Below are 271755 nucleotides of genomic sequence, written 5' to 3'. Positions count from 1 at the left end.
CCCCACCTGCGGCTGCCGCGCTGCGGGCGCCCGAGGGCGGCGGCGGGGCCCGCGGGCGGCGGCGGCACGGGCGGCGGCGCGGGCGGCTGCACCATATTGGGGGCCGCGGGCCGGGCCGGGCCGGGCGGCGGCGGCAGCAGCAATGCGGCGGGTCGGGCGGCGGCGGCGGCGGCGGCGGCGGCGGCGGCGTTGGTGGCGTGCGCTCTGGGCCCGGCTCGCGCGCTCGGGCCGGCGCGGCGCGCGCCCGCACCCCGCGCCCCGCCCGCGCGCGCCCCCGCACCCCGCCGCCCGCGCGCCCCCGCCCGGCCGCCCGGACCCCCGCCCCCAGCGCGCCCGCGGCCTGGAGAGGGGAGCTGGCCCGCCTGGCTGAGGGCGCGTGGCGCGGGCGGGGACTCGGGGCGCCCCACCCGCCCGGCGTCACCTCTTGCTCCGATCGGCCTGGAAATAGGGGTCCAGCCGCGGCGCCCCAGACGCCCCCCCTCCCCCCGTCTTTCCCGGGACTTGGGTTTAAAAGGACAGGAACTGCGTAACGGGAAGGCGCCCAGCACCCAGGGCGCTCTCTGCCCCCTCCCGGGAGCCTCGAGGTGAAGCCGGGGCCGTAGGCCTTGGGCAGGCCAGGGGCGCCCCGCGCGTTTCGGCTAGCCCACCGCGCGCCTCGCCCCTCGCGCCCGACTCCTGTCTGGGACGCCTGGCCCTGACTTCACTGGAGAGGCTCTCTGCGGACCACAGGTGGTTTTCTCTATGACAAATGATCCTTCCTTTTTCCTTACAGGCGATTTGGGTCCACATGTGGGGGAAAGGGGATGCTCGCCTTAGAAAGAAAACTGGTATTTGGCCATTGGCCCCTCCCCATAAATTAAGAGAAAGTCCAGCTACGCACAAACCTTGAAGTAAAGACACCCAAATTCCGTTCCTCCCCTGCGCCCCGGCCAACAGGTAGCCCCCCTCCATCCCGTGAGCCGTTGCGCTTTGGGGGAACAAAGTGGAATCGCCTCTCAGGCGTAATTAGGTCTCTCTCCACACACACTCCCACCCCCCACCCCCCACCCCCAAAAGATGGTGTCTGATTCCTGGATCCGGGTATCCTGGGACCAATTTGAAGTGCATTTCCTGGACCATAAATCCGCAGGCGGGAGCCCGAGTTCCCAGCTCTCCGGAACGTGTTGGGCAAATGGCAGCAGCCAAGTGCTGCGCGGCGAGATTGCACAGGGTCGCGGCTGGTTGCAGTGGGGGATGGGGGTTGGGGGTTACTCAGAGGAGCAGACCTTGCCGCCGAGGTTTAGGCAGGCCAGGAGAGCTGCACTTCCGGGGGCAGCGTGGGGGGACGGGGTTACACCTCCAGCCAGCAGTGTTCCCACCTTTGGCTCTCAAGAGAAAACCAGCCCCTCCTCCTCCTAGAATTCAAGTCCAGTTTATTTTCTCCCCGGGATAACCAAAGCCCCCTCTCTGAAGGGCCATCGGCCTGCAAGGCTGTACCCTCTTCACCACCCCTCATCAGAGAGACAATTAGGGAGTTTTCAGTTTTGTTCTGTGACTTGGAGTTACTGGGATTCCGTGCACCTTCTAGGTGGCGCCTCCCTGTGCCCTCTGGGAGGTTTTCCTACATACCTAGGGGTGGAGTTCTTGGGCCTAGCCTGTCTTAGACTTAATGGAAGTAGCCCAACGGCCCTCCAGAACACCCGGAGCAAGTGCCCTGGGTTTCTGGTTCTCTGCTTCCTGGCTGAAACTCAGTATTATCAGGCTTAGGTCTGCTTTTATTGTATTTTGTCTCTCTAAAGTCAAGTCACTCAGTCGTGTCCGACTCTTTGCGACCCCATGGACTGTAGCCTACAACGCTCCTCTGTCCATGGGATTTTCAAGGCAAGAGTACTGGAGTGGGTTGCCATTTGTCTCTCTAAATGGATATGAAATAGCATCTCAGGGCTGTTCCGTGTAAATGAAAGATTAAATGTTGTGAAGGGCTACAGACTTTCCTCACAATTCAGATTGAAATCCTGCCTCCACCAACTGGCAGCTGTGTGGCTCTGGGCAGTCCCTTAAAGTCTCTGAGCTCATTTTTCTCATCTGTAAAATGGGCACAATAACAGTTTCCATCAGAGCACTGTGAGAATTTATCTGAACTGAGTGCCCAGTGCCTCATAGGTGCTCAAGATATGGGACGTGATGTTATTAGAAGGCCAATCCCCAGCGAAGGTCATGGCTTTCTACAAGGGACACCCAGCCTTCAGGCTGCTCCCCTTAACACAGCTGACATAAAATTGCCATTTCTCTTGGACACTCTGCACTTTCTTTCTTCCATTTTATTTCCAAGCTGTCTTTTGCTGATTCAGCGGCCCTTCCTCACACAAGCAGTGGATTGCAACTGAGATCTCATTGGGAAATGGTGATTGGTTCCAAATAATTACTGGCCAGCACCTTCTACCTCTAGCTAATGCATACCCTTCCCCCAGGCAATTCCAGCACACACCCCCAGGACCCCTCCCTCCCCTCCAGGTTTGGTCAGATCAGCTCCAGCGGTTTCAGACTCTTTCCTGAAATGCAGATATTAGAGGGATTCATTTTGTGCAATTTGGAAATCATTCTCCCATAAAGTAGGGCTGACAGTATTGATTTCATTTTGGAGGAAACTCTCTAAGTTTATAAACGTAGTACCACCCAGCAATTTCAAAACACAGACCAGGGAGAAAAAACAAAAAGCCAGACCCCCATGTGGAATTTCACGACTCTGTGCACCAGGCTCTAGGGTGAACAGCTCATGGTAGTGACCTCAGGGAACTCCTCAGGTGACCTGGGCTTACCCACTCAGCTTCCCCAAAGGCCAGCTTGGAGGGGACTTCTCTGGTGATCCAGTGGCTAGGACTCCATACTCCCAATGCAGGGGGCCTGGGCTCCATCCCTGGTCAGAGAACTAGATCCCACATGCTGCAGCTAAAGATCTCCCATACTGCAACTAAGACCCAACACAGCCAAATAAATACTAAATTAAAAAAACAAAAACAAAAAAAAACACCAGCTTGGAGCTCTCTCTGTGAAGTGCCTGGCCAAAGGAAAAATAATGACTGAGCAGGATTCCAGCCAAAGCTGTCCAGTTTTCCAGCCTCCAGGACTGAGAGCCCCCATTTCCCTGCCCACTCCCTCTTCCTATGACCAAGAAGTTTTCTGATTTTGGCTTCAGAAAGGCTTCTTGGTTTCCCTATCTAAAGAATGGCCCCATTTCACCTCCACAGAAGCCTGTGTGTTTCCTTCAGGGAACTGAGCTTCAGTCTACAGTTTACGGTTCGTCTTCATGAATCACTGCTGATGGTGACTGCAGCCACGAAATTAAGATGTTTGCTCCTTGTAAGAAAAGCTATGACCAATCTAGACAGCATATTAAAAAGCAGAGACATCAGTTTGCCAACAAAGGTCTGTGTAGTCAAAGCTATGGTTTTTCCAGTAGTCATGTATGGATGCAACAGTGGGACCATAAAGAAGGCTGAGCACCAAAGAATTGATGTTTTCAAACTATGGTGCTGGAGAAGACTCTTGAGAGTCCCTTGACAGCAAGGAGATCAAACCAGTCAATCCTGGAGGAAATCAACCCTGAATATTCATTGGAAGGACTGATGCTGAAGCTGAAACTCCAATACATTGGATACCTAATGTGAAGAATCGACTCATTGGAAAAGATCCTGATGCTGGGAAAGATTGAAGGCAGGAGGAGAAGTGGGTGACAAAGGATGAACTGGTTGGATGGCATCATCTACTCAATGGACATCAGTCTGAGCAAACTCTGGGAGATAGTGAAGGACAGGGAAGACTAGTGTGCTGCAGTCCATGGGGTCGCAAAGTGTCGGACATGACTGGGTAACTGAACAGAAACTTCATGAATGTGCCCGTGTTTACCCGACACTGTGAGATGCCTGCATCAGGAGCCCCCTTCATTCCTGCTCTCTTAGAACATAATGCTGATACTTCTCCTGCTGGGAGGTGGACTGGCTGGTGAGTGTAGCAGAGGGGGCGCAATGTGATTTTGAAGGTTACAGTGTAAATGCAGCTTCTGCTTCATGCTCTTGAGATCCTGGAGAGCTTGGACCCCACTCACCATGATGTTAGGAAGCCCAAGCAGCACTGGGAGAGAAACAGAGCCTCCAGCCGTCAGCGCAGCTGGACTCCTGGCCCACAGTCAGTCCCAGGTGACAGCTCTGTAAGCATACCATTTTGAAAGTAGGTCTGCCAGCTCCTGACTAGGCGCTGCAGCAAATACCATGTGGATCAAAGACCCCACCCACAGGGCTTTCTTCACCATGCCTTGTTATAATTCCACATAATAATATTTTATCATATCTACATGATGATCTATATTTCCTTTATCTGACATGGATAAAGAATACGGTGTATATATGTATACATCCAATGAAATATTCAGATCAGATCAGATCAGTCGCTCAGTCGTGTCTGACTCTTTGCGACCCCATGAACTGCAGCATGCCAGGCCTCCCTGTCCATCACCAACTCCCGGAGTTCACCCAGACCCATGTCCATCGAATCAGTGATGCCATCCAGCCATCTCATCCTCTGTCGTCCCCTTCTCCTCCTGCCCCCAATCCCTCCCAGCATCACAGTCTTTTCCAATGAGTCAACTCTTCGCATGAGGTGGCCAAAGTACTGGAGTTTCAGCCTCAGCATCACTCCTTCCAAAGAAATCCCAGGGCTGATCTCCTTCAGAATGGACTTGTTGGATCTCCTTGCAGTCCAAGGGACTCTCAAGAGTCTTCTCCAACACTACAGTTCAAAAGCATCAATTCTTCGGTGCTCAGCCTTCTTCACAGTCCAATTCTCACATCCACACATGACCACAGGAAAAACCATAGCCTTGACTAGACGAACCTTTGTTGGCAAAGTAATGTCTCTGCTTTTGAATATGCTATCTAGGTTGGTCATAACTTTCCTTCCAAGGAGTAAGCGTCCTTTAATTTCATGGCTGCAGTCACCATCTGCAGTGATTTTGGAGCCCAGAAAAATAAAGTCTGACACTGTTTCCACTGTTTCCCCATCTATTTGCCACGAAATGGTGGGACCGGATGCCATGATCTTCGTTTTCTGAATGTTGAGCTTAAAGCCAACTTTTTCACTCTCCACTTTCACTTTCATCAAGAGGCTTTTGAGTTCCTCTTCACTTTCTGCCATAAGGGTGGTGTCATCTGCATATCTGAGGTTATTGATATTTCTCCCGGCAATCTTGATTCCAGCTTGTGTTTCTTCCAGTCCTGCGTTTCTCATGAGGTACTCTGCATATAAGTTAAATAAACAGGGTGACAATATACAGCCTTGACGAACTCCTTTTCCTATTTGGAACCAGTCTGTTGTTCCATGTCCAGTTCTAACTGTTGCTTCCTGGCCTGCATACAAATTTCTCAAGAGGCAGATCAGGTGGTCTGGTATTCCCATCTCTTTAAGAATTTTCCACAGTTTATTGTGATCCACACAGTCAAAGGCTTTGGCATAGTCAATAAAGCAGAAATAGATGTTTTTCTGGAACTCTCTTGCTGTTTCCATGATCCAGTGGATGTTGGCAATTTGATTTCTGGTTCCTCTGCCTTTTCTAAAACCAGCTTGAACATCAGGAAGTTCACGGTTCACATATTGCTGAAGCCTGGCTTGGAGAATTTTGAGCATTACTTTACTAGTGTGTGAGATGAGTGCAATTGTGCGGTCGTTTGAGCATTCTTTGGCATTGCCTTAGCCATAAAAATGAATGAGATAATGCCGTTTGTAGCAACCATGGATGGACCTAGAGATTTTCATTCTTCTTTTTTTCTTTGAGGTATAACTGACATACATCATACTAGTCTCAGGTGTACAACGTAATGATTTGATATTTGTATATATTGCAAAATGGCCACCACAATAAGTCTAATTAAAATTAACATCCATCACCACACAGAGTTATAGATTATTTTGTGTGTGTGTGATGACAACATTTAAGGTTTACACTCTTAGCAGCTTTCAAATATGCAGTCAGTGTTGTTAACTAGAGGCCAGGTGATGGCACCCCACTCCAGTACTCTTGCCTAGAAAATCCATGGACGGAGGAGCCTGGTGGGCTGCAGTCCATGGGGTCGCTAAGAGTCAGATACGACTGAGCAACTTCACTTTCACTTTTCACTTTAATGCATTGGAGAAGGAAATGGCAACCCACTCCAGTGTTCTTGCCTGGAGAATCCCAGGGATGGGGAAGCCTGGTGGGCTGCCGTCTATGGGGTCACACAGAGTTGGACATGACTGAAGAGACAGCAGCAGCAGCATGCTGTGCATGACATCCCCTGGCTTACTTGTTTTATACATGGAAGTCTGTACCTTTTGACCTGCTTCACCCATTCTGCCCACCCACCTCCCCTGCAACCTTCAATCCAATCTGTTCCCTGTATCGGTGAGCTTCTTTCCCCCTTTTTAAAAAAAGATTCCACACATAGTTGCAATGAAATATTTGTCTTTCTCTGCCTGACTTAATTCACTTAGCATAATGCCCTCAAGTTCTATCCATGTTGCTGCAAATGGCAAGATTTCACTCATTTTTATAGCTGAATAATATTTCATCATATCTATATCTACCTATCTCACGTGGTTAAAGAACATGTGAGATATATATGTGTATATATATATATATATACACACACACACATGTAATGAAATATTACTCAGCCATAAAAAATGAGGTATTGCCATTTGCAGCAACATGGATTGACTTAGAAATTATCATACTGAGTGAAGTAAGTCATACAGAGAAACACAAATATCATATGATATCACTTATATGTGGAATCTTTTATAAAAAGATACAAATGAACTTATTTACAATACAGAACTAGACCCACAGACATATAAAACAAACTTATGGTTACCAAAGGGGAAAGGGTAGGGAGGAATAAATTAGGAGGGTGGGATTCATTTATACACATGACTATATGTAAAATAGATAACCAACAAGGACCTACTGTATAGCACAGGGCACTATACTCAATATTTTATAGTAGCCTAAAAGAGAAAATAATCTGAAAATAATATATATATATATTATATATATACTTTTTCAGATTATTTGTATAATATATATACACACATACATATAATACAAATAATACATATATTCTATATATATAATATAACATATATACACATCATCATATCATCACATCATATATATATGTATATGTGTGTTATACATATAACTGAATCACCATTCTCACATTTGAAACTCATACAGCATTGTAAGTCAATAGTTCAATAAAATAAACTAGGATATGTGTCCTGTCAATGGGACAGATAATTTGAAATTGAGAATAAAAGAGCTTTGAAAAACGGCAGGCGTCATTTTACTTCCTTATTTACAAAGATCTAATGGCAACCCACTCCAGTGTTCTTGCCTGGAGAATCCCAGGGATGGGGAGCCTGGTGGGCTTCCGTCTATGGGGTCGCACAGAGTCGGACACGACTGAAGTGACTTAGCAGCAGCAGCAGAACTATCTATGACCCCAGGGAGCATTGTCACTGGGTCATTTCCATTTCTAGATAAAGACAATTATGAAGAAGAGAGAGGTGGAAGAATAAAGAAGGAAGAGAAGGATAAGGAAGAAGTGATTTGGATGGATTAATGAGAAGGAAAAAGAGGCTGTGGTGATGATGGTGATGATGATGCTGATGACAGTGGTGGTGATGGTGGTAATGGTGATGGTGGTGATAGTGATGATTGTGGCAATGGAGATGGTGGTGATGGTGATGATTGTGGTAATGGTGATGGTGGTGATGATGGTGATGCTGAAGGTAGTACTGATAATGATGGTAGTGATGATGATGGTTATGGTGGTGATATGGATGATGGTGGTGATGGTGATGATTATGGTGATGATACTGGTAATGGTGATGGCGGTAATGGTGGTGATGGTGATGATGGTGATGGTGATGATTGTGGTAATGGTGATGATGGTGGTGATGGTGATGATGGTGCTGATGGTGGTGATTATGGTGACGCTGAAGGTAGTGCTGATAATGATGGTAGTGATGATGATGGTTATGGTGGTGATACTGATGATGGTGCTGATGGTGGTGATTATGGTGATCAGGATTAATTACTACATTCATGTGTCTGGCTCTGTGTCAAGCACTTGACATTTGCTATCACATTTAATCCTATGACAACTTTATGAGGCTGGTATTATTATTATCCCCATTTTACACATGAGGAAACCTGAGACTTGGACAGGTCAAATCAGTTGCCCAAGATGGAAATGAACCCAATCAGTTCAGTTCAGTTCAGTCGCTCAGTCGTGTCCAACTCTTTGTGACCCCATGAATTGCAGCAGGCCAGGCCTCCCTGTGCATCACCAACTCCCAGAGTTCACCCAGACTCACATCCATCGAGTCAGTGATGCCATCCAGCCATCTCATCCTCTGTCGTCCCCTTCTCCTCCTGCCCTCAATCCCTCCCAGCATCACAGTCTTTTCCAATGAGTCAACTCTTCGCATGAGGTGGCCAAAGTACTGGAGTTTCAGCTTTAGCATCATTCCTTCCAAAGAAATCCCAGGGCTGATCTCCTTCAGAATGGACTGGTTAGATCTCCTTGCAGTCCAAGGGACTCTCAAGAGTCTTCTCCAACACCACAGTTCAAAAGCACCAATTCTTCAGTGCTCAGCCTTCTTCACAGTCCAACTCTCACATCCACACATGACCACAGGAAAAACCATAGCCTTGACTAGATGGACCTTTGTTGGCAAAGTAATGTCTCTGCTTTTGAATATGCTATCTAGGTTGGTCATAACTTTCCTTCCAAGGAGTAAGCGTCTTTTAATTTCATGGCTGCAGTCACCATCTGCAGTGATTTTGGAGCCCAGAAAAATAAAGTCTGACACTGTTTCCACTGTTTCCCCATCTATTTGCCATGAAGTGATGGGACCAGATGCCATGATCTTCGTTTTCTGAATGTTGAGCTTAAAGCCAACTTTTTCACTCTCCACTTTCACTTTCATCAAGAGGCTTTTGAGTTCCTCTTCACTTTCTGCCATAAGGGTGGTGTCATCTGCATATCTGAGGTTATTGATATTTCTCCCGGCAATCTTGATTCCAGCTTGTGTTTCTTCCAGTCCAGCGTTTCTCATGATGTACTCTGCATACAAGTTAAATAAGCAGGGTGACAATTTACAGCCTTGACGTACTCCTTTTCCTATTTGGAACCAGTCTGTTGTTCCATGTCCAGTTCTAACTGTTGCTTCCTGACCTGCATACAAATTTCTCAAGAGGCAGATCAGGTGGTCTGGTATTCCCATCTCTTTAAGAATTTTCCACAGTTTATTGTGATCCACATAGTCAATAAAGCAGAAATAGATGTTTTTCTGGAACTCTTTTGCTTTTTCCATGATCCAGTGGATGTTGGCAATTTGATCTCTGGTTCCTCTGCCTTTTCTAAATCCAGCTTGAACATCTGGAAGTTCACGGTTCACGTATTGCTGAAGCCTGGCTTGAGAATCTTGAGCATTACTTTACTAGCTTGTGAGATGAGTGCAATTGTGCGGTAATTTGAGCATTCTTTGGCATTGCCTTTCTTTGGGATTGGAATGAAAACTGACCTTTTCCAGTCCTGTGGCCACTGCTGAGTTTTCCAAATTTGCTGGCATATTGAGTGCAGCACTTTCACAGCATCATCTTTCAGGATTTGGAATAGCTCAACTGGAATTCTATCACCTCCACTAGCTTTGTTCGTAGTGATGCTTTCTAAGGCCCACTGGACTTCACATTCCAGGATGTCTGGCTCTAGGTCAGTGATCACACCATCGTGATTATCTGGGTCGTGAAGATCTTTTTTTGTACAGTTCTTCTGTGTATTCTCGCCATCTTTTCTTAATATCTTCTGCTTCTGTTAGGTCCATACCATTTCTGTCCTTTATCGAGCCCATCTTTGCATGAAATGTTCCCTTGGTATCTCTAATTTTCTTGAAGAGATCTCTAGTCTTTCCCATTCTGTTGTTTTCCTCTATTTCTTTGCATTGATCACTGAAGAAGGCTTTCTTATCTCTTCTTCCTATTCTTTGGAACTCTGCATTCAGATGCTTATATCTTCCCTTTGCTCCTCTGCTTTTCACTTCTCTTCTTTTCACAGCTATTTGTAAGGCCTCCCCAGACAGCCATTTTGCTTTTTTGCATTTCTTTTCCACGGGGATGGTCTTGATCCCTGTCTCCTGTACAATGTCATGAACCTCATTCCATAGTTCATCAGGCACTCTACCTATCAGATCTAGGCCCTTAAATCTATTTCTCACTTCCCACTGTATAATCATAAGGGATTTGATTTAGGTCATACCTGAATGGTCTAGTGGTTTTCCCTACTTTCTTCAAGTTAGGTCTGAATTTGGCAATAAGGAGTTCATGGTCTGAGCCACAGTAAGCTCCTGGTCTTGTTTTTGCTGATTGTATAGAGCTTCTCCATCTTTGGCTGCAAAGAATATAATCAATCTGATTTTGGTGTTGACCATCTGGTGATGTCCATGTATAGAGTCTTCTCTTGTGTTGTTGGAAGAGGGTGTTTGTTATGATCAGTGCATTTTCTTGGCAAAACTCTATTAGTCTTTGCCCTGCTTCATTCTGTATTCCAAGGCCAAATTTGCCTGTTACTCTAGGTGTTTCTTGACTTCCTACTTTTGCATTCCAGTCCCCTATAATGAAAAGGACATCTTTTTTGGGTGTTAGTTCTAAAACGTCTTGTAGGTCTTTACAGAACCGTTCAACTTCAGCTTCTTCAGCGTTACTGGTTGGGGCATAGACTTGGGTTACTGTGATATTGAATGGTTTGCCTTGGAAACGAACAGAGATCATTCTGTCCTTTTTGAGATTGCATCCAAGTACTGCATTTCAGACTCTTTTGTTGACCATGATGGCTACTCCATTTCTTCTGAGGGATTCCTGCCCGCAGTAGTAGATATAATGGTCATCTGAGTTAAATTCACCCATTCCAGTCCATTTTAGTTTGCTGATTCCTAGAATGTCGACATTCACTCTTGCCATCTCTTGTTTGACCACTTCCAATTTGCCTTGATTCATGGACCTGACATTCCAGGTTCCTATGCAATATTGCTCTTTATAGCATCAGACCTTGCTTCTATCACCATCAGCAAACAGTAAAAAGCAGGCTTGCAACTACCACACTTTTCTGTCTTGAGTGTGTAAATATCCCCTCACTGGGAAAGTTGTCGTCTATGGTCAAGCTACATGTTTGTACATTTTAATGAATGGTTATATAGCATTGTCCACGAACAACCACCCAGGCAAGGAATTGAACATTATCAGCATCTCAAACCCCCTAGTGTGTTCCCCTTAATCATAACTTCTCTCCCAAACAGAACCATTAATCCGAGTTTCTCATTATCTTTTTTTCTTTATAGTTTTACCACCTGTGTATGTGTATTCCTAAGTCCTGTAGTTGAGTTTAGTTTTGGAACTTTATGTGACCAAACTTATAATACATGCACTCTCTTTTACCCAACATAGCTCTATGGCTCATTCATTTGCTTAACAGTATAATATCCCACTGTATAAATACATCAGATGTTACTCGCTCCATTCTACCATAACTAGCCATTCGGGTCAGTTGTTTCCAGTTTGGGGCTATTAACACAGCTACTTTTGCTTTCTAGTTTATGCGTTCTGTAACGTGTGCACACACTTCTGTACCGGGAACACTTCCTCATTCACAAGACTCACCATCAGCCTCCCTCCCCAGGAACCAGGCTCGGCAGGTGCATCTCCTCTGAGTTTTGTTGACACCTGTGCTCATCTGGTTGTAGCACATGTCGCTCTGCCCTGTAGTTATTTGTAAAGTCATATGTCTTAATTCATGGTCTCATCCACTTACAGGCAGGCGAACACTGCAAGGTGGGACCCCATCTGATTCCTCTCCTCCCCTCTCTGTGCCTGGCATGGTGTCTGGCACACACCAGGAGTGTGATCGTTGCAGTCGAGTCAATGATGAATGAACAAGCCGATGAATGAATGGACAGTGGGTGTTCCCTAAACATTTGCTAAACCAGAGCTTGTCACGTAAGTGAACGCTGGAGCCCGGAGGTGCTGTCAGCTGGGGCTGCTTTCGATCCGTGTTTGACCTTGTCTGACACTCTGATGTCACAGTGGTGGCAGTGGGGACACAGACTATGTATGGGCAGAGGAGTGGGAGGATTATGGAGGCTTCTCGCACACTCCCTGCTCAGCAGGCAGGGTGTCGGGGTGGGGGGCAGAAAGGCGTCCAGGAAAACGCTTCCCCACCCCCGTCCAGATCGCTTGTCTCTGTTCCCGCCTCCTTCTCTGCCTCCCAGGGCTAATAAGGGTGATTAGACCTCATTAGACTGAGGCAGCTAGTGGTTTCCTCCTGCCATTCCCTTATCTACTCTGTATCCGATTCGTCCATCCCTGTGATGATTAGCGAGATGGCAGCGGGGTTGGGGGTGTGTGTGTGTGTGCTGCAGGGTTGGCCTGAAGAGGCTTGCAAATCTGCTGGTTCATCAAAGGGGAGGATGAAAGTCCTGGAGTCTGGGCGAGGGCCATGGGCAGGGGCTGAGCTGCCGTAGGTGGTGGGTTTACCAGGATCAAAGACAGTGTAGAAGGGCTCAGAAGCTGGGGAGGTGAAGTCGCGGTCGTGGATGGGAGCCTCAAGCAGTGTGGACCAGGTATGCGGGCCAGGCCAGGTGAGTTCACACCTGTCCTGTCAGGAAGTGTCTCATCAGAGCCCACTGGAGGTGGGATCACACCCAGCCTCCCTAACCCGGTTTACAAGGCCTCCCTGACCGGTGCCTGCCTCTCCGTCCGCCTCCTCCCCTCCCAGCCCCTATGTCCCCTTGGCCTGGGCTGCTGGCTCTGCCCTCATCTGTTCTGCTCCCCCTCCTGCCGCATCCTGTCAGGTCTCTGCTCTGTAACTCCTTCTCCCAGGAAGTCTGCCTGGCCCCCCGACCACCTCCAAGGCCAGGGTGGGTGGCCCCGCCTGTGCTGCCACAGACCCTGGGGCTTCTGTGCACCCGCAGCGTGTGGTCCAGACTTGCTTCTCCCCAGGGTTCTCTGCCAGGTGGCTGTTGGCAGGGACCGGGGCTTGCTGGGCTGACATTCTATCCTGACTCAGTGTTGGTCCAGAGCAGTGCTCAACGAGTCCCTCAGGGGATGATGGCATGAAGATGGTGGGCCAGTGTTTGCCCAGGACCATAGAGTAACTCAGAGGTACCGTGGTCTGAGGACCGCCTCCTCCCCTCTTCCAGTCCTCCCCTACCCCCACCTTGCTTTCCCATGGATGTAGCCTCCCCCAACCCCTCTGTGCCAGTTGGAGCCGGCAGTGCACGCAGGGCTGCTCAGAATCCAGTACTCTGCTCACACAAACGCACTCAAGAGTCTTCCCAAGTCTTAGCCCACGTGCTGGGCCCCTTCACCCAAGGGCTGAGGACCTGATTTAGTCCCCCAAATCAGGTGGTACCTGAAGGCCGGTGTTGTCTGAACTTACTGACTTACTCAAGTACAGAAGCGAACGAACCCCTTTTTGCACACAGCTCTCTCAGCTGGGTTCTCCGGGTTTTGCAAAAGGGTGTTTTTAAAACATCTTTATTGAGGGACTTTCCTGGAGGTCCAGTGGTTAAGAATCCACCTTTCCATGCATGTGGAAAGGTGATGTGGTGATGTGGGGATGTGGGTCCAATTCCTGTTCAGAGAACTAAGACCCCACGTCTTGTTAGTGTCCAACTAAGCCTGGACACGGCAAGTACTGGGCTCCCACCACACAGCTAGAGAGAAACCTGCACACCGCAACAAAGATCTCTGGTGCTGTAGATAAGACCTGACACAGCCAAAAATAGGTTAAAAGAAAAAGACTACATAGTACATAATTCATATAAGATATGAAGTCCTCAGAAAAGGCAGATTCATTGAGACAAAACTGAAGAGTGGTTATCTAGGGCCAGGAAGGTTGGTGAGAAGGGGAAAGTGACTGCTGACAGGTACAGGAGCTCATTCTGATGCAATGAGAAGGTTCTAAAGTTGATTGTGGCGATGACTCTGTGAATATACTAAAAAAAGAAATTAATAAAAAATTTTCAAAAACTTTATTGAGATATAATTCACATACCATATAATACATACACTTAAAGTGTAGAATTCAGGGTTCTTAGTATAAAGTTGTCAACCAGCATTACAATGTAATCTTGCCTTTTCATCACTCCCAAAGAAGCGCGGTACATGTTAGCAGTCACTCCTTACCGTCCCCTCCCCCAACCCCCAGCAAGCTCTAATCTGCTTTCTGTCTGCATGGATTTGCCTGTTCTGGACGCCCCATATAGAAGGACTCATACAATGCAGGCTCTTTGTGACTGGCTCCTTTCACTGGGCATAATGTCCTGAAGGTTCATTCATGTTTTAGCATCAGTACCTCGGGCCTGTTTGTGGCTGAGTAACATTCCGTCATGGGGATGGACCGCATTTGGCTCACCCATTCATCAGCTGATGGACATTTGGGTTGCTTCTATTTTTGCCCGCTGTGAACAATGCTGCCATGAGCATTTGTTTCCAAACGTTTGTGTGCATGTATGTTTTCAATTCTCTTGGGTATAAACCTAGCAGAGGAATTGCTGGGTCACGTGGTGACTCTCTTTCACCTTTGGAGGAGCTGCCAGACCGTTTTCCAGCCCAGCTGCACTGTTTTCCTTGTGACTTGTGATGCTGAGAATCTTTCCATGTGCTTACTGGCCGTTTGTATGTCTTCTTGGGAGAACTGTGTATTCAAGTCCTTTGCCCTTTTCTAAATCTGTACTTTTCTTATTAAGCTGTAGGAGTGCTTTGCACATTTTGGATACAAATCCTTTAACAGATAAACTGTTTGCAAATATTTCCTTCCATTCTCTAGGTTGTCTTTTTACTTTCTTCATGGTTTTATCATTTGCAGCATGAAGGCTTTTAATTTTGATGAAGCCCTTTGTATCTGCTTTTTCTTTTATCCCTCCTGCTTTTGGTGTCATTCCTGAAGGATCTTCACTAACACACCCAACTTCTTTGAGACAACTGGCCACTCCTCTTCCATCTGACCCGGCTTGTATCCTCAGAGTGCAGTAGTCTTGCCTCCCAGAGAGCCTCATGCTCTGGGGATGTAGGGGTAGTTGAACCAGTGATGAGTCATCAGCACCCCCAACAATGTGTTCTTGTGGAAAGCATCTCAGGTACCTGAACAGACGGGTTCTGAGACACACACATTCCCATTCCCACTGTAACCACAGCTGATAAGACACTGGAGGGCTTCCTAGAGGAAGGGTCAGTGAGACATGAAGTGGCAATCACAGAGCGTGAGCACCAGTCAAGCTCGGACTTTTGGGGGCCTACACCCTGGAGTGTGCTTTAATCTGGTGTTTCCAGCCCACTGAAGCCTCCCTGAACCCCGACTAGTCAGAGAACATGCCAGGCCTTGAGCTCACAGGAGCTGGTCTGTGATCTGCTCGGCCAAGTGAATTGCTGACCAGACAGGCTTCTTTCCCAGCCCCTTCTCCCAATCTCTCCTGCCTCCCAAACACAGGCTCTTTACCTCAAACCCTCAACAGCTCACTTAACATTCATTCAAGAACCCCTATGCCAGGGCTGGGGGTATGGCAGAGGACAAGTGTGGTCTTTGCCCTGGTGGCAGAAAGCCGTCTGCGGAAGCCCAGTGCGCTCTGCTCACAGCCGGCAGCCACAGTTACTGGTGACGTGGAGACCAGACTCGGCTGGTACAGAGCTGTCAGTGGAGGGATCCCCACCCGATGAAGAACGAGCCTGGGGCAGACTTGGGGGAATGCATCTTCAGTCCTAAGCCTGAGGCTTGCTCCTCTGTGGCCTTGGGCCACACTCTCAGGGCCTCAGAGTCATCACCTGTCATGTGGGAAGAAGAATCAACGCCGCCTTCCTGCGGAGAGTAGGTGACGTGTGACTGTCACTGTTGACCCAGCTGCAGGCAGTGACAATCCCTTCATTTAATGAAGAGCTGGCCTCAGTGTTACCCACTGAATCCATCCCTCCCTGTGGGAGGCACCCCCAGGAAAAGAGGCAGAAGCTCAGGAGTGGGGAGGGCCTGAGCCTGCTGGCTCACGGGTCTCTTGCTCCCTGGAGAGCTGGGGATAGAGAGATCAGGGTTCTTGTAACTTCTCACCGGTCCACCCCCCACAGTGGGGCCACGGCTTTGGGAAAAGGAAAGACAGCTCCCCATCATGACAAGAGTTGGGGGCTCCCTGAAATATAGCTTTCTTCTTTGTGGGCAGGTTTTTAAAATGTATTTGGTTCATCTTATAACCATCAGATTTACTGTACACACTTTGGAAAATACAGGAATGCACACACAAAAGGTGAAAGTCATCATCGCCCCCAAGTCCAGCAGTTACACAGTCAACAATTGATTTCTTTATTCCCAGGCTTTTTCTTCTGGGTGCAGTTAACACAGATAGATTTTACAAAAGTAGGAAGACGCTTTTTGTACTTCCTTTTTTTTCCATTTAGCACATGTTCTGCACATTTTCTCATTTCATTAAATTGTCTTCTACGGCCCAGGTTGCTAGTGTCTGTCCAGAGCCATCAATAATAGCGAATGTTAGATTTGAATGTAGTTTCCATCCCTTTAGAGCTTTATAATGTTTGCATTGTGCTCGTATGTTCTCCGTGCTCTCCATATGTTAATTCATTTAACCCTCACAACAACTGCATGCTCTCAGTGGACTATTATGACTCCTTTTACAGAGAAGGAAGCTGAAGAACAGAGAGGTGAAGCCACTTGTCCAAAATTACACAGTTCCTAAGGGGCAGGGCCAGAGAAGGCAATGGCTCCCCACTCCAGTACTCTTGCTTGGAAAATCCCATGGAGGGAGGAGCCTGTTAGGCGGCAATCCATGGTGTCGCTAGGAGTCAGACATGACTGAGCGACTTCACTTTCACTTTTCACTTTCATGCGTTGGAGAAGGAAATGGCAACCCACTCCAGTGTTCTTGCCTTGAGAATCCCAGGGACGGGGGAGCCTGGTGGGCTGCTGTCTATGGGGTCGCACAGAGTCGGACACAACTGAAGTGACTTAGCATAGCAAGGGGCAGGGCCAGGATTCGAACCTGGGCAGTCTGGCTCCAGGGTCCACGCTGACTCTGAAGTGCCCTGGTTATGAGCAGAAATGGGACAGGGAGGGCACTTAGGGTACAGGGTGGGGTAAAGGGGCAGACTCCCCCTTCTCTGGGGCTTTGGAAGACACATGGAGTGGTATCTCTGGGTCCAGCTTGTGACTGACGCTGGGCTATCTGTGCCTCTGATGGCCGGGAAGCCATTGTGCTCGTCTTGTGGACTTGTGCACCTGCCAGCCCCTTTGAGAACCTGGGAACCCATTTACAGTGACGCCTTGGAGCTGCAGCCATAGGGGCTGGGGGTCCTCTTCTGCCCCTAATCCCCAGTCCCTTGGTCTCAAGCACCAGGTTCTAGGATGTGGGTTGCCTCAAGCTACCCGATGCGATGCCAGCCTGAGTCACCACAGACACGTGCTTTCCCGGCCAATGGCAGCCATGGCAGGAAGAGCAGGCTCACAGGCCTCAGCTGGGAGAACCAGAGTCCCCCACACCCCCGGGAAGCCACGGCAGCCCCTGGGGTTCCGGGGCGTCTTACAGGGGCAGGAGGAAACTGTGGACCTCAGCCCAGTTTCTAGGGGTGCTATTCAAGTGCACAGGCGGGCCTATCAGGGACTGGTATCCACGCCCCCAAACCAGAGGCAGGGTGCCTGGTTGTAAAGACAGACCACGTCCCCCTGCGCCCACGCCCAGTGCGAGGTGCCCCCATTCTGCCCACTTCTTGTAAACAGCACCACCATGGCCATGCTCACCCAAGAGGCAGGGGACTGCTGGTGGGCAGCCCGAGCTCAACTCCTCACCCTACTGTGCCCTGGCAGGCGGCCTGGGGGTCCTTAACTTTTGTGAGCCTCAGTCCCCTCTTGGCCAGCCAGCCCCATCCCAGGGTTACGCCCAAGGACATGAAATGAATGAGGTGTCCATCGTGTCTGGAGTAAGCACTGCATTACTAGGTCAGACTTTTCCCTGTGTGGATCTCTGATTGCTTCCTTGGGATAAATTCCAAAATGCAGACTGGCCACATCAAAGGGCACACACATTCTGCAAACCAGCTGCTGCTGGATGGTCCTCCCTGCTACAGTTCAGCCTCTCATCACAGAGCCTCCTGGCTCTAGTTCTGGGTTGGCAGGACTGGACAGGCCCTGAGACTCTGCATTTCTAAAGTGGGCAGTGCTGACACCCAGGTCCAGGACCACCCCCCAATGGCAGGGGTCATCAGGTGCACACAGGTTCTCCGCCAGCCCTCCTTGTAGGAAGCCGGGTTCTTGGCGGGGCAGGGTGGACCACAGCCCCAGGCAGTGTCAGTGGCAGGGCTAGAAGGCCGTCCTGGCGTGCTGCCTGCATCTCAGCGTGGAGCCTGGATCTCTGCCGTTAGCCGCCAGTCCAGCGGAACTGTTTATGCGGCCAGTTCCAGAAAATGCATTTTATCCAGAGAGGCCAAGAGAGACCAGCTCTCTGCACCGAGGCCAGGTGACTGGGGTCCAGCCCTGCACCACCCAGAGGCCTTTCCAGCAGCCTCTGGCCTGTGGCTTCAGTTCCTGCGGCGGCGCTGCAAGCAGGCCCAGAGCAGACGGTGGGCCGAGGGAGACCCCGTCTGGACGGGAGCGTCCGTGCAGCCGCCTCGCCTCGCTTTCTCCCCGCCCGTCAGATGCAGTGTGCACGCTGGGCTTCCACTCCAGCCCAAGGGGCTACAGAGCCTGGGCATTTCTTGAAATCAGGGATCAGACAAACAACCAGCTCCACTCTGGGTAAAAGGAGGGGGGAAGGCACAAAATATATAGGGTGTTTTTGTTTCCTGTGCAAACCACATGAAGTTGCTGAATTGGGGCCTTTTTTGCCCTCCAAAAGGGCAACTTCATTTGGTTCAGTGCTAAGATCGTGGCAAACCTCCGAGGCTGCTTTATAATCGGCCTGTTCTCAGGATGCACCGTCACTCTTCACACACATTGCCACCAACACTGACCATATTTCAGGGAATCAGACGTCAAGGGTGCTCCGAGCCCCTCTGTCCCCTGACAGCTGAGCTCACTTTCAGTCCCCTGGGGGGCGTTAGAGGGCCCGGGCCCCCCATCTTCCCTTTCCAGCATTTTAGGGTCATTTCCTGGAGGAAGTTCCTGTGAGCACTGTTGGCCAACGAGGCAGACAGAGCCCCCAGAGGCCATTGTCCATCTCGCGCCAGAGGGAGCTGCCCTTCTCTTGTCTCCCACCGAGACTCCAAGGGTCATCCCAGGGAAGAGCCGTGAGGTGGGAGGGGAGACGGAATCCAGACAGAGGGAGACCTCTGTCTGATTCCCGGAGACAAGATGCCCATGTGTGATGGACTAGGGACTCGCCTGGCCCAGCCTTCCTGAGTCAGGAGGTAAGAGCTCCCAGGTATCAGAGTGCTGCGGCTGGGTGGGAGGGACCGGGTGGACCACCCCCTCCACCGCCAAGCGGGGGGTCTCAGGTAGGGAGAGATGAGCAGCCCATGCACCCATGATGAGGCTCACTGTGGGGAGCAGGGCGGCCAGCCATGTGGGTCCGAAATGGCAGGGAAGGGAGACTGGCCTGGGTCTTGCTGTCATTGGGGGTGAGGTGTCTGCTCTCAGAACGGAGCTGCCAGCAGCCACGAAGGAGGGAGCACCCACTTCCTATCAGCCTGCCCGGACGTGGGGCGTTGGTGCGGAGGCTTCATAGCTGCCAGCAGTCCAACATCCAAGTCGGAGTCAGACTCTGCTATGCGCCGACACGCCTGCCTCCCGTATCGCGACTCAGTGACACAAGTGACCCAATCCAGGCCCAGGGAGGGAGATGACCCTAGGAGTCTCCAGCACCTTAGTGTCTGGGGCAGGGGGTGCATTCAACCCACCTCTCCCCACAGCATCCTCACAGCAGCTCCGCTGTCAAAACACACTCAAGACTTTACATTGTGCCTGGTTCAGCCTGTACCAGACACCCATGTTCCACCACCCAGACTGAACAAATGTTCATCTTTTCCGTATTTGCTCTGCAGTGTTTTTTAAGGAGATCAGCTTAGAGTGGAAGCTCCGCCCCGTCCTTCCCCTCTCACCTGGCTCAGCGGCCACTTCTTGCCAAGTTACTGTGTACCCCTCCCACTATATGCCATCGTCACGTGTGTCCCACGAAATGTCCGTAAAGATGGTCATACCATTCAAATCCTTTAGCAGTTCTTTTTCCCTCCACCTGATGTAACATTTTAGGTTCATCTCTATTGATTCAAGCAGCTGTCATTCATTTTAAAGGTGAGGATAGAGGTTGGCTTCTCCAGTGGTTCGGTGGTAAAAATCCACCAGCAATGCAGGAGACTCGGGTTCAATCCCTGGGTTGGGAAGATCCCCTGGAGTAGGAAATGGCAACCCACTCCAATATTCTTGCCTGGAGAATCCCATGGTCAGAGGAGCCTGGTGGGCTACAGTCCATGGGGTCATAATGAGTAGGACACAACTGAGCAACTAACACACACAGAGGTTATTCCACTGTGAAACTGAGCCCCAGCCGAGTTAACCATCCCACATCCTGCTAAGATCAGGGATGGTTCCTGGGTTTTGCTTTTAGTCTTTTTTTTTTTTTTTTGACAAAGAAGATAGGATGTTCAGCGGGTAAGCAGTAGAGGCAGGAGACAGGTCATCCTCTGCTTTCCCAGCAGAGCATCACCGCAGTCTTGGACCCCTGTTTAAGCCACACACCCCAGCAGGGCAAGGCCATCTGTTGTGGTGGCTTTAAGGTATGTGCACAGGGGCCTTCCCCAGTGGTCCTGTGGCTAAGACTCCATGCTCCCAATGCAGGGAGCCCGGGTTCCATCCCTGGTCAGGAAACTAGATCCCACAAGCTGCAACTAAGAATTTGCACACTGCAACTAAGACCTGATGCAGCCAAATAAATTAATTAAAAAAATAAAAGTATGCCCACAAATTCCTGGACTCTCCACCCCTCAAGAGGGAAGCTTTATTCTCCTGCCCTGAGTGTGGGCTGTACTCACCCACTTGCTCACCCCTGACAAATAGAACAGGCAGGTGTGGTGTGGCATCATCGCTAAGTTACAAGAGGACTGGGGCTTATGTCTTTGTCTGTCTGTCTTTCTCTCCCTGTCTCTGATCACCCACTCTGTGGGAAGCCAGCTGCCCTCCCCAGAGATGTGATGAGGAACTGAGGCCTTCCGAGAACAGCCAGTGAGGCCCTGCGGGCTGCTGGTAACCACAGAGTTACCTTGAAAGTGGATCCTTGATGCCCTGTGTGACACCTTGACTGCAGCTGCTCAGGCACTTCCTGGACTCCTGCCCCACGGAAACATGGGCTAACTAATGCACACGTGCTATTTAAGCCCCTGATTTCGGGGGGGGGGGTATTTGTTATGCAGCAGCAGATAACTGACACATCCATTCTGCATCACTCAGAGGCCAGGAGGCTGGCAGACTTGGGAGTCTGGCTGGCTTGACCACCCATAGTCTCGAAGCATCTCCTCCTCACAGCATCCTAGCCTCAGAGTGAGTGTGCTGGCCCAGGAGCCACCAGCATGGACCTGTCACAGCACCTGCGGCTGACCATGATGGCAAATGCCTCCTCTTCCCTTTCTCCTCTGACTCCATCATCCTTTGCCAGTTCCCTCACAGCCCCGACTGGCTGCATCTCCAGGGACTGAAATACTACAAAATAAACTCAGACCTAGCCCCCAGCTACAGAAAACTAGCCCCCCATTATGCTTTTTTCCTGGGCTTCCCTGGTGGCTCAGATGGTAAAGAATCTGCCTGCAATGCAGGAGACCCCAATTTGATCCCTGGGTCAGGAAGATCCCCTGGAGTAGGGAATGGCTATCCACTCCAGTTCTTTCCTGGTAAATCTCATGGACAGAGGAACCTGGTGGGCTACAGTCCACGGCATCGCAAAGAATTGAACATGACTGAGAGACTTACACACACACACACACACACACACACGCTTTCTTCCTGAGGGTAAATTTCTGATACAGCGTCCAACAACTTTTGCCACAGACAGTGTTCTGGAAATTTTAATTAGGTTGGTTCAAATGTAATTGTGGTTTCAGATTGTGAATTTTAAATCATTAAAACTAGGCTCAAACACACCTTTATTAATCAAAATAGGAACTATTACAATCAACATATTTTTTCTAACGGAATATGTTTGTTTATTCCTGTGGTGTAGAAATCCATGCTTCAGGATTTGACAAACCCTTGTAAAGAATTTTCTGCCTCCTTCTGGTTATGGAAGTGTTTTCCCTGCAAAAAGTTGTCGAGATGATTGAAGAAGTGGTAGTCGTTTGGTGAGAGGTTAGGTGAATATGGCGGATGAGGCAAAACTTCATAGCCCAATTCCTTCAACTTCTGAAACACTGGTTGTACGATATGCATTTGGGCGTTGTCGTGGAGAATAACTGGGCCCTTTCTGTTGACCAGTGCTGGCTGCAGGCCGTGCAGTTTTCAGTGCGTCTCATCGATTTGCTGAGCATACTTCTCAGCTGTAATGGTTTCACTAGGAGTCAGAAAGCTGTAGTGGATCAGATGGACAGCAGATCACCAAACAGTGACCATGACCTTTTTTTTTTTGGTGCAAGTTTGGCTTTGGGAAGTTCTTTGGAGCTTCTTCTCGGTCCAACCACTGAGTTGGTCATCACTGGTTGTCATATGCCGCTGCTGCTAAGTCGATTCAGTTGTCTGACTCTTTGCGACCCTATAGACCATGGCCCACCAGACTCTTCACTCCATGGGATTTCCCAGGCAAGAGAAATTTCCCACTTCCCAGGCAAGTGGGAAATTTGCCTGGGAGTGGATTGCCATGTCCTGGAGTGGGTTGCTATGTCCTCCTCCAGGGGATCTTCCCAACCCAGGGATCGAACCTGCATCTCTTATGTCTCCTGCATTGGCAGCCAGGTTGCCACCTGGGAAGCCTGGGTTGTGTTATAAAATCCACTTTTTGTTGCTGGTCACAATCTGATCGAGAAGTGGCTCACTGTTGCATAGAATAAGAGAAGATGATTTTTCAAAACAATGATTTTTTTTTTTTTTGCAGTCAGTTCATGCTGCTGCTGCTGCTAAGTCACATCAGTTGTGTCTGACTCTGTGCGACCCCATAGACGGCAGCCCACCAGGCTCCTCCATCTCTGGGATTCTCCAGGCAAGAATACTGGAGTGGATTGCCATTGCCTTCTCTAATGCATGAAAATGAAAAGTGAAAGTGAAGTCACTCAGTCATGTCTGACTCTTAGCAACCCCATGGACTGTAGCCCACCAGGCTTCTCCATCCATGGGATTCTTCAGGCAAGAGTACTGGAGTGGGTTGCCATTGCCTTCTCCTAGTCAGTTCATGAGGCACCCACTTATAGAGCTTTATCATCTTTCCATTTTGCTTCAAATGCCAAACAACTGTAGAATGGTCAATATTGAATTCTTTGGCAACTTCTCATGTAGTTTTGAGAGGATCAGCTTCGATGATGGCTTTCAATTGGTGTCACCTCCTGATCACTATACTTCTCATCTTCAAGGCTCTCATCTCCTTTGCAAAACCTGAACCACCACTGAACTGCAGGCTCTCGTTTCCCTTGCAAAACCTGAACTGCACTGTATGTTCATTAGCAGTTCCTTGGCCAAATGCATTATTGATGTTTCAAGTTGTCCCCACTGCTTTACAACTCATTTTTAAAAATTAATTTATTTTAATTGAAGGCTAATTACTTTACAATATTGTGGTGGTTTTTGCCATACATTGACATGAATCAGCCTTGGGTATACATGTGTCCCCCCGTCCTGAACCCCCCTCCCACCTCCCTCCCCATCCCATCCCTCTGGGTTGTCCCAGTGCACCGGCTTTGAGTGCCCTGCTTCATCCATCAAATTTGGACTATTCGTCTATTTCACATATGGTAATATACATGTTTCAATGCTATTCTCTCAAATCATCCCACCCTCACCTTCTCTCACAGAGTCCAAAGGTCTGTTCTTTATATCTGTGTCTCTTTTGCTGTCTTGCATATGGGGTCATTGTTACCATGTTTCTAAATTCCATATATATGCATTAATATACTGTATTGGTGTTTTTCTTTCTGACTTACTGCACTTTGTATAATAAGCTCCAGTTTCATCCACCTCATTAGAACTGACTCAAATGCATTCTTTTTTGTAGCTGAGTAATATTCCATTGTGTATATGAAACTTTCTTATCCATTTGTCTGCTGATGGACATCTAGGTTGCTTCCATGTCCTGGCTATTGTAAACAGTGCTGCAATGAACACTGGGGTACATGCGTCTCTTTCAATTCTGATTTCCTTGGTGTGTATGCCCAGCAGTGGGATTGCTGGGTCGTATGGCAGTTCTATTTCCAGTTCTTTAAGGACTCTCCACACTGTTCTCCATAGTGGCTGTATTAGTTTGCATTCCCATCAACAGTGTAAGAGGGTTCTCTTTTCTCCACACCCTCTCCAGCATTTATTGTTTGTAGACTTTTTGATGGCAGCCATTCTGACTGGTTTGAGATGGTACCTCATTGTGGTTTTGATTTGCATTTCTCTGATAATGAGTGATGTTGAGCATCTTTTCATGTGTTTGTTAGCCATCTGTATGTCTTCCTTGGAGAAATATTTGTTTAGTTCTTTGGCCCATTTTTTTATTGGGTCATTTATTGTTCTGGTATTGAGCTATAGGAGCTGCTTGTATATTTTGGAGATTAATTCTTTGTCAGTTGTTTCATTTGCTATTATTTTCTCCCATTCTGAAGGCTGCCTTTTCACCTTGCTTATAGTTTCCTTCATTGTACAAAAGCTTTTAAGTTTAATTAGGTCCCATTTGTTTGTTTTTGCTTTTATTTCCATTACTCTGGGAGGTGTGTCATAGAGGGTTCTGCTGTGATTTATGGAGAAGGAAATGGCAACCCACTCCAGTATTCTTTCCTGGAGAATCCCAGGGATAGGGGAGCCTGGTGGGCTGCCACCTATGGGATCGCACAGAATCAGACATGACTGAAGCGACTTAGCACCAGCAGCTGTGATTTGTGTCAGAGAGTGTTCTGCCTATGTTTTCCCCTAGGATTTTTATAGTTTCTGGTCCTACATTTAGCTCTTTAATCCATTTTTATTTTATGTTTGTGTATGGTGTTAGAAAGTGTTCTAGTTTCATTCTTTTACAGGTGGTTGACCAGTTTTCCCAGCACCACTTTTTAAAGAGATTGTCTTTTCTCTAGTGTATATTTTTCCCCCTTTGTCAAAGATAAGGTGTCCCTAGGTGTGTGGATTTATCTCTGGGCTTTCTATTTTGTTCCGTTGATCTATAGCTCTGTCTTTGTGCCAGTACCATACTGTCTTGATGACTGTAGCTTTGTAGTATAGTCTGAAGTCAGGCAGGTTGATTCCTCCAATTCCATTCTTCTTTCTCAAGATTGCTTTGGCTGTTCAAGGTTTTTTGTGTTTCTATACAAATTGTGAAATTATTTGTTCTAGTTATGTGAAAAATACCATTGGTAGCTTGATAGGGATTGCACTGAATCTATAGATTGCTTTGGGTAATATACTCATTTTTACTATAATGATTCTTCCAATCCCTGAGCAAGGTATATTTCTCCATCTGTTTGTGTCATCTTTGATTTCTTTCATTAGTGTTTTATAGTTTTCTATATATATGTCTTTTGTTTCTTTAGGTAAATTTATTCTTAAGTATTAGATTCCTTTTGTTGCAATGGTGAAAGGGATTGTTTCCTTAATTTTTCCTTCTGTTTTCTCATTGTTAGTATATAGGAATGCAAAGGATTTTTGTGTATTAATTTTATATCCTGCAACTTTACTATAGTCATTGATTATCTCCAGTAATTTTCTGTGTGGTAATTTGAGCATTCTTTGGCATTGCCTTTCTTTGGGGTTGGAATGAAAACTGACCTTTTCCAGTCCTGTGGCCACTGCTGAGTTTTCCAAATTTGCTGGCATATTGAGTGCAGCACTTTCACAGCATCATCTTTCAGGATTTGAAATAGCTCAACTGGAATTCCATCACCTCCACTAGCTTTGTTCGTAGTGATGCTTTCTAAGGCCCCCTTGACTTCACATTCCAGGATGTCTGGCTCTAGGTCAGTGATCACACCATCGTGATTATCTGGGTCACGAAGACCTTTTTTGTACAGTTCTTCTGTGTATTCTTGCCATCTCTTCTTAATATCTTCTGCTTCTGTTAGGTCCATACCATTTCTGTCCTTTATTGAGCCCATCTTTGTATGAAATGTTCCTTTGGTATCTCTGATTTTCTTGAAGAGATTTCTAGTCTTTCCCATTCTGTTGTTTTCCTCTATTTCTTTGCATTGATCACTGAAGAAGGCTTTCTTATCTCTTCTTGCTATTCTTTGGAACTCTGCATTAGGATGTTTATATCCTTCCTTTTCTCCTTTGCTTTTCGCTTCTCTTCTTTTCACAGCTATTTTAAGGCCTCCCCAGACAGCCATTTTGCTTTTTTGCATTTCTTTTCCACAGGGATGGTCTTGATCCCTGTCTCCTGTACAATGTCACGAAGCTCATTCCATAGTTCATCAGGCACTCTACCTATCAGATCTAGGCCCTTAAATCTATTTCTCACTTCCACTGTATAATCATAAGGGATTTGATTTAGGTCATACCTGAATGGTCTAGTGGTTTTCCCTACTTTCTTCAATTTAGGTTTGAATTTGGCAATAAGGAGTTCATGGTCTGAGCCACAGTAAGCTCCTGGTCTTGTTTTTGCTGACTGTATAGAGCTTCTGCATCTTTGGCTGCAAAGAATATAATCAATCTGATTTCGGTGTTAACCATCTGGTGATGTCCATGTATAGAGTCTTGTCTTGTGTTGTAGGAAGAGGGTGTTTGTTATGATCAGTGCATTTTCTTGGCAAAACTCTATTAGTCTTTGCCCTGCTTCATTCTGTATTCCAAGGACAAATTTGCCTGTTATTGCAGGTGTTTCTTGACTTATTACTTTTGCATTCCAGTCCCCTATAATGAAAAGGACATCTTTTTGGGGTGTTCTAAAAGGTCTTGTAGGTCTTCAGAGAACCATTCAACTTCAGCTTCTTTAGCGTTACTGGTTGGGGCATAGACTTGGATTACTGTGATATCTCAATGCTAGTAAAGTAATGCTCAAAATTCTCCAAGCCAGGCTTCAGCAATATGTGAACCGTGAACTTCCTGATGTTCAAGCTGGTTTTAGAAAAGGCAGAGGAACCAGAGATCAAATTGCCAACATCTGCTGGATCATGGAAAAAGCAAGAGAGTTCCATAAAAGCATCTATTTTGCTTTATCGACTATGCCAAAGCCTTTGACTGTGTGGATCACAATAAACTGTGGAAAATTCTGAAAGAGATGGGAATACCAGACCACCTGATCTTCCTCCTGAGAAATTTGTATGCTGGTCAGGAAGCAACAGTTAGAACTGGACATGGAACAACAGACTGGTTCCAAATAGGAAAAGGAGTACGTCAAGGCTGTATATTGTCACCCTGCTTATTTAACTTATATGCAGAGTACATCATGAGAAATGCTGGACTGGAAGAAACACAAGCTGGAATCAAGATTGCAGGGAGAAATATCAATAACCTCAGATATACAGATGACACCACCCTTATGGCAGAAAGTGAAGAGGAACTCAAAAGCCTTTTGATGAAAGTGAAAGTGGAGAGTGAAAAAGTTGGCTTTAAGCTCAACATTCAGAAAATGAAGATCATGGCATCCGGTCCCACCACTTCATGGGAAATAGATGGGGAAACAGTGGAAACAGTATCAGACTATTTTTCTGGGCTCCAAAATCACTGCAGATGGTGACTGCAGCCATGAAATTAAAAGACGCTTACTTCTTGGAAGGAAAGTTATGACCAACCTAGACAGCATATTCAAAAGCAGAGACGTTACTTTGCCAACAAAGGTTCGTCTAGTCAAGGCTATGGTTTTTCCTGTGGTCATGTATGGGTGTGAGAGTTGGACTGTGAAGAAGGCTGAGTGCCGAAGAATTGATGCTTTTGAACTGTGGTGTTGGAGAAGACTCTTGAGAGTCCCTTGGACTGCAAGGAGATCCAACCAGTCCATTCTGAAGGAGATCAGCCCTGGGATTTCTTTGGAAGGAATGATGCTAAAGCTGAAACTCCAGTACTTTGGCCACCTGATGGGACGAGTTGACTCATTGGAAAAGACTGTGATGCTGGGAGGGATTGGGGGCAGGAGGAGAAGGGGACGACAGAGGATGAGATGGCTGGATGGCATCACTGACTCCATGGAAGTGAGTCTCAGTGAACTCTGGGAGTTGGTGATGGACAGGGAGGCCTGGCATGCTGTGATTCATGGGGTCACAAAGAGTCGGACATGACTGAGTGACTGATCTGATCTGATCTGATCTGAGTAATTTTCTGGTGGTGTTTTTAGGGTTTTCTATGTAGAGGATCATGTCATCTGCAAACAGTGAGAGTTTTTCTTCTTCTAATTCAATCTGGATTCCTTTTATTTCTTTTTCTTCTCTGAATGCTGTGTCTAGGACTTCCAAAACCGTGTTGAAAAGTAGTGGTGAGAGTGGGCACCCTTGTCTTGTTCCTGATTTTAGGGAAATGCTTTCAATTTTTGGTTACTGAGGATAATGTTTGCTGTGGGTTTATTATAGATGGCTTTTATGTTGAGGTATATTTCTTCTATGCCTGCTTTCTGGAGAGTTTTTATCATAAATGGGTGTTGAATTTTGTCAAAGACTTTCTCTGCAAATCTATTGAGATAATCATATGGTTTTTATCTTTCAATTTGTTAACATTGTGTATCACATTGATTGATTTGCAAATATTGAAGAATCCTTGCATCCCTGGGATAAAGCCCACTTGGTCATGATATCTTTTTAATTTGTTGCTGGATTCTGTTTGCTAGAATTTTGTTGAGGATTTTTGCATCTATGTTCGTCAGTGATATTGGCCTGTAGTTTTCTTTTTTTGTGTGGTATCTTTGTCTGGTCTTGGTATTAGGGTGATGGTGGCCTCATAGAATGAGTTTGGGAGTTTACCTTCCTCTGAAATTTTCTGAAGGAGTTTGAATAGGATAGGTGTTAGCTCTTCTCTAAATTTTTGGTAGAAGCCATCTGGTCCTGGGTTTTTGTCTGTTGGAAGATTTTTGGTTATAGTTTTGATTTCCATGCTTGTGATGGGTCTGTTAGATTTTCTATTTCTTCCTGGTTCAGTAGTGGAAGGTTATACTTTTCTAAGAATTTGTCCATTTCTTCCAAGTTGTCCATTTTATTGGCATATAGTTGCTGATAGTAGTCTCTTAGGAGTCTTTGTATTTCTGTGTTGTCTGTTGTGATTTCTCCATTTTCATTTCTAATTTTATTGATTTGATTCTTCTCTCTTTTTTTCTTGATGAGTCTGACTAATGGTTTGTCTATTTTACTTATCTTCTCAAAGAACCACCTTTTAGTTTTGCTGATTTTGCTATAGTCTCCTTCGTTTCTTTTTCATTTATTTCTGCTCTGATTTTTATTATTCTTTCCTTCTATTAACTTTGGGGTTCTCCTTTTCTTCTTTTTCTAGTTGCTTCAGATGTAAAGTTAGGTTATTTACTTGATGTTTTTCTTGTTTCTTGAGGTAAGCTTGTATTGCTATGAACCTTCCTCTCAGCACTGCTTTTACTGAATCCCATAGGTTTGGGGTTGTACAACTCATTTTGAACTCAAATAAGAAAATTGCTAACATTTGCTTTTTGTCTAACATAAGTACAAAGTAAACAGTCAGTAATAAGTCATTAGCAAAAATAAAGCAAAAAATGCGTTAAAATGGTGTATAACATAACCACATTTATGGAAGAATATATTCCAATATCAAATGGCAAAATTAAACAATGCAAAACCGCGACTGCTTTTGCACCAACCTAATTAATTTTTTGGCTGTGTTGGGTCTTCATTGCGGCACGTGGGTTTTCTCTAGTTGCAGTGAATGGGGGCTACTCTTGGGTTGCAGTGTGAAGACTTATTGCAGTAGCTTCTCTTATTGCAGAGCATGGGATCTAGGCGTGCAGGCTTCAGTAGTTGTGACTGATGGGCCTAGCATGTGGAATTCCTCAGCATGTGGAATCTTCCCAGACCAGGGACTGAACTCAAGTCCCCTGCATTGACAGGTGGATTCGTAAACTCTAGACCACCTGGGAAGCCTGGTCCTGGGTTTTCAAGCCTCTTCTGCCACTTTTCTTCGCCCCCAGCCTCCCTCTCCTCATCTGTGCAGTGGGTCAAATTGTACCCATCTCCAGGACCACCTCCAGGACATCAGAGAGAATTCAGGCAGATGAAGGAGCTGATGATGATTAGGAAAGAACCTTCAGGGAAGAGGGCTGTGAGGTTAGCATCCGCCTAATTAATACCAGACAGCAGGAGCTGGGCAGCCTGGGTAATGCCCTGGTGATTAGTGATGTTAAGCATCTTTTCATTTACCTGTTTACCATCTGTATGTCTTCTTTGCAAAAATACCCATTCAAATCCTCTATTTTTAAATTGGATTGTTTTGTGATATTGAGCTGCATAAGTTCTTTATACAGTTTGGATATTAAGCCCTTATCAGACATAAAGTGAAAGTGAAAGTCTCTGAGGTGTGTCTGGCTCTTTGCAACCCCATGGACTATACAGTCCACGGAATTTTCCCGGCCAGAATACTGGAGTGGGTAGCCTTTCCCTTCTCCAGGGGATCTTCCCAACCCAGGAATCAAACCAGGGTCTCCTGCATTGCAGGCAGATTCTTTACCAACTGAGCTATCAGGGAAAGCCTATCAGACATATGATTTGCAAATTATCTTCTTCCATTTGGTAGGTTGCCTTTATTCCTTTTTACAGCTGAATAATGCTCTATTTTATGGACTATGTGTATGTACATGTGTTCATACACCTAATAATAGTTATTGAATGCTTATTATGAGTCCATTGCTGTCCTAAGAATTTTACACTTATTACCCTTTCAAACCTCACAACAGCTCTATAAGTAGGTCCTACCATTATCCCCATTTTGATAAGGGGAATGAGGCTGAGAAAGGCAAAGTGATTTTCATAAAGCCACCCAGCTGGCAGATGGTAGGGCCAGGATGCAAAGCCAGACAGCCTGATTCCAGGGGCCATGCTCTGAGCCTCTGAGGCCTGCATTTGAAGATGTGAACAAACCTCTTTTCCCTTCTGAGCCACGCAGTGGAGTGATGCCTCCACCTGCTAACTTTCCTTCTGTTCTGGCTTCTTCACAGGAGAGCAAAAAGTCCCAGAGCATATCCAGTCTGTATGTTCACTTTATAGTCGGGATGAAGACATTGGGAAAGATTGAGGGCAGGAGGAGAAGGGGACGATGGAGGATGAGATGGTTGGATAGCATCACTGACTCAATGGGCGTGGGTTTGGGTGGACTCCAGGAGTTGGTGATGGACAGGGAAGCCTGGTGTGCTTCAGTTCATGGGGTTGCAAAGAGTCGGACACGACTGAATGACTGAACTGAACTGAACTGAAGACGTTCAAGGAGAGAAGTGACTCCTGCAAGCTCACACAGCTGGAAGTGACAGGTGGGTCTGGACCCTGAGGACCCAGAGGGGAGCCGAGACCTCCATGTGCCTCCAAATTGCAGAACCGTCCCCAGCCAGCAGTCTGATGAGCTGTGTCCTTTCTCCGACGGCCACCAGGAGGAGGTGAACCTCTGCCCACAGCAACGCTGGCTGTGTCCCCTCCCCCAGGCACCTCCCGCAGGCACATTCATTCTTCCGAGGGTGGTTTCCTTTTTCACTACTGCTTTAGTGGGAAAGAAAAAGGCTAGAGACCAAAAACCTGGGAGCAGTGCTCCTGGCGAGCAGAGGCATTCGCTGTCTCCCCCCTGACTTCTGGCCTCCTCAGCCACCGCTCCTGGCAGGCGGGTCATGGGACTGGAGGCAGACGTTGCCTGCGGAGACAGCTGCCCGTGCCCCCGCCCCGCCACCCCCCACCCAACTTGGCCGACAGACAGGCTGGCCTTGGCCAGAAATTATATGTTTTGAAGCTGTTTCTGAAGCAGAAGCCCCAAGACTGTGCCGTCTTTGTGGTCAGTGTTTGAATTCTTCTTGCAATTCCTTGAATTCTCCCAGCTTTTCTTTTTACCCTTTGATTTTTTAAAAGTATGTCTCATTATGGAATATATATTTGCTGTAGAAAAATGAGAAAATATAAATAAGCATAAGGGTTTTAAAACATCCCAACTCTACTACACAGAGAGGAAATGAAACCACCTGATCTGGCATAAGGATAACCCTCACAAGCAAGAAACCAGGCCCTCTAAGGTGCCCTGACTCACCTGCGAGTGAGAAGCCAGGAGGGCGGCCAGCCTGGAGGAGGTGCAGGCCTGGGAGGGAGGCTGGGCGTCTGCTGCTCAGAGCACACGGTGTTCGAACGGAAGAAAAGGCACCAAGTGTGCATGTGGGACCCATGCATGTTCCACGTGCAATCTCAAAATCACCATCACTAAAGACCTGCCCTTTCTATTCCCAAAGTCACCACTATTATTTTGTAATTAATGTATTTGGCTGCAATGGGGCTTAGTTGTAGTACAGGGAATCTCAGTTGCTCCATGGCATGTGGGATCCTTAGTTCCCCGACCAGGGATCATGTCCTACGAAGTGGATTCTTAACCACTGGGTCACCAAGGAAGTCCTGGGGTCACCACTAGTAACATTTTCAGGGCATTTCCTAGCAGACATCTTCCTGTGCATACATGCAGATTTTTTCATAGACTTGCTAAATCTATGTTAATTTTCTTGCTGCTAAGTTGCTGCTAAGTCACTTCAGTTGTGTCCGACTCTGTGCAACTCCATAGATGGCAGCCCACCAGGCTCCCCCATCCCTGGGATTCTCCAGGCAAGAACACTGGAGTGGGTTGCCATTTCCTTCTCCAATGCATGAAAGTGAAAAGGGAAAGTGAAGTCGCTCAGTCGTGTCCAACCCTCAGCGACCCCATGGACTGCAGCCTTCCAGGATCCTCCATCCATGGGATTTTCCAGGCAAGAGTACTGGAGTGGGGTGCCATTGCCTTCTCCGAATTTTCTTGCTAAATCTATGTTAATTTTTGTGTCCTTGTTTATTGCTGCCCTTCAGTCCCACTATAAGGACCCATGTCATCTGAGGTCAGTTCAGAGCAAGGAGGCCTGGGTGTACTGGTTACTATTAATGACTAAGAGCACAGAAGGGCAGAAGGCAGAGGCCATGGGGAGGACTCTCATGGGTCTTGTGGGTCAGGTAGGAAAACACCAGCGAATGAGCTCTCGGAGCTCCAATTGTCTGCATCTTGAACTGAGCAATAACTGCGGCGCTAAGAAGGCAGGGCTTGCTCCTGGCCCATTGTGCCCCCGACTCTGGGTCTCACCTGACAAATGACCTGGACCCAGGCCTCCCAGGCTGTCCATGACCCAGCCTCATCCGCCATTCTCATGCACGGACTGCTCTGCCTGCCGCCACTGCTGCTGGTCTTCAGTTGTCCTATCCCCAGGGTTGAAGGGGCTGCTCACTAAGTGGCTGGTTGAACCCTGAGTCTGCAATGCAGCTCATCACTCCAGGATCAAAGGACCTCGTCCAGGCCCTCAGTCTAAATGAGAGGAGGGAGGCCGTGCTGCCTCCATCAGATACTGGGAGCCAGACCCACCCCCTCAGTCTCTGATCCTTGATGGTCTTGGTCACTTGGGCAACTCACTGACCAAGTGAATTGACCAACTCACTGACCAAGAGGCTCGCTGAGCACAGGGGAGACCCCCCTACCTGCCTGTCCGCCCAGACCTCACCCGCCAGGTGTGGGGCAGGAAGCATGATATTCCTGTCAAAGGCTTTGGCTGTGAACTTGCCCCTAGCGAGTCTGGGTTGGTGCTGAGAAGTGAATGGTGTCCAGTGGTCAGAGAAGTGGCTTCAGGGATGAGGTGGGGCCAGATGGGAGTCAAGGCTGTGGGGTCCTTCCTGCTGGTGCTCACCTCGCCCTGAGCTTATAGGGCATGCTCCGCCATGCCCAGAGGAGGGCTGCTGCCTCGGTGACGTGGCCTCTGCAGTGGGTGTGCTCCGTGTGGCCCCCATTTCTGAATAAAGCTTTAATATAATATTTTTCATTGAATGAATAAGCGAATGAATGAATCATTCACTCACACACATTTGTCAACACACAGAGTTAAAAGCTGAGCAAATGAGAGAGAAGAAAAGAGTCTCCTGGTCCAAGCAAACCCCAGGCTGGTCGGAAGGAAGCTCTGGGCCCCCAAGAACTGTCCCTTCTCCTTCCTTACTGCTGGGGGGCTCGAGGGCTCTGCGGATGCTGGGTGGGTGGCTGGGCTCCACGTAATCAGGTACCGCTCGGCTTTGGAATATAAACACATTCCGTGGGCCTCTGGAGAGTACGGCCCTGCTGTGGACTCAAAGGACTGATGTCAAAGGCCACTGTGAGGCCCGTCCTCTTCCCGAGAAAGCTGGGGCTGCCTTGAGCATCACTAGGTCGACCCCAGGCCTGTCGATGGGCAAACTGAGACCAGGATGGGCAGGGACTTGCTGAAGGCCACGCAGCAGTCAGGAGCAGAAGTCAAGACCCCGTTACTCCGCTGGGTGCACTTTGTACCTGACTTCTGGCCTGGTTAGAGCGGGAAGCATAGAGCTCAGATGATGGTGGGGGGCCCAGGAAGCTGCATTCTGGTCTCCTCTCTGGGCACAGGATTGTGCCAATTGACAGCCCCGATGTCTAGTGCTTTGGCACCAAAGCTGTGCTGTGCCTCCTGGTCAGAGCCTGCTTGGACCCTTCCATGTGGAGAGTTTGACCGATGTCCTTTCACAGATTCCTGTTACCAGAGGTGTGAGTGCCGGATGGAGGGCTGAGGCCATGGGCAGCAGAGCCCACTGGTGACTCCGAGCCTGACCCATCTTGAGGCACATGTGGCACTGCATTTGTGGCTCATCATGGCATCACGGACACACCCCAGATACTGGCCCTTCCAGGCTGGCCACGTCAGCACAGAGGCACGTCCATCCCAGGCCAGAAGATGCTGTGTTCGCTGAGGCTGGCCTATGGGGGAGTGTCATGTTTTTTTAGGCACAGAGAGGGCTGCTGATAGGGCTGTAAACAGAAACAGCTCCTGCAGAGAACAGTCTGGTGGTTCCTCACATGGTTAAACACAGAGTTAGCCTGTGTGCGCGTGCTAAGTCACTTCAGTTGTGCCCAACTCTTTGCAACCCTATGGACTACAGCTCTCCAGGCTCCTCTGTCCATGGGATTCTCCAGGCAAAAATACGCAGTGGGTTGCTGTGCCCTCCTCCAGGGGATCTTCCCGACCCAGGGAATGAACCAGCATCTCTTATGTCTCCTGTATTGGCAGGCGGATTTTTTACCATGAGAGCACATGGGAGCCTAGAATTAGCACATGATCCAGGAATTCCACTCTTAGGTTCGTATCCAAGAAAATAAAAACACACGTCCACACAAAAGCTTCTATAAAGACGTTCATAACAGCCAGAGTGGAAACAACCCAAGTGACCATCAGCTGATAAATGAATAAACAGAGTGCAGCATATCCACGTGGTGGAAGATTACTCAGCCACCAACAGGATAACCAATGACACACGGCCCAACATGGATGGACTTTAACAACACGGTGCCACGTGAAAGAAGCGGGTTGTAAAGACCAAATTCTGCATGATTCCCTTTATGTGACATGCCTGAATCCATAAAGACAGAAAGCATGTCAGTGGTTGAATAGGGCTGGTCAGCTGGTGGGGGGGATGCTGGGGGGACACCTAGCAGGTACAGGGGTTTTTTCACACTGACTGTGATGATGGTCCCACAGTTCTGTGAGTGTATGAACCACCACTGAATTATTCCCTTTACAGGGATGATCTGTTTGGTCTGTGAATTCTACCTCAATAAAGCTGTAGAAAAAGCAAATGTTAATGATAGGCAAGGGTGTGGTGTCACTGGAGATTTTGGACACTGCTGGAATCTGCCATTGCAGAACTTTGTAGAATTGGCAATATGTACTCAGATGAACTTGCACACCCAGTGACCTCCTGTCCCACTCCCAGGCCTGGACTCAACAGGAACACCACATCTGTCCACCAGAATATGTCCACAGCAGAATAATGGCAACAGCCCTCACCAGGCTGCCACTCTTGTGTCCATCAATACTAGAATGAATAAATTTGCTGTTGCCATTCAGTTGCTCAGTTGTGTCCGACTCTTTGTGACCCCAGGGACTGCAGCACATCAGGCCTCCCTGTCCATCACCAACTCCCAGAGCTTGCTCAAACTCATGTCCATTGAGTCGATGATGCCATCCAACCATCTCATCCTCTGTCACCCCCTTCTCCTCCTGCCCTCAATCTTTCCCAGCATCAGGGTCTTTTCCAATGAGTTGGCTCTTCGCATCAGGTGGCTAAAGTATTAGAGCTTAAGCATCAGTCCTTCCAATGAATATTCAGGACTGATTTCCTGTAGGATTGACTGGTTGAATCCCCTTGCTGGCCAAGGGACTCTCAAGCATCTTCTCCAACACCACAACTTGAAAGCATCAATTCTTCGGTGTTCACCCATTTTTATGGTCCAACTCCCACATCTGTTCACGACTACTGGAAAAGCCATAGCTTTGACTATATAGACCTTTATTGGCAAAGTGATGTCTCTGCTTTTTAATATGCTGTCTAGGTTTGTCATAGTTTTTCTTCCAAGGAGCAGGTTTCTTTTAATTTTACGGCTGCAGTCACCATTCATGGTGATTTTGGAGCCCAAGAAAATAAAATCTGTCATTGTTTCCATTTTTTTCACCCATCTATTTGCCATGAAGTGGCATGATTGGATGAGCGTGGTCTATTCACACAATGGCACAGAATGAACACTGCTGAGCTAAAACCCTACACACAGTGATGAATTGTGCGCATACAGCAAGGAGGGAAGGCAGCTCCAGCCCTGGAATTTCATGTGATCACATTCAGAAACCAACTTCTGCATCAAAGGTCAATCGATGGCTACTCTCAGAGGACGGACAGAGCCACGGGGACAGGAAAAGGTGCTCCTGGGGCTGCTGACAGTCTATTTCTTGATCTGAGTACATTCACTCTAAATTTAAACAACAGTACACCTAGGATTGGACTTCCTTTATGGCCTGGCTGGTAAAGAATCCACCTACAATGTGGGAGACCTGGGTTCGATCCCTGGGTTGGGAAGATCCCCTGGAAAAGGGAAAGGCTACCCACTCTAGTATTCTGACCTAGAGAATTCCAAGGAATCTATAGTCCATGGGATTGCAAAGAGTCGGACACGACTGAGCAACTTTCACTTTCATACCTAGGATTTACACACTTTTTGCCTCTATGTCATATTTCAATAAAAAATCCACTTAGTCTTAATCAGATTATTTTTCTGATATTGAGTTATATGAGTTCTTTACATCTTCAGGATATTAACCCCATATGAGAAATCATTTGCAAATATCTTCTCCCATTCAGTAGGTGGCCTTTGCGTTTTGTTGATGGTTTCCTTTGCTGTGCAAAAGTTTTTCAGTTTAATGTGATCCTATTTGCTTATTTTTGCTTTTGTTGCCTTTACCTGAGGAAACAGATTAAAAAAAATATTGCTGAGAGTGATGTCAAAGAGCATACTGCTTATGTTTTCTTCCAGAAGTTTTGTGGTTTCAGGTCTTATATTTAAGGTTTTAATCCATTTGAACTGGATAATGTATAAAGATAACATATAAAGTCTAAAATAAAGAACTCATACAAGTCAGTATCAAAGAAACAAGCAATCAAACTAAAAAATGGTCAGAGGATCTGAATAGAAATTTTTCCAGAGAAGATGCTCACAACAGACACAGGAAAATATGGTCAACATCATCAATTACTAGGGAATACAAATCAAAGTCACAATGAGATATCACCTCATATCTGTCAGAATGGCTATTATAAAAAAGACAGCATGTAACAAGCATTGGCAAGGTTGTGGAGAAAGGGAAGCCTTCATACACTGCTGGTGGGAAGGTAAGTTGGTGCAGCCACTACAGAAAATAGTATAGATATTCCTAAAAAACTTAAAAATAGAACTACAATATGTCCAGCAATTCCACTTCTAGGTATTTATCCAAAGAAAATGAAAACACTAACTGCAAAGATATATACAGTCCTATGTTCACAGCAACACTATTCACAACAGCCAAGATATGGAAACAACCCAACTGTCCATCGACAGAGAAATGGATAAAGAAGATGTGGTACAGATATACAGTGGACTATTCAGTTCAGTTCAGTCGCTCAGTTGTGTCCGACTCTTTGGGACCCCATGGACTGCAGCACGCCAGGCCTCCCTGTCCATCATCAACTCCCGGAGTTTGCTCAAACTCATGTCCACTGAGTCAGTGATGCATCCAACCATCTCATCCTCTGTTGCCCCCTTCTCCTCCTTCCCTCAGTCTTTTCCAGCATCAGCATCTTTTCAAATGAGTCAGCTCCTCACATCAGGTGGCCAAAATATTGGAGTTTCAGCTTCAACATAAGTCTTTCCAATGAACACTCAGGACTGATCTCCTTTAGAATGGACTGGTTGGATCTCCTTGCAGTCCAAGGAACTCTCAAGAGCCTTCTCCAACACCACAGTTCAAAAGCATCAATTCTTCGGCACTCAGCTTTCTTTATAGTTCAACTCTCACATCCATACATGACCACTGGAAAAACCATAGAATTGACTAGACGAACCTTTGTTGGCAAACTAATGTCTCTGTTTTTTTATATGCTGTCTAAGTTGGTCATAACTTTCCTACCAAGGAGCAAGCATCTTTTAATTTCATGGCTGCAGTTACCATCTGCAGTGATTTTGGAGCCCAGAAAAATAAAATCAGCCACTGTTTCCACTGTTTCCCATCTATTTGCCATGAAGTGATGGGACCAGATGCCATGATCTTCGTTTTCTGAATGTTGAGCTTAAAGCCAACTTTTTCACTCTCCTCTTTCACTTTCATCAAGAGGCTTTTGAGTTCCTCTTCCCTTTCTGCCTTAAGGGTGGTGTCATATGCATATCTGAGGTTATTGATATTTCTCCCAGCAATCTTGATTCCAGCTTGTGCTTCTTCCAGCCCAGCGTTTCTCATGATGTACTCTGCATAGAAGTTAAATAAGCAGGGTGACAATATACAGCCTTGACGTACTCCTTTTCCTATTTGGAACCAGTCTGTTGTTTCACATCCAGTTTTAACTGTTGCTTCTTGACCTGCATACAGATTTCTCAGGAGGCAGGTCAGGTGGTCTGGTATTCCCATCTCTTTAAGAATTTTCCACAGTTGTGATCCACACAGTCAAAGGCTTTGGCATAGTCAATAAACCAGAAATAGATGTTTTTCTGGAACTCTCTTGCTTTTTCTATGATCCAGCGGATGTTGGCAATTTGATCTCTGGTTCCTCTGCCTTTTCTAAATCCAGCTTGAACATCTGGAAGTTCACAGTTCACGTATTGCTGAAGCCTGGCTTGAGAATCTTGAGCATTACTTTACTAGCTTGTGAGATGTGTGCAATTGTGCGGTAGTTTGAGCATTCTTTGGCATTGCCTTTCTTTGGGATTGGAATGAAAACTGACCTTTTCCAGTCCTGTGGCCACTGCTGAATTTTCCAAATTTGCTGGCATATTGAGTGCAGCACTTTCACAGCATCATCTTTTAGGATTTGAAAGAGCTCAACTGGAATTCCATCACCTCACTAGCTTTGTTCATAGTGAAGATTCCTAAGACCCACTTGACTTCACATTCCAGGATGTCGGGCTCTAGGTCAGTGAGCACACCATTGTGAGATTATCTGGGTCATGAAGATCTTTTTTGTATAGTTCTTCTATGTATTCTTGCCACCTCTTCTTAATATCTTCTGTTTCTGTTGGGTCCATACCATTTCTGTCCTTTATTGAGCCCATCTTTGCATGAAATGTTCCCTTGGTATCTCTAATTTTCTTGAAGAGATTTCTAGTCTTTCCCATTCTATTGTTTTCCTCTATTTCTTTGCACTGATCACTGAAGAAGTCTTTCTTATCTCTCCTTGCTATTCTTCGGAAATCTGCATTCAAATGGGTATATGTTTCCTTTCCTCCTTTGCTTTTCACTTATCTTCTTTTCATAGCCATTTGTAAGGCTTCCTCAGACAGTCATTTTGCTCTTTTGCATTTCTTTTTCTTGGGGATGGTCTTGATCCCTGTCTCCTGTACAGTGTCATGAACCTCATTCCATAGTTCATCAGGCACTCTATCAGATCTAGTCCCTTAAATCTATTTCTCACTTCCACTGTATAATCATAAGGGATTTGATTTAGGTCATACCTGAATGGTCTAGTGGTTTCCCCTACTTTCTTCAATTTAAGTCTGAATTTGGCAATAAGGAGTTCATGATCTGAGCCACAGTCAGCTCCCAGTCTTGTTTTTGCTGACTGTATAGATTTTCTCCATCTTTGGCTGCAAAGAATATAATCAATCTGATTTCGGTGTTGGCCATCTGGTGGTGTCAATGTGTAGAGTCTTGTGTTGTTGGAAGAGGGTGTTTGCTATGACCAGTGCATTCTCTTTGCAAAACTCTATTAGCCTTTGCTTTGTTTCATTCTGTATTCCAGGGCCAAATTTGCCTGTTACTCCAGGTGTTTCTTGACTTCCTACTTTTGCATTTCAGTCCCCTATAATGAAAAGGACATCTTTTTTGAGTGTTAGTTCTAAAAATCTTGTAGGTCTTCATAGAACCATTCAACTTCAGCTTCTTCAGCATTATTGGTTGGGGCATAGACTTGGATTACAGTCAATCTGAATGGTTTGCCTTGGAAATGAACGGAGATCATTCTGTCATTTTTGAGATTGCATCTAAGTACACTGTGCCTGCATTCTAGACTCTTGTTGAGTATGAGGGTTACTCCATTTCTTCTAGGGATTCTTGCCCACAGTAGTAGATATAATGGTCATCTGAGTTAAATTCACCCATTCCAGTCCATTTTAGTTTGCTGATTCTTAAAATGTCGACGTTCACTCTTGCCATCTCCTGTTTGACCACTTCCAATTTGCCTTGATTCATGGACCTAAGATTCCAGGTCCCTATGCAATATTGCTCTTTACAGCATCGGACCTTGCTTCCATCACCAGTCACATCCATAACTGGGTGTTGTTTTTGCTTTGGCTCCTTCTCTTCATTCTTTCTGGAGTTATTTCTCCATGATCTCCAGTAGCGTATTGGGCACCTACCGACCTGGGGGGTTCATCTTTCAGTGTCCTATCTTTTTTCCTTTTCATACTGTTAATCGGAGTGGCAAGCGGTGGCTGTGCAGCACTGGGGTGGCAAGCAGCCAAGAGGAGCTACCCCTCGTCCAAGACAAGGAGCAGCGGCTGCACTTTGCTGGATCAGCTGTGAAGAGATACCCCACGTCCAAGGTAAGAGAAACCCCAGTAAGATGGTAGGCACTGAGAGAGGGCATCAGAGGGCAGACAGACTGAAACCACAATCACAGAAAACGAACTAATTTAATCACATGGACCACAACTTTGTCTAACTTAATGAAACTAAGCCATGCTGTGTAGGGTCACCCAAGATGTACGGGTCATGGTGGAGAGTTCTGACAAAATGTGGTCCACTGGAGAAGGGAATGGCAAACCACTTCAGTATTCTTGCCTTGAGAACCCCATGAACAGTGGAATGTTATGCTAAGTCACTTCAGTCGTGTCCGACTCTGTGTGACCCCATAGACGGCAGCTCACCAGGCTCCCCCATCCCTGGGATTCTCCAGGCAAGAACACTGGAGTGGGTTGCCATTTCCTTCTCCAATGCATGAAAATGAAAAGAGAAAATGAAGTCACTCAGTCGTGTCCGACTCTTAGCAACCCCATGTACGGCAACCCACCAGGCTCCTCCATCCATGGGATTTTCCAGGCAAGAGTACTGGAGTGGTGTGCCATTGCCTTATCCAAGTGGAATGTTACTCAGCTATAAAAAGGAATGGAATCTTGATATTTGCAACAACAGGGATGGGTCTGGAGGGTATCATGCTAAGTAAACCACATCAGAGAGAGGAAGACAAATACTGTATGATTTCACTTATATGTGGAATCCAAATGATAGGCAAATGGACAAACAAAACAAAACAGGAACAGACTCACAGAGACAGAGAATAATCTATTGGTGGCCAGAGGAGAGGGGGTGTGGGAAGAGGTGACAAGGGGGAAGGGGATTAAGAGGTATAAATGTCCAGCTATAAAATAAATAAGTCAAGGGGATATACTATACAGCATAGGGAATACAGCATTGTAAAAGTACTGTAATAACTTTCTGTGGTGACAGATGGTAACTACACTTACTGTTGAGCATTTCATAATGTATGTTATCACTATGCTTTATATCTGAAACTAATGTAATGTTACAAGTCAATTACACTTTAATCTTAAAAGTCTTCTAATAAAAATACGAACCAAGCTTGTGGAGGTGATGGAATTCCAGGTGAGCTCTTTCAAATCCTAAAAGATGATGCTGTGAAAGTGCTGCACTCAATATGCCAGCAAATTTGGGAAACTCAGCAGTGGCCACAGGACTGGAAAAGGTCAGTCTTCATTTCAATCCCAAAGAAAGGCAATGCCAAAGAATGCTCAAACTACCACACAATTAATCTCACACGCTAGCAAAGTAATGCTCAAAATTTTTCAAGCCAGGCTTCAACAGGACATGAACCGTGAACTTCCAGACGTTCAAGCTGAATTTAGAAAAGGCAGAGGAACCAGAGATCAAATTGCCAACATTCACTGGATCATTGAAAAAGCAAGAGAGTTCCAGAAAAACATATACTTCTGGTTTATTGACTATGCCAAAGCCTTTGACTGTGTGGATCACAACAAACTGGAAAATTCTGAAAGAGATAGAAATACCAGACCACCTGACCTGCCTCTTGAGAAATCTGTATGCAGGTCAAGAAGCAACATTTAGAACTGGACATGGAACAGGCTGGTTCCAAGTTGGGAAAGGAGTACATGAAGGTTGTATATTATCACCCTGATTATTTAACTTACATACAGAGTACATCATGCAAAATGCCAGGCTGGATGAAGCACAAGCTGGAATCAAGATTGCCGGGAGAAACATCAATAACCTCAGATATACAGATGACACCACCCTTATGGCAGAAAGTGAAGAACAACTAAAGAGCCTCTTGATGAAAGTGAAAGAGGAGAGTGAAAATCTGGCTTAAAACTCAACATTCAGAAAATGAAGATCATGGCATCCAGTCCCATCACTTCATGGCAAATAGATGGGAAACAGTGGAAATAGTGAGAGACTTTATTTTCTTGGGCTCCAAAATCACTGAAGATGGTGATTGCAGCCATGAAATTAAAAGACGCTTGTGCCTTGGAAGAAAAGGTATGACTAACCTAGATATCATATTAAAAAGCAGAAGAGACATTACTTTGCCAACAAAGGTCCGTCTAGTCAAGGCTATGGTTTTTCCAGTGGCCATGTATGTATGTGAGAGTTGGACTATAAAGAAAGCTGAGCAACGAAGAACTGATGCTTTTGAACTGTGGTGTTGGAGAAGACTCTTGAGAGTCCCTTGGACTGCAAGGAGATCCAACCAGTCCATCCTAAAGGAAATCAGTCCTGAATATTCATTGGAAGGACTGATGCCAAAGCTGAAACTCCAATATTTTGGCCACCTGATGCGAAGAACCAACTCACTGGAAAAGATCCTGATGCTGAGATGATGGACAGAGAAGCCTGTGTGCTGCAGTCCATGGGGTTGCAAAGAGTTGGACATGACTGAGTGACTGAACTGAATGGGATAAAAATACGTTTAAAAAGTTAATGACACAGCTGAATTCTACCAAAAATTTAAAGAGCTAACACCTATCCTGCTCAAACTCTTCCAGAAAATTGCAGAGGAAGGTAAACTTCCAAACTCATTCTATGAAGCCACCATCACCCTATACCAAAACCTGACAAAGATCCCACAAAAAAAGAAAACTATAGGCCAATATCACTGATGAACATAGATGCAAAAATCCTTAACAAAATTCTAGCAATCAGAATCCAACAACACATTAAAAAGATCATACACCATGACCAAGTGGGCTTTATCCCAGGAATGCAAGGATTCTTCAATATCCACAAATCAATCAATGTAATACACCACATTAACAAACTGAAAAATAAAAACCATGTGATTATCTCAATAGATGCAGAGAAAGCCTTTGACAAAATTCAATATCCATTTATGATAAAAACTCTCCAGAAAGCAGGAATAGAAGGAACATACCTCAACATAATAAAAGCTATATATGACAAACCCACAGCAAACATTATCCTCAATGGTGAAAAATTGAAAGCATTTCCTCTAAAGTCAGGAACAAGACAAGGGTGCCCACTTTCACCATTACTATTCAACATAGTTTTGGAAGTTTTGGCCACAGCAATCAGAGCAGAAAAAGAAATAAAAGGAATCCAAATTGGAAAAGAAGAAGTAAAACTCTCACTATTTGCAGATGACATGATCCTCTACATAGAAAACCCTGAAGACTCCACCAGAAAATTACTAGAACTAATCAATGACTATAGTAAAGTTGCAGGATATAAAATCAACACACAGAAATCCCTTGCATTCCTATACACTAATAATGAGAAAACAGAAAGAGAAATTAAGGAAACAATTCCATTCACCATTGCAATGGAAAGAATAAAATACTTAGGAATATATCTACCTAAAGAAACTAAAGACCTATATATAGAAAACTATAAAACACTGGTGAAAGAAATCAAAGAGGACACTAATAGATGGAGAAATATACCATGTTCATGGATTGGAAGAATCAATATAGTGAAAATGAGTATACTACCCAAAGCAATGTATAGATTCAATGCAATCCCTATCAAGCTACTAACAGTATTCTTCACAGAGCTAGAACAAATAATTTAACAATTTGTATGGAAATACAAAAAACCTCGAATAGCCAAAGCGATCTTGAGAAAGAAGAAGGGAACTGGAGGAATCAACCTACCTGACTTCAGGCTCTACTACAAAGCCACAGTTATCAAGATAGTATGGTACTGGCACAAAGACAGAAATATTGATCAATGGAACAAAATAGAAAGCCCAGAGATAAATCCACACACATATGGACACCTTATCTTTGACAAAGGAGGCAAGAATATACAATGGTTTAAAGACAATATCTTTAACAAGTGGTGCTGGGAAATCTGGTCAACCACTTGTAAAAGAATGAAACTAGAACACTTTCTAACACCATACACAAAAATAAACTCAAAATGGATTAAAGATCTAAACGTAAGACCAGAAACTATAAAACTCCTAGAGGAGAACATAGGCAAAACACTCTCTGACATACATCACAGCAGGATCCTCTATGACCCACCTCCCAGAATATTGGAAATAAAAGCAAAAATAAACAAATGGGACCTAATTAACCTTAAAAGCTTCTGCACATCAAAGGAAACTATTAGCAAGGTGAAAAGACAGCCTTCAGAATGGGAGAAAATAATAGCAAATGAAGCAACTGACAAACAACTAATCTCAAAAATATACAAGCAACTTCTACAGCTCAACTCCGGAAAAATAAATGACCCAATCAAAAAATGGGCCAAAGAACTAAATAGACATTTCTCCAAAGAAGACATACAGATGGCTAACAAACATATGAAAAGATGCTCAACATCACTCATTATCAGAGAAATGTAAATCAAAACCACTATGAGGTACCATTTCACACCAGTCAGAATGGCTGCGATCCAAAAGTCTACAAATAATAAATGCAGGAGAGGGTGTGGAGAAAAGGGAACCCTCTTACACTGTTGGTGGGAATGCAAACTAGTACAGCCACTATGGAAAACAGTGTGGAGATTCCTTAAAAAACTGGAAATAGAACTGCCTTATGATCCAGCAATCCCACTGCTGGGCATACACACTGAGGAAACCAGAAGGGAAAGAGACACGTGTACCCCAATGTTCATCGCAGCACTGTTGATAATAGCCAGGACATGGAAGCAACCTAGATGTCCATCAGCAGATGAATGGATAAGAAAGCAGTGGTACATATACACAATGGAGTATTACTCAGCCATTAAAAAGAATACATTTGAATCAGTTCTAATGAGGTGGATGAAACTGGAGCCTATTATACAGAGTGAAGTAAGCCAGAAAGAAAAACACCAATACAGTATACTAATGCATATATATGGAATTTAGAAAGATGGTAACAATAACCCTGTGTACGAGACAGCAAAAGAGACACTGATGTACAGAACAGTCTTATGGACTCTGTGGGAGAGGGAGAGGGTGGGAAGATGTGGGAGAATGGCACTGAAACATGTAAAATATCATGTATGAAATGAGTTGCCAGTCCAGGTTCGATGCACGATACTGGATGCTTGGGGCGAGTGCACTGGGACTACCCAGAGGGATGGTATAGGGAGGGAGGAGGGAGGAGGGTTCAGGATGGGGAACACATGTATACCTGTGGCAGATTCATTTTGATATTTGGCAAAACTAATACAATTATGTAAAGTTTAAAAAAAAAAAAAGTTAATGAAAGGAAACAGCCCAAATGGCCATTAACTCGTGAATGGATAAACACTTCATGTCCCTGCACGTGTGCCAAGTCGCTTCAGTCGTGTCCGACTCTATGCAACCCTATGGACTGTAGCTCACCAGGCTCCTTTGTCCATGGGATTCTCCAGGCAAGGATACGGGATTGGGTTGCGTGCCTTCCTCCAAGGGATCTTCCTGACCCAGGGAATCAAACCCTGTCTCTTACATCTCCTGCATTGGCAGGCAGGTTCTTTAACACTAGCACCACCTGGGAAGCCCCTTCTGTCCTTACAATGGACTATTATTCAGCCACAAAAAGGAATAACTGGCTACAACATGGATGAACCTTGAAAACATGCTTCGCGAAAACAGCCAGACACAGACAGTCACATATCATCTGATCCCTTTGCTATGGACTGTCCAGAGTAGGTAAATCCACAGAGATGGAAAGCAGATTTGCGGTTGCCAAGAGCTGGGAAAGGAGACTTGGGATCTGTTTTGGGGAGGATGAGAATGTTCTTGAATCAGTGCTGAAGGTTGTAACAGTTCTGTTACTGTTTGTTGTTCAGTCGCTAAGTCACGTCGGACCCCTTGCGACCTCCATCAGGCTCCTCTGTCTACGGGATTCTCCAGGGAAGAACACTGGAGTGGGTTATCATTTCCCTCTAAAAGGGATCTTCCTGACCCAGGGATCAAACCCATGTCTCCTGCATCGGCAGGCAGATTCTTTACCACTGAGCCACCTGGGAAGCCCATGACTCTGAGAATGTACTAAATGTTACTGAACTGTACACTTTCAAATAGTTGAGTGGTGAAGTTTATGTTAAAAAGAGTGGAGGTATCAAGTGGCCGATCCAGTATAAAAAGGGCTGAAGTCTCTAGTAAACAGCTCCCTGTACATTACACCTCAGTATGCATTTTCATTTTGAGTACTCATTGTGTGCCAAAATCTGGGGGCAGCCCTCTTCCTACTAGATCTCATTGCCAGTCCAGTCCGATGCATGAGACAGGGCGCTCAGGGCTGGTGCACTGGCATGACCCAGAGGGATGGGATGGGGAGGAAGGTGGGAGGGGGGTTCAGGATGAGGAACACATGTAAACCCATGGCTGATTCATATCAATATATGGCAAAAACCACTACAATATTGTAAAGTAATTAGTCTCCAACTAAAATAAATAAATTTAAAATAAGAAGAAGAAAAAAATCTCATTGCGTTTTCAAAGCCACCTAGGAAGCAGTTACTCTCATCACCCTCAAAATACAGGTGAGAGCCTGGATGTCCCAGGAGGCCAGCTTCCTGTCTGGATGAGGGTGGCAGAATGGGGTTTGAGTGGCTTGGTCCAAGGCCACACTTGTAGGCAGGTAGGTGGCTGCCTCTCCCAGGGTATGGGGGGACCCACTTCCTGTGACCCGGGCAAAGGTGGCCTGAGGTTCCTTGCTCACAGTCTGCCTCATGGGATCAGCAGGGGGATATTTATGGTGAAGAGAGGATGAGTGATGTGTGCCCAGTGGTCCACCACCTCCCCTACCCCAGGGTCCACTCTCTGATCTGGCTGGGACTCAGAGTGGTGGTGGTGTTCAGTCGCTCAGTCATGTCTGACTCTTTTCCATCCCATGGACTACAGCGTACCAGGCCTCTCCGCCTCCACTATCTCCTGGAGTTTGCTCAAATTCATGTCCATTGAGTCAGTGATGCCAGTCAACCATCTCATCCTGTCACCCCCTTCTCCTCCCATCCTCAATCTTTCCCAGCATCAGGGTCTTTTCCAATGAATCAGCTTGTTGCATCAGGTGGCGAAAGTATTGGAGCTTCAGCATCAGTCCTTCCAATGAACACCCAGGTCTGATCGCCTTTAGGATAGACTGGTTGGATCTCCTTGCAGTCCAAGGGACTCTCAAGTGTCTTCTCCAGCACCACAGTTCAAAAGCATCAATTCTTTGGCACTCAGCCTTCATTATGGTCCAACTCTCACATCTGTACATGACTACTGGAAAAACCACAGCTTTGACTATATGGACCTTTGTCGCCAAAGTGCTGTGTCTGTGATACAGCTCCTAAGGCCTCAGGGTGCCCCATCTACTAAAGGGGAGCAGCAAGACCAGGTCTTGGAGTATGCTGTGAGCCTACACCAGAGAAGGCAGGTGCGAGGTTGTCAGGGAACCAGGCTGTGTGCTGGGATGCAGGGTCCTCCCCAACAGTTCTGTGGCTTCGACCAAGCAGGGACTTCACATCTTGTGCTTCCAGTTCCTTGTCAGTGACAAGGCATGGGCTACTGACACCTCGTGGGTGATGATTCTCCCAGTGAGGATTAAGCGTGAATAAAGGGAATGGTGCCCAGCCCATAGCAGGCACTCAACAAGTGGCACTGGGGTGTAACGGCCTTATAATCACCAGGCTGGTGGGCCCCTCTGACCCTCTAACTCATCCTCTGTGGGTAGAAGAGCCCAGGATCTGTGTGTAAAGCATCTCTCCCTCCAGGGGGCAGATGTAGGAACCTGGGCTCATCGCTGAGAGGTGACAAAGGACCCTGGGCCTGCGGACAGGCAGAGCAGGCCCAGACCTCAGCTCCCTGGGCTGGGCAAGCTGGACTGTGGCTAGGCTCTCTGTGCTGTGCTGAGTTGCTCAGTCGTGGCTGGGCTTTTGGCCACCAACAAGAACTGCCTGATAACGAGCTACCTCATTACCTTGCAGACTGTCACTGCCCTCAGCCACCATCTGCCACCTCACCTGTCCCCTGGCACGTCCCCATCCCATGCTGCCTTGAGCCTGCTCCCTGCATCCTGCTCCGGGGGCGGGGTGGGGCAGGGTGGGTATGGGGTGGGGGGGTGGGGGGCAGTGTTCCGTGCCCAGGCTGAGGCTGTGCACATCCTCCAGACGTGCTGGAGTGCTCTGCTCATTTCAGACAAGCAGCAGCAGACCCAAGGACACAACTTAAAAGGCACCTGGCGGTGGGCCAGCCCGGTCCCCAGGCTTCTCTTCCTTTTCCTACCAGAGCTGCAGTTCTGTCCAGGGCATCAAGGTCAGGGCTGAAAACCCCTGTGCTCCCCTGTAGCTGTGGGCCCAGCACCACTGATGGCACCGGGTGTTAGGAAGGGCTTACGGAAAAGCTCAGCTGGCGTCTGCCCTCCTTCCCACCTGGAGGCCAGGATGTTGGCAGTGCAGCCACCATCTTGCAGCCATGAGGACAGGAGCTGGTTTAGGTGGGGTGGGTGGGGGGTGGTGGTCACTATGGCCAGCTTGGGGCTGCTGCCCCAGCCGGCATGCCTGGCTGGATGCCTCTGGGGTCCCAGGAGGAAACACGCTCCTTATTCCACGGCCTGAGTTTGGTTCTGTTCCCTACAGCCACGTGCAGTTCCCAACGGGATCTGGGAGAAAGTAAGAGGGAAGTGAGGGCTCTCCTCCGCTGCATTCCCTGGAGGAAGCAGCCGACAGATTCTTGAGGTCTTTCCGGGAATATGGACGCACATACAAACACTGTGATCATGGGCTGGTTTTTTTTTCACCAAATGGCACCGGGGGTACATTGCTCTGTAGTGTCCACTCTCCAGCAGAGCTGGGTCTCTCCCCAGACGGGGCGTGGCATCGCAGGAGCTGCACAGCCTCCTTCACTGTGTGCGGAGACCCGGGGTCACAGTCCCCCACTGACGGACCCTAGGCCGTTTCCAGTCCTTCCAGCCATATGCTTTGGCAGTGGTCTCTGAGGGTACTGTTTGACTAGATGCTTAAGACTGTGATGGAGACACAGGCAGCCCCATGAAAACCAGGCCGGAGCAGCGAGGTGGCTATTAAGGGGGAGGAATTTATATCTGCCATCTTTAGCCAGTCAACAACCTGGCCCCGCCCCAAGGCTACACCTCAGGCTACATGGCACCGCCCCCAGAAAGTGTGGTCCCACCCCCAGAAAGTGTGGTCCCGCCTCCAGGAGGCCTACTACACCCATAGAAGGCCCAGAATTGAGCACTGAAGAGTTGATGCTTTTGAACTGCGGTGCCGGAGAAGACTCTTGAGAGTCCCTTGGACAACAAGGAGATCCAACCAGTCCATCCTAAAGGAAATCAGTCCTGAATCTTCATTGGAAGGACTGCTGATGTAGCTGAAGCTCCAATATTTTGGCCATCTGATGCGAAGAGCTGACTCATTAGAAAAGACCCTGATGCTGGGAAAGACTGAAGCCAGGAGGAGAAGGGGACGACAGAGGATGAGATGGCTGGATGGCATCACCGACTTGATGGACATGAGTTTGGGTGAACTCCAGGAGTTGGTGATGGACAGGGAGGCCTGGCGTGCTACAGTCCATGGGTCGCAAAGAGTCGGACACGACTGAGTGACTGAACTGAACTGAACTGAACCGAACTGAGAAGGCCTGGGTCCGCCCTCAGGAAGTCTGGTCCCATCCCAGGAGGTCTGGCTCCACCCTCCGGAGGCCAGGCTCTACTCCCGGGAGGCCAGGCTCCGTCCTCAGGAGACCTAGGTCTGCCCTTGGCCTTTCCTTCTTCGTACCTGCGTCCCCAGCTGCCTTCCTCCTATCCAGCCCCTCCTCTGGCCATCAGCACCAGGACCAGCCCTCACCATCTAGTTCCTGGACTGCAGTAACTGCCTCCCGTCCGTCTTGCAGTCCCCTCCTTCCCCCTTTCTCACTCCCAATAGATGTCACTCACCCCAGAGAGTCGGACTCCACTGAGCGACTGAACTGAACTGAACCCCTGCTTAAAACCCTTCAGGGGGCTGCCTCCAGGGCAAGGACCACCCCAGACCAGTATCTCCTGCTTCAAGAGCACCCTGTCAAGCCCTGCCCCGCCTCTGCTCTTGCACAGTCATCTTCATGGAGTATCTTTCCTTCAGTTTCAGGTCGGGTGTCAGCCTCCTGCTCACCCCGTGAGAACTGGGCACTGTCCTTTGCTGTCGCCGCCCCCGCCCGTGCCCCCCACAGCCTTGACCCCAGTTCTAATGGCTGCCCTGCTTCTCCCGGCACCTCTCACTCAATCCTCAGTCCGCCTCAGGAGGTCAGGCTACAGCTGCTCCCGTCTGACACAGGAGCAAGCAGGGCTGTCCGTAGTAGCGTCCCCTTGGCTGGGCTCATGGGTTCGTTGGTTGAAAGAAGGTGCAAAGGAGAGGGGGCCAAGGAGAAATGGAAGAGGTGAGATAACTCCCGGTTTCCATAGCAACGGAAAGGATGCAGGACTAAGAAGGGTGGGGCAGGGAATGTCCTGGGGGCAGGATAAACAGTGGAATTTCAAGACAGAAGGCACCTCCAATGTCCTCTAGTTCAGGAGTTCTTAACTGTGGGCGAGTTCCCCCTGGGAGACATTTGGGGATGGCTTGAGAGTCCCTTGGACTGCAAGGAGATCTAACCAGTCCATTCTGAAGATCAGCCCTGGGATTTCTTTGGAAGGAATGATGCTAAAGCTGAAACTCCAGTACTTTGGCCACCTCATTGGAAGAGTTGACTCATTGGAAAAGACTGTGATGCTGGGAGGGATTGGGGGCAGGAGGAGAAGCGGACAACAGAGGATGAGATGGCTGGATGGCATCACTGACTCGATGGACGTGAGTCTGAGTGAACTCCGAGAGTTGGTGATGGACAGGGAGGCCTGGCGTGCTGCGATTCATGGGGTTGCAAAGAGTCAGACACGACTGAGTGACTGAACTGAACTGAACTGGAGGCATTTTTGGTTGTCAAGTTGGTTGGGTGGGAGGTGCTACTGGCATCTAGTGGACAGAGACCAGGAATGCTGCATAACATCCAGCCGTGCACAGGTGCCTCCCACAGCAGCTGTCCAGCTCAGAACATCACAGTGCCAAGGCTGAGAAACTCTGGTGTAGTTCACTCCCTGCTGTGGGCTTGAATGTTGAATGCTCTCTATATACCTCCACCCCTTCCAGAGCTGTTTCTATCCTTGCTTAACTCCAGTAATGGGGGGCTCACTACCTCTAAGACCAGCTGGTTCAAGATGATGAGTTTTGCTCAGAACCAGAGCTTGCAGGACATCTAGGGGAATAATTTGCACATATGTCTCCACAGCAGAAAAGCATCATTCAACTCACACTGAAGCCTTGGAAAGAATCTGAGCTAGGACACCAGCTCCTGTCTGTCCTCAGATTTTCTGTGGAAGAGGGTCAGCCAGGAGCCAGGGGCCTGGAGGGAATTAAGAGGGCCCTGCTGGTCCTTGGCTTGGGAGGTCTCAGCCTGCGGCTGCAGGGTGACAGTGGGGAGAGGCAACAGAAGGGGGAGGCAGGACTCGGTCATTTGCATATCCAGAAGGAAAATTAAGTTTCACAAACACTAAAGTCTTGTTCATGATATGCATGTTGACATAGTTAGGAAGAAATGTACATACTCTGAAATACAAACTAATAAGATGCATGGATGAGTGGATAGATGGATGGATAGACAGGTGAAGGATGGATGGATGCAGACATGTGCAAATATAGAACATTTCTGTTCAAGAGATTGAGATGCTTGGATGGCATCACCAACTCGATGGACATGAGTCTGAGTGAACTCCAGGAGTTGGTGATGGACAGGGAAGCCTCGCGTGCTGCTGTCCATGGGGTTGCAAAGTCAGACACGACTGAGTGACTGAACTGAACTGAAATGATTCAAGTTCTATGATTAAATCCATGTTATGGATGAGGAAGCCGAGGGTTCAGAAGATTAGAGCAATTGTACAAGGTCACCCAGCTCGTAAATCACTGGGACCAGGACTGAATCCAAGTTAGTCTGACCCAGAGCTGAGCTCTGCCCACCCTGTGGACTCACCCCTTCCTCCAGAGGACAACCACAGCCACCCAGGGTTTCTGCAAGAGAGAGGCCCTGGCAGCACCCTCACCAGGAGGAGGGTCCCAGGAAGTCTGTCTATAGGGATAATGGGGTGGGGGCTGGTTAAAAGCTGGAAGTTTCCCTAAGGCACCCTTGACACTCTCCTGAGAGGGAGCTCCCCAGATGCTGAAATACAGCAGTGGACTAAGGGGCGGTCCCTGCCTCGAAGAACTGGCAGTCTGCTTTCCTCCTCCTCATTGCTGTCATTTTCTGGGCATGCTCTAAAGCATGTTCACAGTCTTTTCTGTGCCGTGGACCCTATTGGCATTCTGGCAAAGGCTTTGGATCTCTTCTCAGAATAATGGTTTAAATGCACAACTAAAATGCATAGGGTTCCCAGCTGGCTCCATGGTAAAAGAATCCACCTGCCAGTGCAGGAGACACAGGAGATGAGAGTTCGATTCCTGGTGCAGGGAAGATCGCCTGGAGTAGGAAATGGCAACCCACTCCAGTATTTTTGCCTGGAAAGTTCCATGGACAGAGGAGCCTGGTGGCCAGGCTACAGTCCATGGGGTCGCAGAGTCGGGCATGACTGAGCACGTGTGCATCCCGCGCTCCCATAAGGAGATAAGCCACATAAATGCAAAAGCATCATTTCAGATTGAGATCCAGTGATGCAGGTTTCTGTATTAGCATGTTAAATATCAAGCTCCAAGAGGCCTGTCCTTCCTGCTGGGAGTGGGCACTCAGGGCACCACTAGTGGCTGTAGGATGGTGCTCGAGCACTGGGGCAGGATTGACCTGGGTTTGAAACCTGCTCCTGATTCACAAGCAGGACCTTGAGTGATGACGTCCCCTGCCCATCCTTGGTTTTCCCATCTGTAAAGTGGGGAGAAGGCTGTAAAGTGGGGAGAAGGCATTGCTCTGAGATGCCTGCCCCGACTCTGGCTAATGTAACCCCACTGCTCTAATCCTACTGAGCCTGGCTTGTTTGCATCAATGAAAGGTTAGTGAAAGCAAGATGTAATTTTTTTTCTCTAAGTTTATTGACCTCTGTAATCCCTCCACGAGCCTGGTGGGAACTGATGGCTACTAGACCTTGGATGCTGGGCTGGCAGGGGCTCTCAACCACCTCATCCTCCCTGAGCCCCAGGAATGGTGAGCATGTCCAGGCTGTCAGAGGGCCATGGCCTTTGATCTCAACCCACCCCCTGGTTGAGGTTTTGCTTTCTGTTCTGCCTAGAAGGGAAACAGGGCCAGCCCTGAGCCTGGGACAGGCCTGGGCAGAACTGGAGCCCACAGTGGACTTCTCTCTGGGAGGCTGGACAGAAGTAAGGGTGTTTCTCTGCCCGCCATCCCCAGGCCCAGCCGGCCAGGAAGGCCACTCCCGGCCAGGCCCCTCGGGTCAGCCATCCCAGCTGTGTTCCTGAAAGTCTTGGCAGGGTGGGAAAGCGCTGGCCGGCCAGGAAGCAGAGACATCACCCAGCTGTGAGTAATCAGCTGGCCGGAAGGTGGGTGTGGGTGGCACAGCCTCAGGCTGTTGGCACAGCTCCGGGGGATGGGAAGGAACTCTTCCCGCTCAGCAGCCCAGCCCTTCCTCCCCGCCCTGGCCTCCCCTTCCTGGACAGAGTGGGGAAGTGAGGACTCTTCACCTAAGGGCAAAGGCACAACAGCGGCGTCCAGCGAGGACCGTCCCCGGGCCAGGGAGGAGGCTGATGGGGAGAAGCCCTCGAAGGAGTTGGCAAGCGTTGCCTTGGGAGTCAGGTTCCAGACCGAGCCTGCTCCTCGGGCGGCCCTAGGCGGAGCCAGTGAGCGAGGAGGAGCGCTGGCCGCAGTTCAGCTGGACTCTGGTCCATATTACAGAACCGTCTAGATCCAACCTGACCCCTCCTCCATCAGGAAGTGGAGTCCAGCTCCCTTCCTCGGTGCTGAGCCTCCCTGCTCGCCTTGAAAAGCTCATTTGGTTAATTTTGGGAGCGTGGATCTTAAAACCTGAGCACTGAGAAGGGGCAGCACAGCACCCCTCAACCCCCTGCTAAGCTGCCCTGCTGGGAGGCCCACGACGTTGCCTTCCCAGGCGGGTAGCTCTGTCTGCCAGGCTGTGGTCACACATGTGGGCAGCCTGCCTCCTCGTCTACTTCACAGCGTGTCCGTAAGCGTCTGTCCACATAATTTCATAATGCTGGTAAGCACCGCTTTTCCTTGCAACATTTACTTATGTATTTATTGCAAAATCATCATCTTTCTGGTTGTAAGAGCAGTATGGACTCATTGCAAAATATTCAGAGACTAGAGAGTGTGATGGAGAGAGAAGACAGAAAGATCACCCTTAACCCCCTGGGTGCTCACTCAGCCAGGATGTGATTTAAAAAAACAACTACAAAAAAGAACTCTAAAGGAGAAATAGCATATGACATCACTTATATGCGGAATCTAAAGAGAATCGATACAAATAAACTTATTTACAAAACAGAAAGAGACTCACAGACTTAGAGAAGGAACTTATGGTTGTGGATGGGGGGAAGGAAGGGGGCAGGGACAGTGAGGGAGTTTGGGATGACAGGTACACACTGCTGTATTCAAAGTGGGTAGCCAGCAAGGCCTTGCTGTATAGCACACGGAACTCTGCTCAAAGCTGGGCAGTCAGGAGGGGAGCGGAGTCTGGGGGAGAATGGGTATGTGCATATATGTGAAGGGCTGAGTCCTGCTGCTGTTCACCTGAGACTACCACAGCGTTGTTAACTGGCTATAGCCCAGTACAAAATGAAAAGTTAAAAGAGGAACTCTACGTACATGTTTACTCATCTGCAAGCTTGCAGACATACCTGCATATGTGCTTGCTGTTTTATATATGAAAGTAGTGAACGGGAAAGGCGCTCAGTCGTGTCCGACTCTTTGCGACCCCACAGACTATACAGTCCATGGAATTCTCCAGGCCAGAATACTGGAGTGGGTAGCCTTCCCCTTCTCCAGAGGATCTTCCCAACCCAGGGATCGAATCCAGGTCTCCTGCATTGCAGGCGGATTCTTTCCTAGCTGATTCTTTCCCGGATTCTTTCCCACAGGGGAAGCCCAAGAATACTGGGGTGGGTAGCCTATCCCTTCTCCCGTAGGTCTTCCTGACCCAGGAATCAAACCGGGGTCTCTTGGCTTGCAGACAAATTCTTTACCAACTGAGCTATCAGGGAAGCCCATTTTATATATACATATACATATATATTCATTACACATGCATATACATATATTATACAATGCCTTTTTTTTTCATTTTGTAGTCTTACACCTCCACTGAGATTAGGACAGCACGGACACTGAAATCCAAGTTCAGCAGATTATTCAACCACATCTCTGCTGGGTGACAGTGGTTTCCACTTTTTCACAATAGCTGTGAAACCCTAGAACACTTTCCAAGTGTGTCCCTGAGATGAATTCCAGGAAGTGAAACTGCTGGATCATAGACCAGCCCCCTTGTAACAGTTCTAACCCTGTCCCCGGGGACCCTATAATGTTCCATCTGGGGAAAGCAGCAGCATTTATTTTGCCAGCTCCTATGATGGACAGGCTCTTCTGTCCATGGGATTCTCCAGGCAAGAATACTGGAGTGGGTTGCCATTCCCTCCTCCAGGGGGCGCCTTCCCAACCTAGGGATGGAACCCGGGTCTCCAACAGAGCAGGCAGATTCTTCACCATCTGAACCACCAGGGAAGCCCACGATGGAGCATGTCAGTCGTTTCCAGTATTTTCTATGGTAAATAACACTGAGAGGGACATCTTCACTCACGAAATGCCTTCTGCACCTGGGATTGAGCTTGCCTGAGGATCTGAATTGGTTACAGAGAAGACTCACAGGGACCTCTGGGCTGCCCACCGTTTCATTTAAATTAGCCACACCCACCAAGTTCCAGTCTGAGTGAGTGACAACTCCAACGAGCATCACGGCTTCATTTCGAGAGGGCTGTGTGTCCATTTGCATCAAGGCAGGCGCACCCAATTAAGAGGTAGCCTGTGGAGGCCCACAGAAATACCTAACCTGAAAATAAAGCCACAAAACGCCAACCCCGACTGTCTCTCATAAGAGGGCTTCAGGTCCTTACTCTTCCTAGAGATGGAAACTAGGGCTTCTGGCTGCAGAGGATTGTCCAGCGGGCTACACGGCACGGGCCAATGCTGCGGAGGGGGACCCTGCCCAGCGGTCTCCCGTTGGCACCTTCACCCTCAGGCCCCCAGGCCCTCTGTGATCCCCTGCCTGCCCTTGCTGCTGTGATCATTGTGAGTGAATTTTCAGATAGGTGCTCTAAGAAGCTTAGTCTCTGAAGCTGGGTTTCCAGCCTGCATTGCCAGGAAATCACACAACCCAACGTGTGCTGTTGTGTCCCACCGGGCTTCAGGAACCCACCGGGTGGACTCAAATCTCTGAAGCCCCCATGTTCCACCAGGAACCTAACCGCCTCTGTTCATGTGCTTTTCCAGCACTCTTCCTTTGTTTCCCCTTAAACACCTGGGTTTTAAAACACACAGGAACTTCATATGAATCTTACATGTGGAAGCGCCTGCCCCTCGCTGCTCTCCTGTGAAGCTCTCTCCATCTGAGCGAGGGCCCAGCCAGAGCCAAATGTTCTGACCCTCCCCCCGACCCACCCCCAGCCTCCCGACTCCGGGGCCAGTCACTTCCCAGTGGAAATCAGGAGTTGGCCGTCCCTTGTCTGTCCACTGGTCCATCGTCTTGAGAAGCACTTGATATTCACAGGAGCTGTGGTGCATTTATTGAGCACCTGCTGCGCGTGTGCTACTGTGTCCAGTTCCATTCTTACAACGGCACGATGAACTGGCTGTAACCTGTTCCTTTCAGCTCACCAGCACCAGCACAATCTCATCTTAGCTCGATGTCATGACGTGCAGAGACCCTGTTCCCAAGTAAGGCCACATCCACAGGTAACAGGGTTGGAACCTGACCACATCTTTGCAGCAGAGGGGACACAACTTCACCCACCGCCTCCTCCAGGAAACCAGGGAGGGCGTGCTGAGGCCTTTGAGGGGCCTTTCATACCCAATTCCTGCCCCTTCACTTGTCAGCTAGAATGGAGTGCCTGTTCTGCAAAACCACAGAGATGGGAGGGGCTGGACCCTTAGAAGTTGTGGGGACCATCGGGAGACATGAATACACACAGCAATAAATGGTGACTCTTGGAGGGGCTTGGGGTCTCACATGGAGACAGGGCTGGGTGTGGGGTCAGGGCCACATCTCAGGGCCAGGCTCCTCCCACCAGCCATATACCAGTCCCCTCTCAGGGACGTGAACTCCAGAAGGCGCCCCCGGCACCGAGCAAGGGCCAGAGACACGTGGCACCCACAGTAATGAGCCCCCTGGTATGGAAGGAAAAGCCCGGGGGCAGGAAAGGCTGCAGAGGTGAAAGGAGAACTCCGGCCTCAGGGCTCCCAGCTGGCTGGAAGAGGGGTGGGCAGAGAGCCCCCATCCTGTGGCACACTTCCTGGTGCTGCCATCTGCTGGATGGTGGGGGTAGTGCACAGGTGGGAACATTCCAGAAGAAGCTCTTGGCTGAGCGTTCCTCAAGCCCCAGTCACTGTCACTGTACTCCTCCCTTGAAGGTGACATCTATGGTGACCAGGGACCTTGCTCCTCATGTGTCACGTGCTCCTGGCCAGGTGACGGGAGGGCAGTACAGGGAGCAGGGACCTTGGTGGTGGCTCAGAAGTTACCTGACTCCTGCTGACGGGGGCTTCCAGGCTGCTTCAACCATAAAGCAATTCCACTGTGAACATCTGTGCATCTCTGTCCATTTGTGAGCAGCTTCACTTGAAAGGGCACTGCAGGGTCTTGGGTGGGCGAGGTCTTGCTCTTGGACGCCATGCGTGGGGACCTTTTCTGCAGCAGAGGACCGGCAGCCTGTGCCCTCGCCCTTGGCATCACCTGGTGTGCTCAGGTTCTTTGAGTTTTGCCAACCCACTGGCAGGAGAGGGCCACACCAGGACAGGTGTGTGTGCCCTACTGCCTGCTAGGGGCCTGCCTTTTACCCAGCAGGCACATCACGCCTCTTCCCCTCGCCTGTTCATTTAGATGTCAGAGTCAGCGATCTCTTCTTCTGTGGTCTGTCCTTTGGTGATTTTGTTAAAGAAATCCTTCCCCACCCCAAAGATAAAGATATGACTTTTTCTGCAAAAATTCTATGCACTTTGCTTTTGGGATCTTGGAACTGTCTGCTGTCAAAAGACAACCCTTTGGGATTTCCCTGGCAGTTCATTGGTTAGTGCGGGGAAACGTGGGTTCAATCCCTGGTCTGGGAACTAAGATCCCACATGCCTCCAGGCAACTAAGCCCATGCGTCACAACTACAGAGTGTGTATGCACTGCAGTGAAAAACCCACGTGAAGCAACAAAGATTCCAACACAACCAAATCAATCAATCAATATTTTAAAAAAGTAAAGACAATCTGTTGTCAAAGAATCATCAGGAAGGTGTCGCCACCTGGTCAGACTGCTGTCCCACCTTCTCACTGCCTCCTCTCTCCGCCCCTGCTCTCCTCACTTCCCTTGTCTGGCCCACTTCCTCCAACGCCAAGTTCTCCTCTGGCCATGGTGCTGAACAATTCCGCTCCCCGCAGGTCCCTGCTGCACCCTGCCCCTGCCCACTATTGGAGAGCCTTGACTAACACATCAGCTCTGATACCTGCTCATTATGTGATCTTGGCCACTTTTCTCAGCCTGCCACACACACCTGCCATGGAATCTGACTCCAATGCCCGGCCACGAATGCCTGCTCCACCCACAGCCTCTGCACCAGAACTCCGCTGCACCCTGTGTGCTCCATCCCTGCCTCAGGAGCTGACCTGTGCTTTCGGCAGAAGGGGACACACTTGGGACTTCCCACACTTGAGCTGCCAGGGGTGTGGGTTTGGTCCCTATTCAGGGAATTGAGATCCCATGAGCCTTGAGGCATGGCCAAAAAAAGAAAAAGGGGACACAGTTGCTCTCCGGCCTCTGGCTGCCCTGGGGTACCCTGGTGCAGTTGGCATGGGGTGCAGAGCGAAGGCTGGGTGTTCATGCTCTGGATCCCTTCTTGCAGGGCTGCCTCGGGCCAGGTGTTCCTTGAAGGTCAAGGCTGTGGGCTCCACACACTTGCCCTTACCTGGTGCCAGCACTGCCATCTTCATGCTCTAGGCCCCCCATCCCCAGTTCCAGCACTGCCCGCCCTCACGCTCCAGGCCCTGCGTGGCAGCAGCTCTGCAGCTCCTCTGCACCATTCAGGGCGCTGTGCCTGCTGCCCTGCCTGCCCACACCTCTGGGGACCACCCAAGTCACCCTGGTGTGAGTGTATCCATGTCTCCTGACAGATGGGCCAACCCCCTCCCTGAGGCCCATCCCTAGAGGCAGGAACCCCAGGAAAAGTCAAGAAGACCCTAGTAGACAATTACAGCAGCAGGTTCCAGTGAGGACTGTGTCTGGGTCGGATCATTGTTCTCCTGGAGATGAGATAAAGATTTACGATGCTGCCCGGTGCCCTGGAGGGCTAACCTTGCCAAAAAGTCAATCCGTCTCCACCTCCTGGCTCTGCCCCAGGTCTGACCACAGCGGTGGGGAGACAGGGAGAGGGCAAGGCCTAGGTGTTCCCAAGCACTTTATCAAGGTCAAGGGACGAAGCTTCCTCCCTTCCCACCCCTCCTTCTGAAAGTTAAATTCCATCGGAGAATGGTGGCAGCTGCCAATAACAGACAGAGGGGGCAGGGAGAGGGGTGGGAGCTTTGAAGTCAGACCGCCTGGCCCAGCGTCCATTCACTGGCTGGGTGTCCAGAGCAGGCCCCTCGGCCTCTCTGAGCCAGGTTCCTGGCCCACAGGCTGAGGACAGAAAGCCCACCCTGTAGAGATGTTGAGAGGAATACAGAGGTGAATGGGAAGCATTCACCTACTGCAAGTTCTGATAACCTACTGCAAGTTCTCAACCAGCACCGTTAGCTCTTGCAGCCACAGAGGCGAGCATTCGGATGATCAACATGAAAGATGGAATTGCTAAACCTGTTCTTTGTAAGAAAAACATGCTTCGATTTTGATGTTGAACGTAATGACCATTGGCCTCTACTGCTTTGCTGCCCAGATGAGGACACTGAGGCCCAGAGAAGGTGCGTGGTTTGCCTGAGGTCACACGGCAGCAGTAGCCCTGGGTCTGGAACCCAGCCTTGCCAAATGTGTGATTACAATCTCGTGCTGTGGCAGACATGTCCTAGGGTGGCCCCCTCCCCTCAAGTGCGGGCAGAACCTGCGACTTGCTTCCAACCAAGAGAGTGTGGGATGTTGCTCCCATGATCATGTTTCTTTACACAAGACTCTGTCTTAGCAGATGCAGTGAGAGAGAAGGAGAGAACCAGGCTGTGAACTGCCATGGGGGCTCGAGGGCAGCCTCCAGGTGACACCTAGAGACAAAACGGGGACCTCGATCCTTCAGCCATGAAGAAATAAATCCTGCAACAACCAGAGTGAGCTTGAAAGCTGAGCCCTCCCAGCCGAGCCTCCAGATGAGTGTGCAGCCCAGATGACATGTTGATTGCAGCCCACAAGACTGGACCCTCAGAAACTGTGAGACACACTGGGGGGCATTTTCAGCTGCTAAGTCTGCAATAATTTATTACGCAGCACAGGAAACTAACACACATGCCATACCTCAGAGTCCTCCCGAACCACGAGAAAACATCCCCTCTCCTTTGTACAGTAGGCACTCCCTTCTGCTCATCCAGGGCTGTACTGAGTGTCTGGGCTCCAGACTGGCCAGGAACAGGCCAGGTACCATGCTCTGCCCATCTTTCATGGAGGGAGACCGCCAGCTTGCAACAGGCACGTGGCTGCCCACAGTGAACATGCACCTCCCAGCAGGCAGAAGCAGCCACGTGCCTGCGTTCTAGCTGGGGACCTGTGAGGAGGTGAGGTGTGCAGCTTCTGAACTGGGTCCCTAAACATTCTCCCTCCCACCCTTCCTGCCCGCTGGAGCACCGCCCTGGGGAGCCAGCCTGGTATGGGCTGTGTGCCTGAGTGACAGCGGGTCCATGGACCACCCTTCTGGAACGGAGAACTCCTACCCCGTCTGCTGGGACACAGCCCTTTCCAGAGACACTCTCAGCTGTCCTGCCTGGAGCCACCCGCTCTGATCCACGTGGGGACACAAAGGACAGCCCTGAAGGGCCAGCCCAGCCTCGGAGCTCACCCGCGGGGTGAGGCCCTGGAGGCTGTGTCACAGGGAAGGTCTCCCGCTGCCAGGCAGCGCCCCCAGGACCGTTCTCCTGCCGGCAGATCTCTATGGGTGGAGCGCCCAGCCTGCACCCGGAGAAAGGCAGGGGATCCCCAGGTGAGAAGGTGCCTGTGCCAAGTCAGCATGACCTTGCTGTGAGACAAAGACACTTCCGGCTCTGCTGTTTTGGTTTTCTTCACTAGAGCACTGAAATTGATCCCTAATTAACATGCCAGGCTGCAAAGACGCAGGGGCAGCCCAAAAGGATTGTGTCCCTACAACCACTGCTGCTACTGCTGCTGCTAAGTTGCTTCAGTCGTGTCCAACTCTGTGTGACCCCATAGACAGCAGCCCACCAGGCTCCCACGTCCCTGGGATTCTCCAGGCAAGAACACTGGAGTGGGTTGCCATTTCCTTCTCCAATGCATGAAAGTGAAAAGTGAAAGTGAAGTCGCTTAGTCGTGTCCGACTCTTAGCGATACCATGGACTGCAGCCCACCAGGCTCCTCCGGGAGCCCCTAAATTCCTCCACCTAGAAGGCCGTGCCTCTTTAAACAGCCCAGATGGGGGCGCCTTTGCACAGACTTCCCAGGATTGGCTCAGGTCCCACGTGCCCCATGGACTTGAAGACTCGCTCCGGAGAAGACAGTGAGAGTCCCTTCCTGCCAACGGCAAGATCCTGGCAGGCTGGGGAACATGGTGTGAAGAGGCGAGCAAGGAAGAGTCAGAAATCCTTATGAGGAACTTCTTACAGGAACACCTCAGGTTCCAGAAAGACGTGGCTCCCACAGGACCACACGGCCTTGCTTGAGCGCCAGCGTCCATCTGCAGCGTGATTTACGGACCACACTGGGCAAGTCTAGATGGGGAGCGGCCGCAAGTGATTACCAGGCTGTTAAGAGGCCTCGGGTAATGCAACCTCTGCCAGGACTTACAGGGATTCTGCTCGTCTCCAAGGCCTTAGCCTTTAGTAGCAAATGTCAGAATCAATCACCATATTATTACCAATGAGCATATTTTACACTGAATCCATAAACAGATCAAGAAGATGAGCTGAGGACCAGAGCAATTTTGGCAGTGAGACCAGTGCACAGTGAGGCCGGGCAGTGCAGCGAGGAGAGCTGCCCTGAGAACCTTCAGTAAGAAGGCAGGGGTGCCCCCCCTGAGGAAGCTGTGCCCCCCTGGCTGGTGTTCCGGCTGGGCACCAGGCCCCCGGGGACACCACGTGCACTCTTGTTCATGGAGGCGCTCCATAAATGGATGAAGACTGGGTTATTGATGGGCCCTGAACCAGGAAGTGCTTTTGCATCTTGCTCCCCAGGGGCTGAGTCTGAGCTACATTCGCATGGTCTCAGCTGTGATGTGGTCAGCACTCCTCCAGGGTCTCGGGAGCCCTTTCCCCACATCTGCGCACTGAAGTTTGAGTGCGTCCACACCTCCGACACCCCCACCGGCGCTGTGTCTGGAGGGCTGCCCATGGCTCCTGCAGGTCACCTGCCCCCAGGAGTGAGATGCCTCAATTTACATCACTCCGGGCAGCCCTTCACCAAAAGGGTAGGTCTGGGTGGGGGGTAAGAAAACCCGTTTTCTGAGTGTCCTGTGTGGCCCCCCCATCCCTCCTGTGTGGCTTCCCTCACTCCCTAATTGTCACCTTGAGACAAAGCTTCACGGTAGGTCCTGCTTCTGGGCAACCTGTCCCAGGAAAGAGCTGGGTAAGCGATGCCTTAGACATCCGCACAAAGGAAACGCCACAGCTGTGGCCGGAAAAAGGAGAAGCAGCTGCTACTTCTCAGGGATGCCTTTAGTTTAGAATCAGCTGTTAAATACACACGCAACTCAGTGTAAGACAGGTAGCCAACAAGGACCCACTTAGACTTTAGTAGCAAATGTCAGAATCAATCGCCACGTTATTATCAATGAACATACAGTCCCCCTATATAGCATAGGGGGACTCTACTCACTATTTCATAATAACCTATAAGGGAAAAGAATCTGAAGAGGAATATATTATACATATATACATATAATACAACATATCACTGTGTTGTGATCTGATCTGAAATCAGCACAGTATCATAAATCAGCTATGTTGTTCAGTCACTCAGTCGTGTCTGACCCTTTGTGACCCCATGGACTACAGCACGCCAGGCTTCTCTGTCCTTCACTATCTTCTGGAGTTTGCTCAAACTCATGTCCATAGACTCGGTGATGCATCCAACCATCTCATCCTCTGTCACTCCCTTCTCCTGCCCTCAATCGTTCCCAGCATCAGGGTCTTTTCCAATGAATCAGCTCTTCGCATCAAGTGGCCAAAGTATTGGAGCTTCAGCTTCAGCATCAGTCTTTCCAATGAATATTTGGGGTTGATTTCCTTTAGGATTGACTGGTTTGATCTCCTTGCTGTCAAGGGACTCTCAAGAGTCTTCTCCAGCACCACAGTTTAAAAGCATCAATTCTTCGGTGCTCAGCCTTCTTTATGGTCCAACTGTCCCATCTGTACTTCAATTTAAAAAAGTGTATGCATTCATGGAAAAAAAGAGAACAGATTGTTAACAGGGGTGTGGTATCCTTGTTTTTCAAAGGGAGAAGGATAAGAACCTGTATTACATGTGCTGTGTTTGCATCTCCATCAAGAAGGAAATACTGATACAAGAAAGCAATGCAAGCAGATACCCAGGGTGCAGGAAACCGCAAGCCCTCTGTATGTTTAGACTGCTGAGTCCTGTGGATTTCCACTCATCCAGAAAATTAAACATGATTCCTGGGCCCCACCCTCCAGGGAGCCTGACGCAGCTGGTCTAGGGTGAGGAGCCATAGTCGTAAGAGGCTCCTGGGCTGACCGCGGCTCTGCCAGGCTTGGGGACATCGTCCTAGGTGATTTCATCAAGAGGTCTGAACAAAACCCAACAGGCAGCTGGCAGTTCCACCCCCAGGTGGTTTTGCTTCCGGGATATGAGCCAGCCCCCATGGGAGGCAAGACTGAAAGCCTCCTTTCATTGCTGGGTGACCCCTGATGGCGCGTGTGAGTGGGGCTCTGGGGTAGACATCACCGCCTTCGTCTTGGCCTCGTCAGGCCCAGTGCTCGCTCCACATCCCGTTGCCACAGCAACAGCAGGCACAATGGATTCTGTGGAGTTCAGGTCTATAAATAATTTCTAGATCAGTCCTTGGGGTGGGAACAGGTGGGCTCTGCAGGGTGATCCTTGGTGGCCAGAGGGACAGGCCACTGTCCACCAGAAGCGCAGCACTTGGGGATGCAAGGTCTGTTTAAAGTCCAACCCTGTCCAGTGGCGAGAGTGGCCTCTCCTGACTCTGCAGCCATTTCTGCTTTGAAAAACACACCTGGGGGTCCATCTCTGGGAATCTGAGATGTGGGTACCTGAGCTGGCTATGTTGTGCTGGGGGTGGGTGGCCAGGTGGGTGGACTGGAGGGGGTTGAAGTCCCTTCTGGTGTCGTGGAGACTGAAGAGGGTGCAGAGGGTTGTTTCAGGGTGACAAGAACCAACTCAATGGACATGAACGTGAGCAAACTCTGGGAGATTGCTGGAGCCTGGAGTGTTGCAGTCCATGAGGTAGCAAAGAGTCGGACATAACTTAGTGACCGAACTACAACAAGGGCGTTCCTACTTCATATCTCCATCTTGCTGGGTGACCTCTGGCAGGACACAAGGACTGTGGTCTGAGGACTGGATCCCAGTCTCTCTGGCCCCCCTGGTGCTGAACAGGCGTGCAAGAAGCCCCTTTCCATGAAGCTGTGTTTACTACACAGGTCTGACATCTCCCAGGAGGGAGGCTGGTACCTACAGCTCGGCACCCACATACTGACAATGAGCAGACAGACCACAAGAAGGGCTGGGTGGTCTGAGCCGACATGCAACGGTCTCCAGGATAAATGAAAAAGAACGAATGAAAAAGAGCAAGATGGATGGTCCTGCTTCTGTGAGAAATGTATGATGTCCTGCAAACATGCACACACACATGGGCACATGTGAACATGGGCTACACACACATATCTATGCCTGAGCACACGGAGGTGGATAGAGATTCTTTCTGAAAATGGACACAGAAGCAGACAACCCTGCTTAGCTCTGTGAAGGTGGGTCTGGTGCCCTGAAGAGCTGGGCTGGAGGAGACTTACTTCCATCATGCACTTCTCTGAGGGGTCTCGTTTCATCACCCGCAGACGTTAATGGAGAAAGAGGAATTGGTCAGGAGGGAGGGAGCTGAGAAGGGAGGTGGGGCCCCCTCTTCTAATCCTGGTGCTGCCAAGGTCAGAGGACGCTGGGGCCGCAGAGGCAAAGGAAACACAAACCGGTTATGGGATGGTTTTCTTCTGACGATGCACCAGTTCCTGGGAAGCCCGACCGTTTGCTTTCCCAACCCAGAGGACAGCTGGGGTCCCGGATTCCCTGAGAAGCAGCCCTCACAGGGCAGTTTCTTTGACCCACAGCCCAGCTGCTGTCCACCTCGCGGACAAGGGCAGAAAGGGAGGGAAAATGCTTGAGAACCAACCGGAGAGCACATTTTTCATATTTCTGAATGAATCCCGATCTCAGGCAACTGGGCCCGCAGACTTGTATCTGCAGATGGTCGCTGTGCTGGCTGTGTGGGAAGGCTGGTGCTGGAGGGGAAGGCCACGAGGTGTTCCCCTTAAACAGAGCGGCGGCTGAGGTGTGACTGAGGGTCTCAAACAAACAAAAAAAAAGTGGCTTTTCATCTCAAGGGAGTAAGACAGGAATTGTGGGGTGGCAAGTGTGGGTATGAGTGTGGTAACTATGACCTTGTGAATACAAGAACTCAATGTCTCAGACACGATGTCAGGCTCAGCAGGTGGGGTGACCTTGACTTGGGAGCCTGTGTTAGGAGGGCTGTAAGCAAGTCCCTATGGTTTTCCCATGGCTGACTAGAGCGGTTTCTCAAATGCCAAGACGACGTTTGGAAAACACAGACACTGGGCACCCCAAGAGACAGAAACGCAAGGGAATCCACTGCAAGTGTGGGGAGAGGCTGTTATCACTTCAACTCCATCTCACCCTTTTTCTCTTTTATATTTGACGGTGTGTGTTAAGTGGCGCAGAACAGTACAGAGGCGGGCTTCGCAAATAACCACAAGAACACAGCGCCCTGTCCTGCCTGTGTGCCACAGCCCTGCCCCAAGCCCTCTATAGCTATTCATTCATTTACTCCCCATGGCTCTTCACGGTACCATCACCTCCGGCTACGGACTGAACTGTATCCCCCTGCCCCGCCACCAAATCCACAAGTTGAAGTCCTGACCCCAAGCAGGGCTACACTTGGAGTAAGGAAGAAACAAAGAGGAAGTCAGGTCCTTAAGGGTGGGCCCTGATCCCACTTGGTTACTGAGACCCCAAACGATTAGTTCTCCTTCCTCCCCTCCACGTGAGGATGTAGCCAGAAAGTGGCCATCTGGAAGCCAGGATGAGGGTCCTCTCCAGACCCCAATCACCAGGACCTCAAAGTGGTACCTCTGGCCTCCAGAGCCATAAGACAATCAGCGTCTGTGGTTTAAACAACCTGTCTGGCTGTGGGTGCGTCCACAGGAAATGACCACCCCCTCGGTGCCGAGAGGAGGTAGAGGTGTGGAGAGTCAGGCGTCTGGACAAGGAAGCACAGACTGGAGGTGGGGCCAGGGCTTGGATCCAGGCAGCTTGGCTGCAGAGCCCAGACTGTTAATTACATATGTTGGATCATGCCTTAAAAAAAAAAAAAAATTGTAATATGTTTGAAAGTGTGGAAACCACCAGATTAGAAATCAGGGTGAGAGTGTGGTAAATGGAACAAGGGCCCCCATCACCTCCATGTCCTAATCCTCGGAAGCTGTGAGTGTTTACCTTACTTGGCAAAAGACACTTTGCAGCTGTGATGAAGGGCAGGATGCTGAGAGGAGGAGATGATCCCGGCGCATCCAGGGGGCCTATGTGCAGTCCCAGTGTCCTTGCAGGAGGGAGGAGGTCACAGAGAAGATGCTGGGCTCCCAGCCTTGAAGATGAAGATGGGGGGGTGGGCAGGCACGAGCCAGGGGACGTGGTGCCTCCAGAGGCTGGAAAAGCCAGAGGGTGGATTCGATTCTAGAGCCTTCAGAAGGAATATGTCGGCCAGTCATCCTAGAGTTCTGACCTCAGATGGTAAATCTGCGTTGTTTCAAGTCATCGAGTTTGCGGTAATTTGTGACAACAGCAGCAGGCAACTACACAGAGGGGAAAAAAACCCTGCAGATGTGAAGGGGTAAATTATCAAAGGAGATGACACGGTTGGGGAGGAAGTGGAAATGATGCTGTGTGGCTGACCTCAGTCCCGAGAGACCCCGCTGTCCCCATGCTCACCCTCTGGATGCCGGGAAGATGCCCAATCTGTCCATGGAGGGTGAGGCCATGCGAAGCAGAGAAGAGCCACGTCAGCTGCACCCGCAGTTGGCACGTAAGAGAAATGGTCTTAGACCACAGAGCCCCCACGAGCCGCCTGACAACTACAGCCATGTGAGCAGTCCCGCATGAGGCCACAGAGGTGCCACCCAGCTGAGGGAGTGTAATTTGTCAACGGCAGTCAGACCCACCCCTTCTGGAGCAGAGGTGGGTTAACCTCACGGGTGTCTTCCACCTGGTCTCCTCTCGTTCCATTCACACCTCCTACCAGTTTCCATAACAGCAGTAGAGTTCAACCTGTTAATCCTCGTGAGAAGCCTCTGAGCTAGTTAATCTTGTCATCCCCATTTTACAGATGAGGAAAAGGGGGCCCCGAGAGATTGACGACCCTGCCGCAAGACCCTCCACAGGACTCCCTGATGGTCCGGTGGCAGTCTCCACGCTCCGAATGCAGGGGCCTGGGTTCGATCCCTGGTCAGGGAACTGGATCCCACATGCCACAACAAAGATAAAAGTTATTGCATGCCACAACTAAGACCCAGTGCAGCCAAATAAAGTAATCTTTTTTTTAAGAAAGGAGCCAACTTAGGGGAAAAAAAAGATCACTCAGTGGGTGAGTGATGGGGAGTGGGATTCAAACCTGGTTTTATCTGACACAAGAGCTACTGTGGCTTTTGCTAGCTTGCTCCACTCACTCATTCATTCAAGATAAATTAACTGAGAGCCTTTCTGTCCAACACTTGGGATGGACAAGTTTGGGAAAATGAACAAAAGAGATATGGACACTTTGTGGATAGCTATTCAAACAAAGAATCACCAAGCCTGGAATTCCCTGGTGGTCCAGTAGATAAGACCCAGCACTTTCACTGCATTGGGTCTGGGGTTCAATCCCTGGTCAGGTAACTAAGATCCCAGAAGCTGCACCAGACAGCCAAAAAAAAAAAAAAAAAAATCAACCATGATGGTTACTGGGCTTTGTGCTTACTTTGTGATGAATTTAGGGGAGGACGTGAAAGTGGTCACTTGCTCCAAGTGTCAGTTAGGGTTGTGAGGGAAAGCTCATTTAGCTAAGGGTCTCCTAAGCTTGGGTTGGGGCAGCGCCCGTGTGGCGGTGCCTGTAGTCAGTGGTGCTGTCCTTGGTGTGTGCCATCCCCCTGCTGTGGGCTTTGGGACTATGGGCAAGGAGGGGCTGGGCTGGCTCAGGGTCACATGCCCATGTGTCCCACCCTCCCCACCAGTCCCTGTGGCTGGAGAGATGGTGTGTCGCTCATGGCCCAGCCAGGTCGTGGGCTCCCATGTGGACACAGGATGGATCTGCTGTTAGACAATGGGGGAGGTCAGAAGAGGAGGCAGGACAGACTGTATTTCCCAAGTGGCTGCAACACCTCCCAGACCACAGGCTCTTCTCATGGTATGATTTTACCCCTCCTCCCCAAAGCAGTGGCGTCTGGGTCTCCTTCCTGGAATGGAGTGGGCTTGTGACCATGGCCAGAGTGATTCCACATGACACCGGATGTTTGGTCCTAAATGGTGATATACCTTCCAATCACTTCTCTTGGGATGCTTCCTCTTGGCAGCCAGCCACCACAGAGGAGTCACATTTAGGTGTCTGAGCCAAGGTTCCACCAGATCTGTGAGTGCAGGACCTTCAGCTGACCTCAGCCCCCGCCACGGAACCACTGTCAGGCTTCGAGCTACCCCAGTTGAGTCCACATGGAGCAGAGGTGACCTGTCCCCCCAAGCCCTCCTCAAACTGCAGCTGTGTCACCATCACGTGGGCTTCCCTGGTGGCTCAGATGGTAAAGAATCCGCCTGCAGTGCAGAGGACCTGGGTTTGATCCTGGGTCGGGAAGACCCCCCAGAGAAGGGAATGGCTACCCACTCCAGTATTCTTGCCTGGAGAATTCTACGGACAGAGAAGCCTGGCAGACTTCAGTCCATGGGGTCAAAAAGAGTCAGACACAACTGAGCAAGTAACACTTTCACTTTCACCATGATACATGATTTTACATGATGCATGATTAATACGTGAGGTTTGGGGTGGTTTGTTAGAAAGTGGCAAATAACTAGAATAAGAGGTAATGAGCATAACAATGAGAATGAGCATTGTTCAATCAGATCCTTTCTTCTGGGTGGGGGGGTGCGGTGGTGAGAGGTGAGAAAGAGTAAGAGACGGACTGAGACAGCAGGAGAGATACAGAGACACCTGACCTGCCGGCACCAGAGCAAGGTCACAGGATGGGAAGGTGTCTGTTTCTTGCCAACATAAGAGAACCTAACCCAACCATCTGGTCACATGCTAGCTGAATCCAAAGAGACCCAGAGAGAGGCCTGCCGGGGTTGATGGAGAATGAGCAACTGATTCACAAGGCGAACTCAGAACAGCTCTCTTCCCACCCTCCCCAGCCTGCTCTCCAACCAGCTGGAACCACAGCGCTGTACCCAGCGCTCAGACCCACCCACATTCCTGAACCAGCACTGACCTTGGGCAGAACCTCTTTTGGGCTCAGCCCTTGCTGTCCAGATAGAACCTGAACCTCTCATCTGGCACGCTCCCGGCTACTCTGTTTGGGCTTTTAGATTTAAATTTTTAATGACTGGATGTCACCTTGCTAAACTCTTCTCATATCTAATGATTCTCCTGTAGACTCTAGTTTTTAACATAGTCATGTCACCCAAGAGGCAATGATGGTTTTGTTCCTCCCTTTCCAACCCTGACAAACAATACTTTCCCTATTTTCCTGTGCTGGTCGCTCCTCCAGTACAATGTCACAGAGAAGCAGAGAGAGAGAGAGAAAGAGTCATCCTTGCCTTGTTTCTGACTGTAAAGGCACTGCTTCGGATGTGTACCTTAAGAATTATATTTACTATAGAATTTTTGGTAGATAGGCTTAAGATATTAAGAAAATCTAACTAGACATGGAACAACTGACTGGTGCAAAATTGGGAAAAGAGTGCATCAAGGCTGTAAACTGTCCCCTTGCTTATTTAACTTGGGGCTTCCCTGTAGGCTCAGATGGTAAAGAATCTGCCTGCAATGCAGGAGACCCAGGTTCAATCCCTGGGTCAGGAAGGTCCCCTGGAGAAGGGAATGTCTATCCACTCCAGTATACTTGCCTGGAGAATTCCACAGACAGAGGAACCTGGTGGCCTACAGGCCATGGGGTTGCAGAGTTGGACATGACTGAGCAACTAACACTTTCACCTTCTTTCCCTTTATTTAACTTATATGCAGAGTATATCATGCAAAATGGCAGGCTAGATGAATCACAAGCTGGAATCAAGATTGCCGAGAGAAATATCAACAACCTCAGATATACAAATGATACCACCCTAGTGGCAGAAAGTGAAGAGGAACTAAAGAACCTCTTGATGAGGGTGAAAGAGGAGAGTGAAAAAGCAGGCTTGAAACTCAACATTCAAAAAAGGAAGATCATGGCATCCGTGCTATCACTTCATGGCAAATAGATGGGGAAAAAGTGGAAGCAGGGACAGATTTTATTTTGGGGGGTCCTATCTACCAAAATCTACCAAAATCACTGTGGTCAGTGACTGTTGCCATGAAATTAAAAGACGCTTTCTCCTTGGAAGAAAAGTTATGACAAATCTAGACAGCATATTAAAAAGCAGAGACATCACTTTGCCAACAAAGGTCTGTGTAGTCAAAGCTATGGTTTTTCCAGTACTCATGTATGGATGCGAGAGTTGGACCATAAAGAAGGCTGAGTGCCAAAGAATTGATGTTTTTGAACTGTGGTGCTGGAGAAGACTCTTGAGAGTCCCTTGACAGCAAGGAGATCAAATCAGTCAACCCTTGAGGAAATCAACCCTGAATATTCATTGGAAGGACTGATGCTGAAGCTGAAACTCCAATACACTGGACACCTAATGTGAAGAATCAACTCATTGGAAAAGATCCTGATGCTGGGAAAGAATGAGTCAAAAGGAGAAAAATGCAGCAGAGGAGGAGATGGTTAGATAGCATCCCTAACTCAATGGACATGAGTTTAAGCAAACTCTGGGAGAGAGTGAAGGACAGGGAAGTCTGGCGTGCTGCAATCCATGGGGTCACCAAGAGTTGGACGAGACTTAGAGACTGAACAATAAGAACAATTTTTTTCTTAATCTTTCAAGACTTTTTTTTTTTAATAAAGAAATGTTGAGTTTTAGCTATTGCTCTTTTTGCATCTGTGTGAATGATCAAGTGGTTTTTCTTCTTTAATCTGTTAATGTAGTGAATGACATTTATAGATTTTTCTAATGTTGTCAATACACCACTTCTGTATTCCTAGCATAAATGAACATTTGTCATGATATGTTATGTAACATATCATGACATACATATAGAAAAGACTGGGCTTGCTGGTATTGTGTGTAAGATTTTCGTGTCTTTTTTATGGGTGATTTTAACCTGTAACTTTCTGTTCTCACACTACTCTTGTCAGGTTTTGGCATCAACGTTACAGTGGCCCTACGGAATGCGTTTGGAAATATTCCTTCTTTGTGTATTCCTTGGAAGACTTTGTGTGAGACCAGAATGACAGACGTTCAATGTTTGGAAGGGCTCGTGAGTAAAACTCATTCGTTGCGTGTGTGTGCTCAGTGGTATCTGACTCTTTGGGACCCCATGGACTGTAGCCCGCCAGGCTCCTCTGTCCATGAGATTTCCCAGGCAAGAATACTGGAGCGGGTTGCCATTTCCTTCTCCAGGGGACCTGCCTGACTCAGGGATCGAATCCTCATCTCCTGCATTGGCAGTCAGATTCTTTACCCCAGAGTCACCTGGGAAGCCCCAGCCTCACTCAGTTTACCTTAAAAATTGAGGGTCACCAAAGATGAGTGGTCCTCAATAGGGGCAGTGCTGCCCCGAGGGCGTGTGAAATTTGTAGGCATTGCATGGCAGAGACTGTCCCCCAAATGAAGAATTCCCCCAACCTCTCCTCTTTGCAATGTCCCACCAGACCTTATGCAAATGATAAGCCCTCTTGTCATTTGCAGGCCTAGAACTAGCTCCGTCTTCTGTTTGTCTGTCCTGTGCAGCACCAGCATGTTGTTGTTTGGTGGCTAAGTCACATCCGACTCTTTGTGAACTGTGTAACATGCTGGGTTTCTCTGCCTATCACTAACTTCCTGAGTTTCCTCAAAACCCATGTCCATTGAGTCAGTGATGCCATCCAACAACCTCATTCTCTGTCAACCCCTTCTCCTCTTGCCCTCAATTTTTCCTACCACCAGGGTCTTTCCCAATGAGTCATGAGGCATCATAGACACTGGACATTCTGGGAAAGAAGCTATCATGTGGTCAAGGGCAGATGGTCACTTCTTCTCTTCAGAGCTTGACTGTGAGTTGCTCACCGTTTTGGAAGATCCCATCACCAGCGGTGATGCCTTCATGGTGTTGAGCCTTCGTGGGATGCACCTGTGTCACCGTGATTCCCCCTTCTGGGCAAGCATGTACCTCTTCACTGTCATCCACCATGCTCAGACCTCAACCTTTACGTTTTGAAATCTACACTGTTTTATATTAAATGACTTTTCCTTCATGTTACAGTTAGGGCATTATGTTATTGTGCTTTTACTTCTCAATTAGTGTGTAGGTAGGCTATTATTTCTATGATTTCATTTCAGATGAAGAAGAGCATTATAGAATATTTACTATATTCTTGTGTGTGTCAATTGCTCCGTCGTGTCCGACTCCTTGGATTGTAGCCCACCAGGCTCCTCTGTTGATGCAATTCTCCAGGCAAAAATACTGCAGTGGGTAGCCATTCCCTTCTTCAGGGGATCTTCCTGACCTAGGGATTGAACCTGGGTCTCCTGCATTGCAGGAAGATTACCCTCTGAGCCACTTTACCAGCTGAGCAACCAGGAAAGCCCTGTTGCATTCTTTAAAAGGTGTTAATTAGGGCTGATATAGGCCTGGGAACCACTGAGCAACATTGTTTCTTCAGATCCCTTCCAGATTTAAAATAATTGATCCTGACCTCAGAAAACTTTTCCCATCGTCCTAACAAAACCCTGTACACGGTGCCTTTTAAACAGTCCCAAAGCATCATGCCCACTGTGGCCCAAGTGCGGACAGAGGGTGATCTCAATGAGCTGGCCCTGTGGACTCTTAAGAGGCTGCCTCCTGACCTAGTAGAAAAACCACCTCCGCTTGTAACACAACACTTGCCTAATTTCCTTTTCACCTCAAAAAAAGAGAGAAAAGCTGATACCCCAAACTAAAAATCTTTCTTATGCCATCTCTTTGTATTTTGACAACTTCAGTGCTTACGTAGAACGTTTTACTGAAGGGAAAAAAATAAATGGAGCTCTGAGGAAGCCTCGGTAACAAATTTTGGTATGCTTCAGTGAGTTCGCGCACGTGACATTCCCTCCTGTTAATTATTCCTCCCGGGCTTATCTTCCCTCATCTCTTCTCTAACTTATTATATTTTAATGGCAGCTAGTGGAACGGCTGGGTGCCTCCTTCCCCATCTGCGTGGAACAGAATGTTCAAGACGTTGAAATCACGGATGCCTCTCGGAACCAGCAGATGTGCCAGGGAGTGAAAGATGGCAGAAAAAAAGAGAAAGCAGAACCGAGCAAAGCCTGGCAGGGAACACACTGCAGTGAGGGACATTCTGCTATGCACAGCGCCCCCTAAATAGTCATATCTCCTCACATCTCAGAACACACCCTTACCTGCAGAGAACAGGACTTTTGCAGGTATATGAACTTTGAACTTCCCTCAAAGTTCAGCTGGTAAAGAATCTGCCTGCAATGTGGGAGACCTGGGTTTGATCCCTGGGTTGGGAAAATCCCCTGAGAAGGGAAAGGCTACCCACTCCAGTATTCTGGCCTGGAGAATTCCATGGACTAAGTCCATGGGGTCACAAGGAGTCGGACAAGACTGAGCAACTTTCACTTTCATGAGGCGGTCACCTAGGACTAGGATGATGAGCCACCAGAAGAGGCAGGAAGGACCCTCCCCTTGAGCCTTTACTGGGAGCCCAGCCCTGCCGGCACCTTGATTTCCGACTTTCGGCTTCCAGAACGGCGAGAGAAAAAATTTCTATTGTCTTAAGCCCTCCAGCCTGCGGTAGTTTGTTACGGCAGCCCCACGGCTTATGGAGGAAAACCGAGAAGCTTAGTGTTAGTGACCAGATGTTCGTGTCCTGCCAGAAGTTCCTATAGTGAAGCTCTACGCATAATGTGATGGTATTAGGAGGTAGAACCTTTGGGAGGCGATTAGAATTAAATGAAACCTAAAGGGTAGAGCCCCCATGAATGGAATTAGGGCCCTTCTAGGGGGCTGATTGCCACGGCTCTGCTCGGTTCTCTGCCATCTGAGGATACAATCAGAAGTCGGCAGTCTGTACCCGCAAGAGGACTGTCACCAGAGTCTGACCTCGCTGCACCCTGATCTCAGATTTCTAGTCTCCAGAGCTGTGAGAAACACATGTCTGCTGTTTATAAGCCCCACCCCCCAGTTTGTGGCATTTCTTTACAGCATCCTGAACTAAGACAGTATGTGAGCTGGCCCCCACCCTTCCACATAACCCCCATCCACTCCATTCTGTTGTCAGTTGCAAAACTTATTTTAAGATGTTTTGATGTGGACCATTTTTAAAGTCTTTATTGAACTTGTTATGATATTGCCTCTGTTTTATGTTCTGTGTTTTGGCCATGAGACATGTAGGATCTTAGCTCCCTGACCAGGGATCAAACCCACACCTCCTGCGTTAGAAAAGGAAATCTTAGCCACTTGGACTGCTAGGGAAGTCCCTGCAAAACTGATTTTAAAATCAGTGCTGTGTCAGATGAAGGAAGGACCTGTCCATTTCCTGCTTTGACAATAGCAGGGTGGTTTATATTTTCTGAGCCCTGGGTATTATTTTAGCTCCAACTGAACAAGCCACTTCCTCTTACCCTCTGAAGATTCTGGCATTTACTGAGCTCTTACTATGATCCTGACACTATTCAGGTGGAAAATATGAGAGTGGTCAATCACTAGGCTTCAGCAATATGTGAACTGTGAACTTCCTGATGTTCAAGCTGGTTTTAGAAAAGGCAGAGGAACCAGAGATCAAATTGCCAATACCCGCTGGATCATAGAAAAAGCAAGAGAGTTCCAGAAAAACATCAATTTCTGCTTTATTGACTATGCCAAAGCCTTTGACTGTGTGAATCACAATAAACTGAAAATTTATGAAAGAGGAAAATTCTGAAAGAGACGGGAATACCAGACCACCTGATCTGCCTCTTGAGAAATTTGTATGCAGGTCAGGAAGCAACAGTTAGAACTGGACATGGAACAACAGACTGGTTCCAAATAGGAAAAGGAGTACGTCAAGGCTGTATATTGTCACCCTGTTTATTTAACTTATATGCAGAGTACATCATGAGAAACGCAGGACTGGAAGAAACAGAAACTGGAATCAAGATTGCCGGGAGAAATATCAATAACCTCAGATATGCAGATGACACCACCCTTATGGCAGAAAGTGAAGAGGAACTCAAAAGCCTCTTGATGAAAGTGAAAGTGGAGAGTGAAAAAGTTGGCTTAAAGCTCAACATTCAGAAAACGAAGATCATGGCATCCAGTCCCACCACTTCATGGGAAATAGATGGGGAAACAGTGGAAACAGTGTCAGACTTTATTTTTCTGGGCTCCAAAATCACTGCAGATGGTGACTGCAGCCATGAAATTAAAAGACGCTTACTCTTTGGAAGGAAAGTTATGACCAACCTAGATAGCATATTCAAAAGCAGAGACATCACTTTGCCAACAAAGGTCCGTCTAGTCAAGGCTATGGTTTTTCCTGTGGTTATGTATGGATGTGAGAGTTGGACTGTGAAGGAGGCTGAGCGCTGAAGAATTGATGCTTTTGAACTGTGGTGTTGGAGAAGACTCTTGAGAGTCCCTTGGACTGCAAGGAGATCCAACCAGTCCATCCTAAAGGAGATCAGCCCTGGGATTTCTTTGGAAGGAATGATGCTAAAGCTGAAACTCCAGGACTTTGGCCGCCTGATGGGACAAGTTGACTCATTGGAAAAGACTGTGATGCTGGGAGGGATTGGGGGCAGGAGGAGAAGGGGACGACAGAGGATGAGATGGCTGGATGGCATCACTGACTCGATGGACGTGAGTCTGAGTGAACTCCGGAAGTTGGTGATGGACAGGGAGGCCTGGCGTGCTGCGATTCATGGGGTCGAAAAGAGTCCGACACGACTGAGTGACTAATCTGATCTGATTTGATATATTCTATTGATGCTGCTGCTGCTGCTAAGTCGCCTCAGTTGTGTTCGACTCTGTGCGACCCCACAGACAGCAGCCCACCAGGCTCCTCCATCCCAGGGATTCTCCAGGCAAGAATACTGGAGTTATTTGTATTAATAAGTAGAATGTGTATATTCTATTTATTCATATACTATTCATATACTGTTCTCAAAAAAATTATATTTTGTTGAGACCATTAGTTGTAAGACACACCATTATGTTGTATATGACTAAGAATGAAAACTGCTGTCAATTAAACATGTCATTACTTGTAAAAACATTCAACATGTGAATCTTAGACTCAATGAAATGTAGCATTACCACTACGTCTATTTTATGGGTAAGAAAACTGACTCACATTAATGGTAGAGCCTACATAAAACTGTCTGGAAGCTTGCTCCAGGGCCTGTGATCTTATTCAGTGTACACACTGCCTCTATCATTAGGGATACTGCTTCTGAGTGTCTCAGGCCAAGACTACTGTTCATTACCCAATACCCAATCTCCTGTTCTTTATTTGGTAATATGACCCTTGAGTTTCAGCGGGCACGTAGTTGCTGGCTAGAAACTACACTTCCCAGCATCCCTTACAACTAGATGTGGTCATGTGACTAAATTCTGGTGAATGGGATATAAGCAAAAGAGAGTGGGTAAGAGTTCTGGGCCAGTCCTTAAAAGGAGGAAAGGGCATCCTTCATTCCCTCTTATCTTGTTGCCCTGGCTGGAATGTAGACATGCTGGCAGGAGCTGGAGCAGCCCTTTTAGATCTGAAGATGGAGGCCACATATTGGGATTGGCAGAACAACATGATCTTATATGTATAAGAGAAGCTAGAATTGCCACATGGGCCTGAATTATTTAATCTTGAGCAATTGTAAGAGAAAGAAAGTCCTATCTTATTTAAACCACTGTTATTTTGGCCTTTATTACAGTAGCCAAGATGCAATCCTAATGAAAACATGCTATTACATGCCAGATACTGCCCCAGGGGCTCGGTCCTTTCCCTCCAAGAGTGCAGGGTCATTAAGTGAGAATGTATATAAAACACCCAATGCAATGCTGAGCACAGAATATTAGTTCCTCACACAGACACGGGTAACTCAGGCATTAGCTGCCTGTGTTATCTTTTTTAAAATAAAACTTAAAAAAATTATTTATTTGGTTGGTTGTGCTGGGTCTTCCCAGGTGGCACTAGTGGTAAAGAACATGCCTGCCAATGCAGGAGACATAAGAAACACCGGTTCGATCCCTGGATCAGGAAGATCCCCTGGAGGAGGGCATGGCAACCCACTCCAGTATTCTTGCTTGGAGAATTCCATGGACAGAGAGGCCTAGAAGGCTACAGTCCATGGAGTTGCAAAGAGCCGGACACGACTGAAGTGACTTAGCACGTACGCACAAGCTGGGTCTTAGTTATTGCAGCACATGGAATCTGTTAGTTGCAGCATCTGGGATCTAGTTCCCTGACCAGGGATCAAACCCGGGCTCCCTGTATTGGGAGCTCAGAGTCTTAGCCACTGGACCACCAGGGAGGTCCCTCTTGCATATCATGACATTCTCCTATTTTCTCTGAATCCTATCCATGCATGGTAGGACAGTGTGAATATTGTTTTTCTGGGTTCCTTTCCCCAGCTCTCCATCATCTATGCCTTAACAAATAAAACACTTTCTTGACTGGTAGAGCAACTCACAAGTAAGTTGTGGACCTTCTTTACATGCGAGAATGGCTCACCCTTTAGCTAATAGCCCCATCCCCCTTCTCCTTGCTGGGGTCCTGTCCAAGCTGACCGTCCCTGTCCCCTTTCTTCACCAGGCCAGGACATGACTCATGCTCCAGCCTAACCAGCCAGAGTTTTCCATCCCTCTGGCCACAATGATTGGTTAAAGATGAGACTCACCCACACTGAATCAATCATCTTTACTAAGAAATGATATGTGGATGTTGAGAGAATGAAGAGCTATCTCCTCAACTACCATTACTCGTTTGCTTGGCTGCACCGGGCATTAACTGTGGCATGGGGGATCTTTGATTTTTGTTGTTGTGGCATGCAGGGTCTAGTTCCCTGACCAGGGATCAAACCCAGGCCTCCTGCGCTGGGAGGGTGGAGTCTTAGCTACTGGACCACCGGGGAAGTCCCCTGTCAACACTACGTTTTAGGAGAGTATGTGGGATGCGACATATGTAGGTGTGGCTAAATTTGAAGTACACAGCCTGACTTAGAAACCTAGAGCTACCATCATCCTCTGTTAAACAGATGAGGTTATCCACGGAGGAAAGCAGAGGAGACACACCACTGAGCCCCTGGATACCGCCGTACCTGAAGCTAAGGACAACTATAGATTCTGTTTTCCATGTAGTGAACCAATAAATATTATTCTTACTTTAGGGATTTGGGTTGCAAATCTGTCATTTGCAGTGAAAAGAGTCCTGAGTAACACACAAGCTCACTAACTTGCTCAGGTAAGCCAAGACTCCAGCAGTTAGTAGCATGAGGCACTGGCTGGTGCTCTGAAATGACAAGTTCTCCTCTGCTCCTGGCTAACCAGAACCCTGAGGCCAGCATCTCCACTATGATCTGTCACTTTTGAAGGCGAGAATTGGCAACAGTCAGTTTTTTTGTGTGTGCGTGGCTTCCTTGTAAGCAGCTGAAAAGTTCCCTTCTGCCACGAGGACAGTGCAGGGCAGCATTTGAGAAGTGCTGCAAAAAATGACCCAGGTCAAGGCGAGAGGTGGGGCCAGGAAGAGCGACCCTGTGGCCTGGAACGTTCCTGCAGGCTGGATGCCCGAGGGAGAAACTGGGCCCTGGAATGAGATAACAGCCATCATCCCAAGCATCTCCTGTGTGCCAAACATCTGTGTCTGCACCCCTCACCCCTCAACTTTACAGCAACCTTGCAAGAGACATCTTATCTCCACGCTACAAAGGAGGAGCTGACATGGAGAGGAGCCCTGCAACTCGCCCGAGGTCCGCACCCGGAAGTTGTGAAGGCTGCTTGGTTTTCCGACTGCAGAGCTTGAATTCTTTTGTGCCGAGCTAGTGGGGTGGAAGGAAAATGGGGTGAGGGAGGGCGTTCCAGGTGAAGTGACAATGCGTGGAAAGTGGGGAGGGACGGGTGAGATGTCTGGTATGGCCAGGGCACGGAGGGTAGGACACGTCATGTGAGTGGATGCCAACAGGGTGGGCTTGCTGGTGGTCAGAGAGGCAAGGCCTGGCGTCCTGCCAAGGCCGTGCTTCTGTGGTCTCTGCAAATTGAGGCCTGACCATTCTGAGCGGGACTTGGGCAGCTGGTTGGTGGCTGTGCACTGGCTCCTGCTCGCCAGCCTCCCCGTCTGGGGCTCGGGGGAGTAGGCAGAATTGAGTCACACCTTGGTCCTGCCTGGGGCGCAGCCCACCGGCCAATCCCGAATGCTCCATGCCTAGGGGTCAAGGGTCAGGAGTTGGGAGGGGAGGCGGCCCTGGAACAAGCACCCCCTTTCCAGGGAGGACGCTGTGGTTTGGGGTTTCTCTGGACACCTGGGCTGGTCCCACTACCCGTGTCAGAGGCCTGAGTTCAGGGCTGGCTGTGCCTCCAATGGGCCACGTGACTGGGCAAGTCCCCTCCCCTCTGACTTTCTGTGGCTCTGAGTGTAAAGTGGAGCAAGCGGATCCCAGCAGCACCCCGCCCTGTGCCCAAGTGGCCTCCCGCGTCCCAGTACTGTGCCTCTCCTCTCTGTCCGGTCATCTGCTGTCTTTCCTTTCTATTCTGTAAACTAGACCCTGTCCTTCCAGCACCCCCCTCCTGCAACCCCTCTGTTGCTTGCCACCCCCCAGCCCTGGCTGAAAGTGACCGGGCTGGGCCTCATACCCTACCCGTGAGCCCACCCCACACAACCACCAACATTCCAAAGCGGACTGGTGCCCCACCTCCAAGAGCCTGCAGTACCAAGTGCTTCTCGTGGTGGCCCAGGGCCCACACAGCCCCCAGAGCTGGCAGCGGGATCTGCGGTGGGGGAGGGCCCCAGGGGGGAAGGGGTGGCCAAGAAGCACCCTTGGAGTCTGAGCGGTGTTTTCCAGAAGTGGGGTGTGGCCGCCTGTGTCAGAGCTGGTGGGAAAGGCAAGGCAGGATGTGATTACTTTCGGCAGTGGGTGTGACAGCTGCCAGCCCCAGCCCATTGTTAGCGAGGGCACGGGCAGCGCCCCCTGCCCACCCCTGCACCCTGTCAGTCCCCTCTCCTCCCGTCGTGTGCACAAGTCAGCAGAGCCAGGCGCTTAAGAATAGCATCCTCCACGAGACACAGGCATGAGACGGAACTCCAGGAAAGGAGACAGCGTCTGTGCTCTCGCCTGGAGCACGAGGCTCCCGTCTGTGCCTGGCACTGGCGGCCGCTCTCCGCGCCTTCTGTTCCACGGGAGGGGAAAGCCCGAGCAGCAAGCTCCTAGCCTGAAGCCGGTGCCTCGACTCACCGGGGCTGGTGTGTGCATGCTGAGTACCACGTGTGCACATCTGGGGCCCCGCTGCACACTGCCCTGAAAAACTGTGCCCCCTTCCTCACCAGCAGGCAGCCCTGGCATGAGGCTGGAGAGAGGGGGGAAGTAGGGGGTCAGCACTGATCTCCCACCCTCCTTTCTTCAATGTCACCACAGGCTGGCTGTGACCTTGACCACTACCCCCACCTCCGTCCCGCTGGGTCAGTGACCCACCAGATTGTACTTCCTGCCATATGCTTTCCTTGGCAGCACTGTTGATTATAGTAAAGAAAGAGAAACACACACACACACACACACACACACAAGGAAGGAGTTGAAATGTCCAAAAGTAGAAGTCAGTTACACTAATTATGGCAAAGGCACCCAAGAATATGACGTGGTTTCTAAGAAGTACTTTTTCGAAAGCTCCATTGTTACCATTCCTTACATGCAACATACCATTTCATAGCCCCCTTTTCAGGGGAGAAAGAGAAAGAAGAAAATAGCTGGCATGTTTCTTTTGACATTGATTCTAAAACACATCTTTATCTCAGCAATATCAAAATGTGGGAAAATATGCAATATGGTAAAAATATAGTGATTTGGAGAAGATGCTCGCCATATATTTTTAAGTTTAAAAAAAGTGGGTTAAAAAAGATCATGCTTGGAATTAAGGAAAGTTAGCATGTATATATGCATGTAGGCTGTACTCATTCAACAGTGAGCAGAATCTCTGAAAAACACACGCATAGGAAATAGACTGGTATGCAGTGAAGCCAGAAAGAGAGAAACGCATAGCGTGTACTAGTGCGTATGTATGGAATCCTGAAAGATGTTACTGTTGAAGCTATGTGCAGGGGAGCAGTGGAGACACAGACATGAGAACAGACTTGTGGACACAGTGCGGGGAGGAGAGGGTGGGACGAATGAGAGAGCAGGAAACACACATACCACCATCCGTAAGACGACAGCCAGTGGGAACTCGCTGTATGACTCAGGGAACCCAAATTGGCACTCTCTGACAACCCAGAGGGGTGGGAAGGGGTGGGAGTTGGAGGCAGGTTCAAGAGGGAGGGGACCTACCTACACCTGTGGCTGATTCATGTTGATGTGTGGTAGAAACCGACACCATATTGTAAAGCAATTATCCTTCAAATAAAAACAATTTTTTAAAAAGAAAACAGACTGGCATGGCAGAAATCAACACAACATTGTAAAACAATTATCCTTCAGTTTAAAAATTTTTGAAAATTAAAAAGAGACTGAAAATCAACTATATCTCAATAAAAATTTTTTAAAAAAGAAGAGAGACTGAACAGCAGCCTAACCACAGGCCAGCAGTGTGTACCTCCAGAGCCTGGGGTCACAAGGGCTTTTGGTTTTCTTCTTCGAAATTTTTGTGTTTTGCCACTTTTCGATTTTATATTCAGACAACTGAAAAAAACACCAGCTACTCCTTGTGACCTCATTTCTATGTGTCCGCACTTACTTACGCTGAACACTTTTTTATTATAATAACCTCATTCGGGTCTCAGAACCACCCATTGTGGTGAGAGTACTTGATATTGCCATTTTGCAGATTAGAGGCTCAGGCAGATTAGGTAATTTTCCCAAGGGCACACAGCTCTTAAGCGGCAGAGCCAGGATTCAAACCCTGGTCAATGTGATTCCAGAACGGAGGCCAATAACCATTATGTGATCGGCTTGAACCTCACCAAGAGCCCTGCTTCTTCACACAAGGTGGCACCTGGGAACAGGAAGGATGCAGAGATGTGGACCACAGAGGGAGTCCCCATATTGCCTGGAAGCTGATCGCTGGAGTTGAGGACCAATCTCTTTGGTCTGAGCCATCAGTGTGCCCTGTGACATGAATTCACCAGGACTTGGCTGACAGCCTCTCTTGGAAGTGTTGTTGGCTGAGGCAGAACAAAGGACATGGATATTCCCACAGTGCCTTGCTGGGATGCTCCGGCAAGCCCCCCTGTCCACTCCTGTGGTTTCTCCTTGTTCTGCTGAAAGGAGCTCTTCAGCTTCCTCCAGAGATAAACATTCCTAACACCACTTTCTCAGCTAGGCGGCCATGGGAGCAGCTGGGAGACCTCCAAGCACGGAGGAGTGTGTGTGTTTTCTGGAACTCTGCTGACAATCTTTTCTCCGGAACTCACTCCAAACAAACAAAAAGGCCACTGAGGAGCCTGGCAGCCGAGAACCCGGGGAGGCCCTGGGGAGCAGAGTGGGGTCAGTAAAGGCTAGTGTTATTGCTACAGGGAATTACCACTCTGCATGTCCATGGCAACAACGCTGGGGGTGGGCGTGGGTGGTGGTGGGGGGCAGGACTGTCCCCTCATCCAGATGAGGAAAGCAGAGACTCAGAGAGGTGATGAGATGATCCCATAGCCAGAACTTAGTCTGAGCTCAGAATATGCTTTCCCAACTCTTGTCAGCCTTCCTTGGGTCTTAGGCTAATCTGGGAATATGGTGAAAGTCATGGACCCTCTGCTTTAATTAAAAAAAAAAAAAAAAGGTATTTACAAGCCAATGTCCTGTATAATTCAGGGGGATCATTCTCCTCAAAAGCCTTCGATCAGAATCCCAACCAACAGTCCACACCAAGCACCCCGCACTCCATCTCCAAGCCAGGCCTGGGGCTCTGGGTGAAGGGAGGAGGGACAGTGGTTTCCACTTCCTGCCCCAGCCCTGAAGGGCGGAAGGATCAGAACCATGTTTCCTCTGTAAAGTCCTGTGTGATTAGGACTGGTACCCCATGTATGGTGCGAGAGCCAGAGCTGTCCCCCTATTTCTGGCTATAAGAGCTCTCCTCTTCCCAACACCCAACCCTCCCTCTGCTGAGAAGTGGGGGCCACCCAGAGGTGGAAGGGCCCCTCTGCCTGGTTCCAACAAATCAGAAAACCAACCAACAGGCAAACACTCTCCGAACACCTTCTCTACACAACAGGTGCTCCCCACCCGTGAAAAAGCAAGCAGACCTTCATCGTCTGCCTGCAGTTGTCGTCCTCACGGAGTTCTCAATTACATAGCACAGGAAACCAAAATGTTTCCTACAGTCACTGCTTTGGGGTTTTGATTTTTTTTTTTTGTTTTGACAGCTAGTAGACGTGAATTTTTTAGTGCAAAAACTTTTCAGCACACTATATATGCATTTAAAAATTTATGAATTAAGCACATGCACTCGTGTTCTCATCTTTTATGCAAAATCACAAGAGCCACATTAACACGGAAAATTTTTTTGGCAGGGGGGCGGTTACGCTGTGAGGCTTGTGAGATTGACCAGGGATGGAACATGGGTGAGCCCTAATCACTGGACTGCCAGGGAATTCCCTTAACATGGAAATTTTAAAGTGCTGAGTAAAAGATGAAACAATGTTTTTTTAACGTCCTGCTATTGTGTCAGCTTCCATCATCACTAATACGACACCTCAAGGCAGAAAGATGCCATTAGGTGAGGATTTTTGCTAACGGGTCCTGGGTTTTTGAATACGTGCTTCCGATACACTTCCTGACTTGGATTCTGGGACTGTCTTTGAGGTCTGACTGGATGACCATCTTTGTTTCCTGTGTGGATGGATCTGATGAAGACTTGGGCAGAAACCGCACAGTTGCCTTTCCTGCTTTCTGCTCTTGTGTTCCAGTTTTGTAGCATTTGCTTCGATCCTCATGTTCTGTACTTTCTAAGGCATGTGTTTAACTTAGTCAGGACTAGATGAGGTGGTATATAGCCCACAAATCCACTTTGCTAAGCCAACACGTCACAGCTCTGTTTTGTAACAGGTTACGAGCTAGCAAACCAGCTGACAACTGGACTTCGTGGGGGAATCTTTGCTCTGCCTGAGGGATGCACATTTGCTCTTTACTACCACAGGTTCCCTCCCTGCCTCTCCGCACTTCCACATCTGTTGAACCAATGCCCTGTATTGAATTCTCCTGCCCAGATAGCTGGTGTGGTCTGTTTTCCTGTCTGGACTCTCGTGGGAGCAGAAGGCCAGTGTCAATCCAGCATTTGTAAATCCAGCTCTCTCTCAGTCATCAGAAATAACCTAGGACCCCTTCCTGGTCCTCAGCAGGTGGTGTCACCCCAGGAGTGTGGTCACTGCCTGGAGCATTAAGCACAGCACACTTCTAATTGCCCACATGGTCCCCTCCACCACAGGCTTGCTGTACACGCACTGTAGCAGGTGAATAAAGACCCCAAAGACACCCACATCCTAATTCCATGAATATTACTGGGCAAAGGGACTTCATCGATGGTATTGAGTTAAAGATCTTGAGGCAAAGACTACCCTGGATTATCTGGGGGCCCAATATCCTCACAGAGTCCTTATAAGAGGGAAGGAAGGAGGCAGAAGGGTCTGAGTCAGAAGAACAGGATGGGAAGATGCAAGCAGAGACTGAAATTTGAAAATGGAGGGGGACCACGAGCCAAGGTATGCAGCGCCTCTAGAAGCTGGAAAAGGCAAGAAACATTCTCCCCTGGAGCCTCCAGAAAGAGCAACGCTGCTGACACTGATTTTTAAACTTGTGAGACTAATTTCAGACTTCTGGTCTCCCAAACTGAGAGATAATAAATACGTATTAAGCTACTGAGCAGCCAGAGGGAGCTAACACACTCACCCAGGAGGAGACATAAATCCAAATGTTTCTTTCCCAGCTCCCTGGACCAAGCAAGGAAGCTCACAAGATTTTGAAGCCGGCCCTCACAGTAAAATTTAAATTCTCCTTTCAGAGCATGCCAAGATGTCAGATGACTACTGAATCAAATTGCTCCATCCAAATCCACCTCGGCCACACTCCATGTGTGGTAAGAAACTGGCCCATAATTTGTAAAAAGTTTCACGTAGGAGCCTTGACTTGGTCCCAATTTTATTGGCCCAGGTCCAATGAGGATAACACTCATGGCCGCTGCTCCGGGGTGCCAGCCGCTCATCAGGTTTCAGCATCCGTGGTCCCTGAGCCACAGAGCAGCCTGGCCAAGGCGGCACACAGATAAGAGAACTGGGAGGCAGAGGGAATAAATGGCATGTCCAAGGCCAAAGTGGGAAAGACAGAAGCCGGGTTTCCAAAGCCCTGGGCTTTCCCAGCTGTCCCCTCTGACGCTGCTAATTGTTCGTGAACCCAGACGACACAAAGAAGGTTTTAGCCTGATCATCTCAGGATAAAGGCAGGGCACACCCTGTTTCCACGCTAGTGTCATGCAGTGCCGTGTGAGTGTCGAATGAGTGACCGGGATGAGGAGGCTGTTGCTGAGACATCCACTTCTCTCTTATCTGTGGCAGTGGAGCAGTGATAGGTGCCACAGCAAGCCTGGGGAAGCTCCAGCCTCATTACAGTCAGCCCCTGGGACCTCCTCTCTCATCAGCTTCCCAGGGATGCTACTGGGCGACCCAGGCAGACCCAACACCTTCCGGTCCTGGTGTGGTGCTAAGAACTAGCTAAGGGGTGGACAAGAAGGAAGAAAGCACTACAGGCTGTGGAGTGCATTTCCCGCAGAAGAGGAGGTAATTAACCTGGCAGACTTGACCCTTGCACAATGTTGTACTGAGCTATGCGGTTATCTGAAGCTAGATTGTATCTGCCCAGCTATAAAATTAATGATTATGGGGCACCTACACTCTCAAAAGCTGCCTCTAATGGAGTACAACGGCCACTGTGATTATGACGGTAAAAGGGCAATATCAGCTCTGTAATAACATAAGCCCTTCCCTCTCCAGCCTTGCCACCTCGTGTAAAGCAGCAGGGTGCTCCAGTAGAGAGAGATTTCGGGTCCGACAGATCTGTGTTAGAAACCTGGCATAAAGCATATCAGATGTGACCTCCTGCAAGTTATATGACCTCTGTGAGCCTCAGTGTCCTCGTTTGCAAACAGAATCCTGATATTACTCTGGCTTCCACACTCTATTCCACAACCATGGGCTTCAGGAGAGGCTGGCTCCAGCCTCAGAAGGTGCATCATTATTGGACAACAATGACTCTATGACTCTAATGATGACTCTATTCTTCTTGTCTGAAGTTAGTTTAAGCATGGGCATGTGCTACAACCTGAACTAAGGGGCTTCGGTCAAAGTTTTTTTGCTTTGTTTTTTCTTTGCCCTTAAAATTGTTATACATAGAAAAATAATCTTCCTTCTTCTTCTGGATGCTAGATGTGATTCCTGGAACAGTTGCAGCCACTTGTGAGCATGAGGAGAGCCAGACTAAGGTCAGGGCTGACATTCTGAGGAGGGCAGAATGTACAGACCGAAGACTGAGTCCTCAACGGTACACTTGAGCCAATATATTCACCAACTCTAAAGCTTTCACACCTCAGGATTTTCTGACAGTGAATTTCTTTTTTTATTTAAGCCCTTTTCAGTTGGATTTTCTGATATACATAGTCAAGAGCATCGTATCTATTGCAGAGTCATGCTGAGGATTAAATATATATGGTGCCCACTATAATGCTTGGAAGCTTGTGTTGCCTTGTGATGTGATAATATAAAAAGCAAGTGTAACACACCTCCACGATTCCAAGGGCTGTCTTCATTCCTGTGTGTACATGATGCTCCCCAGCTAGAAACAGAACCTTCCTGAGAGACAGTGCCTTGGAGTCTGTGCTCTGCTCCAATGTCTGCTTCACAAGGGCTCTGCTGCCAGGGGTAAACAGTGAGAGTTGCCTACTGTATCAGGCCACCATGGCCCCGATGATACTGAGAGAGACGTCATCATAAACAGAAATCAATGCTGATTAAAGGTTACAAATGTTCAGTTACAAGATGAATAAGTTCTGGGGATCTAATGTACAGTGTTCACCACTAGAGTTAATACCATACTCTGCCCCTGAAATTTGCTAAGAGAGTAGATTGTAAGTGTTCTCACCACAGACAAAAAAAGATAACTATAAGACATTGATGAAACAAATTGAAGACAATATAAACAAATGGAAAAATATACAGTACTCATGGATAGGAAGAATTAATACTGTTAAAATGACCATACTCCTCAAAACAATCTACAGATTCAATGCAATCTCTATCAAGTTGAAAAATGGCATTTTTCACAGAACTACAACAAAAAATTCTGAAACTTGTATGTAAACACATAAGACCCCAATAGGCAAAACAATCCTGAGAAAGAAGAACAAAGCTGGAGGTGTCACACTCCCTGACTTTAGACTACACAAAGCTACAGTAACCAAAACAGTATGAAACTGGCACAAAACCAGACAGAGATTAATGGAATAGAGGGCTCAGAAATAAACCCACACACTTATGGTCAATTAATCTATGACAAAGGAGGCAAGAATATACAATGGGGAAAAGACAACCTCTTCAATAAATGGTGTTAGGAAAACTGGATGGTCACAAAATAATCAAACTGGACTATTTTCTCAAACTTCATAAAAAAATAAACAAAATAGATTAAAGACTTCAAAGTAAGACCTGAAACCATTAAACTCCTAGAATAAAATATAGGCAATACACTCCCTGACACAGGTCTTAGCAGTATTTTGGGAGGATCTGTCTCTTTAAGCAAGGGAAAAAATAAACAGATGATACTATATCAAACTAAAAAGCTTTTGTAAAACAAAGGAAACTATCAACCAAATGAAAAGGCAGTCTACTGAGTGGGAGAAGATATTTGCAAATAAGATATCTGATAAGAGGTTAATATCCAAAATATACAAAGCACTCATACAACTCAATATAAAAAAATAATCCAGTTGAAAAATGAGCAGAGGATCTGAACAGACATTTTTCCAGAGAGACATACAGATGGCCAATAGGTACATGAAAAGATGCTCAAGATCATGAGTCATCAGAGAAATGCAAATCTAAACCACAATGAGGTATCACTTCACACCCGTCAGAATGGCAGCATTGAAAAGACAACAACATGTATTGGAAAGGATGTGGAAAAAAGGAACCCTCGCACACTGTTGGTGGGAATGTAAATTGATGCCGCCACTATGAAAACAACACAGAGCTTCCTTTAAAAATGAAAAAAATAGAATTACCATATGATCCAGCAATCCTACTCCTGGGTATTTTTCTGAAGAACACAAAAACACAAATTTGAAAATATACATACACCCTTATGTTCATACAGCCAAGACACTGAAGCAACTGTTCACTGATGGATAAATGGACAGATAAAATGTGATATACATAGTTGAGGACTATTACTCAGCCATAATAAAGAATGAAATCTTGCCACTTGTGACAATACTGATGGACCTGGAGGGCAGTATGCTAAGAGAAATAAGTCAGGCTATCAAAGACAAATATCATGTGATTTCACTTATGTGTAGAATCTAAAAGTAAAACAAATGAACCAGCAGAACAAAACAGAAGCAGACTCACAGATAGTTGCCAGAGGGAATGGGGGTGGCAGAAATGAGTGAAATAGGTGAAAGGGATTGAGGGGAGGGGCAAACTTCCAGTTACAGAATAAATGCATCATGGGGATAAAATGTAGAGCATGGGGAATATAGCCAATAATACTGTAGTAACCATGTATGGTGGCTGATGATAACCAGACTTATCCTGGGGGGCCGTTTTGTTACATAGAAAAGTATCAAATCACCATATTGGGCACCTGGAACCAACATAGTGCTGTAGGTCAATTATACTTCAACTAATAAAAAAGGAAGGTAACCTATGTGAGTTGATGGAAATGTTAATTAGCTTGATTGTGGTAATCAAAATTAAGTGTATAAAATCATCAGGCTGTATACCTTAAATATATTCCATTTTATTTGCCAATTATGCCTCAATAAAGGTAGGGGAAACTGACACACGCTACAACATGGATGAGCCTTGTAAATATCATGCTACATTAAAGCAGTCAGTGGCAAAGGCTGCATTTTGTACAACTGTGTCTCTATGAAACATCCAGAAGAGGCAAATCCATAGAGATGGAAAACAGATCAGTGGTTGCCAGGGCTGAGGCTGTTCTGGATAACTGAGGAGTGACCATAACAGGTACAAGGTTTCTTTCAGGGTGATTAAAACTTCTAAACTTGTAGTGACGGTTGCTGCGTGTTGTACTCTCTTAATTCACTAAAAATATTGAATTGTATCTACTTCCACTTTATTGTGGAGAAGGCAGTGGCACCCCACTCCAGTACTCTTGCCTGGAAAATCCCATGGACGGAGGAGCCTGGTAGGCTGCAGTCCATGGGGTCGCTAGTTGGACACGACTGATCGACTTCACTTTCACTTTTCACTTTCATGCATTGGAGAAGGAAATGGCAACCCACTCCAGTGTTCTTGCCTGGAGAATCCCAGGGACGGGGGAGCCTGGTGGGCTGTCATTTCTGGGGTCGCACAGAGTCAGACATGACTGAAGCGACTTAGCAGCAGCCACTTTATTGACTATGCCAAAGCCTTTGACTGTGTGGATCACAACAAACTATGGAAAATTCTTAAACAGATGGGAATACCAGACCACCTGACCTGCCTCCTGAGAAATCTGTATGCAGGTCAAGCAGCAACAGTTAGAACTGGACATGGAACAAACTGGTTCCAAATCGGGAAAGGAGTATGTCAAGGCTGTATATTATCACCCTACTTATATAACTTACATGCAGAGTACATCATGAGAAATGCTGGACTGGATGAAGTACAAGCTGGAATCAAGATTGCCAGGAAAAATATCAATAACCTCAGATATGTAGATGACACAATACTTACAGCAGAAAGTGAAGAAGAACTAAAGAGCCTCTTGATGAAAGTGAAAGAGGAGAGTGAAAAAGTTGGCTTAAAACTCAACATTCAGAAAACTAAGATCATGGCATCTGGTCCCATCACTTCATAGCAAATAGATGGGGAAACAATGGAAACAGTGACAGACTTTATGTTGGGGGCTTCAAAATCACTGCAGATGGTGACTGCAGCCATGAAATTAAAAGACACTTGCTCCTTGAAAGAAAAGCTATGACCAACCTAGACAGCATATTAAAAAGCAGAGACATTACTTTACCAACAAAGGTCCATCTAGTCAAGCTATGGTTTTTTTCAGTAGTCATGTATGGATGTGAGAACTGGACTATAAAGAAAGCTGAGTGCCAAAGAATTGATGCTTTTGAACTGTGGTGTTGGAGAAGACTCTTGAGAGTCCCTTGGACAGCAAGGAGATCCAACCAGTCCATCCTAAAGGAGATCAGTCCTGAATATTCATTGGAAGGACTGATGCTGAAGCTGAAACTCCAATACTTTGGCCACCTGATGTGAAGAACTGACACATCTGAAAAGACCCTGATGCTGGGAAAGATTGAAGGCAGGAGGAGAAGGGGATGACAGGATGAGATGGTTCGATGGCATCACTGACTCAATGGACATGAGTCTGAGTAAGCTCTGGGAGTTGGTGATGGACAGGGAGGCCTGGCGGGCTGCAGTCCATGGGGTCACAAAGAGTTGGACACGACTGAGTGACTGAACTGAACACTGCTGGCTTCTTCCCTTCCTCCCTTTTTCCTTTGGTGCAGGAGGTGATGTCTGGAGCTGTGGCAGCCATATGGATACCATTAGGAAGGACCAAATCACAAATCACACAAATGCTGTCCCTGACATCAATGAATACCATTGCTGAGGCAGCACCACCAACTACCCATCTCTGGATTTCTTGTCCTATGAAAAAAATAAACCCTAAATGTTCAACATCACCATTCTTTGCAACCAAAGGTATTTCTCATTAAAACCCAGCATCAGTTAGAAGGGTCTAGGAGGCCTACTAAGTGGGCCTTCACATTCAATGAGAAAGTCACAGGCAGCATTTCAATCCAAATTTCATCAATTATTCAGTCAACAAACACGTATTGTCAACAAACACGTATTGATTACCTTACATGTACTAGACACCGCAAGCAAGCAGAGCTGCCCTTGGGAGCTGCTAATTAGCAGGTTACGTGGGTAAATTCATACCTGGTGTCAGAACCACAGATGAATAGTAACTAGCACATATTATTTCAAACTGTTATCACATAGGTAATACAGAGAAATTTGGTCAAATGTAATTGATCAAAAACCTGAAGAGGTTGTAAATGACATCAATTATTTTCTGCACCAGTGATCACTCCCCTACTTGAGTGATGAGTGAGTTGGCTAGGTGATCCCTGGTGGCCCTTAATCTATTTTCCTCATCTACTAGTTAAGAACTTAACCTGCCTGACAGCTAAATGCTCTTCCAGCTCAAGTCTTTCCCATCCTGGGATTGAGGCTATGCTATAAAGAAATAATCAACAATATTTTGGAAAACATTCCACTTTTCAAGCACTTGGGTAGAACCATAATTATACATAACAAATCGTAATTGGTAGACAAATATCCTGCTAATTGGAGAAATTAGCCCAGTACCATGATCTTTACAGAAGAAAAAGATTCTGCTTGGGAGAAGCGTCACAAACACTTATTTGGGGAATTCAGAACAACCATCTCAAAATATTTAGTAAGTGCCTGTAAGGCATCTGTCTAGAGCTGGAAACCCACGGTGGAAGAAAAGTACCAGCCCCAGCCCCTGCTCTCGGGGAACTGGAATTCCATTAAGCCACTGGCACATGTTTTGACAGTATTAACCTCCATCTGGGACATGCCAGCATGGCCTTGCCATAAACTATCCAGGTATGGTTCTGATGGTTCCATCTAGAAGTTCTTGAGGAATACTATCCCTGTAGGAAAGAAAATAAGCCCATCACCAAGAATCACACGTGTGACATATGGACCAGTGGTTACAATGTGAGCCACACGTTCCCTCTTCACAAAACCTTAAGCTGAAGCCAAACACATGTTAACATAGAAGCATATATCCTACATATATATCGTTAAAATGCAGGGCAAAGGCCTCTGCTTGGTGAGGAAATTCTCAAAGCGATTAGGGTCACAGACTGGGTAGGAAGTGGAGTCTGTCCTTCCTGGCTGTCTACGTGGGCAAGTGGCCACCCTGAGCCTCAGTCTCTTCTTCTGTCCAAAGAGGGCTGAGTAAGATGATGATGCAGAGCATCCAGCTTCCAGCAGGTTTCCATAGGTGCTAGCTCCTTGACATCAGGCTCACCGAGCTCCAGTGACCCTCCTTGCCCACAGAGCCATCATTCTGACCCGGGCTTGATTTTCAGCCTTTCTGGAGGGCACAGGGCAGTAGGATTTGGGGTCAGGAAGCACTTTTTCTTGTGTGAGCTCTGTCAGCATCTGTTCTCCTTCCCTGAGGCCTGATCGCCTCCTTACCAGGTGAGGATAATGATCTATTGATTTCAAAGCATGTCATAGGGTTAAATGAGGCATGAAAGTGCTTTGTCCCCTGGCATTTCTGCCCTTCCTGCTCTTGGTGCCAAAACCCCTAGCTCGGTCGGGCTTGGCAGGAGGCACGGGAGCTGCCGGTCTCGAGGCCCTGCTCTGTCACTTGCTGTCTGTCCTCCGGCAAGTGATGTCCTGCGCCGTGCCCCGTGCACTGAGCCAGCTCCCACAGTGCCAACCACCATGATGATGATATAGGGCTGTTTCTGTTCTCTGACATGGGACTGGATCAAGCCAAAGTTAGGGCAGTGAGCTCTGAGGCTCGGGAACCTATGGGGTGTCAACTGCTGGTTCAGAGCCCAGGTGAGATGGGCCAGTGTCCTTGCCCTGATCCCGAGTGCACTGCATTTCCAGTGCTTAGGATTTAGTGGAGCCCTGCGTACATCAGGACCTGGGGATGGAGACACTCCTGGAAATGCTGGCAGCACTATTTCTCCAGCATCTGCTAAGTGCCGGCAGTATCTCATCTGACTCTCCTGCCATCTTTCCAAGTGGGTATCTTTATCTCCATTTCTAGGGGAGTGAGGCCCTGGGAGGAGGCGGAACTGCAAGCTGGAGGTGAGGGAGCCAGGGTTGGAGTCTGCTTGGTCTGACTCATAGAGCACCTGCCTTTAACCTCTCTGGTCACCTGGAGGGAAGACGGGCTTGGAAAGGCTCATGCAGGCAGAGCATGGTACCCAGGAAGGCGGCAGCAGCAGGGAGCAGAAAGCCCAAGGAGGCTGAACAAAGTGGTTTTATTTTTCTCAGGGGACAAGCTGAGTTCAGCTGGGTGATGTCAGGTACAAGGTGCCAAGATGGCATTCCCCAATGGCACAGCCCCCAACGCTGGCCATGTTGTGCTCAAGCAGGCTCGGATGGGGAGAGGAAAGAGGGGCACCTGGCACACTTGTCCTTTGATTTGAGAAGCAGAAGTGTTTTAGAAACTTCTTGGCAGATTTACTTGGGTCTCACTGGCCAGAACAGGACCACAGTGACTCCTGGATGTGAGGGAAGACAGATACATAAAATGTGTTTTCCTGCCTCTGTAGCCCGAGATGATGAGAGAGAACAGGTCGGGGCGGGGGGCTTGTGAGCCCCCCTGAATAGGTATTTCATGTGCAGCACTGCACACTCACCAAGCGGCCGTCCCCACCCGGGTCTTGGAGGCTGGATCCGCGTTCTGGGGCCGCCATAACCAAGGGCTTCAAACAACAGAAATGGCTTCTCTCACAGTATGGGGTACGAGTCTGAAGTCCAGGTGTGGGCATGGCTGTGCTACCTCTTGGAGGCTCTGAGGAGTGTCCCTCCCACCTCTTTCAGAGTCAGGGGCGGGGTGCCCAGGTGTCCTTGGATTGTGGCCACATCACCCCAATCTTGGCCTCCATCTTCAACTGGCCCCTCCCCTTTATGCTTCTCTTTGTATACGGACACAAGTCCTACTGGATTAGGATCCACCCTAACAACCTTGCCTCAACCTGGTTACATCCACAAAGGCCCTGTTTCCAAACAAGGCCAGGCTCCCAGGTGATGGGGGTCAGGACTTCAACACATCTTCTGGGGGCAGAGGGTGGGGTGGGGAGGGCACAATTCAGCCCAGAACAGAGACCCTGTCGGCGGGAGGGGAGGTAGGGGCCACACCGAGGCCATCTTCCTCCAAGATCAGACCCCTGACATCGGCGGTCCTTCTTGTCTGAGCGGGGCCTTTCTCATCCCTCCGCCTGCCTCACACCCCCTGCTCAAGAAGCCCTCTGGCATTTCTCTGACTGCTCTTTCCCCTGCGGGAGGGTGTTCTCTGACACGTGAGTCCAAAACCTGTTTTCAAAGCCCTGACTGCCCTGCTTGGCACTGACCTCTCCTCTTACCCGCACAGGGCACTGAGGCCCAAGGATGCTTGGGGCTTTGGGTGGTCTTCCCGGGCAGAGGCTCAGCTCCTCCCTGTCCTGGGTGCCACTGCTGTGCAGCCAGGGTTGCAGGTCCCCGCTATGGTCTCACTTCCGTGACGGGACGAGGACACCTGTCCTGGGTCACAACACTGAGACCAGGGAGGGGGCAGTGAATAAGCCTTCCGCCTGAGAGTCATCGTCCCAACCGCCAAGGTTTACTGAGCACCTGCTGGATGCCATGTGCCCTGCACCCACCACCTCCACTCTGCGAGGAGGAGGGTATCAAGACGCAGGTACCCAGAGTTACTTATTCTTGTTTTGTTTTTTTCACTTCCAGGGGATGCAGTTTTCTGGGACCTTACCCTAAAGGGGGGAATTGATTATGTGAAGATTCCTTGGTTCTAGGAAGCTATAAAACACCCAGATAGAATGTAATTCGACTCACCTGGTTGCCGGCTCTTCGGTGAACTGGTTGAGCACAGAGCGGCACAGGTCCACTCTCCCTTAGCCTCTGGAGCCGGTGGCCCCCACATCCAGCTCATTGTGGTGTCTTTATGTCATGGGCAGGGACCAGGAGCTCTGGTAGATGGCGTGGATGAACACAGGATGGAAATGTTCTGGCAGAAGAGACAGAATCACCCGACCCCTCTCTCAGCAGCCTCCCCAACCTCATCCAGAGCAGAGGCCGGTTCCTGTCTCCTGCTGCATAGCAAGTCACCACACACTTAGCAGCTTACAATAACACCCACTGACCACCAACAGCTCCGTGGGCCAGAAATCTGAATCCAGGCTTGACTGGGTTCTCTGTGCAGGTTTTACAGGCAAAAAGCCAGGTGTCCCCCAGCGGGGCTCTCATCTGTGGGAGAATCTGCCTCCCGGAGGCTGTAGGTCTGATGTCCTGTGTCCTTTCTGGCCATGGGTTGGGCCACACTCAGCCCTAGAGGCCACCCACATTCTTTCCCAAGTGCCCCATCTGTCTTCAGAGCAGAAGCAGCGTGTCATGTCCCTCTGACCCTTCTAACGCCTCTGAAAACACCCTGCTTTTACAAGTTTCACCTGAATGGGTCAGGCCCATCCAGATAAGCTTCGTGTCTTAAGATCACCAGACCTGGGACTTTAATCTGCAGAATTGCCTCACAGCAGCACCTGGGCTAGTGTTTGGCTAACCAGGGGCTGAGGACCGAGAGAGGGCTAACCAGAGAGCCCTTCCCCAGACCTCCAGGCAGGGCAAGCACCACCCTTCTCCTTCTCTGGTACAAAAGGGGACGTCCTTTGGCACAGAGGGGTTTGTATGAATTCACCCCTTACAGTGAAGGAAGAAGCATAACAGAGGCCTGGCCTGCAGGGGGAAACCCAAATATTTATACAGAACAAGCCTGTCTTCTGTAAGGCTGCGGGGCAGGCCAGCTCTTCGTTCAGACTCGGGAGAGTTGGTCTCTCTCTAGTTTCTTTTTCCTTTTCTCAGGGCATTTTAAAGTGACCAGCTGTCAGTGCTTCTCAAAACTGATTTGGAGAGTGAGGTCTGATGAAGTGAAGTGAAGTGAAGTATAAGTCACTCAGTCGTGTCCGTATAGTCGATGGAATTCTCTAGGCCAGAATACTGGAGTGTGTAGCCTTTCCCTTCTCCCGGGGATCTTCCCAACCCAGGGATCAAACCCAGGTCTCCCACATTGTGGGTGGATTCTTTACCAGCTGAGCCACATGGGAAGCCCAAGAATACTGGAGTGGGTAGCCTATCCTTTCTCCAGTGGATCTTCCTGACCTGGGAATCGAACCGGGGTCTCCTGCATTGCAGGTGGATTCTTTACCAGCTGAGCTGAGCTTGACCTCAGACTTCTCGCTGGCAGAACTCTGAGAGAATAAATTTCTGTTGTTCTAAGCCACCAAGTTTGTGATTATTTGTTTCTGGCAGCCCTAAGAAGCTAATATACCCACTGTGTGGGGTGTTTTTTGACTGCCGCATATGGGATCTTAATTCCCTGATCAGGGATCAAACCCGTGGCCCCTGTAGTAGAAGCTCAGAGTCCTAACCACTGGACCACAAGGGAAGTCCCAATGTGTGGGTGTGTTTTTTAAATGTAATCTCTGGTTGGCCATGGACCTTACCACTCCGTTTTATTATACCATCTAGCTTTGCTCATTAACTTTCTGCCTGGCTCTTGAAAGCATTTTAATTTGCAACCCAAGGTTTAATGAATACATCTAATAAAACTGGGTTTCAAAAGCAAATACCTCATGTTTCACGTAAACTCCCAACAGATCAAGGATCTAAAGACAACAAAATGAGACCATATATGTAGCAGATGAAAATATGGGTTAATTCCTATATAACCTGGGTGTAAGGAAAGCTCTTCTAACCACAATTCCAAATCCAGATGCAATAAAAGAAAAGATAAATACATTTAACTATATAAAAATAAAAGAAACCTTTTCAGGATAAAAATACTATAAACAAAGACAAAGGCAATTGACAAATTGATAGAGAGTATTTTCAACATAAATCACAGATAAAGGGCTAATATTCCTAAACAATTTTTTTTAATTAAAAATTGACAGAAACAGAGACCCAAAACCTCATAGAAGAAAAGGCAAAAAACATGAACAGGCAATTCATTTACAAAAAGATACAAAAATGGCCTCCACACTGGTTTTCCAAACCTGCCACAGACTCTCATCTCTCTGTTATAGCTGAGTAAATCTGTTTCTGCTCAAACTAGACATAGATTCTGTGTTTGCAATGTAGTTGGTGAGCACAGGCTATTTCCAGATCTCAACATACCTAGAAGCATAAAGACTTTCCAGCCTAAAGGACATCCAAACACCACCTACACCAGGCTCTGGAGATAGTTTTAAGACTTCTCAGATGCATTTTCATGCAAGCACCGTTTTATTGCAAGGAGAGGACTGCCTTCCGGGTGACTACTTTGAAAGGACAGTGAGTTACTGGGTTGGGTGAGCTCTGGTATGACTGTCGGAAAAGAAACCTTCTGTATTTTAGAGTTACATCTTGTCGCCCAAACAATACGCTCCCTGCCTCTGGAATGTGATTCTCATCCACACTCAAGTCTGGGTGTGTCTTATGTCTTGAGACTTGACTGGGGAGGCACTGGAAGCTCCGCAGTATGTGTCTTTGTCCCTGCCTGATCCTTCTCGGAAGACCACTTGGGATTTAGAAGAGGTGGGTCAGCCTTCAGCCTAGTGCAAAGTCCAGGGCAGGCAGAACTGCCTTTTGACAGTCAGCAGAGCGCAGATACAACCTGAATGTCCGACAACAGGAGATTAGTTGAACAAATCGCGATACGTCCAGACAAGATTCTGGGCTGTCCTTGACAATCACAATTTGGAAGAGATTCCATGGCAAGGATAGATATCTGGGGTATGCTGTTAGGTGGAAAAAAATGGATGGTAAAATGGGGAGCACGGTCCTATTTTTGAGGAATATACCATTTTTTAAAAAAGATTTGCATGTGTATATATGAATATAAAAGTGTCTAGAAAAATATATTTTAAAATGTCAATGTTGGTTATGACTGAGAAGCAACATTATTTGACTTTAAGGTTGTTTTTTACTGAGGTATAATCTCTTTACATGGAGAAGGCAATGGCACCCCACTCCAGTACTCTTGCCTGGAAAATCCCATGGATGGAGGAGCCTGGTAGGCTGCAGTCCATGGGGTCGCTAAGAGTCGGACATGACTGAGCGACTTTGCTTTCACTTTTCACTTTCCTGCACTGGAGAAGGAAATGGCAACCCACTCCAGTGTTCTTGCCTGGAGAATCCCAGGGACGGGGGACCCTAGTCTGGTGGCTGCCGTCTATGGGGTCACACAGAGTGGAACACGACTGAAGTGACTTAGCATAATCTCTTTACAAGGAACATGTATTATCTCACAATCAGACAAAATAACACAGTTTTAAATATGTAGTACAGGCTGCCCTGATAGCTCAGCTGGTAAAGAATCCACCTGCAATGCAGGAGACCTGGGTTCTATCCCTGGGTTAGGAAGATCCCCTGGAGAAGGGAAAGGCTACCCACTCCGGTATTCTGGCCTGGAGAATTCCATGGACTGTATAGTACATTGGGTCACAAAGAGTCGGACATGACTGAGCGACTTTCATTTTCATATACATAGTACATATACAATTATATATGTGTATAAATCCCCAAATTATTTGCTTTAAAATACGCCAGAAAGAAAATATATGTATTTCTCCCACTCTAGCAGGAAACAGATGAAATAAGAACAGTGAAATGTCATCTCTGTTGGAGGTAGGCTGTAGGAATGCAGAGAACGACTACACTATACCCTTGATTTTCCAGTACGTTTGAAAACTTCCATAGTAAAAAGGTAAACAAAAGAAACCCAAAGCACACAAAACCAAAGGCAGCAATGAACTGTTAGCTTTCAGAGGATATCATTACTGTGCCATAAGAAACATAGAAATATGAGTAACAAGCAAATATACAACAGAAATAAAGCTGCAGAACTTAATGATGTGAATTCACTATTCACTAACTGGGTGGTCTCTTTAAGCCTCAGTTTCCTTACTTGTATAACAGGGAGATCCAGGACTTTGTGGCAGTCCAGTGGTTAAAACTCTAAGTTCCCAACAAAGAGCACATGGGTTCAATCCCTGGTTGGGGAACTAAGATCCCTCATGCCACCCAGTGTGGCCAAAAAAGTAAATAAAATAGGGAGATTCTTATGGAATGGCAGGCCTGTAACATGAACTTGACTCTGATTAGGACTGTGGCTGTCAACCCAGGGAAGCACATTAGAAGCCTGAAAGTGAGAACTACTTGCCCAGGGGGAGTTGCCCAACTTCAGTGTGCCCTGGGGAGCATGTCTCATGCAGATCTGAAGGCCCCACCCCATGGAGTCTGACTCCGCACCTGGGGTCTGGCTGAGGAATCTGCATTTTAGGTGACAGCCCAGGACTCCCCCTGGGGAAACACTGCATCTAGACCAAGGTTAAAGACACCCTGGAAAGCAGGTCTGCCCTGGAGGAGAACACATGGCCACACAGAACCAGGCCGGGCGTGGCTGGGGACAACTGCCCGTTTATGACCTCAGGTGGACTTTGTTAGTCTCATGGCTAGAAAGAATTGGCATGCCACAGGCACCTTTGGAATCTCTGGTTTGCAGAGATAGTGAATAATGACTTGTACCTCTGTGCTTTACTCCCTGAGGGACAGAGTCCTAGCAATTGACTTAGGTCAGGATCTGGTTCCATCAGTTCCCCCGGGCTCACAGCTGACTGCTCTGCATCTGCAAAATGGGAACAAAGATAGCATTATCACGATTAGTCCCGATTAGTCCCACTGGCTTGAAGCTACACCCAGCAAGGATCCGACAGAGGGGTTAGGGACCCACTTCTTACGGCCATTAGGGGTCCTTTGCTGGCTCAGTCACAGGAAGGCAGGGCCTAGGGAACACGAAAACATCTACAAGGAAACCACACACATCCTGGCCACATACCCCAGGGAAAAATAAGTGGTGGCTCCAGACACGAAGCCTGTGTGTGCATGCACCTCCAGCCCTAACTGCTTAAGGCACCCTCATCTTAATCGGAGTCTCAATCTTACTTCTGTTTTCTTTTTCCTAACCGCAACCTGGCCTCCAGGCTCTTCCTCTCTGGCTGATCCTAAATGAGAGGAGAAGCAAGGCCCTGGTAGAGGAGCCGAGGACGGGGAGAAGCGCTGAACTCGAAGTCCAGGTGGCTAGTCTCTCGTCTCAGCCTGGTCCCTGCCTACCGCAGTAATTCATCAGTGTTGCTAACTCAGACACAAGAGGTCATCCCAGGCACGTCACTGCAAAACCGTTTGGAGAATTTGGGGTGAATGCCAATCTTTCTCTTTCTCAAAAGTAGTATTAAAACAATTTCTGCTCCATCCCAGTTCTATGGAAAATGCAGACAGACATACTGTCCTACCCCTTAGGGCAGCGCCTGTCATCCCTGGGTCCCGGCGAGTTAGGCATGTGGCAGGAATAGCCTGAAAGAGCAAGTGAACTTGTTCCTGCTCTGCACTGTGTGGAAATCTCCTTGCTGAACACATGGTCCATCTCCCTGTTACCTGTAGCCCCCTTGCTTTCACAGGGAGGGGTGGCCTCTCAATATCCTTCCATGGGTCCCAAGCCTCTCCAATTTGTAGGAGCTGGAGAAACATTCAAACACAGGGGAAGCCAGGCATCACCTCCCGGAGACCAAGGGAAAGTGAGGAGCTGCTAGCAGCCCAGGGCTACAGGCTGTTTTTGGGCAGGATCCCTGGGAAGCAGGTAAAGCAGAGAAAACCTCAACCTCAGGACTGGACAGGGGGTCAGTGCCCACCCTACCCCTTCCCCAGAGGTCCTTGGGGGAAGGGCACAGTGTACGGAAGGGAGCACTCCCTCACGGACTGGTGCCCATCTGCTTCAGAGCAAGAAGTCCAGGCTGTCAGTTCCTTAGAGTAAGGGATGGGGGCTGGGGACTGGGTTCCATTCTCCTTAGAAGCCCCAAACCCTTAGTGGGGTCTGTCTTGCAGGGCAGAGATTTAACTTGAGCTAGACCGAAGGTCACAAGGAAACAATACTGTAGGAGTCTCCTGGGGCTGCGGTGACAACCAACCACAAACCTGGTGGCTTAACACAACAGAAACGCATTCTCTTATGTTCTGGAGGCCAGAAGTTCAAAGTCAAGGTATGGGCAGGGCTGTGCTCCTGCTGAAGGCTTCAGGGGAGAATCCTTCCTGCCTCTTCCAGCTCCTGGTGACCCTTGGCTCCAAAGCTCTGCCTCTGTCTTCACAGGGCCTTTTTCTTACCCAGTCTCTGTTGTTGTTGTTTTTTTCCCATCTCTTATAAAGACACTGTCCTTCAGGGCTGACTCTAGTCTCTGATCTCATCTTGATTCTTAACTGAATTATACCCACAAAGACCCTCTTTCCAAATAAAGCCACATTCTGAGCTTCTGTGTGAACAGGACTTTGGGGAGGACACATTTCATCTCAGTGCATATTCTGAGTAGCAAACAGTATGGGCTGAAGTGACAAGAAGGTGGCTGGGAGTTGGGAGCCCTCGATCTAGTTGCTTGTGGCTCGGTTGCCCCAGTTGCCAAGGGGCTCCACTAGCATCTCCGACCTCCATGCCAGCTGGGAGGTGGGGTTCCTGATTCCTTTTACAGACGAAGAAACTGAGCCTCAGAGGGATCAAATGAATGGCCAAGGTCACATGGCCAGCTAGAGCTGGGCCTGGAATCCAGGTTGACTGGCACCAGAGCTTAAGGGTTTCACAGACAAGTCTGGCTGGATTTGAGGAAGCCCTCAGCACCCATTAGGTCCCAAGATCCTTCCACTCCAAGGAACTTAATTTATCAACAGAAAGCAAAGGTGAACTGTTTTGGTTTTCATGTTCCTTCACTTTCTCATATTGTAGATTTGGGAATGTGGCTACTTCCCTGGAATCACTTGATAAAGTGCAGTTGGGGAGAACAAGGATTAACTCAATTACTCACAGGAATCAATCTGTACTGGGGAAGGAAGTGGGGACCCAGCTGGGCCCAGCCTTGCCCCTGCTGCCTGTGAGGATGTGATACACTTGGGAAGCTGTGCTGACCTTCACCTGGATGCGGGCTCCTTCCCACAGCAGCCAAGAACAGCAGGCGGTTCCAGGAAAAGTTGCCCAAAGAGTGGAGGGGGTGGAAGACTGGGAAGCAACTGTGTCCCCCACCCCCTCACCCCTCAACTATGGCTCTGCAATATCTGTGCAACTTTGAAGTCTGAAGGCTGGAGAACGTCGTTAGGAGGTTTGTATCTTGGACTATATCCTGAAGAAATGCATTCATTTACTCAATCAATCTCTATTGCCTAGTACCCGGCACCAGGCTGTTGGCTCCACAGGCGCGAAGGCAGGCTTGACTCGCAAGCCCCCCCCACCCCGCCCCGCCCCGCCCCGCCCCGGAGAGCTGCTGAACGAATGCAAAAGCGGGCCAGATGGACGGATCGACAGGAAGGGCCGGGAAGAATGACTTTCTTGCTCCCAGGGCCTAGGTTTCCTTATTGGAGATGGCAGACCGCTGCCCGCAGTTATGGCTGGGCCACCACCTTCTCCCCCGCCTGTCCCCAACCCGCAATCCGGGCCAATGGAAATGCTCCCTGACCCTGGCCGGTGTGCTCTTATCCTCTGGGCTCCCGAAGCTGAGGAAGTGACTCGTGAAAGGAGGCCGGCCTAACGGCTCCATTTGGGCGAGGTTTTCTCACAAAGCTTATTCCCGTCACATCCCAGGGCAGGCCAGCCGCCTCAGGGATGCGGGCGCCAGGCCTTTGTGAGCTCACGACTTTCTCATGGGCCGCCCCCGGAGGCGGCCTGTGGTCACCCTCACTTTCGGTGGAAGCACCCGGGGTTCAGAGAGGCCAAGCCACTCGCCCAAGGTCACAAAGCTTCGCAGAAGCAGAGCGGGAATGGCGATGCGGGGGGGTCTCCGGAGGCCCTCTCCCAGCGGCTTTTCGAAGACACCCACTACCTCCCTATTGTGACGCTCAGGAATAAAACAGGAAGGCCGGACGCCCGGCTTTCACCTAAGACAATGCTCCACGCAAATCTGCGCGAACAAAAGCAACCATAAATCCGCCTCGGGTTTTCGGCCCACCCGGCCCCCGCCGGCCAATTGACTCCGTCGGCCGCCGCGGGGCGGGCCAGGGAGGTTCCAACATGATCGACAGCCCCGGGGAGGCGTGGCCGCGGCAGAGGCGCATTGGATTGGGGATCCGGAACAATCGCAGGCCGAGAAGGCGCAGCGCGGACCAATCAGAGGGAGGGGCGGGCTCGGCCGCCCGGCTTTCGTGAAAGGCCGCCTCCCCGCCCACTTGCGCCTCGTCGCGGCGCCCGTCAGCTGCGAACGCGGCGCTCGGCCCGGATTCGTCCGCGGCGCTGGAAGCAGAGGCGCGAGGCCGCGGCGAGTGCCGGCACAGATCCCTCCGCCGCCCGCTCCCGAGCCCTCTCCAAGCGCCTCTCCCGAGCTGCAGCGGCCTCTGTCCCGGGTAACGGCCGTCGGCCCAGTGCGGCGGCGCGGCGGCATGGCCCGGGCGGCTCCGTCGGGGGGCGGCCCGCAGTGACAGACCCTGCGGCGCGGGGGGAAATGGGGGCGGCCGCCTCCCGGGCGACGACGACGACGACGACGAGGAGCAGCCGCCGCCGCCGCCGCGCACCGGCCGCCGCCGGGGACGGGCGCGGGCCAGGATCCCGCCCGTGAGCGGGGGGCCCGAGGCCGATCGCCGCCCCCGGCCGCCCCGGCCGCCCCGGGCCCCCCCGGCGCCCCGCGCGCGCCCGTCCGCCGGCCCCTGGCGGGGGTCTCGCCCGCGCCGCGCGCCCCCGGCCCCAGCGCGGCCCGCGGCGCCCGGCCGCCCTCGCCCTCGCCCGGCCCCGGCCGCACCCCCGCCCGCGCCCGCACCCGCCCGCGCCCCCGGCCCCGGCCCCGGCCCCGGGCGGCGGCCCCCGGCCCCGCGTGGCGGCGCGGCGCGGGCGGCAGCATGGTGGAGAAGCGCTGCCCGCTGCAGAGGGACGGAGTGTACCGCTGGTTCTCGGAGCTGCCGTCGCCGCAGCGCGTGGAGTTCCTGTGCGGCCTGCTGGACCTGTGCATCCCGCTCGAGCTGCGCTTCCTCGGCTCGTGCCTGGAGGACCTGGCCCGCAAGGACTACCATTCGCTGCGCGACTCGGAGATCAAGGCCAACAACCCGGCCGACCTGGGCAGCCTCACCAACCTGACGGACGAGGTGGTGCGCAGCAAGCTGCTGGTGTCGCTGGCGCTGCTGGGCTCGGAGCAGCGCGAGGCGGCGGGTGTGCTGTACCGCACGCTCACGCACATCGACTCCATCATCCACAACTACGGGTTGCAGCTCAACGAGGGCCGCACGGGCGATGAGTTCCTGCTGCTCTTCACCATGGCCTCCAACCACCCGGCCTTCAGCTTCCACCAGAAGCAGGTGCTGCGCCAGGAGCTCACGCAGATCCAGAGCAGTCTGAGCGGCGGCGGCGGCGGCCCCGGGGGCAAGAGCGCGCTGCCCACCTGCCCAGCCTGCCACAAGGTGCGTACCCGCGCCCCAGGCCCCCACCCCAAACCCCCACCGGAACCTCAGACCTCACGCCTTGCTCCCCAAGGTGCCACATTACCGCAAACCCCTACCCGCGCCCGGAGCTTCCGCCCTAACGTGTCCTCACCGACTCCGCACCCCAACCTCCCACTCGCACCCCAAGCGTCCGCTCCACATTTCACTCGTGTCCCACGCCTCTCCACCCGGCACCTCCAACCCCACCCTCACTTCAACTTGCCATCCCCACCTCGCACTCCAAACCCGCACCCCACGACCCTGCCCGGCCCCTCACGCTCTTTGGGGGCCCGGGGGAGGGGGCTCCGGGATTGGGAAGAGCGCCCTGAGCTGAGTTAGCGGCCGGCCAGGCCTTCGGTCCACGTCTTCCGCTGGAAGCGCGATAAGGCCTTTGTCCCCTTAATCAGGCTCTTGGGCGACAGATAACCGTTACACAGTGTGTCCTCTTGGTTCCTCCAAATCTGGTGTTTATTATCAGAAAAGGAAGCCGCTAGTGAGGTGGGAGGTGGAGATTAGAAGGTGCTGGAAGGGTAGAAGACGTTTGCAGGGTGCCGTGCGGGGCCCGAGGCCTAGGTGCCGGTATCCCCGGAGCCGTGGGGCCCGAGTCGCCCCGAGGAGGTTAGGGTCGGCGCGGGCCGCAGGCCGCCGTGGGCACGTGTCCGTGTGTGCGTGTACGTGAGTACACCCGTGAGTGTGTGCATGTATGCGTGTGTATGGAGTGTATATGTGTATTTCTGAGTGTGTTCCTGTGTCTGTGTTTATATTGCGTGTAAAAATCAGGCTACCGTAACAGAAGGAAAAACAGGTTTGGAGCCTTGAACACCCGTGAAACAGTTACTTCTCGGTGACCCGCCTTCCTTTGTAGGAACGGATCCAAGACTGATGGGGAGCCGACTAGGACTAGTTAAAAGATCTGGTGTCTTCAAATTAAACAGGAAGGGCAGAGTGGTCATTCACTTAGAAATGTGAACTTTTGTCTAAATGTTTCAAAACTATGTAAACACAAAGTGTTTGGAGCTCAAACTTATTTTTAGCAGCCCCCTGGGACCCTGTGCTAGGATTGTGCTCCAAGCAAAAGGATTTATCTGTGACCATGTGTGGTGTGTGTTTTTATATTAAAACTGATTTTCTTTGGAAAGTGGAAGATTGCAGTCACACCAGTAGTCTAAGTGCTTTCCGATCACGGCTGAGTGTCCTAAACTAAAACTTTGATTCTCTGATTTGCTAGTGGTGGTTTTTCAGCTGTCTTTCACTGGTGAATTGTGGCTTTTAATGACTTCCTTTGAGACGTGGTTGTGGTACCTACATTGGTTTTTAATCTGTCATATCGCTTTTGAGATAGGTACTACCTCTGAGACTGTAGTCTCTTTTAAGTGTGTGTTCAAATCCCACCCTAAAAACGTTCTTGCATTTACAACAAAGGGAAAGCAGGGTCCTGTGAAATGTGGTTGTCCCCAGGGAGCTCAGTAGGCTTTGGGGTGCTGCTGCTCATGGGGGTTCAGTCCCCAGTGGCCAGTTTCACCAGTCAGTCCTCTGCTTCTGTTCCTAAGTACTGCCGCTGCCCGTGACTGTTACACCATTCATAGTCAGCTCTTGAAGGGGATTCTTTAGTGTGTAGAGATGCATCGCCTTATAAAAGCAGAAGATGGTGATGATTGTTAACGGGGCAGTGAGCTAACGCTGGAAAAAAATGGGCAGTGAGCTAAAGCTAGAAAAAAAATATCTTTGATAAGAGAGACTTTTTGTCAAACCAGAACTACCCCTTGGATGAGGTTGGGGGGCTGATTCCCCTCCCCAGTCCCCCCTTCCTCCCCCCTCTGCTGGTCTGGCATGGGCTCAGAATTGACTAGCTGTGTGACCTTGACCAGAAAGAATCCCCTTTTCCTGGTGTTTTGGAGTGGAAGGCCTTGTGGGCTTGTTTGAGGGTTCCATGAGGTCCCCTTTGAGGTGCCCAGCAGATATGCTGTGAGCTTCCTTTGCTGCTTGGTCTTCTTTGGCTTTCTTTAGAGGAGCACTGATTTTTTTTTTTTTTTTTTTTTAATGATTTTGGCTGCAACACAGGGCTTGCAAGATCTTATTTCCCCGGCCAGGGATTGAACCCAGGTCCCTGGCGGTGAGAATGCCCAGTCCTAACCACTGGACTGCCAGGGAATTCTCTAGGAGCACTGACTTAAGTAAGGCACGTTGTTAGGGAGTGAAATACTTATGTTTCAGAATGTTAGTGTTTTCTAAGTTGATTTTTGAATATGTAGTTACTTGGAGTTGGCATTTTTCTTGTTCATCTGTGGGAAATTGGAGAGATCTGCCTGACCTTTGATAATGAGGTTATAGTGAGTAACTTTGGGGCTCTTGCTTCCATGTTTCAGAAACGGTCATGCTGTCTAGTTTTTCCTGGACAAACTAAGGTCACTCACATTCATTTAACTTTCTGTTCCTTTGCTGATGTCCAGTATATGCCTGACATTGATGCAAAACTCACATGAAATCTACCATGTAAGCCTTTGCCTTCTTAGTGTCTCTTTTAAGTCTGACATTTAGGGCAGTCCTGAAAAAGCAGCCTGGTTAAATCTCTGTTTACATTTCTTTTTTAAGATGTTGTGTTTTGTTTTGAGCTCTCTTGAGTTTAGAGACTTTGTGTCTTTTAGAGATAATGATGATGGTTGTTTTTTATTCTTTATCCTGTTTAAAGAGAGACTTCTAGTAATTAAATTTTCTGATGTAGTGGTTGTTTCTAATTGCTTCTCCAAAGTCTCACTGTTATTCTAAAATTCTTCTTTCTCCAAGGACCTGTAGAAGTTTAAAAGTGGGAAGAATGTAAACTAGACATTTTAACTTTCAGAAAGGAAGGTGTTCATAGAAAACCTGGAGGGAGAGTAGGGTGGCTTCATGGTGCCCAGTAGCTGTTGGCACTATGGGTGTGTAGTTCAAACTGGTGATGGTAGCTAGTTTCCACTTGACACTGCCTCAGTTCATTTTATTTAATTATAAAGTCATAGTTTGGGAAAGTGTTTACATCTATCCTTTGCTATTTTTTCTCTGTATAAATGATAAGGTGCTGTGGTATGTGCTTATTTTTTTAAATAATAGCTTTATTGAGATTTAATCTCTGTATTGTGAAATTCACCCCTCGAAGGTGTGTGATGCAATGTTTTTTCGTATATTCATAGAGTTGTGTAACCATCCCTGCTGTCTTGATTCCAGAACATTTTTATCACCTCTAAAAGAAGTCTGTGCCGATTTGTGTCACTTCCCCTCCCCCCTCCCCCAGCCCTGAGAACTGTACTGCGTTCTGTCCGTGGGTTTGCCTGTTGTGGGCACTGGATGTCAGCGGGGTTACCGTGTGTGGTCTCTGGCTGACTGCCTTCCCCCAGCGCACTGCTCTCCGAGGGTCGTTCGTGTTGGATGGGGCCTTTGTCAGCACTTCTCTCCTTTTAGGTAGAGTGCTTTCCGTTGTGTGGGTGGATATGGCCCGTTCTGTTTATCCATCCATCAGTTGGTGGACAGGTGGATTGTTTCCGGTGCTTGTTTCTAGATTCTTTTTGCTTTGTGGCTAGTAGAGTCTTGTCTTAATCCCTTACACCTAACACTCACCTGGTCATCTTTGGAGTGTCACCAACATCTGGCCGCTGACTCTCAAGACCGGAGTCCACCTGGCGGAAGGCTGTGTAGCGCGCAGCGCTGTGCCCTGCAGGTTTTCCTCTGGAAGACCCTGGGCTTCCAGAGGAGCTGCGCTGAAAGGTGGCAGAGGCCACTCTGCTCTTGGGGCTGATGTCAGCTCCAGGGGCACGCTGTGAGCCCCTCCTGCCCTTGTGTCCGGAATCCTTGGGTCAGGAGCTTCACGGACCTACTGCGAGAGGGTGCAGAAACTGTTTTTGAAGTGCTTAGCGCAGGAGTGTGGTGGCTGGTGGTGGTCTTCTGGCCGTGTGCCCTGGTCAAGCTCTGGAGCCCTCCACTGTGGGATGAGCACCAGGGAGGCTCGGGGTCCACACAGGCGCGGTGAACACATCTGCTAACAATCCCTCGCCCAAGGCAAGCAAGAGCTGACTTTGTCTCATTGATTTTCCAAAAGTTTTTGGAAATCATTGCAGTTGCGAAGGGAGATACCGGGTAGTTTGTCATGTGAGCTAGAAGTGGCTTTCTCTGGTCTCTCCTTTAATCCTAAACCCTGGCCTGTTGGAGCGGGGAGTCGTCTGAAACCACAAGAAGGGACTTTGCTTGGAGCTGCTGTGCTTCCTGCTCAGGTTAAAGGAAGCACTGTGCCTGGGAGGCCACTGCGGCTCCGCGGTCACGCTTGTTCCGGGCAGCCCACGTCCAAGGCCACCCGTCAAGGCCACTCCCAGCAAGTCTGACTTCCTTCAGTGCACTGCAGGAGAGGGTGTCCTGAGACAGATTGATTGGATTTTATTTATTTATTTTTGGCCAGCTTTTGTAGGTCCCAAAGACTGTCCTCTTTTTATAGTGAAGCACATGGTATAGGAATTGAGACCTCCTGGGGTGCAGTTTTACCTGCTTTCGTGCTGCTGGTGTGTTCATTACAGATGAAAGCCCCTCACCTCTCCTGTAGCTGTCTCCCCGCTGTACGATGGCTCAGACTATGTGACACTTGAATTACTGTCCTTTGCCCTCATGTTAAATTCAGGCCACTTACTTTGACATGAGCTAGTTTACACGTGCGTCGTTCAACTCAACAAACATTTGCGTTTCTATTCCATATGTGTTCTGGAGTGTAGTTGTGGAAGCTGGAAGTTTCCTATCCTGTTAGGACGTGATGAGCAATGGGGTGGCATCACTGATGCAAGTTAGAACGTTAGTGTAGATAAACATCAACATTAGCCTTATTTCTGCAGTTTTTGAAGTTCATTATTTTTATTTAGTCTTTATTTTACCCATTTTCTCCTCATTCCTGTACACTTTATTTCCCTTCTTTTGGATTGAAGACATTTTGGATGAATGTATTTTCCCAACAAATTCATGTGTGCATTTTACAGCTTCAGAGGAAGTGAGGAGAAGGGACCTGAGCTGGTCCAGCTTCTGTTTGTTGGCAGAATTGGTGACTGTTAATAAATAAAATAAAAAGAAAATTTTTATTACATCTAGGAAAAGCAGTTTCTACTTAAGTGTGCTTTTTCCTTGCCTTCGATGGGTTAAATTTTAGAAGAGAGCCCTTGAATAGGTTTTTTTTTTTTTTGAGAAACCCCCATTCAGAATACTACTTCTCTCTAGTTTAAGTAAGAACTGTTGCTGCAGGTTTACTATTATTGATAGCCTACAGATTATCGATGGGTTTCTGGTTTTTTACTTTTACCCTTGACGTAAATGGTTTAGAAATTAGTTTCCGCAGGAGAGCTTCATTCAGTCTCCATAGCTGTTTTGTATGCGCCTCACTCTGTGTAGTAGCCTCTCTGTTTTACAGCTGCCCCGTAAGACCCAAACGTTACAGAAACACTTCTGTCAAAGTCAAAAGCAGTTATCGAGAAGTGATAAAATATTGATTACTTTTGAAGCAGCTTGTTTTGTTCTGGGTCAGAAGGCCTGGAGTCATTTCGAGTGAAGAGAAGACAGAGGCAGGACAGACCCTCTCTCTAGTAATCACCGCCCTGGCGGCTCTCGCTGGTGCAGATGTCACGTGTAGGAGGCAAGGCTGGCAGGGGGACCGTGGACGTGCCTGTGAGGGGTCAGGGCTTGGGCTGGGTGTTGTGCAGGTTTGTAGAAAAATCACCAGCCCTCAGAAAGTCTTCCCTGTCCCCGTCCTATCCTTAATTGCTCCTGTCAGGGGCAGAGCTTTCCTTTCTGTCCCAGGAAGCCCCTCTGCCTCTGTCCTGGTCACATCTTTCTGTTTCCTCTGGGACACTGTTGGGTCACGTGCTGCACTCTGCCACTTCCTGTCCTCCCCACCACCCCACGCCAACCTTTGACCTCCGCTGTTTTCCCACTTGGCGCATCAGCACTTTGCTGGAGGCAGCAGAACCCTTCCTTGCACTTGAACCCTCGGCCATCCACTGTGGTCTCATTCCTCTGTGGCCAGGTCTTGCTTTCCAGGGGGCGCCCATTTTTAACAGTCTGGTGTGAAATCTTCCAAGGTTCTAATGCCTATCTAAATATATACTTATGTATTCTTTGAAAACATCATGTATACATAATTCAGTACAAGTGGATCTCTCATCTATGCCGTCTTCATGAGTGTGACTGAGCATGCACGCGCACACACGTGCACACACACCCCTAGTGATACAGGACACAGCAGCCTCCTTGGACTCAGTACTACTGCTCTGGGCCTGACTGTCAGCTATTCCTCAGCCTCCTGTAACCTGGCTTCTGCCCCTAGCCTCTTCAAGGAAAACAGTTTTAATTAAAGAGTACCCAGTAATCTTTTAAATTAAAAATATTTTAATAATGAGAGGTAAAAATAAATGGAAAAGCTACAAAAGAATATTCAATGCACCATCCCCTTCTCCTTACTCCCCTGTCCCCCATGCACTTGGGGAAGGATACATAGAATATTTCAAGCTTCTGTTCCCTTACCTGAGTGTAGATACTTTTTATTCCACATTTTTAAAACAGGTTTATTTTTACCCAGGAACCCATGCAGTTCTGTTCCCCTCTTTGTTTCTTGTGGAACCTTCCAGAAAAACTCTATTTATCGATAGATGACCCGTGCCTTAGCGCGCACACAGGTCTGTTCATCGCTTGTGCCTCTTGGCGTCTTTCTTGATGAGCATCGTGTTGCCTGCAGAGCTGCTGCCCTGGGTCTCTGATGATGGGCTCTGTTCCCCCCTCACTACTACAGATCACGCTGTCACTTCCCTGTCCTGTGCATGCCACCTGCGTGCGGCAGACAGCACGTGTGGCCCTTTATGTGTGGTAAGCGTGTCTGCAGAAGAGAAGCCTGGACGTGGGGTTGGTTGTGGGTCACATGGTCTGTGCTCCTGTGATTACTGGGGTGTTGCCGAGTTTGTTTGTGGGATCCCCACAGAATGTGAGAAGGCGAGGAATACCGCTCAGTGTGGAGGTACACGTTCAGGTGATCCATTTTATTTATTTTTGTTGAGCTTTCTATATCTTTTGTCCCCTCTCTGTTGGGTTATTGATCTTGTCTTTATTCTTTTTTAGGAGCTCTATAAGTTTCAAGGAAATTGTCCTTTTGACTCTAGTGAAAGTTTCAGGAATTTATTTTCCAGGTTTGGGTTTTTTTCCCAAAAGACTCTGCCATGCAGTTTGGGTTTTTCTTTTTAACGTTGTCTTTGTCAGTCTCGCCTGGCTTCAGGGTGTTGTGTCATAATTAGAAATGCAGTGTGCATTGTGCACAGTACTGTACGCGTGCGTAGATTGTGCTCATATGAACATAATGCATTGTACACAGCCACCGTTCCCTGTGGTGTGCTTATACAGAACTTGTGTGGTTTCTCATTTTGCATTTAACCAATCCATCTGGAATTTATTTGGTCTAAGGTACAAAGCTAGTTTTATATTTTCCAGATGACAGCCTAGCTGTCCCAGTGCCATGTGTTGAATAGCGCACCCTCCTCTCAGATCTGAAATGCGGCGTATTTCCGGTACGTTTCAGTTTACTTCTGGACTGTCTGTTGGGTCTCACTGATGTCTCTATCCTGATGACCTGTGATTTGCTAGATTCACCCCTTATCGTTCTCATCTCGTTTGTTCTGTGGGCTCTCTGCACTGTAAAATTCTCTGGGGGATGGTGTTTTGTTTTGTTTTTTAAACAACTGTGGCTGCTGAGACGCTCAGTTAAAGGGTCTGGGTGGGGCTTGGTTGGAGCTGCCTGGGAGCCCCGCCCCACCTTATTCTCTGACAGCCCTCCCCCACCCCCACCCCAAACTTCCTCCACTTGTTTGAGTCTTAGTTTCTGTTTCTCCTTCTTGCCTGCCCTTTTGATGATGGTATTCCTCGGACTTCTCTCCGCCTCTCTCTCTCGTTACTTGATGGTCTGCCCTCTCTCTTATTCCCCCAACTCTGTAACCAGCTGCGACTGAGCTGTGGCCGGATGCTCCAGGGAACTCTGGGTGTCCAGAGGCGAGATCCTGTCTTCTGTCTCTGACCGCTGAGCACATCCTGACCCGCCGGCCAGGATCCCACACCGTTGGCAAGTCTGCCTGCTTTCTCATCTCCACAGAGTCATTGATTTCCACCGACACTGCGACATGGCAGCCGGGTTGTGCTCTTCGTGTCTTTCGGTCTGTCCCTCGCTCCCCCTGTCCCCACCTCTCCCTGACATACTTGGCATGATGGTTACATATGCGGGACACTTCTTTGTAAGTGGATTTGGGTAATTTATGAGGGAGTTAGGGCACAGATCACAGTAGTCTTCTGGGAATAAGCACAGCCCTAGCTACAGGCAGCTCCACTTCATCCCGAGTCAGGAAGCAGGCGAGTGATGGCCTCCTTTTAGAATTAACTGCTGTCCTTAAGTCCACAAGAGACAACTTTAGAGCTTCTCTCCCTTGTTTTGTGATTAAATTTAAAAACAGAAACTTTGGTGCCTTATCTCTTTTTAGAAATAACAGTGACATGTTCGGGTGCTGCCCTTAAGTGGGCTCTGGTCTAGGATCCCCGACCTGGGTCTAGTGTGTGATGGTGCCACGCTGACCGCAGCCCCCAGGCGTCACAGCAGTGGCCCCAGGAAGCTGTCCGTAGGGCTGGTGCTCTCTGGCCTGAGCTCCTAGCGTGGCGCGCGGCGTCCCAGCGTGGCACCTGCCCTTGGCCTGGCTGTGTGTTTTCAGCTCTGTCTGTAGTCCGTTCCTCGTGTTCACGCACCCCCTTTTCCCCCAACCCCCCCAGATGCTCTTCTCTCAGAGCGGGCCTCTGGCCCCACTTTCTGGCTCACACAGTCTATAAAGCAGCCTTCTTTGGCTCCTTCTGCCCTAGCCCTTACCATACTGTGTTGTAATAGGTTTTTTCACATTTTCATTCCCAAACTTTGATTATTGGAGGCAGAGACTGTGTCGTCATCTTTCAGTCCCAGAGGCTAGTGGTCCCTGCCTCCTGGTAAGGGGGGCTGTGTCCTGAGCAGTGGAGGGACATGCCGGGGGTTTTCGAAAGGCCACTCGAGTGAAAACATTGTCTTCCTCAGTGCTTTTCTTTCCCGTGGGCCTATTAGTAACATCCAGCTGCTATTTCTCTTATGTACTATATAGATGCAGAGTCTAGTGAATTTTAACTTCTGTATCCTGCTGTTTTATTTTTCAAAAGCTGGTGTGCAAAAGCTTCTGTTGGGAGAAACTCTCTGAACTTGATGGTTTGGCTTTATATATACCTTAACAAAACCGACGGGGAAGGCAATGGCACCCCAGTCCAGTACTCTTGCCTGGAAAATCCCATGGATGGAGGAGCCTGGAAGGCTGCAGTCCATGGGGTCGCTGAGGGTTGGACACGACTGAGCGACTTCACTTTCACTTTTCACTTTCATGCATTGGAGAAGGAAATGGCAACCCACTCCAGTGTTCTTGCCTGGAGAATCCCAGGGACGGGGGAGCCTGGTGGGCTGCCGTCTATGGGGTCACACAGAGTCGGACACGACTGAAGTGACTTAGCAGTAGCAGTAGCAGTAACAAAACCGAGTTGATGGACAGGTACACTGAGAGCTGGGAACAGAGGGTGTATTCTTCCAGTGCTCTGATGGGCTTGGCACCTGTAGAACTACGCGCGTGGGTCAGGTTGTCTCAGAGAGGAGTCTGTAGGTCTGAAAGTAAGACTGTCTGCTTGTATTCCTTTAATATTTGCAAAGTTGTGACTCGTGGTAAGCCCTAGGTATTTTAGTGTACTGTAGAATGGCAGGAAACCAACGGCTGTTAGCACCCTAGTTGTTAGTTTATATTTGTTATACTTTAAACACTGATGTGGAATTCATTATGAGAAGGGAGCATTGTAGCATCATTTCTGATTATTTAGGACTTTTACATAAGAACCTCAATAGAATTACTAGAAAGAAATTGTATCCTCAGTTTTCTTACTGATTCACAGTGAATCTAATTAAAACATGTATTATGTAGGAACTACTTCTAGAAATATTATAGTCTAGACTAGAAAAAAAAATAACTGAAAAGGAAAGAGAATTAATTTGTGGGGAAGAAAAACAGCTCCTCCTCCCATCACATTTGGGTATTTTAATAAAAATTAAAAGCTTGGGGATAATGGTAACAACCTATTGCTGTAACAGAGTTAATTAAGTGAATGAGATACTTTGATGTGGGTTGTTGGGCCATGTGGGACAATGTGTGGTGAAAATAACCTACAGGGGATGCCCCATCTGCATCTTGGGCTGTGACCCCACTGGACACAGCGCTCCCCGGGCCCTGCTTCCCCGGGGAGGACTGCGCTTCTCCTATCACCAGCTTCCCCACCTCTGTTCTGGTGTGCTAACTTTGCAGGTGGGAATTTTCTGAAAAGGCTTGTTTGTGTGGGTCTTTTCCTTGACTAGTTATGAAGCACATGAGCCATGTGCTGTTAATACTTGTACTGGTGGGGCTGGGTTACCAATCACAGTGATTTTTTTCCTTTCAGAATAGGCGTCTGCTCACAGGGCTCCTACCCAGACACATCCCCGGGGCCTGCTTCACTGGTGCTTCTGAACCTTTGATGTGTCCTCACGTCCTCTTTTCCAGCTGGGGGTCCGGCTCACCCCCAGCGTCTGTGGGTGCCTGTTCTGCCCGTCGCCGATGCCCCCGTGTTCTGGGCTGATCCTGTGTTGTGGCTCACACCCCGGGGCGTCGCGCAGCACCCCCGGGAACGCGCACTGCTCTGCGATGCTCATGTCAGGTGCTGGAGCGTTACGTCAAGGGCCAAAGCGGGCAGTAGAGCCCACCTCACTTACTGTGACTAAACACTGAGCCAGGCTCTCAAAGAGTACCCCAATATTGATGCGTCCTTCTGGCCAGGATGTACAGGATACCAGTGTTAGGCATACTGTGCCCTTCTTGTCAGAAGTGCTGAGGGTGAAAATAGCCTGCGGCAGATACCCTGTCTGTGTCTTTGGCTGTGATGTTCTGGAAAGAAACTACTGGAATGGACCTTGCATGCCGAGGGGAGCAGCTTCCACCAGGACATCAGTCACGTGACTTAGGTTTTTCCTGAAGGGGGAGGGCTATCTTCCTGAACATAGTATTTTACATTTCAGAGTCGCTTTTGGAGTTTATAGAGATGGGGGTTTGTTCCCACCTGGCTGTGCCTTTTGAACTTGTGCATTTACTAACATTTCTGTGTGACCCCTTGCATCACTGTGTTCCTCACCACTAACATTGTGCCTTTCTCTCCAAAGCACTGTTTTGAATACTCCCCAGCCCCACCTTAAATTTCCTGCCTCTTACCTGCTCAGTTCCAGGAGAATACACCTGAGCTGTTAGGTTGTTTAAAGTAAAGCTCTCAGTGAGAGCTGGTAGTGCACTGTTCAGACGAAGCCTTGCCTGCTCTGCGCCTCGGCCATGTTGCCAGCCTGAACCGTGGTGGCTTCCTGCAAGGTGACAGGCTCCAGGCGCTCCCCCAGTGCCCTCCCTTACCGCCGGACTCTGGTTTAATCGCAAGCTGTGGGGTGGCCTGGAGCCAAAGTTCTGAGCTTCCTGGGGCACTCGGTGGGGCTAGATGTGCCGTGGGGCTGTACCTCCCAGGACTGCTTGTGAAGAACTTGGCTCTAGAATTGCTTTGCTAGAACTCATCTAGTTACGTACTTGGTATCTCGTGCTGAGATTTTTGAGCAGTAATCATTTTTTCTCCCATCTTTTCTCTCTTTTTAATGAGCAGAGCTCTAGGGTAGGGAATATTAAAAGGAATGTTTTTATGTGGAAAACGGTTTTTGGTTAGCTCTGGCTTTCACTTGTCCTAAGTCAGCAAATAGCTTTCACTATTAAACTATCTATTTTCTTGTTCTGGTTTTTTAGAGACACGTAATCACTGCTTTAGTAAAATGCTTACAAATCACTTTTCGTTCAGATTTTATGTGTTTTTTCCCATTGACTTACAAGTATCAACATTCAGCACGTTGTTCTTCCCGCTATAGAGGCGGCACTTGGAGGACAAGTTGGAAATCAGGGACTCTGTCGGTAGATGCTGGAGTTGAGGGTCTGTTCCTGCTCCTGGAAGCCCCTCCCGCAGGTGTTTGCTTGGCTGGCTCCTCTCCCGCCAGGCTTCAGCTCCACCGGTCTGCCCCCAGTGGCGGGGTTTCCTGTCGGCGCTTCTCAGCACCTCTGACAGCTCCGTGACAGCACTGGCCTGCTAGGAGACAGGGCAGCCACTGGGATGAGCAGCTGCCGTTTTTTAGAAGTTGCTTCTGTTTGACCTTTTCATGTTGTTTGCATGAATTTCTAAAAAATTAGAAAACAAAAAATATATTTTACTCACTCAGATAAAAAATACTATTAAAATTATGGCATATTTTCTTCTTTTTCCAATGCCTATAATGTATGTGTCTGTACAATTTCTATGTTACACATTCACATACCTAAATGTGAGTGTTCCCCATGCCTTTCATTTTCTGAAGTTGTTTTTTAAAGGCTGCATGATATTTAATCATATGGATGTACATTTACGTATTTAAATATTAACCTTGCTGGATATTTTTTTTCCTCCTTTTGGCCACACTGCACGGCTTGTGGGATCTCAGTTCCCTGACCAGAGATCAAACCCATGCCCTCAGTGGTGAAAGCCCGGAGTCCCACCCACTGCACCACCAGGGACTTGCCTGTTTTTCTTCTTTTGAAGCTTAGATGAACCTTCTTGCACACAAATCCTTGTATCACTGGTTATCTTTTTAGGACAGCTTCCTCCCAGTGCATGAGTGGGCCCAGGGGTCTAGAGACAGTGAAGTTTGTTACAGACACACGGCTGCAGTGATTTGCACTTGCTGGCTGGGGACGAGGTTGCTCCCCTGTGACATCACGAGCACTGACTCATGGGGCATTTGCCTGTGGTCCAGATAATCAGGTCACCGTCCATGCTGTTGCAGGGTGGCGCTCGCTTGTTATAGAAGAGTTGCCTGTGGGTGGAGTGTCTATTTAGAGGAGAAGGCAGCCCCCAGGTTCCCAAGACGGGGATGTGGAATCCGGGGCCTGCCTGGACTGCATCCCTGGGTGAGGTCAGTGGTGCAGCTTTGTGTGCTCCTCTCGGGGTGCGGTCGAGCGGCCGCCCAGGGGAGCTTCTCTGCGGGACCCTGTGGGTGTGCGTCCCCTCCAGTGTCCCCGCCGTGCCGTGTGTCAGCACGTGAACCTGTGTGATTGCCTTCCCGACTGGCCTGCACGTGCCCTGGTTGTCGCTACAACTGCCACTTCACTGAGTCCTGACTGTCTTTCCAGCGCGCTACTTCTAAAGCTTTCCATTTAAATCTCACAAAAACCCTGCGAGGTGAGTGCAGTGGAGGAAGCTGAACGTGTGCCGGAAAGAGGTCTTGGCCTTGGTGGCTCAGTCGGCAGGGCCACGGCTGCAGAGCCCGAGCTGTGTATGAGACATGGTTGAGGGGGCCCTGGCCCAGGGCACAGCCAGGACAGAGGCCTCCAGTGTATCCTGACCATCTTCCTGCCCCGGAGGCCCAGTGGATGGAGCCAAGGGCCGTGGGAGATGTCAGGAGCCAGACCCCGTGGGTCGTAGGAGGGGCGGCTGGGAAGGTGGAAAAGGAGCTGACTGGCCCAGAGGGCGTCAGTCGGCGGGCACTGGCAGGAAGTGGGGCTGTGAGCCTAATGGAAAACATCCGTCAGGCCTGCGCTGGGCTGGTGGCTGGACCACGTCTTCCCAGAGCCTCCCGGCAGCAGCAGAAGCGACCCCGGCACCAAGCAGGGCTCAGTTCTGAGTCCGTCAGGCTGCTGACGGCTCTGCTTGTGAGCGTGAGTCAGACAGCGCTCGGTTGAGCTGTGTGGGTCACATGGGGCAAATTAGCTTCACCAAAAATAACCCCAAAAAACAGCATTTCTGGGAAGCACAAGTGAAGACAGCTTTCAATGTAAACAAAGGACCAGAACAAAGATAGAGGGCTGGGTTGAAAGAAGTGAACTTTTGGAAAACTAGGAAGAAATGCTTTAAAAGTGCCAAAGAAAACAAATGTTTTTTTTTTTTTTCTTGTTTTAGTTTTCTTTCCTGTATTTATGTAGGATGCAGTGCATCCATCCTGCTGGGTAACTCCAGGGTTCCACGTGCAGTCAGGGCTGAGAACCAGAGTCATTTCTGCGCCCCTGCCCTCCGCCCCAGGCTTTACTGGCTGAGTTCTCTGCCTCAGTGTTCACCAGAGTGGCTGAGGGCACTGTGGTCCATTTTTGCAGCCCGCTCCCCAAAGGCTGTGAGTCTGGAGGGTGGCGTCCGTTCTGGCCAGTTGGGCTGTTGCAGCCTGGGCAGGGGTGTGTGTGTGTGTCTGCTCCACACGGAGAGGTTCCTCACGGGCCAGCAGGGCCTGCACTTCCATTAGCTGTTGCTGAGACCCTCAGTCTCCCTTGCCTTAGGACCAGGACTTAGAATTACCCGCCAGGGCAGCTGAGAGAACGTGGGGGGTTCCTGGGGGTCAGGCCAGATGTGGGAAGTTGGCTGCCGTTGTGTTTAGGGTATTGGAAATGTCAGCCTCCCAAAATACTGTTTGTTATTTGAAGTCTTGCTCTTTGAGTAACTTTGTTGTGGCTCAGTTGCTAAGTCATGTCTGACTCTTTGCCACCCCATGGACTGCATGCAGCACGCCAGACTCCACTGTCCCCTGGAATTCGCTCAAATTCATATCCATTGTGTTGTACTTGTCAGTGCTTTTACCTTATTTAATAAAGAAGTTCATTTCTGGAATATTCTGGTCATCGGATGATAAAAGAAAACTTTGCTCCACCTAAAGGAAATAATGCAAATTAAACAACAAATATAAGTAATTGGAAAATACAGCATTTCGGTAAATGTTACCAAATGAATGGACTTTTTTGGTGGAGTGCTGGAGGGGGAGGGTTTTCTTCCTTGAGTTCCGTAAACTTGCAGATTAGCCAGACCTGCGGAGTTACTAAGCTTGTGTGGGGACTTGCGTGTGGGGAGGGGACACCTGCACAGCTGGGGCCTTCCTGGGCCAGAGACTGGCCTCTAGAAGCAGGCAGGGTCGTGCCTGCAGCGGCCTCCCTGAGCTCTGTCTGTGGGGGGCTGGGTGTCCCGTCTACCGAGGTGGCTGGTGCGTTCTGCCCACCTCCACCTGCCCCAGGCCCTCCGCCTCTGCCAGGTGCCCCGACCAGGCCTGCACACAGCAGGGTCTGTGCCGCCGCCCACCCGCTAGCCAGGTAACAAGGTGAGCCGAGGACAGCGGCAGCCAGAGAGCTTCCTGTGTGCATCTCGCATCCGTTTCGGGTGAGGGTTGGGACCAAAAGTCATGCCGCTTTTCCCAAACCTTCTCTTTGGCTGTGTGTGTAGCACTGTGTTTCTCCATGTTTTAAAACTTGCTGCTTTTGGTAAACTTTAAAATCGTAACTTTTCTCTACTGTCCTTTTAAATTGTGAGTAGGAAGACATTAAAGCATTGGTCATTTTTATTCCTCTAAATCCTAAAAGTAATAAATACATTCGGCTATAAAAATTTTCAAATACTGGTCGTCATTAGGGGAAAAAAGTAAAGGTGCTGCCCCTCCCCCCCCCAAGGACCCCCTCCCCTCCTCTCCCCTCCCCTCCTCTCCCCTCCCCTCCTCTCCCCTCCCATCCTGAGGTCACTGTAGAGTCCAAGGCGGCCTTCGGGGGTCCTGGCTGTCTGTAAACCTAAGATGAGGGAGCGGAGATGGGGCAGCCCTCCTGGCTCCTGTTGGGAACTTGGTGTAGGCTGAACCCCAAGGCAAGCATAGAGTGGGGGGCTGTGGGAGGTGGTCCTTTTTTTCCTGGCTCTCTATCAGTAGCTGTTCAAGGCATTTTCAGTGTTTCACTGTTACAGTGAGCGCGCCCCCCCCCACACATTATTCTCACCTGTGAGTACTTTGTATGACAAATACCCAGAGATGGGATTGTAACATATTTCTAGAATATGCTTTTTAAAAATGCACCCTCAAATAGATCCAAGTCTATCCTGTTCTCTCCTGTTTTTATTAGAGCATTTTATTATCTTTTCAAGATTTACAGGACAATGTCAAGTCCTGCTTTGTAATTGATAGGAAACTGTGATTTGAAGAACTGAAAAATCAGAGTATGCCTCAGATAGGATTTGTGACGGCTTAGTTAACAGTTTCTACCCAGCGAGTGAACTGCTGGCACAAGACACGAGTCCCCGTGTTTGCTCAAACTGGGATGGCTTTACATTTCAGTGGTGAGTGGTGAATTGCTCAAAGTTTTGTCTTCTGCCTGAAGTGCTCACACTAGCAATGACTGTTTTACAGAAAAATTGGAAGCTGCAGTAAGCGTAAGTGACTTTCAAATAAAAATGAAAATCCTTACACATGAACTAAATTTAGGAAGAAAATAAGATGATGGCGACTTTGTCCCCACAGGTCACGCCCAGGACGGAGCCCCCCGTCAGCAGCGTGGGCAACAGCTTGGAGAACGCGCTGCACACATCCACACATTCCACTGAGGGGTCGCTGCCCAAGAGGCCTGGAGGGAAACTGTCCAGAGGTGAGCCGGGGCCGCTGGGAGGACGGGGTGTGGGGAGGAGCTGAGGGACGTGGCGTTTGGCTGGATGCGTCCAGGTGGTTTGAAAACGCCAGTCTTAGATGTATAATTCTGAATTCCGCAAGTTCTACACGGATGTGTCTGGACTGGAAGTCTCAGGTCTTGATGTTCATCAAGGGGAAGTCAGTGGCCGTTGTCGTGCCGCGCCCTGCGCCGGCGCTCCTGCATTAGAGCAGCGCTTTGTGCAGTGATGCGCTGTTGTCTCTGCACTGACGTGGTCGCCGCCAGCCCCACGCGGGGCCCACGGGACTGAGGGCCTGAACTTGTCTTATTTCATCGCATTGCAGTTGCGCTGGCTCAGCGTGGACAAGGCAGCTCTCCCTCCCACAGTGGGAGGCTGGTCTCCCTGGTTCTCGGCTGTCTGGCTTCGTGCGGCCACAGTGGACAGTGTCAGGCCAGTGGCCCCCTGGCCAGTGGTGTGGGCCCTTGGGGGGCTCACAGGGACAGGATGGGGTGCAGCCCGCAGGGCCCCCAGCTGCTCTCGCCTCCCGGTTTGGAGCTGCGCGAGGATGCCGGTGGTGCCGAGTCCTCACACCTGTGGCTGCGGGCCTGGACGGCTGCCCTCCTCACGGCCCTGGGAGCAGCAGTCAGCTCGTTTCCTGGATTCTGCTGGAGGCTCAGTCGTCCTGAAGGCAGCAGGGCCTCTGTTCCTGGGTGGGTTGTTGTCACTCACTGAGCAGAGGGTCTTCCTTCATCATGTTGTTAAGGGGGAGGTGCCTCCTGGTGGGCGTTGCTTCCTCTGTCCCCAGTCCGTCCAAGTGGAGCCTGTATCTTGTACCCTCACAGTCCTAAGGGGGGAAGGCCACTTCTTCACCATTATGCTTTTCTCCTGTCGGCACAATTATCAAGACCCCTCGTTCCTGTGTTTTAATGTAAGTGCTGGTTGAACAGCAGTGTCTGTCTCTTGCCGGGATGCCTGGTGCAGGAAGGCAGGACTGTGGTAGGACCGGACCTGACTGCTCTCAGACATCATGACCCTTAGAAGATGCAGTAAGCCAGACCTTGCTGATTATCCGCAGTGGTCTCCATTCAGTGCTCACAGGTAACCATAGTCCCTCTACCGTGAAGCTGACCCAGCAGGTAACTGGTCATTGGTTCATTGTTCGTGCTTTCCCCAGTGCCCTGTTATTGCTCTTCGTAAAGTCTGAAGCCACTATCAGCGTTACTAGTTTTCTTGTTGTCTTTTCTGTACCCCACTTCAGTTTTGAATTGTCTATGCTTTTTAAAAGTCTTCAGAGACACAGTTCAACTTATAAAGAGGTCAGACTTTTGTGTTTCTTCAGATTACAGCTCAGGACAGCAGTAAGGACGGTCTGAAACCCTGACTAGTCTTAGAAGGTGGTCCTAGCTTGTTACATACTTTAACCCACCCGACCTTCCTAGGACCCTGTGGGACTCAGGTATAATAGCCTGGTTCATTGTAACTGCAGTCCCCATTTCAGACAGGAGAACTGAGTTGTGGTTAAGCAGCGTTCCTAAGAGAAGGTGGGATTCCAACTCTGAGATCCCAACACTTGGTTAAACAGAAGAGACTAGAAAAAGAAAGCCATGCACTCATTAGGTGGAAGCCTTACCTTTTTCTCTGTACTGTTGACTGAAGGTTTCAGGTACAGATTTCCTTGGGAAGCCGCCTGCGAGTTCACAGGAGCCTGCCAGGTGATGCCACAGCTCCATGGAGCAAGCTGGTGCTCGTTCTGTTCAGGGATTAAATAAGAGTGCCCAAGGTCATGCAGCTGGCGTGTCACAGTTCACACAGCTGGAGACTGCGGAGCCCCTGGTCTCCCCCTGCCCTGATGCATGGGTCCTGGGCCAGCCACCTGCCTGGCCTCCTGTCCCGCATCTCCACCACCACTTTAATTTCCTCCCAGCACAGGTGCTGTCACCTCTGGGCCTTGACTGTGTGTGGCTCTGCTCAGCGGGCCCTTCCCTTCCCTTTTAAAGTCTTGCCCTACCGTGCTGCTGTGGACTGAGTCACTCTTGCACCAGTCATGGCACTGCGGGGCCTCATGCATATGAAGGCTGAACAAACGCTTGCCTTAATACACATAACAAATGTAAATAAGTGAATTCCTCAGGTCCCTAAGTTCAAGTGCTGTGTTGCTAACCATCCAGATGGAATATGCGTTCATTTCCTAATTTTCTACTTCAGACGTCTCTTTTATCAGCTTTGTGTTTTCTGGATCATGTTCAACTTTTGTTTATATCTTTCTGGAGAACTAACAAATCAAATTAATGCAGGGGAGCTAGATGATAAAATCAAAGAAAAGTAAATTTATAGAGTTCTTAAATTCATATAACATGACCTAAAAAGATGTACAAAAGAGGATCAGTTTAATTAGCATAGTAGTGAATGCTCAAATTTTAACAACAGTTAAAAGAAGCAGTGTTTTAAAAAATTGTTCCCATTAACACAGACAACTAAATGCTAGATGAAAGTGAGAGAGTAAATTGATATTTAGGAACATTATTTAGCTGAGACTTTTAAGAGTACAGCTTTTAAATTCTTAGATTAAAATTAGATTTCAGTAATAAAATTGTAAAGCTGGAGGCATCTTAACTATTATTCTGGTTCAGTTTCTTTAATTATGAGGATGCTGAGTTCTGTTGTATGGAGCTTGAGAGAAGGTGGTGTGCTAGAAAATGATTATTTTTCATATTTTCTCTCACTCACCAATAAAACCCTTTTTATTATGCTTGCTTTTAGCTTTGGTTTAGTTTTAGGTGTGGCATAAAATTGGTTTCTTGTTATTGACTGTACCGAATTACGCTATTTAACAAAGATACATTGAAATCAAGTAAAACACGTAATTAACAGGAAACTGACGACAACTCATTTTTTTCCAGAAGTCTTTAGGGTAGAAAGGGAGGTGTTTCAGAGGAGAGCCTCCTTCTCGGGACATATTAAAGCCATTATCTCTGGGTGTCCTGTTCTCTCATGCGACGTGGCCCTCAGCGCCGGGGGGGTCACGTGACCGCACTTGGCAGCAAAGGCAGCCCTTAGGCTGTGGGTCTTAACAGGCACTCCCAGGCTGGGGTAGGGAGGGTGTTCCTGGACCTGGCGGTGTGGCTGCTGGAGGGGGTCTGTGAGCCCACCGGACCCCAGTTGGGCCTTCCAGGGCATCTGCCTGCACTCTTACCACGGTATGTTTTACAGTCTTATCCACGCAGCTCGGCCTCCCTCCTTGCTTAGTGACAGTAGTGCTCTGGTTTTTTTAATTAGGCATGGATCCAATTATAAAAATGGGAGTTCAGTGCAATTACACATCTTCCTGAAGGCCATGTGCTCTGACTCGTAAGATTTGAGAGAACCGCTGGTGTACAGCTTGAATAAGAAAAGAAGAAAATTTGAGCCCCGGAAATGCTGAAAGGAAGCAGCACACTGTCACGTGCTGTTTCTGCACGTGGGAGCAGGCTGGCAGCCTCAAGCCGGGGTCCCGCTACATGCCCCGGCCGAACCCCTTCACCGTCTGGGCCCCGGGGAGGCGCGCTCGTCCTGGGCGCTCTTCCCGCCCAGCCCTGGGTCTCGGGGGTCTTCCCAGTCAGTACTAATCCTGTCTTGGGCTGTGTTCTCTTCCTCAGGTGATGGTTTGATATCCAGCCCCTCAAACTGACAAATTTTTTGCTTATACGTTTCAGAAAGGAGTGGGGCTTCGTGTGTGACATGACCCAGTCTGCAGGCTCACAAGGGTGGCAGGAGGGAAGGGGGGCCTTGTCTACCAGTGGGCTTTCAGTGGGCCGTCAGCAAACGTGTGTGCACACAGGTAAACACTCTAAAACCATGAAACCACACTGCAGAGATGTGACAGGAAAACTAGCCATAACTCCACCACCAGGCAGTTAACCCTATCATTTTTGATCATTTATTTTCAGTCTCTCTCTCTTTTACATTTTAAACTATAATAATGTTATACATGTAGTTTATAATATTTCAGGTAACAGGATAAACACTTGTTCGTGTTTGTATTGTTATAAACATGGTCTTTAATAGTTTCGGAGTTGAGAGTATCTTATACTTCTTTGAAGCCCAGCTGAACACCCAGCCCGGCCCTCGTGTTGGCCACCGTCAGCGCTCTCACCTGCTGCTCTCACCTGACCCCACCCCCTGTCCCCATTGGGCCGTCCTCCGCCCTCAGGGCCCTGTGTGGCCACAGGTGTCGCTTCCAGGGCAGGCGGCATCAAGAGAAGACAGCAGGTCTTGTCTGTGTGTTTGGTCCAGAGGCGTCCTGGCGGAACTGGGGCTGGTGATGCAGACAGAGCACAGCGTCTGGTGGGCTGGGGGCTCCCAAAGAGGTCTGCTAACATCTCAGACCTCTGGTCCGAAATGCCTCTTTGATTTGAAAACAGCTGAGTAACATTCATCTGCTTTTCACATTTTCCTGTCCAGATATGAGTCACTTCCCGCCTTCAGTCCAGTTAGGGTTTTTTCTTTCTGCTTTTTTTTTCATAAATCCTAATATTCAGCCCTGGGACTTGTAGGTACACGTTGGTGTTCTGTGGCCCAGGAAAACGCCAAATAGGTTTTTCTGTGTTCGTTGACTTTGTATATTCTATTGTCTAAAGAAGTGAAGGGTCTGGATTAAAGTGAGGTCACTGTGGGTAAGTTTTTAAAAATAGTGATTGGGAGAGTGTAAGAGCTGTTTATTTGCTGACAGTCTGCCTGGGGAAGTCAGACAGGAACAGTGGGCAGTTTCACTGAGCGAGGTCGGGCAGTGCACAACTGCTAAAGGTGGTGTTTTCTTTGTTTTGCCAGAAAGGAAACAAACGTTCTTGTTTTTTTTAAACAGTAATTCCTTCCTGTGAGATGCTATTTTAAGTTTAAAATACTCTAAACCAAATGGGTTTTAGTGTCTCCCACGATCCGTATCAACTCTGATACAACTTTATAAACTTATAGAGGCTTAAAAATTCAGGCAGCGGTTTGTGAAGGCAAGGACTCTGGTCAGTGCCGGCCGCCTTGTGCCCAGCCCCGGAGTACAGCCCAACACACAGTAGGCGCTTCATGAGACGAGTTGGTGAATGAACAAGTTCTTGGTTTAGGGCAGGGATCGGCATGTTGTTTTATGCGAAGATCCAGATGGTTGGTGTTTCTGGACTGGGGAGGAGGTGTGTGGAGTCTGGCACCACTGCTGGGCTCTGCTGTCGGCGGGGGGAGAGCGCCTTTGGTGGTGCGTCAGCCCACAGTGTGGCTCTGCACCCTGGAGACGGTCACACCAATGGCCGAGGGCTGCCTGCGGCCCACCCGCCCCTGACTTCATAGCGCCACCCAGTAGAACTCCCTGTGACGACCAGGGTTCTGGGTCTGCTCAGCGTGGCAGCTACTGGCTATGTGTGGCTGCCAAGTACTTAAAATGTGGTTGGTGCGACTGAGGAATGAGATTTTTAATTTTATTCAATTGTAATTAATACCAAAGTAAGTGGTCCCATGGGGTCAGTGGCTGCAATAGTGGGAAGTACAGGGTTAGAACCTTTCCGAAGCCTGGTGCCCAGAGTTGCTCGTTCTCTGGGCGCTTAGACATATTATGGGAGGAGAGAGTTCTGCGGCCAAAAAAAAAAAAATTGGGGAAATGTGGTTAATAAAAGTAGATTTACTTGTCACAGGACTTCTCAGAGCCTTTAATATGATCGCGTACATGGGCAGTCTACGAAAAGGAGTTTCTTAGATTTTCCCTCCAAACTTTTGACCACGAAGCTTTCTGGGGGTTGGCCCTGAACGTCTTACAGAGTGGTGTTTACTGGAGAAAACTCTGGATGTGTGGCCGACCAGGAGATCGGGCGTCTGCAGAAAGTGTGACGTGACAGTTTTGTGAGTTACACTGAGTGTGTCAGGTTAGACAGGTGTTGAGGATCTGCAGACATGTCCATAGTACACAGCCAAGCGACCTCCAGGAATACGGGTGAAAAGTCAGGAAGGTGTGTATGCTGTTCACGCAGGAAAGCCTCCCTCATTCGCTGGGGTCTTTCCGGAAAAGCTGATTGTCTGACTGCTGCACCTGCCAGAAGTTCATAAGCTTGAAGAAGCAAGCAGTTAAATGAGTATTTGAGACGCATTCATGTTTGAATCAGAAACAGGGCATACGTAAACTAGATCATGTTTATTAAGTGCTGTTTTATTTTCAAAAATATTTGTGCTCGAATATTTGCATCTTACAAACTTAATTTGCATCTTAAAACTTAAGTGCTTACAAGCTTAATTGTATAATTTTCTTTCTGAGGAGAGAAAAAAAGGCACCCGTGGGAGTGACAGGGGAGGCATGAGGAGGGGATCACTTTGGGGCTGTCTAACGTGACTGTCTTCTGTCCTGTCCACCTGTGCAGCCGTGGCCCCTGCTCTGTAGGGGTGGCGCTAGGGGTCTGCAGCGCCTGCTCCACAACTGCGGTCCTCGCGCCTGCAGCCTGGCCCCGTCCCAGAAAGAGACAGAAGACGCCGACGAAGGCTCTGGGCAGCTACGTCTCTAAACAACCAGAGTGGGAGGTGTTGATCTTTAGTCTTTTAGGGATGAGAACAGAGCATAACTAACCTTCAGTTACAGTTATTATCCGTGCCCTCTAGCAGGCAAATAAACGTATGTTCTTTTCAAGTACCGATCCCTTTTTTTAAGATTTGTTTTTATATTTTCCCTGTATTTTCTGTCTCACGATCAACTTTGCCCTCATTCTGAGCTCGGCCTCCAGCTTCCCTCATTCCTGACGAGCTCCCCGCGGAGGAGATGGTGCCGGGTGCTGGGAGCTTTCCTGTGAAAGCCGCTAACATATCAATCGATGCAAACTAATCATGTACACTTCAAACTTTTATTTCGTTTTTATAATTGTGTTTGTTGTTTTTTTGTTTTGTTTACTTTTACAGTGACTGTTGAAAAGATAGACCTGAAGGGATTATCACACAAAAAAAATGAAAGAAATGTTGAATGTTCCTTTGAGGTAAGATACTAAGTTTTTTTTCCCCTTTTCTCCTCTAAGGGATAGGAAGGGAATATTTACCACGAAACAATACTTTTATTTATCTAAATAAAAGACAGGTCTTTTTTCAAAGCTCTGTGCCAGTGCTGTGGGAGATAGAAGTGTGGGCTGGGCCCTGCGGGTGACCGGTCCCCAAGATGCACTTGTTGGGGCTCCTTGCTCTCCATTGAGGGGGAGGGTCTGGGCTTGGGTGCAGCTTGGAACTCACGGTCCAATTGTGTCCCTGTTAGTTGTGTGACCAAGGACAGTGCTGAACCTGTCTGTGTCCCAGCACCTCCATTCAGCCAGAGGCTGGAATCTGGGGGAGTCAGTGCCTGCAGAGATGAGCCGTGTCCCTCTGCACCTCCCGGACGACAGAAACTCCTTGGTGGGTTTGGGGGGAGTGCGCCCTGGACTGACACACTCGGCTCCTGGTAGTTGGTCACCTAATTTGGCTACAGTGGAGAATTGTGAAAATTGAGGCGTACTGTTTATCAGGCCCTTTGAACCCCACTCACAGCCAGTCTGCTCGAACTGCGTTTGGATTCAGCCCCCATCCTCAGCCTCTCTATAAAGCAGTGAGCTTGGGCAGGGTGGACCCTCGGCCTCTCTCCAAACGAGGGGCTTGTGACCAGGATGGGTGCAGCAGGCTGGCAGACAGGGACACCCTGAGTCTTCTGGAGGTCCAGTGAACAGTTGAGTTTAGAAGTTTCTACCCAGATGCGTAAGCTGAATGAAGTGTTTTAGTGTTTAAAGAAAAGCTTTGGTTATCTGAAAGCTTACTTCTCCTGATGAGGTAACTGATAAGCACACTCTTGTGTTTAGGACAGTGATAAGCCTTCACCAGCCAGCAGTTCAGCTAGGTTTTTTTGGGGGTGGGGTGGGGTTACTAACCTGATGTGCCCTCAGGGATTTACAGCCCCAACTGTATTTTTTGGATGGTAATTTGAGATACTAAGGAAAGATAAAATGAACATTTAAAAACACACAGCTCTCTTATGTATGAAGCACGCTGCTCGTTCATGCAGCTTCGGCCGTGTGGGTGCTCTGGGCAGTGAGTTGCCCTCTCCTGCTTGTGACTAAGTTAAGTGGCCGCCTGTGGGATGTGAATGTGTAACATGCGTGACCTTTGGTTTGGGCATCCTATCACGCTGGAAAGATGAGGCGCCTTATGGTTGCCTAGCTTCCAGGGTTTAACCACAGTCTCTGGCTGGCTGTGGTCAGAGCTGCAGTTCTGTAGAGAGGAAGGACCACGGACCCTGTGGGAACATCTCTGCACACACCTGTAAACTTACAGATTCTCTGTCATCTCACACAACTGTCTGCAAAAGTAAGTCCCAGGAGCATTTTTCTGTTCTAGAAATCAACATGATGATGCTAAAATTTGCATGGAGAAAATTCCCTGGTAGTCCAGTGGTTAGGACGCGGCACTTTCACGGCCGTGGCCCGCGCTTGGTCCCTGGTGGAAGAGCCACGATACTGCATGCTGGTGGTGCGGCCTATGTAAATAAGTGAATGAGTAACAAATAGCATGTATATGGAAGAAACTACAGAGCAGTCACAGCAGTTTTGAAATGAACAAATTGGAGGACTCACTACCTGATCTCAGCACTGCTGTTGAAGTGCAGGGGCCCTGACACCGAGATGCTGAGAGGGGCAGGGGCCACCCCTGGGGCCAGAGCTGCTCTCACGTGTACATACATGGTCAATTGATTGTTTGGAAGACTTTGGGAGAATATCATTGGTGTTTTTAAAGATGAAACATTTTTAAAATTTTCTAAGTGACTTTTTTTTACACTTCTGATGAGACAGGTGTCATATACCATAAAATTCATCCATTTTATAAAATTCATCCATTTTAAGTGTTCGGTGTTGAGACCTCCCTGGTCATCCAGTGGCTAAGACATCTGCGCTTCCAGTACAGGGGGCCAGGGTTCGATCCCTGGTCAGGGAGGTAGGTCCCCCATGGCACAACTAAGGCCCAGTGGAGCCAAATACATTGTTTAAAAAATAGAAAAAAAAAAATTTCAGTGTTTTTACAATTTATTCAGAATTTAGTAACCATTACCACAACTTAATTTTAGTATTTGTATCACCCCAAGAAGCCCCATGCCTGTTAGCAATCATTGCCCTCTTCTCCTCCCCAAGTCCCAGGCAGTACTAATCCACTTTCTGTCTCTGGGTTTGGCTGTGCTGTGTATTTCTCATGAGTGCAATCATACAATATGTAATCTCTTGTGATCGGTTTCTTTCGCGCAAATAATGTTTCCGTGGCTCATCTGTGTTGTATCATGTGTGGGTACTTCCCTTCTGATGGCTGAGTGAATCTCCACCGTGTGGATGGACACGTTCTGTTTGCCCGCTCAGCAGCTGGCTGGTACACTTCCGGGTGGTTCCCACTTTTTGCCTCTTATGGGTAATGCTGCTGTGAACATTTGTGTACAGTTTTGCGTGTGGACAGATGCTTTCGTTTCTCTCGGATATACGCCTAGGACTGGAATTACCGGGCCTTTTGGCTTACAGATACTGTCTTCCACTCTGTGGGAATTTATTTCATGTTCTTGATGCTGTCCTTTGACACACAGACGTTTTGACTTTCGAAGAAGTCCAGTTTACCTACTTTTTCCTTCGTTACTTGTGCTTTTTGTATTTAAGAAATCTTTGTCTAAGCCAAGGTAATAAGGAGTCATTTTTGAGTTTTCTGATAAGAGTTTTATTGTTGTGGAATTACCTGGCAGTCCAGTGGTTAAGTCTCCACGTTCCAAAGCAGGGGGCGTGGGTTTGACCCCTGGTTGGGGAGCTAAGGCGCTGCATGCTGCTCAGTGTCGCCAACAAAACCAAACAAGGGAACCGTGGCCCTCCGAAGGACAGAGGCTGCTCGGGCGCCATCAGTCAGGCTTGAGGTCCCTCCCTGCCCCGAGTGCTCCGTATGTTCTGGGTCAGGCAGCGCTCTGATGAGGCCAGAGCAGCTCAGGCTCCCACTGCCTGCGGCTCCGCTTGGGGTCGCCCTGGGCTGGGCTTGGGGTCGGCGGTGGTGACTGTTCCGTCTTGCAGGCCAGGCCTCCTCCGCTTTGGGCTAAGGCCCTGGATGCCACACCACCCTGGTCAGTGATTATTGACAAAGGTATAAAGGCAGTTCAGTGAAGAAAAAGGTTGGTCTTTTCAACAGACGGTTCTGGAGCAGACAACAATACGCAAAGAAAAAAGAATCTTGATCAAACCTCACCTCTTGTATAGAAGTTAACTCAAAACTAATTTTGGACCTAAGCATAAAGCATAAACTATAGAACTTCCAGAAGAAAGCACAGAAAAAAGGTTTGTGACTTAACAGGCAAGTATTTCTTAGGTAGGATACCAAAACATGACCCATAGAAATGGATGAATTAGGCTTCATCAGAACTTAAAACTTGCTCTTTGAAAGGCCCTGTGGAGAAAATTGAAAGACAAGCCACAGAACTAGGAGAAACATATTTGTAAATTACGTGTGTGTTAGAGGATTTGTATTCAAACTATAAAAAGAACTCTCAAGAACTCAATGATAAGAAAATAACCCAATAAAAAATACACAGACATTTTACCAAGAAAGATGTGTGGAGGGCAGAGAGCACACGTGAACAGATGTGCAGTGTCATTAGCCGTTAGGAAGAGACCAGTTAAACCCACCACGAGCTAATGCTGCCTGCCCATCAGAACGGCTGAGGTCCGCAGGACTGACCACACCAACTGCAGGCAGGTATGTGGAAGGACTGTCCTGGGAGCATAAAATGGTGAAACTACTTGGGGAGACTGTTTGGCAGTTTTTTAAAAAGTTAAACATGCTCCTAAAATATGACTCATCAGCCCCACTTCTAGGTCAGTACCCAAAGGAAATGAAAGTATGTGTTCATACAAAGGTTTGTCCACGAATGTCTATAACAGCTTTGTTTGTAAGGCCCCAAATACCCATCACGGGAGACTGGGCATACACTGTACTGTGACCACACAGTGGGCTGTTGGGCGTGGAGGAGCGGGTTACTGATGCAGTATGGACAGAGAGAACTCCATAATTACACGTGTGAAGGAAGCCAGGGAAGAAAGTATGCTCCTTCCGGGTTTAAAATTTAGAAAATGTGAAATAATCTGCAGTGACAGAAAGCAGGTCAGTAGCTTGCTGGGGAGGGGTGATGGCCATGTCCGTTACATTGACCAGAAGGATGGTTTCGTGGGTGCATGCGTGTGTCCAAACTGGTCAGAGTGTGCATTTTAAATATGTGCATTTCAGTGTCAGTTATACTTCAGTAAAACACTTTTAGAAGTTACCTGAGGATTAATTTTTGTCCACAAAACCCTAAATAATTAGGATAAATTGTCCTTTAAATAGGTTGTCTTTTGAACTTGGAAATGAATGTCTATTGTACTATGGCCAGAACAGTAAAAACCTTTATTAGGAGTGGCTGCCGTACCACGGGGTGGTGTGCCCTCTGTTGCTTACAGTGTAGGAAGACTCAGGAAGCAGTTTTTTTCTGGAAGCTTTCACTTATTAAGGGAAAAGTCAGCGACACTTCCCGTGCCCCGCCCCCCCGCCACCCATTTTCTCAGCCTTGTTTATCTCTAGTTTTAATTTTTATGTGTCATTGTTTTCCAGGATGCAAATGAAAGGTTATTTTTTTATAGGAAGATGTAAGTAACAAATAGACTACAAGTAGGAGTTTGAGTTTCCTGTTCTTTTTTTTCCATGGAGTTGGTTTTGTTTTTGCTGAAGTTGTAATTGCTAGTTACTAGTTACTGTGGAAATCAAATCCAGGAAGCAGATGACAGAATCTTTTAAAATACAAAATGATTTTGTATCCATGTAGAAATGTCCACATTTACCAGCTTCCCCAAACTCACTGTCGAATAACTAAACCTTTTTTTAAAGTATATTTTTCTTTACTTATTATGCATGAAGGACAGGGTGGGAAAAAACCCCAGAAGATGACCCAAACACTTGAAATGCCTGGCAGACGGGAGAGTTGTATTGACTTAAGAGGAACTGTGGAGCAGGACCGATAAAAACCCCGTTCTTCTCACGCCCGTCTCTGTTGAGAACCCAGTTGCTGTTTAGTCGCTCAGTTGTGTCTGACTCTTTGCGACCCCACGGACTCTAGCCCAGCAGGCTCCTCTGTCCATGGGGTTTCCCAGGCAAGATACTGGAGTGGGTTGACAGTACATTTATTTTAGTGCTGTGTTTTTCTTTAAAAGTTTGCTTTTCCATCTTGAAACAGCCTTCACTGCCCTGAGCGCTCCTCACTGTTAGCTGAGGGCCAGTCCTAACGACTGCTTCTTGCTTAGTCCGTGCTCCCATCAGCTCCTGAGCGCTCCTCACTGTTAGCTGAGGGCCAGTCCTAAGGACTGCTTCTCGCTTAGTCCGTGCTCCCATCAGCTCCACGTGTGCAGGGACTCCCGTGTGCGTGCTCGCGTCACCAGGGGACACGCTGCACCGGTGCTTGTGCGGCAGCCTGGCTGCGTGGAGGCTGTGGCTCCCGGGCCGTGTGGTGGACGCCTAGTGCTGTTCCTTGCCGGTGCTCTGCTCTTCCGGGGGTTAATTGTCTCTATTTGTTGCTTGGGAACGCGTACTTGGAAAACAGCTTTGCCCCTAAAGTTTTCCCTGGTTGTGTTCAGATGGGTCCGACATTCCGTTGGTTCCCCCTCTGGAGCTGTGGCCCTTCTCCCACCTGGACTCAGGCTGGCACCGTCTCATTGAGGGCCCCCGTGTCTTCACCTTGGGGTCCCCTCTTCCCTTCCAGCTCTGGTTCCCTGCTCTTGGCTCGCAGATCACCTCTTGTTGCAGGTCAGTTCTGGTTCTTGTAGCTTTTTAGAGAAGGTCCTGGGGAGGCACAGTTCCCGACTTTCACGTTTGGCAGTGTCTTTATCCAGTTGTCCTGACACGTGGCCGGGAATACAACTCTAGACCAGCCGTCATGTTCCTTAGGAGCTTGGAAGCACTTCTTATTTCCTGTCTTGCACTGTTGCTGTTGAGAAGCATGGCTCTGTTCTACAGTTTCTATAAGTTTTAGGACCTTTGCTTGGTTCCAGTCACTCGCACATTTCTCAGAGCCACACGTGGGTGTAGGTTTCCATCCACTGTGCTGGGACGCATCAGCCCTTTTTGCCTAAGCCCGTTAACTTGGGGACCTTTTCTTGAATCATTCTTTTGATTCCTCTGCCCCATTTTTCTCAGTTTTATTTTGGAACTCCTGCTGTCGGCATGTTGGACCTTAAGACTGGCCCTCTATTTTATATCTTTTTGCCTCTATTTTCTTTCCCTTTGACTTTTTTGATTTACTGTGTGGAAGAGTCCTTCATCTTCTGTATCTTGAATTGACTTTTTCACCTCTGCTGTCCTGTTTGAAACTTGGAAGAACTCTTGTTCCCTGACAGTTCTTTCTTCGTAGCATCCTGTTCTTGGTGATGTTTTCCGCTTGTAGTTCACAGCAAATAACCGTTGATAGTTTTAGCATTAAAAACAGTTCTAAAAGCACGTGGTCCGTGCTGCTTCCAGGCTGCCTTGTCCTTTGTGACTGTTCTGCCTGTCCTTGTGTTTGGCTCCAGAGCTCCTCAGAGGCCTGATGGCAGGTCTGGTGGTACTGGGCACATGAGGGCTTCCCACATGAGGGCTGTGACCTGAGTAGCAGGGCCTCTTCCTAAGCTGCTGCCCCTGGACCAGAGGGTGCTGAGAGCAAGACAGACAGTGAGTCAGAGGAGTCAGACTCTGAGTGTGAAGAAATACTTATCTGTTCTATGCACAGTATGCTTTTTTGTGTATGTTTAAGATACATTGAAGTCCATCTCTTTAGGTCTCAGTGGCTCTTTGAGTGAGTGCAGCTGATAGGAAGCGACTGTGGCAGCATTTGATTGGCAGTGTTTTTTCTTGCTGGTACAGGAACCGTGGGTTAGCTTATGACTGATGCTATCCTGGACTCACTGGATCACGTGTCTCTAGCTTGTGGCAAGATGCTAGGCTGCTCTCCTGGTCCACACTCCTCTGGGGGCTGGCTGGCCTCTCTTCTGGCTCAGGGCTGGGTCAGGTCAGTCTGCGATTCCTGCAGAGGTGTGTTGCTGAAGTCAGCTGGTTTCCAATCGTTGCTTTGTATCTGCCCTGGGTGGAAACATCAACTCCTTTTGGAAGTCAAAGAAGATTATATCAGGAGCAGGCTACCTAGAATAGTTGTCCCTCTTTAAATGTAAAATGGTCAGGGAAGCAGATTGTCTGTTTCAGTGTAAAACGGTATGTTTGTGCTGTGCTCACCATCTGGGTGTTGGGCTCGATGCTCTGAGCTGAGTTAGGGTGTGTTCGTGCGCGTGATGTGCAGCGTGTTTTGCTTTGAAAACCACAGTGCCAACAGTGCTTGGGTCACGTATCTAAAGCGAGAAAGCTCTCACCTTGAATCGTGGCTGCTACTGCTGTTTTACGTGGGGAGCAGCTCACTACCCCGAGTCTTGTTTTTAGTGTTGTTAAAAGATTTAATTATTTCAAACAGAAAAAAATGGTGTAGGTATTTTCATTTTAGTGTAGGTAGATTTTGGATGGCGCACAGCACATTCATTAAAAAATGCTAGCACTTGCTGTGATGAGTTCTGGGAGGCGTCGATAATTCAGAGAGAAAGGAGAAAGGTTCCTTGCCTTGATCGATTTGTATTTTGTTGGGGCTTGAAAAACACACCTTAGTAATTGTTCTGTGCTATGACAGCTCCAGAGTAGAAAGGGACTCGTGTGAATTTCAACAGAGAGGAGAGATGCCAGCCCTGAGTTCAGGCCTGGGAGACCGTCAGCAAACATGCAAGAGGCCGGCGGGTGCTGGGCGCTTGAGAGTTGCTTGATTATCTCTAAGCTCTGGTTTCTCTACATCAGTGTGCATGTAATGCTTCCCTTTGGGTGACAGAAGACTCAGTCATTTTATTTCCTGACTTGAAATCCTCCAGTGCTTCTGGACTTTAGGGTGAACGTCATGGTTTCATGGTTTACCCTTTCTTGTTCTGGGCCCTGCTTCCCTCTGTCCCATCTGCTCCCCTCTGTCCTGCCTCGCTCCTCCTGAGCTCAGCGCACGCCTTTCTCAGTGCAGGAGAGCCTCTGACAGGTGTCTGTGCTGACGTAGGTGGAAAACAGCACAGACAGAGCGCCTTCACTTTCACTTTTCACTTCCACGCACTGGAGGAGGAAGTGGCACCCACTCCAGTGTTCTTGCCTGGAGAATCCCAGGGATGGGGGAGCCTGGTGGGCTGCCGTCTATGGGGTCGCACAGAGTCGGACACGACTGAAGCGACTTCGCAGTGCTAGGAAGCCAGCCCCCTGCCCCAGGGAACTCACAGTCTATTTGGGAAGATGGACATTTGTGCCCACTGTACCAGGCTTTGTAGAACTTCTGGAAAGGCCTTTCTGATGTTCTCTGCTGCGTCCTTCCCCCGCCCCCTGCAGTGGAAGCTGGTCCCTGCTCTCCTGGTCCTAACTGCCCTGACTCGTGTCAGACTCCTGTGGGCCACCAGCACGGCCACAGCCCTGAACGGGAGCTCTCACTGTTGGACGAGCTCACCTCTCATAGCGTCTTATAGACTGACCTACCTGAGCAGGGGGTTCCCACATCAGGGGCTGTGCACACAAGCAGTCGGGGTCATCAGGGACTTGATGACGCTTTAAGGGGCAACCTTAGACTCCACACATGAGTGACTTAGTGATGTTTGAATAATTGTGCAAAACAGGAAGTTAAGCTTTAATGGACTAGAGTTACATGAACATCTTTTCTATAACACACCAAGGGGTATATAAACGCACGAGGCTTTTATATATATAAAGTCTCGTCCCACTACCGCCATGTACTGGCTGTGAATCCCTGGAAGAATGTGCTGTGAATTGAGTATGTGGTGTCTGTTTTTAAGGTTGGTTTGTTTGTTTTTAAGGTCTTGTGGTCTGATTCTTCAATCACATCAGTAACCAAATCTTCCTCTGAAGTGACTGAATTTATTTCAAAGGTAAGGTGATTTAAGGGCTCTTATAAAAGTTATAGGGTCCCATTCATCACGGTCAGAAGGCAGCCTGATGCCCATGGATGCTGCCTTGAGCCAGGGCAGTGAGTGCAGGGTGGGCATTCCCACTTTGGTGCGGCATGTGGTCCACACTCCTTCCCGTTGTTGAGAACTGGGCGGGGCAGAAGGGTGTGAGTCCTCGGGTGCCAGGGCTGTTTGGCTGATGGCAGTTTGTTGCTCTCCCGCCACAGCTGAGGGAGGGGCGGCACAGGCGGCAGTGAGCGCAGACTCCACCTGCTTCCACCTTTGTGTGTGTGTACATGTCGAATCTTCCTGTTTGTGTTTATTTTTTCAAATATTAAAAAAATTTGAAAGGCAGCTGCTTGTTTTTAAATTGATTCAACAAATACCATCTCAACAGCAAGCTGCACTAATAAATACCTCTTTACCGCCATACACATACCGCCATACCTGCATGCTTAGAGTCGCCCAGCCTGGCCTTTGCCAGGCGGTGAACCACTGTCTTAGCCACAGTTGAGCATCTGAAGTGGCCACCTTTGCCGAGTGGAGCCAGCACGGCTGCAGTGTCTCCAGAGTGCAGCTGGCAGTTTGATTATCAGTTCAGTTCAGTCCAGTCACTCAGTCGCTCGCTGACTCTTTGCGACCTCATGGACTGCAGCATGCTAGGCTTCCCTGTCCATCACCAATTCCTGGAGTCCACCCAAACCCAGGTCCATTGAGTCGGTGATGCCATCCGACCATCTCATCTTCTGTCATCCCCTTCTCCTCCTGCCCTCAAGCTTTCCCAGCATCAGGGTCTTTTCCAGTGAGTCAGCTCTTTGCATCAGGTGGCCAAAGTATTGGAGTTTCAGCTTCAACATCAGTCCTTCCAGTGAACACCCAGGACTGATCTCCTTCAGAATGGACTGGTTGGATCTCCTTGCAGTTCAAGGGACTCTCAAGAGTCTTCTCCAACACCACAGTTCAAAAGCATCAATTGTTCAGCGCTCAGCTTTCTTTATAGTCCAACTCTCACATCCATACATGACCACTGGAAAAACCGTAGCCTTGACTAGATGGACCTTTGTTGACAAAGTAATGTCTCTGCTTTTTAATATGCTGTCTAGTTTGATTATAAGATGAGGGAAAACATCCCATGGGAGAAAATCTAGTTGAACACCCTGGACAGAAGTTGCTCGATCATGCCTCTTTTTTCAGCCTGTCCTGCCCTGAAGAGTGCCACAGACCTTCTTTTTAGGGATGTGGGTCCTGCCCCGGGCTCTCCTGCTCCTCTGCACCATGTAGACCACTGAGTTTCCTCTCCTCCAGGCCTCCCTACTTGTTTTGTGGAAAAGTGCTTCTCTGGACTCCGCTCATGCTGGCAGACCTTGCCGCTCTTGTCTGGGTATTTGCAGCAGCTGACACTCCCCTGGCTTTGGGTCCTTTGCCCTTTCTGGGCTTCTGCCTCACTGTCTTGTTCATCACCTCCTTCAGTATTTCTTCTGCTCCACTCTCTCTTCTCCTGGGCCTTGAGTTATGTGTACTTGACCCTGTCTTCAAGTTGAGGGATGTTTCTCCTCAGCTCTGTTCAGGTTGCTCATGAGCTGAACTCTTCATCTCTGGTACCATGATTTTAGGGGTTTTTGTTCATTTTCAAGTCATCTGATAGCTCTGACATCTGGGTTATTTCTGAGTCTGGTTCTAATGATTATCTTGACAATAGACTCCCACCTCTTTTTTATCTTATAATTTTTGATTGAATGTTAGACATCATGTCTAGAAACTAGCCTGGAAATGGAATCCATCAAACCATTAATGTGGCTTCGGGTTAGTCTTGTCAGGAGCAGAGCTGCGTTTGGGTTCCTCCAGAGAGACCTGCTGGTCCCTGGAGTCTCAAGAGGAGTATGGCGTGGTCTTGCCTCACCTGTGGAACAGAGCAGGTCTGCCTGCCCCATTGATTCCACTCCCAGGGAGGGCGCTGGGGATAGATTTGTAGTGGGGATGGGGGCTCCCTGTCCTGGTGCAGCCCGAGCTCCAGGCACAGGGTTGGGCCCTTTCTCAGCATCACTGCCCTTCCTTAGCATCGCTGCCCTTCCCTCCCCACCAGCTGACCTGGTCCACTCTGTGCTCATGCAGGCCCTTCCACTCAGGAGGGGTTCCTGCCCTTCCTTGGGGTTGGAGGGGTTTTGTTTTTACCTTCCCTGAGAAAAGACCAGTGTCAGGAGGACTTCCTCTTCTTCCTCCTCTCCCAGAGGCAGGAAGGTGTTCTTCCTCATCTCCAGAAACTTGGGGGTTGTGCTTGAGCTCTGAGAGCAGGCGCCATCTCATCCTGGCCTGTGACCTGTGGGCTTTCTGCTTTGGATGAAGAGCAGGCTCCAGGGGGAGGTATGGGGTTTCCTGCCTGGCCCCCGGGACAGCCGTTGCACCCTGTGCCACCTGCAGAGGCTCCCTGCGGCCTGCCGCCCACGGAAGAGAGCTCGGAAGTGAGGGCACAGTCTCCCTGCCCCGTGCCCCGGCTCCTGGCCGGCTGCTGTCTGACCCTCATTCAGCCTGTGGGGCGTGTATGGCAGCCGCCTTTTCCTCGTGTTCTGCTGCAGCTGGACAGCTCATGTGCCGTCTCCTCAGAGGGCAGGTCCCTCTTGGAGTTGGGTTGATGTGGTGGCTTTGCCGCCCAGCTCCCTGTGCTGTGGTGGGCTGTGGCTTCCTGCATCCCAGTGGATGCAGAAGCCCAGACTCACACCAGCAGACGCCACCTCCTCACACCTGCCCAGGTGTTTCTCACACTGAGGAGTCCTGGTTCTGTTAAGTAGATTGTGCCAGACTTCCTGTGCCTTTTCGTCTCTTTCAGTTGTCTCAGCTGTATCCTGAAGAAAATTTGGAGAAATTCATTCCTTGCTTAGCTGGCCCAGATTCCTTTTATGTAGAGCGAAACCATATGGATCTGGAAGCGGACCTGAGGTAATGCTCCCCCTGACCCCCATAAGGCCACGGGGAGCAGCCCCCTGCAGCAGCACCATGTGACTGGTGGACCGACGGCCCTCGGTGGTGTAGGTGGGGCTGGGCCGCCTGGTCACGGAGGGGCTGCTCAGGTGACACGTGGTCTGGATGGTTCCGGTCTCCTCTTCAGTTACAGAGAATTTGAAGGGTCTTAACCTAGGCATGCTTTTGAGGATATACAAGTGAAGGAATTCTGAAGTATATGCCAACATGTACTGTAATTTTGACAGTCTTATGAAATAAAATCTGGTTATCCTTTCTCTTCTGTAGTAGAAAGGATGAAACGAAGACCTAATAAAACGTCTCCTGGGTCCAGAGACTCTGGACCCAGAGGGTGTCCTGCATGCTGTCCTGTACACATTTACAGAGGGAGCCCTGCTGCCAGGGCCCGGGACTGGGCCCGCCGTTGGAGTGCCCCCTGGCAGCTGAGACCACAGGCCCCGTGTTGTGGGCCCAGAGAGACTCTGTTCATACAGTGTAGTACAGTGTGAATGTGGGAAGGGGCTCCAGGAAACCCACGAATCCTGCCAAGAACTAAACTGAATAAAGCAGGAAGATGAGAGGTTAAGGTGCTTCTGTTTAGTTTTTCTGATACAAATGTCTCTTAATTGAAAATTAAAATTTCTCTCCCAGTTACTTTTTGGTAATAATACATTTTAATGCTGAAAAAACCACTCTGTTTGTTTTTTAGGTATTTGGCTTCGTTACCTTCTCATGTGTTAAAAAATGACCATGTTAAGAAATTTTTCAGCACTTCTTCTCCCACCCAACAGCTTCAAAGTCCAAGTGAGTTTGTAAAATGTAATTCAGTAAAAGTAGAAATATTTTTACGGTCTGTGAATGAATTATTCTCATTTTAACTTGTAGGTCCTGGCAACCCTTCCCTTTCTAAAGTCGGTACCATGATGGGCGTGTCTGGAAGGTGAGACTTCTCCCGTGCGACCCGCGCATTTCCAGGCAGCCTTGCTGCAGAGCTTGCTTCTCACTGTGTGCCAGCAGTTGCTTCTGGAGCTAAGGCATTCTTGATCTTAGTCTTGACTAGTAATATTGGATAAGAATTGGATAGAGATAATCTACTTTTTGATTTCTCAAAAAATAGAAAAAAAGGGGTTCTCTGAGCCACTGGAATTAGAATTCCCAAAGACCCTTATTGCAAATGCCAGTTTCTGGGCCCTGTACATTCTAGGAAACCAGAATTTCTGAAAATCTTCATTTTTACAAGGTCTCAGGGAGTGATTAAGCCCATGAAGGGTCAGAGTTGCTGCTGTCTGGGTTCTCTGCCAGCTGGGGCCCTAAAATGGGCTGACCTCACATGTTGGGGGGGGGGGGGTGCGCGCACACATGCACGCACACACACACGTGCGCGCGCGCGCGCGCGCACACACACACACACACACACACACACACACAGTCCTATGGACGCCAGTCAGGCAAGGAGATCTTTGGTGTCCCGCCTTTCTTGTTCATCCCTCACCTGGAGTGTGTGAGCACATGATGAATCTGTGGGTCTGCAGTTTAGTGTGGAAGGGGCTGGCACAGAGAGAGATGCTTTTGCTCCTTCCAGCATTCGGGAATTTACTTTTTAAAAAAAAATGTTTGGAGTTGATTTTAGTATATGTTAGTATTATCCTGTGATAGAAGCAACAGAAAAAAACTAGACAGCTCAACCAGAAGTCTGGTGGTGACACACACGTGTGTGTACATGTGCTCAGGCGCTGTGTCTGAACAGGTGCATGCACACGTCCATGTCCACAGATGGTCAACTGGGGCGGGGGTGTGGTGGCAGAGGCTGCAACTTGAACGCTAGTGGTGAAGTGGGCCGCAGATGCAGTCTGGATAGAGGAGCTGGTCTTGAGTGGAGGCCGTGGAGTTTTGAAAACCACCTGTCTGCTGTCCTCGCAGGCCTGTGTGCGGAGTGGCCGGCATCCCGTCCTCTCAGGGCAGCGCCCAGCACCACGTGCAGCACTCCGCCAGTGCGGCCGCCTTGCCCCACTGCTCGCACTCGGGGGGTGCAGGTTCGGCGCTGGCCTACCGGACCCCGATGGACAGCTCGCCCGCCATCCTGATGCCGTCCAGCCTGCAGGCCCCGCAGACCCAGGAGCAAAATGGGATTTTAGACTGGCTTCGGAAACTGCGTTTGCACAAGTATTACCCTGTCTTTAAACAGCTCACGATGGAGAAGGTACGTTGGTTACTGGCAGGCAGATAGAATGTGCTTGTTGTCTCGGGTAATCTTTCTTTCTTCGGACCTCGTTCCCAGAGGAACCGAGCTGGGTTTCAGCAGTGCGTGTGTTGTGGAGGTCATGCCACCTGGTCCTTAACACTGCCAGATGCGTGCTCCCCGGGTCCCATGAGTTCGCTGAAGGGGGCCATGGATTTGAATTTGAAGCTGCCTGGTTCATTTTGATATTTGGCAAAACTAATACAATTATGTAAAGTTTAAAAAAAAAATTAAAAAAAAAAATTAAAAAAAAAAAAAGGAACATAAATTGCTTGTGAACAAACAGCTTTTTAAAGGTAGTTTGGGGTCTTCCCAAGTAGATACTTGCTGTATGTGATGTGAAGAGTGTTGTGCCTCCAGCCACCCTGTGGGGGGTAGAAGTAGTAGATTCTGGAGCTTGCATCCCCCCCCTTGCTTAGACAGCCCTCAGTGCAGGCCTTTTTAAAGGAGCCCGCATACTTTGACCCGGGTAAATGCTGGCTGATGACCTGGCTTCATTAAGGGCATAATAGCTAAAGGAATAGATGAATTTTATATCTTTCAAGCAGTCCTACATAGAAACTATTTTTACAATAGAATTTTGACAAGAAGCATTTTTTTTTTCCATTGTTAAATTCTGAAATTTCTTTCAAGTTTCAATGTCTCTGGTAAATTACACCTGTATGGGATGTTTGAACTCTGAGTGCCCTCTGCTGGATAAAGTGCTGTGGTAGCTTTGGTCTCTGTAAACATTTCCTTTGTCCAAAAACCTGCAATTGAAGAACTAGAAGTCAAGCTTTTACTGCTAATAAAAAACACATTTTAAGTATATTTTCAGTACTCTCAGTTTAGGATTCATAAGTCTTAAAAACAACAGATTTTACTATCAGTTTAAAAAGTTATAGTGTGATGTATGTAGTTGAAAAGGCTATAATCACAGATCATATTATGGGCCGTCACGAGAACCACGTAGGATCTTTTTCTTAGTACAAGGGCAGTGGGTTAGGTTTCCACTCAGTTTGGATGGCATGTGCTTTTCTGGATCACTTGCTGCCCAACAGAGTTGCTGGTGTCCCGTGATTCCAGAAACAAGAGCCGCTAAAGAGGACGATGCTCCTCTCTGTGGGAGTCGGGTCCCTGGAGCGGGACACTTCCATGAACCGCATCCCAGTAGCAGCTGAGACCGCAGGACACTGTCCCAGTCACCTGCCCGCACAGCACGCACCTTCCAGGGCCCCACGTTCACCCAGCTGTGGTCCAGACGCCTGTGCCGAAGGCTCAGGAGACACAGCCCGTGACTCTCAGGTGTAAAGTGGGTGTCTTGTATTTTGGACTCTGGACACCAAGTCACTTAGCAAGTAAATATTGTAGCGTTTCCCTGTCTTTTATTATCTGGTTAAGTTTTATGGGTTTACGTATCTGAGAGGTTGAATATGTTTATTAAGTTAAACTCCAAGTTCTTTGTTTTCAGAATCCTAATTAATTCTCAGTAACTTTGTAATTTGTTTCTTCTGTGGAAGTTTCTGAGCCTTACGGAAGAAGATCTAAATAAATTTGAATCCCTCACCATGGGAGCAAAGAAAAAACTCAAGACTCAACTGGAGCTGGAGAAGTGAGTGTGAGATTGTTTATGAAATGTGTTCATTTTAGTTTCTAACATGAGGGACAGATGCTAGGACTTGTTACTGCTGGTGGCTTAATTAATACTCTTAAACCTTAATTAATACTCTTAAAACTCTACAAATGTGGCTTTGGTTTGCTAGAAACGACCCTTTAGAGTGAATCTGACAAGTCAGTTATCTTCTACCCTGGGGATTATTTTGACGGAAATCACCCTTCTGTGGACCATGTGTACTTAAGTAGCGTCTGTGAAGCATTGAGAGTTTGTTCAGCAGAACTGAACACTCGGTTGTTGGTGTGCTTTCCTGTCACACAGGGAGAAGTCAGAGAAACGGTGCCTGAACCCCTCGGCCCCTCCCCCGGTCAGCAGCAGCGGAGTGGCCCGCGTGCCCCCCACCAGCCACGTGGGGCCCGTGCAGACAGTGCGAGGCAGCCATGCTGCAGGTGGGTGGGGCCGGGTGCGCCTGGACCCGGGACCCTTCTGGCAAGGGTCAGACCTCAGGTCACACCACTTTTCCATTTCCATCTCCTAGTACTTAAAGAGTTACTTTTCCTCGTTTTAGCTCTTATAGTTTCTGCAGTAGACAAACAGAAGGGACCTTAGGTTTGCAGCTGGAGACAGGTGACTCTCCTGAAGTTGTTTGGGCAAAAGGTTTAGACCCAGGAACTGCTCTGGTGAGAGGGAAAGAACAGGAAATGTGAAAATAGATGCCAGTCTCTCCCCTTCACGTGGGTGCAGAGAGGTGGCCCTAGGCTGCTGCCCTGCATGTCCACCCTGAAGTCCTTGATGCCGGACCACCAGCCTTCTCCCCTTCCCCCTGCCTTCCTCTCCTCAGGGGGTGGTGGAGGACCACGGTAACAGCCCTTCTGCTGTTTTCCTTATGCACTAGAAACATCAAGAGTGACAGGAACCAGGAAGAAAAAACTGTCAGTGCATCTTTTTGGTACTTGTTTGACCGAAAAGGTCTTGTGTCACTGGGCCTCAGAACACAGAGGTCTCTGTGTTGGTGGAGGGCTGCTTTTGTAGCACCTGGTGGTGGGGGGGTCCTTCTCCTGGTCTGTGGTGAGTGCTTGGGGAGCTGAGCACGGCTGTGTGTGCATCTGCCGAGCGTGGGAGCCTCAACCCTGTGTGCATAGGGCCAGGGTAGGACCTGCCTCCTTGGGGCTGATGCGAAGACAAGCGCGACAGGCATGCCTGTGGGCGGGAGAGGAGGGCACAGCCAGCGTCGTGTCCTGTAGCTCGAGGACCTCAGTGCCACCTTTGGACTGTCACCTGTCCCTTCTCCGCAGCGCTGCGGGTGGAGGTGGAGCAGGCCCCTCACCAGACGGCCCGGGAAGGCAGCTCGTCTGAGTGCTCCAGCTCCTCACCCAGCCCGATGGGCGTGCAGGCCCGGGAAGAGAGCTCAGACAGCGCGGAAGAGAACGACAGACGTAAGGATGCCCTTCCTTCCTGCGTGGCTCGCGAGGCGCTGCCCCCGCCCGGCCCAGGCAGGCTGTGCTGACGCTGTTTCCACCTCTAGGTGTGGAGATCCACTTGGAGGGCCCTGACAAGGAGAAGCCCGTGATGCTGCTGAACCACTTCACTTCAAGTTCCGCCCGGCCCACGGCACAGGTCCTCCCTGTGCAGAACGAGGCAGGCTCCACCCCGTCGGGCCACCACTCGCTGCCCCCACAGATGATGACGGCGGCCTCACACATCGCACCCATCCGGATGCTGAACTCTGTGCATAAGGCGGAAAGGGGGAGCACGGACATGAAGCTCCTCTCGTCCTCTGTGCACTCACTGCTGTCCCTCGAGGAGCGCAGTAAAGTCTCTGGACCAAGAAGCAGCATCAAGGTGGACAAGAGCTTTGGCAATACCATGATGGACGTGCTCCCCTCGTCCACCCCCCATCAGCCCATGCAGGTCCTCTCCGGACTCGCCGAGAGCAGCTCCGTGTCTCCCACTGTCTCCTTTGGTCCCCGCACCAAAGTCGTCCACGCGTCTGCACTGGACAGGGTGATGAAGCCGGCACAGCAGCCGGCCCTGGTGGTGGAAGCCAGCACCGCTGCCGCGGGGACATCCAGCACCGTCTTCCACGTGGCTCGGCCGCCCATCAAACTCCTGGTGTCTTCATCTGTCCCTGCGGATTCCGCCATCTCTGGGCAAACCTCCTGTTCTAACAATGTGCAAATAAGTGTGCCCCCTGCAATAATAAACCCCCGGACTGCTCTGTACACAGCCAACACCAAAGCTGCCTTCTCTGCGATGAGCAGTGTGCCCGTGGGCCCCCTGCAGGGCAGCTTCTGTGCGAACAGCAACACTGCCGCCTCCAGTAGCCACCCTTCCCCATCCTTCGCAAACATGGCCACCGTGCCCAGCTGCCCGGCCCCCAGCTCCAGCCCCGCGCTCTCCTCGGTCCCTGAAAGCAGCTTCTACAGCAGCAGTGGTGGCGGCGGCGGTGGTGGCAGCTCCCCCGGGAACCTCCCCGCTTCAGCCCAGAACCACCACCACCACCACCACCATCAGCAGCAGCCGGTGCCCCAGCAGCCGGCGCCCGCCCCGCCGCCCGGCTGTGTTGTGTGCACGTCATGCGGCTGCAGTGGGAGCTGCGGCTCGAGCGGCCTGACTGTCAGCTACGCCAGCTACTTCCAGCACCCGTTCTCGGGGCCCTCAGTCTTCCCCTTCCCGTTCCTGCCCTTCAGCCCCGTGTGCGGCAGCGGCTACATGGGTGCCCAGCAGTATGGCGGCGGCGCCTTCCCAGTCGTGCACTCGCCCTACGGTGGTGGCGTGGGCCCCGAGCCCGTGCTGGGTGGCCAGTCCGCCTTCACTGTCCCGCCTGTGCAGAACTTCATGGGGGCGGCGGGCGTCTACCAGGCCCAGGGCTTGGTGGGCAGTAGCAATGGTTCCAGTCACAAAAAGAGCGGGAACCTCTCGTGTTACAACTGTGGGGCCACCGGTCACCGCGCTCAGGACTGCAAGCAGCCGTCCATGGACTTCAATCGGCAAGGTAAAGGCTCTCGAGGTGGAGAGATCCAGACAGGAGTGTCCTTTTTATGAAAATAATAATCAACTTCCTTTTTTCTAAAGCAAGCAAGAAGTGATTTTCAAGTGCTCTCTGAAAAGGCACCAAACTCTTGATGGGCTGTGCAGCCCCCAGAGGGCAGCTTTGGTTCAGAGACTGTCTTTATGATTTCCGCCTGCTCCTCACTCCAGTGTGGCTCTCTGGCCGTGGCCCGACGGCTCCGCGGTCTGTTCTTTTGTGCCACGTGACTGGGGAGCAAGCGTGGGTGATTCAGAGCCACGCCCAGTGTTAACTGAGAACCGAGGGCGTGGCGTGTGAGTGCAGGCGCTGCCGATGGGACTCTGTCCCCGCTTGTGTCCCCGGTCCAGCGTGGCGTGGCCGTGGCCGCCGTGTGGCTCCGTGGTGTCCTCGCTCCCTGTGCTGTATCTTCTTCCTCCCCCCTCTCCTACTTCCACTCGCTATTTTTTTGTCTCCTTTAGTCAGGTGTGTGTCTGCTGTCGTTACCACACCAGGTTTGTTCTTGCTGTTTTTCTGGGCATGGGGATAGCTGGACAGTCAGCCACTTGCTTTCTGGAGAATTTTGAGGGGAGCTGCACAGACAGCCTGGAGTCGGGTCTGGTGGCAGGTGGGGTGCCTGTGGGCTGTGGCCACCCCCATTGACAGAGATGGTGCTGCGTCTCCTGAGGCAGCGAACCCAGAGCCCTCTGTGGGGTCGGGCCTCCCTGGCCCTGCCCCAGGGAAGGGGCTGATTCTTGCTGTCTGAGCTCCCAAAGTTTGAGGGAAAGGACTGGGAACTCTGCAGTCTCTGCACCGTTTGTCTGATTTGATAAACTTTACAAAAGAGTTTTGGGGGTGCAGCAGGGGAATTGGGAGTGGTTAGAAGAGGTGGTTTAGATTTCCAGCACCCAAATCTTGACCAGTGACTCCGGAAATAACTTTGGACAGATCATGGCAGTAATTCTATGGTGATTCAAATTTGATCTCTTTTTTTTTTTTTCCCCCCTTCTCTAGGTACTTTTAGGTTGAAATATGCCCCTCCAGCAGAAAGTCTGGACTCCACAGATTGATATTTTTCTCTGGCAACAGAACACTATTAAGCCATGGAGACCTAAGGAAAATTAAATACAAAACTGAGAAGTCTAGTTGCTGTTGAGCTTAATATTTTTAATCCAAAGGTGCTTTACTTTACTAGACTGGATAGAAAACCTAGCGTAGGAATGCATCAAACTCAGTTTTATTGCCAAAATCCTAGACGGGAGCTTGATGTCAGGACTGGCCTAGTGGGTATCTCCACTGTGGGTGAAAACTGGCCACCTCCACCCTTGGTCGCAATGCAGAGACCTGCCGTCTCCTGAAGAGCATTGCCGTAATTGGTCCTTCTAGGCTCACACGTAATTCCAGGGCAGCTACGTGAGGTTGGATCGAGAACTGAAGGTCGGAGTTCTCCAAGTGGAGTTCTACCAGTCGGACTCTTGACACCCCTGGTGAGGGAAAATGTCGCCTTTGTTTTGTTCTGTTTGTTCTGTTTCGTTCTTAACAGTGGTTAGGCACTAATCTCTGGGCTTTTTAAGGATTGCACTACAGAAGAATGTAAACTGATGTCAATCTCTGCAGTTCTGGGAGACAGACTCCCTGAGACCAGTCAGTGCAAGACACTCAGAGACTCCGTCTTTAGAGTCGGCACCAGCAGGCTACATGACTTAGTACACAAGAGGTGTTAGTGTTCCTTCCCTCCTTAAAAGCACTTGTAGCAGTTTTCAGGTTTTTATTTTTTCCTGCAAATACATTTAAACTACATTATTAAACAGAAATAGTTACTTGCAACAACTTAATTTCTAAAAGGGTCCAAGTCCCAAAGAATCCCTAGCTGTCAAAGCTTTGAGGACACCTTCCTTCCCAGCCCTTCAGAGCTTTGAGTCCTGTCGTCTTCCCCATGAAGGAACCCTGGCAGACGCGATAGCAGCACGGCCTCGTGATCGGCACTGACGGGAGGCTGCGTATCCTTAGCCAAGTTTGCAAGTTATTTTATCTCCCATGGACTTCCCAAGGACCCCAAGGCTCACTGCTAACGGATTCACACTTGAGACAGACCTTTCAACAATAATACAGTCCTACAATCTCTGAGCAAACGACTGAAATTTTCTCCTGTCAACTTCTTTTGTATTAGGCTCTGTATCAATAGTTAATTCCATTTAAAAATTACCGGAAAACTACAATAGAAAGTGGTTAAGACTCTGAAAGAGACTACACCGACAGGACAGAGCTACAAGACCTGCAGAAGTCTAGTTTTATCAAGGTGGGAAGTACAGTCCACCACGCAGCTCTCAATTTTACCCCATGCAATGAGAGCTTTTGTTGTGAAAGTTAGGGACTTAAAGCTTCATGGCTAAAGGGAATTTTGTGCTTCAATAATACTGTTTTAAATGCTACAGCCTTCAATGTTAAAATACTGATTGGTAAGGCCTTGCCCAGGGATTTTCCAGTTGAATATTTAAAAGAGAAAATAATAATACACAGACCATTCTTAAAATGGACAATCAGCCTCATGCAAAATTGGTGTAAATCAAGAGTACCCTAGAATTTGAGGCATTGTGTTGTAAGGCTTCAAAATTTTCAGATCAGTTTCCTGGCTTCTTGGAAACTAAGGCAGAAAGTTGTTACTTTTTTTAATGAAAGGCTTTTAGTAGAGTTTTTTAGAGTTTTATTTTAGTAGTTTTGTTTCTATGCAATGCAGAATTGACAGACCTCTGTATTCTCTCTCCTTGGCACAGTGTTACCTACAGTTTTGAAGTAATGATGATGCTTACAACAGCTTTTTGGGGGAATGTTACATTGATCTCTTAAATTATAAACACTACAAAATGTCAAAATTGTGAGAACTGACACAACTTTGCCTTAAAGAGTACTAGACTGGAACTTGTCATATTATGTTTAAGGAAGACTTGGAGTGTTCATTGATGTTTACGATTTTAATATTTCTGAAGGCCGTTACAGTGGCCTGGATATGTGCTGAAAGCCAAACTTTTAAAATTTTTTGGTTTTTTTTTAAACAAAGAACTATTTTAAATAAATCCTATTTCAACACAGTGAAATTGTTGAAAACTGTCTCATAACAAAAGAGAAAAATCATATTTAGGGTTTTTTTTTTTGTTTTAGTCGTCAGTATCGGGGAATGAAAGTGTCTGTTGTTACCCTTATAACTGTTTTGATAAATATTAGAGGTTAGCGTCAAATACAACAAAAAATCAGAACAAACTTCAACTTAAAGTATGACATTCAAATTGAGAGAAATAGGTTCAGACATTGTGTGGCTGTGTTCCAGTTATGAGAAGTCTCAGAGAAACTTCTAGTTGTCTTTGAAAATGCGTGTGGCCACTCAGAGTTGCTAACGGTAAAACATGAACACGGGACACACAGGCACAAAGCATTCAGCGGCCGCCCCGTGAGACCTCTTCTCGAGTGAGCGGGTCCCATACTTGGGAATATTTGCTAGCAGTATCGTCTCTGATGAAATTTCTCTCCAGAAGCAACCACAGTCAGTGAGCCTAAAGAGCATTTGGCATTGCCTCAGAGGATGTCCTCATCAGCTAGAAACAGATCAGGCTGGCCCTTTGAATCAGTCACTGAAGTTGTGGGCTCAGTTTCTAAATGCTGTGGCCCCAGCCACTGTGCTCTGTGTGGTCTGTCATATCTTAAAGTTTCTATCCCCAAGAATGGGGAAAGTGGAATGTACAGATTGAAGTAGATACGTTGGGATAAAACACTAATTTTTTTTGTTTTGTTTTTTAAAGCAGAACACTCGATTTTCTACCTTATTTTCTAATTTTTATTTTATGATATTGAAAATTGGAAAGTGTATAAATGTTGAAAACTTCTAATTGCTAAAGAGCACTGAGAAAATGGGAGCTAGCACTTAGAATAATAAAGACAAAACTATTTTCTTGAAAGCAGGTATGTGATTGGATGTTTTTAAAAAAAAAAACCAGCATCATTTATAATCTCCAAAAGATTACACGAGTTCAGCTTGTTAATATAGTAGTCAGTAGGTTCAGTATTTTAATTTACCAATTTAGAATTCTAGGTCCTTTATCGCAAGAAGTCCCACAGTTAGTTTATACTGCATGCTGTGTGGAGGTGCAGAGCGGGTAGTAACTTTGCCTACCGTTACACGGCTGTCACGCGTTCCCGTCTGAGCACAGGCTGACCGAGGCTTGCATCTGTCCACTCACTCGTGTTGCTAGTGAGCACTTTCCTGAGCGGGACTTGGGTCGCACCCTCCTCGCTCCGTCACTGTCACTCTTCCTGCTTCTGTGGTGGCTTACTAGATGCCTTGCTAGTTTTACACGCTGATAACTGATGGCGTTACATGTCCAAGAGTCTTAAAGGTTGTAAGGGAAACCGTGACCCTGCTCAGCTCGACCACCCGTCCAGTGGATGGGCCCGTGGACCCTGAGTGAGGTGGCCGTCCTTTCCAAAGTGCAGATGACTCCCAAAGAATGAGGCAGGTGACATTTACATCCATGGGTTCTGAAGAGGCTCAATTAAAAGTCCTGAGGTTCTGAATCAAAGTGAGTATCTTTAATCAACACTTGCAAACTACGTACTGTGCTGGTTGAGGCCAAAGGTCAATGTTACTACACTGTTACTGGAGGGAGGGGCGCGCCGGCCAGTCCATCCCGGTGCTGTGAGGAGCCCCTCATGCGTAAAGTTCTTAGATGCACAAAGACAGGCTTTGGTACTGAAACTGAAGACCTCGTGTACTCAAGAATCTTCACAGCTTCTATTGGACATATTTCTTTTTAGGAATGAAGGAAAATTCTCCCATTTTTGAGCCATTCTTTTATGTCAATTCTACAAAATTGCATGTAACTTTATAAATATTTTTAAAAGATATAGTTTTGTAAATATTTAATATTCTGCTAATTTGATTTTGAATTGTAAATGTCAAGTATTCTGTTTTTGGGGTTTTTATGTTTTATTATACTTTGTTAAAAAGGAAAAATTGTACATTTTTAGAATGTTTTTATGAGTAAATTTAATGTACTGAAAATAAAAATTAAAAAAAAAAAGGTTCTTTTTATTAGGTCTTTGTCTCATATAATACAAGGCACATATCCTTTCCAATGGTGGCTCTTGATCTCCAAGTTAGGGAGTCTGTTCCTTCTGCCGCCTTCTCAGTGTTACAAAAGGAATACCTGGTCTTAAATCCACTTTCTGTCTAGTTTCCTGGGTTTTTAAAAAATGTTCTATGTATGAATAGAAATGTGAATTGATTTGGGATTGGTTTTAAGGTCTTCCAGCTCCCAGTTCCATAATCAGGGTCAGCATTACTAGACCAAGTGTCCTTCGGACATTTCCAAACTCGTAGTGAGTGTGCCCTGGTGTCTGTGGCCATGTCCTCCCTGGACTCGGGATGGTGGCAGGCTAACAAGCATGTGTTTGCCCTGGTCTGCGGTGCTACCCTGAGCAGTGCAGGCCACAGAGAGAGAATTCAGGGACTTTCTCCCTAGCAGGAATCTCCAGTTTGGCTTGGTCTTCTCAGACTTCTGGATACCCGGAGAAAAACATATGCACATGCACGGTTCCAGGACTGGTCAGGGCTCCTGTCAGGTAAGTAGCATCAGGAGACACAGCTGGCCACTCCTGGGACCTGTTAGGTTGCAGCCCCCCAGATAGGGAAGGCCTCCCTTTCTGGTCACGCGCGGGGACTCCTAGGATGGGGATCACGTGCACACCTGCTGTTTACTGTGTACAGCCCCCGACCCAGCCACGTCAGGCACCACGGACCACCTTGTAATGCCTTCCAGACCACACCCCACACACAGTCAATACTTCTTGTGTTGTACTTTAGTTCATTTAGAGCAGGTTTTCAAGTGCTTATTCCCACAAAACACCTACCTCTGACACCCCCCACACACACTTTGTGAGACATCTGTAATTTTAAGATAATTGAGTTTTTTGAAGGCAGGACACTTTGACCAACGTGAGCAAGGTGGAGCAAGGTCTCTTGCTCATAAGGCAGGGACCTTTAGAGGTGGGTGTCCCTCCACCCACAGTGAGACCAGCCTCAACACTCCTCACTTGGGAGGGTATTATCCCCGTGGCTTTGGATAGTACAGACTGCAAGTCTCAAATACTAAGCCATTAACTTGAACTTTGATGATAGTTTTTAGTTGTGCCTTTATTCACCTTAGTTCATTAAAAATGTTTTAAAGATCCTATAAATAGAGTGACCACCCATTAATGTGGGATATAAGTTAAGTCAGCCCTCTCAGCACGGTATTTTTGTCTTTAAAAAGCAGAGTTTCTTATAGGAATATTATTGATCACACAGTAGTTACAAGAATGTCAGATATAATGATGTATACAATCTAAACAAGACAGGCTAATTAAGAATGTACATAATGTAAAAATATACATATTAAAAGTTACATGTGGACAGATGCATGCAGCAGGAAGAGCAGATTGGGGCTGAGCGCCCGTATGCAGTAATATTGCTTTTTCTTCCTCAATTACAGTAAATAACTGCCACTAACAGATACAGGTTTTCCACACACATCTAGATACACAAGAGTGAACGGTGGCCTGCTGCGTGTACAGTCTCAAGTGGGTCTGATCCTTCTGTGGCAGCTCTCACAAAAAATGGTACATAGTGAACCCCATGCAGGTAGTAGGAAGCACTCGTTATTTACTCTAGTTGGACTTCAAAAATGTTTAACGTCTGACATCAGTATCTGTGAAGAACGTTTCCTTTTGCTATTTTCAAAATTGACATGCACATGGAGCGGGAGTACTTTGATGACTGCCTGACCTAACAGTGATAACTGAAATACTCTTAAAAATGTTTTAATAACATATTTTAGTCACACACAACATAAAACATGGATCATCTACAGCTACAAGCCAAAAGGCAGAAGAAGTATCTGAATCTCAATGCTTTTAGTTTCAGTATCCTGCAGCTTTCTACCTTTGTCCCAAAGAATGAAACCCATGTAACTGCTTGTTTATTTACCAAAGCAGGCACCATTCTGAGCTCTTAAGAGAATATTCAAAACAAAAAATGTCTTTCTCTAGGCCTTCTGAGAAACTTGACCAAAATTATAAATTATTCAAGGTTCCTATTGAGCAGTGGTGTTTTTCCATGTTACTGTCTAGAGAACAAACCAAATGAGAACTCTGGAACGAGAGTGCTAACTTGAAACACACTTACTAGCAAGTGGGGACCCTGGACAGCAGCACGGTTTCCTTATTTCCTGTACACCCCCATTCACCCTGCTTTTTGCCAACTATTATGGCAAATGCATTGGGGGTAGGTGGCTATACCTGACAACATATACTTAAAGATCCTCTCAAGGAGATTCCTCCAGTTGACTGCAAACCCTTCTATAAAAAGTTGGCAGCTTCTGTGAACCTAGAGAAGACAATGTCTCTCTGAATGCTCAAAACTGCAAGTTTCTTTTGGGGGAAAAAAACATTAACTTGAAGGTCTATTTTATTGGCAACTTATAATGCAAAGTATTTTATTTTTAAACATTAAATTTAAAAACAAGATAGCCTAGGTGAAATAATAAAGTTTCCCAAAGCTGAATGTGCTCATCTGGAGCTCAGTTTTTCTGTTTGAAGTACAAAAAAACAACTTCCTAAAACTCCTAGGCAGGAAACTACTGTTTTGATGATCGGTGATTAGATGAACTGATCAACCTCAGTTGGTAATATCCCTTTTTTATTCCTTGGTAAGGGTTTAAAAAATTCTGTAACACGCATTTTTCTTTTAGTCTTACACAGATAATTTCATTCCAAAAGTCTCCTGAGAGGCGTATACCATATACAGGAATCCATCTTCATCCTTCTCGCTTTCATACACTTCACAAATCGGAGTGGACACACTCACCATGCTATGTCCATTCACTAACAGGAAGAAGGCTTGATTAGCATTGAGCTGTAAGCGCCTTCTGTTGAAAGAAAACATGTGAAGAAATATTGATACATCAGTACACAGGGAGAATGTACAAAACATCGCCCACATTGGATCAGTATAAAAGTATAAAGTGAAGTGAAAGTGAAGTTGCCCAGTCGTGTCCGACTCTTTGCGATCCCATGGACTGTAGCCAACCAGGCTCCTCCATCCATGGAATTTTCTAGGCAAGAGTACTGGTTACCATTTCCTTCTCCAGGGGATCTTCCTAACCCAGGGATCGAACCCAGGTCTCCCACATTGTGGGCAGACGCTTTACTGTCTGAGCCACCAGGGAATCCCATAGAAGTATAAAGATTTTGCTAATGTTGCTTCTGGCAAAATGCAATATGACTTAACTGATGATTTGAATTTCTTCTTACAAAGCACAAAATGTTTTCTATGACTATATGCATGATAAGTATTAACGATAACCCTTGAGAGATCATTCTTACTACACTCCTTAGGCCAGTTTTAAACTAGTATGCTGGACTTTCCTGGTGGCTCAGTGGATAAAAATCTGTTAATGCAGGGGACACAGGTTCAATCCCTGGTCTTGGAAGATTCCACATGCTTTGTGATAGCAACTAATTAAGCCCATGCACCAAACTGCTGAGCCCGCATGGTATCTACATAGATGTCAGGATGAAGAATCAGAAAACACTTGAGATGCAGCAGGTAAGAAATCTGAAGACTCAGAAATGGAACGCCTTATAGTGTTACTAAGTTGCACATATTTTTATCAGAACTAGATGGCAGATTTATCTGTAAGCCTGTTAAAGAATGAGAAGTTACCCAAAGAAATAAGTTTAAAAGATGATTAAATACCTTATTATCTTGATGAGCTCACTCATGTTGACATGATCAGGCACCAGAAACTTTGTTTTATCCAGGACAGGAAGCTGTTTCTCACCTTTGTATCGTTCTATTATTACCTAGAAAAGAAGCCACAAAAGTGGTTTTTAAAATAGCCATTAACAATGAAAAGTAGTTAAAATACTTCCTTTGTTGTAACTGGCACATGCCAAAACAGGGTTTACAACAGCACACTTGTTCCTTATGAAATACAGTGCACGAGACAACACGGCTGCCTTCAGAGAAGGGCAGGGGTGCCACCAGGGGGGAAAGTGCTGTGCCTTCTGTTATTTGCAACTATGAAAATACACTACAGAAGAAGAGACCCCAAGCCCTAAAAGAACAGAGATGCTGAGTGCCAGCTTTAATGATCTCAATCTACACCAATTCCACTACCTGTGACATGACGAGAGTTTTAATAAAACTTTAAGATCTTAAGTATGGTAATAGACTCAAATGCTAAGTAAATATCTGACAAGTAGAGATCACGATTAGCTGGTCTGGAGACAATTTTTTATTTTTGTTTTTGTTTTTTTTTTTGCAGACTTCTCAGAGATTCTGTCACTTTGATAAAATATCTTTGCTTTTTTAACAAATGAGTTTTAAAAGAATCTTGAACCACGCAGTGATCAAAAATAGTTCCACATTACGACTTAAATCCATTAGCTTCTTGCCATACTTCCTTCCTGTAAAGGAAAAAAGTTGTTTTTTAGTGGTAAGCCACATTATATAAGCTATGACTGCAGACTAGTGACTGCCCATGAGCCTTAGTATTACCTATTTACTGAGCACCATGGATAGCCTTCCCCATGTAGAGCGATTCTTTAGCCTGCTGTTATAACAACAAGAAGTTGTAAGGCTGCTGCTAAGTCGCTTCAGTCATATCCAACTCTCTGCGACCCCTGAGACGGCAGCCCACCAGGCTCCCCCATCCTTGGGATTCTCCAGGCAAGAACACTGGAGTGGGTTGCCATTTCCTTCTCCAAGTTGTAAGGCAGGAATGGGGAATCTTTAGGAGAGTTTAAATGCTTATATATATACTGTTCCACTGTATGGGGCCTACATGAGGTTCTGTAAGGCAAGCCAAGCTGTCGTCACCTTCCCTGGCAAGATCAATAGCTTTCTGTATCTACGAGGTATGTTCAAAACATGGTATCTGCAAGTAAGAATATGACTTCTGCAAAAACCCTGAAACTACTAGCAAAAAGATGACCGAAAATGTATGCAAACATTCATATTTCAAAAGGAGGTTATGGAACAATACTAGTGGACTGTTGGGCTGGTTATTTTGATTCCAATGACTGCCAAGTACCTGCTAGCAAATAGACACAGCAGGTACTCAAAAGTGAAGAAAAACCTTAAAATTAGGGAAATTACCCAGAAACCTCATGCCCAGGTCATATGTAGGCCTAAGCGTGAAGACAGACTGAAATTTCCAACCAGTCTAAGAAACACAGCAAACATATGTTTAAGTACAGGATCCTCCAGTCCTGCCCTGCTGAGCAGACCCTTCCTATCATCTCTTCTGTCTACTTCACAACCCTAATCCCAGATCTTCCCATCTTCTCTTCCCTCACTTTGGTATGAAATGATCAACCAGAAAGCCAACTATGGAAGCTTCTGCAGAAGTTAGCAGTGGATACAGTCTGTAAGAGGTGACAATCATGTCCCCAGAATTATGCACATTTTCCCAGCCACGTGGGATCGGATTCTCTTCCCATTTTACAGATGAAGATACAGCAGCTCCTCTCAGAATTTTAGTAATTAGCCCAAGATCACTTAGTAACCCTGAACCTAGGGCCACAATTCAGCCTCTGTCTGAAGCCACAAGCTCCTTGACCATTTCTCCCTAGACCTAGTGTCACAACAGGAACTATTTAAGGTCCACCACCAAAGGACCCAGGGCACAGCACATGTGGGCCCTTACACTAGGAGCAGCATCTTTTCCCCCATCTCCTGCAAAGAAACCGAACATAAGAAGTCTTCTTTCTCTGGGGCCAAGTCAGGCAGCCTCGACTGTCCAGTCACAGTTAAGTCTTGCTGCTGCTGCTGCTGGTAAGTCGCTTTAGTCGTGTCCGACTCTGTGCGACCCCAGAGACGGCAGCCCAACAGGCTTCCCCGTCCCTGGGATTCTCCAGGCAAGAACACTGGAGTAGGTTGCCATTTCCTTCTCCAATGCATGAAAGTGAAAAGTGAAAGTGAAGTCGCTCAGTCATGTCCGACTCTTATCGACCCCATGGACTGCAGTCCACCAGGCTCCTCCATCCATGGGGTTTCCAGGCAAGAGTACTGGAGTGGGGTGCCATTGCCTTCTCCAGTTAAGTCTTGAGAGATACTGATTCTCCCACAGTTGTAGTCTCTGCTTCCTTCAGAAGAGGGTGGACACCACCCTTCTTTGATAAAGTATCAACAGATCTAGCCCCCTTATCCCTTCTCTACCAAGTAAAATTTACATGGCTTGTGAAGTGTGTAACATTAAGGCAGCAGACTCAGACTTGGGGGCAGGAAACAGTGATCAGATTACACTGCAGATGAAGACGCCTCCATTCCAGGTCACTAAACAAACACACTGGTTGCATGGTTGTAGATTCCTGCAGAAGCCATCAGGCAGTCACATGGAGAAGCACTACTGAAGCAGTGCTCCCTTCTGTGTACATTAACAATAACTGAAACAGAGATGACCTACCGGGATTTTGGTAGGATGCTGCTCTCGGATAAGTCGGACATCTTCTACTCTTTGTTCTGTAAAGAAAGGAAGAAACATCGGCATTATTAAGGGCCAAAAATCCAACTTATTTTCTGCACTGGTAGACTTCCATATCTGACCCCACCTATCCTTAGCTGTGGCAGAGCAAAGCAGTTAAAACATCTTCCCTAGAACTGAGAGAAACCAAACACTAACACCTCATATCTCGCAAAGGTTAGTATGCAAGGTTAACATACAGACACTGGTTGCATTTCTCTACATTAACAATGAAATATCAGAAAAGTAATGTAATATATATATATATATATATATATATATATATATATATATGTATGTATATGTATATCTTTTAAAGCTGCATCAAAAACAAAATGAGACTTGGGAATAAACCTGACCAAAGAGGTGAATCACTTATACATTGAGAGCTATAAAACATTAATAAAATTAATGTTGATTCAAAGAAATGGAAATATATCCCATGCTCTTGGAGTGGAAGAATATTGTTAAAGTAGCCACACTACACAAAGCAATCTACAGATTTAATGTAATCCCTATCAAGTTACCCTTGCACAGAACTAGACCAAATAATCCTAAAAGCTATATAGAACCACAGAAGACCCAGAATTGCCAAAGCAATCCTGAAGAAAAAGAACAAAGCAAGAGGAGTAACTTTCCAGACTTCAAACAATACTACAAAGCTATGGTAATCAAAACTGTGTTAGTCGCACAAAAACAGACATATGGATCAGTGGAACAGAACAGAGCACCCAGAAATAAATCCACACACCTACAGTCAATTAATCTTTGACAAAGAAGGCAAGAACATACAATGGAAAAATGTCTCTTCAGCAAGTGGTACTGGAAAATCTGGACAGCTACATGTAAATCAGTGTTAGAACACACTCTTACTATTCACAAAAATAAACTCTAAATGGTTTAAAGACCTAAATGTAAGAGGACACCATAAAAATCTTAGAAGACAGTACAGGTAAAACATTCCCTGACATAAATCTTCACAGTGTTTTCTTAGTCTCCCAAGGCAATAGAAATAAAAGCAAAATAAACAAACAGGACCTAATCAAACTTACAAGCTTTTGCACAGCAAAGGAAACATTTAAAGGAACAAAAAGATGACCTACAGAGGGGGAGAAAAATATCTGCAAATGATGCAGCTGACAAGGGCTTAATTTCCAAAATATACAAACAGTTCATACAACTCAACAACAAAACAAACAATCCAATTAAAAAATAACCAGAAGACCTAAATAGACATTTCTACAAAGACATCCAACAGGCACACAAAAAGATGCTCAACATAACTAATAATTATCATGTATCAAAACTACAGTGAGTTGTTTATCATCTACACTGATCAGAATGGCCATCATTAAAAAACCTACAAATAAATACTGGAGAGGGTGTGGAGAAAAGGGAACCCCACTACTGTTGGTGGGAATGTAAGCTGGTGTAGCCACTATGGAAAACAGTAAGGAGTGCCTCAAAAAACAAAAAGCAGAACTACCATATGACCCTGCAATCCCACTCCTGAGCATATATATATCTAAAGAATATATATCTAAAGAAAACTAACTTGAAAAGATACATGCACCCCAATGTCCACAGCAGCACTATTCATGACAGACCAGACAAAAAAGCAACCGAAGTGTCTATCAACAGAGGAATGGATAAAGATGTGGTATATACATACAATGGAGTATTATTCAGCCAAAAAGAATGAAATAATGCCATCTACAGCCACATGGATAGACCTAGAGATTATCATACTAAGCAAAGTAAGAGAAAGACAAATATATGATATCACTAATATGTGAAACCTAAAATATGACACAAATGAATTTATCTATGAAACAGAAATAGACTCAAATACATAGAGAATGGATTTGTGGTTGCCAAAGGGCAGGGAGGAGGGGGAGTGTTAGATTGGGAGTTTGGTATCAGCAGATGCAAACTATTATATAAAGAATGCATAAACAAGGTCCTATTTTATAGTAAGGGAACTATATTTAATATCCTATAATAAATCATAGTGAAAAATTAAAGATTCGATGAGATCATTGGTACACCCCTTGCAAATATCTGCACATAGTAAATGGTTAATAAATGCTCCATTATTCAATATGAAATAATGTCATTTGCAACAACATGGATGGACCTAGAGATTATCATATTGAGTAAGTCAGAGAAAAACAAGTATCATATGACATCACTTACAGTAGAATCTAAAAAGTGATACAAATGAATTTATTAATACAAACGGTTTGGAGTGCTTCTGGATGGAAGGAGAATGCAATTACCAAACTCCAAGGAGACAGAAACTCCTGTGTTCAGCACTCTTCCTCACCCCATGCATCTCTTCCTCACCCCATGCATCTCTTCCTCACCCCATGCATCTCTTCCTTCAGCTGTTCCCTGGCAGGCTTTCATAGCCTTCATATTAGGTTGGTGCAAAAGTAATTGCAGTTTTGCACTGTTGAACTTCACCATTTGATACTGGAATACATTCTGAAATAAATGTGGTTATGCTATACATCATTTTAATGTGAATTTCTCACTTTATTTTTTTTTGCTGATAGCATTACTTGCTGTTTATTTTTTATCTAGACTATAGAAATGATGTACAAAAAGCAAATCTGAGCAATTTTTTAATGAGTTCAAAACGGGTCATAAAACATCAGAGACAACTTGCAGCATCAACAACACATTTGGCCCAACTTCTTTGATGGTTCAAAGAAGTTTTGCAAAGGAGATGAAAGCCCTGAAGATGAGGATTGTAGTGGCCAGGCATCAGAGGTTGACAATGACCAATTGAGAGGATCACTGATGTTGCAAGAGAAGTTGCCAAAGAACACAATGTCGACCATCCTATGGTCCTTCAGCATTTGAAGCAAACTGTAAAAGTGAAACGCTCAGTAAGTGGGTGCCTTGTGTTGTTTAGTTGCTAAGTCGTGTCTGACTCTTTCTGACCCCATGGACTTTAGCACACCAGGCTTTCCTGTCCTTCCCTTCTGCGGGAGTTTGCTCAAACTCATGTCTGTTGAGTCAGTGATGCCATCCAACCATCTCATCCTGTCATCCCCTTCTCCTGCTGCCCTCAACAGTTCCCAGCATTGGGGTCTTATTTCCAATGAGTCACCTCTTCGAATCATGGCCAAAGTACTGAAGCTTCAGCATCAGTCCTTCCAGTGAATATATTCAGGGTTGATTTCCTTTAGGATGGACTGGTTTGATCTCTTTGCTGTCCAAGGGACTCTCAAGAGTCTTCTCCAGCACCACAGTTCAAAAGCATCAATCCTTCCGTGCTCAGCCATTTTTATGGTCCAACTCTCACATCCACACATGACTACTGGAAAACCATAGGTTTGACTATATGGACCTTTGTGGCAAAGTGATACCTGCTTTTTAATATGCTGTCTAGGTTGATCACAGCTTTTTCTTCCAAGGAGCAAGTGTCTTTTAATTTCATGGCTGCAGTGAGCATCCACAGTGATTTTGGAGCCCAGGAAAATAAAATCTGTCACTGTTTCCACTTTTCCCCCATTTATCTGCCATGAAATGATGGAACTGGATGCTATGATCTTAGTTTTTTGAATGCTGAGTTAGCAGACTGAAAATAAAAAAGAAAATCATCATTCTAAAGTGTTGTCTTCTCTTATTCTATACAAAAACAAAGAAGCATTTCTCTATTGCATTGTGACGTGTGACAAAAAGTGGATTTTATATGACAACCAGTGACTGACTACCAGCTCAGTGGCTGGACCGAGAAGAAGCTCCAAGTGTAAGTGTTAGTTGCTCAGTCGTGCCCAACTCTTTGAAACCCCATGGACTGGATCTGAGGCTATCGCCAGGTAGTGTCACAACTGAGTTAAACAGGACAATGAGCTGAATTGCTTGTTGTGTGGAAAAACACTTATGTCTGGTGTCAGAAGTGAGTCATACACACACACAAAAAAGTGAGCCACAGTGTTCAGGACAGTACTGTCAAGTAGAAGAAACACAAAGGCAGAGTTTTTCTTTACATCATCCTTTGAACTCCTCTCTATTTCTGGGGTGTCACTGATACTGCATCACTTCTCTCAGCTCTGTCCTTATATCTGTTCTATCCCAGAAAAGATGCTGAACCACCTATACTCCACTACCAGCCCTCTTCATAACAAAAATCTTTATCTTGTCAGAGCAGATTTCACAAGCAAAGGGAAATCATAATTTACTTAAATCACTGCAGCCAATAAATAATAAGTTTAACATACCCTGAGATGTTTCACATTTAAAAGCTTATCCAAATAAATTTAAGGTAAAAGGAATCACATGGCATCACCAACTCGATGGACATGAGTTTGAACAAGCTTCGAGAGTTGGTGATGGACAGGGAAGCCTGGTGTGCTGCAGTTCATGGGTTTGCAAAGAGTCGGACACGACTGAACTGAACTAAAAAGGAATCACTCAAGCTTAAGGATGAAAGATTTTTTATATAAGGAGAACAGGTTTATTATGGTTAAGTGGGGAAGGGAAAAGCAAAATGGACTCTAAATGTTGGGCTTCAAACCATAGTGTCAAAGCTTTATCTTGATTCATCCCCCAAAGTGAAAGTGAAGTCGCTCAGTCGTGTCCGACTCTTAGCGACCCCATGGACTGCAGCCCACCAGGCGCCTCCATCCATGGGGTTCCCAGGCAAGAGTACTGGAGTGGGGTGACATTGCCTTCTCCAGTTAAGTCTCGAGAGATACTGATTCTCCCACAGTTGTAGTCTCTGCTTCCTTCAGAAGAGGGTGGACACCACCCTTCTTTGATAAAGTATCAACAGATCTAGCCCCCTTATCCCTTCTCTACGTCCGACTTATCCTAGAGCAGCATCCTATCAAAATCCCGGTAGGTCATCTGTTTCAGTTATTGTTAATTTATCCCCAAAATATGGCCCAAAAAGGAAGGCAAAAATGATCATTTTCACTGAGGAAGACAAGTGACTTCCTTAAGATGACAAGAGTAGTACCAAAGTCCTAGAGGAATATCATTAGCGTCCTGGCCAGCTGCAATGAAAATCCAGCGGTAAGCCTTGAGAAATTAAATATAAATATAGTATATGCTGAAACCTCTTTGAGTAGAAGGCTGCTTTCAGAGGCCAGCAGTATATTTAACAAAAGCATTACCAACACCACTGATCAACGGCATAAAAGAACACTTCTTTCACTCAGTTACTTTCTTAGCACTGTTACGATCTGCCCCGGCTTCAGTCACTTCTGTATTCCCCCAGGGCTCAGGCTTGTACAAAGATGAAATGGAAGCATAATAAATATTTCCCCCAATATGCCTAGAAATAAACAATGTAAAATCCCACCCATCCAGGAGTGACATAGCTTAAGCTCAGGGAGTGTTATCTAGGTGTTGGCATAAACTCACTCTTCAGTCTACCTGTTAGAGTAATTGGAGTTATTTATTCTAGACTACTACATCAACTTCTGAGAGAACGCAGACCCATTTTGTTATTGATGGTGAAGCTTAAGATCTAGGTTTAACATTGAATCTCAGCAGATTATGTCTAGGAGACAGATCTGTTATTAAACTAGGGCAACCCAAAAGAAAATGGAGTGAAATTATGACATTTGAGAAAACTGAATCCAAAAATATTTGCTCAAGTATAGCTTTAAAGTTCACAAAATTATTCAAAATATTTGTAAGGACACATCACTGCCTCTTGACTCAGTGCTAGTCCACTTCATGTACTGGCTACCTCCTGGAGGATGGGAAGAATTCCTACCAGAAGGGCTGAAGGACAAGTCCAGACTTTGCCACTAGGTGGACCATGATCTCCACCTCTCAGGGCCCCACCCAGTTTCCTTGGCTACAAAAGGAAGTCCTTGTTTTGGGTGAGCTCTAAGATTCCTCTCAACCCTGGTAGAATATATGTATCAGAGCTATACTCAATTTTTAATTAACCCAAACTCACTCACTTGGGAAGAGTACTTATTGCTCAAGCTAACTGGGGCTGGTCTTAGGTTCTACAAAAAGGGTATCTCCAAAGAACTGATTGACTCATTTACTGTGCTACAAAATAATTTCAGTGCTGATTATCATGATCAACAGCAAGGAAAGGCAGTAGCCATTAAATGATACATTCTTCTGCAAAATGACTATTAAGCCCTTTAAAAAAAAAAAAAGGAGAGGGTAATACTAATTCTTCTAACAAGGAGAAAATATACCTTTTTTATTGATGTTAGATGGACGTGAGTCTGAGTGAACTCCGAAGTTGGTGATGGACAGGGAGCCCTGGAGTGCTGAGATTCATGGGGTCGCACGACTGAGCGACTGAACTGAACTGAACCTACTGTAGTCATCATTGCACAAGATATGTAAACCAAGTCATCATGCTGGATACCTTAAATTTACACAGTAATGAATGTCATTTCTCAATAAAAGTACATACACACACAAAAACGAATCAAGAGTCAGGAGACAAGGGAGGAAAAAAAAAAGGAGTGGTAGTAAATAAAGGTGAACAAAGAGGAAAGCCCACAAATATAGTACAGGCAACATACACAAATGGAGAAAAACTAAGGCATTCCTGCTGGTTTACCCTCAGGGCCACAGGCACCAGGTGAATTCCTTCTAATTCATTATTTTATTGTCATTTATTTTCACTTTTATTCTCATTATTCCTCACTTTTCCTACTCTACCTACTCTTCTTCAAGGATTTTTCTAGATAACCTAAAAGTACTCTAAGCAAAAAGAAAGTTAACTATTGTATCCAGTCATGAGAAAACGGGCATCTTTCCCATACAAACGTTCCCAGTTAACTTTTAATGCCAGTAAGGAAAGAAGCCAGGTACAATGGCAAATCTGCTTCCAGGGCTGCACAAAAACTAATATTCACGAATATCTTAGTTCACAAAGGTCACTACAGACAAAATTTCTTTAAAAAAAAAAAAAAGGAAAGACACCTCTAAGTCTTGCTAACCAGCCAACTGCTTCAAGAGGCTGAAAGGATATGCTCTTCAGATCACTATGAATTTCATTTTTTGGAGTTTCTCAAGCACAGGAAATAATTATCGATAATGAGATCTACAAAACCATATCCAGGTTCAAATGAACGCTTGCCTCTTTTCCAGACTCCGGGAAACTAGACCAAAGTAAGACAGCAGAGATACTGCTCAAGATCCTGAAGAAGATTAAGACAGGAAGGAACGCTGGTCCCGCCCTACTCCACCTGGCCTGAGATAAACAAACAAGCCCTACACAGGGGATATACAAGGAGGCCACGCTGTTATTGCAGCACTGTCTTGCTTTAAAAGGAGCACCAATCACTTCCTCCCCATCGGTGTTGTGCAGGAGTAAGTATTGTGATGGTGTTACTTTCGGTTTCCACCAAACACCAGCGTGCTAAGTAGGGACTCCAGCCCGAACTGGGAGAGAACGGATTTGCCGCTGGTGTCAAAGAATGCTGTCGCTAGCCAGTGAGAAGAAGAGCCACCCACCCTCGCGCTTGTGCCACAAATAGGACCAAGACGTCGCAGCCATGCGGGGCTGCAGGGGAAGGGGCGGGCGTGAGGACCCCTCTCCGTGGAGGTACTGACGTCTGAAGGGACCATGTGTGACCTAGACGTGCACCCGCGCTGCCACCACCTCTGAGAACCCGGCCCGGCGCCGGGCCAGACTCCCCCACAAGGACTGCACCCCCGCGCCACTAGCGCTCGTCTTGTCGGAGGGCCCGAACACGCCGGGGCTGGAGCGCTGACGGCCCCGAGCTCACAGCCCGCCGGCCGCCCGGGCCGAAAGGTGATTCAGCAGCTCCCAGCCAGCGCGCCCTCGGCCCCTTAGACCCCCAGGCCCGGCGGCCCTCGGCCCGTCAGGCTCCCTGCCTCGACTCCCTCGGCCGCCCGGGCCCGGTCTTCCCGCAGCTCCCGCCTCAGCTCGCCTCGGCCCCTCCGCCAGGTAGCCCTCCGCTCGCCCGCCCTCTCCGGAGCCCCTCGGCTCGGCCGGGCCCCGCTGCCTCGGCCCCGAAGCCCCCGCCGGCCCTCAGACAGCGTCCGGCCCGCGGCACCCACCGAAGGTTCGGCGCTGTTTGAAGGTTTTCTCGGACGGCATGGCGCTGCAGGCTGGGTGGGGGCGGCGAGTTGGAGGCTGCGGGCGGCGGCAGAGGCGGCGACAGCTCCGACGGTGGCGACAGCGACTTCTCTTGTGTCTCCTTAGCCCGCAGCCGCGTCAGGTGACCTGCGCGGCGTCCCGGGAGGCGGGGCCAGGGGCGGGCCGCAGCGGCCGCCATGGCGGGCGTGGCGGAAGCGGGCCGCGCGCAGCGGCCGGGGCGGGGTCGAAGCGCGTGAGTGGCGAGGAGCGAGCCGCACGCATGCGCAACGGGTCAGGCCCGGGCTCGCGGGAGCGAGTTGGCGCGCGGCGACCGGCCACTGGCCGGGGGCGCGCGAGCCCGGAACCTGGCCGTCCCCCTCGGGCACGTGCCCGGCAGACGCGCGCGGTTCTCCTTCCCTGGCAGAGATGCAGGGGCGCGGCCTCGCTCCTGTTCCTGGTGCCAGTTACGGTGGCCAGCGATGTTTCCACAGGAAAATAAAGGCCTGTTGTGCCCCTGCCTTCTCAGAGCTCACAGCTAGAAGCTGCTGGTTCTTTTCCGTCGGCGGCTTTCTGTGTCTTTGTTTCCGTTGGCTTTCCACGTCAAGGACATCTCAGTTTTCTCTTCTAAGGAAACTGTCAACTGGTAACTTCCATCACACATTGTCCCAACTGGGAAAAGAGCCAAAACTGCGTTATTTCAGGTTATGGTCAGTCGAGTCTGGCTTTGGAGAAAGTCCGTGCCCTGGGCTTGACATTCGGCCTTAGGTGACTTCTGGGGTGGAGGGGGCCCTGGGCATCATCTGCAATGGCAGGGCCCTGGCCTGTCCGCACTTGGCAGAGTTCACTACCTTTCACTGATCTCCGCTCTTCTCTCAAATAGGGAGCCTTACCCAAATTCAGTCCTCACAGTCTTTCAGTGACTAACTGGCAGAACTGCCTTGAATACCTAACCATTTTTCTCAGTCCCAGACTCATTTGTACTATATTTTAGAACTCCAGGTGTTTGCTGAGGAGCAGATGGAAGTGACCTGGTAGAATATAAATCTCTATGAAGCGTTTAGTGAGCAAGTCAGTTATTGCCCAGTTCAAACATCTAATAAACAGCTTTGTGAATGAACAGCACTTGATTCTTTGACTGTTTTTGCTTTTTAATATCTTGGACTTTGAAAGTGTTCTCCCCTTTTTTGAGTTGGAAAAAGCCTTTCTTATAATGTCTGATAAAGTATTTGGATTGTGCTAATGAACATTTATTATACAAACATACAGAACCTACTAAAACATAGCTCTCAAAAGGGTTCCAGTGCAGCTGGAATTTCCTTTACAGAGAAGCAAAGTCTGTCGTATAATCACCCCCACTCAGAACAATGCTGTTAGTTGTGGCTCTGCGCTGTATCACTGTTCACAAAAGAACACTGTATTGGGCATATGTCACTTTCCCAGGTTCCCCCCCCGCCCTTTCTGTCACAGTTCTTTACCTTGAAAAATCTCTGATAAGGTACAGTTAATAAAGAGGACTTAGGGACTTTCTTGGTGGTCCAGTGGCTGAGACTCCATGCTCCCAATACTGGAGGCCTGGCTTCTCTTCCTGGCTGAGGAACAAGATCTCACATGCTGCAACTAAGGGTTCAAATGCTGCAAGATCATAACTCAAAGATCCTGCCCGCTACAGCTAAGACCCGGCATAGCCAAATACAATTAGCAAATAAATTTTTTAAAAACAAGACTATATAGAATCCAATTAAAAAATAAAGAGGACTTAAACATTCTATCTGGTTTCCAAAGGAAGGTTTTAAGCTCCATGGGCATTCTTAGTATTTTTGTATTTATTCTGCAAAGATTGGGATGGGGGGAATCCAGTAAGAGTACCCACCTTCTCCCAAACACAAAATGATCAGTTTCGAAGTCTCCATGAGAGTGTGGACGGTGAATTGCTTTCTTTTCTGGGTTTTTACAATATTGAGTATTGACTGGTGAGTGCTTTTTTGGCTTAATTGCTGCCTTGTAAGAAATGGACTTTTTGTTCCCTTGCTGGACAACTGCTCCCAATGCAAGAAGAGTGAAAAAAAAATCGATATCAGGCATATGGAACTGGGGGGAGGGTAAAAAGGGTTTCATATTTTCTAGTCCCTTAGGCATCCATAAAGCTTTACCAGATTACCTCAAGCCTTGGGTTCACTACCCCAGGGATTACCACAAGGGCTATAATAGTGATGGGGCAGGATTACTCTATGATTTTTCAAGTATTGAAGTCCATATTAACAGTGATTGGTATGATCTTATCTTAAATTCCTACTTGAATTTAAAACCTCACAACCCCATAGGTATCTCAGAAAATCATTTAAAGCAGTTGGTGTGTAAAGTTATCTCATGAGCCTGAAAGAGAAGCATATTGAAATAAATTATATTTAAAGTTGACTAATTTGTTATATGCAAACAAATATCAACCAATAAATACTGTAACTTCACGTGAATTTTGAAAACAAAGGTACTTAAATGTGAAAAATTTCATGTGCCCTCAGATTGCAGTTCAATAGACATTCAATGTAAATGATATTCAATGTAAATGATATTCTGAGTGGTCAGTTAATATCACTCATATAGAATCCAATTAAAAAATAAAGAGGAGTTAAACATTCTATCTGGTTTCCAAAGGAAGGTTTTAAGCTAGTTAATATAAGCATAGCAAGATTTATTTTTAAACAAATAGCAAATATGACTCATCTTTTAAATAATCTACATAATGTACAGAAGAACAAATCTGTCTTGTGAATTTATTCAGTGCTTTCTCCAGAAACCTCATGGTACTTTTTAAACTATCACATAATCATTCTAGAAAGCCAAGCAGGGTCAGTTTTAAATAGCTCTCACCCTATTCCTTTTTTCCTAACATGAAATGACCATAATCGTGGGGGATATAAGGTAACTGCTAGAATATGATGTCCCAGCATTAGTGAAGTAATGCTGTAAATCATGCTACCACGCTATTTCTGCGAATCTGTAAATAAGGCATGAAACGTTAACCTGCACTACAGAACATGTTAGGGTTATTTTGCCACACTCAGTATGGAGGGCAAGTCACACTGAGCTTTAAGTTCAGCTCTTCAGGCCTGCCCGGCCTGTCCCGCCTCTTCTCTTTCTGATTGGGAGAGATATCCAACCCTCCTTGTTGTCTGGGCTACTATTGGCTGTTGGTCCAATCAGTCTTGTGTCATCCCTGCTCTTTAGCACAAGTAAACAAACAAGTATTGCTCAAGAGCAGTGTCCTGGCTATTCTCAGAAAGGATTCAGCCAGGAGGGTGTTGCAAGTGACGCCCCATAGCTTGCAGTCTTTCAGAATGTCTTCACCGGGTCCAGGAGAGAGTGTCCAGAGCGAAAGAGGCATGGCGCGCGGGAGAACTTCCTCTCTCCCATGACGCCCTGGCTCTCCTGTACAACTTCAAAAATCAACACCCCGGTGACTGCAGGAAAACGATCTCAAATCACTCCTACAACCTAATACTATCTCTTAAGTGAGCATGTAACATGTTCATGGAACCGGCTGGCCTTTCACAGGCCTTTTTCTTTGTTATAGTCATTTGTTCCTTTAATTGTAAACAAATTCTGAAGGACTGCTCTTTTTCCAGCTTTTGCCCATATATGCTGCTGTTGAGACTCATAAGAGTCTCACACCAAATCTCTTGTTTAGCCTTTGAATATTTTCTATTCTCTCCACTCACCTTGATTATTTCTTCTGAGCAGATGCCATTTTCAAATCTGGATTCTGAGAACCAGCATGGGGAAGTTGACAAGGCTTTCTTAAGTCCAAGAACTACTATTTTCCATGACTTTTGAGGCAATCAGTTGAAAAGTGCCTTGCCCTGTACACTACTAATTTCCTTAGATAGGAGTTCTCAATAACAAAGAGTTCCCTCTTGTAATTCCAAGAGGGAATGTATTGGGAGCATGTAGTCATTTGGTAAAACAAATGATTTTGTGGTACAACTGCTGTGGAAATGGTATGGAAGTTTCTCAAAAGATTAAAAACAGAACTACCATCAGTTCAGTTGCTCAGTCGTGTCTGACTCTTTGTCACTCCATGGACTGCAGCATGCCAGGCTTCCCTGCTCATCATCAATTCCTAAAGCCTGCTCAAATTCATATCCATCAACTTGGTAATGCCATCCAACCATCTCATCCTCTGTCATCCCCTTCTCTTCCTGCCTTACATCTTTCCCAGCGTCAGGGTCTTTTCCAATGAGTCAGTTCTTCACATCAGGTGGCCAAAGTATTGGAACTTCAGCTTCAGCATCAGTCCTTCCAATGAATATTCAGAACTACCATATGACCCAGAAATTCCACTCCTGGATATATATCTGAAAAGACCCCACTAATTAAAAAAGATATCAATACACATACCCCAATGCTCATATCAGCATTATTTACCATTGCTGAGATATAAAAGCAACTGAAGTGTCCACAACATTCATCAACAGATGAATGGGTAAAAATGTGATGTACATATGCACATACAATCAGGCATAAAAATGAACAGAATTTTTGCCATTTCCAGCAACACAGATGGACTTGGAGGACATTATGCTTAGTGAAATAAGCCAGAGAGAGAAAGAAAAATACTGTATGATATCACTAATATGTGGAATCCAAAAAAATACAACAAACTCTAGTGAATATAACAAAAAAGAAGCAGACTTTACAAACATGGGGAACAAACACTAGTGGCTACCAGTGGAGAAAGTGAGGGAGGGGCACAAGAGGGGTGGGGAGTGGGAGGCACAAGCTTATATGTGGAATCTAAAAAATACAACAAGTGAGGCAGCTACTCACCTGAGTCTGCCTGCTCTCCCACTGTGAGCATACTTTCACTTAATAAATCCTCACTTTGCTTTCTTGGAAAAAAAATAAATTAAAACTACAACAAACTAGTGAATATAACAAAAAGATGACTCACAGATACAGAGAACTGGTGGTTACCATGGGAGGTGGCAACACAGGAGTGGGAGAGGCACAAACTTTTGGGTGTGAGATAGGCTCAAAGGTGTACTGTATTACACAGGGAATATAGCCAATATTTTGTAATAACTGCAAGAAAAAGTAACCTTTAAAATTGTATACAATTTAAAAATTTTTCCATTTAAAAAGATCTCTTCTATCTAATCTTCCCTCATTTTAGCATGAATGTATCCTCTTTGGCGTTTTTTTGTAAAGGATCCAGTTCTACATAACGGGCTGTAAAAGCTTCAAGGACACAAAGCTTTCAGGGTTCAATGTGTAATTGTTTTCTGCGATAGCCTAAGTCTTCCCCTCTGGTTCTTCTCCCCCATTATGGATTACCACAGTTCTCATGGTCATCCATTTCTTTCTGTTCTAATGGTCAGCACAAATTCAAACCTTTAACATCTTTGTGGGTTATTGTACACAGTCTTTTATTGTTCCTGCTGTCAAAAATGTAGATTTAGGTATATCTTTTAACTGAATTATACATAATTCAAATTATGAACATGGTTAACCATTCTTAAAAAGATGGAAATTTAACCAAACTATTTTGTACATTTTAATATACCCTAAAACTTTTCTAGAAGAATATTTTATTAGTAGGACCTAGTAATGAGTAGACAGATTAAAAAAAAACAAATTGAAATATACAGCAGCAAAGTGCATGCTTTATAATCTATGGATCCACGTAGAACATAGCATGTAGGTTAGTCAGGCATTCTGTAAATACTTATCACATGAGTTGACGCATTTCTGTTTGCTGAGACTTCCTAGCTTGGATGGGGATGGCAATGATCCACAAGGCTTCTTTAAATCTGTTTGGTTCACATTCCTCCCTTTGTAGCCATCTAGCCAGTTTGTTGTTCTTCACTCAGCCAACGTGTAGTCAGTACACATTTGCCTATTACGTGATGTATGCTAGCATGTCTGTCATGCAACAGAGGATACAGCTGGTGAGGCTGCTACCAGAGGAAGCACGTGTTTGTAATAAAACAAATGATGGTGCAGTAATAAAGGGACATTCCGGGAAGGGGTACCATTTGAGGACGAGGTGGAAGGGGTGACTGTTTACTGGCACAGACTGGGAAGAGGGTTTTCCTGGCAGAGGAGACAGCTTGAACAAGGGGCAGGGATGTGACAAGGCATGGTGCGTTCCCACTAAGGAACTGGGTGGCTCCCATTGAGAGATGTTTGGAGACAGGAGATGCTGCCAGACCTGGAGGTTAGGCCTGGATTGTGAAGTACTCTGTGTGATGTGATACGGAGTCAATGGGGTCATTAAATACTAATATTAAATAGGTGAGTGAAGCATGACTCTTCTTTTGTTTCTGTGTTACCACTTGCAGGAGGCGAGTTCTGATAACAGGCTAGAGGACAGTTTGAAAAAACACCCAGATACAGGGAAGGCAGTCACAAGCTGTTTTTCAATTGCCCGGAGCTGAGATAGTCAAGGTTTGAAGTCCAGAATTGTTACTTTTGTCAAAAGATGCACTTCCCTATTTATGGGATTCTGTGGACTGGGGTAGGCAGCCTCTTTTCTGCTTGGAGACCTCCTTAGGGAAGTAGTGAAGAGCCAGGACCTTGTGGAGGCTGGGCCCAGGGAACTGGTGGAGTCATTATTTTTCAATCTGAGTAGAAAGAGCAACACTGACCAGAAACACTGGAGTGGTCTGTGGATTCTTAGCTTCCATATGGGCTCTGGGCAGTTGCTCCAGCACTTCAGGGTGTTGACGTGAGTCTGGACCAGAAAGGAGTTGGGCTCATCCAGGCAGAGGTCTGCTTCCATAATCTCGTAATCACATCCTTCTCTCTGGAAATGACAGTTTCTTGTTATTAGTGCTGCTTAAGGGGAAGCCGCTGTCACAGGAAGGCTTTGTGTCACCCCTGCCCCAGGCCCCAGCTGGCTTCCCGTCTAGAACCCACAGTACCCTCCAGCACAGTAAACAAGGTAATCAGGGCACAGAAAGGTCATATAGATCTGATAGACAGAGTGCCTGAAGAACTACAGACAGAGGTTCATGACATTGTACAGGAGGCAGTGATCAAGAAAAAGAAATGCAAAAAGGCAAAATGGTTGTCTGAGGAGGCCTTACAAATAGCTGTGAAGAGAAGTGAAAAGCAAAGGAGAAAAGGAAAGATATACCCATTTCATTTGAAAAGACCCTGATGGTGGGAAAGATTGAAGGCGGGAGGAGAAGGGGGTGACAGGATGAGATGGTTGGATGGCGTCACTGACTGGATGGTCATGAATTTGAGTAAACTCCAGGAGTTGGTGATGGACAGGGAGGCCTGGTGTGCTGTAGTCCATGGGGTAGCAGAGTCAGACTGAGCAACTGAACTGAACTGAACTGAAGATCATATAGACTACCCACCTAGTGTGATTTCCCCTTTTTATTGCAATCAGGGTAGAAATAAGTGAATGTCAGTTTTTAAATAACAAAGGCACAATTTAGGGTCCGACTTGGCTTAACTAGTTCCAGGTGCTGTAAGTTTGTGTTGTTCCCCTAATCACACCTTATATGACCCTTCTGGGTCATGGGGAGGTGTGGTGGGGGTGTCCTTGTGCGCATCCTGAATTATTCTCTGAGGGGGGATCCTTGAGATGTACACTGGGGGTCCTTTGAAACTTTTGGTGGGGTTCTTGGGATCCTGCGGGGAGTTCTTCCAGGCCTTCCTGGGAGGTCCTCAGAAGAGTGTTCTCTGGGCTACCCTGGGAGGTTCTTCATGCAAGGGTGCTCAGGGGGGTTTTAGAGGTCCTGAGGGTTCTAAGAGGGCTCCTTTGGGCCTTCCTAAAGGGTCTGGGGCTGGTATCCTCTGAGCCTTCATGGGGGTCAGAAGGAGGACTCTCTTCCAGGCCTTTTTGGAGGATTCTCCAGAGGGTCCTCAGAGCCTTTCTGGAGAGTTCTTGGAATCCCCAGGGGTCTTTTTGGTGCCTTCCTGGGACGATCCTGTGCGGGTGTCCTCGGGGCTTCCCTGGATGGTTCTTTGGGGATCCTCAGGGGGATCCTTGGGGGGCTCCTTGAGGCCTTCCCGAGGGTCCTCGAGAGAGGGTGTCCTCCGGTTTCCCTGGGGGTCCTCTGGGCCTTCCCAGGGGGTTCCTTGGGGATCCTTGGGGGGAGCTCTGGAGGGGGCCTTAGGGCCTTCCCGAGGCATTCTCCGGGGGCGGGGCGGGGGGGGGGTGGCCCTCGTAGGGTCTTCAGGGTGACCTCTGGGAGAGCTCCAGTCCGGTACTCAGGAGGTGGTGAGTTCGGCCCTCACAACCGGCAGCACGCCATCTACTGCCTACCTGTCGTGTGCGCTCAGTCGGGAAGGGGCGGCCGTCGTGCGTTTGTCGGTGACATTCCTTTCCCGTGCTCTGTACTGGCGCGCGACTGGAGGCCCGCAGTCCTCAGGTGAGCGGAGGCCAGGGCCGCCTGGGACCGGTGGGGCTGCGAGGAGAGGGACCTAATGAACCCTGAAGGGCGGTCGAGGCGGGGGGCTTTTCGGCTACGCCAGCCCAAGACTTTTCGGGTCCCCTCTGGTGGGCTGGACCAAGCCCCAGACGGGGACTTCGGCAATGTACTAGAGGCGTGGCTTAGCTGTCGGGAGGGGCGGGGCCTCGAATCCCGGGGGGGTTGGGGGGGGGTGCCTTGGTTTCCCCGCCCCCCGGGGGGCGGGGCTTGGCTCTCTGAAGGGGCGTGGCGAGCAGGGCTCTCCCAGGGGTGGTGCTCGGCTCCCCCGGGGGGCGGGACTCCGCGCTCCTGGGGACTGGGCTAAAGCTCCCTGGAGGGGCGGGAATAAGGCTCCCTGGAGGGGCGTGGCGTGGAGTGGCGGGGCCGGGCTCTCCGGCCGGGCGGGCGGGGCTCGGCTCTCGGGCGGCGCGTGCGCACGGGCGGCGGCGGCGCGGCGGCCGTCAGTCGCCGGCATGGCGGTGTGCGCTCGCCTCTGCGGCGTGGGCCCCTCGCGGGGATGCCGGCGCCGCCAGCAGCGCCGGGGCCCGGCCGAGACCGCGGCGGCAGACAGCGAACCGGACACGGACCCCGAGGAGGAGCGCATCGAGGCGGGCTCGGCGGCGCTGTCCGGGGCCGGGGGCGACCGGAGCGCGGGCCCCTCGTCGCCCCCGCGATGCTCGCTGCTGGAGCTGCCGCCCGAGCTCCTGGTGGAGATCTTCGCGTCGCTGCCTGGCACCGACTTGCCCAGCCTGGCCCAGGTCTGCACCAAGTTCCGACGCATCCTGCACACTGACACCATCTGGAGGCGGCGCTGCCGGGAGGGTGAGTGCGCCGGGGCGGGGCCTGGGCCCCAGGGGGCTTGACTGGGAGGGGGTGGGGTGGGGTCCCCACGGGCTCTGGAAGGGCAGCTGCCATCGAACAGGGATCCAGGGGGGAAGGTTCCAGCCGCCGGGTGCTGATGTGACCCCAGGGGCCCTTGCCACAGATCCGGGGCGCGGGTTCCGGGCGCAGCGGAGTTCATGGGGTGCTCAGAGAGGGTTGAGGGGGTCTCCCAGCTACGGGGGCCAGGACGCCGAGGGCAGTGACGCGAGCTGGGGCTGGGTTTAGGCCGGGGAACTAGCTGACGTCTGTGACACCCTTCTCGGTCCCCAGCCCTTGGGGGCGGAGCTGACGAGATCGATGAGGGTGAACTTGAATAGTTAGGGGAGTCCGAGGGTTTGGACGGTCTCGAGGGCGAGGACCTGGTCTATGAAGCGGTGGGTTTTGAGGCGGGCATTGCTGGAGGGCGCTTATGCCCCGCTCAGGGATGCTGATGTCCGAAGTGAGGGTGGTGAATAGTTTTGTAACAAATCCCCTGAAAACAGCTTTACTTAACCCAGAACGTTGACAGATCTCTGCTGTTCACTAAACTCTAGAGTTTCGGTAAAAAGGATAGGTAAGAAGAAAAATCAAACAATGAAGGACAACAAAGGGAAGAAAGTAAAAAAATCATCAGAGATCCTTGCTGTCAAAGATAAGCCACTCTTAAAATTTTGGAAAACATCTCTCCATACGCACATGTGGAGTCATGTACACATTTTTCCGTAAATGGGACCGTATCATTTATGATTTCATAGAGGGTTCAGTATAAAAAAGCTTCATAGTGTTCCACTGCCTGTGTATGCCACAGGCTAGTCCTTTACTGTTAGACTTTTAAGCTTGCAGTTTTTCCTTGTGCCATCGAGACTGCCTTTGTGCATTTTATAGGAATTGGTGGGACTTACATATACCTTTTAGAACTTCTGAGACTATCTTCTTGGGGTATAACTTTCCAAAGTGGGGTTGTGGGCAGCAGGGAGGCTGTCCATCTTGATAACACCTTACATACTCATTGCCCAGCTGTTGGTATTTACACCCCCAGGAAGACTTCATGAGAAGGCCTGTTTCCCCAAATCCTCTCCAGAGGGAGGTCAGTCAGTTCATCATCTTTCTACCATAAAGCTCAGTGGTCAACCCTCAGGATTGGTCATCAGTGGCTAGACTCTGTTTATCTGCTCTGAGATCCTGGACATGCTGCTTCCCTGGCCCAACTGTTATTGGGAAGTGCTGAGGGTAAAATGAGATGATACAGATGAAGCCCTCACACCCTAACTGGTGATGATGCTTCACGGCCATTTTAATTTCACCTCTTTCGGAGGCAAAGAGAGTTCCACCTTTTCATTTGCTTTGTTTTGCATTTTGTACCCTTGTGAGTCCCAGATTTGTCACAGATGTTGCTTTGAGCGTTGTGAGTTTCTCCATCAGTCAGCCAAACCTGTATGGTGGTCTCCAGGGGATTGTCTCTGGGGAAACTGTAAGATGTGTAGGAACAGAGGCTAACAAGACTTCTGTGTGACCAGAAAGCTCAGAGGTGTGCCACAGAGTAAAATTAATCAGAGGTACAGCTCAGGACAGGTTCTTACAACTTCTAGTGGAAATATGAAAAGTCCTCCTGAAGATGTAGAAAGGCATGAGGGCAGATGGAGGACGACAAGCCCTTCCTTTCCTGCTCTTGTGCCTCTCAGTGCAGCTCTCTGGGGACAGCAGACACCGTGACAGCTGGGTCAAGGCCTCCTCTTCACCAAGGTGGCCTGGGCAGCTGGGAGAATTTTCCCTCTGAGAAATTAAAAAAATGAAAGACAAACATGGTAAAGCAGATGCCTTCTTAGTCATCCCCAGTAAATAACAGTTAAGTCTTCTATCATATTTGCTTTTGATTTTTCTCCTTCTTTTTTTTTTTAAAGAAAGCCTTCTAGCCAGCTCTCAAATCCCTCCAGATCAGCCTTGTCTTTCCCACCCCCAAGAAGCAGCCACGTTTGTGGGTGGCTTTTACTTGTATATACATACACCTGTAACATCCCCAACATTGTCTTATTGTGCTTTAGTTTTTTGGAAATATATCATCCGTGAGTATTATGCATCTGTCAACTTGTGTTTTTAAATTCTGTCTATGTTAATACATTTAAATCTGGTTCCAGCTTCCTGAGCACTGTGTGGTGGTTCATAATTTGGAGAGGCCGTGTGTGGTCCTTTGCTCGTTTTAATTTTTCTCACTGCACACAGTGTGATAGTGAACGAGCTCATATGTTTCCTTGGATGCAGTTAAATTTGATAATTTCTCTGAGGAATATATCCAGAACTGGTGTCACTGAGGTAGTGGGTTATGAGTTTTGTAGTTTTGCTAGAAACTGGCCAGTTATCTTGTGGGGGGGCGGTGATTTTTCACTCCAGATATTAACAGGTGTGTTTTCCTCTTTGCACATCTGTCACGAGGCGTGCACAGGCAAGACACTGAAGGTAACAGGAGTGCTCTGTGCTCATCACAGAGCTGCCTTTGTGGTCTGGGTTCGTTATGTCGTTTAATCCAGTGTCCCCTAAAGTTTTTCTGGTTTGAACCATTTGTTTCTAAAAATCTGTGCCAATCTGGGTGAGAAACAGCATCTCATTTAATTTGCAGATGGCTGATAACTCATGAAGATGCGCATTTAAAAAAATATAATTATTGGGACGCTTTGGTTTCTCTTATTTCTGTGTCCTTAATCTTTGCCCCTTTCTCCATTGTTATTTTTTTATTATTGATTTGCAAGTTTTATTTAATCTGGATCAATTTCTGTTTAATATATGCAGAACATTTTCTCATAGTCAATAGTGCTTTACTTTCAAACTTCACTTATAGTCACTTTTGCAAAAGTTACAGCATTGATCAATGTTATGTACTGGTAGCTTTCGGTTTAAGTAATGATTGTCATCCTGAGGTTATGGAGGTTGTCAACAGCCGGGTCTTCAGTTTCACTTGTTTGTTCTGGTAACTTTAACTTCCAGTTCATCTGGGTCCAACGTTGGATGGTTGGCAGTCCCATGTAGCATTAACAGGCATCCCATAGGGTTAGTGTAATTACGACTGGAGTATGTATAAGGATAGTCGTGCGTGAGACAAGTCTCATTTCTCTGAGTCCCTAAACGTCTTCCATCCTGAACTAGACATTTGGTTGTGGTGGGAGATAAGGTCAAAGTCATGTGCACAGAGGCAAAAACCAAAACGATCCCAGCCTTGGTGAGCAGGAGGTGGGTGGTCGCAGCCTACTGCAGTCCTGGCTCTGAAGCCCCAGGTCCAACCCTGACACTTGTTAGTGTTCTGGGAGGACGAGTGAGGTGTTAGTGAGTGTGCGTGTTTACCGCTCAGTGTATGTACCTTTGCTTTCTGTGTTTTGATAATCAGTTTTCCCAGAGGAGAAGACAAGCAATCTGGGGAAGAGGGTGCTGCACACCTGTGTTTTGTTTTTAAAAATTTTTTTAATTAAAATTTGTTTTCTTGCGGGCAAGACATGCGAGTCAGGGGCTCTTTTTAAAATGAGAGGATGACTTGGGGGCAGGTGGAGAGTGGTGGGGGAGGGGCCCTAGAAACTTAGAGTGAGGTGGCTGTTACAGTGCTAGTGCGAATCTCACAATTTTTCAGTGTCCTAGCAGTGGTAAATCAATAATAATAGATCAGTAGTTTTTATAGAATTTGGTTTTCTGAGCCCCCTGCCTAATGGAGCTGCTGGATTAAATAGTTTCTTTCGGCAGGTGAAAGAAAGTTGCTACTCAGAAGCCAAATATGTGCTTCTGTTTTGGGGGCAAGTACACCAAATAAGTGATATCTCCCCTCTTATGGGAAAGCAGAGCAGCTCTGGCCTGCAAGGCAGCACGGGGTCAGGAGTGAGCTGTGTTCCGCCTCTCCCCGTTTCCAACCCCTGCACCCCCCCACCCCCCAGCCGTGTTTTGATGCATCACTCCTTTGGCTCCAGGCCTCCTGCAGTTACTTGCTTGTGGGGCTATAAATAAGCCGTCATTTCTCAGAGCATAGGGCAGAAGCCAAGTCCATTCTTTGCCTTTGACCCTGACGAGGCTTTTCTTGGTTAATACTTCACCGTTTAGTTGGTGAATTCTGAAACACTGGCCATTTTTAACACGGTTCATCTCTGCGGCACTTTGTGAGGTCTACCTGAGGCTAATGCGTCTAGAAAATTCAGACTGTGATTCCAACTCAGAGCATTCAAATGATAGCAAAAGATATATTTAGAAACAAAGGAAATGCTCACACATAAAGACATAGAGACATAAAGTCAGGTTTCAACTATATAGTATATAATTTGCCCATTTCTTCTCTTGATGGTAAGTGCCTCAGTGACCCCTGGAATAATATTTGTATAATATTTTGATCAGTTGTAAGTCTAAGGTGGGCTGAAATTCCATCATAATTAGAAATATCCTTTTCCCATAATGTTTGAGTTGTATGACAGAAATAGGAAAATCAAAAGTAATATTCAGTTTTGTATTTGCATACAGAAGAAAACACTGTTTCTGTTCTGTTTAGTATGCTGACATGAAATGTGAAAAATGTGGCTTTTGATAAACATGGCTGAGCGCGGAAGGATCATCCAGGGAGGAGGTGAAGTGGGCAGGTTGTTGGCTCTGGGAATATTTTATGGTTCTCGTTAAGCAATGCCTGTTGAGCCTGCTTGTTCTGGGGGTGTGGGGTGGGTGGTAGTGTATAAACAGACTGTCCAGGTAGGAGGAGCAGCATCCCTGTCCCAGTCAGGAGAAAGAGGAAGCCAGGTTGCCTCCTGGACACACAGCAGGGTCTCAGAACTGGAGGGAAGCCCTTATCCTGTCCTGCTTTGCTCAGTGGCAGGACTACAGGCTCTTTATTTTTGGGAGTTGCATCATGTATGCTGCTCCACAGAGAAACCTAATCCTTCCAGTTAGCAGAGTAGGAGGGCTGCAGGAGACGCTTCCTCTTAGCGGACATCGCTAGCCTCAGAGCAGCAAGCTAGAAAGCGTGTCTGGCCCCCAGGAAGTGCTGAGCCAAGATTCCCCCTTGGCCATATTTAACTGGACAAACACAGGTGCCTTGCCAGGAAGAACTGCTGGGCTGTAGTCACTGTTTGCTGTGTTTACAAAGTGGTTATGTAATTCAGTTGAGGATCTTGGTTTGTCTTTCTGGCTGGAAGGAGTGTGTCTTTGGGACTTTGGAGGAACCACTGTCCTTTGAGAAGCCCAGGACTGGTCCAGGAGGTGGCTTGGGTTCTCACTCATGAGTCAGCATCCTTTGCCAGTGATGCCCTCATTGTCTGCCCCACGGTGATGGGCAGGGGAGGAACCTGGAGTAGCCCCAGCAGGCCTGCTTGCTGAATATTAGTGGGGTGTCGGGGAGTGTCTGAAATCTGAGAGGAGGTCTGGGGAGACGTGATGGCAGAGTCAGACTCTTGCTTACCCCCTGGTCTCAGGAGTGGGTGGTGAGACCCAGCAGGGGTGCCTGTAGCAGGAATAAGTGTCTAAGAATGACAGATGGGCCTCAGTGGGAGTGGGGCTCCCTTGGCCAGTGGGTGCCCATCATGGAGCTGGACAGGGTGGGCATCTTCTGGCTGGAGGGGCGAGGCTCCTGTTGGCACTGAGGCTGTTCATCTTTGCAGAGGTGGAGCTGGTTGGGAAGAAGTCTCATTGACTGTGTAGGTGGTATCAGCTGTCCTGGGGAACTGTTTGCTTAGCAGCCTGAATATTCTAAGTGTTTAATAGGAAATGCCCATGGGCTGCGTCTAGGTTTGGTTTTTACATTCGTCCATCCTGAGATGCGCTGGCTGCAAAGTGCTTTTCCAGATCTGCTACATTATTATTATTTTTTTTTTTAAAAAAGGCATTTCATGCAGTTACAGTAACAGCTAAGAAAAGTAGCAAGCTGTGGGACACATAGGAGTTTGGAACCTGTGCTCTGCTGTTGGAGGGGTGTCCTCAGAGCAGGAGACCTGAAAGCCAGTTGCCTGAAACGCCCCCACCCCAAGCCTGATGGACCCCCCCCTTCTCTACCAGCTCCCATCCCTGCCTCTGCCTCCTTTTACAGCCTCAGAAATTCCAACCATACTTTATTAAGGGTTATAATTATCCCCTAATCTAGCGCAAACAAAAATGAACTATATTTCCAATCAGTATTACCTTTTGGTTTTGTTTGGGGAACTGAGTTTACAGCAGGTGGGAGATGACCCAGCCGCATTCCCCCAGCCCCCTTCCTCCCACTGCTGCCTTCTGGGGGCCACGGCTGGGCCCCAGCCTTTCTTCTGCCTTTGCCTTGCCTGGCAGTGCAGTGGCCTCCGCACCAGACCCCCTACCTGTGCCTCCAGGTGTGTCTCTGCCGGCTCCACCCACAGGTCGCCCCATCTGGGCGCTTTGCTGCCTGAGCCTGTCAGTGCTCCTGCATTGCCCTGGACCCCCACCCCCGTCTCTGGAACAGCAGGATGACCTGCTGTTCCCACTCTCATCCCGTGTGCCCCTCGCTTGCGTCAGAGTTGGTCCTGGCTCTGTGGCCATCCAGCGTGGCAGAGCCCTCCTGAGTAGCCTTTATTGGAGCATGGGGCTGAGTGCCCTGTAACTGCAGACTCCAGGACTGGTGCAGCCCATAGACGGATGTCACTAACTTTGTCACCTTCGATTGTGACACAGAGTGCCTGCACGTCCTAGCCACGGCAGGCACAGGCACCAGCTCCGTTCACCTCCGTTTTTTCTTCCAGGGTCTTGGGAAGTAGCATGTGACCCTTGGGTCCTGTAGAGGCGAGAGAGTGGAAAAGAGAGGAGAAAACTCTTACCCGTCCCCACCCGTGGAGACAGAAAAGACCTCCTGCACATTAAGAAACACGTCTGTGGTTGGGGGCTTGGGTAAAACCTGGGCAGCAAGGGACCTCACTGGACGGGAAGTGAATGAGGAGGGCCGGGAGCCCCTGGCAGTCGGGTCACAGGAGGATGCAGCTTCAGTGTTGACTCAGCCCAGATTCCTGGCCTGTTTTTCCCTCTTGGTGAAACATGCATTAAATAGCTTTTCGGAAATTTCCTGATTGGAATATTTGGAAGTGGCAATTTAAATTTTTTTTTAATTGTGGTAACATATACACAAAGTGAAATGTACCACTTTGACCTTTTTGAAGTGGGCAGTTCAGCGGCATTACCTGCATTCACGTGGCTGTGCAGCTATCACCAGAACTATGGCCAGAACTTTTCCATCTTCCCCAGCGGCTGCTCAGTCCCCATGACACAGTAACACCCCGTTTCCCCTACGCCAGTGCCTGGCACCCTCCATTTCTACCTTCTGTCTCTATGAATCGGGCCGCTCTGGGGACTTCGTATCAGTGGGACCATACAATGCTGCCCTTTTGCGATGGGCTCATCTCACTCAGCACAGCGTCCTTAAGGTTCAGCCAGGCTGTGTCAGGTGTCTGCCTCTCTTCCTTTTTAAGGCTGAGTAATATCCCACTGTGAGAATGGACCTTTTTTGCTTATCCGTCATCTGTCAATGGACACTGGGGTTGCCCCCACTTCTTGGTTATTGTGAACCATGCTGCTGTAAGCAAAGGTGAACACACATCTCTGAGTCTACTTTCATCTCTTTTGAGAATGTACTAGAAATAGGGTAATAGCTGGATTCTATGTTTAATTTAAATTTCCTCAAGTCTAGCTTAGCCAGCCATTTTTCTCCCCCTTCCCAAACTATTTTTTTTTTTAGACTGTGTTGCTGGTTTTAGAGTAGACACTTTCAAAAAAGACTTTCACAAGCTGCCTGATGTACTAGTTTAGCAAGGAAACTTTTTGAATTGCTGGCAATTAGAAAGCAGCTGTGGGCAGCATGGTTTGGTGTGCTAACTGTAACCATCTTGGGCAGGAGGATGAGTTTTTCTGGGAGGGAGGCTCGGTGATGGTGTAGGTTCACTGGCCTTACTGCTACTTTATGGCATTTCCCCAGTGACTTATGGAAAGGTTTATAGAACAGTCAGAGGAGGTGGAATCGTTCCTAGCCACAACTTTAAAAAAAAACAGCCTTTCCCATCACGTGGAAAATACCGAACATTTCTTGCAGGAACATTTGGGTCAGAATGACATTGTTCTGCTTTGGTGAATGTATTATCTTTGGGGAACGTTGAGGAAAACCCACTGAGTGTTGCCATATTTATTAGCACTGTGTCATACCTTTGCTTTCCTTCCGATTGTCGGTGGCCTTTTCTGTGGTTGGTTTGTCTGCTCATGCAGGTTCATCTCCTGGATGATATTAACAGGGCCTTTTCTCGACGCGTTGTGCAGAGAGATTCACCGTGTTTCAGTCATCCAAAGTTTGAGCCGTCGCTGGGAGGCAGTGTGTTGTTTGTCTCAGGTTGGACGATTGCTGGACTCAGGAAAACCACAGATCAGGTTGCCCGCCTTCAGCGACTCGGCCCCGGGAGGTGCATGCGGGGTGGCACCGATGCCTCTGCGAGATACAGGCTTCCAGAGCACATGTGGGTGCATCTCTGGTCTGTGCCCTGAATCTGACCAGCAGTGTCCGTGTGTATCACAAAAGTGCAGCGGGAATTTGCCGTATGGCTAAGAAACTCAAACAGGGGCTCTGTATCAACCTAGAGGAGTGAGATTGGGAGGGAGATGGGAGGGAAGTTCAAAAGGGAGAGGGTATATGTATACCTATGACTGATTCAGGTTGGGGTTTGACAGAAAACAACAAAATTCTGTAAAGCAGTTATCCTTCAATAAAAAAATAAATTAGAAGAATAAATGAGAGAATAAATTAAAAAAAAAAGTGCACAGTTTGGAGGAGAAGGCTCCCACCCCCTGCCCCCTAGTGGGCTCCCAAACCATCATGTCCATCGTGTCTGTGAGGCAGTAAGAGGCAGGTCTTGTTGACCATGTGCCCTAGTTGCTGCTGGAACCGAGGGGGAGGAGCTGTCCTTTCAGAACCACACAGCAGGTCTTGTGTGGTGACAGTTTTTGAGTACGCCGTCATTGGTGCAAGGGAAGGACACTGTTTATGGGGATCACCCAAGGTGGTGACAGCCCCGTGGTGGTCAAGCGGCCGCCTGACCGTGGTGGGAGCTCATGAAGGCCGTCTGGTGTGGGGCCGAGCTCTTCTCAAGAGTGTGGGCAGACCCACTCCAGCTCGACCTCCAGCCAGGGTGGAAGTGGCCTATCCAGCTGGTCCCCCACGTGGTCTGAGAGGGTTTGGGGCCTCTTGGTTGCTGGTGGCTCATGTGACATGCAGGTGTCACCCCTGCCCCAGGTCACACACAGCATGTTTCACTATCGAGTTCCTTTCAAGTTCTTGCGACTTGCATGATTCTCCAGAGTGGAGTCCACATTCTTCTTGGCAGGAGGGTAGCATGTGTGCTTTTGTGTGATCACGAGGCAGGCCATGGGCTGTTCGTCAGCAGGGGAGGCAGGGAGACAGGCCTGGTCTCAGGGAGGTTGCCAGGTGGTGACCGCCTTGCCCCAAGCGGTTGCTTCACTGTCTGCATCTTGAGCTTGGCTTGGACACTGTCACAGTCCTCGCAGCCACAGAAGCATTGGGTTGACGTCAGGCGTTCCACTGGAAAGACCAGGCCTTGGCAGGGGGAACGGTGTGACGAGGTGGACAGCCCTTTGCTGGCCTTCTGCAAGGACTGCTGAGTCACCAGCCTCTCTGAGCCTGGGGCCCCTGCCTGAGGTGGGGCAGAGCGCTGTCGTGGAGGTGGTATAGGGTTTTGCTTCAAGGCTACCCTGTGCAGCCCCAGCTGTGTCTTCACTTCAGAGTCAGTAGCCGCACCGGGGTCTGGGGCCTTTGTGGAACCCTGATACCAGTGATGGTCTTATTTCCATGGGAACACACAGCATTCACTGTGTTCATGAGCTGGTTGTCTGGTTGTGGGTTTGAGCGATTAGGTTTCCAGAGCTTATCAGAATAGACAATGCAGATTGCTGTTTCATTCAGAGTGGTGTCATCTAAAAATAGAACAGTGGCTTCACTGGTGAGTGAGGTGTTGACTGAGTGTGGAGAAGGCCTGTAAAACCTCCGCAGAGGGAGAAGGGTCAGGCTCGGAGCACACGGCCAAGGCTGAGGCATGAGCCCCTCCCCTAGTCTTTCTATTGCTGCTGCTTTCTGATTTCTTGACTGTAATTCCCAGCAAACGTTTCTTGTTACAGAGTACGGCGTTTGTGAAAACTTGCGGAAGCTGGAGATCACGGGCGTGTCTTGTCGAGATGTCTATGCCAAGCGTAAGTTACTCTGTTGTCATCTTCCGCTGACTGGTTCCAGAGGCGGACCCTCACTGAGCAGCAACCACGTAAAGTAAAAGTCCACGGCCCTCAGCCCACGGGCCAGTTCTCAGATGCCCCCTTAAAGTCAGAGGTGACGCCATGGAGCCAGCACAGGCGTGACGGCACTAAGCAGGCAGGGGGCTCTCTTCTCCCCATTTCTGGCCAAAGCATGACTCTGACTTTGCAGCACAAGTGCATCAGGTGTCGTTTATCTGGGAGACGTGGCTGCCCTGAAAACAGCTCCGGGGGCTCAGAGGCGCCCCTGTCTGGGTCCTGGCCTGCAGCCTGGCTGGGGATGTGGCAGCAGGGGTGACCGTGATGTGTGACAGCAGCCGGGCCCCTCCTCCTCCCCGAGCCCTGCCCTTCCTGGGCTCGCTTCCTGCAGCAGTGGTGAGCCTCCAGTCCCTGCCCCTCCCCCCATTTCTTGTCCCCACCCCTGTGCCTTCCAGAGTTGCCAGCAATGCTCCCTGATGCCCAGAGCCCCTGCCCCAAGCATCTCTCCTCTGGCCCTCCCTCAGGTGTGAGGCTGTTGGCACTGATGCCACCCAGGGTCCCGCAGGGGCATCCTGCCTCTCCCCACCTGGGCTGGGGTGTGATGCGCTGTTAACCCTCGGGGCTGGGTTGTAAAAGACGGTGTAAGAAAGACCTTTGGCCTAAGGGAGACCTGCTGAATTCTCTGGAAAGGACGTTAATTGTTCATCTTAAAAGCATCTTGGTAGATTTTGGGTTTCACCTTCTTTTGCACTTTGTACCAGTTCTGCAGAACACTCAGACCAGGTGGTGCTTCTCCCTGAGCAGCTTCCTAGGAAGCCAGGGCTGGGGTCCTCTGTGGGAACACCTGTGATTCAGAATGGGGGGCTTCCCGGTGGGCCAGCCCCTCCTCACGTCGCCCACACCCCCTGCACAAGCAGAGAGTGGGGAGGCAGGCCGTGGGCCACAGTTGGCCCCTGAATCCAGGCTGATTTCCTCATCCCCTCAGACTTCTCTCCATCTCAATCCCGTGGCCACTTGGGGGGTGTTAGATTGGGCAGGTGTTCCTGGGTTAGTTTGCTCACGAGTTGGGAAATCTCCTGTCAGTCTCTGGGTTTCCGTGGATCTTCCTCTGAGGAGCCCAGCCACTTGGACATGGGCAGTTCTTGGTGTTGGTGCTTGACTGTACCTTCAAGGTGGCCACGTCCCCGCTACCCACCGCCCCCGCTCCCACCAGAGCCCTACGTGTCCTGGCCCTACTTCTACCTCCCATTACCACAGTTCCTCACTTGCCAGGGGCCTGGGCTGCATCCTTGCCCACCATAGCCACCATCCCTGCCCTACCCCCACCCGGACCTGTCCTTGGTCCTGGACTTCCACCTTCCCCCCACCCCTGTCCTTGGGCCTGGTCCCCACCCCTCCCTGCACCCTCTCCCTGTGCTTGGTCCTGGTCCCCACCGCTTCCTGCACCCTGTACCTGTCCTTGGTCCTGGTCCTCCCCTCCCCCACCCCACCCCTGTCCTTAGTCCTGGTCCTCCCCTCCCCCACCCCACCACTGTCCTTGGTCCTGGTCCTCCCCTCCCCCCACCCCACCACTGTCCTTAGTCCTGGTCCTCCCCTCCCCCACCCCACCCCTGTCCTTGGTCCTGGCCCTCCCCTCCCCCACCCCACCCCTGTTCTTAGTCCTGGTCCTCCCCTCCCCCCACCCCACCACTGTCCTTGGTCCTGGTCCCGGTCCCCACCCCTCCCTGCACCCTGTACCTGTCCTTGGTCCTGGCCCTCCCCTCCCCCACCCCACCCCTGTCCTTAGTCCTGGTCCTCCCCTCCCCCACCCCACCACTGTCCTTGGTCCTGGTCCCGGTCCCCACCCCTCCCTGCACCCTGGCCCTGTCCTTGGTCCTGGTCCCCACCCCTGCCTGCACCCTGTCCCTGTCCTGGGTCCTGGACCCAGTGCTGGTCTGCACAGGCTTTCCCGCTCCACCTTCCCTGTCCACGTTCGCACTTTGGTTTTCTTTCTGACCTCTGCTCCATGTCCCACTCCCCAAGAAGACGTGTCTCCAGGGGACGTGGATCTGGGGGCCCTAGTGGTCACTCCTGGGAAAGTATAGTTTCTTCCGGTCCTCTGGTCTCAGGGGCGAGAACAATGCTCCTTTGATCCTGCAAAGCCCAGAGTTCCAGGGGTGGAGAGCTGGTTGTGTACCCTCTCCTCCTGCCCTCTGTCCTGGGGGTGTCCCCAGGGCCCCACTCCACCCTCGGCTCCAGCGTTGCTCCCCCAGAGTTGGAGTCTTAAGTCCGGGGAGTTCAGGAGGCCACCCTCGCTGTGGGCATCAGTATCTGTCTGAACCACACTGGCCGCAGTAGCCTTTGTCAGCACAGAAACGAGAGGCTTCCTGGCTTTGGGGAATGGTCAGCTGTTTCCTTGAGGGTCTAATATGACAAGTTCTTATCATCGGGCCACTTGAGTTTGTTAGGCCATTTGATGATATCATGTGAAAGTGACTTGAGTTCCCTGTAAGAGCTGTAAGTCCTGAAATAGTCCTGGAGGGAGGCTTATACCTGCCTGGTGGTGGGGCTGAAGTGCCTGGGGGAGAGCATGCGTGAGAAATTAAGGCCCCCACAGAGCTCATCTCAGCTGTGGGCAAAGGGGCTGGGGGCAGCTGTCCTGTGGAGGAGATGTCTGGGCACAGTGAGTGGGCAGGTGAGCAGTAGAGAGGGGCAGTCCAGCAAGAGGGGACAGGGCCATGGCGAGGTCACAGGCAAAGCAGGACATCTGGAGAGGTCATAACTGCTGGCTCTCAACCCCTTGAAAGTGGTTGCCAAGTGCAGAGGATGATTCGCAGTCTGTTAACCGGTATCCCAGAGTGTCTGATCTGCCTTGGCCAGCGTGAGCTTCAGCTTCTATCCTCACATCCCCGGAACCGTGTTTCTCTGAGTTTGCTCTGAGGGCCTCGTCCTTAGCTTCCGGAAGAGGTGGTGAAAGAAAGTCACCCCTCTCCTCCTTAGATAGTGGACCCAGCTGCCTTGATTCAGGAGCAAGGGGTCTGACTGAGTTCTGGGGCTGGCAAGTACTGTCCTTCAGCACAAACAGCATGGTCAAATGCAACAGGTGAAGGACATGCCAGGTATGCACCGGGCAAGCCGGGGATCCTAGCTGGGGTACAGGGCTCCCTACACGGTCACCCCAATATCTGTGAGTGTGACCTCTGCCTTCCCTGCTCAGCAAGCCTGGTGATCATGGTGGGTGATGGAGAGAGAGCCTGGGGTTGGGGGAGTCCCGAGTGGGCCTGCCGTGGGGAGTTCCCAGCATGGATTGCTGACTGGCAGCAACGCCTGTCACCACAATTCCTTCTGGCCGGGCCTGCCACCATGGCGAGTGCCCCTGCAGGTTCCAGGGGTCAAGGATGTAAGGGAAGCGTGTGACGTGGGTGAGCAAGTGGCAAGTCCTGTCGAGAAGGCGGAAGCCCCCTCAGTCCCTTGCCTGCTGTGTCTGTTCAGGTATAAACCCACGCGTGAAGTCGGGACGTTTCATGAGAATTCTGCCCGATTACGAGCACATGAAGTACAGAGATGTGTACACCTGCCGTACGTACCCCCACCCTCAACCCCACCCTGGCTTCCGCTTCTGTGGCGAGCACCGCCGAGATGCTGCCGGCAGGGCCTGTCACCCAGGCTCTGGTCCCAGCAGCGGGCTGACCTCCTTGGCTTTTGCTGGTTTTCACCTCCTGAGTGGTGGCCCCGGGGCAGTTATACAAATGGGCAGGGTTTCTGCAGCCGCTTTGGGTTTGGGGTTGTAGCAAGCACGAGCATGTGTTGCTGTGCATTTTAACATTTATCGCTTCTTGAGACATAGGAGCCTTAAAACCTACCTCTTCTGAGATGAAATGTGAGTGTTCACATCTAGGCTTTGTAGTCATCATGTGTTAACAGTAGACGTCAATGTAAAAAGTTTACACACACAACAAAAGTACGTAGAAACAGTGGGTGTTTCCTCCTTTGATGGGCATCACTTGAGCTCTAGACATTTTCCTAGGCCGTGTTCCACAGGGGACGAATGCTGTCTCTCTTTGTATTGGGTTGAGCCAGGATGCACTGGAAGCTGTTTTCACGTTTTCGAGAAGCACAGGCAGCCCTCTCCTGCTCTTTTCCCCACCCCTTTGGGTGTCCAGGGGCCAGCATCGTCTGCATTGAGCAGACCCGCTTCTGAGTCTTAGAAGAGCATAGTTTCCAACAAAATCTGCTTAGAACAGAGAGAACAGAGTCATTGGTGGAATTTTTCCTAACCCCCACCAGACTCCATGTAGCTGCCGTGTGCTGGGCAGTCCTGTTTTACTCAGGGGTCATCCCGAAGTCTGGGCAGGGCTGCCTGGGTGTGGGCAGTGTGCTCTGGGGCACTTTCTGGGCATTGTGCACTTATAAAGCCACCTCGTGTGTCACCCAGGCCCAGGGGACTGGTGTGGGAGCAGTCACCACACACCCGGGCTGGGCTGGCTGGCTGAAGATGTGAGTCCTGTTCCTTTTCTGGCCCTCTTGGGAGTGGGCTCTCTGGAACACTCTGTCCTGGGCTGTGCTATCCCCCCCCATGCCCAGCAGTCAGTGAGCCAGGCGCCATCTCCAGCCCCATGGGACAGATGGTGACATTTCGGGTATCAATGAGAACAGCGGATCGATGGCACTGGCTGTGCTGAGGGGAACCAGGTGTCGTGGGCTTTTAGGCACAAACAGACCAGCAGCTTAGAGGTTATCATGTCACAGGGCTGTCACAGGCTTCTTCCAGGACTTACACCGTCAGGCTGATGTGGAATTCCAACACGCCTCTGGGGGTGACCGGGACCAGGAAGTGCCTCAGGTTGTTTTGAGAGGTGTCCTTCTCTGTGCCCAGAGGGTGGAGAGAAGCTTCCTGCAGTGATGAGGATGAGTCCTGAGTCCCGATGGTTGACCACGCTTCTGGGAGACCGCATCTCGAACTGATGTGGACCAGAGCCGCATGCGTGCTGTCCCCATTGCTTGTAGCTGACGCTGCCTTGAGGACCTGCTTTAGTGGGGGATTGCTGGCGCCTCGAGCTGTGAGTGTAGTTATAAAAGCACAGCGGGACACCTGGACGATCTAGAACACAGTGACAATAACCAGTTGTCAGCCTTGGTTGCCTTTCTCTGAGAACTGGTCTGTTATTTTAGATGGTCTACAAGAATATCAGGGAAGAATTAGCATGCGTGAAAAAAAGAAAAATCAATTTCAACTGAGCTTGAGCTTCTGTATGCCCAGGTTGTTGTTCCAGGTTCCAGTGTCCTAAGGTGTCCCAACTGAGGGCTTCTTGGTATTCGTGCTCTGATGCTCTCCCGAGCTCCAGAGACGTCTGCTGTGATGACTGGCTTGTGAGGAGCGAGGCTCTGGGCTCTTCCTTGTCCACTTGTGCTCTGTCTGGAGCCATGGGACCTCAGGTCCCCAGGTCCCCTGAAGTCTTCTGGGCCTCATTCCCTTGGACCTGAGAGACACAGTCTCTCTGAAGCCTTGTGGCCCAGATCCGCTGCTCCTAGGGGTGGTGTGTGTGTGTAGCTAACTGACAGTCTTGACAATCCGTGTCTGTAGGATGTTGGGATTGTACCGGGGCTGTGTGTGTTGCCTTTATGATGAATCTAGCACATGTCTGTGTGTGTGAATCGATGGTGCACTTTGAACTTAAAAATAACCTCGTGTACCTTAGGGCTCTGGGCTTTGAGGCTCAGACCCAGCATTCTGGCAGTGCTCCAGGTTGCTCGAGTAGATGTGAGGTGTTTAGTGGAACATCACCCCCATGGGTGAGGAGATGGCCAGGCCATTTTTAATCCTCAGGTATAGATGGCACAGGGTGGAGTCCTTGGAGGGGAAGTCCTCTCCAAAGCCCAGTCTGCCAAGCGGAGCAGAGAACGCATTACAGGATGGCTACGGAGAAAGGCAGGAGACCATGGGTAAGGATAAAGCAGAAGGGCCCTCCTGGAAAGGCCTGTGGGCACCAGTGGGGTGTGTGTCTGAGAGAGGAGAGCATGTGTCTGTGGGATGTTTCTCCTGACTTTGTTCCGTATATCGATTTTGTATCCTGCCGCATTATGTAATTCATTTATTCAGTCTGAGTTTTTGGTGGTGTCTTTAGGATACGGTAACATGTCATCTGCAAAATGGTGGCAGTTTTATTTCTTCCTTTTCAGCGTGAACACCTTCTATTTCTTTTTCTTGCCCGATTGCTCTGGCTTGGACTTCCAATCCTACACTGAATGACAATGGGGAGAGTGGGGATCCTTGTTTTTCAAAAGCTTTTTGCTGTTCATGTTTGATGTGCTGCTGGCTGTGGGTTTGTCACACGTGGCCTCTGTTGTGTTGAGGTACGCTCTCTCCATATCCTTTTATCATAAACGGATGTTGCATTTTGTCAAAGACCTTTTCTGCGTGTGTGGAGAGGCTCCCGTGGTTGTTAGCCTTCATTTTGTGAATGTGGTGTGTTGCATTGATTGATCTGTGGGTTTTGTGTCATCCTTGCCTCCCTGGATAAAATCCCCTTCATCGTGGTGTGCGGTCCTTTTTGGTTTGCTGACGCTTTGTTGAGGATATTTGCATCTGTGTTCAGCAGGAATATTGGCCTTTAATTTTTTTTTCTCGTGGTGTTCTTGTCTGGTTTTAGTATCAGGGTCATGCTGGCCTCACAGAGTGAGTTTGGAAGTGTTTTCTCCTCTGATTTTATTCCAGCTACCTAAAGTTTCTAGTGGGTGGCAGGAGATACTGTCAGTTGCATATAGGGTTTTCCTTTGGGCCTGAAACCTCAGTTCTGCACGACAGATGTAGTGATTCAGAAATGATGTTACGGCCTTGTGGGTGGCGGGCCGGCTGCCCCGAGTGTGGTGGGCTGTGGCAGCTGCTGGCAGGACAGCAGGGAAGAGACTGCTCAGTCTCAGCTCATGCCGAGGAGAGTTGGGTCTGTTAGGCTGGGTGTTGTCAAGTGTGTTGGAGTTTCCCACTTGGCTTGTTAAGTGGCCCTTCCCGTTGGCAGATGAGAATCGGCTGGCCCTGACTAGGACAGAGTGTTTTTCTGTTAGCTCCTGGGCTGAGAGCTTCCTTAGTCATCTTGGACCATTGTTCCTGTTTTGGTGCTGGTGGTGGGGGTGACCTGAGAGCCTGGGCTGGTTTTCTGAACACAACCACGCTGACCTTGGGGATCAGTGGTCGGCAGGGTCTCTGAGCTGGTGCTCCTTCTGGAAGGCCCAAGTCCTGCTTCATGGGGCTGAGAGCAGGAGCATTTTCACTGTTCTCACTGAGTTAGCATGGTTCTCTGGTTTCTGGTTGCTTCGCCTGTGAACTGGAACGCCCGGCTTCCCCGGATTCCTGGGACTTGGGCGCTTTGAGCACGCCTGCTTCTGGTGGGACAGCCCCTGAAGGGTCTGACCCCGTCCACTGGCTGCCTCAGGTCCCAAGCCCGCTGTGTGCACGTGGGCCGGTGTCAGCTGTGCCCCGTTCAGTGTGTGTGTGTCAGGCACTCAGTCATGTCCGACTCTTGGACCCCATGGACTGTAGCTCGCCAGGTTCCCCTGTCCATGGAGGTCTCCAGGCAAGAATACTGGAGTGGGTTGCCATTTTCTTCTCCAGCCCCATTCAGTAAGTGGGACTGAATCCCACTTTACTCTCCTGACTTGAGTGGTCAATGCGTGTTTGGAGATGGAGGAAGGAGGGCTTGTTGAGCTGGGGATCCTCCTCCAGGAGGGGAGCCCTGGGGTGTGTTGAGCGCCTGGGCCAGGAGGTGCTGGGGACTCTGTCCTAAACCCGGGGGCCCCTCCTCTGCCTGAGGCAGGGTGCGGCGCGGGTCAGAGGCGAGCCCGAGGGCAGGTGCTTGAGCTTGTCTGTGCTTGTTGCGTCCTGTGGCCGTGGTGCCTTAGAGCTGGCCTCCCAACAGGCCTGGGCACAGGCGGCCACCGTGCACATGGGGCTGCCCTCCCCGTCCTCACCCTGATGTTTTGTGTGACTCAAGTGGACGCTTCAGTCCGAGGGCCGCTGGGGCTTGTCAGGTCGCTTCTCCTGGACTAACCCTGAGACTTTCTTAAGAATATGTTGTAAAGCACAGGCATCGTGTTATCTTAGGGAATCGAGTGCCTCTGGGCCAGCATGCTCCCAGCCCACCTGACGCTGGTGGTCTCTGACTTTCCCTCCAACTGTCCTGGGGGCCCAGGCTGGGTGGGCCAGGAGCCACGGGCATACCTGTGTGTGCTCACCTGCGTGGAGCTTGCAATCCAGAGGCAGCTGCTGCTCTCAGCACGCACAGGAGGCTGGACTCTTTTTTTCAGAGAGATGCTGCTTTTAAAGCAGAAGAAGGAACTCCCCTTTGGAAATTGCCAGGTTGGTGGCAGATTCTTTGGACAGAGTTTCCAGGGGCTTTGGGATCAGATTGATTGATCTTGGAAAGATGGGAGACTGGAGACAAGAGAAGGCCATGCTGTATGGGCCCATTTGATTTTTTCTCCACAGTTACATGGCAACATTTTAAAAACATAACAGAAAAGTAGAGAGAATTGTGCAGTGAGCACCCACTTACCCGACTCCATAGCTCTCTGCCCCACTTCACCCCCACACACCTGTCCATGCATCCATCGTATAATGTGCTGTGTTTCTAGGTAAGTGGCAGACATTAGTTTGTTTTACCCCTAAACACGTGCGTGTGTGCTGCACCATCTGGAGCTTAGTATTTGCTTGTGACTCTGACCCCGCTTATTATTGCTTGTTTAACACACGCAAAACCTATCAGGGCACGGCCATGAGACAACCACTGACTTTAACATATGTCTTGTAAGCTGACTCAGAAGACGCATGTTCTGAGGGTGCGACCTTAGGGAGGCTGGTGGAACATTCCCACCAGTCTTCTGCATGCCCTGTGGGCTCGGGATGGTGCTAGACCCGCTTTCCCTTCCCTGTACCCCAGACCAAGTGGTGGCCGCAGAGCTGCTGTCTGGGCTCAGGTCCCTTTGGACCCAGCTGCCTGGCCTTCCTCCCTGAAGTTGTGATGATGCAGCTCCTGCACTTGGAGACCATCCATGGCTCCCACTGGGTGTTAGCCAAGGTTTTTAGACAGAACCAGTTCCTTCATATAGAAAGAGAGCAGTATAAGAAGTTGGGTTGCACAGCTATGGAGACCCTGACCAGTCCCAGGATCTCCAGTCAGCAGCCTGGAGACCCAGAGGAGCCAATTGTGTAGTTCCAGTTCGAAGTTTGGCAGGCTCCAGACCCAGGAAGATCCCATGTTTCAGTTCAAATCCGAAGTCTGGAAAAGACCGTTGTCCCAGCTCAACATAGTCAGCCAAGAGAAAACTCCCTTGTTTGTGGGAGGGTTAGCCTTTTTGTCCACTTCAGGAAGAGCCCATGATTAGAGTTTGAAGTTAGAAAAGACTGATCTCCCAGCATTCAGCCAGGTAGGAGGAGCTCCTTCATACTCATGGGAGCACCAGCCTTCTTCTGCTCATCCTTCAACTGATTGGACATGGCCCACCACACGAGGGAGGGCAATCTGCTTTCTCTGTCAGATGGCAGATTGAAATGTCACCCTCGTCTAGGAACACACACACACCAGAATAATGTTTGACCAAGAATGTCTGCCCACCCCTGGCCCCCATGGGCAAATCCAATTGACAGATGAATTCTAGCACCACACTGGCTGTGGTGAGACCCCAGACCCTGCAGCTGGCAGGCAGGGCCCTGCATGAGCTGGTTCACTTCTTTGTGCAGTTTGTTCCTCTTTTCACTTTTTCACTTTTCACTATTCACTCCACAAATACCGTGCAAAGGAAGTGGAAGTGAAGGACTTTTCCCAGGACACCTGCTGCACTGGCCATGGCCATGCAGTGGGATCTCAGGTTGGCCTCAAGTGCCCTTTTCTCTCGTTGCCCCCAGTAAATATACATGCATTGCTTTTGAAATAAGGCGGGAATGTGTTTTGTTTTTAAAGAAGGATGACCTAATTTAAATCTTACTCTACAGCCCCATGACATTTTGGACTCCGCCCTGGTAAAGAGTCCCATGCTTACTCCATCGTGGAGACCGACGGGAGGCTCATCACCTCACCAGGGTGCCCACTGCATGTCTTTTGAGGCAGCAGTTCCTCATCACTGGAGCTGATACGCTGAGGCTGGGTTTCAAAATGACCCCGTTATCATGCTTTCTAAAGACATTTTTACTCTTAGAATGATTTAGGAACTTGTAAGTTTTACTTGAAGCCCCATTTGTTTGCACGGCTCTCTTGTGAGCCTCCATGAGTGACCTCTTCACAAGCCTCACCCCCCGCCAATGCCCTTCCCTCCAATTACTGACTCTGCATGGTGGCCGGCTGACTCTACAGCGAAGCCCTGTCCTCTCTCTCCCTGTAGTGCTTCACCGATACAGACACATCCTGGGCTTGTGGCAGCCGGATATTGGGCCGTACGGAGGACTGCTGAACGTGGTGGTAAGTCTGAAGAGCCTCGGGCCTGGATTCTTGTGCAAGGGACTTTGTTCACCTGCCTGAGCGGTTCCTGCCTGACAGATAGTCGCAAAGACTCAACAGGCCAGGCGTTATTTTCTAAATGAGCAAAGATTCGTTCTAAGTAGTTCTTGGCCCCCGCCACATCCGGGGACTTTGTGATGCAGAATGCTTTACCTGGTCCCTGCCTCTTGGACACCAAGGGCCATTGATGGTCACAGGCACCGGACACTCCCATCTTGGGTCGTGCACAGGCCCTTTGCCCTACATCAGGGTCTGAAAGGACAGGAGGCAGTGTGGGGCCCTCAGAGGCTGGCTCTGGATGGAAGGCCCATGCTGGCTCTGCTCCAGGGTATGTGTGGCACGTGCGTGGGGTCGTGGCAGGCACCTGTCCCTCCTCTGCAAGCCTGCCCTCTGCCTCCTCAAGCAGCATTTTAACTTCCCTTTTTCAGCTTTTATGGCTGGTCCCAGCAGGAGCGGCTGTTTGATATAAGCTCCTTGGTGGTAGCCAGGAGAGAAGTCTCTTGGTTTTAATCTGTGTATGCTTCCTGATGACTTGCCTATCTTATATAAAAAACTAGCTGATCAATTTTTGGGTCCGTTTGAAAAACTTCAGACCTGACTTTCCTTGGCGTTAAGTGGAGTCGGCATCGAGGAGGACACGGCCCTTGCTGGTGTTCTTGCTGACACGGCTACAGCCTCCAGGACAGAAGCCGGGCGGGGCCTTGTGCTCGCCGAGCTCCAGGCGGGCCCCGGCCGTTGTGTCACTGTTGCCCGCAGTGCGGGGAAAACCAAGCCAGGGCTCCTTCCGGCAGCCTGCGGTCCACCTCTGCTTCCCTCTTGCTGCACATACACGCGGCGGGCCAGAAGCCCGAGTCCAGGGCTCTGGCTGCAGCTGGGTCACGGCTGGCGGGTCTGCCTTGCTGCGGCTGTCAGGGTCCCAGAAGCCAGGTTCTCGTGGACCGCCAGGTGACTCTGGTGACTGGGTTTTGCTCACCAGGTGGGGTTTGGTTAGGGATAAATATTGCTTCATATTCCTTATAATGTAGTGGAAACATCTGTTGAGAAACTCACTTCACATTTGTTTAATATTAATACCGCCAGGGAAGCCTTGCTGTTAGAATGTTCTCTCGGGGATAAGCCAGACAGCTCCCAGCGTGGGCTTATTCTCTCCTTAGTTTCAGTGCGGGAGGGGGTCACTGTTTTTCTTACTGGCAGTGAGTAATAGAGTTGCGTGGGGTTTTTTTTTTAAAGGGCTTCTGAAAGCAGGGGATAATTAGGGGAAAGTGGGGCCCCTGACAGAGCACCGCCAACTAGCCCTCCTCTCAGACGATGAGTGATTGAGTTCCGTCCTTCTCTGTCGCTGGAACCAGAAGCTGGGGACTCAACCCCCCCGGGGAGGCAGGACTGGCTGGGGGGCCACCGTGTGGGCGGCAGAGGTGCCCCCGCCCTCCACGAGAACGCAGGCTTGCTGAGTGTGGTGCCCGGGGACTGTCCCCTCCTTTATCCCCGTCACCACGTTTATCGTGTGGCACTCTAAACACACACAGGGTGGCAGGGTGACGCCCAGATGCCTGCCTCCTGGCAGCTGCCTGGTGCCAAATTCACAGCCTCTTTGCCTTTTCTTTTCAGTATTTTAATGCAAACCCCAGGCTCCTGACAGTCCGTGTTTGTGCTTCAGCGTGGGTCTCTAACTCCAGCACCCACACACTTGAGGTTCTGACCACAGCTCACCATAGCAGCACTGGTCTCCGGGTCCCCTAAGGCCCCGTCCACACTCGGGGCTCCCCGTCCATCTCAGAACCACCCTCAGCTGCTGGCTCATCCGCCTCAGGATCTAAGCCAGGCCCTCCTGCCGCGCGTTGGTCTTGGCTCCCGAGTCTCCCCTGGCAAGAGCAGCGCCCGTTCCTTCTCGGGTCGGCTGCCCTGTTGGGGGTCGCTCTCTGAATCACTCCTGCTTCTTTCCTGTGTCTTTGGGCTTCTTCCCTTGCCCCACCCCCCGTGCCCACTTCAGAGCTGGACGCGCTCTCTCAGTGGCTTGCTTGGATCCAGGTCTCACCGCTGTATTTTCTACTGAAAAATTAGCTAATTTTTTCAGTTTGGTTTAGTATAGTTACCAAAACTGTGAGGTCTGTAAAGTATACCTTGTGGCAATTTGAGGCACAAGTAACATCGTGGAAGGAGTCCCCCTTCTAGTTAGTCAAGGTACCCATCACCTCACAGTTTGATCCCTTTGCGAGGGGTGGGGAGAACTGTGATTTCTGTTTCTCAGCATATTTCAATGGTGTAACAGTGTTACCAGCTATAGCTACCACGTTTCATGTTGGATAAACTACTTAAATTAGTTATTTAATTAATAGTTAATTAATGGCTGGAGAGACCATGCTCGTCCTGCCGCTCTGGATCCCCACAGGACTGGGATGTGGATGTGGCTGGTCCTCACTGTTGGGGGGGTTTCAGTTCAGTCTCAGTCGTGTCCGACTCTTTGCGACCCCATGAATCACAGCACTCCAGGCCTCCCTGTCCATCACCATCTCCTGGAGTTCACTCAAACTCACGTCCATCGAGTGGGTGATGCCATCCAGCCATCTCATCCTCTGTCGTCCCCTTCTCCTCCTGCCCCCAATCCCTCCCAGCATCAGAGTCTTTTCCAATGAGTCAACTCTTCGCATGAGGTGGCCAAAGTACTGGAGTTTCAGCTTTAGCATCATTCCTTCCAAAGAACACCCAGGGCTGATCTCCTTTAGAATGGACTGGTTGGATCTCCTTGCAGTCCAAGGGACTCTCAAGAGTCTTCTCCAACACCGCCGTTCAAAAGCATCAATTCTTTGGCACTCAGCTTTCTTCACAGTCCAACCTCACATGCATACATGACCACTGGAAAAACCATAGCCTTGACTGGATGGACCTTTGTTGGCAAAGTAATGTCTCTGGTTTTCAATATGCTATCTAGGTTGGTCATAGCTTTTCTTCCAAGGAGTAAGCGTCTTTTAATTTCATGGCTGCAGTCACCATCTGCAGTGATTTTGGAGCCCCCAAAAATAAAGTCTGACACTGTTTCCACTGTTTCCCCATCTTTTTCCCATGAAGTGATGGGACCAGATGCCATGATCTTCGTTTTCTGAATGTTGAGCTTTAAGCCAACTTTTTCACTCTCCTCTTTCACTTTCATCAAGAGGCTTTTGAGTTCCTCTTCACTTTCTGCCATAAGGGTGGTGTCATCTGCCTATCTGAGGTTATTGATATTTCTCCTGGCAATCTTGATTCCCGCTTGTGCTTCTTCTAGCCCAGTGTTTCTCATGATGTACTCTGCATATAAGTTAAATAAGCAGGGTGACAGTATACAGCCTTGATATACTCCTTTTCCTATTTGAAACCAGTCTGTTGTTCCATGTCCAGTTCTAACTTTTGCTTCCTGACCTACATATAGGTTTCAAGAGGCAGGTCAGGTGGTCTGGTATTCCCATCTCTTTCAGAATTTTCCACAGTTTCTTGTGATCCACACAGTCAAAGGCTTTGGCATAGTCAATAAAGCAGAAATAGATGTTTTTATAGAACTCTCTTGCTTTTTCGATGATCCAGCGGATGTTGGCAATTTGATCTCTGGTTCCTCTGCCTAAAACCAGCTTGAACATATGAAAGTTCACAGTTCACGTATTGCTGAAGCCTGGCTTGGAGAATTTTGAGCATTACTTTACTAGCGTGTGAGATGAGTGCAATTGTGCGGTAGTTTGAGCATTCTTTGGCATTGCCTTTCTTTGGGATTGGAATGAAAACTGACCTTTTCCAGTCCTGTGGCCACTGCTGAGTTTTCCAAATTTGCTGGCATATTGAGTGCAGCACTTTCACAGCATCATCTTTCAGGATTTGAAAGAACTCAACTGGAATTCCATCACCTCCACAAGCTTTGTTCGTAGTGATGCTTTCTAAGGCCCACTTGACTTCACATTCCAGGATGTCTGGCTCTAGGTGAGTGATCATACCATCGTGATTATCTTGGTCATGAAGATCTTTTTTTGTACAGTTCTTCTGTGTATTCTTGCCACCTCTTCTTAACATCTTCTGTTTCTATTAAGTGCATACCATTTCTGTCCTTTATGGAGCCCATCTTTGCATGAAATGTCCCCTTGGTATCTCTAATTTTCTTGAAGAGATCTCTAGTCTTTCCCATTCTGTTGTTTTCCTCTATTTCTTTGCATTGATCGCTGAGGAAGGCTTTCTTATCTCTCCTTGCTGTTCTTTGGAACTCTGCATTCAGATGCTTATATCTCTCCTTTTCTCCTTTGCTTTTCACTTCTCTTCTTTGCACAGCTATTTGTAAGGCCTCTCCAGACAGCCATTTTGCTCTTTTGCATTTCTTTTCCATGGGGATGGTCTTGATCCCTGTCTCCTGTACAGTGTCACGAACCTCAGTCCATAGTTCATCAGGCACTCTATCAGATCTAGTCCCTTAAATCTATTTCTCACTTCCACTGTATAGTCATAAGGGGGGTTAGGGTGGGGATACTGTGCCTCACCCACCCCCACCCTCACCCTCGTGTGGACCTGCGTGCAGGTGGATGGCTTGTTCATCATTGGCTGGATGTACCTGCCGCCCCACGACCCTCACGTGGACGACCCCATGCGGTTCAAGCCCCTGTTCCGAATCCACCTGATGGAGAGGAAGTCGGCCACGGTGGAGTGCATGTACGGCCACAGAGGGCCCCACAACGGCCATGTCCAGGTGAGGCCAGGGCTCCTCGATGCTCCCCGGGGCCCAGTGCCAGCTGCCTGCCAGGGTCTTCCCAGCAACGCCCCCAACCCGGGCTGGTCAGCAGGAGTGGGGATTCAGGCTTGGCCCAGTCCTTCTGGGTGCTGTTGACGATGCTACCCTGCTTCAGAGATTCACTGGCTGGAGCCATCCCTGCTTCTGCCTCCACTTAGAACCATGTGTCCTTCTAAGCGAGGTTCTTTTCTCCTCCTTTGGAAGGGTGTCTGCTTGGAATAAGACATTTTACTCTCGGGTGTGGGCCTGGCAGATAGCCACCCGCGAGCGAGTTAGCGAGCAGGCATCCTCGCTGCCTCAGTAGGAGAGTGCGGCTCTAGGACACCCCCTGGGAGCAGCGATGCCACCTGAGCTCAGGGGATCCCCAGTGCCCTTCTAGGACCGCCTGCCATCTGGCGGCCTCTGGGGCCCCCAGATGATGGGGGGCATGGGAGCGGGAGGGCCTGGTGCACCCCTGCTCTGATGGGGTCGCCGGGGCTCACTGGTGACCCTCTCTCCGTCTTACGGACACTCAAGATCGTGAAGAAGGACGAGTTCTCCACCAAGTGCAACCAGACGGACCACCACAGGATGTCTGGCGGGCGGCAGGAGGTGAGGCCAACCCTGCTGTCCCGGGGAGTGACGTGAGGGTGGACATGTGAAGGGAGGCCGCCTCCCGGCCTCATCCTCACGGTGTGGATGTGTGTGCCGGGCTGAGGATAAACACGCTGAGTAGAGGTGGTTCTCTGACTGCTTCTCCATCGCCTCTTTGACAAGAGGCCCGAGGGCTGCGGGGTCTCATTGCAGGTGTGAGTTGCAGGGAGACCAGAGGCTTTATCAGGGCGAACCCCTTAGAGCCAGAGGCTGGGCTGCCTGAGGTGCTGGGGGGTCCGCCCCAGAGTCCTGGGGTGGGGAGCTCACCACCTGGCCCATGGTCACTCGGCCCGTCTCAGCTGCCCGGGGTGTCTCTGCTGGCTCCTTGTGCTCCATCTCTCCACCTCTCTTTGTCTCTCCCTCCAAGTAGAAAGTTAGAGGATAGGGTTCTTTTGTGGATTCACTTGTCAGCTGAGACATCCCCACTCTTAGCTGTCTTGCTGACCTAGAGAGTGGCTTCAGGCTCCAGGGGGAGAGGAATCCTGATGGCTCTGAAGATAAGATGAAAGCCTGAGCCACCCTGTGCTCTGATGGTTGATAATCACGTAAAATTCTGGACCACAGTGGTGCTTCCCAAGGGAGTAGAGGACTCCTGGTGGCCTCAGAGGGCTGGAGGGTAAACTTATCACTGTGCTTATCACTGTCTCCAGGCGGAGACCTGTCCTCGGCTCTGAGCCCCTGGCTCCTGCTGGCTCTCACCCCTCCCTCTGCTCAGGGAGGAAGCCCCACCCCAGCCCTTCTCTGCCCTCATCAATGCCCAAAGCCCGCTGTGCATAAACTGCATCCTGAGGCTTGCCAATACCCCGCCCCCACCTCCACCTCCCCACGCTCTGGGTTACATACCAGCTTTGTGCCACTTCCAAGGCCACGTCCAGACTGTCTTGGCCTTCTTGGGACTGGGGTGTTGCGCTTGCTCCTTACCTGTCCCTCTTGAAGCTGCAGCCTCATCTCTGGGGCCCCAAAGGGCAGTGCAGGGCTTTGTCCGCCCAGACCCCAGCTGTGTGCCTGTTGTCTAACTCCCACTGCGGACGGTGCCTGCTTTCTTCCTGGGTGGGATGGCGAGGCTGAGCCACCATACCCACCCCCATCTGTCCAGACCCCGCGGCCTGAGGCTTCTGGAAATCGGGGGTTGGGGGGAGCTGTGAGGAGGAGCAGGGATGGCAAAGGGAGGAGAGGGTGGCGGGTCCCACCCGCGGCGTGCAAAAAGCCTGTGGCGCTGGACGCTCTCAGTTACACACACTCAGTTGCTTTTATTTTGCTTTCCTTTGTCTTATATACTTTCTCACTGCCTTCCCAAAATGATGCTTCCTGAACTGTCACCATCAGATGCAGAATGCTCAGAATCCAGAGGGAGAAGAGTGCTGAGACGGCCCCACCAGGGTGGCCTCCGCAAGTCCACTCTCCATCATCCCTTGTTTTCCTCGGCCTTTTGTGGTGTCACTGTGGTCGATAATTTAGATAGTTTTTCTGTTTTTTTCTTTTTTGTTTTTTAGCTTAACTGGTATTCCAGAAACATTTCCCAGTCTCATTAGTATTATTTACAAGCTTTTTTTTTTGGCTGTGCTGTGTCAATTGCAGGATCTTCGTTCCCTGACCAGGGATTGAACCCATGCCCCTTGCTTTGGAAGCACAGAGTCTTAACCACCAGATGGCCAGGGATGTCTCTGCAGACTTTAGTTTTTATGCAACATTCCATCCATCATCTTGCTTTGGTGTAACAACCATAGGTGTGTGACTGTCCTGCAGTCGGACATGGGGTTTGTGCTCAGCTGTTCCCCTGTCATCCTTTGACCACATGCTTGAGTGACCTGCCCTCCGGGAGCCTCAGCCCTTGTCTATAAAACGGGGCCCTGAGATTGCCTGTAGTCGTGGGTGATTTGGAGCATTGAGTGGTCAATGGCTTAGAGGCAGGCCTGATTGGAGCCGCCCAAGAGAGATGCTGGGCATTATTTTTGTGACTGCTGCCTGGACTCTGCAAAAGTGGAATTGTATAACAGGGCCTGAAGGTACTCCAGATTGTACTTCAGATTGTTTTTCCACACTGTCAGTTTGCTGGTTCCTGTTTATAGCCCACCATGGCACGTGGGGCCCTCTGCCCTGCTGCACTCCTGCCAGCCCTGATTGCTGTGGCAGAGATGAGACCGGTGAGCATGTGGCCTTGGGTTATTAGCTTTAATTCTGTCACCTGCTGGCTGTGTGGCTCTGGAAAGTTCTGTGGACCAGGGAAGGTGTTAGCACCCAGCTCCTAGGCCGCTGTGCAGAACGAGGCGATGGTGGTGGGGTGTTGACCGTGGTGAACCAGCCCTGGATCTGTAATGGACTTCTTGTCTGGTATGTTTTCTGCCCCTGTGTTTTTCCTTGTGGATACATATCTGATGAGATAATTTCATAGTGAGCGTATCTGTTCTGAGTAATTGGGTCTGGTTGGTATTCCTAATGACTGACCTCATGTGAAGGAAATAAGATTATGACGGTTCACAAGCCAGTTTCTTGGCTCTCAGCTCAAGTCTGATTATGTGCTGTGACAGCACTGAAATCCTTGCTCGCTACATTCCCTCACCTCCATCTTCATCTGTTATTTCTCTATTTGATTTTTTTTAAGGGCCTTTCCTCCATGAGTTCAGCCACGTAAGTGGGAGGTTTTGGTTTTGATGAAGTCTAACCTGTGAGGTTTTTTCTTTTGTGGTTATTGTTTCACCCCCAGACTGCAAAGAGAGTGTGTTTCTCTCTGTGATTGTTTTTAGGAGTTTGGTAGCTTCACGTTACGTTTCGGTCTGTGACCTGTCTTGAATGGTTACTGTATGTGGCGGGGATTGCTTCTTTGTTCCCTGTGGTTGTCGGTTTGTGCCCCATTTGTGGAAAAGAAAGACTTTTTCCCTGTTGGGTGGCTTGGATGCTGTGGTTTTAAGTCCATTCCTGAGACACACGTGGGTGTTTCTAGGCTCTCTCTGTCTTTTTTTTTTTTTGGCAGTACCACATGTCTTGCAGTGTCTCAGTTCCCTGACCAGAGACTGAAGCTGGTCCATGGCAGTGAAAACCCAGAGTCCTAACCACGAGGCCACCAGCGAACTCCCTCCAGGTCTCTCCCTAGCTCTGACCTCACGCTCAGCCGCCATCTTGGTTACTGTCGCTTTGCAGTGAGTCAGTCACGTTAGCGTGCATCCTCTAGCCTTGTTCTTTTGCAAGGTTGCTCTGGATATTCCAAAGGGGTTTCAGAATCAGCTCAGCAGTTTCTCCAGAGAATCTGATGGGATTACGGCTGGCCTGGTGTTGAGTCTGTAGGTCAATTTGAGACAGTTGCTGACCTAATACTGAGTCTTTTGGTCCACAGGTGTCTCTGACCTGTGGGCCTCTTCACCCCCTTTCAGCAGCATTTTGGGGTTTTCAGAGTAGAAGTGTCACCCATGCTTTGTGTATTTATTCCTAAGTCTGTGTGTTTTTTGAGGCTGTTGTAAATAGGATTTTAAAACTTTCATTTTCCAATTTTGTTCTGTTAGTATATAAAAAATTCAGTTATTATTATTTATTGACCTTGTATGTCTAACAGTTGTTTATTTCAGTCACTAGTAATTTCTATTCTTTGCCAGGGTTTGGGCAGTAACATATTAAAGCAGTTGACAGATAGTAGCCTTTTTTTTTTTTTTAAGTAAATTGTTTTTGCTTTTGTTTGTAGAGCTAATTCTAGATAGTCACTGGAAACACTGTACTGAGTTAGGAGCACGTAGCTGTGGATTAGCTATGTTGAATGTACAGAACAAAACAATGAAGTGCTAAATATCCTTCACATAGCTTGATGCCATAATGAATTATGGGGCTTCGTGGATGCACTGTTTAAAAAGCTTTCTTTTTACAAATATACTTACTGAACATAACTAGGAAGACAGGTTTTAAAAAGGAAAGTCCGCCTACACCCTCCACCCTGCCCATCCCTGTCCTGTACTCACTGGGGGCTGCAGAAAGCAGACGTGGCCAGCACAGGCGTCCGATGTGCCTGCTCCCCCAGAAGCCCGACAACCAGGCTCAGTGTACATGCTGCCGTCTTGCGCGGAAGCAAGGCTCGCACAGCTGCCTCCCAGGCGCTCTTGATGGTGCTGTGGCCCCAGCCTCCACGAAGGACGCCCATGGTCCCTACGTGTCCTTCCAATTGAAGTTGGGAAAGTGGGGACCAGAGCCCCAGGCTCCTCAACAGGAAGGGAGGCTGGGAACTGGGAGAACGAATGCACACAGTCCCGTCCCTCCTGCCCGGCTCCCGTCTTCATGCTGTCCACGCACCATCACAGCAGGCAGCCTCTCCGCCCCCTTGTGTCAGGGTGGTTTTGTGACCTGTGTTCTCTTGGAAGGAATTCCGCACGTGGCTAAGGGAGGAGTGGGGCCGGACGCTGGAGGACATTTTCCACGAGCACATGCAGGAGCTCATCCTGATGAAGTTCATCTACACCAGTCAGTACGAGTGAGTGCAGCCCCTGGCTGGGGGCAGGCAGTCTCTCCCTCCCAGGTGCTGTGTGCACAATCCCTCTCTTCTGGGTGCTATGAGCACAGTCCTTCTGGGTGCTATGAACACAGTGTCTCTCCTGGGTGCTCTGAACACAGTCCCTCTGGGTGCTGTGAACACAGTGCCTCTTCTGGGTCCTGTGAGCACAGTCCCTCTGGGTGCTGTGAATGCAGTGCCTCTCTTCTGGGTGCTATGAACACAGTCCCCCTGGGTGCTGTGAACACAGTGCCTCTTCTGGGTGCTGTGAACACAGTCCCTCTGGGTGCTGTGAATGCAGTGCCTCTTCTGGGTGCTGTGAACACAGACCCTCTGGGTGCTGTGAATGCAGTGCCTCTCTTCTGGGTGCTGTGAATGGAGTGCCTCTCTTCTGGGTGCTATGAAACCAGTCCCTCTGGGTGCTGTGAACACAGTCCCTCTGGGTGCTGTGAATGCAGTGCCTCTCTTCTGGGTGCTGTGAATGCAGTCCTTCTCTTCTGGGTACTGTGAACATGGTTCCCATGGTACTTTGAGTACAGTCCTGCTCTTTCTGGGTACTATGGCCAGAGGCCTTGTCTCCTGACCCTCCGTTTTCTGCCTGTCTGACCCCTATCACCCACCAGTTGTGTTCTCACAGGCCTGGCCTGTGTGTTAGAGCCTCATGTTCCCTTTCTCATGCCCACCTGGGCAGCCTCTTCACCCCGTTCTCTGTCATGCTCTCTGCCCTCCGACCCTTTCCTGCTGCCTCTGTTTGGCCCCTTGGCGGCCTCAGGAGTCCCACCCTGAGTACTGGAGAAGGTGTGAGGTGTGTGGGCACCCATGCATTGGGATGAGTGGAGCTCAGGAAGGAGGGGTGCCCCTGCTCCCACTGGCCTTGGGGGGAACCTAACGCGGCCCACCCTGTGCAGCACAGCGTGAGCCCTGTGTTCTACCCCCACGCCCGTGGGCTGTGCCAGTCGTGCTCTCACGCTGCCCTTCCCCCCGCCCACCCCCCCACCCCCTGTCCTGCAGCAACTGCCTGACCTACCGCCGCATCTACCTCCCACCCAGCCGCCCGGATGACCTCATCAGGCCAGGCCTCTTCAAGGGCACCTATGGCAGCCACGGCCTGGAGATCGTCATGCTCAGCTTCCATGGGAAGCATGCCAGGGGCACGAAGATCACGGTGGGTCCTGGGGGCCGCCCTGCCGGGCCCAGCACCATGTGGACGCAATCACATAATCCTGGCGTAGGGCGGCTCGGGCTGCGCCCCAGCTACTCAGAACAGGCCCCAGACTGTGGCAGCACTTCCCCAGGGGTCTTGCTGGGAACTTGACATCTCGGGCCCCACCCGGACCTGCTGATTCAGGGCCCACCTTTCACATGATCCCCTGGGAATTCTGAACATTTCCAAGGCAGCCTTCCTTGCACAGCCCTTGGCTCTGGCCACACCCCAGGATTCCTGGGGAGGCAGAGAAAACCCTGATGCTGGCCCCACTCCAGAGGCTCTGACTTAATGGGGGTAGGCCGGGTGTGGGCTCCAGGAGCTCCCTGGGTGACCCTCTGCTTTAGCACTTGGGCCCCCACAGCCTGTCTGGGCCTCAGCAGCTCGGGAGCATGCCTGGAGGGCTGCTGAGCTGAGTGGGGGCCCTGGACAAAGGGCCCCTTGTCTCCTGTTCCAGGCACACAGTCTGGGCTGGCATTTCCGGCCGGCCCTGCCTGACCGGGGAGGGTTCACAGACCTCTCGAGGCTCCATCGCTTAAGCTGTCAACATAGGGTGGCTCCCACCCCAGGTCTTTGGTGTAGGGGTGCCCATGGGCTCTCCCAGGGTCACCTGTGGTATTGTCATTCCCTGTCTTCAAAGGCCTTTCACAGGAGGCTGCCTGCTCTGGGCACTGTTTTTTTTTTTTTAAGGACGTATCAGATATTCCGACTGGTAAGGGGTCACTGCCAAACCAGTGGAAGGGCTCAGCAAGTGCCCTCGGCCGGAGGCAGGACTGGTGCTGGAAGCTCAGCGCGGTCTCTGAGCCTGCTGACGGCTGCACACTGGCTCCACAGGGTGACCCCAACATCCCTGCCGGGCAGCAGACAGTAGAGATTGACCTCAGGCACCGCATCCAGCTGCCTGATGCCGAGAGCCTGCACGACTTCAACGAGCTCTCCCGCGTTGTCCTGGAGGTGCGTGAGCAGGTGCGCAAGGAGCAGGAGCAGGAGCAGGAGGGCGGGCCCGAGGACGCCGAGGGCCTCGGCCAGCAGAGCCCCCAGCCCCGCGAGGAGCCGCCCGCTGAGCCGGCCCAGGCACCTGGAGACGGAGGGGCCGCGGCCGTGGCTGAGCCACCTGCCCAGTCGGGGCAGCCGTTCGTGTTGCCAGTGGGCGTGAGCTCGAGGAATGAGGACTATCCCCGGACCTGCAGGATGTGGTAAGGATCGGGGCTTGGGCTTCCGGGGTCCCTTGCCAGACCAGCACAGAGGCAGCCTGGGGTGGGGCCAACTCCACACGGAGTGGGGAGCATTGCACCGTGGGAAGCTCTGCCCACGTGTTCCAGGTCCTGGGTGGCCAGTGCTACTCCCTGGGCCCCACGCCGAGCTCCCCAAAAGGGATTTAGGCATTGGTGCAGACTTGACAGACAAAATCTATTACATCCTCTTCATGTTAATACCGTTGTGATAAAAGAGGCTGAATATGGGTTTTCCAGAGGGAGGTGTACACAATAGCGTTCCAGTGTAACTTCACCTGCTGTGAATTTTTGAAAGTCATAAAGGAGACAGATCTCTCGTCCCTGGGAAACTTGACAACTTGCAGCATCTCGAGGCCAGCTCAGAGCCTTCGGGCAGAGCTGGCCTGGAAGCTCTGGTCCAGCCCCTGCTATGTCACCAGAGGGTCTCCACCCCAAGCTGGATGTTAGGGGCCCAGCTTGGGGGGGGTGTGTGCGTTCCCTAGCCCAGCTGCAGAGCCTGTGCAGCACACATTTCTATGAGTCCAAGCTTGGTGCCCAGGAGCCATCCGAGCCACGGGCCCTCAGGCGCAGGGCTGCAGTCCCCTCCTGCCCAGCAAAGCCTCAGTGTGGTAGGCAGAGGTGGGGTCCTAGGCATTACTCCACACACCGGGAGGGTCAGGCCAGTCCCAACTCCTTGTCATCTGTCAGAAACACTGAGTTCTTTGCAAGAAAGACATAAACGCATTAGAGCCCGAGTCTCCAAACATGGCTGTAACGGGTATTTGCAAGTTTTGCTTTTACGTGCAGATAAGTCATTGACTACATTTGAGTTGTTCACACGTGCACGTGACTATCCTGGGAACTTAGGTTTCTGTTGCCTGGGTCTGTGCCATGAAGATGTGCACTTTGGGGCAGCAATACGAGGGGGAGCTGCCTGAGACCCTCATCCTTTTGTTGGGGTAGAGAGCCGCGGTCCGCGGGGTGAGCCCAGCCATCTGGGGCGAAGCAGCAGGCCTGCTCACGCCCTCTAAGTGAACGCCAGCCTCCCGGAAGGTGCGGAGCCCACCAGCCGGACCCCGCGTATTGCCCACTGCTGGAGGATGGTGGACGTAACCCACGTGGGATCTCTGGGGGAGGGTGTTCCAGAATGTCCCGGACCACAGGGTGATGGGCCGGGGCCACCGCGTGTCTTCAAGGGCCCTGCTCACCCTCTCTCCCCACACTCTTTATTTTTGTTCAGTTTCTACGGCACCGGCCTCATCGCCGGCCACGGCTTCACCAGCCCTGAGCGCACCCCCGGGGTCTTTGTCCTATTTGATGAGGACCGCTTCGGGTTCATCTGGCTGGAGCTGAAGTCCTTCAGCCTGTACAGCAGGGTCCAGGCTGCCTTCCGGAACGCAGACGCCCCGTCCCCACAGGCCTTCGAGGAGATGCTCAAGAACATCCAGTCCCTCACCTCCTGACAGTCCACCTCCCCACGGCGGGCGGCTCAGGGCTGGGAGGGCAGCAGCATGCGCTCGGGGGGACTCGGCCAACACCCGACACCCCCCTGCTCGCAGGAGCCTCTGCGCGGCCGCCCAGATGCTTTCCACGGAGCGCACGGCACACCTGCATATCCGCCAGTAGCAACAGGAGGGCTGAGCATGTCTTGAAAAAAACAACAGAACCAGAACAAACAGACCTGGAGGATGGGCCGCGGGGTATGTAGGGACTGAACTGGAGAGACTGGCCGTTTTCTAGGGAGAACACAGTCCTCCTCCAGGGAGGGTCACTCCGCATGCACGGGGGTCTGCTGCCTCCAGCTCATGGAAGGAGTCCTGGGGGAGGCATGTTGGCTCCACCATCCCCTCTGCGGGGAGCAAGCCGGAGGGCCACGGTGGCTTCCACGCAGCCTGGGCGGGTGGGGGTGCTGTGTGCGGAATAGGAGCTCCGGGGAGACGGGGTGGGGCTCAAGACCCACTTCTCCACCTATCTGCTTGGATTTGGGACAAGTGCACGTCACTCCGATCTCAGTTTCCAAGATCAGTGAATGGGGCCGGTGATCCGGGTCATGAGGAGATGCCCACTGCAGGCCATCCGGCAGCTCGGTGGCCCTGGTCCAGCACCACCTGGCCCTGCTCCCCGCAGCACAGGGTGCCTGCCCAGCCTCTCTCAGGTTTAGAACCGAGACCTGTGCTGCAGCTGTTCTGACAGGCAGTCACTGAGCGCCCTCCCTGCTCCCCCACCCCACACTCACTGATGTGAGACCGTGAGTTGCAGCTGCCGGTCTCAGAACCAGGACAGGGCCCCTTGGAGATGACCCACGTCTGCTCCCCTGCGTGGTTTACGAGATGCCACTCTTGAAAGGGGCGGAACATTGGGAGGGGTCGTGCCGGGTGTTTGATGCCCCTCTGCAGGGGAGAGGGCAGCTTTCTGGAAGTGTCAGGGGACCAGGCCCCTCCAGCGTGGAGAACCCGGGCGCTGACCCTTCTGCTGGCGCTGTCCCCATTGTTTTGTTGACCCCTGCATTTGGGAACCCCCACGAGGCCTGATCTTGCCATCCCCTGAAGAACGGAGCCCCGTGTGCCTGGGCACAGACCTGCTGGAGTTATGCTCAGCCCTCCCTCCAGTCCTCAGAGCATCACCGCACCTGCCTGCCAGGGCCAGTGGCTCCCCGGGGTGGACAGACTCTGTTGCGACCCAGCTTCTTGTCCTCATTGGGTGGACTGCGCTGAGCCCTCACTCTGGGTGCCCCAGGGAGTGGGCAGCTCTGTGGTGCCTTCACGTAGAGCCCAACCCGAGGTGCCCCATGAAACGTGTCCTGTGTTTCCTGGTAGAATTCTTCCTGACTGGCCCTTTTCTCAAATAACTTCAGTCTCCGCTTCAGTCCATTTGGCTACTTGGGCCTTCCTTCCTTTGCTGCCCAGAAGCAACAAGCTCTGGGCATGGCCCTGAAATGCAAACTAACCCTCCCAGGACCAGGACTCTGTGGGGTCCACCCTGGGCCATCACCGGGCACCGTCAGCCGAGTCTCATCAGTGACACCACCTCACACCTCCTAGATCCTTCCAGCAGGACCCGCAGTCGGGTAGGGACGTGGTTTCAGTTCCTGTATCTCTCGCAGGACTGAGCCTCAAAGCCTGTTGCCCTCCCCATCTCACAGCGCGGCTGTTCTTCTCTTGTGCCAAGCGTGGCTGTCCCCGATGGTGCAGCCACAAAGCCTTGAGGACAGTGAAAACGGAGGACAGCTGGGCGCTAGGCTGTTCCTCTCTAGGTTTCACCACTGTTTAAATAAAATCAAGAAAATGCGTGTTTTACCCAGAGCTAAGGGACTGTCTCCGTCTGAGGCCCCCAGCATTGTAAAGATGAGCATTTCTGATTAAAAACCAATCCCAAACTAAATGCTATCCTGCCTCTAGTGTCTGGCCTACGCATGGTTGCCACTAACAGTGACTAAAATAACCTTGGGCTGCTGGCCGCATTCACGTTGGCCTCCGTCTCGGGTGTCAGGTGGGGCCTGTGGGTGGCAGCGGCCTGGGTGTCGCCGGGCAGGGCAGTAGGAGTGAAGGGCGTGGGCTTGTCATCTGCCCAGAGGGCTCCTAGTCTCCCAACTGTACTTAGTTTCCAGTTCTGGAAGCCCCAGTTTCCAGTTCTGTAGGTGAGGTACGCAGACAGTGGCGGTTCTGTGCACCGACCCAGTACTGGCCGCTCCCCCTCATGGTGGATGGTCAACCGGCCCCGGAGGGGAACTTCCAACCAGTTAACTCACTGTAGGCAAGGATTCAAAAAGGCAGAGGGTGTTGTCCGAGGCTTTTGATAAAGCTGGTTCCAATGGGGATCTCTAATGACCCAGGTTAGGGGCTGGCCGTGCTCCTGTGGGGCTTGATCTGGGGGTGGCAGGTGGACCTCAGGTGTCTTTGGGTGTTCCCCACGGTGGGCATCATCTTCACTGCCACTTTTGCTGCCGTGAGGTTGGGTATGGGGTGGAGGGATACCTCTCTGCATACCTGGAGGGCTCCACGCTCTGGGAGTTGATTATAAACGTGATTGGAGATTTCAGACACAGGTCATGGGGATTCTTCATGTTGGGGCTGGAGGTGTTTGGTGTGAGGCTGTGTCAAACACCCTTATTTTTTTGGCTTTGTGATGTAGGCCTGGCACTATACCCGGATCTGTTCCTCGCCCCCCCCCCCCCCCCCCCCCGTGCCTCCTGGGGCTCAGAGCTCCAGCATCTAATACTGGTTGAGAACAGGTTTAGGGGCATTGTGGTGGGAGGGTTTCAATCTCCTTCCTCTGTCGGTTCAGACTGGAACCTCCCTTCCTAGCCTTGCCCTGGCCCCTCTGGGACAGTCCAGCTCACTGTGGCTGGTGCTCCAGGCCACTGCTGCCCGGCTCCTCCCCTTGTCCCCTCTGGCCCTGACACCAGGCCTGGTGTCCCTGCTCCGTGCAGGGTACCTATGTCCCTGGCCGATGAGGAGGGTGGGAAAGCGTACGGCCGTCTAGCTACATTCCCACTGCCTGCAGAACAAGCTCAGGGGTGAAGCTCTCCTGCCTTTCTCACTGACAACTTGGAGTCGTTCCCAGACAGCCAGATCCCTTCCTCAGCCAGCCGCCCTCTTGTCTGACACTTCAGGACTGCCTTCACTTTTCAGGTTGCCTGGGCTTTCTCCCACTGCCGCTGAGAGATCTGTTTAGTGCTTGTGAGCCGAGCCGGAGTGGGTCAGAAACCTGCTCAGCCCTGTGTCATTTGGGGAGTTCCCCGAGTTCCTTGCGACTGTGGTATCTCAAGTGTGGACCGGGAGCACCTGTGACTCGGTAGCTGTGTTCTCCTGGATACTTTCATGCTTTAATTTTAAGAATCCTTATGTGAGTGTGCTCAGGTAACCCTCACCTACCTTGAGGGTAAGATGCCTCAATTCACGGAGTCCATCCCAGTGTTAACAGGATACCTTCTCTGTCTTCACTTTTGGGAGAAGATCTGCAGTGTACTTTGTACGTTCTCAGAACTATTTAGACAGAGAAGAAAGCCACATGCCGTCAGTTTGCCTGATACTGTGAATGGGAACCACATGGAGTGCTGTGTCATTTATAGCTCAGCGGCCAGCAGGCCAGCCTTCCGGGGCCCAGGGTCACCAGCAGTGACACCTGATGCTCCAGCAGAAAAGTAGCCTTCTTCTGGGTCCTTTCTGCGCCTGCAGGGAGACCTGCCAGAACACGCGAAGGGATGAGAACCCTTTGCTTTTTTTTTTTTCTTTTTAGTCTAATTCTAATTTTGGTTGTGGTTTGAGATCATGAAGCCTGCTTGGAGAAGAAAAACATTCATCCTGTTTGATCTTGAAACCCCACCCCCCGAGTGATGAAGACAACAGTTGAGATGGAGGCTGTGATCACTCTCAGGCATCTGCTCGGGCTTGCCGGGTGGGGCAGGGTCAGGACCCCAGGAAGGTCTGACTTGTGACCTGGACTCAACAACCTTGGGGTGTTGTTTCTCCATAAAGCAGCTTTTGAAATCTTGTGTGCTTTGTAATTTGTTTCTTTCGGGTTATGATTCAGATGGAGCCTGGAGCCCTAAGTGACATGGGCTTTGGATGTGGGCAGGGGCCAATCACAGGAGAGTGGTTGCTGGTCGACAGAGAGGACTGGGTCACCAGTGCGGGGGTGGGGCCTCCCCAGGGGCCTGTGCTTCTCACACCCGGTCTGGATAGTTGTGATTTTCCCAGTTATGGAATAGAGTGGCGAGTGACCCTTGGGAACCCAGACAACGGTAGGCCCCTGGGTCCCTCCGTTTGGTCTGGGACCTGTACCCTCTCCCCAAGGGTAGGGTTGTAGTGGGTTCTCTTAGTCTGAAGTCTAAGTTGCCATTTCTGAGAACCGAAAGGTGGGATAGATAAGGGCAGGGATGTGCTCAGCGGCTGAGTAGACAGCCAAGGAGCTCATTTATGTATTATTTTCACCTGTTTACAAGAGTAATATTCTTGTGAAAAATTCAAATAGTGTATAGAAAGTAAAACTACATCATGTTCCCATCCAGCTGGGCCTGGATTCCTGAGAAGGGTTGAGGCTGAGCTCCGCTATCCACTGGGGTCCCATGCCCGAAGGCACCGTGCTCCCCCTTCCCCACTGCAGGGGGCTGCTTTGCCAGGCCTGGGGGCTTTTGCTCCCTGTAACCAGGTCCCTTTGTAGCCCCTCCTCTAGTGGCCCTTCGGGTCACTGCATGCTGCATGACCCCAGCCGGCAAGGTGAAATCAACGAAGACACGCCTCTAGGGTAAAGTTTTCAGACCTTTCCCCCAACTTTGACTTGAAAATCCATTTAAGTGATGGAAGGCTGCCTCTCAGCCTCCTTCCTGGGAGAGGCAACTTGGGGGAAGGAGGGCTGGTAGCTTGACACTATGGTGGGAATGGTTGGGCTGTCCTTTTTTATTTCTTGGCTAGGTTCTTTGAGATGTAATTTATGTAAATTTGTAGTGTAAGTACATGTCTTTAAGTTTACCAACACACAGAGCTGTGAACAGGCACCATAGTCAGGATATAGAATGTTCCATCCTCCTCAAAATCCCTGGTGCTGCCCCTTCTTAAACCACTCCTCTGTTCTCCATCCCTATTGTTTGGCCTTTCCTAGAATGTCCAATAAATGGAAATACTTAGTATGTAGCTCTTTTAACCTGGCTTCTTTCATTCATTATCATTTCCCTCCAAAGAGCCATTGTACACATTTTCCCCCTAACACCCCCCATGAAGTTTTAATGCCACAGACATAGTTTATATGTATAACGCATTTGTGCTTTCAAACTTTGGTGCTGGAGAAGACTCTTGCGAATCCCTTGGACAGCAAGAATATCAAACCAGTCAATCCTAAAGGAAATCAACTCTGAATATTTATTGGAAGGACTGAGCTGAAGCTGAAGCTCCAATACTTTGGCCACCTGATGAGAAGAGCCAACTCATTGGAAAAGACCCTGACGCTGGGAAAGATTGAGGGCAGGAGGAGAAAAGGGCAGCAGAGGATGAGATGGTTGGATGGCATCACCGACTCAATGGACGTGAGTTTGAGCAAACTCCGGGAGATAGTGAAGGACAGGGAGGCCTGGTGTGCTGCAGTCCATGGGGTCGCAGAGTCGGACACGACAGTGACTGAACAACAACAACAAAGCATTTGTGTGGGTCTGTGTGGGTATGGGAGCCCAGGCGGATGGCCGCATCACCATGGAATGTCTCTCCTGTTCACAGAGTTCCACAATTCTATTGGAAGGCAAGCTCCCACGGGCTGCCATGGGTGTGGGGGAAACAGTGTGGAGGCCTCTCCTAGAGGATGCTTCGGTGATCTCAGGGCGAGTGCTAGAATGGGGTACCTGGCACCTTGGGGGTGGGGGTGAGACAGTGACACAGGCAGTTGGAAATGAGAAGACTCTCCTGGCCTGGCTACCTGGCCTGGCCGTGCCATTTCATAGTGCCCCAATGACAGTGAGAGAAGGATGACAGTGGTCCTGTGTCCCCCCCAGCAGACTGCAGGAGCTCACAGTGAAGGAGGAGGAGAGGCCAAGACACTGGTGTCACAGCTGCTGAAGAGAGAAGTCTAGGTGTCACGGTTGGTGAGGTGACAATGAAGCCTGTGGGCCCACAGGAAAAGGGTAAGGTTGGGGGCAGCAGAGTTGACGGCATGCTGGTCACCAGTGTACACCTGTCACATCATACAGGGCCCTCATCTGGGTAAAAAAGTGAGTCCTGTGTTCAGGGCTGTGACGGTGGTGGCGCCTAATGTAATCTTGACCTGACCACTGTGCAGCTTGGGTTCAACCTGAGAGAGACCCAAAAGTCATGGGACACGAGAACTTAAAAATTACAGTTCTTGCTTAGACTTTATTTGAAAATCATGATTTCACTTAACCTACAGGATTTAGGTTTGTGAAAACTGTTACAGGTCAGTTAGGCAAGATGATCCTGAAATAACAAGCCAACCTCAAAACCAAACCACAACTTTTTTTCTTTAGCAGCAATACATGCTTTTTTAGGAATGTTCTCAAAGATACAGATGTCTGTTCTCACACAGATACGTGTGAAGGAGTGAGAAGTGGCTGTCCTCCAGCTGCTGGCTGGGCTGGCACTGTGTGTGTTTTTGCTGGTATCTTCTGGTGGACATAAGCTCTATTATCTTGGGTGATTACCTGGGGTGGGGAATTGCTTAGTCACAGGATATTCACATGTTTGAGTGAGTGAAGTAGCTCAGTCATGTCTGACTCTTTGCAACCCCAGGGACTGTAGCCTACCAGGCTCCTCTGTCCATGGGATTTTCCAGGCAATAGTACTGGAGTGGATTGCCATTTCCTTCTCCAGGGGATCTTCCCAACCCAGGGCTCGAACCTGGGTCTCCTGCATTGTAGACAGACGCTTTACTGTCTGAGCCACCAGGGAAGTCATTCACATGTTTAGACATTGTAAATACTGCCAGTTTGCCTACATGGTTTTATCTGTTGTGTAAGGTGTGAGGGTTCCAGCTGCCACACGCTCTACAAACTTGGTACTGTCAGTCCTTTTAATTTTAGACATTTTTGGTGGAAATGGTGATGAGTTGCACTTGATGTGAAATGGCATGACAGTGTCAAGAGTGGTGAGGGCCAGTGCTTCTGCGGGGCTTGTGGGGCATAAACCTGTCTTCTGTGTTACAATATTCCAGTGGGCTCAGGAGAATAGAAATGACAAGGAATCCCAAGGGCCCTCCAAGGTTTGCAGAGATGAGACAGCCATAAATAAAATACTAGGCTAATGGTGAGATTCCTCGATAAATTTTGTCATTAGCTATTAAGAGACCAGTGCTGACATTATTTATACAGATACACAGGTAGGGGGTGGTGTCCAAAATAATTAGCAACTAAAAGACAGAATAAAATAAATAATTAGCAACTAATATAGTGGGGGTGCTGCCCAATCAGCATGGGTGCTAGCTAGGAGAGCCTGCAGGGTGGGAACTGGCTGGAAGCTCAGCCCTGTTCATAGGTCATGAACTTACCAGTTCAATAAAAGAGCCATGAAACCTGAGTAGCGCCTGGGAAATCCTGTTTGTCTATGGCTAGGAGAAGGCAGTGGCAACCCACTCCAGTACTCTTGCTTGGAAAATCCCATGGACGGAGGAGCCTGGTAGGCTGCAGTCCATGGGGTCGCTAAGAGTTGGACGACTGAGCGACTTTACTTTCACTTTTCACTTTCATGCATTGGAGAAGGAAATGGCAACCCACTCCAGTGTTCTTGCCTGGAGAGTCCCGGGGACGGGGGAGCCCGGTGGGTTGCCGTCTATGGGGTCGCACAGAGTCGGACACAACTGAAGTGACTTAGCAGCAGTAGCAGTCAGCACAAGGAAATGTGGCCCACCAGGGCTACCGTTGCTTATGATGGTTTGATCAAATATTAGTATTAGTTGAGAATGTTAAAGTCAGCAAAAAAGGGGAGTTCCTTAGTTGTCTAGAGGTTAGGATTCAGGGCTTTCACTGCTGGGGCTGGGATTCAATCCCTGGTCAGGGAACTGAAATCTCACAAGCCGAGGTGTGGCCAAAAAGAAAAAAAAAAGTTAGCAAACACTGAAAAGTTTGTTTTCAAGAGATACTACAATCAGTTGTTCTGAATTCCACGGCCTTCGAACCCTTGGTTGCTTCAGAAACACACATCCTCAAAAGTCACAATTTGAGTCCGATTCAGCCAGTGACAAAGGCGCCCAGTTAAATCTCAGCGTCAGAAAAACAATGAAAGACATCAAATACAAATACGTCCCAGGTCCTGCGTGGGACACACTCCTACCGAGATGCTCCGCGGTTCTCGAATGGGCCCTGGGCCCGAGTCGCGCACCTCTTTTCTCTCCTTCCAGGGGACAGATACCCCGTCTACTGTGCCCTGCAGCCCCGCAGGCCCGTCTGCACGAAACAGTGAGTGGATTTTCCCGGGATCGGGCGGGGAAAGGTGTGTCTTCCGAGGCCGACGTCCACCTAGGCCAGGTCCAGACCACAACCGAGGAGTCTTCACCTGCGCCTAGCCCGACCTCCGCCCCGGCCCGGCCCGCCCCCGGCCCCGCCCCCGGCCCCGCCCCCGGCCCCGCTCCGGGCCCCGGCCCCGGCCCCGGCCCCGCCTGCTCCGCCCGCCCGCTCCGCTGACCCCGAGCCTGTGCCTTCAGAGCCCAATCAGATGCCAGGTAAGTAAACATGTATAGAATGCAGCATCTGATTGGCTAATAGAGAGCCAATCGACAGCTAATAGGGTGCTGTCGCCGGAAGAGCCTGGCCTCAGAGGAGCGGGAGGGCGGAAGAGGTGGGGCTTTCGAGGTCGAGGGCGGTCCCGGGGACTGACGGGGCGGTGTGAGGGGCGGGCCCGAAGAGGAGTGACACGGTGAGCCAGCCCCGACTTCCGTCACGGCTGTCATCTTGAGCTTCGTCACCGCCCTCACCATAACTTAGCAGAATCGTGGCGGGCATTTCTGGGAGCTCTCGGGTGTCCGTTCGGTCTGTCAGCGCACACTCACCCCGAGCGCGTCATGACAGGCAGGTGCCTCCCTCAGTCTTGCACGCTGGGCCGCCGCGCCACACAAGGGGCCCGGCACCCGAGTCACCTGAGGGGGCCCCGGACCCCGAGTCACCTGAGGGGGCCCCGGACCCCGAGTCACCTGGGGGCGCCCCACACCCCAAGTCTCCTGAGGGGGCCCCAGACCCCGAGTTACCTGAGGAGAACTCAGACCCTGAGTCACCTGCGGTGGCCCCGGGACCTGTGTCACCTGGGGAACACCGACCCTGAGTCAGCTGGGGCACCCCAGACCCTGAGTCACCTGAGGCGATCTGGACCTCGAGTCCACTGGGAGGCCACAGACCCCAGTTCTACTGGGGTGGCCCCAGACCCTGAGTCACATGGGGGGCTCTGGACTGAGAGTCATCTGGGGGAACCTGGACCCTGAGTCACCTGGGGAGCCCCAATAGCCTCAGGTCACCCTGTCCCATGCTGCTGCTCCTGTTGCTGCTAAGTCACTTCAGTCGTGTCCGACTCTGTGTGACCCCATAGACAGCAGCCCACCAGGCTCCCCCGTCCCTGGGATTCTCCAGGCAAGAATACTGGAGTGGGTTGCCATTTCCTTCTCCAATGCATGAAAGTGAAAAGTGAAAGTGAAGTTGTTCCGTCGTGTCCGACTCTCCAGTGACCCCATGGACTGTAGCCTACAGGCTCCTCCATCCATGGGATTTTCCAGGCAAGAGTACTGGAGTGGGTTGCCATTGCCTTCTCCGACCCCATCCCATACTACTACTACTAAGTTGCTTCAGTTGTGTCCGACTCTGTGCAACCCCATAGACGGCAGCCCACCAGGCTCCCCCATCCCTGGGATTCTCCAGGCAAGAACACTGGAGTGGGTTGCCATTTCCTTCTCCAATGCATGAAAGTGAAAAGTGAAAGTGAAGTTGCTCAGTCGTGTCCGACCCTTAGGGACCCCATGGACTGCAGCCTTCCAGGCTCCTCCATCCATGGGATTTTCCAGGCAAGAGTACTGGAGTGGGGTGCCATTGCCTTCTCTGACCCCGTCCCATAGTAGCTTGTAAAAGGTAGGCAGGAAAGACACTACACTACATCATATAAGCAGGAAAGGCAATTCACTGACTAATTGAGGCTGTCAGGTGTAAGTCAGGAACCGATGTACACAGATGCTTAAGGACTGTGGTCAGGGACTGTTGTCTCCATCTTTCAGCTTTGTTTTCTTCCCCTCTGGGGGCAAAATGACCACCAAGACCTCTGGAAAAGCTCTTGCAACTTCAACAGAAAAGGAAATTTCCTTTCCTAGTAATTTTAACACAAAGCCCCAGAATGAGGGAAGCCTGACATACTGCACCATGGGGTTGCAGAGTCAGACACAACTGAATAATAACAACGAGAATGAGTTTCACTGGGTTGACTTGGGTTATGACATTCTGAGCCAGTCTCTGGGACTAACTGGCTTCATCTTCTGGGCTGGAGGTTTGGCCTCCACAAAGGAAATAACAATGCTCTTATGACTGTTAGGGGGCTTGGGTGCTATGCAGGGCAACATCCCATATTCTGTGTTGTCAAGGATCAGGTGTGGGAGTTGAGCTCTGTGACCTGAAGCTATTACTGTAAATAGATAGTAAAATAGTGATTATTATGATGATATCACTCTTAACCATTGCCATGTTACATATGCTATTAGGAAAGCTGGAAGTTTTGCTTTGTTTTGAATTTATGCTCACTGGACACTCTCCATATGGTGGCCAACATACCAGCAATTTGTTGTGCGGAGAATGGGGAAGAGTAGTAGAATCTGTGTAGCTCCAAATGCTTTTTCAGCCCAAGAGAGAAAGCACCCAGTTTTGTTTTTTTTTTTTACTGCAAAGAATTTCATTAGATGTACGGTTTTGACAGTATTTTCCTTCAGAATTCTAAGTAAGCTCAGGGTGTATGATAAAGCATGTGTTGTGGTTGGCAGCTACACGTCTTGGAAAGTTCTCACCAGGTTGGAATGTTCCTGTCTTTCCTAAAGGTCCTAGCATAGGTTTAGCTGGAGTGTGCCTGGTGGTAGTGGTTTAGTCACTAAGTCATATCTGACTCTTGTGACCCCATGGACTGTAGCCTACTAGGCTCCTCTGTCCATGGTATTCTCCAGGCAAGAATACTGGAGTGGGTTGCTGTTTGCTTCTCCAGGGGATCTTCCCGACCTAGGCTGATTCCAGCTAAACCCTTTGGGGATGCAGGATTCCACAATAGCTTGACATATGGGAACCCCTAGACCTTAGCCACGTGAGTGTGTATCTACCTGCTTCTGTTGTCACCCTCTGCCCCCTCTTTGGCTCAGAATGATGACCCCTTCCACTCTTGGGGGGCCAGTTGACTAGGATCTCAGAATGGGCAGTTGACTAGGACTTCCCTGGTGGCTCAGACAGTAAAGTGTCTGCCTACAATGTGGGAGACCTGAGTTCGATCCCTGGGTTGGGAAGGTCCTCTGGAGAAGGAAATGGCAGCTCACTCCAGTACTCTTGCCTGGAAAATCCCATGGACAGAGGAGCCTGGTAGGCTACAGTCCATAGGGTCGCAAAGAGACATGACTGGGCGACTAAACTTTCACTTTCACTTTCCACTCTTGGGGTTTAATGATACGAGCCAGGCTGGCTCAGGCTCTCATACTAGCATTCCTGCCTCCAATGTACACAAAGTCCAGAACTTTCTAAGCCATCTTCTTTTCTAGGAAAAGAAGCACATTTCCAGCTTTTGGGAAAGAAGTGTGTCTCATAGATCATTCGGTAAGGAAAGCAAACCTCAACTACTTTGCCCCAACCCTGACATGCCCTTTGGTGGGGAGTAGAGCAGAAAATATGGGTCCAGAAGCAGCATCTCACAAGAGGGTGTGTCAGCCAGTGGGGTCCATGGTTTAAGTGGCCATGCAAGCTCCCAAATCTCTATATAGGGTCACCCACTGCCTTCCCCGCCCCTCAGTGCCTCATGATACCTTGAGACAGGGATTTAGGAGGTCTGGGAGAACCAGTGCTGCCCCTTAATGTATCTGTTCTGGGCAGCTCTGTCTGCTCCTGGAGAGGATGACTTTCCCTCTCCCCCAGCCTGTGGGTGTGGTGGGATCATATGGGATGGATGTGGAAGGTTTTGCAAACAAAGTTCTATACGCAGACTGACGTGGACAACCACAGAAAGAGCGGTCATCCATCCTAGAGTTGGTTGTATTTCTCCATTTTTAGAAAGAGAGATCCAAGACTTGCTCATAATAATGTGGCTGTAAGTGATTGCACATCCCGGGTCTGCGGGCTCTGTGGTCCCCCTCCAAGTGACTTTGGAGGATCTCAGGACAGTCTGCAGTAGCTGAGGCCCCTGTGCCTGCACTTGCCCTGGATGCCATGTCTTAACCTGGCTCCCTCTGAGTGTGGATTTACCATTCAGAGAGTGCCTTGGCTTGCATCACTAATGCAGCATCACGTTAAATTCTGTTTTGTCTGCCTCTTGCTCAGATGTGCCCTGTCCCCAGCACTGTTCATCTAGAGCCCATCTGCTGTGAGTGCCAGGCCAAATTTGGGGGCTACCTGCCAGTGCCCAGGGCTAAGGCAGCACTGCCTTACTGGGTCCCTCGCTCCTTGAGACCCCAAAATCAGGTAGGTGACTTGAATCAGGGGTTCAGATTTATGGAGATATGATTGACATGTGATAAAATGGCACACATATAAAATTTGATAAATCTTGACATATGCACACACCCATGAAACCACCACCACAATTGTGATAATGTACAGTCATCTCTAGATATTCACAGGGGATTGGTTCTAGGATGCATGTAGATACCAGAATCCAGGGTGCTCAAGACCCTTGTATAAAATGGTATAATGCAGTACATGTACACAACCCCGAAAGGTTTCCTTGTACCCTTTTCAAAATTGTATTTATTTCTGTTTTGCTGTGCTGGGTCTTCATTGGTGTGCTCAAGCTTTTCCCTAGTTGGGGTGAGTGGGGGCTACTCTGTAGTCGCAGTGCATGGATTCTCACTGCGGTGGCTTCTCTTGTGGAGTATGGACTCCAGTAGTTGCAGCACAAAGGCTCAGTAGTTGCAGCTTGTGGCCTCTGGAGTGTGGGCTCAGCGGTTGTGGTGCATGGGCTTAGTTGCTTCCTGTCTTGTAGAATCTTCCTGAACCAGGGATTGAACCCATGAACCATGCATTGGCAGGCGGATTCTTAACTACTGAACCACTAGGGAAGTCCTCCTTGTTCCCTTCTGTAATTCCACTCAACCCTCTCTCCCCACAGTCCCCAGGCAACCATGGGTCTGTTTCTGTCACTATAGATTCGTTTGCATTTCCTTGAATTTTATATAAATGGAATCGTATAGTATGTACTTTTTTTAGTCTGGTTTCTTTTGTGGTGGTGGTGGTTTAGTCACGGAGTCGTGTGTCTGGCTCTTTGCGGCCCCATGGACTATATATAGCCCACCAGGCTCCTCTGTCCATGGGATTTCCCAGGCAAGAATACTGGAGTGGGTTGCCATCTCCTTCTCCTGGGGCTTCTTTTACTCAGCATGATTATTTTTGAGATTCACCTATATGGTTGTGTTCACTGATAGTTCATTCCTTTTTACTGCTGAGCAGTGTGTTGTTATATGGATAGACCATTCATCCAGTGAAGGACGTGTGGATCATTTCCAGTTTTTTTCTATTTTGTCCAACAAATAAAGCTGCTGTGAACATTTGTGTATAAGTATTTGTGTGAACATGCCTTCATTTTTCTTGGGCAAGCACCTAGGAAAGGCATTGCTATATTGTATGGGTGGCATATGTTTAATTTTCTAAGAAACTGTCAACTGTTTTGCAAAAATGGTTGTTCCATTTTACAATCTTCCCAACAATGTATAAAGTTCAAGTTGCTTCATGTCTTCATGAACGCTTGGTTTGGTGAGTGTTTTAAATTTTGGCCATCTTAATAAGTGTTTATCTCATTTTATGTTTTTTAATTAAAACATTTTTAAAATTGTGGTTTCAAAGATTGCGGGATCTCAGTTCCCTGATCAGGGACTGAACCTGCACTCCAGGCAGTGAAGGTGCAGAGTCCCAACCCCTGGACCACTAGGGAATTCCTCTCATTGAGGCTTTAACTTGTGTATTTCCACAGTGACTAATGATGTTGAGCATCTCTTCGTATATTTTTACCATATGCATATCTTACTTGATTTGTGTCTGTTCAAGTATTTTGCCCATTAAAAACGTTGAGTTGCTTTTTTTTAATTACTGAGTATTGAGAGTTCTTTATATATCTGTATAAAAGTTCTTTATTAGATATTTAGTTTGCAAGTGTTTTCTCCACGTTTTTGACTTGTCTTCTAATTCTCTTATTACTATCTTTAAAAGAGCAGAAGTTTTAGATTTTGATGAAGTCCGATTATCAATTTAATAATTTAGTCCTTTCTGCATCTTGCTTAGGCATGCCTGTTCCCAGCACAGTGGTGTATCATGGTTGCCTTTCATCAGGCTGAGGACTTCACTTCTATTTCTAGTTTGTTGAGAGCTTTTATCAGAAATGAATCATTTAAGTTTTCAGGAAGACTTTGTGTAGAGTTGGTGTTATTTTTCACTTCTAGTGTTTTTAGATGTTGGCCGTGGGTCTCTTATATGACAATGTACATGGCAGAAAGTGAGTCTTCCAGAGTCTTCCAAAAGGTTACCTCCTACCTTCTCCTCCTTTTCAGGGATAAAACATTCCCAGAAGCCCAAGATTTTTTGTTCCCTTACCCCCCAGACCCTTTGTTGGCAAGAGGGAGTGGCTGATCCCTGGCCTGACCGCTTTGCATCATAAGCAAAGTTGGTTTCTTTTAACAAAAGGAGGAATGATTGCTGTGTGGCTACCCTCGTAGTTCTCTTGTCATGTCTTTTGGACTCTCAGCAGGCATGGTTGCTCTCTTGATTCTCCACCTAGCTGCCCCTCTGGCCTTGAATGTTCTCCCAACTCTGCTCCCCGAGTCCCAGTGTTTCTTCTTTCCCAGTGGACAGTGCTGTGCAGGGAGCTGCTGTGGGAAGGATGAGGTCTTGTTGCTTCTGGTGCAGCACCTGCCATGGAGAACGGGCTTAGCAGCCATGGGTGGATTGAGTAGAAGTGGCCAGAGTATCCTTATCCTGGCGGGCAAAAGGGTCCTATGTGAGAGGGGTCCTGTGCCATGGTGACAAGGAGCCAGGGCGCAGGGAGGTGCCCGGGTCTCCAGGCCTCGTCTTATCTGCTTTGGAGGAGGTCCAGGACTCCCTTCCTCCTTCCTGCAGCAGTGTCTGCTTGGCAGCACACCTTACACCCAGGGTCCAGTGCAGTCCTCCCGCGGCCTCAGAGGTTGCAGGGGTTACTCGAAGTAGTTTTGATTATGTTTTATAATGTGAGCTGTGAGCACATGGTTGGAAATTCCCACAGTGCAGCAGGGGTGTGGTACACAGAACTCTGTCCTACCCCTCTTCCAGAGGTGTCCTCATTTGGCCTTCTGGAGGTTTTCTGTGCTTGTGTTGTTTGGCTAGCAATGTACAAGTCACCCTACGACCCAACTTGATACAGCAGTCACTGTGATAACTCATGTGGCTGAGGGACACTCTGCTGGCAGCTTGGCCTCAGATATCCTGATCTTGGGGTCAGCGGGCTGTCCCAGGCACTGTCTTGTGGCCATGGCAGAGATGTGAGAGCAGCTGGACACCTATGAGGTCTTCAGCCTGACAGATCTGGCTACTGTCACTTCCTACTTATACTGTTGGCCAGTCCAGTACGTGATCTGACCAGAGTCAAGGGGCAGAGTCTACTGTTCTGGAAGGAACTGCAGAATTGCAGAGCAAAGAGTGAGGCTAGCGGTGGTGATGAGGCATTGGGGTAAGGATCTGACCCATCACAACTCATATACAAACAACACTGCACACATATTCTTTAATTTTTTTGATGTAAATGGTAGCATGCTGTATTCACAGTGCTGCATTTCTCACTTAATATTGCATCTCTGTGCTCATTGTATGTCAGGACAGACAGATCTGCATTATTCTTTCCAAAGGCCATCCATTCCCTTTGTCCCTGTGTCCGTTATTTATTGTCCCTTATTACCAGATTCAGGCTGATTGGTCACTACAGTCAGTGCTGCACTGAGTGTTCTTGAGCAAATGCACATGTGTCTTCACGGGATGCGGTCCCAGAAGTGCAACTGCTGGACCAAAGACTATCCATGTTAGACTTTGACCAGTGTGGCCAAGGTGCTGGCAGAGTCCTCTCTCTCACTGAGATCGCTGAGGCTCAGAGGGGCTAAATGTGGCACCAAGGGTGCTCCTGGAGGCCGGTAGTTTCAGGACGGAGCCAGGTCTCCTGACTCCCCCCATGTGTCCCACCACAGCACCACGCCCTGTGGATGTGCAGGTGGTGGGTAATGAGGGTGCTGGCCACCCCTGGGAATATCATGATGGGGGGACCTGCTCCCTCAGCCGGGCAGTCGGGGTGTACTGTGGGAGGGGCATAGCAGAGGCACTCTCCAGGGCCCTGTCCCTGAGGCTGAGGTTTTCTGGGGTGTGGCTCCACCCCTCTTTGGACCTTCTCTTCCCTTCCTCTGTTAGATCCAAAAGATGGTCCGGTCTTATATTCCCAAAACCACCAAGGCATGCCCCTGCCCATGCCACCGCTTTGGGGGCCACCTCCCGATGCCTAGGGATCAGGCCGTGATGCCCTACTGGGTGCCTCAGGTCCTGAGGTCTCACAAGAAGGTAAGAGGGAGGCTCGTATGGCAGCAAGGCCTGAAAGTGAGGGGTGGGCCGAGGGGGACCCAGAGATGAGGGGAAGGGTGCCGGGTTCCTTCCCCACAGTGGTCTGCATTGGTGTCTGGGGGTCTCCTCCAAGCTGTGGCCTAGGGCAGCAGAGAGCAGGAGGCAAGTGGTACTCAGGGCAGGCCCAGGTTAGGTGTCCTGGTGGTATTGGGAAGGGTGGGATACACTGCGCTCTGAGGGTCTGCTGCTACCTTTCCCATCATTTCTTCTGCCCCTCCTCCTCCCCCTCTCCTCCTTTCTCTTCCCTCTTCTCCAACTTGCTCACCTCCCTCCCTCCTTCTTCCCACCCCACCCTGCTGCTCCTTGCCTCCCCTCTACCTCACTTTCCTCGGCCTGTCTGAGCAGCCTGACCTTGTAGCCCTAGCCTGGCAGGCATGGAGCAAGGGTTCTGGGGAGGGGCCGTAGCTCAAGAGTCTGTGCTCACTCTTCGGCTCTGTCTGGCCACCTCCACACCTCTGGGTTCCAGGTCAATGTTTGTGGTGGGGTATGGTTGGCCAGGTCTAGCCCCGCTCAGTTCCAGGGCCACTCCTCTTCCTTGCTTTCTGAGTGTCCTGGAATTAGAGGCTTCTTCTGCCTTCACCCACATTCCATCTGCTGGTTTTCTGTCACCAAGTAGCAAACTGTCACCAGAATTAAAACCTGGAGGCCTTTTAAAAAAACATAACTTGCATTCTGAGCTGGTCATGGACCCGTTTCTGGGGGTCTCCAGGCTAAATCACTGGGCCCCCGTCTTGGTGGATCACTGGGCTGATGCACTTGCCCACGTTCTTATCTTTTATCCTAGGTGGTGAAAAGGCAGCAGAGTTTTAAAGGCGTCCCAGGTAACTCAGTGCACTTGTGTCTCATCACCCCCTCCCCAAGGAAGGCGGGGTTCTCATGAACATCATGATGGGAGTGGGGTAGACTTCTGTCATGATGGGTATAACACAGAGAAGGCCACAGTCTGGCACACATACCACTTCTCCGACACCTACCCTTACCAGGCATCACTAATCACCCCTCATCTTTTCCTAGTGAACCCAGAGAAGCCTCAGACTCTATCAGTTATCAATATTGACTCTCAGGATGAAACCAATTTGCATCCTGGGGTTAGGTGGTATCTGAAGTGTTTTTTAAGCTCTAATCTTCTATGATTCATGATATGACTTGTGTATGTATGTGTTATATATAAATATACATTTATGACAGTGTATAGGCTTGTATGTTGACATATTCTATCTTCATGTATTCCTGACACATTGTATGTTCATGATACCACACTTATGCATATATTCATCATACAGTGTATACATATATTCATATGTTCATGACAGGCCTAGCGCATACTCACATGTTCACAGTGCAGTTCATAATCATGACAAGGTGTGTTCACGTATCCTCATATGTGGCCTGATGTACGCGTGTCCTCACACGCTCAGTCTCGGTGTGCCAGGAGATGGTGTCTCTACTTGCACCTTTACTTTCTTCATCTCTGAAATGAGCAGAGGTGCTTTTCCTCACAGATGGTTGACATGTCTGCTTTCTCTGCATTGCATGTGAGCAAGGGAGTGGACGTGTTTTGTGCAGTCTGATCACACCCTCCTCTTTTTGTGCTGGGGCCAGATTGCACGGTGAGTGCCCTTGATGGACTCTCTGGAGGAGGACCTGAGAGAACTGAGAGGTTGGGTGTCTGACAAGGGGTTTTCCTGATGAGCAGGTGATTTGAGCGGCCCACCCAGAGCCTGGGTGTGTGCAGGTCGGGGTAGAGTGGTTGGGAAATGAGCGGCCACTACCTCTCATGCTCACCTCTTCATGTAGAAGATACTTAACTTTTCCCTGATTTTAAAAGCACAGTTAGGAGGAGCATGAATTGTCACAGCCTTTGGCAGAAGGTTTGGAGGTATCGATCAAATTTTATAATGTGAAAAATCTTTAATCCAACAAGCCCATGTCTGGGTAATATCTGTGGGCACTCCACGCATGTCTGTCTGTAGCAGTAATTTCTTTGGTGAAAAATTGGAAGCAACTTAAGTGTCTCTTCGTGGGAGGATGGACATAAATAGAGGTGCATTTGAAATGTGGCACCAGCTACCTAAAGTCCACAGCTGTTAGGGATGATGAAACGGACCCCCCAACACATTGCAAGGTAGAATAACAAGTCAGTGTAGCCCAGGCAATAGGACTCCACTAGTGTCAATTTCAGAGAAGGCAATGGCACCCCACTCCAGTGCTCTTGCCTGGAGAATCCCATGGACAGAGGAGCCTGGTGGGCTACAGTCCATGGGGTCGCTAAGAGTTGGACACGACTGAGCGACTTCACTTTCACTTTTCACTTTCATGCATTGGAGAAGGTAATGGCACCCCACTCCAGTGTTCTTGCCTGGAGAATCTCAGGGACGGGGGAGCCTGGTGGGCTGCCGTCTATGGGGTCGCACAGAGTTGGACACGACTGAAGCGACTTAGCAGCAGCAGCAGTGTCAATTTAAAAATGAAAGCTCTGTTTATGTGTAGGTTAAGGTTGGTTTCGTGTGTCTGAGCTGACAGTCACAGGTAATCCCTGTGGGTGGGAAAGGGGCAGGTCAGCCCAGCAAAGAGAGGCTTCTGGGGTGTGTGTGTGTGTGCGCATGGTGAACAAAACAGATAGCAACACGTTGCCTCAAGTTTTAGGTGGAAGAGCCAGAAATCACTTTATTAAAAAAAGTGGCCATAGAATGAGAACCACCTGAGAAACTGCTCTTCTTACTGTATAGTATAAACTCACCAATTTAGTGGTTTATTTTTATTGGTTGTTTTTGGCTTTGACTACTCTGCGTCTTTAAGAAAGTGTAAAAGCTTAGTCGTTTTATTAGTGAATCATGCATCCATTGATAACACTGTTAAAAACCAGTATTAATTTTTACTCCAGCCATGGTTTTATAGTTCAGGTGATTTATGTTAGTAATATTTCAAGCCTCAAACCCATTCAAGGACAGGAATGAGAATGTGTTCACAGGATGGGAGTGAGAGTGTGTTCACAGGATGGGAGTGAGAGTGTGTCACAGGATGGGAGTGAGAGTGTGTCACAGGATGGGAGTGAGAGTGTGTCACAGGATGGGAGTGAGAGTGTGTCACAGGATGGGAGTGAGTGCCAGTCTCACTGCCACTAGGAGGTTAGGGAGCCTTCTCTCCTCTGAGCTTCATACAGAGTGACCTAAAAATAAGAGATGGTTCGTTGGCTTCAAATCCAGCTGAGTTCCATTTTAGAAAAATCTGTGTTTCTGATCTTGTAAATAGAGGGCTCATGTGCTTTTCTTCTTTATGCTCTTGTGATAGTTTTTTATAAAGAAAAGATAGTTTATATTTGTTAAGAATGTATTTTATATTAGTATGATTAGAGTCAGGGTACTACATTTTTAGTAGTAGCATATTAATAGCATAGTAAAAATAAATAAGAGATATAACATCAAGAGGGTCACATGTGACCAAAGCAGGTCTTGAAAAAGCTAAAGAGCATGGAGGAGATAGAGATGTTTGAATTCCATTTGTGTTTGTGGTGGTTGTTTACTGCTTATTATGGGAAATATCAGATACTCTGCAAAAGCCCATGTTCCCTTCCCTCGGCTACAGCCACGATCAACTGATCAACTCTTGGATGATTTGGTTTCTTCTGTGCTTCACCCACTCCATACCCCCTCCTCCCCCCCAAAAAAAGGAAAAAGAAAAAGATTACTGTGGAGCAGATCACCACTAACTACCATATCCTTTCATTCATAAATCTTTCAGTAGGCAGCTCTAAAAGATAAAGACTCAGAAAACACAGCCACAAAGGCCCACAGTCGCCCTAGAAACAAACACATAGCCATGCTGTCTTCATCTCCATGGGCGCTGTGTGAGTGCTCACACCCCAGGGCTGCGACCTGCCTTGCTGTGACACCTGGTTCCTTTGCCCTGGTTTCCTGAGGGCTCTCTCATGGGTACAGGCTCGAGAGTACCCTGGCCCCACACCCCTCGGGGCCTGACTCACTTTCTCTGCCTAGAAGCCCCTCTGGATGTGCGCTCCGGGTACAACCGCTGGCGGATCTGTGGTGAAGGGCGCCATCTCCTCAAGTGGCAGCAGCTCCAGGCTCTTCACCAGGCTGGGCCGGTGGCCTCGGGGCAGCCAGAAAGCCCCCCAGCCTCCCTCCTGCCCCTCAACCTCAGCCTCCTGACACTCCTCCATGCCCTGCTGAGGGTCATGGAGGCCATCCGGTGAGCAGGTGTGGGTGGGGCAGTGGTGGCCTTGGGCTTATCTTACGTCCTGGGGTTTAGTTGAGTTGAAGGTGTGGGAGAACTTGGTTGTCGCGCAGCAGAGGGTGAGAGGTGGGCACCACTCTGATTACTGTTACGTTGTTAGCATCGTCTGGATTGTTGCTCATACCTGACACACACATCTTCTTCCAGAAAATGCAAGGGAAGAACAAACCAGATGCATCAAGGTTAGGGCCAGTGGTAGGGTGGTGGAGCATCTACTCACCTTTATTTTCTCACCTGCCCTGTTCTCAAGTTTCTAAATTCCCCTTCCCCCAAAAGACCACTGGTTTCAGTTTCTACAAACTTCTGTTGTGTTGGGGTCCCTCTGGAGTTTAAGCACACTACAGCCTCGGGGAACCTGCTGCCTCTCTCACAGCCCAGCCCCGACTATCAAGGCTCCATATTGAAAAGCCCTTTCACCAGCCTTGAACACACCTGGCCTTGCCCAGGCCTGCATTTCTCACCTGGGGCCCCACTCTGCCTCTGCCACCACCCAGGAAGCCTCCAGGGCAACCTCAGGTTCATTGCAGGGCCTCTCCTCACCTGGTTACTTAGTCCCCTCAGTAACAGCTCTCCTCCTCCTTCTCGTCCTCTTAATACCCCAGTTTACCCATGTCCCCAACCATTACCCCATCCACCTTCTTCTTCCTGTTTCTTTTATCACACCTATATATAAATATATACAAACACACACCAATATGTAAATAGAAGGCATGCAAATACATATCAATATGTAAATGTGCACAATTAGAATTTACATATATTGACTTATTTACTTTTTGTCTATCTCCTCCACCCAGTTGTAAGAGGAATGTTCTAGAAAATGTCCAGTATCTGAAAACAGTTTCAGATGCCTTTTGCCCAGTTTTTTAGTTGTTCAAATAGGAAACCAGCTCTGTCATTGTCACTCCATCTTTTCTGGAAGTGGAAATTCCTCTCCCTGCATCCTTCCTGGCCACTCTCCTAGTACTGGGCACTCCCTGTGGTCACATATGACGCCGTGATGCACATTTGCATACAGGTGCCTGTAGTGGACCTGGGTTGCAGCTTCTCCAGGGCGAGTGCCCCGAGGAAGCAGCTGGCCAGGGTTGTCAGCTTTGCATGATCTGAATGGGTCAGCACTGTGAGACTTCCTTCTTTGTTTAAGTTTCATCTTTCTTTTTGTGTTTGTCAACTTGATGTCAAATTTGGTTGGACTCCCTGGTTCCCACTCTGGGAAGAACAAAGATAGAAACTTGTCTGTAGATGATCCATATTAAGTATTAATAGGTGGTTCAGGTGGGCCAAAGGAAAATTGCTAATACTTTTATGGGAGGTGTTTGCTTCTGAGCCAGGATCTTAGGGCAGAGGTCAGGCACTAACCAGCTGTTAGGAGAAATTCCTTACCTGCCTGGGGTGTATGTGGGGTGCCCTGTGAGAGCCCACAAAGCGCACACCCAGTTTATCTCAGGAGAAGCTGCTGGCCCATCTGCTGGCCTGGCAGAGGCTTGCTAGAACTCAGAGGCCATAGGAGAATGGATGAGCTCCGAACCTGCCCAACAGGGAGCCCAGAAGAGTAGTAATGAGTCAATCCTTGCCTTCTGGTCTGGACTTGCTGTGCCTTCGTTTTATTCAGTTCCTTCCACAGTTCTGCAGAGCTGGTGTTCTCCTTGGAGCCCAGAAGGGGAGAAGGGGCTGAGGGGGCTGAGTGCCTTCCCTCAGGTCGCACCCTGGACAGTGAGCCAGCCAGGGTGGCTCCCTGTCTCCTGTGCAGGCTCCTCAGTGGCCGAGTGTGCATTCTGCTCTGCCGCAGGGTTTCCTCCACCCTCCACCGCAGGGAGGCTCCTCACACGGGCCCTACAAGGCCAGTGTGGTTTCATTTTGGGGTCAGTTCCTAGTAATTGCCTTTCTCTTTGCTTTCTAGCCAGCTTTTTTGGGTATGAAGTTGAAATCAACGGCTACTGTCAAGAACATCAACAGAAATGTCCATCCTCCTCAAGGTCTTTAACAAAAGCCATCAAATCAGGGAGAGTCTGTGATAGTCACTGTTCTCTCAGTCAATGCAGGTTATTTATCATCAGGTGATTTTTAGTTGTAGTGGAGTTGCTGTGAATGTGGGTGAGATTCCATTATGAATATGATCAATAAATGTTATTTGTGAAACTCAAAGTGATCACTTTTTGAAAAATGATTTCCTCAGATTTCCCTTTGTGAGGGTGGGACTCGTTCTCCACTTCTGTGTCCCTGAGGGCGGGGGGCCGTGACTGAACTCCTCTTCCCTTTGCAAGGACAGCACATCCTCTGGATGAGGATCCTGAAACGGCTTTAGCATCTGTTTCATGTGGATCTCACTTTAAGTAACATAAAATTGTATGCAGTTTATATTTTTAAAAACTGAGATATCATTCACATACCGTAAAATTCACCTTTTTTAGAGTGATTTTGTGCTTTTTTTTTTTTGCTATATTTACAAGGTTGTACAATTGCCACTGCTACCTAATTCCAGACATTTTCACCCCCAAAAGAAACCCTATACCTATTAAGCACTTACTCCTTGTTCCCTTCTCTCCTCACCCCTAGAAACCACTAACCTACTTTTTCACTTTTCCAATTTTGTATAGATGGAATATGTATCCTTTGTATCTGGCTTGTTTTCATTTGGCATAATATTTTCAAGGTTCACCCACATAGTAGCTTCATTCCTTTTTTTATGGCTGGATAATAAGCATTGCATGGACAGACCACATCTTGTTTATGTGTTCATCAGTTGGTAGATATTGGGTTATTTATACTTTTGGGGTATTACTAATAATGCTGCTGTGAACGTTTATTTATGACTTTTGGTGTCAACATGTTTCATGTCTCTTGGGTATGTACCTGGGAGTGCTGGGTGATATGGTAACTCTCTTTAATGTTTTGAGGAGCTGCCTCAAGTTTCCACGGTGGAAAACACTGCCTGATTTATTTGTTTATTTATTATTATTATTTTTTATAGCAAAGTTTTAAAAAAACTTATTTAATTTTGGTTGCTCTGAGTCTTCAGTGCTGTGTGCGGGCTTTTCTCTAGTTCTGGTGAGCGGGGTTATTCTTCACTGCAGTGTGCAGACTTCTCATTGCAGTGGCTTCTCTTGTTATGGAGCACAGGCTCTAGAGCACGCGGGCTTCAGTAGTTGAGGCACACAGCCTCATAACTGTGGCTCTCAGGCCCCAGAGCCTGTGGGTTTCAGTAGTTGAGGATCACAAGCTTAGTTGCTCTGCGGCAGGTAGAATCTTCCGGACCAGGGATTGAGCCCATGTCCCCTGCGTTGGCAGGCAGGGAAGTCCCTGTGCACCGTTTCCCATTTCATATTCCCACCATCAGTGCATGAACTTTCTGATTTCTCCCTGTCTGAAGAGACTCATGTACTCAGGGTGTTGCCGTGAGTGCTAGTTGTGGGGTGACTCTTGCCTGTTGTTTCTGCTCAGGTCAGTGTGGGAGCCACTCTGCAGACACAGGTGTATTGATGTTTCTGAGTGCTTCTGTAATGCGACCCCACCATGCAGCAGTGACAGGGCCTCCCTTCCCCACACCTGCACCGGGCATGCCTCCTCCTCTGAACCTCTGCCAATGTGAGAGGTAAAGCGTGCTGTGACCTTTTAACTGGCATTGCTTAACTGAGGTGTGAGCAGCTCCTCATACTTTTGCCAGCATTTGTGCTGCCTCTCGGAGAAGGTGATGGCACCTCACTCCAGTACTCTTACCTGGGGAATCCCAGGGACGGGGGAGCCTGGTGGGCTTCCGTCTGTGGGTTCGCCCAGAGTCGGACACGACTGAAGTGACTTAGCAGCAACAGTGCTGCCTCTGCTGCAAGTGGTCTGTCCACAGCCTTCGCCATCCCTTCTGCTGTCTCACATGGTTCCAGCTGAGGACAGCTGATGATGCCAGTTACTGTACTTAAAGCAAGACAGAAGAGCGAGGCATCTTTAACTAGAATGTCCTTGGACTTCAGAGTGCAGTCCTGGGGGCTGCAGTCATGGTCGAAGGTGTGTGTGAAGCATGGAAAGTCAGCCAGGCATAAAGCAAAGCACAGGCTAATGTGTGTGGGTCCCTGAGTCACTAAAGTTTATGAGCTGGGATGGCAAAGTACGAACCCTCATGGGCCTCCGATTGTCATCAGTTGACACAGTTGGGACCTGAGACATGCTGTTTCATAGGCATAGCTTTCTTCCTCAGGAGGTCTGACTACAGAAACTGAAAGCAAAGAGATGGTCAAGTGGTGACGGTGCTAGGAAGAAAGGCAAAGCAGAAAAAAGATGGGTGGTGATTGGGTGGGGGCCCTCTCTGAATAGGAGACCTGAGCGGAGGATTGAATGGGGTGACAGTGGGGACAGAGCCCCAGACTGTGGGGCGACAGGTGCAAAGGCCCTGACGATGAATATGCATGGGGTATGAGGAAGCTTAGGAGCCCAGTGTGACTACAGCGGAGAGTGAAGTGGACTGTGGTCAGGGATGGCAGTCTGGAGGTTAGCTCAGGCCTGGTCCTGAGGTCTTGGCATCATTTGCGGGTCTCAGGGTTTATTCTGACTCGAGGAAGCCCTTCGGAAGCGCCTGGACTGAATGGCCCCAGGCTGGCTTCTAACCTGCTCCCTCTGGTGGCCATGCTGAGGACTGACTGAGGAGGGGCAGTCTCGCTACCTGGGAGGGTGGGAATGAGCCTGAGCTCCTGGTGTGTACTGAGCGTGGAGACAACAGGATTTGCTGGTAGATTGGCTGGGGTGGGAGAGCAGCGGGGGAAGGAGTGGGTGTGATGGGCATGGTGGAGGAGCCACGTAGAGGCGCTGACATCACTGTTAGAACTGAGTCTGCGTGGAAAGGGGAGCTGTGGCTGGAGGGGTAAATTTGAGTCACCAGCTGGCTTGTTTTGGAGCCCTGGGGCTGGATGCAGTCACCTGGGAGTTGATGTGGGTGGGGAGGATGGAGACTGTGGCAAAAGGGGGGCCAGCTCCTGTGGGTCCTGCCATCTGCCTGCTCTGGGTCATCCAGGGCACCAGCAGACACACCTTCTCTACCACTGGATTTCTGGACGGCAGAGTTGAGACTACATGCCAGGCCAGAAGACTGTGATCTGGTCACTAAAATGATACTGAGGTGTTCCTAAATGATTGACATGTCGCATAGCAATAAACATGGGATCTGATGTTGTTACCTCTCCCCTCTCCCTAGCTTCCTCCCCTTCCTCCTCTCCCATTCCCTCTGCTTCCTTCTATCCCCCTTTTACCCATTTTTTCTCCTCCCCCTCCTCCCAGTCTTCTTTCTGGGTAATCTTTCTGCCATCAGTGATCATGTACCAGAGGCTCTCTACAGTCTAGGAGGGCCAGTTTCAGGATCTTACGGTCTGTCTGTGTCCTCCTGGTGCAGAACTGTGGAGGACCCCCTCCCCTCCATTACCACCACCGAGGGGTTGCCATGGACAGCGGTGCCTGGCAGGCTGTAGTCAGTCCATGGGGTTGCAAAGAGTCGAACAAGACTGAGCAACACACTTAATGGTAAAGGTGGTAAATTTTGTTTGTGCACTTCACCATAATAAAAAATTAAATGGAAACAAAACTGAAATCATTGATGTTTACCATTGGTGTCGATCACTTGCTTGTTGTGCTCACAGCTGTTGTCAGCTCGAGTGTTGTAGTCTGTGTCTCGTGCAGCCTAGGGGACCTGAGGGCTGGGCTCTAAGAGCACGCTGGTGGAGTCAGCTAATCTCCAGGGCAGGGGGATCCTGTTGAATTGCTCTACATGTTTTACGAGGTGCCTACTACGTGCTAGGGGTCGTGCCAGCCACTCATGTGGTTCCAGCACCCAGTGTGAGGCCTCTTAATTGGCTTCAAATGTAGCTGCGGTGTTCCTGAGCCGCTTAACGACCTTGGGTAATGAGGTGTCTCAGGCACAATATTTGTTTAATGCTTTATTCATGGGCACAAAACAGTGGTAACATTAACTTCAGGGGAACTTTAATGATGTATGTGTTTGGTGAAGTCCCCAGCTCCCGACCCTTAAGGTGCTAGATCTGTTTGGGGCCATGTGAAATGTTTTGCATCACTTACAAGAAAGAAAAAAGAGGTGCTGTTTTTCTTTGGGAAAAGATGAGGTATTTCACAGCCAAACCTTGTTCTCCTGTGGAACATTTGTCAAAGACTGCAGAAAGGAAACACATGGAAATTTCCAATACTTCTTCTAAAGGAAGGAGCTGGACTTGTCACATCACATGCACCCATCTCCCCATCTACTCACCTGTCACAGGCTGAGGCCTGCTCTATTCCACCAGTTCTGGGGTCAGTGTTTGTGTCCAACCAGCTGGATGAGGCCAATGATTTCATCTTTCTGAGCTCCCATTTCTTCACTTGCCAAGCGAGGCTTTGTTGGTGACAGGCTTGGTGCGTAGCCCAAAGCCTGGCCTAGAGCAAGCAAGCCTTCGATGCATGTAGTCAAGTTGTAGCCATGACCAATAATAATAGTAATATATTCTGAGATAGGCACTGTTTTCACCCCATTTTACATATGAAACTGAGGTAGAGCCCTCTGGTTCTGTTTCCTCTTAGAGTACAGGTGTGAAATGTGCAGGAGCCTGGCCAGGCTGGACCCTTGGAGCTGCTCCTTGCTGCTTGAGTGGCTGTGACTTCTAGATCCCTGGGTATCCCCAAGAGCCTGGGATCCAAGGGCCTGCCTGAGAGGAGGCCAGAGGTTGTAATTTCCTACCTCTGGACACAGTGAAAAGATTAGAAACAGAAAGATTATCACTTCATTTCTTTTCCTATTTAAATAGCTACCTTCCTTCCTGCTCCCCTCCAATCATTCCAAACAAAGTTTGCTTGGGGTGTTCAAGCTTCTTCCTTGTTTCTGTCCTCCCAGGTGAATGAGAAGCTGATTACGACCCGGGTGGGCAAAAGCAACCCCTGTTTGTGCAATCCCAAATTCTTCCTTCTTAAATAAAATTTAAGACCATCTGAAAACGAGCTGCAGGGGTGACCTCTCAGCTTTGATTCTTGGTTGAGTTTCTGAAAGGCATATGAAGCTGAGCCTGCTAATGCGCTGAAATAATTAACCTCAGCTCCAGGGAGGTGTTAATGCCTGAGGTATTCGCTTGCCAGTTGTCTTGCAGCTAGTGAGAAGCAGTGTCAGCCTCTCCCACTTACTGTCAAGTCGCAGCCTTACCATCTTTTCCAGGCTTGCTGTCGATCCCAGCTGACGGCAGCCACTTGACTCTGGTCCAGAGGATGACATAGGTGCCTCCACCTGTGCTTCCGGATGGTGTCCCTAGGGACAGACCTAGACAGGTGGTGGCAGCCAGCTTCCACGATGCCCAGTGGTTCCCCCTCCTGGAATTCACATCCTGTGAACCCCTGCCCCACTCACTGCACCACAGCTGGTCTGTGTGGCCAGTAGACTCTGCAGAAGTGATGCTGTCACTTTTAAGGTTGGGTCCTGAACAGTGCTGCGGCTTCCATCTTGGTGCCTCCTCCTCTCGCTCTCCTACTCGCTCTCCTCTTCCCCCTCCAACTCTGTCTCTCTGTCTTTCTGTCTCTCCAAATTTCTCCCCACCCTTCCCACTTCTCTCTTGGATCCTTTTCTTTGTGGAAGCCGGAGGCCATGTCCTGAGGAGCCCTGTGGAGAGGCCGCATGCCAAGGAACCTCAGCCTCAGTCGCTTGAGTGAGTGTGGCTACAGGTCCTCCTGCTTGTGCGGAGCCTTCATGACTGCACCATGCCATCTGCATGGTTGACTCTTCCTGCAGGAAAGTATCTTGGGTCTAGTAAGAGCTGGAGACATTTACTCATTACCCACCTACTGAGTGGACAGCTGATCATGAATAAACTCAGGAAGGTAGGAATGTGAGAAGATGCTTCTAATAAATGAGCTAGAGAGACTTCTTTGCGGCAGTTACTAAGCATTACATCACAATGTTTTGCTGTTCTGTGATGGAAAAGGGGAAGGGAAGTGAACTGATGTTTTGTAAGTGTCAACAGTAATGATACCTACTCTTCACTGTTTCCCACCTCTACCTGCTTCACATTCTTTTTACATGCATGGTGTTAATTCATCCTTCCTTTAACAAACAGGTGAGGTAATGGAGGCTCAGAGAGGTATAGTGATTTGCCCAAGGTCACACAGCCAGGCAGTGTGTGAGTGTGGGTTCAGCCCAGCGATGTGTCCTTGCAAAGGGGTGAATAGTGAATGGGACAGATGTGGAAGGGACAGTGCATCAGAGCTTGAAGGCACTGACGTTCTATAGATGGTGATCATGTTATCAAAAAAAGAAAAATTGAGACATACTGACTGAAAAAATATTTTTTATCAGGTGTATGAATTTATAAGAAAAAGAATCTTAAAAGACAGTCAAATAAATTGCTTGTTTTGAAAAGAAAGTTACATGAAGAGAAAACAAAATTATGCAGAAAGGTTTTTACCTATCAATGTTAGGCCATATCATATCAGAATGTTGGAAATTGGGAAGACCCTGGAAGTGAGGCACTTATGGTCATCATGGCTACATGATCTGGTTATTCCAGATTAGCTCTAAGGATTGAAGCTTTGGTCACTCTATCTTCCTGGTGAAGCAGCTGGCTGGGTTTCAGGTCCTGGCTATTCCTGTGTCAATCATACTAATTTTTAAGTAAAATTTAAATTTTTTGATAACTTCAGATTTGTCAAAACTAAGGAACATTGTTCTTAAGTAAACTGTAGATGGTATTCAGATTTCACCAGTTTTTCCATTAATGTCCTGGGGCTCAATTCAGGATACCTTACTGTGTTTCTCACACATTTTGAGTGAACTTGAATTTGCTCTCAAAACCTTGGACCCTGAGCTGAAGTCCTACTAGTTAATCAGGAATCCATTCAGCTGTACCTTTAAGGGATAGCAGCCCAAAAACTTCTTGTGCTTTAAGCCCATTTCCTCCAGTGGCATGGTGGTCACAGTGGGTAGATATATTTCATCTCCTGGGCCGATTGTAATCTGTTGGTGGGTCTGCGTAGTGTGTCAGGAATGAGGAGACCACATCTGAATACCATGATCAACTAGCAAAGTCTGTTCTAGTCATGGGAGTAGAGAGGAGTGATGTGTGCTGAGTATATGCCTTCAGCCCCAGAATGTTTCACATTTCAACATTCTGTCCCCATGTCTAGGAGGGGAAGTCATATTTGAGTGCAGGATTATGGAATGAGGTATCTCTACCATCCTAGGCACACTTAGACAAGGGTAGTGGTTGTGGTGGTGATGATGATGTAAACATAGTTGCTGCTGCTGCTGCTGCTAAGTTGCTTCAGTCGTGTCCAACTCTGTGCGACCCCATAGACGGCAGCCCACCAGGCTCCCCTGTCCCTGGGATTTTCCAGGCAAGAACACTGGAGTGGGTTGCCATTTCCTTCTCCAGTGCATGAAAGTGAAAAGTGAAAGTGAAGTCGCTCAGTTGTGTCTGACTCTTAGCGACCCCATGAACTGTGGCCTACCAGGCTCCTCCATCCATGGGATTCTCCAGGCAAGAGTACTGGAGTGGGGTGCCATTGCCTTCTCTGTAAACATAGCTAGGTACCATTTATTGAGTGCTTCTTAAGTCTCAGGCACTGTATTAAGTTTGCCACGCAGATATTGTGCTTATTCCTTAGAACAGCCCTGTGAGGTAGGGCACGATTGTCATTCCCATTTTATAAATGACAAAATTAAGACATAGGTAAGGAATTTTTTCCAACTCCTGCAGCTTTAAGTTTCCTTTTAGAGGAATCATTGTTCTCCAGCAAGGCAAGGGTCGCCAAGTGCTGTCCATTCAGAGGTTCTCTGTCTCAGGCCGCACGTCACACCATTCTCCTTAGGTGTTGATCATCATCTGACCAAGTAAACTGTTTTGGGCTTTGGCAACTGCAGCATTCTGTGGGATTTATTCAGAGGCATTTGGGGCAAGAGCAGGACTGAGTGCAATTTCACAGAGGTGGCAAATAGGGAGGGCCAAGAGCTGTATGCCCAAGAGAACGTCTGCAGGGTTCAGGAATTGAGAAATGATTTCCTTAAATGTGTAATGTATATCTGTGCCAGGGATGCAGATTAAAATCTGGGGTTTCAAAGGAAAAATTGCCGTCCCCCTAAAGGAAGTTCTTCATTGATTGCAGGAAAAAACAGATTTTTTTTTTTTTTTTTTTTTGTTTTGGTAGGTAAAGTTCTCAGTAATCTGAGCCCTTACAAGGTTGTGAAACCCCATCTGCCCCAGGGCTGTCCTGGCCGCACACCCCAGCCTGACTGTTACCCCAGTTTTTATTTCCAGCCTCCTTTCCTTTGCTCACTCTCTCTGCTGAGAGCACCCTCGCTCCCTACTCTTTTCCTTTTCAGAGTCCCTTTCTTGTGGATGCAGCTTCTCTTCCCCAGGCCTGTCTCCCTGCTGTGTCCTGGCTGGAAGCCTCTGGAAGGCAGTGTTGTATGCGATGTTCTCAGGGCTTGGCCCAGGGCTTGGGGGTGAAGTGGTTCAGGAAGTTTCATAGGCCGATCAGTGTCTCTTAAAAAGTGAGCACATGTGTAGCCAAGAGGAATCTTCTTTCAGCTACATCTTCAGAACTGCAGGAGCTCCTTAGACAGGAATATCTGTGGCCAGGGCAAAGATTAAAGCACTGTACTTTTGTCACACTCTTACTGCACTGTGCGCTGAACACGTGTCCCCTTATCTCACTCTCACTGAAGTCCTCTGGGCAGGTGGTTTTTCCCCTTTTATCGAGGAGGTTATGGAGACTGAAGTTACTTGGCCAGGGACCCACAGCTGTCAGGAATTCTTGCTGATCCTTGAACCCAGCAGCTGCCCAGAGTGCAGGCTCCCAACCTGGAAGGACATTAGAGTTGAGAAAGATGGCGGGGCCAGGATGCAGGGTTTGGGGCAACCTCCTCCCCTCCACCTCACCGTGTCTCCCACTGCCCACCCATGATCAGAAGCCCAGGCTGCTCTGTTGTATCATCTCCCAAAATACCTTCTCCCCTCTTGCTGGGGAGTTGTAGCTGCATGTTCCTTAAAATGCAATTATAAAGACAAAATATAAAAAGTAGTTACCTAAAGCTTTGCAGAATCTTCAAAGTGTATTAAAACTGTTCTACTTAATATCAGTTCAGCTCAGTCGCTCAGTCATGTCCGACTCTTTGCGACCCCATGAACCGCAGCACGGCAGGTGTCCCTGTCTATCACCAACTCCTGGAGTCCACCCAAACCCATGTCCATCGAGTCGGTGATGCCATCCAACCATCTCACCTCTGTCATCCTCTTCTCCTCCTGCCCTCAATCTTTCCCAGCATCAGGGTCTTTTCAAATGAGTCAGCTCTTCGAATCAGGTGGCAAAAGTATTGGAGTTTCAGCTTCAACATCAGTCCTTCCAATGAACACCCAGGACTGATCTCTTTTAGGATGGACTGGTTGGATCTCCTTGAAGTCCAAGGGACTCTCAAGAGTCTTCTCCAACACCACAGTTCAAAAGCATCAATTGTTCTGCGCTCAGCTTTCTTCACAGTCCAACTGTCACATCCATACATGACTACTGGAAAAACCATAGCTTTGACTAGACGGACCTTTGTTGGCAAAGTAATGTCTCTGCTTTTTAATATGCTGTCTATATTGCTCATAACTTTCCTTCCAAGGAGCAAGCATCTTTTAATTTCATGGCTGCAATCACCATGGGCAGTGATTTTGGAGCCCAGAAAAATAAAGTTGGGGAAACAGAAAGAAATAAAAATAAAGTTGGGGAAACAGAAAGCTGGAGCCCAGAAAAATAAAGATGGGGAAACAGTGGACTGTTTCCACTGTTTCCCCATCTATTTGCCATGAAGTGATGGGACCGGATGCCATGATCTTAGTTTTCTGAATGTTGAGCTTTAAGCCAGCTTTTTCACTCTCCTCTTTCACTTTCATCAAGAGACTTTTTAATTCCTCTTCACTTTCTGCCATAAGGGTGGTGTCATCTGCATATCTGAGGTTATTGATATTTCTCCTGGCAATCTTGATTCCAGCTTGTGCTTCCTCCAGTCCAGCATTTCTCATGATGTACTCTGCATTTAAGTTAAGTAAGCAGGTTGACAATATATAGCCTTGACGTACTCCTTTTCCTATTTGGAACCAGTCTGTTGTTCCATGTCCAGTTCTCACTATTGCTTCTGGACCTGTATACAGGTTTCTCAAGAGGCAGGTCAAGTGGTCTGGTATTCCCATCTCTTTCAGAATTTTCCGCAGTTTCTTGTGATCCACACAGTCAAAGGCTTTGGCATAGTCAATAAAGCAGAAATAGATGTTTTTGTAGAACTCTCTTGCTTTTTCGATGATCCAGTGGATGTTGGCAATTTGATCTGTGGTTCCTCTGCCTTTTTTAAAACTAGCTTGAACATCTGGAAATTCATGGTTCGCATATTGCTGAAGCCTGGCTTGGAGAATTTTGAGCATTACTTTACTAGCATGTGAGATGAGTGCAATTGTGTGGTAGTTTGAGCATTCTTTAGCATTGCCTTTCTTTGGGATTGGAATGAAAACTGACCTTTTCCAGTCCTGTGGCCACTGCTGAGTTTTCCAAATTTGCTGGCATATTGAGTGCAGCACTTTCACAGCATCATCTTTTAGAATTTGAAATAGCTCAACTGGAATTCCATCTCCTCCACTAGCTTTGTTCGTAGTGATGCTTCCTAAGGCCCACCTGACTTCACATTCCAGGATGTCTGGCTCTAGGTGAGTGGAAGTGATCACACTTCGTGATTATCTGGGTCGTGAAGATCTTTTTTGTACAGTTCTTCTGTGTATTCTTGCCACCTCTTCTTAATATCTTCTGCTTCTGTTAGGTCCATACCATTTCTGTCCTTTATTGAGCCCATCTCTGCAAGAAATGTTCCCTTGGTATCTCTAATTTTCTTGAAGAGATCTCTAATCTTTCCCATTCTATTGTTTTCCTCTATTTCTTTGCATTGATCGCTGAGGAAGGCTTTCTTATCTCTCCTTGCTATTCTTTAGAACTCTGCATTCAAATGGGTATATCTTTCCTTTTCTCCTTTGCTTTTCACTTCTCTTCTTTTCACAGCTATTTGCAAGGCCTCCTCAGACAGCCAGTTTGCTTTTTTGCATTTCTTTTTCTTGGTGATGGTCTTGCTCCCTGTCTCCTGTACAATGTCACAAACCTTCGTCCATAGTTCATCACTTAATATAAATATAAATATTATATAATATAATATAAATGACTATAAATGTTACAAAGAAATGACATAAATAGAATTTTTGTAAGTGGTTAAATTTGGTAAATTTCGAAGTTGAGTTGGTCATTGAGCAAACCGATTCTTTTGGGGAAGAGATGTGTGGCCATTTGGGCCCCGTCAGGGCTGGTGCTAGCCCATGCAGTGGGCAGTTGGGCTTGATTCTGTCGGGAATTTCAATGAAATATGTAGAATGAGACTAGAAATTGCCTACCGAGGCCCAAAGGGTGAGTGTTTACCCACTGGCTCTGATCTCTAGGTGGAGGGAAGTTCCACAGGTGGTATGTCTTTGGCTCTTCCATGACAGGATGAGCTTCTGGAGGCCGTAGGCAGAGAAGCTAGGCAGAAAGCAAGACATGCAGAGTGCAGGGAGACATGCTACTGTGCACAGACTGCATCTGTGTACAACGGGCTGCTGCAGAAATTGCGGAGCAAAATGATGGACTGAGAGAATAGCACACAAGGCATGAAACAGCCAGCATGCCAGCCTCAAAGACACGCTGGTGCCTCCAGACATGCCCTGGGCTTTCCTTCACCTCCTTTCCTCAAGCAGTTCCTCCTCCTAAGTTGTCACGTTTCTGCCATGCAAAATGGAAAATGGTAATTCGTTTTACAAGCATCCCAGTTAAAGATCTTCCTATAGGCTGTATTTGCTGCTCTTAGCCTAGGATTTGGGCACAGAGCCTAATGGAAGTCGTTATGTCATTAGGGACTTATTAAGTTCATAGCAATATTATCTAATATTAGATGTATTATATTCATAGTAACATTTACATGTCCAGGGCAGGTTGGAGAATATTTTGGCTCATTTGCTGTAGAGTTTGTGTGTGGTTTACACATTCATCTTCAAACTAGCCAGACTTCTTAGGGTCTTCCCAAGGTCAGACACAGAAGTGCCAATGCCCATCACAAGATAAACGTGTGTTACAGATGTTGGGGGATTACAAAGTTCCTTTTCTCAACATAAGCTGTTTGTGGTTCTCTCTGTTCCTTTGTCTAGGTAAGTTTATTTTTCCTGACTGCCATTACTGACTAAACTCTGTCTGCCTCACTTGAAAGCTCCTGGGAGGTGGAGAGACTGAGTTTCTGGAGGTGCAATTGACTATAGATTATATTAAAGACCAGGATTTGAAGAAACAGAGCTGGTTGGCAATTAACCCACTTCCCTGTGATCCTCAAATAGGAAGTCTACTTTCAGCTTTTGGGGGATCTCTGCTCTGGAAGAAATCCTAACTCTGTCATAGAATGAATGGGATGCATGCTACTGAACACTCATTCATTCATTAAACATTTCCCAAGTACTCACTGTGTGTCAGGCAGGGCTGGGCTCCATACCACACACATGTGATCTCATTTAGTTCTCTTCATAACCCTCTGAGGTGGGTAGTGTCCTCATTTTACAGATGTGGTTGGTTTGATCAAAAAGATGTCAGTAAAAATTCCCTCCAACCTCAACCTTTGTGCTATTTTTTTCATATTTTTTTACTTCTATAGATGTTATGAACTCCACAATACATTATTATTATATCATTAAACAGTTGATGATATTTTATTGCCATCCTAGGGTTTAGAATATGCATCTTTAATTTTTCAGTTTGCCCTCAATGTATCACTTCATGAATAGCATAAGCAGTTTGTAATAGTCTACTTCCAATTTCTCTCATCTTTTGTGCTATTCTTATCGTGTATTACTTTTACATAGGCTGTAATTCCACAGTCTTTTATTTCTATTTTTGCTTTAAACACTCAGCCTTAAAAAGTTACTTAGAAGATCTTTTATATTTCCTTTCGTTTATACAGTTTCTGGAGCTCTTCACTTCTCTCTGCAGGTCTGTGTTTCAGTCTTGTTTTATATTCCTTTCACCTGAAGAACTGAACTTTAAAATTGGAGAAGGTAATGGCACCCCACTCCAGTACTCTTGCCTGGAAAATCCCATGGACGGAGGAGCCTGGTGGGCTGCAGTCCATGGGGTCACTAAGAGTCGGACACTACTGAGCGACTTCACTTTCACTTTTCACTTTCATGCATTGGAGAAGGAAATGGCAACCCACTCCAGTGTTCTTGCCTGGAGAATCCCAGGGACGGGGGAGCCTGGTGGGCTGCTGTCTATGGGGTCACACAGAGTTGGACACGACTGAAGTGACTTAGCGGCAGCAGCAGCACCAGTCTACTGGTAATTCCTTCTCTCAGCTTTTACTTTTCTGAAAAAAATTTAAATTTTGCTCTCATTTATGAAAGGTATTTATTCCTGGAGGTAGAACTCTGTGTTGACAGTTATTATTTATCTTAGTACTTTTATGATGCCACTTCCTTGTCCTCTGTGTTGTATAGTTTCTGATGAGAACTTTGTTGTCATTCTTATACTTCCTTAATTTATCTGAGTTGCCTTTGAGATTTTCTCTTTGTCTTTCAGTGTTTTGAATACGATATGTCTATTTTTATTTATTTTTAATAATCCTGCTTGGGGTTCTGCAATCTTTTTTGGATTTGTGATGACATATTTTATTACTTTAGTAAAATTATCAGCTATTACTTTAGATATATCTTCTACACCATCAAGTCTTTCTTTTTCCCTCTGGGATTTCAGTTACATGTGTATTAGATTATTTACCTTGTCCCAAGTATATTTAAAGCCCCTCATTGTCCTCACTCTCCTCCTCTTTCTCCCTCATCTCTTCCGGCTCCTCTTTCTCCTTCCTCTGTGCTTTACAGTTTGGGTGATTTCTATTGATCTAGCTTCATGGATTCTTTCCTCATCCATATTGCGTCTTCTGGTGGTCTCAGGGCATTCACCATCTCTGTTACCGTATGTGCCCTCATGAGACTCCCCTCTGTTTCCACTCTCTCAGGCACGACTCTCTTGAGCTGAGATTGCTCACATATTTCTTCTTTTTTGTATGTAAAATGGGAGGATAAATCTAGTGCTTATTATCATTGCCAGAATCACCCTTTTACTTCAAATATGTCCATGTCTTTATATTTCAAACTTATTTCTTGCAGACAGCATGTTGCTAGTTTCTTACTTACTTGGATTAGCAGGTAGAGTGTGATTTTTCTAAATCTAGGTCAACACTGAGAACAACTATAGTCTGTGTCCGTGGAAGCACAGAGGTGAGGACTTGCTTCACTGAGCACTTGATATCCTCATCTCTAGGGAGTGATATGTGGGTAGTGCCCTGGCTGCAGACTTTGGGTTCAAATACACCTGGCTTCACAGCCCTCTTGGCCGGATTCCTTAGCCTCTCTGAGCCCTGGTTTAAGTCATGTACAAAGAGGAATAACAGATGGGGTACTAAGGACTAAGTGCAGTGACCGCCCCCGTCTCTGTCTGCTTTACCACAAGGCCTGGTACACAGTAGATGCTTATTAAATGCTTTTGAATGAATGAGTGCTTTCAAGAGTTCTGCTGGCTCATTAAAATAAATAAATAAATAGTCCCCAACCAATCATTCCATTCCTTAAGATCCTATATATGGAAAATGATTTTTTGCCCTGACCACCAATTTTACCACCTCCCCTTGTTCAATACAATGTTTGCTTTCTCTCTCTTTTTTTTTTTTTTTTACTTTTTTTTCTAAATTTTTAAAAGAAAATCCATCCTGAACCCTCCTCCCTCCTCCCTCCCCATACCATCCCTCTGGGTCGTCCCAGTGCACCATTCCCAAGATTTTCCAAATTAATTGGAATACATTAATTTATGTGGTTACCACCCCACAAAATGCCATCTGTACTTTGCTTTTTTTCTTAATATAAACATTCAATTTAGGAGACCTGTTAGAAAGGAGCCTGATTCAAGAGTCAGGAACACAAACATTTCTTGCCAGCTTGGTTGCCATGTGACTTTGGACAAACCCTTTAACCTTTCCTGAGCCTCAGTTTCCTTATCTGTAAAAGAGGATAAGTGACTGAAGATGAGTGTGAGAATCATAGAACTGGCCTCAGATACTAAGCATCCTCCATTCTCTCTCTCACCTTTTACTCCCTTATCACATCTCCCTCCTATGACTCCACTAGATGTAGGCAGGCGCTCCAGCCAACTTTAAAGGGTACACAGTGAGGACAGGTAGGGGGTGTGGAGGACTCTTCTGGTTCTCATTTGGCACTGCTGGCTGCTGCTGCTAAGTCACTTCAATCGTGTCCGACTCTGTGACCCCATAGACGGCAGCCCACCAGGCTCCCCCGTCCCTGGGATTCTCCAGGCAAGGACACTGGAGTGGGTTGCCATTTCCTTCTCCAATGCATGAAAGTGAAAAGTGAAAGTGAAGTCGCTCAGTCGTGTCCAACTCTGTGCGACCCCATGGACGGCAGCCCACCAGGCTCCCCCGTCCCTGGGATTCTCCAGGCAAGCACACTGGAGTGGGCTGCCGTTGCCTTCTCCCTCATTTGGCACTAGATGTTGCTTTTGGTCTCCTCCTTCATACCTAGCTAAACCTTTAAGTCGTTCCCCTGTTTGCCCTGGATCCTGGAAACAGTAGAATATCAGCTTTGGAATCAGAAGAATTGCACAATGTTGCCTCTCCAGATGACAGTCTCTCTTTAGAAACAAGCTCTGGGGAAGTGACTCTGCTAGCGGTCCCTAGGCCCCTCCTCTTCCCCAAGTTCTAAAAATCTAATTTGCATTAAGTGGACAGGTCCTGTCTACCTGGCACTGCCTTCAGAGGGAGGCAACCCTTTCTAAGGCCCTGGGCATTGTGGGGAAGGGAGAGGCAGAGGAAAGGAGGATTTCTTTTCCGTTACTTGATACAGTGAGTAGGTCTTTTGTCACTTTGTGACTTAAAGCGTGGTCCATGGACCAGAGCAGAGGCGTCCCTGGTGCTTCTTAGAAACACAGAAACAACCTCACCCAGGACCCAGTGAACCAGAATCTGCAGCTGGACAGACCCAGGCAATTCGTATGCACATTAAAGTGTGAGAGGCACTGTCTCCTCAGTCAGTGAGGAAAACTTGGGGCAGCAGCAGTGTCAGGTGTGTGCAGTCAGCAGCATTTGGTGCAGACGATGGAGCTGTCAGATGGCAAGGACAAGGTTCAGGGGGGTCTGTGGAAAGGTGGCTTGAACTGAGATGGCTCCATGGCCAATGGGGCTTCCGTCCAGAAGAGGCCGCCTCCTATTGCTCCCTTAGGTATAGGGTTGTCACTTCACTTTTGGCTGGTGTATTTTGAAGCTTTAAAATTTTGATTAAGTCCAACTTATCCATTTTTCTTTTATTGCTTGTGCTTTTGGTGTCATGTCTAAGAACCCGTTGGAAGCTCCAATGTCATGAAGATTTAGTCCTATGGTAACAGTTTAAAGTTTAGCTCTTACACTGAGCTTCTTGATCCATTTGAGTTGCTTATTGTATAGGATGTGAGGTAGGGGTCCAGCTTCATTCTTTTGCAGGTAAACAGGCTTTGATTTCCTTATTCAGAGGATCTCTCTAACTATTGTGTGGAGAATAGCCAGGGGCAAGAAGGAAGCTGGGGGACTAATTTCCCACTGTTCCATGATAATCTGTCTCTGAGACTAATAAAGTTAGAGGAAATGGTTAGAAACCCACTACTGGACAGCCATCATAGCCATAATTGATTCAGGCAAGAATCATTACTGGATGCTAGCATGAAAGTTTCTTGAGGAACAGAGTATGTGGTCTCAAAGAACCTCCCCATGAGAAACTTGTTACAAAGGGTAAAAAACAAACTTCACAGTGAAGAAGCCTGAGAGACACTGCCTTAGTCAATAGTGATATCATTATGTGCAAACAGAATTCGTGGGCTTTCTGATACAGTGCCCTGAGAAGGACACAGCATCACTTTCTGGGTTCCCTGCCCAGAAAGCACACCCTGACTCTGATCATGACCAAATACCAGACAAACTTAATTTGAAGGACATTCTACTCAATGATTGGCTCCAGAAAGACCAGAAAGACTGAGGAATGTTCCAGGTGAGAGGAGACTAAAGAGATGGAACAGCAGAACACAGTGTGTATTCTGGGACTTTTCTTTGGTGTGAAGGACCTTCTCAGCGTAGTGAGTATAATGCAAGTAAGGTCTGTAGATTGGCGACATCAATCAGAGCGAATTTCCCAATTTTGAGGTGCTGCACCAGGTGCTGTAGCTGAGAAGGCAATTTCTCTGTTTAAAGAAACACATGAAGTGCATAGGGACTGAAGGTGATCATGTCTGCACGACAGCTTACCCTCCAATGGCTCTGAGAACAAATGTGCAAGAGAAGGCAGATGTGGGAAGACGTTGCCACCTGGATGTGTCCAGCTTAAGAGTACAGTAGAGGGGATTTTTTTTTTTTAATACTCTTCTGAACTTTTTTGCCACCCTGCTTATTTAACTTATATGCAGAGTACATCATACGAAATGCTAGACTGGATGAAGCACAAGTTGGAATCAAGATTGCCGGGAGAAATATCAATAACCTCAGATATGCAGATGACACAACCCTTATGGCAGAAAGTGAAGAGGAACTAAAGAGTCTGATGAAAATGAAAGAGGAGAGTGAAAAAGTTGGCTTAAAATGCAACATTCAAAAAACTAAGATCATGGCATCCGGTCCCATCACTTCATGGCAAATAGATGGGGAAACAATGGAAACAGTGACAGACTTTATTTTCTTGGGCTCCAAAATCACTGCAGCCATGAAATTAAAAAACGCTTGCTCTTTGGAAGAAAAGCTATGACCAACCTAGATAGCATATTAAACAGCAGAGACATTACTTTGCTGACAAAGGTCTATATAGTCAAAGCTATGGTTTTTCCAGTAGTCATGTATAGATGTGAGAGTTAGACCATAAAGAAAGCTGAGCATCAAAAAATTGATGCTTTTGAACTTGATGTTGGAGAAGACTCTTGAGAGTCCCTTGGACTGCAAGGAGATCCAACCAGTCCATCCTAAAGGAAATCAGTCCTGAATATTCATTGGAAGGACTGATGTTGAAGCTGAAGCTCCAATATTTTGGCCACCTGATGTGAAGAACTGACTCACTGGAAAAGACCTTGATGCTGGGAAAAATTGAAGATGGGAGGAGAAGGGGATTACAGAGGTTGAGATGGTTGGATGGCATCACTGACTCCATGGACTTGGAGCAAGCTCTGGGAGTTGGTGACGGACAGGGAAGCCTGGCGTGCTGTAGTCCATGGAGTCACAAAGAGTTGGACATGACTGAAGACTGAACTGAACTGAACTGAACTTTTTTTGCAAGTCTGAAATTATAAAAATAAAAAGTGTTTGGGGAAAAAAGAGAATCTTGCCCCTTAAAAAAACACGACATACCCGGGGACCTCTGCACTGTCACTGATAGGGTGTTTGATGGGCTAGTTGGCTACCCTGGTGTTCCCAGGATGGCCATCAGAGCAATATTGAACAGCACCAGGCATCTCCTCCACCACGGCACCCTGCCTGTGGGCCTCACGCAGCCTTTCATCCTGAGCTGCTCGTACCAACAGCCACTCCTCTTGGGTGTCCTGGCTGCCAGGTATCCTTCAATCTTCACATGGGCCCTATTCTTATTTCCATTTTACAGATGAGGAGAGTGAGGTTCAGAAAGAGGAAAGCAGAATCGAATTTGGAAATGCGTCTGTCCAGCTCTGCTCTTGAGCAGTTTGCCTCCACCCCTGCGTCTCATTCTCTTGTTCACTTGTTTATCATCTGTCTTCCCAGCCTCAGGTCCTTGAGGGCAGGGCCCTTGTCCTGTTCTGCTCACTGATGTATCCCAAGGAACTGGCTCAATGCCTGCCTGTGACAGAAAGTCAGTATCTCCTGAGTGGAAGACCATCATGGGGCTTAGCACACTTCATAGACAGGTGTTGGGCTTGAACCTCAGCTCAGATCCTGATTCTGCTACTGAGAAGCTGTATGATCTTGGATAAGTTAATTAACTTTGCTGGAACCCAGTTGCTGAATCTATGAAATACAGATTCTGCCCCTACCTCTTCTTAGGGCTTGTGGTGAAGAGCTAATGGACCAAAGTGCTTATTGTAGTCCCTGACATTGCGTGGATTCTCAGACCCCACTTACTGAATGAAGGAACGAACAGCAGTTTCAAGTGGGCACTATCTCACTGAGACCCTACTTCCTCATATAACAGTGTTTATTGGGAGCAATATGGAGGGCCTTACCTGGAGACCTTAACTTCTGTAACAAACCACGTGGAACTGTTGTCTATGCATTTAGTTGTGTGTTTCCTCCCGTGTGTGTGCTGAGCTGGCAGGGACCCTGTCTGCCTCATTCGGGTTGTACCGTCAGCATGCCCACAGCTGTAGCTCAGGGCAGCCAGGCCTGCTTGCTGCTTGACGATTGACTCAGCATGTTTTGCTTTTTGACGTATTTACTAGGGTTCTCCCCATTCTGGGTCCTGTACTGGACACTAAGCACCTGCCTTCCTGCCCTTGATTTCTTCTCTGGGGCCCTCAACCTGCCTCATGATTGGGGTTCCCGTGGCCGACCCAGTGGCCTACCCCTAAAGCTTGCCTTGGGCTGCTCTCCCGGCCCCAGGAAGCCCTGTGCCCTCTGGCTCACATGCCTGTTTGTTACCTGACCTTTGCAGTATGCTGCTGGGCAGCCCTGGAAGCTCCTGTTACTGCAGCTCCTGCAGCAGATAAGCGAGCACATGGAGGCTGATCCAGCCTTTTCCCCACACCTCGTGTCCATGTTTATTTCCTCTCCTGACTGGGACTGAAGAGGCTAAAGTGCTCTGGAGATCACAAGGATGGCCAGCTCGCTGGACACCTCTGAGCTGGATGCCTGATGTCCTGCACGTGCTGGCCAGCAGGTGGCGCCGTCCTACATTTTATGGGCTGGGAGGTGAAGGCGAGCAGAGAAATCCTCCAAGGGTGACTTTAAGATCAAGGGAAATTCATGGGCATTTGGACCAGTTTTCTGGAAGAAAAACAATTCTGAACATAAAATAATGAGTTCAAGCTTCCATTCATGTTCTGTATTTGAGTTTTGAGTTCTGTTTGCAGGAGGACCCATCTTGAGGGTCAGAAGACATTTTTTTCTGTTTGTTTTGCCTGGAAGTCCTGCAGGAAGGGCTGGTGGGGCTGAGAACCCAACTTTGTTTTTCTAAGAGATTGAGGAGGTAGGCTCTGGGCTGTGTCCTTTCCTCTGTGTCCCTGGATGAGTTGCAAGAGAGAAGCAGGGGTAAAAGTCCTGATGCCCATGAGGTGTTGTGGCTGTGAGTTGATGACTGTGAGGGGCTCTCCCTGTGCCGCTGCGTAGAAAGCAGGGCTGTGGCTGGGCTGGTGCCTTGGTACTGTAGTCAGAGACGGTGGGGGCCTTGGCCATGCGTCTTTGATTGAGGGGCTTTGTTGGGGAATACAGCCCTGCTTACTGTTGCAGGGAGGTGGCGCTGGCACTGCAGAGCACCCGCTCTGCAGAGGGAGCTGGGAAGACACAGATGAGAACCCCCAACCCTGCCTCTCGGACCTCAGAGGGGAGAGGGTGCCACAGTCTCTCTGGAGGTTCTGGCTGAGGTGCTTGTGGACAGGGAGGGAGACTAGTCTGCCTGGGTGAGGTGGTAGGCGTCATGGGAGAGGTGACAATGAATTTCTTTAGGAGAGGACGTATGGGAAGGGTATTTTGAGCAGAGGGCACAGCCCAGGCAAAGGCATGGTGATGGGAAAGCTTCAGGCGTGGTGGAGGGTGGGCCGTGGGTGCATGGTGGGCCCACGTGGATGTGGACTTCACTCAGGCCCACAGGTTCTGGGTGGGGCCTTTGGGGTGACTTTTTAATCAGTGCTCTGTGCTACTGAAACATGACTTCCCAGTGGCTTTTCTTAGAGCCCACAGCTCAGCCTTAAACTGTGGAGAGGGGGAGTGATGGATTCACACTTCCCTACTTCCTGCGTTTTACTTAACGTCTCCCTTCCTTCTCAGGTGGGGGCCTTGTCCGTGTCCCCTGCTGCACTCACGGTCCGGGTGCTCCCTCAGGCAGAGGCCTTGCCATGCTGGCCTTTGCTGTTGATCTCTAGAGCTGGGCCTCAGCTCCCGGGCTCCCACCTGGCCAGGTTAAGTTTGTCAATTTCTGTTTGAATGTCCAAGGGTTTTATCTGGGGACATCCAACTGAAGTTTCAAAGACAGTTGGCTCAACTCAGTAAACAAATGTGGAGACCCTGGTTGTTGTGGCTTCTGGTTCCTGTGTCGTTTCTCCCCGTCATGTGAATGCCTGCTCGGCCTGCCCTCCTCAGGGGCTCTTTCATTGGAACCAGCACACGGTCCAGCCTGGAGCCCCTCCTGGTTGATTCTTTGTGCTGCATTTGGCTTTCTCTGGAGGGGCCTGTGGGCCAATCTGCTGTGGCAGGGGCAGTGCTGGGGGAGTTGGGCTCAAGCCTGGGGACATCACAGATGCCTATGTCCAGATGGGGATGGGGGGAATCCACTGGTGGAAGCGCCCTTGAATTTCAGGGTTTCGAGGGGAAGAACAGCCCAGGTGCCTCCGCCTAAGCCACGGAACCGTGTCACCAGAGCTGGGGGCAGGGCAGGGGCCCAGTGTTGGGCCGCAGAACAACATTTTGGTTTTCACCCTCAACACTGAACAGCCATTAAATGGAAAGGAGGCCTACGTCCCTCCCTCGGCAGCCACGCCGCCCGCTGTCCCGGCACCTCACAGAGCGGCTTTTGTTCGGGGTCCAGAGTGTAAAATTGGAGTGTCAGGTTGTCGGTGCGCACATTTTGAATTTCCTGGCTTTCATCAGCTGCGCCACTCAAACGACAATATTTAATCCCAAATGTTTCCTTCCCTTCCCCTCCCCCTCCTGTTTCATAAACAAGGGGGCTTTCCCCCTTTTCTCTCTGGTAGACTTTGCTGCCATTTCTTCAGTCACAGTGAAAATATACTTGTGATTTTTCTCTCATGTCTCTGCAGTTACACATTCCAGGGACCTTGGGAGAACCTGACTTTCTGGGACCTGGTATAATGTAACCTTCTTGCTGAGCCCTCCAACCCCACCAACTGTGTCATAAAGGAGAGCTGGACGCATTTACTTCCAGGGCTCAGATGGCGCAGCAACAACTCCATGCCATTTTATCCTCTTGGATGTGGCTAGGGTCCAGTTGCCCATTGGTTTTTCTGTACAGGGATTTTTTCATGGTAGTCATTAAAGAATGATTTGTCCTAGGTGGGAGAATTAGCCACCTAAATTTTAAAACTTGAAGTTTCTTTTCGTTGCTTGGTGACTCCGAGAAGTAATTGCTGAGCAAGACAGCTCTTGTGAGACAACAGGAAGATTCTGATAATATCCCATCTGGATTTTCTAATGACCGTCTATACATGTGTGTGTAACGTCACTTTACATCTTGCACTAGAGCATTCCAAGTCACATTCCATGTAGAGAAGCAGCGTGCTGTCCTAAGATGAGGCACTCTGGGGTGAGAAGGAGTGGATGTGACACCTGCTTGTGTCTCAACTGTGGCTTCTTGGCGTGTGCAGCCCTGGGTGGGTCTGAGGTCTCAGTGGGGTCTGACACCTGAGCAGTATCTGCCACCTGAGGCTTCCAAGGGCTGTGGGTTGGTCAGTTTTGTGTGTAGATGTGGTCAGGCTGTAAGACCAAATTATTTGATCAAATGCTAATCTAGGGGTTGCTGAGAAGGCTTGTAGCTGTGACCAATCAGTAGGCTGTGAGTAACCTGGATAGTCTGAGTGGGCCTCATCCAATCAGTTAAAAGGCTTGTGAACAAAGGCGGAGGTTTCCCTGGGATGAAGAATTCTGTCTCAGGATGGCAGCATCAGATCCTGCCTGAGTTTTCAGCCTGCAGTGGCCTTACAGACTCTAGGCTTTCCCAGCTCCACAGCTGTGTGAGTCACTTCTTAAGATGAATCTCGCAATGTACACATATACACATATGTAATATGTAGACATATGCATATATAAAAGATGCTTGCTCCTTGGAAGGCAAGCTATGACAAACCTAGACAGTGTATTAAAAAGCAGAGACATCACTTTGCTGACAAAGGTTCATATAATCAAAGCTATGGTTTTTCCCGTAGTCATGTACTGATGTGAGAGTTGTACCATAAAGAAGGTTGAGCGCTGAAGAATTGATGCTTTCAATTCTTCCTGGAGAAGACTCTTGAGAGTCCCTTGGATGGCAAGGAGATCAAACCAGTCCATCCTAAAGGAAATCAACCCTGAATATTCATTGAAGGACTAATGCTGATGTTGAAGTTCCAATAGTTTGGGCACCTGATGCAAAGAGCCAACTCATTGGAAAGGACCCTGGTGTTCAGAAAGATAGAAAGCAAAAGGAGAAGAGGGTGACAGATGGTTGGACGGCATCACCAACTCAATGGACATTAATTTGAGCAAACTCTGTGAGATAGTGAAGGACAGAAGCCCGGTGTGGTGCGGTCTATGGGGTTGCAAAGGGTCTGACATGACTTAGTGACTGAACGACAACAACGAGTATCTCCTGGTAGTTCTGTTTCTTCGGGGAAACCTGACTGATAACTGGCTGAGACAAGCAGGGGCTTTATTCAGGCTGAGCTATGTAAGAGAACAGCAGCCCCAGGCCGTTGGTCAAGGGTCTATGAAATCAGAAACGAGCTTCTCTGTGCCTCTCTAGGCCCTTCTAGGAGTCTTGAGTTGTTTTCCAACAGGCACATGTGTGTGGGAGGGGGAGTGATGCAGACGTGCAGGACATGCATTGCTGTGTGTGTGCTCCCGGCAGGTGCACCCACCTCATGGGAATCACCCGCCACATCTGAATTCATGGCCACAGGCAGAGAGTTCTGAGAGAGGGTACTGCAGGTGGTGAACTTCTAGGGTGCTTGGACCACGGAACTTCTTATAGGCAGGGGATGAATAAATATCGATGAGCCCAAGATGAGTAGTAGAGGCATGTAGCATCGTGTCATGCAAAGAAATGCAGAAGTCAGTGAGGTGGATTGTGCTAGCCTGTTGTCCACCAGCAGGCAGTGAAGCAAGTGGGTTAGCTCTTCTGGGCTGCAGGTGTAAGAGGGTGTCAACTTGGTACCTGCCATTAGGGTTCTGAAGCATAGATGTGCTGATGCAGGTGAGGAAGGAAAGGAGGGTTTCCCACGATTGAGGCCATCCACTCCAGCTGTGGTCAGCAAGGGGTTCATTGTGAGCAGAGGACTGAAAGTCATTGGTGTCCTCCTCCCATGAAGTGCTTTGTCAGAAGGAAGGAAGCCATCTCCCACTGAGGGTGGGTCTGCTTCAAGACCACCCTAAAATCCAATTCAGACAAAAGACCACATGTTGTATGAGTCCACTGATGTGGAGTGTCCAGGGTAGGTAAGCGTATGGAGACAGAAAGCCAAGGGTTGCCAGGGGCCAGGAGAAAAGGGGATGGGGAGTGACTACTTGTGGGCACAGGGTTTTCTTTTGGGGTGATGAAGGCGTCGTGGACATCTTGGAACTAGACAGAGGTGGTAGTTGTACAGTCCCATGAATGCCCTAAATGCCACTCAGTTGTACATTTAAAAAATGGTCAAAGTGGTAGACTTTGTTACGTGTTTTTTAACACACACAGGCTGGATGTGACAGACTCTTTGGATGGACGTGACAGAGACAAGATTCAGGTGAAAGGTCAGCTAATTGGCTTATGGGATGGAAGTGTCAGCAGGTGGCTGGACTCCAGGTCTCCACTGTCTTTTGGAGTAAAGGCTGCTCAGCCACATCCCAGCTTTCCACAGGGTCTCCGTCTGTGTCTTCCTCAGGCTCACGTAGAGTAACTACCGTTTCCTCTCCTCCAAAGCCTCCTGGATGCCTACAGAGGCCTGATCAGATGCAGCATTCACCAGAGACCCCGAAGCCCCAACATGGGGGTGTGTTTGGGGTGGGCAGAGGCAGACTGGGACCCAGCACACCTGGCAAAGTTGTCATGCATGGCAAGTGTGGGAGGGCAGTCATGGGGAGGTACTTCTGAGACTAAGCCCAAGGGTTCATGCCAGGACAAGATGATGGAGTAGGGCCCCACAGGACAGCCTCTGTTCCATGCGGAACTGGGCAATTAATGGATATCTTGGTGCCACGTAGGCTTTCAGTTCTGACCATTGGAGTCAACGTGACACCACAAGTGTGGGGCATGAGTGTCGGGGTGTATGTACTGTGGGTTTGCAAGTCCATACACAACAACTTAATAATGGGTCTCCGTGGCTGGTTCTCTAGTTGATGGAACATCTATTCAACTTTTGACAACAGGCCAGTGGGGGGCTCTCTTCATCTGATCCCCAAAGATAGTTTCACCTACATTCAGGAAAGAGACTGTGAGAGCTCTAAAATAAATAAACAAAACCTAACTTCAAACAGGATTGGTGTCCTGAGGAGGTTTCCTTTCCCCACCTTAATTTTGGGATTAATCTGTTTTAGAAGTTCCTTGGCTGCTGCTGCTGTGTATGTGTTTGTGCATGCCTGTGTGTAAGAAAGGAAACACTAAGGAGAAAATGTGTCATGTTCTTCTGAAACCTCCACTGGCTAGGTTCCCTCTCTATACCTTGAGGATAGCCCTGCCTGGGGCCTCTCTCATGTTCACAATTGTCTCTGAAGCCAACTTTGAAAGAATGAAAGGAAATTGGGCTACCCAGGGCCTTGTTCCCATAGTGGCTCCATGCCAGGACTGTCCTTACCTGCATATTCTGAGGTTTTTTTTTTTATTAACTGAAAGTGATCTTGGTTAATAAAAATATGAAGATGAGAGCTGGATGCTTTCTGATTCCCAGCTTTGGTCCCTTTTTATGCTTATCAAGATAGGTTAACTCACTACTTAGATCCATCAGTTCCTGCTCTTGGAGGTGGAGTCAGTGCTGTGCAACTCTTTCCTCTGATTTTATTAATTTTAATTTCAAATTATGGGTCACCAAAGACTCTTTTGTAATGATTTGTGAATTCTTGTGACCCAGTAGAGGGTATTAGTTATAAATGAGTTTCTTTTTTATTACTTTACAGTGTATACAAGTTGGCAAGAATATAATTTCAGGGTTAAATAGTCATTATATTTATTTTAAAAAGCCATTATGTTTATTTTAAAATATTCATTATATTTATATTTTGGGGCTCCAAAATCACCACAGATGGTAACTTCAGCCGTGAAATTAAAAGACACTTGCTCCTTGGAAGAAAAGTTATGACCAACCTAGACAGCATATTAAAAAGAAGAGACATTACTTTGCCAACAAAGGTCCATCTAGTCAAAACTATGGTTTTTCCAGTAATCATGTATGGGGGTGAGAGTTGGACTATGAAGAAAGCTGAGCGCAGAATTGATGCTTTTGAACTGTGGTGTTAGAGAAGACTCTTGAGAGTCTCTTGGACAGCAAGGAGATCAACCCAGTCAATCCTAAAAGAAGTCAGTCCTGAATATTCATTGGAAGGACTGATGCTGAAGCTGAAACTCCAATACTTTGGTCACCTGATGTGAAGAACTGACTCATCTGAAAAGACCCCGATGCTGGGAAAGATTGACGGCAGGAGGAGAAGGGGACAACAGAGGATGAGATGATTGGATGGCATCACCGACTCAATGGACATGAGTTTGAGTAAGCTCTGGGAGTTGGTGATGGACAGGGAGGCCTGAAGTACTGCAGTCCATGGGGTTGCAAACAGTCGGACACGACTGAGCAACTAAACTGACTAAGTATTCAAATGATTCTGAAGTTATGGCAAAAGGTGCTGCCCCATCCCTCCTCAGGCAATCACCTTCAACGGCTTCAGTGCCTCCTTCCAGTTTCCTTCCCAAGCACTTGTATATGTATATGGATCGTAATACTTTTGTCATTTAATGCCACATTCAGTGGCAGCCAATATTTAATGTGTAGAATAATTCTATACGTATTTATTGGCTCAACTAATATTTCTGAGCACCTGCTGTGTGCCAGGTGTGATGCTGTGAATAGCAGATTCAATAGAGAGCCATCACACAGCTCACAGCCTGCAGGCATGTTGTGCTGGGGCTAGTTTCTCTCTATCTAACAGGGCATCTAGGCGTTTTCTCCATGCTCACCCTTATGCCCTGTACTCTTCAATGTTGAGAGAAAACATTGAATTTTGATGGAAAGCAAATTAACTTCCAATTGATTTTCCATTATAAAAAAGGAAGCAATGAAGGTCTCATTGAGCACCTGGGTGTTTTATAAGATTTAAAGATTCTTTGGGCAACAAGGCACAACACACCAAGCCTCGTCTAGAGAAAACTCCCACTTGCATACCACACTATTACAAATTACAGTTCTCAAAACAGAGTCTTCAAGTACAAGTTTCCATGGAGTCTTCACTAGTTAGCCTGGGAACTGATAGTTCTACAGTTATGCACATGAGGAAACTGAGGCACAGAGAGGTCAAGAAACTGGTCCAGGGTCCCAGAAGCCACAGAGCTTTGAGTTCAGGCTTTGTGATGCTTATCTAGAACTTTCCATCTCAACTCTGTCTGGAGTCTGGCTTCTCTGCTCAAAGTTTGGTCTCTGTCCCTCTGAGTATCTTTGGGAGTCGTCACAAATCTGAAGAGCAAGCACAGAACCATCTCCAACCTCCGACAGAAAGCCAGGCCTTTTCTCTTCTGTATAATGGTCCATTTCATACTCGGAACAAGGAGATTTTCCTGTTCCAGGGTGCTAAGCCTTGATTCCCTTGGAACATTAAAATATCAGGGTATGAACAATTTCCAAACGTCGCTTGTCTCATCTCTCACAGCCCTGACACCTGGAGAAGGAAAGACTTTCCAGAGGAGGAGAGATGCAGGCACATGTCACTCTGTTTGAATTATTTTTCTTAAAGGCGAACACTTTTCAATAGTCCAAAGCAGGGGCCCATCATTTGTGAGAGCTCTTTGACGTGTTGCTGTTTTAAAAATTAAGTATGTGGAGTTTGCAGAATGGACACGGCCTTTCAGTTTTTTAATTTAAGGTTCAAAAAGTGCTTTCACACTGTAGTCCCTGGGGGACAGGAAAGGCTGTTTGTTCTGTCCCCGGCCTCCAGGAAATCTGGCCCAGACCACCTACGGGAAATTAGCCTGAGACCTCAGCCTAGCTGGGAGGCGACAGCAGCGCTTCTCGGCACTGTGGCTGTAGTTCGCACTACATAATCTAATCTTTCAAGGATATTTTCCTCTGGAGAGGCAGTGAGCTGAGTAACTAAACAGACACAATGCTGCTAATCCCTCTTTCCCGAGGCTGAAGGGTTTAACTCCTTGCCTTCTGTTTTATCACAGTGAGCTCAAAGTGGGCTGTTGGGATCAACATCAGAATTTCATAAAAAACATTTGGTTTTGTACTCTGTGCTGAGACTATGCAGTGTCCCTGGTCTTACTATGTGTCTGGCATGGCTCTACAGACTTCAAACAGAGTTACTTCTACCCAGGAGGTAGGTACTGGTATTATGCACAGAGATGTTAAGTAATATGCTCAAGGTCACACAGTAAGCAAGGCATGTGGGCTGGGATTCAACCTCAGGCCTACTGCTTCAGAGTCTATGCTCTTGACCCTCATTAAAGAGGAAGGGCCCAGAATGCCTCTGAAATGTCTGCCTAGTCAATTTTCATTTATTTAGTTGTTCATTTATTCATTCATACACTTCTTCATTTGTATTCAGCCTTTGCGCTGTTTGAATGCCAAAATGATTTAGACAGAGGCACTCATTGGCCTCCCATGGGTTGGCAACCAGACATGGAAATGAATAAACCCCGAAATAACTCTGATGCAGAGAGCAGAGGGCAGCAATAGCTGTGCAAGGGCCAGAGCGGACAGTGGAGTGAGGGGAGCATTGAACTAAGAAGCAGGGGAAGGTGAGGGAGGCTTCTCAAGGGGCCAGGAGGTGGAAGGGGTGGCATTTGGCATTAAGGGTGATGATGCAGTACCTTTTGGGAAACTCCTGGGGTATGTGGTCAGCTTGGAGGGCTGTGAGAGGGAGCAGAGGTAGAGAGGAGCCTGGACTTGGTTATCTTAGCTAAGGCAGGGTTTTAATGAGAATCTTATGAAAAAGCAGTTAGTTAGGTGAATAGTTTCCTTAGATCTGGTCACTCAGCAGTCTAGGAACCAGCATTTCCAAGTGGTATATGGGGCAGGAAGCAAGGTGGTCGGTCCTTGCTAAAACCATAAGATATAGGACTTTGTTTCTGCAAAACCAGAGTCTCTCACTTCTCGTCAGAATATCCACAGAACACCACTGTCCAGGACTTCTCAGCAGCTCAGGAGCTGTTGCCATATGGCTCAGCAGGCATTAGCCCTCTCCCCCACTGAAGACCTGGGCTCTAAGTGAAGCCCAGCCCCCCAAGACACAGGTCAGGGGCAGGTTCTTGACCCTCATCCATCACAGTGTGACTACCGGCTGATGCAGGATGTGAGTGGGTTCCAGCTGGTTCCATCCCAGTGGTGGCAGACAAACCATCCTTGCATTTTTGCTCTGCGGCCCCAGCCCCAGGGCAGCACACAGACCCCCGCAGAATGCCCTTCTCTCCAAGCCTGGCTTGGCGGAGCCGATGCTGAAAGTACTACTCAGCCAGCTGGGTTCAGAGGGACTCTGCAGTGGGGAATGTTGCAAAGCTATTTTGAGCTGGAAATCGCTTTTTGCTGTTTTGAAAGGTGCAGAATGATTTAGTAATTACTCCCAAACATGGGGACCTCCTTCCTCGCCTCACCTGAAGGCCCTGTCAGCTTTCACCTGTCAGACTCGTGTTGGTTTGAGGTGGGTGTCCCTTTCCCCATCCCCTCCCCTCTGCTTCCTCTGCCCTTTGTGGCCCTCCTCTGCAGCCCCTCCCACTCCCAATCTGGAGCTTGGAGGGAGTTCTAAGGCGCCTCATTAACGACTTAGATTTCTTGTGACTGCTTCTTTCTTCGTTTGTTGGTTTTCAAGCTTTCTCTTAAATAACCATATAGAAAGGGGCCCTGTTTGTTTTTATTGCTTAGTATCTCCCTGCCAATCAGTTCTTCACCAGACAAAGGCTGTGTGATCCCCAGGCTAAACAGGACTAAACAGAAGTGGGGAGCTTTTCACGCGGGAGAGGATTCCAGCAGACACACGTGCTCCCGGGAAAGTTGCCCATTTGGAAAGGCTATTTGCCAGTGATGGCGCAGATTAAAGGAGCTCACCTTTATGCCAGAATGACACCCATCTCACAGATTAGGAACCTGGCACAGTTAGTTGCTCAAGGTCACACAGTACAGTATGCAAATGGAATTTGTGTTCATGGTCTGGGGAACCACTGTCATCCCATGGAAATATAGATGAGCTCACGTATAATTCTAAATTTTCTGATAGGCTCCTTTTAAAGAATGTAAGTGAAATGAATAATACACTTTATTTAACTCAAAACACCAAAAGTATTATCAACATTATAAATATTAGTGAGTGTTTGGGCAAAATGTTTGTGTCCCCTCAAATCCAGTGCAGTGATACGTGGAGGTGGCCACGTGGGGAGGTGATTAGGCTTAGAGGAGGTCATGCAAGTGGGCCCCCATGATGGAGTCAGCGTCCTTGGAAGAAGAGGAAGAGATCAGAGCCCTCTCCTATTAGAGGACACAGCGAGCGGTGGACAGACGCTGCTGCCCAGGCTCCCTGATTTGGAGGTATTGCTGGGTGTTCACCTGCTGCCCCTATGTCTCTGCAGGACCGGGTGCACCAGGAAAGCGAGCTGAAGCAGTGTGGTGGGCTCAAGTCTGTATATGACTATTTCCACGTATTTTTGAAATCCAGGTGGCAAAGTTAATTTCAGACCCTTTCCTCATCAAAGACAAAGGGAAAGTGGATCTGTAAGCCCCTAGTCTTCTGCTTCTACTTTGTTAGGGCGACCCTGTTTTTTTTTTTTTTTTTCCTTCTCTAGAACATTATTATGTATTTTAATAGCAAAAAATATTACATGGGAACAATGGGGAAATATTGAAAGCATATTGTAAAAATACTAAGTGGTCCTTAGAGGCAAATTTGCACACATGTGGATTAGTAGTTTGTATAAAATGTATAATGTAACTATATTGTTTTCCATGCTAATGAAATACATCAGTCACTGAAAATGTTTTTCAAAAGGAGCTTAGTCCTTTACGTGAACTCATTTTCCTTCAGTTTATAAATTTGGAAAGCAAGGAAGTAGGGGATGTAGAAGAGGAAAAAGGAGTTAAAACACACTGCTTATTCTGGTGATGGAATGCTATTGAGTGTAACATCACCTTTGGAAGAGGAGGGTTCTACTTGCACATTTAGTTTTCTTTCAGTTCATTTATTAATTTGTTCAACAAATATTTGAGTTAGATTCTGTGTTGGGAGTGGGAGAAACCACAGAGATTAAGACCAATGTGGTCCCTGCTTGCATGGGGCTCCAAGTTCAGTGGGGGAGACAGGTAAATACTTAGAACCACAGTGTGGTTGGGACTGCAGGGAGAGTGTAGGTGTATGGGGGTTTGTAAAGAGGGGCCTACGCTGGAAGGGGGTGGTCCTGGCCAAGGGAGGTGGTCCCCAGGAATTGACGGTTGTGCTGAGACCTGAAGGGGGAGGAGTTGGCCAGGTGGCCAGTGGACGGGGCCAGGATGTTGCAGGCAGAGGGAACAGCGTGTGCAAAGGCCCCAAGACTAGAAGGTGCCTGGGTACTTTGACTCCAGTCTGTGCCCAGTGTAAACTGGCAGGGGAGACTCTCTTGGCAGGTCCTGGCTGTGAAAGGAGCCCCATCCCCACCCAGCTGCCCAGCTGCGAGCACAGTGCCCATCACTGCCCACACTGCTAGGAGCCATGTGAGAGTTTCCACCCCAGAAAGCAGACCTGACTGGGGTCTGCCAGGGAATCCCAAGAGTGGCATGAAGGCAAGATGGAATTCTTTGCAATTCCCCATGTAAGCAGGGACCACATTGGTCTTATTCTCTGTAATTTCCCCAGCTCCCAACTCAGAATCTGACTCAAATGTTTGTTGAACAAATTAATGAATGACAGAAAACAAAAACAAAAACACAAAATGTGCAAATAAAACTCTCCTGTTCCAAAGGTGATGTTACACTCAATGGTGTTCCATCATCAACAGCACAGCAGGTTCCATTACAGCTGGTTCAGAGACCGAGACTGTGGAGTGTCGGGCAAGGCATGCAGCTTCTCTGAATCTCAGTTCCTGATCTGTATGCAGTCTGAGTGCACTATTTCATGTAATCTTCATAGCAACCTGTGAGATCCTTCTATTGTTAACTTGAAGCTGAGGAAAAGGAGGAACAGAGAGGTCCAGAAGCCCATCTAAGATCACACAGCTTGAAAATGGTAGAGCTGAGACTGGAATCCTTATCTTCAGGATGCTGGAGTTGAGAGCCTGTGGGAGTGGGCAGGAGGAGGGGGCTGTTTGGATTCCTATGGATCACTGATCCTAGTTAACATTCACATTTGGTCAGTGAGCTCATCTACAACCGTGTTCTTGTCCCCTTCACATGTAGCATAGAGAGGGGTGAAGCATGTGACTTGGAGTGCAACTGCCTGGGTTGTACTCCTGGTTCTGTTTACTGAACCTCAGCGCCCCCTTCTGTCTAATGGGAAAATGAGGTTGGTAACTTCCAGGGCTCTTGGTAGAGTTATGTGAGTAATACTAATATGGGTACACAGTAAGTGCTCAGTAAAATGAAAACCAACCTCTGCCAGAGGGCAAACATACAAACTTCAACTGAATCATTTGGTAAATCAATTATTAAAAAAAGAATTGGGAGGAGAAAGTGAACCCTGTCATGTGGGATCCCTTGATACATTAAGTCCTGGTTTTATTTTGCTCACTCTTGATGAGAGAGGTGCTTTTGTTATTCCTGTATTTTGGATGAGGAAAATGAGACTTGGAGAGGAACGTTCTTTAGTTCAAGGCCCCTAGCAGGCAAGTGACAGGTGGATGCTCTCTGTGGCGCCCAGAGGGGTTTGCAACCCACGATATGGCCAATCTCATCCCACTAGACAACGCCCAACGCTGCAGAATCCATGGTGATCTTAAACTTTCTCTGCTAAGAAGTGGCAAGCCAGGCCCGAGTAACTAGCCCAGGACCACAGGGGGAGTTTAAACTGAGCCTGAATTAGAGCTCATAGCAGCCAGGTTTATGGTCTGAGGCCAGGATTACTAGCTCAGACCTCAGTTTTTTGGCCTATGAATTTCTACTGAGTCAGTTAAAAATTAAATGAATCTATTTAAGTGAAAATGCTTAGAGGCAGAGAATTTAATTACTCAAAGAATTTTTCTTTTCTTATTTTTTTTACTATTGAAATTAATTAAAAAATAATTTTGCAAATGTATGGCTGACACTCTGCCAGGAACATATCATGTGTAAAATTATTCCTGTCTACCTCATGTATTCATAAATCCTGGCTGGTCATCTATTTTCATAAGACCATTTGGAGCCCACCTTTGGGGATTTTTTTCCAAACAAATTAAGATTTATAACTTTTCCTTGGGAAAGAAAACCCTGATGGATATATATACACATATACAAACATATCTGCGTGTATGTATAAATATATACATGTGAACATATGTGCATGTTATCTTAACGTAGTTTTTAGGCTTGCTAGTGGTGAGTGATCAGAAATGGGGAAATGTCAAATGCAATAATACTGGTTTAAATACTGACTTTTAAATCATAACCTCTGATTGACTTCAAAACTGATTTGAACTTTGGGGCCATTTCTTTGTTTAAAACTTCTTCCCACCTACTACATAAGGTATATATACTCATTAAAGAGATGCACCTCCATCTCTTCAGCTGCCAAATACAACCCCTGTTAAATGTAATGTGTTTCTTTCCAGTGTATGTATATTTTTATGTGCCCCTAGTTAGTACCTGAAGTACAGTATTGTATTCTGCTCCTTTTCATTTCAAATTATATTGTAAGTGTTTCCCCTGGCATTATGCAGTCTTTAAATTATTTTTGGTGGCAGCATAGTATTTCATTCATTGGATGCTGAGCCTAATTAACTACACTCCTGTATTTAAACCTTGAGGCTGTTTCTAACTTTTCAATATCACCAATAAAATGCAGCCATGAACAGCACTGTGTTAAGTTTTGCCCCTATGCATGGGGTCGGAGCAGGCTCCTCCTTCAGTGTCTGTCTCCCCGTTCTGGTTGTCTCCTTTGTCATACCCTCATTAACAGTAGCTTCTCTGGCCTACTTGTCTGCACTCTCTCTAGGATCAGTGTTGGGGAGCAGGTCTCAGCTGGGCCCATTGGAGGTGTCGCCACCCCCATGGTGGCCTTGCTCACAGCTGGCTGCCTGCCTCACATGGGACATTAGCTGGAGACAACAGGTAGGAACCCATCTCTGGGTTGTGTGGAAATTCTGCTCAATTTTCTGTAAATCCCAGACTTCTTTAAAAACTAAAGTCTGTTAATTAAAAAAAAAAAAAATCTTTCCCTGTTCAGGATCTTTAACGGAGGGGCCATTACCAAAAGAAACATGTATCTAGGGTATTTGGGACAGATGGGCCCAGAGGAAGCTGGACGAATGTGCAGAACCCTCAGCCCCTGAGATACCTCAAGAGCACCCTGTTTGCAGCTGCAGGGTGAGGAAGGGGAGCCAGGGGGTGCAGGGTGGCAACCTCTGTCTCTAATGCGACTCTTCAAGGCTCCGCCCTCTCCCCCCGCGCCACGGTTCGCAGAGTCCTACCTTTACACAGCTTGCCGGCCTTGTCTCTGGCTTGTTTTCCCATGTAGATGAAATGCTTTGCACCAAAGGAAAATTATACAGTGTAAACATTTATTCAGAAAATTGGTTTGCAGCGTTACCTCCCTGGAGTACTTGGCCAAGAATGAAAGCCTGGTACGAACGCCTGCCGGCATGGACAGGAAAGACAGCCCTCAGCTCAATATATTTCCAGCTTTTATGAGGCAGCTTTAGAGGAGACGTGTCAGCCTCTTGCCCGAAGTGCAGGCTGGACAGAGCCCCGCCCCCACGCCGGATGAAAGCCGGGGCCTGGAGAGGGGTCGAGAGCGTTGGCACCAGGGGCTCAGTGACCAGATGATACTGTTTGTGACTTGCAGCTCAGCTTCAAGGGGGCAAGTGAGAAGAAAGGGTGGTGCAGTGGCCTCTGAATCCTGAGGGTCTGAAAGGGATGGTCTTGATCATGTCTTGCTAAGACCACAGACTCTAAAGACGTCCCCATTTGGAGACACGCACACGTTGCCCCCAACTTTGGCACTTCCTTTTTCTGCCTGATTTTCTCCAAGCACAATTGTGGGTTGAATTGTTTTCCCAGAAAGATATGTTCAAATTCTGCCTCTGGTACTTTTGACAGGGACCTTATTTAGAAATTGGGTCTTTGCACGTGATCCAGTTAAGATGAGGTCATCTGGGTGGGCCCTGATCCGATGACTGGTGTCTGTATAAGAAGAGGAAGGCTGGAGATATAGGGAGAGGTCACATGACAACAGAGTAGCAGAGACTGAAGGGATGCGTCTACAAGCCAGTGACTGCCGAAGACCTCTGGCAACACCAGAAGCTGAGAGAGAGGCACAGGACGTGTTTTCCCCACAGGTGTCAGAGAGTGTGTGGCCTGGCCAACACCTTAGTTTGGGGCTCTGGCCTTCAGAACTGTGAGGATAGATTTCTGCAATTTTAAGTGCCCCTGTTTGTGCAGTTTTGTTACAGCAGCCACATGACACTCATGCATACCGGATCATTTATTGCTGATGTTTACAGTCTGCCTCCTCACCCCATCTTTAGGCAAACAGGACTTGTGTCCCTTGTGGTCACCGCTGGACCCCTGTGCCATGCAGATGTTAGGCCCTCAGTAACTATGTGTTGAGTGAGTAGATTCTCAAGATGATCAGCAAACCTTTCGTGGAACGATTTTGGGATAGATTTTGGGGGTCTTGAAGCAATGTTGAGAGGAGCCTACCTTCTCTGCCTGCCTCTCCAGAATCGCTGCACCAACCAGAACCCCTCACACCCCCTGTAGCTCCTCTGCACGGAGCACAGAGAAGTGCCTCACCCAAGAGCACACAGAGAGGTGCAGCAAGCTCTTCTTTCATTTTTCTTTAAATA

At 48.8% G+C, this 271755-nt stretch overlaps 4 protein-coding genes and 1 long non-coding RNA gene across 13 annotated transcripts; 3 read left to right on the top strand and 2 right to left on the bottom strand.

Moving 5' to 3' along the window:
* The first annotated feature begins 105798 nt into the window (after positions 1–105798).
* On the top strand, positions 105799–150411 carry ZCCHC14 (zinc finger CCHC-type containing 14). Of its 2 annotated transcripts, NM_001205953.1 has the most exons (13): positions 106772–106915; positions 123357–123480; positions 130382–130455; positions 139387–139458; positions 142301–142410; positions 143141–143235; positions 143317–143371; positions 144352–144631; positions 146170–146261; positions 146586–146713; positions 147560–147700; positions 147790–149259; positions 150286–150341. In NM_001205953.1, the coding sequence occupies exons 1-13, from the start codon at positions 106772–106774 to the stop codon at positions 150339–150341; spliced, it is 2841 nt and encodes a 946-aa protein (NP_001192882.1). The 2 variants fall into 2 exon arrangements, with proteins under 2 accessions (XP_024834100.1, NP_001192882.1); XM_024978332.2 differs by lacking the exon at positions 139387–139458 and having other exon boundaries at positions 105799–106915; positions 150286–150411.
* A 5200-nt stretch (positions 150412–155611) lies between these two features.
* Positions 155612–169170, bottom strand: MAP1LC3B (microtubule associated protein 1 light chain 3 beta). Of its 2 annotated transcripts, NM_001001169.1 has the most exon segments (4): positions 155612–157226; positions 158057–158163; positions 160770–160825; positions 168849–168921. In NM_001001169.1, coding segments are annotated over 4 exon segments (378 nt in total). In that variant the 5' UTR covers positions 168889–168921; the 3' UTR covers positions 155612–157051.
* A 5095-nt stretch (positions 169171–174265) lies between these two features.
* Positions 174266–177435, bottom strand: LOC100848507 (uncharacterized). The gene is made up of 2 exons (XR_139556.6): positions 177146–177435; positions 174266–175669 (listed from the first exon to the last, which is right to left on the bottom strand). It is a non-coding gene; the product is annotated as an uncharacterized lncRNA (long non-coding RNA).
* A 315-nt stretch (positions 177436–177750) lies between these two features.
* Positions 177751–214491, top strand: FBXO31 (F-box protein 31). 4 transcript variants are annotated; one of them, XM_002694853.6, is made up of 10 exons: positions 177751–178112; positions 188277–188348; positions 191856–191942; positions 198735–198811; positions 203382–203549; positions 204108–204182; positions 208565–208674; positions 209704–209857; positions 210731–211092; positions 212351–214491. In XM_002694853.6, the coding sequence occupies exons 1-10, from the start codon at positions 177764–177766 to the stop codon at positions 212571–212573; spliced, it is 1677 nt and encodes a 558-aa protein (XP_002694899.4). In that variant the 5' UTR covers positions 177751–177763; the 3' UTR covers positions 212574–214491. The 4 variants fall into 4 exon arrangements, with proteins under 4 accessions (XP_002694899.4, XP_010812890.2, XP_059733369.1 ...); XM_010814588.3 differs by lacking the exon at positions 191856–191942; XM_059877386.1 differs by lacking the exons at positions 188277–188348; positions 191856–191942.
* Positions 214492–218593: 4102 nt separating this feature from the next.
* C18H16orf95 (chromosome 18 C16orf95 homolog) lies at positions 218594–235777 on the top strand. 4 transcript variants are annotated; one of them, XM_059877388.1, is made up of 8 exons: positions 218594–218719; positions 220945–221002; positions 224308–224362; positions 225080–225220; positions 229175–229321; positions 230166–230202; positions 233380–233587; positions 235533–235777. In XM_059877388.1, exons 1-8 carry the CDS (start codon positions 218692–218694, stop codon positions 235549–235551), a joined length of 693 nt encoding a protein of 230 aa, XP_059733371.1. In that variant the 5' UTR covers positions 218594–218691; the 3' UTR covers positions 235552–235777. The 4 variants fall into 4 exon arrangements, with proteins under 4 accessions (XP_059733371.1, XP_024834672.1, XP_059733373.1 ...); XM_024978904.2 differs by having other exon boundaries at positions 233377–233587; XM_059877390.1 differs by lacking the exon at positions 229175–229321.
* Positions 235778–271755: the final 35978 nt, after the last annotated feature.

This window comes from Bos taurus, chromosome 18, assembly GCF_002263795.3.
Source record: "Bos taurus isolate L1 Dominette 01449 registration number 42190680 breed Hereford chromosome 18, ARS-UCD2.0, whole genome shotgun sequence".
Classification (NCBI taxonomy): Eukaryota; Metazoa; Chordata; class Mammalia; order Artiodactyla; family Bovidae; genus Bos; species Bos taurus.
The sequence above is the reverse complement of the archived record's forward strand: the minus strand, read 5'-3'. Positions and strand labels throughout refer to the sequence as shown.

What these genes read in the sequence shown, in the direction of transcription:
- ZCCHC14 (XM_024978332.2), top strand. Translation starts at nt 106,361, where the DNA reads ATGGTGGAGAAGCGCTGCCCGCTGCAGAGGGACGGAGTGTACCGCTGG. An exon ending in CGCGGAAGAGAACGACAGAC is followed by an intron (nt 147,701 to 147,789) that starts GTAAGGATGCCC and finishes TTCCACCTCTAG; the next exon opens with GTGTGGAGATCCACTTGGAG. An exon ending in CATGGACTTCAATCGGCAAG is followed by an intron (nt 149,260 to 150,285) that starts GTAAAGGCTCTC and finishes CCCCTTCTCTAG; the next exon opens with GTACTTTTAGGTTGAAATAT.
- MAP1LC3B (XM_024977975.2), bottom strand. Translation starts at nt 169,066, where the DNA reads ATGGCGGCCGCTGCGGCCCGCCCCTGGCCCCGCCTCCCGGGACGCCGC. An exon ending in CAAACAGCGCCGAACCTTCG is followed by an intron (nt 160,826 to 168,848) that starts GTGGGTGCCGCG and finishes CTTTCTTTACAG; the next exon opens with AACAAAGAGTAGAAGATGTC. An exon ending in AGCATCCTACCAAAATCCCG is followed by an intron (nt 158,770 to 160,769) that starts GTAGGTCATCTC and finishes TTTCCTTTACAG; the next exon opens with GAAGGAAGTATGGCAAGAAG.
- FBXO31 (XM_002694853.6), top strand. Translation starts at nt 177,764, where the DNA reads ATGGCGGTGTGCGCTCGCCTCTGCGGCGTGGGCCCCTCGCGGGGATGC. An exon ending in GAGGACTGCTGAACGTGGTG is followed by an intron (nt 198,812 to 203,381) that starts GTAAGTCTGAAG and finishes ACCTGCGTGCAG; the next exon opens with GTGGATGGCTTGTTCATCAT. An exon ending in CCAGGGGCACGAAGATCACG is followed by an intron (nt 209,858 to 210,730) that starts GTGGGTCCTGGG and finishes CTGGCTCCACAG; the next exon opens with GGTGACCCCAACATCCCTGC.
- C18H16orf95 (XM_024978904.2), top strand. Translation starts at nt 218,692, where the DNA reads ATGAAGCCTGTGGGCCCACAGGAAAAGG. An exon ending in AGGCCCGTCTGCACGAAACA is followed by an intron (nt 221,003 to 224,307) that starts GTGAGTGGATTT and finishes CTTCTTTTCTAG; the next exon opens with GAAAAGAAGCACATTTCCAG. An exon ending in TGTGTCTCATAGATCATTCG is followed by an intron (nt 224,363 to 225,079) that starts GTAAGGAAAGCA and finishes CCTCTTGCTCAG; the next exon opens with ATGTGCCCTGTCCCCAGCAC.